At 44.6% G+C, this 248,194-nt stretch overlaps 1 protein-coding gene across 1 annotated transcript; it reads left to right on the forward strand.

Annotated features, from left to right (window-relative positions):
• The first annotated feature begins 8,532 nt into the window (after positions 1 to 8,532).
• Positions 8,533 to 240,462, forward strand: LOC144791363 (coagulation factor X-like). The gene is made up of 9 exons (XM_078666038.1): positions 8,533 to 8,646; positions 49,366 to 49,465; positions 141,001 to 141,161; positions 141,311 to 141,335; positions 159,943 to 160,052; positions 163,965 to 164,103; positions 201,274 to 201,953; positions 235,746 to 235,863; positions 238,940 to 240,462. The coding sequence occupies exons 2-9, from the start codon at positions 49,396 to 49,398 to the stop codon at positions 239,512 to 239,514; spliced, it is 1,878 nt and encodes a 625-aa protein (XP_078522164.1). The 5' UTR covers positions 8,533 to 8,646; positions 49,366 to 49,395; the 3' UTR covers positions 239,515 to 240,462.
• Positions 240,463 to 248,194: the final 7,732 nt, after the last annotated feature.

Here is a 248,194-nt window from a genome sequence, read left to right on the forward strand (position 1 = left end):
AACCTAGCCTTAAGCTCTGCCACTCGAACCCAGATCATTTTATGTTTTATTGTGCTACCCTTGGAATCATGAAAATCATTTTGAATCCAAAAGAACAAGTTTTCATTGTAAGACTGGACACAGTAGTAAGAATCACTTACAATTAGAGTAGTAACACTTGGATCTGCGTACTCCAAAGCTAGTAAGAGAGCACGAAGCTCCGCCAATTGTGCGGTGCAATCGCCCAGGGGCAACGTGTGCACTTCCCTGGAAACGAACTCATCATTCAACATAGCACCGACCACAATGGCGCATGCGGAAACGTAGGCATGTTTAGAGCCATGCGCAACCTGCGCCGACCCATCAGTGTAAATGATGCAATGGAAGTCCTCCAAAGGTCGCATAGCCAGAGGAGCAGGATGAACGAATTCATACTGCAAGTACTCTTGCGACCGTAAGGAGGCGTCAAAAATAAACATGACATCCGTGGATGACAATGACGCAGCCCACTGAATCCACCGAGGGTGCAAAGCTTTTGAATTCGGTACACTGGCTTTCGTGACTGCCTCCAAGTGAGGACAGGGTGTTACCACTAGCATGCGTTTCCCCTGAGACAGTGCTCGTTCTTTTAGAATTGCCATCTGTACAGCAGTTAAAACCTTTTCCACTGTGGGAAACCGCATCTCAGCCGAAGTGTACAAGTGTGACTTGTAAGCAATAGGTACTGTGTCACCTTCGTTAAAAGTGAGGTATGTGAAACCCACCGTCCCAGGAATTATTCTTATTACCAGGTTGGTGTGGTTATCACGAGTCAGTAAATATTTAGAAGCGAGCAGATCAGCCTGCAAGGATTGCAAAATGGCTGAATGCTCAGGCAGCCAGCATGATTTTGAGAAAGTTGGTTGTATCAAAGCATACAAAGGCTTGATACGCTGGGCATATTCCGGAATGTAAGTTCTGCCGAAATTCAAAAAGCCCAGTAAAGATTGTAATTTTTTCAGTGTTGTAGGAGCGCGCAATTGTGCGCACTTCTCTAAGAAGTGAGGAGCCAAACCTCTACCTTCATTGTTGAGCTCATAGCCCAAAAACAACACTGTGTGTTCAGCAATGTGCGATTTTGCAAAGTTAAATTTGTAACCCATGTCAGCGAAGTTGCAAATAACAGAATTTACACGACACAGATGCTCCCAAATATCGTCGTCTGTGAGATATATGTCATCCACATACGAAAAAGCATCAGGGTCGAGTGCCTCCAGAATAGAGACAATGCGAGCGGTAAATATACCAGGACTATTCTTATAGCCCATTGGAAGACGCCGGAATTGCTTTTGGACTCCAGCGCTCGTAAAACTGGTCCATTGGGAGCTAAAGCTGTCCAATCTGTGGGCATAAAAACCATTGGATATGTCAAGCGTTGTCTTGAAACGCTTACGCACGAGACTATCCACTAGGGCAGAGCCGTGGGTATTCTGTACAGCACAGTTACGGCAATGCGAGTTTAAATGCCGGTAATCCAAAACCAAACGATATGATCCGTCAGGTTTGTTCACAGTAAAAAGGGGATTATTCATCGGTGACACACACGTTTCAATAACTCCCTGATATTCCAATTGTTCAAGGATTTCCGCGACGGAAGATTTAGCTTCACGCCGAATGGGATATTGAGGTTGAGGCTGCGGCTGAGACCGCAACGGAATTTCGTGGCAAGGCGACAATCTATCCCAACCACATTGGTTACGGTACAGAGCCGGCGCGAGAGCCCGAGCCCACTCTTCTGCAAAATGCTGCGCATGCTCTTTCGAGACAGTGTTCGCGAAACTGGGTAGGATCACCTCCTCCCCTCGCGGCGCCGCGAGCACAAAAGGTGGGGGCCAGTCAGCCTCCGAAAGTAAAATATCATATGTAGAAGACAGATTCTCCCAAAATACACCTTTAACGGTACGCTGTATGTCACCTTCAATTAACAGGACAATTTCATATAGTCTTTCAGGGGGAGCAAGTCTCGTATCCGCTGTTTCTATCACAACGTAGACATCAGTCGCTGTCACCCTCAGTAGTGGACGCAGCGCCTCTCTGACTATGGTTATCTCCGCCGCGCTGTCCAGCAAGGTCAGAGCCCACGTCAGATTCCGAAGCCGCGTTCTCACTATCTGTGGCATATCGATGCGCTGTTAAGGCTGCGACTTTCTTTTTCGCAAACTGCGGACGCCTAGGCGTAGAATCCTCCTGCTTCACTGCGCCGTCCGTCTGGCGGGACTGACCACGTCCTTGTTGGCCACCACGTCCACGTCCACCCCCTCCTCCTCCACCGGTCTTCGGGGCCGATGTTTCCTGAAAGGAACGAGGAGAGCGTTGATCAGAACCCTGAAATCGATCAGGTGATTTAATCATCGCGCGATCGCGCAAATCATAAACTTTTTCAGTCGGCGCAGGTGCTTGTACTGCAGGAAAAGAATCCTGAGTTTGTGTATTCTTCCTCCCCTGTGTCTGTTTCTTAGGCCAATTTTGTTTTTTAGACTTGGGCTGGACATCTGTCACTGCAGATTGTCCTTGAGGTTGTTTTTTCTCCTTTACTGGAAAATATTTCAGACCTCTACTTGTGCGGCCAATTGTCTTATAAGCGGCCACCACAATCTTTGCTAACTGGCGGGGTTTGTCGGCATCGGGCAGAGCAGCCAAAGCATTCGACACCTGAAAGTTAACTGCATCTCCTTTAACATTGGAGAGAATGAGATCACTTACAATCTCAAAAGAACCACACAGGCGCATACCCAATTCAACCGCTGCCTCTGGACCGTGATCATTCTGAACACGTCTAATGATTTCAGGCAGGGCAGTCATAGACGGGGTGCCGAAGCACCTTGTATAAACTGCCGCAAATGTTTTTCCCCAGCTTTCACAGTCAACAAGTTCAGGAGTTATATCCTTCGGTAGAGTAATCGTTAACATTCTATGTTTATCAGCAGGAGTAGAATTCGGAAAAACCGCCTCCAGTTGATCAAACTTCTCTGCTAGCCAGAACGGGAAGTCATCGTTGTTAACTGGACGCGCACCAAAAACCGAATTAACCATCACTGGATTGAGACGCATTCCGCCTCGTTCCATGGGAGCGGCCGCACCCCCCTGGGGACCACCAGGAAGATGTCGACCGATGTATTGCACTAAAGCACGAATCACGGAAATGGAAACAACATGTAGCCTGCGTATTTCTGCTAGGGTACAAGCCCCGTGATTCGGGTGCGGGGTAAAGCCACCCAACGCAGGCCAACTTGTACCTGGAATTGAGAGTGGACCTAACCTCGCAGCGGACAAAGAGTGGGGGAGGGCGCCATCAAACCAAACTCGATGCTGCCAATGATCAATAGGTATTTCCAATGCCCTGTACGGCGTATATACAGCCGGGACATCCGAGGCGGTGTAGGAGTGGAACAAACCAGAATTAGCGTCCACAGCCGGAAACGTAACCCAAGAGTAAAACAACTCATAAGGAAACGCCGGATCTGCACATACCACGAAAATCACAGCCATCCCATCTACTGGGACCTGGTACGTCTGAGGATGGTTGCGTACCGCTACGCGACTATGCTGCGCAATAGCCACCGCCGCCATGACAACACTGGAAACAAGAACACACAAAGAATACTTTGTAGCACAACTGGGTAGTAATTCAAAGAAACCGTTTAAGAAAGAATCAAGCTTGAATAAAGACCTATTTCAAAAAATAGGTAAGTTTCACCGACACCCCGTTTTCCGGAAACGGATGTGAAGGGGTTAAGGCATGAACGATAAACTACTCGAGTGTCATGATATAAGACCACCGAAACCGTTGGGCGCCATGTTGCAGGGTTTCTGTACTCACACAGAACTGTGCACAGAGGAGTGGAACCTCGGCAAATTAGGGTGTCCCAAAACTTACCTTAGCAACCAACTCACCCCTTACCGAGCTAGCTACAGTGTCTCATTGGACATATCAAACTTCCAATGTTTAGACAAACCAGAACATGAACTTACAGTACCTCAGGGTACGTGGAACTCATGACCACTCTTTCGTTATATTATCATTACAAACCAGAACATGGAGTAAAGAAGACACATGTGCATTTGAAATGTTTATTTACTAATGCCGTCTTCTCAGGCGCAGTATCTTAGATAATACAAGTATACTTATTATCAGTAGCAAAATTATCAGCATAGTTACTAAGACATAAAAAGCGAATGGTGACAGCATGTTAACATGCTGTAATGAATAAGAGTTAACAACACTTATATTTCACCCTCCCTAACACATATATTATATTATTAGCTAAGAAGGTCTCTTTGGGTTGTTTTAGGGCGGGCCCATACCTTAGTGTCCTAGCATGAAGGAATCACATCAGCATACACCAGCTCTCTCTGCATGTGCACCGCATCAAGTGTGTTAACTATTCTCGTGCAAAGCAATATCAATCCCGCCTCAAGCCCAAGTTGGCAAAGGCTGCACTTGTGTTATGACTATGAAGGCGTGGAGATCAGACCTCATAACAATTCCATATCGTGTTGCTCCTGAAACTTCAGCACTCTCCGTGCAGACATGGTTTATTAAACAAAACTGATATCAGAGCAATAACATATTATTCTCACATACACCACGGCAAACCACTAGGTTGAAAGCTAAGTCAACAATTAAGGGTCGTGTGCAGAAGTTGCAAGAAAGGAAAAATGGCGTTTAAATCTCAAATGTACCTATGCTAACTTAACACGATATAAGGATATATAGGAGCTATACAACAACATACCTTCAGGTTTGTAACTTAAAGGCTGTCCCTAAGTTTGCTTTCTTTGCATAATATGCGCTAGCTACAGCCAAAGCTCAAATCAAGGCGGCTTAATGTGTTTTTTATGCATATTTAACTGGTATTAAGGAGGAAACCCTCCCCCCCTTGCACAGTTATTATTCAATTATAGCCTTAAGATGCGTTTCTAAACTTGAAAATCCATAATTGTGCATAATCTCGTATTCCAGTGGCCTTGTGTGTAGAGTAAATTTCTCCTTTTGTAGCACAGCTTGGGATTTTACGTAACTGCATAATATCTGCAATAAAGGTCCATCAGTTGTGACTACTCTAGTCATTGTAGTTGGTGCCTTCTCAAATGGTGGTGGACTTTAGGACTAGAAATACTGTTTGTTTCGAAGTGTGTACATCCGTAACTGAATTGAAAACGTATTTATATGGCTCTTACCCCAGACAAGGCTAAGGCTTTGAATTGACTTATGGCACGTAGCATGCCACTAAACTAGTGGCCACTCCATTGGTTATTTGGGGTTAGCCTTGCGTTGATTAGTTACTTGGGTGTGACCTTTCGCAGGGGCTTTGTGAGAAAGAAATGTCTGTTCGAATTAATAGCTACTGTTTGGGTTAGAGCTACAGATATGACATTTAGATTGATTTATACACAAGAATCATGCAGGACATAGAAGAAAAGCGGAGGTGCGTTCAGAAGAAGTGAAGTAAAGTTCAAATGGAGGTCAATAAATGCCAGATTCTAAAGAGTATAGTAGGTCTAAAGCCACTTAACGTTTTAGAGATGGTACAGATCACATGGCTTCGTTGCACAAAAGAAGCAGAGCTCTCAAGCAGTGTCCTTTAAGCTAATCACATTCCCAATTGCAGTTTTACACCACCACTTTTGCAGTTAGTGATTCGTAGAGCCATGGCCAGGGGTGTACGCACGTCAGCGGTATATCCAGTACCATACTGTTAATGCTGCTTATGCTAATCTTTTTTCACACACATTGGATATAATGTGGACCTGTTATGCCACACAACCACCCTGTTAAAAACCAGGCAGCTGACAAACGTGTAGCAGCCAACCTAATTAGTAAACGCGATGTTTTACTACACCGATCCCCTACAACAAACCTTTCAAACTCTTTCCTCTGAGTCCTCCCCTCCAAAACTCCTTTTTACTCATCCATAAGCCTCCTCCTCTTGCTAAGACCTAAAAAAAACCCAAATAATTCACTCTTTTATCCTTCCACTATCTTTTTCAATCGAAATTAAGACTAACATGTTCACTTCTCAAATTCCATATTAAACTATACTAATATACTACCCAAATAACTGAATAAAATATACATTACTCAAATTACTTCATATATTTTATTATTATTTTTTTTTACCCATCATTGGCAACAAGTGCTATATGAATGCAAATGTATGGAATCCGGACCTTAACAGGTAAGTAAACATGAAAATAAATAAAATGAATATCGTTGCGCGCACTGCATCACCAAATGCGATGCAGTGCACGCAACGAAATTCGTTTTATTTATTTTATGTTTACTTACCTGTTAAGGTCCGGATTCCATACATTACTAGCGCTCACCCTGCCTCCCCCCTCCCCACGTCACCGCCCGGCTGGTACTCCCACTACCGGCCGCGGCTAGCTTCGACGCCTCGTCAGGGGTAGTAAGCGCTATATAAATGCAATTACAATACAATACAATGTGTGGCGCTTTCACTTTCAGAATTTCATTGTAATTATGAGTTACATCATAGCTGCCAAGGTTTCAGATTGCTATGTGTGACATTTTTATAATGTCAATGTAATTATGAGTGACTTTCCAACTACTATGATTGACACTTACTCCCGAACAAAATCAAGCAATGAAAACGAGGGAAACATATTAATATTAGGAAATTACACCCATTAGAGCAACAAGAAACTCTAAGAAGATGTTAAAATAGCCGGAAAGCACCAGAAATGGAATGGCACACATAGCTAGGGATCACAATTCGGCCGCAAAGTGTAATTTTGATCAAAAAAGACACATTGTGCCATTTAATAAAAATCAATTTGCTGATTACAGCAAGGCGCCACCAGCTATTATTAACCTGTGGCTGAGAGTAAGTTGCATGGCTATTTTAAGCACATAACATTACAGTAAAATGAGGTATGATTGGGAGGGGGGTTAGGGCAAGCCTCGGGCTGACTGAGGTACACATAGCCTACCTATGTAGGCTGTATTATATAAAAAATACCTTTTCTGAGACACTGACTAGCATTAATAATTCTAAAGCTCAGTGTCCGACCACCCTGGCCAGGGCCCGGTAAGTTGCCCCAAGCTATGACCTACGAGTGTACCAATGTGTGTCATGCAGCTGGCTGTAAGTCTAATTTGAAAAACATATATGGCACAGAATTGTTTATTTTAAGATATTCCAGCTATTTGCCAGAAACATGCCGAACCGCCACTGGCCCGGGCCAGTAACCCGCGCTACCGGGCAGAATGGCATCATTAGAGCACTCCCAGGGAGATCCTATGCCCGAACCCGCAGTAGTGTAACCCGCAGTAGTGTCTGCTGCTTTGCTAGAGAACATGCTTGTGTCCTCGAACTGCTTACTTTTGCACACTGGGGGATCATAGCAGGCATATTTAATGTTGGTGCTTCCGTCCGTGAGAGATAAAGAGCAGGTGTAGCCTGGGGTTGGTGGAAGGTGGCAAGGCAAGTTCACAAAGAGCCACCACCCCCCCTCGCAAACTGTGTGAGTCCTAGGCATCTGCAGGCAGGACAGCTAGGAGGGTGTGGTATCCAGTGTGCTCACCGTCAGTTTTCCCCAGCACCCCCCCCCGCCCCCCCCCCCCCCCACCCAGGGGGTGGCAATCTGAGGGATAGCCCCGGGCACCACAAGCTCTAGCTACGCCCCCGTACATATCGCACATACTTGTAGACATTATATGTAAAGAGTGAATGTTCGGGAGAAACACAAAGTCAAGACATAAAACCCAATCCAGTGATTGTGGCTGTTTGTCCTAAAACACTTTTTATCTTCCCAAAGGAATCCTTGTTTCCAATCTTACAACAGCAATAGATTGAGAAAGAAACAATAAGAATCTAAACCCATGGCTTACAGTTTGCATGTAGTTCCTAGAAGCAGATGAACAGATCACTGTGCTATATTAAAAAGTTTGCAATTTATGAACTGTAAGTAACAAAATGATTTCAGTGTCAAAAACAGTAGCCCACTTAGCTATCTACATAAAATACTAATCTGTGATCTCGAGGTTGTAGGATGTGCTGTGCAGTAGGTGCTTTAACCCACTATACTACTTTATGAGTCTAAACTGTGACTTGGCAAGACACAGAAATCTCCTAAAACTGTGTTAACAACTAGAGTCATTTGACCGCTGTAGTAATCCCCTCAAATGTGATGGGAACACAAAGATCTCTGCAGCAGGTATCTGAACCATCTAGGATATTTTACAATCCGGCCACTTTGTGGCCAATTAAGTAAGCTAGAACAGATTTATTGTCACATTTGTCCTTGTTGAAACTTTTTTGCAACTGATTTTTTTTAAACAAATGTACAAGATTGACTCGCAAACCCACAGTACATTACTTCCAATTCCAGCACTAGTGTGATGTTATTCTTATTACAACATTCTGGTACCATTCCCTTGATACTGTTTTTGCCGTGAGCTCTGTTTGCAGACTAAAGGTTCGCTCACTTCCCACACATCCCATGTGGTCTTTGTAAATATTTAACATGAATAACTCATTAGCCCAGAACCCTGAGCCAACCGTACGGAACAGCTCTCCAAAACACCTCCAGACCGCGGAACCCGGGATCCCAAATTCCCGTTTGGTTACAGCCCGATAAATTGGATTTTGTGAGCAAAAACAGGTAAGAGAACCCACTCTAATTCGACATAAATCAGACTATGAGGGCAAGTGACTTCTTAAGGGGCCACAATGCCATTCTTTGGTATAAATTGTAAATGAACAGGAAAGGGCAGATTTGATCAGCAGAACGCAGCTGAGCACAAAAATCCCCATGAATTACAAAATGTACAATGCTCCATATTTACAGTACATTGCGCGCCAATGATGCCATTGCCTAGACGGAGGCAAAAATGCTGTGCTTGCATGATGCCATACACACTTTAAAATTCCGCCACAGCCCAAAAGCAGAGCGAGCGGTGTGAAGTGTGATCTTTGTACTCGAGGCACACATTTCAGTATCATTCTTCTCACACAGATGGACACCCAAGGTTAAAATCGTATAATTTGTGCAGTTTCCACACAAAAATACACGCGTCACACGTGGAAATGTCACCCAGTTTCTTTTTGCCCATTGGTTGCACCAGGTTTTTTATGGCCCCATTATTCCAAGCAAAGCAAGGTCGAGCTACGTCACCTGATTTAAGTTAATATGGCTATGGGCTGTTTGAACGGCCCCTCCCCAGTTGAAAAGAAAACAGTTTTGGACACACTCTTCAGGATAGGTATTGACACGGACGGGCAGGATCGGCCTGAAGGAGTGGGAGTTGAAAAGTTTGGGAGGATGGAGGAGTGATTGAGAGTGGGGTTATATTCGGCCATAAGGAGTGGAGATTGTCAGAAAATTGATTTAGGTTATTTCCTCAACAGGTGGGGTAGAGGCATGCAGAAATAAATAGCTCTTTATAAGCGGTCACTCCATTGTGAAATGGGCAAGTGTACAAGCTGAAGGATGAAGCTACGGACAACAGCTGGGTCTGGACTTCAATGAGGTGCTCGTGCATTGGTAGGGCCAAGGTGGCACGCAATGGGGATAGGTGATGCTGATGTTGTGGAAACTAAGCAGTAAATAGCCTTGGTAATGGGTTCCATGTTTAAATATCGAGGCAAAAAATATAGTTTACAAAAATATGGATGTAAAAATATCGAATACAAAAATATTGACTCCCTATCCTTAAACAGGTAAGTACAATAATACCGAATTTAAAATATTGAAGTAAAAAATATAGACGTAAAAAAATATCGACTTAAAATTACATATAACTTACACAAAATATATTAAATAATATTAATATTTTTTATAAAATAAATTACAGTTAATATTTATTTTAACTTACTTTAAAAAAAGATAAACACAAAAAAATATGTAAATATACATATATTTACTTAAAGACATTTTATTAACTATTATCTTATTTAATTTATAAACTTTTTTAATTATATAAAAATAAAATATATATGCATATATCAATAATTTAAAATAAAATAAACCATCCTATAATTAATTAACCCATTAAACAATTATTTAAAAAAATAAAAAATACATTTCACAACAGAATAATTACAATAGCAGGGAAAATATTGGATAGTGGAGGGGTAAAAATTACTATTCCCACTCCAGTGAGTGCAACAGCAGGAAAAGTGCTGGATATCGGGGGTGGGGGGTAAAAATTACAATTCCCACTCCAGTGAATGCAACAGTAGGGAAAGTGTTGGATAGCGGAGGGGTAAAATTACTATTCCCACTCCAGTGAGTGCAAATCAGGGAAAGTGTTGGATAGTGGAGGGGTAAAAATTACAATTCCCACTCCAGTGAGTGCAACAGTAAGGAAAGTGTTGGATAGCGGAGGCGTCAAAATTACTATTTCCACTCCAGTGAGTGCAAATCAGGGAAAGTGTTGGATAGCTGAGGGGTAAACATTACTATTCCCACTCCAGTGAGTGCAACAGTAGGGAAAGTGTTGGATAGCAGAGGGGTAAAAATTACTATTCCCACTCCAGTGAGTGCAACAGTAGGGAAAGTGTTGGATAGCGGAGGGGTAAAAATTACTATTCCCACTCCAGTGAGTGTAACTGTAGGGAAAGTGTTGGATAGCGGAGGGGTAAAAATTACTATTCCCACTCCAGTGAGTGAAAATCAGGGAAAGTGTTGGATAGCGGAGGGGTAAAAATTACTATTCACACTCCAGTGAGTGCAACAGTAGGGAAAGTGCTGGATACCACACCAATAAAAATAAAAACACATTTTTATTACATTTAATTTCCATTATTAACATAAATAATATTGGAATTTAAATATATTATTATTAAAAAAGATAATAAACATTCATTAATTACACATTTTGTTAACACTATAACATCCACAACACATACCTAAAATAATTACACAATTACAATTACTAATTACTAATTAATTAATATACATTAATTAACAAATAAATAATAATTATTCAAAATGACTTCCCACCCTTCTCACCTTTACACCTATAAACACAACAACACACACCTAAAATTAATTCAACAATTACCATAATTTATTAAGAATTAATTTAAATTAATTCACAACTAATTAGCATACAATTATTAATTAATCGATGTACACATTTAACTCAATAACATCACAATTATACAATTATGAATAAATATAAATTATTCAATAAATTTGATATAATTAAATTGCTTCCCTCCTTATTCCCCTATAAACCCACAACCCGCTACAGAACTATTTATTCACTACTATAAATGATAAATAGAATCTATATAATTAAATTACTTCCCACCCTATTTCCCTATAAACCCACAACCCGCTACGGAACTAAAAACGCAAAATTGCATTAAAAAAATATTTACTACTAATATTTGAACACATATAATAAAAATACAAACAATTCTCATACAAAATATTAAAATACATAAAATTATTAATAAATAGATATTTTTAACAACTATATTTTTGTAAACGATATTTAACACTTCGATATTTTAGTAATCGATGTTACTTACCTGACAATTGATATTCTTCTCCACGATATTTTTTCCATCGATATTTATGACCTCCGATATTTTTCCCTCAATATTTATGTATATCGATAGTTATACATCAATATCCTAGCTCTGTACCTTGGTAATGATGTGCTGATTCATCTGGATGAGAAACATTTGTTTCACTGTCTCTGCGCTGTCTGCTGTCCCTGCCCCTCCGCTTCCCCCATCAGGACCACCAATGGAGGTCACCGCTGGCCACACAGCAGAGGCGTGCAGCGAGTGCGCCACCAAAGCACTGCCGCTTGGACAATGCCCAGCACCAGGATCCCTGGCCCTCCCACCACCGACGGTACACTGCCAAGGAACTCCTGGACCCCGGATACCGAAACAACAGTTGCGTCTTCTCATCCACACTATCCACCAAAAGGACATTTCACCTGCCGAAACTGCCACTTCTCCTGCGAAACAACTTACGAAAGATTCAGCACCACTCCTGCCCACAAGACCAAGAACACCCTGCAACCACTCCAGTGTATCCTGCTTAACTGCTGCTCCCTCTGTAAAAATGCCACGGAAAACTGGGACACCATCACCACCCACACCACGGGTGATGCCTTCATCACCAAAACATGGCTCAACCCCTCCTCATACTCCAACATCACCACCGCTACTCCAAAAGGCTACAGATGATACACCGAGACTGTACCAACAAACAAGGCTTAAGCATTGCCATCATCTTCAAGGAAACCATCAGATACACCATCACCAATGACATCCCCACGCCGCTCATGGAACACCTCAACTTCCTACTACAAACTGACGTCGAAGACCACAATAAGAGGAACCCTCGCCTACAGACCCCCAGGACCCCGAGCAACATTCTGCGACACCATCCCCAACCTCATAACCCCCCTAGCAATCGCCCCGCACCACTACGTCCTACTCGACGACCTCAACTTTCACGTAGACGATCCCAACACTGCCAACTCCATCTCCCTCTTGAGAACCTGAACAACATTGGACTCACCCAACTGGTCACCGAAACTATGCACAAAGCCAGACACACACTCGACCCCATCTTCACCTCCAGCGACAGAATCAAATTCAGCCACACCACTGAACTCACCTGGATGGACCACACTATTGTACACTTCACCATCACCGATGCTCAGCATACCATCACCAGGCGTCTTCTCCACCCCCCACTGCAGCAGGAGCAAGGTCACTGAAACTCACTGGTCACAGGCCCTCACCAACTCCCACCTGAGGCCTCAACAGACCTTGACTAAACCTCGAGTAAAAATCTACTCGAGCGGCAGTAAAAGACAGCTCGCACTGTGCAAGATGCCGTTTTCAATGATTGCACAGTGCGGACAATCATCCGGTACTGTGGAATCATCGCGAATAGTGCACTACACAGTTCGCGTAGTGCTACTCGTAACTCGAGTAGTGCGAAGTGCACTTCGCCTAGCTACACGTAGCGCTACTTCGCGAACTACGCCCAGGCTTAATAAGGAGCATGTTTATGTTATTTTATGTACATTTGTATTGAGGGTTTATGCCTATCTAATTCTTATCTTAACAGGGAAAAGGCTGGCCATGCAGTGCTTTAATGTTTGCATTTAATCTGTTCGCCTTTAGCCCCACAAGGCCTATATGTACTACGGTTCCGGTTCATAATATGGTAGACGGCTGGCCACGTGTAGTTTTACTGTATTGTATCAGATCTGTTCAATTAATTTTAAGCACAGCAAGATACATATGTATTGCAATGGTTTTAACTAATCAAGCAATACAAATTAAAAATTTAAATTTGTCTCTGAGGTAAGAGGCAATCCACTTTAGAGCATTGTCATGCATTAAGAGATGATGGAATATTCATAGTAGTGTTGGGTGGTGGACAGAGGCAAACGCCACTGATAGATCCTGAAGAACGATGGCAAATAAAATACTGTATATATCAGCTGCTTTTTAATGTTTAATGTATTTCAATGTATACATCTTGCAAGGATGTAATGCTTCGTCAGCCTTGTCAGGGCTCGGCCATTGAGCTGCAGACCACTGTGTGTTTTATAGCTACAGGCATTCAAGTCACAAAACCATCCTGCTAGTGATAGGAGCAAACAAACCCCCTTACTGATGTACATAAATCTCTAGGGTTGAGGCTTCTAAAGAGCTCCCCGTTGCAGCCTGTTAGATTTGAAACGGCACAGAAACCAATTGCTCAACAAGCAGAATTAAGACCCATTCTGGTTTTGATGGGAATTTGGTCATCAAGGTAGCTCGGAACATGTAGACAGAGTTTATGTGATGTCATTTGAGAATCTCGAATGCTCAAGATCCCATGGTTGAGATGTATAAAAACACACTAGCTAACCTGGGTTTGGGAGAATATTGGCAAAAACACCTCGGGCATATTCCCAAAGATTTATCGTTGCGTTAACGGCACATTATCACAGCCAAGGTTGCAATAAATTTATCGCCCCATTCACAAGCTGGTGCTATAAGCTCATATCACCAGTTTACCTGTGATTGCAGCCGCAAAACCATCACCACAGATGACCCCTGCAACTATCAAAGATACCAAGTAGGCATTCCCGTGCAAAAAGCTGCGACAACACCACTCTGCAACATTCTCAACGACCAGCCAGATCGGTGATAAGATCCCAAAACAGGCGATAAGGTGCATTAGCAGCAGGAAATTAACACCTGCTCTGACCTGGTGTGAAGTCGGACGACAGCCTGCACCACAAAAGGGAGCCCAGCCCAGAGCCACACCTGAAGGGCAACAGATGCCATGGAGCCATTGATCATGCAGCTCAGACACCCAAGAGGGCCACAACACCCACCGCTACCACCCGAACCACCACCCCCCCAACCAATCCTGAGGCAGCGCAGACAAAGACAGCGACCGTCAGAAAACGCACCAACCTCACAGACCCAACACCAGAGAATCTCATTGCCCACTACAGGCTCAAAGGGACAACCATCCTCCGCCACTTGAACATCACGCCCACCGGCTGACGGTACCAACACAGCGGACAACCAACATCCCACCTCAGACAAAGCTGCTGGCCGTGCTGCACTTGTTGGTCTCTGGTACCCTCCAACCAACAATCGCCTGAGTCAGAAGAGTCTCACAGCCAGCCCAATCCAAGTCCCTCACAACAGTCATGGATGGCACCATCAGCTTGTTACCCCACTATCTATACTTCCCCACACTGCGCAGGAACAGCTGGAGGCCAAGCAAGGTGTCTATGCCATAGCTGTCTTCCCGCACGTGTAATCGGGCAATTGACTGCACACGTGTCCTATTTGTGCCCCCTGGCAACACTGCACACAGTAAGCGCAACAGAAAGTGCACGTATTTCATCAATATGCAGGCAATAGTGGACCGGGGAATCTCCACCAACGTCGACGCCAACCACCCAGGCAGTGTGCATGGTTCCTACCTCTACTGACTGTCCTTCATCAACCAGTGCTACCAGGATGGCACCCACGGAAATGCACTGCTCATTGGCAAATACCAAATGAACACACCACACACCTCAACTCCACAATCATGCAACTCACAGCACTGGGAATACACGCGCCACAACCTCACATACAACATGCCAAACAACAGGCCCACCCACCAGACACGACAGCACAACTTACTGTGGGAACCAGGACCAGCCATGTACATAAGCCATCAGCGGCATGGCACCTCAGCCACACAATAGCAGAATGAGGGAAGAGGTGGGGACCAGGCATGTGCGAAGGAGGCAAGTGTCCGATGAATGAGAATGTACACAATGCCAAGTGTAGCGTGGATGTGATGGCCAGACTGCAGTATGCAGACCACACACATATCCATGTCGACATACACCACTGCTGTTTGGAGTGTAGTGGACATTGGACGCAACCATGTCACCCCAGCCAGTGGGGAAAGTCACAGAAATGTAGCTTGCTACGTCCCCCCCATAAACGTGAGCTGAGTGGGCTGGCCCAGCGTATGCCAGGCCAGCGTAGAGGTGTGAATAAAAGGCACATAACTCTGGGTGTGGTCCCCTTCTAGAATGCTCAATGTATCTGCCAGAGTGGAACCTCTCACCCTGCCACAAGGGCGACACAGTGAGCGCTAGTGCCTGCGATCCTGTGCGCCTGCTGCACCCCGGCCCTCTGGTCCACGAACCAGTCTAGCCCGCCCCTGTGCCCCCCTGGCCTCAAAGCCCACCTGCCGACACCGGAGTGTGTCGAAGAGGGCCCACCACGTGCCGGTGCAAGGTCCAAGCCCGAGGCCGGTGACCCTGGCAGCCTCCTCAGACCATCACGGCCTCTGCGACACAGGCCCACAGTACTCCTTTCTCGTTGACGTATTCCACCGGCATACACAGCGGACTAGTACGTCACACATTTGGAACTGAGTCTTGATTACACCATGGCAGAGAACATTATTTATGGCAGAGTTTATATCGTTATACTCCCTTCGATGTTGTGCCACCAAGTCTGTGTATAGGACTCCAACCAAACGTGTCTGTGGCCCCACGCTGACAACTGCCCTCGGGCCACACTGCGGTCGAGTAGGTCACACATTTGGAGCTGAGTCTTGATTTTTCAAAGGCAGAGTACATAGCATTGCAAGCAAGGAGAGGTGTAAGAGGATGACGCGTGTCAGTCAGGGGGTGAAAAGGATCATTGTTACGGAGGTGATCAAGCACTACCGTCAACTGCCCTGGTGTCACTAACTCTGTGCATCGCGAGCCAACAACATGTGGATGTGGGCCACTGCTTACCGCTGCCTACGGCCTACACTGTGGTCGAGTAGGTCACACATTTGGGACTGAGACTTGATTTAGCTATGGCCGGGTTCACATCATTGTACCGGCATCATCGCAGACTGCATCCCCTCACAGTCCCGGTGCCACTAAGTCTGTTCCCCGACATTCATGCACACTCTCTGGTTGAACTTTGGTGGCGTCTGAGTCTATGGACTAGGGGGTTGTCATCATCCTCATGTAGCTGATACCAAATTGGTGGTGAAAACAAGGCTGTAGCATTCCACTCCTCAATTTGCTGCTTTCGGACGACTTCTGCCCTCTGCATCATGCCCTGGAGGATACCTTCCAATGTCCCCCGCTACCCTCCGCTGCATTCACCTCGCACATTGATGAGGACCCGCTCAGTCCGCGTGGCCCTACCTCAGTGCACCGCAAGTCACCGTCCCGTGGCGGTGGGCCTGTGCCGGCCGCAGTGCATCCTGGGCCACTAACTCTGTGCAGCTCAAGTCAGGGACCCTGTCTTCTGAGATATTGGATGGCCTCTGAGATGATGACCTTGGGGTCATCGACGCCATGTGTATGTGGCCCTGCACTGTCCGCTGCCTCTGGCCTCAAACCGCAGTCCACCAGGGCTGACACATCAAATCAAGTCCTGACCGGCCCTGATGTCGCATCACCGTAGAGGCTGAAATGCCAGAAACCGGTCCCCGGTAGCTTGTCTCCTTTCTGGTGAAGAATTGGCTTGGTAGTTTGGTCTGCCCTGTTCCCATGATGCACTGGGCCAGGGACAGACTAATTTGCATATAGCCAGGTTCTGAGCTGGGATGGGGCAGTGAGATAAATAACGGTGATGGATCAAGCCCTGATCTTTGGACTGGGTAAGAGTGGTCTGCTTAATTCAGACACTCAGTTCATCACCACCCCCTTTTCTGAATTGTTTTTGGCCACTATAGGTGTGGCAGGGTATACTCAGACATGAGTCCCTTTCTCACTGCTCCATCAGGATTCAAGCAAGCCGGGCCGAAGAGGCTGAAATGCCAGAAACCGGTCCCCGGTAGCTTGTCTCCTTTCTGGTGAAGAATTGGCTTGGTAGTTTGGTCTGCCCTGTTCCCATGATGCACTGGGCCAGGGACAGACTAATTTGCATATAGCCAGGTTCTGAGCTGGGATGGGGCAGTGAGATAAATAACGGTGATGGATCAAGCCCTGATCTTTGGACTGGGTAAGAGTGGTCTGCTTAATTCAGACACTCTGTTCATCACCACCCCCTTTTCTGAATTGTTTTTGGCCACTATAGGTGTGGCAGGGTATACTCAGACATGAGTCCCTTTCTCACTGCTCCATCAGGATTCAAGCAAGCCGGGCCGAAGAGGCTGAAATGCCAGAAACCGGTCCCCGGTAGCTTGTCTCCTTTCTGGTGAAGAATTGGCTTGGTAGTTTGGTCTGCCCTGTTCCCATGATGCACTGGGCCAGGGACAGACTAATTTGCATATAGCCAGGTTCTGAGCTGGGATGGGGCAGTGAGATAAATAACGGTGATGGATCAAGCCCTGATCTTTGGACTGGGTAAGAGTGGTCTGCTTAATTCAGACACTCTGTTCATCACCACCCCCTTTTCTGAATTGTTTTTGGCCACTATAGGTGTGGCAGGGTATACTCAGACATGAGTCCCTTTCTCACTGCTCCATCAGGATTCAAGCAAGCCGGGCCGAAGAGGCTGAAATGCCAGAAACCGGTCCCCGGTAGCTTGTCTCCTTTCTGGTGAAGAATTGGCTTGGTAGTTTGGTCTGCCCTGTTCCCATGATGCACTGGGCCAGGGACAGACTAATTTGCATATAGCCAGGTTCTGAGCTGGGATGGGGCAGTGAGATAAATAACGGTGATGGATCAAGCCCTGATCTTTGGACTGGGTAAGAGTGGTCTGCTTAATTCAGACACTCTGTTCATCACCACCCCCTTTTCTGAATTGTTTTTGGCCACTATAGGTGTGGCAGGGTATACTCAGACATGAGTCCCTTTCTCACTGCTCCATCAGGATTCAAGCAAGCCGGGCCGAAGAGGCTGAAATGCCAGAAACCGGTCCCCGGTAGCTTGTCTCCTTTCTGGTGAAGAATTGGCTTGGTAGTTTGGTCTGCCCTGTTCCCATGATGCACTGGGCCAGGGACAGACTAATTTGCATATAGCCAGGTTCTGAGCTGGGATGGGGCAGTGAGATAAATAACGGTGATGGATCAAGCCCTGATCTTTGGACTGGGTAAGAGTGGTCTGCTTAATTCAGACACTCTGTTCATCACCACCCCCTTTTCTGAATTGTTTTTGGCCACTATAGGTGTGGCAGGGTATACTCAGACATGAGTCCCTTTCTCACTGCTCCATCAGGATTCAAGCAAGCCGGGCCGAAGAGGCTGAAATGCCAGAAACCGGTCCCCGGTAGCTTGTCTCCTTTCTGGTGAAGAATTGGCTTGGTAGTTTGGTCTGCCCTGTTCCCATGATGCACTGGGCCAGGGACAGACTAATTTGCATATAGCCAGGTTCTGAGCTGGGATGGGGCAGTGAGATAAATAACGGTGATGGATCAAGCCCTGATCTTTGGACTGGGTAAGAGTGGTCTGCTTAATTCAGACACTCTGTTCATCACCACCCCCTTTTCTGAATTGTTTTTGGCCACTATAGGTGTGGCAGGGTATACTCAGACATGAGTCCCTTTCTCACTGCTCCATCAGGATTCAAGCAAGCCGGGCCGAAGAGGCTGAAATGCCAGAAACCGGTCCCCGGTAGCTTGTCTCCTTTCTGGTGAAGAATTGGCTTGGTAGTTTGGTCTGCCCTGTTCCCATGATGCACTGGGCCAGGGACAGACTAATTTGCATATAGCCAGGTTCTGAGCTGGGATGGGGCAGTGAGATAAATAACGGTGATGGATCAAGCCCTGATCTTTGGACTGGGTAAGAGTGGTCTGCTGAATTCAGACACTCTGTTCATCACCACCCCCTTTTCTGAATTGTTTTTGGCCACTATAGGTGTGGCAGGGTATACTCAGACATGAGTCCCTTTCTCACTGCTCCATCAGGATTCAAGCAAGCCGGGCCGAAGAGGCTGAAATGCCAGAAACCGGTCCCCGGTAGCTTGTCTCCTTTCTGGTGAAGAATTGGCTTGGTAGTTTGGTCTGCCCTGTTCCCATGATGCACTGGGCCAGGGACAGACTAATTTGCATATAGCCAGGTTCTGAGCTGGGATGGGGCAGTGAGATAAATAACGGTGATGGATCAAGCCCTGATCTTTGGACTGGGTAAGAGTGGTCTGCTTAATTCAGACACTCTGTTCATCACCACCCCCTTTTCTGAATTGTTTTTGGCCACTATAGGTGTGGCAGGGTATACTCAGACATGAGTCCCTTTCTCACTGCTCCATCAGGATTCAAGCAAGCCGGGCCGAAGAGGCTGAAATGCCAGAAACCGGTCCCCGGTAGCTTGTCTCCTTTCTGGTGAAGAATTGGCTTGGTAGTTTGGTCTGCCCTGTTCCCATGATGCACTGGGCCAGGGACAGACTAATTTGCATATAGCCAGGTTCTGAGCTGGGATGGGGCAGTGAGATAAATAACGGTGATGGATCAAGCCCTGATCTTTGGACTGGGTAAGAGTGGTCTGCTTAATTCAGACACTCTGTTCATCACCACCCCCTTTTCTGAATTGTTTTTGGCCACTATAGGTGTGGCAGGGTATACTCAGACATGAGTCCCTTTCTCACTGCTCCATCAGGATTCAAGCAAGCCGGGCCGAAGAGGCTGAAATGCCAGAAACCGGTCCCCGGTAGCTTGTCTCCTTTCTGGTGAAGAATTGGCTTGGTAGTTTGGTCTGCCCTGTTCCCATGATGCACTGGGCCAGGGACAGACTAATTTGCATATAGCCAGGTTCTGAGCTGGGATGGGGCAGTGAGATAAATAACGGTGATGGATCAAGCCCTGATCTTTGGACTGGGTAAGAGTGGTCTGCTTAATTCAGACACTCTGTTCATCACCACCCCCTTTTCTGAATTGTTTTTGGCCACTATAGGTGTGGCAGGGTATACTCAGACATGAGTCCCTTTCTCACTGCTCCATCAGGATTCAAGCAAGCCGGGCCGAAGAGGCTGAAATGCCAGAAACCGGTCCCCGGTAGCTTGTCTCCTTTCTGGTGAAGAATTGGCTTGGTAGTTTGGTCTGCCCTGTTCCCATGATGCACTGGGCCAGGGACAGACTAATTTGCATATAGCCAGGTTCTGAGCTGGGATGGGGCAGTGAGATAAATAACGGTGATGGATCAAGCCCTGATCTTTGGACTGGGTAAGAGTGGTCTGCTTAATTCAGACACTCTGTTCATCACCACCCCCTTTTCTGAATTGTTTTTGGCCACTATAGGTGTGGCAGGGTATACTCAGACATGAGTCCCTTTCTCACTGCTCCATCAGGATTCAAGCAAGCCGGGCCGAAGAGGCTGAAATGCCAGAAACCGGTCCCCGGTAGCTTGTCTCCTTTCTGGTGAAGAATTGGCTTGGTAGTTTGGTCTGCCCTGTTCCCATGATGCACTGGGCCAGGGACAGACTAATTTGCATATAGCCAGGTTCTGAGCTGGGATGGGGCAGTGAGATAAATAACGGTGATGGATCAAGCCCTGATCTTTGGACTGGGTAAGAGTGGTCTGCTTAATTCAGACACTCTGTTCATCACCACCCCCTTTTCTGAATTGTTTTTGGCCACTATAGGTGTGGCAGGGTATACTCAGACATGAGTCCCTTTCTCACTGCTCCATCAGGATTCAAGCAAGCCGGGCCGAAGAGGCTGAAATGCCAGAAACCGGTCCCCGGTAGCTTGTCTCCTTTCTGGTGAAGAATTGGCTTGGTAGTTTGGTCTGCCCTGTTCCCATGATGCACTGGGCCAGGGACAGACTAATTTGCATATAGCCAGGTTCTGAGCTGGGATGGGGCAGTGAGATAAATAACGGTGATGGATCAAGCCCTGATCTTTGGACTGGGTAAGAGTGGTCTGCTTAATTCAGACACTCTGTTCATCACCACCCCCTTTTCTGAATTGTTTTTGGCCACTATAGGTGTGGCAGGGTATACTCAGACATGAGTCCCTTTCTCACTGCTCCATCAGGATTCAAGCAAGCCGGGCCGAAGAGGCTGAAATGCCAGAAACCGGTCCCCGGTAGCTTGTCTCCTTTCTGGTGAAGAATTGGCTTGGTAGTTTGGTCTGCCCTGTTCCCATGATGCACTGGGCCAGGGACAGACTAATTTGCATATAGCCAGGTTCTGAGCTGGGATGGGGCAGTGAGATAAATAACGGTGATGGATCAAGCCCTGATCTTTGGACTGGGTAAGAGTGGTCTGCTTAATTCAGACACTCTGTTCATCACCACCCCCTTTTCTGAATTGTTTTTGGCCACTATAGGTGTGGCAGGGTATACTCAGACATGAGTCCCTTTCTCACTGCTCCATCAGGATTCAAGCAAGCCGGGCCGAAGAGGCTGAAATGCCAGAAACCGGTCCCCGGTAGCTTGTCTCCTTTCTGGTGAAGAATTGGCTTGGTAGTTTGGTCTGCCCTGTTCCCATGATGCACTGGGCCAGGGACAGACTAATTTGCATATAGCCAGGTTCTGAGCTGGGATGGGGCAGTGAGATAAATAACGGTGATGGATCAAGCCCTGATCTTTGGACTGGGTAAGAGTGGTCTGCTTAATTCAGACACTCTGTTCATCACCACCCCCTTTTCTGAATTGTTTTTGGCCACTATAGGTGTGGCAGGGTATACTCAGACATGAGTCCCTTTCTCACTGCTCCATCAGGATTCAAGCAAGCCGGGCCGAAGAGGCTGAAATGCCAGAAACCGGTCCCCGGTAGCTTGTCTCCTTTCTGGTGAAGAATTGGCTTGGTAGTTTGGTCTGCCCTGTTCCCATGATGCACTGGGCCAGGGACAGACTAATTTGCATATAGCCAGGTTCTGAGCTGGGATGGGGCAGTGAGATAAATAACGGTGATGGATCAAGCCCTGATCTTTGGACTGGGTAAGAGTGGTCTGCTTAATTCAGACACTCTGTTCATCACCACCCCCTTTTCTGAATTGTTTTTGGCCACTATAGGTGTGGCAGGGTATACTCAGACATGAGTCCCTTTCTCACTGCTCCATCAGGATTCAAGCAAGCCGGGCCGAAGAGGCTGAAATGCCAGAAACCGGTCCCCGGTAGCTTGTCTCCTTTCTGGTGAAGAATTGGCTTGGTAGTTTGGTCTGCCCTGTTCCCATGATGCACTGGGCCAGGGACAGACTAATTTGCATATAGCCAGGTTCTGAGCTGGGATGGGGCAGTGAGATAAATAACGGTGATGGATCAAGCCCTGATCTTTGGACTGGGTAAGAGTGGTCTGCTTAATTCAGACACTCTGTTCATCACCACCCCCTTTTCTGAATTGTTTTTGGCCACTATAGGTGTGGCAGGGTATACTCAGACATGAGTCCCTTTCTCACTGCTCCATCAGGATTCAAGCAAGCCGGGCCGAAGAGGCTGAAATGCCAGAAACCGGTCCCCGGTAGCTTGTCTCCTTTCTGGTGAAGAATTGGCTTGGTAGTTTGGTCTGCCCTGTTCCCATGATGCACTGGGCCAGGGACAGACTAATTTGCATATAGCCAGGTTCTGAGCTGGGATGGGGCAGTGAGATAAATAACGGTGATGGATCAAGCCCTGATCTTTGGACTGGGTAAGAGTGGTCTGCTTAATTCAGACACTCTGTTCATCACCACCCCCTTTTCTGAATTGTTTTTGGCCACTATAGGTGTGGCAGGGTATACTCAGACATGAGTCCCTTTCTCACTGCTCCATCAGGATTCAAGCAAGCCGGGCCGAAGAGGCTGAAATGCCAGAAACCGGTCCCCGGTAGCTTGTCTCCTTTCTGGTGAAGAATTGGCTTGGTAGTTTGGTCTGCCCTGTTCCCATGATGCACTGGGCCAGGGACAGACTAATTTGCATATAGCCAGGTTCTGAGCTGGGATGGGGCAGTGAGATAAATAACGGTGATGGATCAAGCCCTGATCTTTGGACTGGGTAAGAGTGGTCTGCTTAATTCAGACACTCTGTTCATCACCACCCCCTTTTCTGAATTGTTTTTGGCCACTATAGGTGTGGCAGGGTATACTCAGACATGAGTCCCTTTCTCACTGCTCCATCAGGATTCAAGCAAGCCGGGCCGAAGAGGCTGAAATGCCAGAAACCGGTCCCCGGTAGCTTGTCTCCTTTCTGGTGAAGAATTGGCTTGGTAGTTTGGTCTGCCCTGTTCCCATGATGCACTGGGCCAGGGACAGACTAATTTGCATATAGCCAGGTTCTGAGCTGGGATGGGGCAGTGAGATAAATAACGGTGATGGATCAAGCCCTGATCTTTGGACTGGGTAAGAGTGGTCTGCTTAATTCAGACACTCTGTTCATCACCACCCCCTTTTCTGAATTGTTTTTGGCCACTATAGGTGTGGCAGGGTATACTCAGACATGAGTCCCTTTCTCACTGCTCCATCAGGATTCAAGCAAGCCGGGCCGAAGAGGCTGAAATGCCAGAAACCGGTCCCCGGTAGCTTGTCTCCTTTCTGGTGAAGAATTGGCTTGGTAGTTTGGTCTGCCCTGTTCCCATGATGCACTGGGCCAGGGACAGGCTAATTTGCATATAGCCAGGTTCTGAGCTGGGATGGGGCAGTGAGATAAATAACGGTGATGGATCAAGCCCTGATCTTTGGACTGGGTAAGAGTGGTCTGCTTAATTCAGACACTCTGTTCATCACCACCCCCTTTTCTGAATTGCATCACCGTAGGAGGCACACGCCACCACCACCAGGACCACTTACAACCGCCAACTGCCAAAGTCAAAACAGTCGTACTGGCAGAATAATGGAGTTGCTCACACTTGTTGTGGATGCCATCATCTGCCTGATAACCTGCTCAGCACTCCAGGTGCCACTAACTCAGTGCACCACAACCCATAGACCGTTACTGATTGAGTTTTGTGCTGTGGAGAGGTTACGCAGCAATGTCACCTCAGGCATTGTGGGAGACCTGGGCCGATGGTGAAGAAGATGATGCAGGTGTAACACACCCCACTGCAGGGACACAATCCTATACAATGTATTCATGTGAGCACGCTCAGCTCTAGTGCCCCAACCTTAGCGCACAGCAAGTCACGGACTCTTCTGTTTGCATATTGGGTGTCCTCTGTGTTTTCTCCGGCTATCACCATTATGCTTCACAGTTATTTATGTAATGCTGGTGTTTTCTGCTTCCATTTTAATAGTGATCACTGTTCAAGTTGTTGCCAACACCAACCACTCCGTGAGGGCTGGTTTACACTCACCCCACACCCATCCAGCACGGATGTATGATGTATGACAAAGCGATCATTTAGCTCGCGGTACATTACACTGCTGTTTTTACAACGCAAGTCGTTACAACGACTTGCTCTGTTGGGCGCTGGACTTAGGAATAGTATGATTTACTATTCCAACTACAGCCTATGTACAGTAGAGAAGGTGTTGGAATAGTAAATCACACCATTCCTTAGTCTAGAGCACCCTCCAGTGCAAGTCGTGGTAACGACTTTGGTTGTAAAAGCAGCGATGTAAATGTGTTGCAGTGTTTTGACCGCGTTGTTAAGGTCATTTCCCATCTAGCACAGGCGTCACTGTACATGTGCCCCTGCCAATAAAGGGACCATGTGCATGTGTCCAATTCCACATACTATCTGCGTGTGTCTTTGTGGTCATAATGTATGCATGAGGGCCCCGGGCCCCACAAAATTTCTATGTGCTGTGTACAGCAGAAGCAACTATGTCACCTCAGGCAACGGGTTGGAGCTTGAACATGTAGCTTTGTTGTCACCCACACAATACGTAAGAGGAGTGGGCTGGGCCGCCGTACGCAGGTCCAGTGCGGGTGTGTGACTGATAATTGTGGGGTTCTAGGCGTCGTTCAGTACAGGATATGTGCAAATGCATGTGTCTCTGTTACAGTGTGGGTCTCCTTTGTGGTGTGTTGGAGGTCCATGAAGGGAGTTAGACACCCACGTATGTGATCTAGTTTGTCTTCCATGGTTGGGAGCCAGCCGTGCTGGGGGGTGCTTCCTGCTGTGTGGTCTGTTGCAGGGGCTGGGTTCCCCTCTATGTAGCTTGGCTGCCCTGGTCCTGGGTTGCGTGGGATGTCCATGGGCTATTGTAGGGTGTCGGAGTTGAAGGTGGGGTGATCCTCTTCAGCATCTCTGATGAGCAGTCTGCTTTGCTCTGCTGGAGGTGTTGTTGGTCCCTCTGCAATGTGAAGGGGCGATGCATGTTGACATTGTGTTGACCTGTGTGTTTGCGCATGGCTCTTGTTTACATGCAGACTGTATGACAATGTACATTGTGACTGTTTGGGAGGTGTTGGATTTTGGTGCGGGATAGTGGACATTTGGACTACATAAGGATGTGAGGTTGTAGGCGTACATTTCCATCTCACAGTTTCCAGCTCTGTCAGATGTGGTTGGCCAGTTTCTGCGCATGTGCGGAGATGTAGTTGGCCTGTTTCTGCGTATGTGCGGAGCCAGTTGTGTCCTCGTTTCTGCAGTGTCGGGCTTGCACATTCTACCACATTGTCGTCAATGTGGATGTGCTGTTACTGCTATGTGTGTGTGCTGCAGTGTGCCACGGGGATCAGGGACATGATCCAGGGTCATTGTGGATGTGCAGTGTGCTACACATCGTTGTGCATGTGTGCCATTGTGCCTATCTCCCCCCGTCCTCCCAGTCCCTGGTCGTTACTCTCCCTGTTGATATTGTGTCAGGTCCTCTCGAGCTCTGTCCGGACTCCCGTCTCCTTGCACAGTCTCCACACTGATGACTGTGGCCTCTGTTTCCTCCAGCTCCTCCTGTGGCGCTGGACTCCCTCCTCCTGTCGCCGTTGCTGCCTTCCTGTTGGCAGCGGCTTTGTGCTCGTTTTAGATTTTCACATCATGCCAGCGCCTCTTAGCCTTCTCCATTGACCTCCTCGACCCTCCGACTGCATTCATGGTAGTCTAATTGGAGTTTAGTTGATGGTAGTGTTCTGTCACCTATGTTACGCTGATTTGGTTTGCCTGCGGACTGCACCCCATCTTCCTCTCCCTCTTCTCCTTGGCCTTCCCCGACCCCGTTGTTCCTTGCTGGTGGTCTGTGGGGCTTGTGGGGTTCGCGTTGACCTCTACTCCCGGTCCGGGTGCATCCATGTAGCTACGCACTTTGGATTGTTTTTGGTGTGTTATTTTGTTAGGTTTCATAGTGCATTTTCCCACCAGACGCATGGGATTTGCAGGCCTGTCGCTGGTTTTCGCTGCTTTTTGTATCGTGATTGGCCTCATGGCAAGTTTTTTTGCGTTCTTGTTTCGCATATTTGTGGTGTCGTGTTGACTTTATCGCAGTCATTTGACGCGTTGTTGTGGGCCTGTCGGAAGGTGCCTCTATGTTCTGAATACTTAGTTAACACAGCATTATTTTCCCGCGATAGATTGCAATGTGAAGAGTTGCGTTGAGCTGATTTTGCGGTACTTATCACACGTTCTTGAGAATATCCCCCATGATCCATTACTGCATCCACCTATCATGTTGAGAGAGAGAGATGTTAGCACTATGCTTTAAAGAAACTGCTATTAGCAGCTAAAATGGGGTAGATGACACGTATGTTTCTGTCAATGAAGTTGGAATATAGATTTAAGGAATATATGGATTATATGCATCCTCCTTCCCCTAGAAGCCTATACATTAACAGCCAGATTCATCATTGAAAATTGCGCTCGCAAAGGGCCAGATTCTGAGAATCTGGCCCTTTGCGAGCGCAATTTTTGCATTTGGGATTCATCATCCCAAATGCAAAAATCGCTATTATAGACTTCGCAATTTTGCGAGAAATTGCATTTAAGGAATCTCTATTTGAGATTCCTTAAATGCAATTCATGAAACATTTAAAAATTGCAAATTCGCAATTATGGGCCGCTATTTACCGCGAAGTCAAACCTCGTGGTAAATAGCGGAAACTTAGAAAAATGCACTTTAGTGCATTTTTCTAAGTTGTATGTTACACACACACACATGTCCTTTGGACATGTGTGTGCGCAACATCAGTCTACATTTTCATTTCAGGGGTGCTACAGGGTGTCCTTTGGACACCCCTGGCACCCTTGAAATCGCATCCTTATTTGCGATTAGCAAATTGCTAATCGCAAATAAGGAATAACTCCCCATTCATTCCTATGGGCCTTTAGGCCCATAGGAATGAATGGGGAGTTATTCCTTATTTGCGATTAGCAATTTCCTAATCGCAAATAAGGAAGCTGTAGGAATTTTTTTTGCAATTTCTACATGAATCCCGTTTTGCAAGTCCTTAATAGCGATTCCTTAATATTCACTATTAAGGAATCGCAAAACGGGACAATGATGAATCTGGGGGTAAGTTTAGGATAGGGACTTCATTGCTAGCGACCTTTCTGAACACAATGTCAAACTCAGAATCGGACTGCAAGTTATGTGCATTGTGAAGAATACCTGAAGAAACTGAAGTGCATGTACTTTTCTTTAATCCTGTTTACAAGAGGTCGAGGTTAAAATGTATTGAACAATTCTGTTTATTATTGGAAATAAACCAATATTATTTTGCCTTGAAAATATGCAAGCCAGACACTAGTATTTCTGTTGTGTTTTCAATAGCTACATTTCTAAAACAATCACGGTACCTTAAAGTCAAAGGATTAAAATTAGGATTGTAAATAGCCTAGCTAGTAAATGCACGTCACAGATGACGTATCTAAGATTTTTTTGTCTGATTTTGATTTATAATGGAATGGAAGTTTGTTGTACACTGTGATTTTGTCGATTAAAAAGGGAGCTGCTTGGGAGATTTGGAAAAGTAGAGGCTTATATCGGCGCACCCTAAAACAAACTAAAGTAGCATGAGAAAATGAAATATGCCCTGATCTCCTAGAAAGCTCAGCCAAGAAAGGCCTGAAGAAATTCTGGCATTTAGTCAGTCTAGGTGGGGGTGGGGGTAATTTGGGGAAACCGGCAGAACCCTCAGTTTTGCCCTGTGAATGGGTTGCCCATTTTGGAATTTGTATTCTGTTAACCATGAACTAAATAGACCTGAGTCATCCTCAGAAGTCAGCTGTTTGTCCAACTCCCAATTGCCCTCACTAATTTTATCTTTGAAGGAGACTGCTCGTGCAGTAGTTTCTTTTTAACAATGGAAGGCACCAGGGTCTAATAAGATTCCTTACGATCCCTTTAAATCTGTTATTTCTCTAAGGGCTCCCTTTATCAAATGCATTTGTGGCTGGTGAGACGATTCCTGTATTATGGAAGGGCGCCAAGATTATACTGGTTTTTAAAAAAGGGAACACCAGCATCCCCTAAAATTACCACCCAATCAGCCTTATAGACAACCTTCAAAAGGTTTTTGGCAAACGTGCTGGAGCAACTTTTGGATTGGTGCGATGAAAACCGAGGGCCTTACTATCAAGCCTGGGCGATAAAATTATCGCCACTTTATCGGCAGGAAACTGCAGCTAAAGTGACGATAATGGGCTTGATAATAGGCTCTATGGAATTCCAATCGAAGCTCATGTTAGATGTCCTTCACATCTAACATGTGCTTTGATTGGAATTCCATAGAGCCAATCATCAAGCCCATTATCGCCACTTTAGCGGCAGTTTCTTGCCGATAAAGCGGCGATAATTTTATCGCCCAGGCTTGATAATATGGCCCTAAATTCTTTCGAACTTGCAAGCAGGGTTCATATCTAAAACTAGTGCTATCAATCAGGTTTTCCACTTTCTTTTGGTCAAGCGGAAAATCGTGGCTATAGGAGGGGGAGATATTTTGTGGCATTTATCAATCTTTGTGCGTCAATTGATTTGGTCCCCAGAAAGAAACTGTGGGATGGTCTCTAAGGGACGTGGACTCCACCAAACTTGCTGCACCTAGTTAGGCTTCTCCAGAGGGGAACTTTGCTAGGGTAAAGTGTGGTTCAAAGGGAGAATTGACTGAGGCTCTCCCTGTTGAGCAAGGTGTGCACCCAGGTTGTGTCTTGGCGCGCACGCTCTTCCTCCTATACATCAACAATTGTTTTCAATTTTTATCTGACTGTCAATGACTCCCCTATCCTGGCAGGCTTTTCTTTGCTGATCACACCCTTCTGTTGGCTATAACTATGATGGGACTCCAAAACCTGATCAACAGTTTTGGTCAGTTCTGCTTCGAGTATGGCCTTGAAATTAACATCACTAAAGCCAAACTGATTGCATACTGAAAGAGAAGAAGGTTGAGGGTTGTTATCAGTATAGGAAAGGAAGTGTTGGAAAGGGTTGGGGAGTTTGACGATCTAGGAATTCAGTATCAGATCTCAAAATGTTCTACCACAATTAAAAATAGAGTAGGGGCTGTATGTAGATTTGGTAAAAGTTGGTTCACAATTCTTCCTGCCGTTGAAATCTATAAGTCTCAAGCAAGGAGTGCAGGTTTATTTCGAGCTAAACTATGGGGTCATTGAAATATGGGCATGTTGAGTGTGGCTGAGAACAATTTTTTATATTCCTCACAGGGTTAAGGAGGTGTACGCAGGGCCGACTGGCCATAGCGGACACCGGGCAATCCCCCAGTGCGCAGCACGGGTGGGGGCCGGTTTTGGGCCTCTGGGGACCTATTTTGTTACAGGGCTGTTTTTGCAGCATAGCTGCAAAATCGGCCCTGTACCAAAATCGGCTAAAAACCGGCCCGGCAAGGAGCTCGGCGGCACCTCCAACCCCCTCAAGTGGGGAGGGGGGCGGGCGAGCACTTTGCCAGGGCCGGTTGTGGTTCCCAGTCCGGCCCTGGGGGTACGCCATTGGTGACATCATGATTAGATCTAGGTACTATTAAAATAGCAGAATTGGCTGCATTGAGACCATTATTAAAAGTGCTGATGAACTGCATCACTACACACAGGGGCTTGCTGAAATTTTAGGAATGCAATCGTCTGCAAAAATATATTGGTTGGGTTTTGTAAAAGAAATCTTGGAGTAACCTGGCCTTGATAATATTTTAGAAGAACCCTTCTCTATTCAAGCTCATGCCGCACAAATGGTAACAAAGCAATTCCAGAAGAAGGCTGCTGCTCATAGGGAGCAACAAAACCCTATTTGTAGCCTTACTAGATCTTTCTTACTGCATACATTTACTAGCAAACCTGAAGAATTTCGAGATTATATTCACCTGGCCCCTGCACATACATTGTTCTTACAGTTCAGATACGGGACCCTTCCTGTTGCAACTTTTACCTCATATTGGGAAGTTGCTAAACCTGGGAACCATCACAATTTTTTTTTGCCAATCTTTTGAAGAAATTGAGGAACATTTGATAAATGTTGTCCTCTGTATGCTAAAGGTAGAATCAAGTGAATGGTACCCTTTTGTCGGTTCTTGAGCTTGATGGAATGAGCCAAGCGCTTAGGATCTGTAAAAGTGGCACCTAAAAAATAGTTTATAGTCACAGGGACTTATTTACGAGGAAGTAATGCAGCGCAGTGCCGCAAGCCAATTGGCTGCGCCATGCTGAGTTACTTTCAGAGCACAGGGATGCATCATATTTACAACAATGTGATGAATCCCTGTGCTGTCCCTTGCACTGGTGCAGAATTGGCTGCCATGCGCCAACGCAGGCACACATGCACCATGGTGCATGTGTGCCTGCGTTTCGAGGATGTTTTATTTCTGTGCCGGAAGGGACACCTTCCTGCACCAAAACAATCACAAGAGGTGTTTTCCTCTTTCTGTGCATACTGCAGAATGCAGCATGCAAAGAAAGAGGAAACAAGGAGGAGAAATAAAAGTATTTCATCTTGTTGCGCCCCCTTACACCTGGGAAGGCGTAGGATTCTGACGCATTCCCATTTTTACAAAAGCTTTTAAATCTGGGAATGCAGCAGAATCCATGGGTGTTGCATGGGAACACCCACAGCAACACCCATTAAATGCCCCTTTCACGCAAAGTGCTGCGGAGAGCAGGGTACTGTGCCCGACTGAAAGCGGCGAAGCACGGGAGGTCTGTAAGGTATGCGGGCCCCAAGAAAACAGGGCAAAGAGGGCAACCGGGAGACCCCTAAATCGGGTAAGTCCTCTGCAACTTATTGTCTGAGACAAACGAGACGTAAGGGTGACTCTTTAACCATTAAACCAGCTCAGACTAATCATAATTCACAGGAGAATAAGTTGAGTGAAACGGATAAAACGTCTAAAACTCCCAAACCCCCTAAAACTAAGTCAATTCAAAAAGGCAGGAAACGTGGGGCAGCACGAGATCCGGAGGCACAGGAATCCAGGGTGGGGAAACCATGCAAAGTTACCAACAAGGTGCTCCTGGGAAATAAAGAAATATTCGGTGAAAAGCCGGAGAGCAGCATTGAAGAAAGCTCCTTTCCCTATGGGGTGTTTAAAGGAAAGGGCGCAAAAAGTATTAGAAAGAGGGGCTTCCCTGCAGAAGCCAAAGTAAGAGCTACCCCCTCATTGAGATCGTATTTCAAAGTCCTCCCACAGGGTTTAGATGTGGTAAAACAGGGAGAAGTTCTTAGGGAAGGCTCTGAGCAGGCAAGGTTAGAAAAGCAGTCTCCTTTCCACTTAGGCATGGACAGAGAAAGCCCCTTGCCCTGCTCAACCCCACCTTTGCCCCTGTGCCCACATTAGTTGCGTCCTCGAACTCTTCTAATTTACCTGAGCAACCAGCCAAGGAATTCAATCAGCCAAAAGAGTCTGGAATCTCAGAAGCCTCAGAGGACAGCATGGCTATGAGCTCTAGGGAGCCAATAAGGCGTACTGGAGGAGTCAATTCTGTGGGAGAAGATATGGGAGATGTTGGGAGCAACAATAAGGAAATAGGGGCAGCCTCGGATAATAAATCCCCTTCGGGGGGCTCGTTAGAGACGCTATTTCTTACAATGGCATCTGATATTAAAAAAGGGTTCACAATCTCTGAGTCGAACCAGGGAGAGATCAGACTTTTCTGTGAATCACTTGAGAAAAAACTTGACATTTTAAGAGCAAGGACGGTGGTTTTAGAGAGTTCGGTGGAAGAAATTAAAGAGGATTTGGGAGCAGTCAAAGCGGATATCTTCACACTTAAGAAGGAGGAAGCTGCGCTCCGCGTCAGAGTGGAATCGTTGGAAAACAACTCTAGACATAATAACCTGCCCGAAGGTAAAGAGGGTGAGGAACTCAAATCTTTCATTGTGGCCCTCATTAAAGAGAAGACGCAGTTCAGATTGATGAATCAGAAGAGGAACTTAAGAGGGACATACAAAGAATACATGGAGACCCTTTCAGGACACGCCCCAACCGCACAAAACCGAGGAAAATTTTAATCAATTTCCTTACTTTTGCCTTAAAAGAGAAAATACTAATAGCTGCACTTAAACAGAAGTCTTTGAAACCGAGGGACTTTGCATTTGAGATCAGGTCAGATCTCTCACACATAACCTTAGATCGACAATGGGAGTTGGGAAAAAAATTGAAGATTTTAAGAAGCTAGGGGCTGTGGTCCAACTTAAATTTCCAGCGCAACTAAAAATCATGTTTAACAACAAGATGTATAATGCAAGGACGGTGCAGGAAGCGGATGAGCTCCTGGAAAATCTAAAATAATTTACCCTCCTCTAAGATATAAGAGCATAGGATTCTTCATACCAGTGAGAGTCTGGGGTATAGGAACCTGGTTGTGATAAGAAACTCCATCAGTAAACTCACATAGCATATATTATGATACACTTAGCTACACCAGGAAAAAATAGGCTGACTAAAGCCTCAAACGGCACAAATATACACACTTAGCATTAGTAATAGCAAAGGGCAAGAGTGGGGCAGAGCAGCGTATACGGGCAGGCAGAATCTGGACCAGTCCAGGTAAATGGGGGTAGGGTTCTCCAGTGTGGAGGGGGAGGGGTTTAAGGGTGGGGTAGCGGTACCACGTGTGGGGGAGCAGAGGGGTTAAAAAGGGGGAAAAAGTAAATCTCATTTGTCTTTTAACTTAGTTGCGATCTATTCGCTATTATTTTTGGTTTGGTGTCAATATTCTGTAGGATGGGGTAGAGTCAAAGCTCGGCTTTTCAATCCTCCATGAGAAAGTTACAATGTTTATCTTGGAACATTAATGGCCTCCGAGTTAAGAGTAGGAGGGAATTTATTTTCCAGTATTTGAAAGACTCACCCGCACATATAATCATCTTGCAGGAAACACACTTCCTGAAAGAAGAAATTACTGAAATATGTGGGAAGCTTAGGTGGATTGAACATTGTGTTTGTTCCTGTCAATCTGCCAATGTTAGGGCTGTTGCTATTTTAATTAAAAGACAAGCGAATGCTGGCCTCCTGAATGTCATGACTGATACAATTGGTAGGTGGGTCATAGCCAAGATATCTGTTGAAAGTACACTCATTACAGTAGTTGGATATCATGGCACTAATCAGGACGATCCTTCAACTCTATAAAATATTTTGTTAAATCGTCTGGGGTTCCCCGATACAACAGTCTTAGCTGGGGACTTCAACATAGTATTGAACCCAAATCTGGACAAATCCCCAAGCAGTAGGGCTAATGTCCTTTCTAAATCTAGGGCTTACTTACAGACTATGATGAGTCAAAATGCGTTATCTGATATTTGGAGGGAAAGATCGGGCACTCAATTGGAGGTGTCTTTCTATAACAAAAAATATAGACACAAATCTAGGATCACTTATATCTTAATTAGCAATGACTTAAGAGGTAACTTCAAAGATATAGGATATTTGACCCCTCATCTATCGGACCATGCAGCCCTATGGATGGATTTGGATTTTGCAGGTAAAGAACAGCAGAGGGTATGGATATTCGATTGCACACTCCTTCTAGATGAAGTGGAAACTAGCTACTTATCCCAGGAGACAATATCCTTTCTAAATATCAATATAGGTTCAGCAGATCCTTTGGTAGTATGGGATACTCTGGAGTCATTTTTGAGAGGTTTAGTTACAAACAGGACCTCTTACAAAAACAGGCAGTATAGGGAGGAAATTGCATCTAGGGAATGCCAAAGGAAAGAGGTGGAAAAGAAGATTAATAATGAAACCGATCAAGACCTTAGTCAAACTCTAGCAGCTAAATTTGAATCCTTGAAAGCCCTATTGGATAATATAATTCAGACAAAAATTTCCAATAAGTGGGACGTGAGCAAGCTTGCTCACTTTAAGTATGGCGAGGGGGCCGGCAGATTATTGGCCTTAAAGGTCAAAACTGATAGAGTGCGGAATCTGATAAAACAAATTGATATCGCACATATTAACACATGAACTATCAAGGAAGAAGAGATAGGAGAAGCCTTCCATACCTTTTTCAAGGACTTATATGATGAGAACAAGGATATAGATAGCACATCTGCACGGGATTGGTTAAATCTTATCCATCTTCCAGTCCTGGAATCCACCAAACGAGAATACCTACAAGTGGAAATATCACAACAGGAGGTCAGGAAGGCACTTCTTACTTGTAAGGCAGGTAAGGCTGCAGGACCTGATGGCCTTCCGGCAGAAGTGTTTAAAATTCTGGGAGAAGCGATAATCCCATTTATGACCACTATATTTAACAAAATTCTGGTAGATGGGGCTAAACCTCCAACCTCGTGGGGTGAAGCTAACATTACACTGATTTTAAAACAAGGCAAACCCTCTAATTGTAGGTCATATAGACCTATCTCACTTTTAAATTCAGATTATAAGGTATATACCAGGATATTGACCGATAAGTTGGGCACAGTTGCAGGAGACTTGCTACATACCGACCAGAAGGGCTTTTTAAAAGGTAGAAATCTTTTTGACCTCACGCACGATCTCATAGGCGCGATTGATTTTGCCTCTAACTTTACACTCCCGTTGGCAGCAATGATGTTGGATGCAACAAAAGCTTTCGACAGAGTCACCTGGAACTATCTGGCTGCCGTGCTTGAGAAATTGAAGTTTGGGCCAAAATTCTGCCGAACCATTAATCTTATATATAGTGATCCTTCGGCAAGGCTGGTGGTTATTGGTAAACTGACTAAACCCTTCAGCATTAAGAGAGGAACTAGACAGGGCTACCCCTCTCCCCCTCCTTTTCGACCTGTATATAGAGCCATTTGCTCAGTGTCTTAGGGAAGAGACAGCTATCCTACAATGTAAGAGTGGTACATGGGGAGGAAGGTGGCCCTGAACGTTGATGATATTCTTATTCTTTCTTCAGATCTAGAGGCATCTTTCCCTCAGATTATCAGTTTAACGAGGGACTTTGGTCGAGTCTCTGGCTATGAAGTTAATGCAGAAAAGGCCGAGATCATGACGTGGAACCTGCCGGAGTGCCAACACCAAATCAAAGACGAGATGCGGTATTTGGGAGTAAAAATAGTTCCAAATATAGATATGATAGCCAATGTTAATTTTTTGAATATTCTAAAAGAGAGCCAAAAACGAATGAAATCCTGGGCCCACCTTCCCCTGACTAACTTGGGTAGAGTTAATTTGATAAAGATGACAATTCTACCAAAAGCAACATTTTTTTTAATACCATCTCATTACATTTTGAGAAACAAATAATTGACAGATTTCAGCAATCTATCAATTCATTTGTGTGGCCTACAAAGCAACTAGGATATCTTGGAAAAAGCTAAGACGGAAAAGGGGAAAAGGTGGTCTTGCACTCCCAGATGTTCAATATTATGCTTGGGCGTTTCAATTAACTCATTCAAGAATGTTGTTAAAGTCTCCAGATTCATCTGGCAGAGGGAAGATGTTTTCAGGCATGTTAGAACAGGCGGGGCTTCCACATGAAGGTTTTCTTTTCAAATATGGAGACAGCATTTTTTTAAGAAAGTGAGGCTAAAGATTTTATGGGGCGCAGCTCAAATATGGGCTAGAATAAAAAAACTAACTGGTCTAGAATATCATTCAAGGTTGGCTCCATTGTGGGATAGCCCAGGGGCACCAAGCTGCCTGAAAGATATGCTGGCTGTACCTTTAAAAACAGCAGGGTTATTATTATGGGGAGACTTAGCTGCTAAAGGCTCTCTCTTACTCTGGGCAACACTTAATGAGAAACTGGAGGAGGGCATGTCCAGATTTAAATATTTACAATTAAATAGTTGGTCCCAGAATCTTAAAAAAACAATTGGGCCAGGGAACACTCTAGAAGAACATCTGGTAAAAAAGCTAGCAGGGAAGAAAACGTATCATTCTTCTATTGGGCAGTTGAGGAGGCCATAGATGGCAATTTTAGACTAGCCGGTGAGTTGTGGGAAGAATCCTTCCTGGAGACAGATTGGGTAGAGCTTTGGCAAACTTCTTACAGCACTTTGCTCTCAGTCGCAAAGCCAGCCTGGCTGAGAAGAAAGCATTACTTCACCACACATAGGGCCTATCTATCCCCGGCGAGACTTTCTAAAATGACCAATGGTCCACCTTCTAGATGTCAAAAATGTGACATGGAAAATGCCCCTGAGACACATATGTTCTGGGCTTGCCCAGCCACTTGGGAATTTTGAGAAAAAGTCGGGAACACCCTAACGACTGTCTTGGGACACCCAGTACAAATTTCCCTTAGGCTTATCATTTTTGGCATACTATGTGAAATCACAGGCCCTAATAAAGGCTTTTTATTTTTTGCCATATTGCTGGCCAGACAGGAAATATGCAAGGGATGGGTTGAGATCTTACCCCCCACACATTCGGACTGGCTTTCCTCCTTGTATAAAACATCTAAGACCGATCTGGCCAGATTAAAAAATAGCAAGAAGAGAGCCATTTGGGATTGCCTGTTAAACTGGACTCCAGCCTAGACAGCCATTACTGTTTTGTTTTGTTTGATCATTCTTGTAAAAATCTTTTGTCCTATGATTAAGCCTCATGGGAAGCTTTCAGACTGTGCTGGGTCTCGCTATAACATTTGGGGCCCCAGGTTTTTCGATCTAAGGTGGGCTTTCAGCAACAGTCCTCGGTTTTAAGGAATCAGTAGAGAGCGCGACCACCCTCTCATTGACGAGAGGTCAGCAACAGGAAGGAAGTCGGTTTGCTACTGGTAAGCAGGTGACAGACAGGTGGGGCGTTACCCCAAAGGCCTACTTCTCTTAAGTGAGTAACAGTGGCGACCTTCGGATCTCCAAGTTAGCTGGGATTGGAGGCGAATGAAGAAAAAATAAGAAATTTGCTTTAGCTAGGTGGACAGAACTGGACAAGATCTTCTGATTTTAATGAAATTTCCCCATGGAAAAAGAAAGAAGGGTTGTTTTGTTTAATTTGTTAATTCTGTTTAAAATTGTTCTTGCAAAGGCAGGAACATATGTGCGCAAGGACAGCCGACACGTGATTCTCACATAATGGTGGGCAGGCCTGGGCCTTTTTCAAGGCTGTTGATAGGGGTGTGTTCATGACAGAGCAAGAGGGGTACCGTGAGAGGGATAGTCCTAGAGTGAAAAGGTACAGGGTTTGAAGTAAGGGAAAAGTTTCAGTGAGGGAAAGATTTCAAATATTAACATTCTTTGTAGAGATTGTAATGGGGACAGATTAGGTACTCAACCCACAGAGTGTTCAAATTGTGTGGAAGTAGTGTAAAAGAAAAGGCAAGGTGCAGAAAATAGAGATAGTGTGTAATGTAGAAAGCAACAGGGGACCCAATGCAGAGAAGTCATGATTTCAATTGTGAATCAAATACAATAAGATGAGTATAATTACAGTAAGAAGAGTCAATACAAGGTTGGAAGATTACATTTGAAAAGAACACATACAGTTTGTCCAAAATATGACTACAAAAACATATGGAATTAGATTCAGCAACAAGAAGTCAAAAGTGCGTATATGTTTAGTAACAATAGTGTCATGTTTGTAATGTATACATACAAGTTCCGGAAAGTGGGGTTTGCATATAGATTCTAAAAGTTCAAAAGAAACACAGACATCATCAATCATCAAAGGTATGTATTGGAGTAATCAGGATGATGGTTTGGAGAGAGAGCCATGGAGAGGGGGGGCAAAAGGAAGGTGTCATGGTCACTATTTGCGTAGAGGTGCGGTCACTGGGAAATAATCGTAAGCCTGTGAATCCAGAAATGTACCACTCATGCTAACCCATATAACGGATTGTACATAGTGCCCAGTGGTATCTCTACATCAAAAACTACAGTGATGTGCCTGGAAGTGAGGAAGGTATTTATGCTAGTGATAAACAAGAGTAACAGTTTGTGGGAGAAAATGATGGGGCGGCTGTGGAAGGTATGAATGAATTCTAGGCATCATCGAGTTCATTTTGCGGGACATTTAAGTCGGTGTGCTAGGCAGATATCCATCCATAGTAAGGGCTGACAAGGTAAAATTAACAATAAACGGCGCATTAATATCTGCACCAATATTGGTTGGACATTGCTAAAGATTTCCAACCACAGGAATCTTTACCTTTGCCTGACTGTTGAACCTGATACTTGTCACGTAGTGTTTACTTAAACATTTAGCTTTTTCCTCTTATGTTTAGCTGGTTCTCAAGTGGAGCCCTAAGGTTCCGGGCCCTTTTCCACTGCACTTCAGTGGGAAAGTGTGCACACCCTTCGGATACATGTTAGGAAGTGGTACATACAAGATGTTTGTAAACGTGAGTCAGGCCTGCCATTGCTGCCTGGATGCGCACTCACACCACAGGTGTGGTTTATCTACGTGTCCAACCTGCTTTTGCAGACCAGTGTACGCACTCACATGGACTGGGCATTTAAACATCTGTACGACTTGTCACAGCAGGTCTGTGGGAGCACCATTGCGAGCGTACTCCTTCTGTCCCGTAGCAAACACAGTCCATCCGGAGGAAGCCTTTCGCCTCTACTAGGATGGAAGGTGAAGGGCTGGGCAGCCACCCACAGGTGTCCGCTGCTTAGGTAGTAAAGAAGACCCATGAGGGTTTCCCTACCAAGAAGGCTTGCTGTTCCCATAAGTTAGCATGGGAAAGGGGTCGCCTGTATTTCAAGCTGCAATAACAGATTGCATTGGCACAGCCTCATGAGGTTTCCTATCAATGGATTCACTAGGCCAAACTAGTTCCAATGATAACGGCAGGCTCTGTATATCTTGTGTGGAAATGCCACTTATGGCAAGCGACTATTACAAAAACAGCCATGGGGTGCGGGGCCAATTTTATATCAACAAGGCTAGGCCACTTTAAATATTAAATACAAAACAAGAACCATTACTGACGTTGCTTCACACAAACATTATTTGATATTTGTGGACAAACCAGGGGATGGAAGCAACAAAGTGTCACCAAAGATGGACAATAGGGGCCATAAAATTGCAAATTGTTCCTAGATTTTGTGCCTTGTGTCATGCAAAATCTTTTGGCCACATTCCCCTTAGCGCGCTCTGCCGTCGACACCTTTCGAGGTTCTCCTCAGGACTGAGAACTGCTAACAAATGGGCTTAAATTACATGTGCTCAGACTTCTTCTTTGATGCATATCTATTCTACAGGGAATTGATGTGGTTGTTTTGATGTAAGCATGGAGCAGGCTGAGATCAATTACATTTTAAAGCTGTGTTTGATTTCATTATCAAGACTTTTTAGGTTTCCAACCATCTTTTCAGAAGCTTTCAGTGGATCATGTAGAAAACAAAATGGTTGCCTCATTACAGTATCTCTGTGAGTCTGACAAAGTTGGATTGTATCTTTGGTTTGGCCATTGAGTAGGGGCCCCCCGATATTTTGAAATTACGCATAGGCACAAATTGAGAACTATGATATATTTTTGTTCATTTTTATTCTAAGTGCATGTGCCATAATTTGTGTTCACTGTTTAATGTACTGTGTTGCGTTTCTATCACATAGACTACTACTTGTATTTTTAAGTTAGAAATTGTTGTTTGTTTGTTCCTACGTCTATGACAGATACAAAAAAATAATAATAATAATCTGGTGAAAAAAGAATGATGAGATAAATGGTGACCACGCTAATTGGGTTCCAGGGTCACAAGCATAAAATAATGTTTGTGTGAAGCAACGTCAGTACTTATGTAAAGTGGACATTTCTATGCATCAAATTCTTTTTGTGCCATGGTGTTTGGCACTGGTCAACACCGGAGGCCAGGGGAGCACAGCTGGGCATTCCCCAGTGTCAGCCATAAATCCTTGGGCATGCAAATGAGATAGCCGACCTCTGCCATTTGAGGGCCAGCAGAATAAATAGGGGGCAGAGATTGTGACACCTGGTCCCTGGGGCAAGATCACGGGTCCATAAAGAGATCCGCATTCCACGGTCTCCTGGCAGACATTATGGAAATTTAGGGCACACATCTGTGGTTCAAAGGAATATCCTCTGAACATCCTCCCAACTTCAAAGGCCCAATCAGATAATACTTGAAGAGGAGAGATCCACTTGTGGGGAAGCAAGACTGGAGAACCAGGACTCTGTCGTGCACATGGAAGATAACTGCCAGTAGAAAGGACCACATCCCTTCCTAAATAGTGGCTGACCTGGGCTGAAACCTGGGCCGAAACCTGCTGATGTGTGGTACCCTGAAGTGGGCTCCCAAGGACCACTTTGCTGCTCTCCTGTCCTCTCAGAGATATCAAAGATCTCCTACAAGGAGCCATCACCAGCGGTGCCCTCTATGTGCCCACATCGCTTGCTGAAAGCTGGACAGTGCAGTGTGAGCTTGGAACTACAGAATCGTGCCTGGAAACTGGAGTGCCTAGTGTAGAGCTCAAGAAGTTGCCGGCATCTGCAGCAAAGTGGTTCCTGTACCGTAGGGACCTCGGCATGCATAGCATCTTTATTGGTGGTGAGCAGATTCACTGGTTGCTGGATCCAAAGTGGCTCGCTTTGTCGACGGTGCCGCATTTCTCTTGTGTGCCATGCCGACTGCATGCTCACTGTGTGCGCTATCCGATTCACAGATTGCCATACTCGGAGGTGGGGGAGGCACCCATTTCAGAGTCTCACTCTACCTTGTGAGGCATTGCAGAACTTGCACCAGTGTGTGTGACCAGAATCATCTGGTGCAACCGGCATCAACATGTGCCGGGCATAATGCCTCATTTCCAGAGAGGTACGGAATTGCAACTCTACTTCATGTAGACTAAAGTGTCTGGTGCGACTCATCTTATCATGCACCAGTCCCTGTGCCCAGATTGCGGGGGCACATACCGGATCAACCTGTAACCAACAGGGTGCCTCCTTAAGCCAAGAGGCTTTTGTGTGTGTTGTTCCCCATTCACCATTTGCTCCCTCACTAGTCCCATCATGGTGGACCATCTGCCCTCCTCCCACCTGGTCCTTTTGAAGGCTTCGGGGTGCTAGATAGGAGTGAGAGGAATTTCCTGTGCTGGAGGGATGCTTCAAGAAGGTTCAGGAGCCGAATTAGAAACTGCATGACCCCCTATGCTTCGCAGTACTAGGCTGTGCCAAAAGGCCCCTGGTGCACCCCTGTTTGTAACAAATTGTTGCTCATTGCTCGTTTCTGCTTCGCAACTTGTTAGTGAACTTCCTGAGTGGCACCAAGAACTCCTTAGTCCACGACAACCTCTAAACTTACTGTCTATCCCTACCTGCTTTCCGGGGTACCGGATCATGACCTAAGCCATGAGGGACCATGTCAGGAGGGAGGGGCTGGTGAACTTCCATCAGGATTGTCTGGTGCAGTGGGGGTGAACTGGAGGGTGGCATTAGGCTTGGAGCCACGGGGTCTGTTGGGTGTTATCTAGTGACCTGTTCGGTATCAATGGCACCGCATTCGGGTGTCGATTGTGTCTGGGTGTGAAAGTGCCGAAATGGACCATGGTGGTAGCGCTTGCATTGCGTGACAGTACAAAGTGGAGAAGTGTGGCTCAATGGTTAGAGCGGCAGACCCTGATGCAGAGGTCTAGCCTGGGACCAGGGTTCAATTCCCCGCCTCGGCGGGTCTTGGGCTCAAAATTCCACGGACCTGATAATTCTCGCCTCGGTGCCTATTCCAATCATGGAGTCCCACTCTGCAACTCTGGGCAATAGCTTGCTTAATCTCCACAACGGCCTCCACAAAGCTAAGGATGCCTGGCCTCCACCTTGGGGGTGCCCAGGAGTGGACACCTCACAGGGAAAGCCAGGATGGGTTCCACAGCGGTATTCGTACAAGCGCCTTGAGACCCTTGCGGGTGAGTAGTGCGCTATACAAGTATCAATTTACATTTACATTTTACAAAGTGAGTGTGCGGGAATGACCATCTCTGGACTGCCTGGACTTCATGACACTTGACAGTGGTGTTAGTTTTCACATTGTTCTCCTGCCAAAAGCACTTACCTCTCAACAGTGAGTTTATCCATGTGGTCACATCTCGCGGTGCTGCTAAAATTGTTATAAAACTGTGTATGTACATAATACTGATATTGTTGTAGCCCAGGGTGCACCCTATAACCGTGTGGAATTGCATAATTCGGATTGTGAAGGTGGGCCTTGGGCTGACAATGTGTCGCACCACATACGAATGCTGTGTGGGAATTGGAATAGGACTTTTTCCATATGTGCATATTATTGAGATCTGATCAACACAAACTGGGCCAAGTACTGCTAGTAAGATTGCCAAGAGTGATTTATTTCCCCAATTCAATGATATCTATGTTGTATTGTTTAAGGTGTGTGTTGAATATAAACAGCATTTCTCGACATCAAGTGTGAAGTTTCTCTTTTGTGTCGTTCTGATCATTTATTGTATGCGGGTGCTGTGCTCTTGCTTTACACATTGCTTCTGAAGGACACCTGACTGCTCAGAGCCAAGCTACCCAAGGGTGAGCAAGGGTTGTGCAGTGTGTATAATTGCCTGCCCTTGATGAGAGCGATGCATTTTGCCTGGCAGGGGCATGCCTTTGGCCATCCAGACAGTGCTGGTCCCAACACCGAACAATATTGAAATAGAGGTATGCTCTATGGCTGAGTTGTGGCACCGCCTGTAACCAACACTCATTCCAGCCACGCATGCTAGCAACTAGGGGGCATATTTACAAGGACTTAACGCCAGCAGAATGTCACTTTTAGTGGCATTCTAACGGCGTTAACTCCGCCTTATTTACAAGGCGGCGTTAAGACACTAAACATGGCTTAACACCGCCTTGTAAATAATGACCCTATTCACACGGCAGTTAGCATAAAAGGGGCGGGCAATGGGTGTTTCAGTGGGCTTTCCACCACAACACCCATTGCTTTTGATACTGCCCCATATTTACAAGGTATGGGGCAGCGCCAAAACTAAGACCAGGAAACACCTGGTCTTAAATAGGCGATATGAGGAGAAATGTTTTATTTCTCTTTGTATATTGCTCTTTCCACGTGTGCTGCATTTTGCAGCACACGTGTATAGATTAAATCACTTGATAAGATTGTTATGTGCAGGAAGGTGTCCCTTCCTGCACATAAACAATTGCCCCTGCAAAACACTAGCAAAATGGTGCTAGTGAGCCTGCGCTGGCGCTAGGCAGCTTTTTTAGCACCAGTGCTAGAGGAAATGCAGGGATGCACCATATTTTTGTAAATACGATGCATCTCTGCATTTTAAAACTCCCAGAGCGCTGCTTTACCGATTTTAGAGTAACACCGCACTCTGACAGTTTTTTGTAAATATGCCCCTAATTTTTTAACCACCTCTTCTGCCCTCCTTTTCAGCCCGCTGTCTACACTACATTACGTGAAGGTTTATCACTCATTGATTTTCAAACAACTGTTTTCTCCCCCCCCCAATTGCATTAGACCAGTTTTTTGATTACATGTACTTCCGTCAAGTCTTTTTGCGTAGATATTAATGCGCTATTTATTTACAATTCTACCTTTTCAGCCCTTACTGTGGATGAATATCTACTGTACTTATATTTTCAGTACAATACTACAAGCTTGCCTTTGAGTACTTTACTAGTTCCTAAACAGTCCCTACGGTAATATTCGACATGTTATTCACTCCTTTTGCCATGCATGCTTACCTTAGCATGTTGGGTTGTTCCCCTCTATGCATCCTCCATATGTGCCTAGCACAATGACTTAAATATCCCCCAACATTATATTGATGATTCCCAGGATGCATTTATCCTTTCACCGCTCCCTGCCCCCTTTTTTCCTCCCACAACCTGGAAATCTTGCTTAACACTAGCACACACACGTTCCTCTCTTCCTGGCACGTCAGTGTAGTTTTTGATGTAAATAAACCACTAGGCACTATGTACGACCCCTCTCATGGGTTAGCATGAGTTGTACATTTTTGGATGCCTGGCTTACGATTATCGCCCAGTGATCACAACTCTATGCAAATACTGACCATGATCCCATCCTTTTTCCCCCCTCTCTGTGGTTCTCTTTACAAACCATCATCCTGATTACTCCAGTACCTACTTTTGTTGATATCTGTGATTCCTTTGAACTTTTGTAATCTGTATGCAAACCCAACTTTCCAGAACTCGTATGTATATGTCACTAATATGACACAATTGTTACCAACCATATACACACTTTTGACTTCTTGTTGCTGTATCTAATTCAATATGTTTTTGTATTCATATTTTGGACAAACTGTATGTGTTCTTTTCGAATGCAATCTTTCTAATTTGTATTGACACTTCTTACTATAATGTGACACACCTAATTGTATTTGATTCACAATTGAACCCATGACATCTCTGCATTGGGTCATCAATTGCTTTCTACGTAACATGCAGGCTCTTATTTTCCGTATCTTAGCTCTTCTCATGCACTATCTTGCACACAATTCAAACACTCTGCGGGTTGGGTACCCAATGTGCCCTTCTTACAATATCTCCATAAAATGTTAATATTGAAATATGTCCCTCAAGAAAACTTTTCCTTTACTTCAAACATTGCATCTCTTCACTCCCGGACTATCCCTCTCACTGTCCCTCTCTCTTTCTTGGTCATGAACACACCCCTATCAACAGCCTTGAAAAAGCCCCAGGCCTGCGCACCAGTGTGGACGAAACACATATACTTCCACACATATGTTCCTGCCTTCTCAAGAAAATATTAAACCGAATGAACAAATTCAATAAAAACGACCCACCTTTCTTTTTCCATTGGGAAATGTCATCAAAACTAGAAGATTTCGTCCGGCTCTGTCCACCTTCCTAAAGCAGCTCACAATAAAGTAAAGTAAACACTAGGGGCCTCATTTATGACCCTTGCGTCACTTTTACACCGCCGGCGCGTCACTTTTTGTGACGCACCAGTGGCGTAAACAATGCACCTTGTTGCGCCATATTTACAAAGTGACGCATCTAGGTAGATGCGTCACTTTGTGAACCCCTGCGCCACATTATACCTGCGCCAGGTATAATGTATGCAAAGGGGGCGTATTGACGCAAGAAAGGGTCGTAGAAGTGACGCAGTGAAATCTATGAGATTTAACTGCGTCACTTCTAGGACACCGTTGCGTCAAAATCTTGCACCTGCCTCACAGCAGGCGTAAGACTGACGCAAGCCCTTTCACATGGGGCTTGCCCCATGTGAAAGGAAGCATTGCTGGAGTTGCGTCACTTTTGTGACACACTCCAGCAATGCGTCACTTTTGCGCTTACAGATACGTCAGAAATACTGACGTATCTGTAACTCCTTGCGACATGATGCGTCATACATTAAATATGACGCATCAGGTATGTCGCAAGGAGTGCGCACTGAGAAGTGACGCATCGCTGCTTTCACGCAGCAATGCGTCATTTCTCATAAATGAGGCCCTATGATCAAAACACCAGGGGCCACATTATACATGCAGCGCTTTTTCCTTCATTGCGCTGGGCACACCTTTTAAAAGGTGTGCCCAGTGCATTGAAGGAAAATGCACCGTTTTATGATGAATGAGCTGCCCAGAGGCCAACCACGAAGTCGAGCTGCCCTGGGGGCAGTGCATTCTTGTGAAAAGTGGAGCAGCTGCTTTAAAGCCACTCTGTGTTTTCAAAGTGCAGGTGGCAACCCGTCTGTACTTTGAAGGGACATTTGAGATACCCTTGCAGGTGGATGCAGTCAGTGACTGCATCCACCTGCAAGGAGATGTCAGGGGGTCCCTAGGACCCTCTTTCCCTCCCTCCAGAGGGCTACTCTCAGGGAGAACACTGACAGTGCGCCACTGTGTGCCTTCTGAGAGCTTATTCGCCTCTGCGCCCTTTCTGTATTATGGTGCGGGCGCATAGGCAATGGAGGCGTGCCCCAAACAAATGACGGAATGCCCCCTGAAGATAATGCTGGAGCTCTAGAAGGGCAAGCACAAGCGTCTGAAGCCCCTTCTGTAATACCAAAGTGCCCCAGGGGGCACACAAAGCAGACGTAAACACCCATTGCACCCTCGGGACACTTTGTGTAATATGGCCCCATCAAGAATGAAATCTCACCGTAGCACGTCAATGTAATTTTAACAATTTTTGGGGTCATGGCCAAGTGATATTTTGGGCTCCCTGTTCAAAATAACTTTGAAAAACTCAAGCCTGCGTGAGGCCAAACAATATTACGCTTAAACTTTGACACAAAACCAGCTGACATACATAGGCACTGGAAGGAGGGGTGCAGGGTGTGCTGCAGCAGCCCCAAACAACTATGTTGAGGTTCAGAATAAACAATAAAGAGGCCTTTAAATTTTGTTTTGGTGTGTGTTCAAAGACTGAGGTCAAATAGGAGGCAATGTCTTCTGACAAATTGTTGATTATTCTTTTACTATGAAAATCGGTGTTTACTACTGACTACAAAGTGACAGTAATTTTTATTGTGGACTATATGATAATGATGCTGGGTTACAAGGAGTGTGAAAGGAAAGGATGTAGGATGTCACATATTTTTCCAACCCTACAAAATGTAATGGAACTGTGCAAATGTTTCACAATATATAAGCATCAAGGAAAGCACTAATGAGGCACGTTTTTGTTAATCATTTTAAAGGGTGGTGGCACAAAGATTTCAATAGGGTCAAACAAATGAAGAACCCTAACTTGTGAAATACACAAATCATATTAGCTGAAATTCAATTTCAACACAATGTTTGTGCGCCATAGATGTTTGCCACTAAAAGTGCGTGTCTGATTAAAATGTATTGGCCATTTCAATGCAAAATATGCTCTTTGTAATTAAATGACAGTGCACTACCACACCATTCTCTATAGTCATCTATTTTTAGGTCGAGCCTGGCAGCACATGCGCTGCACTGTGAGGCATGCTGTATTCTAGTATGGACTTGAAGCTTCGCCCACTCTCTGCCCATATTTTCGATTGGCTTGTGTCATTGTCCTTTGTATATGCTGGCTTCTGATTTGTTAATAGGCTTGTAAGCCTCTCCTTAGTACCGCATTTTCTTCAATTGTAACCTCCCATGGGGACTGGCCGTTTTACTTCTGTTGTTACACGGTATGTGTTATTTAGTTTGTAAGCACTATTTTCTTAAATGAGTTTCTCCTACTGCAAGCACGACATGCTTTCCTGCAACATTTAGCACGTTGTGCGTGCTTTCACTTTCCAATCAGCCCGGGACAATGGTGGCCGCTTCTTTGACATGAAATAGGTCTCAGATTTACAAGAGTTTGAGCTATTGGCATCGTAAATGACAATGCCTTTTATTTATGTGTTAATTATCAACACAGATAAATAAAAGGCATTATCATTCACAATGCTAATAGCTTAAACTCTCGCAAATGCGAGACCTATTGCATTGCAAATGCTTATTAAAAATATGCTCCAAGACGTACCACGGTCTGCATTCTACACCCTTACCATTGTCATGTTGAATGGCTTAGCTCAAATGCTACCCTTTCTCATTTGTGTGACACTTGGGTTTTTCACAATCTGACTTCAGTGATGTGACGTTGATGGCAACATCTCCACATTAATCGCATGCGTGCGGCCACTATTTTTGCGATGTGCGGCTTTTTGCGAAAAGCCGCGTTACATGACGAGCTGAGCTCGTCATGAGCATGCGAGCGGTGCAACTCATGACGAGCTCAGCTCGTCATGCGCATGGAAGGGGTTAAATATTGTTCTATTACTAATGCTTAAGAAAGAAGAAAGTGACAGATAGGCAGGGGTGCAAAGATCGAGCAGTCTCATCAGCCTATGTTCAGAGTTCATGTGAGCTGCTGGTATAGTATGAAAAAGCAGCAGTCAGATAAACATTGCCACGTCAAAAGACATATACAACAGCAGTGGCAGGAGGCAGGAACTGATACATCTGAACTGTGCCCTGTAATTGCGTATGGTAGAAAGTGTCCGGCAATCACATCAGGCTCTATAAACAAAGCCGACACTAAAGTAATAATAGAGTAAAAGCAAAAACACAGACACTGGGGGGAACTACCTTGTGTGTGCATATGCCTCTTGTGAAAGGGCTAAATGCACTTGCTCAAAGGGAAGTTAGACAGTGGCCGACGTAGGCTGGCTCATTGCCCCATGCTGTAGTGTGCAGAAACAAAATGGGAATGACATAGCAACAGACCAATGGACGAAGAGTGTTGGCTAAAAGCCCCTTTAAATAGCATATTATACATACAATACTAGAAAAATCAAAAGGTCTTGGCTAACGCCAGACCTCAAAATCAAAAGTTTTGGCTAATGCCAGACCTAAAAATGTTACATTATAATAAATAGAAGAAAAAGCAGTAATATTAATTCCTCTTTTTGTAAAATAAACCGTTTGTCACAAAAGAAGGCTTTCAGTTAGACGAGGAACAAACGTTTTCATTTATTTTGAATATCCGTTCAAAATGAATAATTTATTTCATACTTGATATACGGCACTCTTTTGTATGTAAAAAAGCAGGAGGATTGACCAGTTCTCCACTACAAGTAATGTGTGATAGATTTCAGGGCTGTGTCTCTTCAGAGGTATGTCATCTTAAACAGTGTCTTCCAGAAAACATTCAAAGCATCCATCGGAAACTGTGCACGGGTGACTTTCCCAGGATTCCGCCAAAGAAATTTCGTACCTTTTATCATTTCCATCGGCTATGCTCGAGCATGTCTAATTTGCTTGTCGAATTTGCTCGTCAATATTTTACATGTTGTGTATGTTGTCTCTATTCCTTCACAGGTTTGCAGTTCTAACTCAGCTCTTTGAAACATGAAAATATTCCGAAAGTTGATCTATTGTTTCTTCGCTTTCTGTCTCAGTCCATGCTCCCCAGAACCAGGTAAGTCATTGACTCACGTTAGCTGAAAGCATTTTCCTCACATCCTTATGAGTTTCATGGTCAAGCTAACAGCAGTGGTGAATGACTTGTGATGTCAAATCGAGGCTTGGATACGAACCTGATGGCCATTCAGGAAAGTGTTGGATGCTTCCAGCTCAAATGCTAGACAGGGCATTATACAAACAGGGCGGTTGAGTGTGGTTCTGGGGTGGATGCCAGTAGGAGGGATGTTGTAGGACGGGGGAGACAATTCACACTCTAGAGGGATACTCTCTACCATTCCTATGTGACTCTTAGAGTATATCCATTTGTATCCCTTCCCTATGTATATAGAGATAACTCTAATCACTAGTATATGCAGTAGACCTTTGTACTCTCTACCAGTCCTATGTGACTCTTAGAGTATATCCATTCGTATCCCTTCCCTATGTATATAGAGATAACTCTAATCACTAGTATATGCAGTAGACCTTTGTACTCTACCATTCCTGTGTGACTCTTAGAGTATATCCATTCGTATCCCTTCCCTATGTATATAGAGATAACTCTAATCACTAGTATATGCAGTCGACCTGTGTACTCTCTGCCGTTCCTATGTGACTCTTAGATTATATCCATTCGAATCCCTTCCCTATGTATATAGAGATAACTCTAATCACTAGTATATGCAGTAGACCTTTGTACTCTACCATTCCTATGTGACTCTTAGAGTATATCCATTCGTATCCCTTCCCTATGTACATAGAGATAACTCTAATCACTAGTATATGCAGTAGACCTTTGTACTCTCTACCATTCCTATGTGACTCTTAGAGTATATCCACTCGTATCCCTTCCCTATGTATATAGAGATAACTCTAATCACTAGTATATGCAGTAGACCTTTGTAGTCTCTACCATTCCTATGTGACTCTTAGAGCATATCCATTTGTATCTCTTCTTTCTGTTTGTATCTCTTCTTTGTGTGACTTTACATCTTGTACATTTGCAATTTTTTTATGTGTGTATCTTTTATGTAACACATGTAATCCTAAATCCTTATGTTTTGCAACTGATTCTTATGTAAAGCGCTCTGACACCTTCGGGTAAAGTTCGCGCTGTATAAAATCGCATTAAATAAATAAATAAATAAATAAAAAGATACAATTCACATACGCACATATACAGGGGACTCTCGTGCTCACAGATGTCTCTGAGACTTAATGCTGACTGCAGAGTGGAAAACGTTTTCGATGGGAATTGTAAGTAGCTCAGCGATATAGCTGCTGAGTTTTTCCTGAGTTCTTATTGCAAATCAATGCTGATGTTGAAAACCAGGCAAAGGTTTCACAGTTGATTCTGTGGGGCTTATTTATAAGCCCCTTGTGTCGCTGTTGTGTCACTTTTTGTGACGTTCCAAGACGCAGGAGCCTGCTCCATATTTACCAGGCAGCACTAAGCCACTTGCTTTGGCTTAATGCTGCCTTGTAAATATTGTTCCCTGTAATGCAGTTTTCTGCGTTAAAGGGCCGTACAATGGGTGTTGCTGGCTGCGGTCCTAGCAACATCCATGGCTTTTGGACACTGCCCCACATTTACGAGAAATCATAACTCTGAGGCAGCTCCAAAATCTTACACCTCCCCAGAGGAGGTGTAAGGGAGGCACAACGAGAAGAAAGATCTTTATTTCTCCTTCTTTTTCCATGTGTGCTGCATTCTGGAGCACACATAGAAAGAGGAAAAAACCTCTTGGGATTGTTTTTGTGCAGGAAGGTTTCCATTCCTGCACAACCATAATCCTCCCCTCAACGCAGGCACCCTTGCACCATGGTGCCTGTGTTGGCGCACAGCAGCTCATTGTGCGCCAGTGCAGCAGAAAATGACAGGAATGTACTGAATCTCATAAATATGGCACATTCCTGCCCTTTTCTTTTGCCATAGGGCAGCGCAGCAAGAAGACCTGTGGAGCTGCCCTATGGTAAAAAGTCATAAATGAGGCCCTGAATGTTTTTCAAAGTGACTCAAGACAGGTGAGGTTTTTGTGTGTGCCTGCTTAGTTACCTAAAGTGTTTCCTCCCTGTCATGCATCCTTTACTTTGCTTGATCAATGGTTCGGTTGAACAAGGCTGAAATCAGTGTTATGTGAGGTTTCATAAACATGTTGGATGACTGGCATGGGTGACCCAAGTCAACTATGACCTATCTGTCATTTGTGTGCCTTGTATTTTACCCCATTTTGGGGGTATCTTCATGAAAAGAAACAAGGGAGATATGGGTATAATGCCGATATTAGATTAGCCTTTTAAACCAATATTGGCCAAGCCAATAGGTGAGGGTTTAATATGCAATGCCCATATTATCACTAATATATATATATATATATATATATATATATATATATATATATGTATGTATGTATGTATGTATGTATGTATGTATGTATGTATGTATATATATATATATGTATGTATGTATGTATGTATGTATGTATATATATATATATATATATATATATATATATATATATATATATATATATATATATCAAATCTAGTCAATAGGTAGACGAGCACTGTACAGGGTCAATGTCAAGCTTAATACACAGAAACCTGCAATTTCTAATCTGGTTATTAGAGTCAAGTTCTGACATCTCTAGTCATCTGTAATAATGAATTCTCACAGCTGTTCATCTGTAATATGTTTTACAGTTGAGTTGTGACGCGCCATAATTCCTCCTGCCAGAGCCTAAAGCCAAGGTGAAAGGCAGTCTGCAGCACATCAGTGCAGCTGCAGTTTACACAATGAGAACTGTTTTTTTTCTTCTTCTCACATGTTTTTCTAAAAAGAAAAAGTGATGAGAAGAATGGAGATATTTATGGCATTTTCTTTATTCTTTGCATGTTATGAGTCACTGTAGGACTTTCAGAGCTGAAGCATTTTTAGATATCATTTGCACTAAAGTGATGCTGATATCTTTTTACAACAAATTACTCTCTGCTTTTTTGTGTGTTTCATTTCACACCGTTTTTAATCTTCATGTTTGCAAAGAGTCTATCTTTCAAATGTATTGAAGAGGGCTATGTCTCATCTAATAATGAGGACAGTGAAGATGAAATTAATCAAATGTCTAACTCCATGAATAAGGTTGTCCTCAACATTATACAAGAAAATGATTCAAGTAAACCTATGTGTTACATTTCTTTAGATGGTGTTAATATTCACATTGAAGTGGAATCTGGTTCCCCTTTCACCATTGTAAATGAGTCAAAATGGTCAGAATAATTCATTATGAAATTGGGAACTGATTTTTTTCAACCTGATATTGTGTCTTTAAGCTGCAATGGCGAACCTATTGATCTCCTAGGTTACAGGAACCTTTTTTTTAGATTTAGTAATAGAAGTGCTGTATGTAAACTTTATGTTTCAAAAAAGGGTCCTTCTGTTCTTGGATGGAAGGACCAGTGGAAACGTAATATGATTCTGGATCCAACTAGAATTGAACAAGTTCTTGTATTAGATGACGGAGAATGTTTAAGTAAAATGTTAAGTGAAAAGTTTACTGGAGCATTCTCTGGCAATCTAGGCAGGATAGAGGGTTTTGAACACCTTTTCCGACGCAAACCTGATGCTGCCACAAAAGTTCATAAATTGCGTAACATACCTTTCTCTGTCAGGAATGAGGTTGAAAAGAAGTTAAGTAGTTTGGTAAATAAAGGTGTTATTGAACCTATTGAAGCCTCTCAATGGGTTTCTCCATTGGTTGCAGCCAGAAAAGCCAATGGAAAACTCAGATTGTGCGTCGACTTGCGCCATCTTAACGATAATATTTTGATTGATAAATTTCCATTGCCCAAAATCAATGAAATGATTACTATGACTAGGGGAATGGAAGTTTTTTCTACTATTGATCTGTCTCAGGCATACCATTATATTCCCCTGGTTAATTCCTGTAAACATCTTACAGCTTTCTTTTCTCACATTGGTTGTTTTCAATACACAAGGATGCCTTCCGGCTTAGCTTCTGCGGCTGCAGTATTCCAACGTTTTATGCACAACATTTTTGGTCATTTAAAATACGTGCTCATATTTCAAGATGATATTCTGGTAATGGGCAAGAATAGTCAAGATCACAAAGAGAAGTTGCTTTATGTCATGCCCCTTTTGAACAAGTTTGGGTGAACTATTGAACCTACAAAGTGCAAATTTGCTTCTAACAAAGTAACTTATTTGGTTCACGAAATAAGTGCTGTGGGTATTCACCCCAAAACCAAATTAGTTTCTGCAATCACTGAAGCCCCGAGTCCTAAAAACAAAGATGAAATTAAATCCTTTTTAGGACTTGTGGAGTTTTTTCAAAATGTGTTGACATTTTTCAAACAGAACCTTTCACATAAGTGAACTACTTAAGTCAAAAAATAAATATGTATGGTACAACAATAATTCACTAATATCAAGGACGCTATTGTTTCTGCCCCTGCCCTTCAAGGCTTTGATCCTCAAGGAAAACATAATTACTGCTGATGCTAGTGGTACTGGTATGGGTGCAGTTTTTTCACAGATTGATAAAAAAGATGTAGAATCTATTGTGGCTTATGCTTCGAGATCTTTATCTCCTGCTGAATGTCGATATGAGGTAATTGAGCGTGAAGCACTTGCTTGTGCATGGGCTTTAGAACACTTTCGCACATTCATTTGGGGTAATGAAGTTACCATCAAATGCGATCATAAACCACATGTTAAGGTCTTGTCTAACATCTGTATGATAAATGTTTCAGCTAGTTTAGCACTCATTTCCATGAGACTTTGGGATTTTTTGTACAAATTTGAATATTTTCCAGGAAGACAAAATGCTGTTGCAGATTTTCTTTCACATTAGTCAGTCCAAATGGTGGAACATCAGGATGACCTAATGGATTGTGTTCAAATTGCATGGTTATGGGACCATGGGTTGGAATCCTTTAAAAAAGAAGAATGGAATGATGCTTTGACTAATGATGACAGCTTAAAAAAAGTTTTTGAATTCATTAGCCAAGGGTGGCCTCGTAAATTTGATGTCAGTGATGTAAAACCTTTTAGGGAAATTAGAGAAGAATTATCCTTGCTGGATGATAATCTTAAAAGAGGTGACAAGATTATTCCTCCTTCCGGTTTAAGGGAAAGAATACTTGCTTTCTGTCATGAGGGACATTTAGGAATTTTTAATACCAAATGCATTGTCAAAAACAGATTTTGGTGGCCTGGTTTGGATATTTCTGTAGAAAGAATGGTAAGAGATTGCGGTTTGGGTTCTTCGGTGGACAAGACTCTTAAAACTCCCGGACCTCCTATGGGTGATTTTTTGTGTCCGAATTCCCCATGGGAGTGTGTTGCAGTAGATATCATGGGTCCTGTTGGCAGTTCTAAGAAATATGGTATTTCTATAATGGATGCTTTTTCTAAATGGACGGTTTTTAAAGTCATCAAAAAGTTAGATACTGAGACTGTCATTAAATTTTTTTATGACGTTTTCATATCAGAAGGTACACCTGCAACCATAATTAGTGATAATGGTGTGCAATTTACTTCGGAAGCTATGGCTCAATATTTATCTAAATGTGGCATTACGCACACAACCACCTCCCTTTACAATCCCAGCAGGAATGGTTTGATGGAAAGGTACAATAAAGTATTGAAGGGTGCAATTCAGTTAGCTTTTCAAAATAATATTCCATGGGAAATTCAAATATTTAAAACTGTTTGAGCTTATAGAGTTGCAATTGTTGATTCAACCAAGTTTTCCTCATTTGAGCTCATGAGAGGGAGAAACCCAGAGCTAAGTGGAATCCTGGTTTGGTCAAGAATACTAGTGAAGTGTATTGGTCTTCTGCTAATGGTAAAAATAATCTTTCTATCAAACATGAAAAGTATAAGAAATTCTATGATGCAAAAAAAGCACAAAAAATGTCAAACTCTCTGTTGGTCAATGGGTTAGAATTAAAAAAAAGGTTTTGTGAAGAAAGGTGTCAGCAAATTCTTTGACCCTCAATGAATTGCAAGCTTAAAGAAAAATGTTGTTATTTTAGAAGATGGTAAGTGTTGGAACCTCAAGAGGGTCTCTGTGTGCAAGGTTCCCATATCCAGCAGTTTTGATGTCAAACAATTTAAGATTTTAAATGACTCTTCTAACGAATGTATGACATTGTTCTGCATTCTGTCCATCACCTGTTGTTTTTGCTTTTGTCACCCCGAGTGGGACGGGTATGCTCAGACGTGAGTCCCATGCTCTCCATGCCACTGGAATCAAGCTATCCAATGTATGACAATGTTCTGCATTCTGTCCATCACCTGTTGTTTTTGCTTTTGTCATGCTACTGGAATCAAACTGGAAAGGTATGGTGAGCAAAAAAACGATGGATTTGGGCCCAGATCACTGTACTGGGGTGAATGTATGAAATTGTTCTGCATTCTGTCCTTCACCTGTTGTTTTTGCTTTTGTCACCCCGAGTGGGACGGGTATGCTCAGACGTGAGTCCTGTGCTCTCCATGCCACTGGAATCAAGCTATCCAATGTATGACATTGTTCTGCATTCTGTCCATCACCTGTTGTTTTTGCTTTTGTCACCCCGAGTAGGACGGGTATGCTCAGACGTGAGTCCCGTGCTCTCCATGCCACTGGAATCAAGCTATCCAGGCTGATGAGGGCTGAAAGCCCGAAACCGGTCCTTGGATGCTTGTTTCCAGTCCAGGGAGGACCTGGCTTGGCAGTTCGGGCTGGACTGTTCCCATGGGGCACTGGGTCAAGACTGATTTGCATATAGCTGGGTTCAAACTGGAAAGGCATGGTGAGCAAAAAAACGATGGATTTGGGCCCAGATCACTGTACTGGGGTGAATGCATGACATTGTTCTGCATTCTGTCCATCACCTGTTGTTTTTGCCCTTGCACCATGGTGCCTGTGTTGGCGCACAGCAGCTCATTGTGCGCCAGAGCAGCAGCAGAAAACGACAGGAATGTACTGAATCTCATAAATATGGCACATTCCTGCCCTTTTCTTTTGCCATAGGGCAGCGCAGCAAGAAGACCTGTGGAGCTGCCCTATGGTAAAAAGTCATAAATGAGGCCCTGAATGTTTTTCAAAGTGACTCAAGACAGGTGAGGTTTTTGTGTGTGCCTGCTTAGTTACCTAAAGTGTTTCCTCCCTGTAATGCATCCTTTACTTTGCTTGATCAATAGTTCGGTTGAACAAGGCTGAAATCAGTGTTATGTGAGGTTTCATAAACATGTTGGATGACTGGCATGGGTGACCCAAGTCAACTATGACCTATCTGTCATTTGTGTGCCTTGTATTTTACCCCATTTTGGGGGTATCTTCATGAAAAGAAACAAGGGAGACATGGGTATAATGCCGATATTAGATTAGCCTTTTAAACCAATATTGGCCAAGCCAATAGGTGAGGGTTTAATATGCAATGCCCATATTATCACTAATATATATATATATATATATATATATATATATATATATATATATATATATATATATATATATATATATATATATATATATATATATATGTATGTATGTATGTATGTATGGATGTATATATATATATATTCACTGAAAAAACCATAGGTTATAGACCATATATAGTTAGGAATTAGCATTTAGAAAACCTTATTTTACTCACACAAAACCATTGAAATTCCATATATAGTTAGTTGCACTAACTATATATCGCGCACCCGCAATCCACTGCTGATGATGTCACATATTACATCATTCATGACATGGTCAGTGACATCACTGATGACATCACTGATGACATCTCAAATGACATCACTGATGACATCACTGATGACGTCTCATTTGGCATCATTCTTGTGCTAATACGATAAACTTCTTCAGACTCTAATATAACCTTAGATACACTCAGTGTATACAGACACTCACACACTGCCACTCATCCATGGAGTTACTCACACACCCAGTCAGTCATGCAAAGAAACAATCTCACCTCCATTTCTTCAACTATACAGTTATACACACCTTACTTATTGAAACATATACTAACACATATTTACTCTCTTATACAATCCCTGATACAAGTTCACAATGATCGATACAACCACTCACTCAGTGGCTCTCATGCACAGTTATTTATATATGCCAACTCTCACATGTACTGTGTTTGACATATGTACTTACTATGACATGTAGCATTGAGATATCCATTCACTCATCAATACACTCATGCACACAGTCAACTGCCCATGTAGCTGTTTCCACATGCACTCTTGAACTCATACACCTAGTGAATAAACTGCTCACACATCTATGCACAGAGTCACACACCTTCCAGCCACCCCCACACAAACTCAATCTCCCATAGAAATACTTGGGCAACCAATTAATAACACATATAGCCTCTCGTATAGCTAATGATCAACACATGCAGCAGTTTACATCACAACAGACATAATGATGCACAAATTAAGACAGTGTAGTCACTAACCCGTGCATTCAGTAAGACGCATTTAATCACTCACTCATACAGTCAATCACGCACCTACTAAAACCTTCATTCAGACACTTATACATCCACTCATTCTTCAATATGTAAAACATATTTAAACTTTACAGAAACACATAATCACTGGATGTTGTCATCAGTGATGTCATCAGTGATGTCACTGACCATGTCATGAATGATGTAATATGTGACATCATCAGCAGTGGATTGCGGGTGCGCGATATATAGTTAGTGCAACTAACTATATATGGAATTTCAATGGTTTTGTGTGAGTAAAATAAGGTTTTCTAAATGCTAATTCCTAACTATATATGGTCTATAACCTATGGTTTTTTCAGTGAATTTTCAAGGTTTTGTAAATGCTAATTCCTAACTATATATGGTCTATAACCTATGGTTTTTTCTGTGAATTTCATTGTTTTTTTAACAGCTAATATCTGTAGCTGTAAAATGTATTCTTCTTTAAATCCAAAAATATATTTTATATGTTTATGAATAATTTTTTTTTAAAATATTTTTTTTTCTTCGTTCCCGCTTCGCGAATCGGGAAGCTTCCCGTTAGCTGACCTTGATGCCGCGAAATAGACCGCGAGCCGGTAAACGTTTCTTTACCGCAAGTGCCGCGTTAGAAAACAACATCGTGACGCCTCCCGTCCGCATGACGTTCCACGTTGTCGCGTGATACGTCATATGACGTGCTACGTTAGCGAACTGGTACGCGAAGCGAGTGCCAAAGCGCAGGTTTCTGGAAGCAAACCGGGAGGCCCTGCAAAGCGCTTAACGTAAACACAGCAAGTCATGTGACTTGGTAATAACACTTTTCATTGGTTCATTTCACTTTTGGTTTCCTAATGATGTAAGACTAGGTCATATAATCTAAAATGAACACTTTTGATTGGTTGAGAACTCTTGTTTTTCCCAAATGATGAAAATCCCTCCTTCTTTCCTCACTCTGACTTTCATCATTGTGAGAGAAAGACCCTTTGTGATCACTGAGCAATGGCTTCTTTAGTAGCTTCAGCTGGTGCTTCCCCACCACCTCCACCACATCCAAGGAAGAGTGGACCACCTGCTCAAGTTGTAATTCAACAAGAAGAAGAAGAAGAGGAACAGGAGGACGAGCACGAAGAGAGGCAGTTTTTGCCTGAGCAGCCCAAGACGTCTCACCGGAAAGAAAACTTAATTTGGCAATTTTTTAAAATTCCCAAAGGTCAGAAAAAAGTAAATGCAAGATACGTAACTTGCCTTATATGTCAAGATAGACTGTCCAGAGGGACCGACAAAAAATACAGTTTCGGAAACTACACAATGCATCGCCATATGACTAGGTGGCATCCTAACAACTACAGTGCTGCACAGTTTCGGAACGACCTAGATAATCTCCCTATTATGGCCAGAAGATCTGTTGTACCGGAAGTAACGGGACCAGAGGGCAGGGAGATGGTGCCAAATATACAAATGAGATTTGGTGAAGTAAAACACACCTGCGTATTTTGCGATGGATTCATTTCCTACGGAGAAAGAAGCATCACTCTGATCAACAGAGCTATTGACTATCATATGCAAGTTTGTCCGAAACGCCCAAAATAATAAATACTTCTTTTTTTTGTTTTGTTGCTCCTGTTGAGCCCTTTACAATGAATCGTTTTCATTGCCCCCTCCAAGAAAAACCCAAAAAAATATAAAACTGTTCCGAAAAATTCAAAAACATTAAAAAAATGTTCAGAAAAATAAAAAAAAAAGTTCTTTTCAGAACTACCTCCCCGTTATTAAAAAATTGGTACAATATTTGGAACTGTGCCAACCTCTATTTCTCTTAGTTCGCTTCCTAGTTCGCTCGCTGGTACGCGAACTGGAAGCGAACCAAAAACAGTAAGTATAAGGGAAGGAAACACACACTTATGTTAAAAGAAAGACAGCTATAGGGGAGTAAACTAGAGATACTATTACCCATAATCCACTACTGATGATGTCACATATTACATCATTCATGACATGCTCAGTGACATCATCAGCAGAGGATTGCGGGTTTTTTGGCAACATGCCTTATCCACGGTTTAATAACGCTGCCTTTTGCTTTATATAAGTTTTCAAATTGTATGAAATATATACCAATAGGTCTTTATGAACCTTTAGGTAGTGCTTTTGTTCATGAGGTCTGGTCGCTTCCATACACATACAGATGTTTCAAAGATGATCAAGAAGTTTATCTGAATGGAGAGGAATGCACTGAGACGCCAGATCATTCACTAATGTGTAGGCACATACAGTTACACGATTCATGCAACAAACACCGACCAAATATGGCTTGCGTGTTGCAAGGCACGCCAGTTCCTGCTATCATCCCCACGTTCAAGTTGTTGGAAAATGGTAGTTATTTGATGCTCAATAATGAAGATTGTTCTGAGTTAATTAAAAGTATTCCTTTTATCGTAACAGTAAGTGAACGGGTTATTTGCTGCAGAAATGTTCTATTTCCTCCCACACATGAACATAGGGAGTTTTCAATCTGGCCACAAATACCAACCTTGGGACACGTTTCAACGGCATGACAAGAATAAGAGCTCTGTTGTCTCAGAGAGAGGTGGCCTTGAGTTCGGCCCGTGAAACTTTCGTACTTCACATAGCGAACACCCGTACACAGGTTTGCCTTTCAATTTCAGCAACATGTTTCCGACTATCTTTAACGCATCCTCCACAAAATCCCTGGCACACTTTTTTAAAGTTGTTACCAGTGGTCTCGTGACTTCATTTGAGAAAATCTTTGGAGTCATCCCTGCTCCCTTTCATTCCATTTTCTCCACTCTGGTTCGTGGATTGCATTTTTACTTGCATTACCAGCGGACGCTCTTGTGCTTTTTTACATTTTTAAATATGGATGTCCCTCCTATGCAACCTCCGACCCTGCAGCTGCTGACACTGTTCCGCAATCGCATGCTAGAATATTATGGCACAATGCCGTTGGCGATATTAAGCACGGCATATGGATTATCTTTTCGGTTCTCCTACTTCACCTGTGTCCAGCCTGTATTTCACTGCCTGACCTGTGATTTCGATTGGGCCATTGATTTGTGTCTCTGCGGACCGGTTTCTCCTGACGTCGACTTTAATCAGCTGATGACTCCTATCATTACTCACGAGTTGATTTGTCCTGGCGAAAGGATTATGGCTGTGGCATTGATGCATGGACTACTTGGTCCCTGGAATTTACTGGCGGCAGCACAGTCTTTCTTGGAACACAGCTTTCTTGAAAACCCACCGAGCTGTCCTCTGATGGTGATAGAGGATCCGGTGCTGGGAGAGCACGTATGTTCTTTTCCGCTTTTAAATTGGATGGCTGAACTGTTTTCGGATGAAGACGGTGACTTCCTGTTGGAGGCTGTTGCAGCTTATTTTGCATACACAGTTATGTCATAGACCTTTTTCATGTTTCATATGCTGAGTACTAGCATTTCATTGACAATTCATTGACTTAATTGTCAAGTTTTTATTATTTACCTTGCCTATTGGCTTAAGACTCGATAAAGTACTTGGCTGTTTTATTTTTCTTTAGCATTGAATTTTCCTAGTTTTTAATGCTTTACCTTGCGGACCGTCCACATATAAACTTGCAATCTGCTCTCATGAGATGGCACTTCTATTATCTTATTCAGTTCGTTTCCGGATCATGAGGAGGTGTCATCTAGGTCCTGGATATCTTTACACCGTGTTAAGTTAGCATGGGCTCATTACCGGTTTAAACGCCATTTTTCCTTTTTTGCAACTTCTGCACACGACATTTAGTTGTTGCTTTAGCTTTCCACCTAGTAGTTCATCGTGGTTTACATGAGAATAATATGTTATTGGTCTACTATCTGCTTTACTTGTTAAACTATATCTGTACAGCGAGTGCTAAAGTTTCAAGAACAACACGATACAGAATTGTTATGAGGTCTGATCTCCACGACTTCATACTCATAACATAAGTGCAACTTCTGCCAATTCTGGGCATGAGGCGGGTTTTATATTGCTTTGCCGAACACACATACACAACAGTTGATGCGGTTCACATGAAGAGAGAGCTGGTGTATGCTGATGTGATTCCTTCAAATCTAAGACACTAAAGTATGGGCACGCCCTAAACCAACACAAAGAGACCTTCTTAGCAAATAATATAATATGTGTATTAGGGAGGGTGAGATATAAGCAGCCGCGGGCCGTGGAGGGAGTTACGGTGAGGCAGGGAGGCGGGGAGGGGGAGAAGCAGGGTGGAGCCCTCTCTACCTTGCCCCTCCCCCTCCCCGCCTCCCTGCCCCACCGTAACTCCCTCCACGGCCCGCGGCTGCTTATAAGTGTTGCTAACTCTTATTCATTTACAGCATGTTAACATACTATCACCATTCACTTTTTATGTACTAGTAACTATGCTGGTAATTTTGCTACTGATAATATGTGTACTTGTATTCTCCACCCTGCTTCTCCCCCTCCCCGCCTCCCTGCCTCACCGTAACTCCCTCCACGGCCCGCGGCTGCTTATAAGTGTTGCTAACTCTTATTCATTTACAGCATGTTAACATACTGTCACCATTCGCTTTTTATGTACTAGTAACTATGCTGGTAATTTTGCTACTGATAATATGTGTACTTTTATTATCTAAGGTACTACGCCTGAGAAGACGGCATTAGTAAATAAACATTTCAAATACACATGTGTTCTTCTTAACTCCATGTTCTGGTTTCTAAGAAATATATAACGACCGACTGTTCATGAGTTCCACGTATCCTGAGGTACTATAAGTTCATATTCTGGATTGTCTAAACATTGAGAGTTTGTTATATCCAATGTGACACTGTACCTAGCTTGCTAAATAGTTTTTGATTACTAACGTGAGTTTTGGGACACCCTAATTCGCCGAGGTTCCAATCCTCTGTCCACAGTTCTGTGTGAGAACAGAAACCCTGCGACAGGGGCACCCCCGACCCTTGCTGGACCTTCATCACACTTGCGATACAACTCCAGCAATGCGCCACCTTTACGGCACAGATACATCACGCATCTGTGCTGTTTTTGCCCCGTGATGCGCCGCATTGTAAATGCAGCACACCATAGGTGACGGAACAGCGGCACAGAATGACTAACACATCCCTGGTGATGCGCCAGTCATCATAAATCTATCCCTATGCTTCTTATCTTGTTAGAGATGAACCGCCATATGTATCATCAAAGTTATTTGCATTTCCTAAATAGCGAACTTTAAGGAATAAATAGCGATTCTTTACCATTCCTAGTTTGCGATGAGCTATTTGCTAATTAGCCGAATGTAGCCCAATGAAGCCCAATGTAGCCCAATGTAGCCCAAAGATGGCCGCCAGACACACAAAAAAACAAATGTAGCCCAAATATCAGCCAGATGTAGCCCAACTATAGCCCAGTGACAGAATGACCAATCAGCTTCGCAAACCTCCGTTACGCGAAGCGGAGCGCTGTTACAGATATATATCTTTTTTTGAACGTTAATTTCTCAAAATCCACTGGAGCACATATATTGAGACCTAGCAAAGGCACATCGGGCTACCAGTCCCTAATATTTTGCCAAGTTTCGTGCAAATCCATTCAGCCGTTCAATTATTATTTTTATTATTTTTTTTTGCCCCGCGGGGCCCTTTTAAAACCTCCACATCAAACCTAGGGGGTCAGCGAGGATCTACTATGCCCCCTTATAGTTATTTCCCCCTTTGTTTTGACCTCCTCTTGTCTCTCGATCCTACCGAGAGACAAGATGGCGGCCGCTACGGACTGTTTGGAATGTTGACAGACGCCGGAGAACCAATCAGCTTCGCTTCACAAAGCTCCGTTGCGCGAAAAGTCCGCGAACCAGAGCGCTAACCGGTCCGCTGTTACAGATATATATCTTTTTTAAAACGTTAATTTCTCAAAATCCACTGGAGCACATATATTGAGACCTACAAAAGGCACATCGGGCTACCAGTCCCTACAATTTTGCCAAGTTTCGTGCAAATCCATTCAGCCGTTCGGGCTAAAAGTGAGGCCAACCGCCCTATGGAAAACTCAATGTTAAAAACACGTTTTGGGACCCCCCTTTTTTCTCGGCCCCCACTGGACGAACCCCCCCCAAATTTTCAAGGGCTGCTCAGAAACAAAATGTGCCATTTTCCTGAAAATTTCAGCCAATTCCGTCCACAAACGCCAAAGTTATTAGACATAGAATTTTCAAAAAACCCATAGAGAAAAAATCCTAACTATATATACCTACTGGCGACCGCCAGTAGGTAATATATATATGTGTATGTATGTATGGATGTATATATATATATATATATATATATATATATATATATATATATATATATATATATATATATATATATATATATATAGCAAATCTAGTCAATAGGTAGACGAGCACTGTACAGGGTCAATGTCAAGCTTAATACACAGAAACCTGCAATTTCTAATCTGGTTATTACAGTCAAGTTCTGACATCTCTAGTCATCTGTAATAATGAATTCTCACAGCTGTTCATCTGTAATATGTTTTACAGTTGAGCTGTGACGCCATAATTCCTCCTGCCAGAGCCTAAAGCCAAGGTGAAAGGCAGTCTGCAGCACATCAGTGCAGCTGCAGTTTACACAATGAGAACTGTATTTTTTCTTCTTCTCACTTGTTTTTCTAAAAAGAAAAAGTGATGAGAAGAATGGAGATATTTATGGCATTTTCTTTATTCTTTGCATGTTATGAGTCACCGTAGGACTTTCAGAGCTGAAGCATTTTTAGATATCATTTGCACTAAAGTGATGCTGATATCTTTTTACAACAAATTACTCTCACATTTTTGTGTGTTTCATTTCACACCATTTTTAATCTTCATGTTTGCAAAGATTCTATCTTTCAAATGTATTGAAGAGGGCTATGTCTCATCTAATAAGGAGGACAGTGAAGATGAAATTAATCAAATGTCTAACTCCATGAATAAGGTTGTCCTCAACATTATACAAGAAAATGATTCAAGTAAACCTATGTGTTACATTTCTTTAGGTGGTGTTAATATTCACATTGAAGTGAAATCTGGTTCCCCTTTCACCATTGTAAATGAGTCAAAATGGTCAGAATAATTCATTATGAAATTGAGAACTGATTTTTTTCAACCTGATATTGTGTCTTTAAGCTACAATGGCGAACCTATTGATCTCCTAGGTTACAGGAACCTTTTTTTTTAGATTTAGTAATAGAAGTGCTTTATGTAAACTTTATGTTTCAAAAAAGGGTCCTTCTGTTCTTGGATGGAAGGACCAGTGGAAACTTAATATGATTCTGGATCCAACTAGAATTGAACAAGTTCTTGTATTAGATGACGGAGAATGTTTAAGTAAAATGTTAAGTGAAAAGTTTCCTGGAGTATTCTCTGGCAATCTAGGCAGGATAGAGGGTTTTGAACACCTTTTACGACGCAAACCTGATGCTGCCACAAAAGTTCATAAATTGCGTAACATACCTTTCTCTGTCAGGGATGAGGTTGAAAAGAAGTTAAGTAGTTTGGTAAATAAAGGTGTTATTGAACCTATTGAAGCCTCTCAATGGGTTTCTCCATTGGTTGCAGCCAGAAAAGCCAATGGAAAACTCAGATTGTGCGTCGACTTGCGCCATCTTAACGATAATATTTTGATTGATCAATTTCCATTGCCCAAAATCAATGAAATGATTACTATGACTAGGGGAATGGAAGTTTTTTCTACTATTGATCTGTCTCAGGCATACCATTATATTCCCCTGGTTAATTCCTGTAAACATCTTACAGCTTTCTTTTCTCACATTGGTTGTTTTCAATACACAAGGATGCCTTCCGGCTTAGCTTCTGCGGCTGAAGTATTCCAACGTTTTATGCACAACATTTTTGGTCATTTAAAATACGTGCTCATATTTCAAGATGATATTCTGGTAATGGGCAAGAATAGTCAAGATCACAAAGAGAAGTTGCTTTATGTCATGCCCCTTTTGAACAAGTTTGGGAGAACTATTGAACCTACAAAGTGCAAATTTGCTTCTAACAAAGTAACTTATTTGGTTCACGAAATAAGTGCTGTGGGTATTCACCCCAAAACCAAATTAGTTTCTGCAATCACTGAAGCCCCGAGTCCTAAAAACAAAGATGAAATTAAATCCTTTTTAGGACTTGTGGAGTTTTTTCAAAATGTGTTGACATTTTTCAAACAGAACCTTTCACATAAGTGAACTACTTAAGTCAAAAAATAAATATGTATGGTACAACAAGAATTCACTAATATCAAGGACGCTATTGTTTCTGCCCCTGCCCTTCAAGGCTTTGATCCTCAAGGAAAACATAATTACTACTGATGCTAGTGATACTGGTATGGGTGCAGTTTTTTCACAGATTGATAAAAAAGGTGTAGAATCTATTGTGGCTTATGCTTCAAGATCTTTATCTCCTGCTGAATGTCGATATGCGGTAATTGAGCGTGAAGCACTTGCTTGTGCATGGGCTTTAGAACACTTTCGCACATTCATTTGGGGTAATGAAGTTACCATCAAAGCGATCATAAACCACTTGTTAAGGTCTTGTCTAACATCTGTATGATAAATGTTTCAGCTAGTTTAGCACTCATTTCCATGAGACTTTGGGATTTTTTGTACAAAGGTGAATATTTTCCAGGAAGACAAAATGCTGTTGCAATTTTTCTTTCACATTTGTCAGTCCAAATGGTGGAAAATCAGGATGAACTAATGGATTGTGTTCAAATTGCATGGTTATGGGACCATGGGTTGGAATCCTTTAAAAAAGAAGAATGGAATGATGCTTTGACTAATGATGACAGCTTAAAAAAAGTTTTTGAATTCATTAGCCAAGGGTGGCCTCGTAAATTTAATGTCAGTGATGTAAAACCTTTTAGGGAAATTAGAGAAGAATTATCCTTGCTGGATGATAATCTTAAGAGAGGTGACAAGATTATTCCTCCTTCCGGTTTAAGGGAAAGAATACTTGCTTTTTGTCATGAGGGACATTTAGGAATTTTTAAAACCAAATGCATTGTCAAAAGCAGATTTTGGTGGCCTGGTTTGGATATTTCTGTAGAAAGAATGGTAAGAGATTGCGGTTTGGGTTCTTCGGTGGACAAGACTCTTAAAACTCTCAGACCTCCTATGGGTGATTTTTTGTGTCCGAATTCCCCATGGGAGTGTGTTGCAGTAGATATCATGGGTCCTGTTGGCAGTTCTAAGAAATATGGTATTTCTATAATGGATGCTTTTTCTAAATGGACGGTTCTTAAAGTCATCAAAAATGTTAGATACTGAGACTGTCATTACATTTTTTTATGACGTTTTCATATCAGAAGGTACACCTGCAACCATAATTAGTGATAATGGTGTGCAATTTACTTCGGAAGCTATGGCTCAATATTTATCTAAATGTGGCATCACGCACACAACCACCTCCCTTTACAATCCCAGCAGGAATGGTTTGATGGAAAGGTACAATAAAGTATTGAAGGGTGCAATTCAGTTAGCTTTTCAAAATAATATTCCATGGGAAATTCAAATATTTAAAACTGTTTGGGCTTATAGAGTTGCAATTGTTGATTCATCCAAGTTTTCCTCATTTGAGCTCATGAGAGGGAGAAACCCAGAGCTAAGTGGAATCCTGGTTGGGTCAAGAATACTAGTGAAGTGTATTGGTCTTCTGCTAATGTTAAAAATAATCTTTCTATCAAACATGAAAAGTATAAGAAATTCTATGATGCAAAAAAAGCACAAAAAATGTCAAACTCTCTGTTGGTCAATGGGTAAGAATTAAAAAAAAGGTTTTGTGAAGAAAGGTGTCAGCAAATTCTTTGACCCTCAACGAATTGCAAGCTTAAAGAAAAATGTTGTTATTTTAGAAGATGGTAAGTGTTGGAACCTCAAGAGGGTCTCTGTGTGCACGGTTCCCATATCCAGCAGTTTTGATGTCAAACAATTTAAGATTTTAAATGACTCTTCTAACGAATTATATGCTCACCATGTTGAAGAAAATGAAGATGGCATCCAACATGGAATTTCTCAAGTTAAAGCTGTCAACGCTGGTAGAAAAAGAGCCCTCAGACGTCCTACCACTTTGAATGATTATTTTTGTGAATAAGCTTTTATATTTTGTGTAAAGGAGGAGATGTGTAGTGTTCTGCTTTACCTTGTGGGTCTCCCATGCCTGAGAGAGCCTGCGAAGATAAAGAAGAATCTGTTTATCTTTGTATGTCAAACTGTTTGCTGTACATTCAAAATCCTAACGGCACCAGAGGGCAGTTGTTTTCTCAGTTTAACACCAGGTGGCACGTATGTTTCTGTGTCCGGTTGAGTATTAAATAAATATACTTTCTACATCAAGAAGTTTAAGTGTATTCACTACAGTGTCTTGGCAATGAATAACCTTCAATGGGATAGATTACATAAGTTTAACAATGCGTGCCCCTTGCGCATCATGCAGCATTATCACTAACGCGAGAGGAAGGCCCACTGAGGGCATTGAGAGAGGTTGGTATAGTCTCCATGCAGGATATCTATCTCGACTGACACTTTATCACTGCAGAGGATCTTCAGTATATTACTAACCTTTCACTACTGTTTAACTTCACCGTACACAGGCTCAGGCAGGCTGTCAAAACCCATTATAACACATATCCAGCTGAACCCCCAGCACGGCGATCTTTACAAATGCTACTGGTTGCACCCTCACAGCGAAAGCTGGCAACCAAATTATATAGGGAAGTGCAGGATGAGAAAGTCACTGAACCGCTGGAATGAAAGATTAACACCACCACAGTCGGAAATGGAATGGGTGCATATATGCAAATTAATCAGCACCCTCACGCCCAACGACAATTTGCGCATTATACACTAAGGGGCAGATTTATGAAGGCCTTGCGCCGCCGGTGCGTAACTTTTTCCCATGTTAAAAATGACGTACCAGCGGCGCAAGTCCTTCAAAAATCTGCCCCTAAGTATATTCACCAGACTTATCATACCCCTATTAAACTATATAAATGTGGCCTCAGTGAAACAAGTAACTGCAAGCGGTGTGGCCAATCCGATGCTGACTTTTGGCATCTAGCGTGGGATTGTAGACGGGTACTACTATTCTGGGAAGGTGTGTTGAAATGCATACAGGAAATGGTTTGGCTTTTATTGAAATGTAGAAAAACCAAAGGTGATGATGGACGGAGCTTTGACAATGCAAACACTCACCCCCAGTCATCTGATCTGGGTTTAATCCATCACCGTTCCTTAGCTCAGTCCGCCACCCCAGTTCAGACATGGCCATATGCAAATCAGTCTGACCCTGTGCCTCATGGGAACAGTCCAGCCCGAACTGCCAAGCCATGTCTTCCCTGGACCGGAATCAAGCTTCCCAGGACCGGTTTCTGGCATTACAGCCGTCTTCAGCCAGGCTTGCTTGACTCCAGTGGCAAAGTGAGCAAGGGACTCACGTCTGAGCATACCCTGCCAACTTAGGGCGAACAAAGAAAAACCAAAGGTGATGATGGACGGAGCTTTGACAATGCAAACACTCCCCCCCAGTCATCTGATCTGGGTTTAATCCATCACTGTTCTTTAGCTCACTCCGCCACCCCAGTTCAGACATGGCCATATGCAAATCAGTCTGACCCTGTGCCTCATGGGAACAGTCCAGCCCGAACTGCCAAGCCATGTCTTCCCTGGACCGGAATCATGCTTCCCAGGACCGGTTTCTGGCATTACAGCCGTCTTCAGCCAGGCTTGCTTGACTCCAGTGGCAAAGTGAGCAAGGGACTCACGTCTGAGCATACCCTGCCAACTTAGGGCGAACAAAGAAAAAACAAAGGTGATGATGGACGGAGCTTTGACAATGCAAACACTCACCCCCAGTCATCTGATCTGGGTTTAATCCATCACTGTTCTTTAGCTCACTCCGCCACCCCAGTTCAGACATGGCCCTATGCAAATCAGTCTGACCCTGTGCCTCATGGGAACAGTCGAGCCCGAACTGCCAAGCCATGTCTTCCCTGGACCGGAATCAAGCTTCCCAGGACCGGTTTCTGGCATTACAGCCGTCTTCAGCCAGGCTTGCTTGACTCCAGTGGCAAAGTGAGCAAGGGACTCACGTCTGAGCATACCCTGCCAACTTAGGGCGAACAAAGAAAAAACAAAGGTGATGATGGACGGAGCTTTGACAATGCAAACACTCACCCCCAGTCATCTGATCTGGGTTTAATCTATCACCGTTCTTTAGCTCACTCCGCCACCCCAGTTCAGACATGGCCATATGCAAATCAGTCTGACCCTGTGCCTCATGGGAACAGTCCAGCCCGAACTGCCAAGCCATGTCTTCTCTGGACCGGAATCAAGCTTCCCAGGACCGGTTTCTGGCATTACAGCCGTCTTCAGCCAGGCTTGCTTGACTCCAGTGGCAAAGTGAGCAAGGGACTCACGTCTGAGCATACCCTGCCAACTTAGGGCAAACAAAGAAAAACCAAAGGTGATGATGGACGGAGCTTTGACAATGCAAACACTCACCCCCAGTCATCTGATCTGGATTTAATCCATCACCGTTCTTTAGCTCAATCCGCCACCCGAGTTCAGACATGGCCATATGCAAATCAGTCTGACCTTTTTTTTTTTTTTTTTATTGAAATGTACACCATAAAAATGTTTGCTTTGTTATGTAACTCAACTAAAAGGGACGGTGGGTAAGTTTGTGCGCATTGCATTGTTGATGGCCACGAGCCGAGTTGCATTACACTGGGAAAGTATTATAGCCCCGAACACTGAGAACTGGATTGGGGACATGGTGTATTGTTAAGAAAACCATGCATTATATGCAGAAGAATTGCCTACAACGTCTAGGCTCAAGGACATTTGGGAGCCATTACTCCAATATCTGCAACAACTGGCTACCAATAGTACACAGAATGAATAGAGATGATGCTATTGTGTATAGGTGCTGTTGCTGCCGCAAATGCAATTGCTGATGCTGATAGAACATTTGTTATTAATGTTACTTTGCAACGGTCGATCACAGGTTGTTTGTATGTTTATTTACTGTTTGAGCTGCCTTGCAAGGCCGTGATATTGCACTTAACACTTGAAATGTCAATAAACAGATAAATACAAATAAAAAAGTATAACAGTGCACTGAGGTCGACTTATAATGTGTTGCCCTTTTTACTGGTAAGGCAGGAGAATTGTGAATGTACCTTGTTATTGTGAAGTGAGAGTGTTCCATGGAGCAATGAGCTGCTGTGAGCTCATACACTGATATTTTGTCAGTGGGTCATTGGCTGCTCCCACTGAGGTATTTACTACCTTCATATTAAGTGGAATAAAAAGCAAAGTGCATTCTAACATGGTGCTGCCTGCTTTATGATTACCTCTACTGGGGTACATTGTGAGCCTTTCATATGGATGGACCACAGTTCTTTGATCTCGCCAGAACCTAACCCTATGAACTGTTGGCCTTGGCCTTGAGTGACTTTAAACATCTTCCAATGCAGGAGGAACCCAAACTCATAGGGCCTCATTTATGTGTTTTTTGCATGGGGCAGTGCAGAAAGTCACCTTGTTGCGCTGCCCTACGTCAAAGTGAAAGGGCAGAAATGCACCGTATTTATCTAATACAGTGAAGGCTGTATTTATGAGGCCCTTACGCCGCCATTGCGTCACTTTTTGTGATGCTGTGACGGCGTAAAAAAAGCGGCATACTGCGCCATATTTACAAATTGACTCATCTAGGCAGATGCGTCACTTTGTAAACCCCTGCGCTACATTATACTTGTGACAGGTATAATGTATGCAGGTTGGGCATTCTGGCGCAGAAAAGGCTCATAGAAGTGTGGCAATGAAATCTATGAGATTGCACTGCGCCACTTCTACGGCCTCACTGCATCAAATGCTTACTCCTGCAAGGAGCAGGCATAAGGAGTGGTGTAGGCCTTTTGTAAAAGGACACTTTGCTGGAGTTATTTGCCGGAGTTGTGTCTGTTTCCAGACACACTCCAGCACTGCTACATTTTTGCACCGACAGATACGTCAGGATTCCTGACGTATCTGTCAATCCTTATGACATGGAGTACCGTACAGTAAATACGCTCCATCCATGATGTCGCAAGAAGGAAGCACTGAAAAGAGTTGCATCACTATTTTACCACAGCAATGCAACACTTTCCATAAATGAGGCCCTGAATTCATATCCTTTCCCACCAGCGTTGTGCCATTTCGGACTCTAACCCCAATACAGACACCCTTTGCACCATGGTGCAAGGGTGCCTGTTTGGTCAGCAGGGTTGTTTTTGTGCAGGAAGGGGTACTTTCCTGCACAAAAAATAATTCTGGGAGGCTTTTTCCTCTTTCTATGTGTACTGCAGAATGCAGCAAACATGGAAAGAGGAAAAAAAACAGGAGAAATAACTATATTACCAGGGAGGCGTAAGGCTTTGACACATCCGCAAATTTACATGGTTTTGTAAATCTGAGGAAGCGTCAAAATCCATGGGTGTTGCGTGGGAAAACCGACCAAAAAACTCACGGAACACCTCCCTAACGGAGAGTAAGGCAACTCAGCGATTTCCACTGCCTTGCCTTACTCCATCTCTATGAGGCCATTCAAGACACGCAAGGTGACTTTGCATGACCACATAAATATGATATTGGGAATTGCGATGTCGTAATGTCACAAAAAGTGACAATGCAGCGGCGTAATGGACTCATGCATATACCCCATAATATCTTGCAGTCTTATCAGGTACCTTTGCCTGTCAATTAAAAAAAAGAGTCACATTTTAACCAGTTATCTAAACAAGGGAGCACATGTACCGTTATACCGGTCTTCACTGAGTAGAGAAAAAACTAGAGCCAGTACGTGGATGAATACACGGTGATGAAGTCATGCAGAATAATGGGAGGGCCCAAAATTAGACTTCCCTACCACAGCCACCAGCATTCAATCCTTGAATACTTCCATATGTAACAACAGTATTTGTAAGCAAGCTTACATTTTGGGGCTAGACCTGTAGGCCATACGGTGGAGAAGTGTGGCTCACTGGTTAGAGGAGGCAGACCTGGAAGCAGAGGTCAGCCCGGGACCAGGGTTCAATTCCCGGCTCGGCGGGGTCTTGAGTCCTAAAATGTCCATGGACTCGACAATTCTCGCTCCGGTGCCTACTCGATTCACGGATTCACACTCTGCGACTCTGGGCAATAGCTTCCTTAATCTCCACAACGGCCCCTCGCGGCGGGATGCCTGGCTTTCACCTTGCGGATACCCTGCCGGGGTTATCTCACAGGGGAATACCAGGACGGGTTCCCTAAGCAAGCGCTTAGAAACCGCTTGGTGATTTGCGCTATATAAATTCCTGTACATTTGTACATTTACATGCGCACTGTCAGTGAGAAGAGAATGAATTTTGTGCCGTATCACTTCTCATTTTGGCAGGCAGCTCCCCAGAAAATAAATGTCTCAGCCTGAGTTGTAGGGAATAGTAGAACTTGTAAGGCATTATCTTGCAGCTGACTAGCCTGACTGGCATCACACTTTTAAGCGAGAAATGCAAGCTAGTAAAGAATACAGCTTTATAAAGATTTTATCACCTAATATGTTACCACACTATTTCAAAATCTCGCTAAAAGCAGAATAGAGGATTTTATGCTTTTCCTTATGTGCAAACTCAGATTGCTAGTTCTGTTGGGTTAACAGTTTAGAATTAGTAATGGTATTTACTGGGTCCAGTTTATGCTAGAATGTTGTATGACACTATATCTAAACTTAGACAGTAAACTCTCAATATCAAACAAAAAAATATTGTGGAATAAATATAAAAGTTACAACATCGTAAAGAAAATAACAATTATCACCTGCACATTAAAACAAGGAAACATAACAATAATTATGAAAAACAAAATATCAAAATCTAGAAAATCAACACAATGCTACATTAAATTAATAATAAATATTATATCACGTATATGCACAAAATAAAAAATGAAAACACTACTATGGGCCTTATTAAGAATTTGAGGGTCCGTCTGCAGCACTGCCACTGTTGTGCTGGAAGGAGGACCACCAAGCCCATGTTGTGCCTGCCCACTGGATTCTGACGCATCTGATGTGTTAGGCTCAAAGGAGAGCCATAACAGCTGACCGTCGCTGTAACAGGGCCTGCAGAACATTCCTGCATGATGTGGCATGCACCATGTCATGCATGCTAGTCCGTGCAGGAATGGGGTTGCAATTCTAGGGGTGCACAATATGTGCTCCCCAGCATGCACCCCAAGGCCCAAAAGTGGAGGGGGCCTAGTTAGGGCAACCTTAGTTGTTTCTCTTCCAGCCTTTTCATGGTGGGCTCACTGCTATGAAATTGGCGGTGGAAATGCAACTCAGATTATACTCGCAGGTGCCGCAGCAGCACCATCAGTATATTCCTTCTGTTTACCGTTGTACCACCGATATGGGATCCTGGATCAAGGTGACAGCCCTTTAGCAGTCCGACCACCACACTCGAAATACAGCGGGCGGACCTGCTGTGGTTACAGTGGTCAGACCACCTCAACAAGTATGGCAGTCCTAGGACCGCTATACTCGTAATAAGGCCCTTAGGGGGTCATTCAATGGCGGAAGGCCCGCCACTGCAAGCCGTGCAGTGACAGGCCCTCAGCCATCTGACAGCAATTTTAACCCCGCCACATTTCGATGGCGGGAGGAGTCGTCCTAGCACCGTGGCAGTTGCAAAGACCGCCTGTCACGGTTTTGCCAAAGACAATCGTACTGATTGCATGGCGGAGGGGTCAGCACGAATAGAATGGTGGCGGTGCCTAACAGGTTGTGAATCTGCGATGAAAAGGCTGGCGGGGATTGGATTCTGGGCCCATTGCAGGCCCCCCTTGTGTTGGGGGGGTTGTGCACTGAGGGGGTACCCATGGTACCCCCCTACATTTCCCTGCTCCAGGTGGCAGGCACCGTGTCGGTGCCTGCCACGTAGTGCAGGGAATCACACAATATGGGTTTGTAACATTAAGGTGGGTGCTGCAGCCAGCAGCACCCACCGCAATGTCAAGGTTCCAGGATGTGACCACCGCGGTGGCAGTCACATCGTAATCGGGGGTGCAGGACTGCCGCCTTACAGGCGGCTGGTCCCAGTCCCTGCATTGATGGCGGGCATCGTAATGATCCCTTAGTGTTTACCATATATTGTCCAAACAAATCAAACTAGTACCCAAACAACCCATCAAATTAAACTTAAAAACAGTTAAGTATAAATGCATTTGTCCAATTAACAAACAGTCTAATAAGGCAACAAAAGAGCACAGCAAAATGCTTCCTAAAAAAGAATCACAGCAGGACAGCAACACTCTGCCAGATTGCAAAGCCTCAAAAGAAGACTGAAACACTTCAACAAACCACTAAACACTACAAACAAAGTAAGTCAGACTACAAATGAAACAAAATTAATAAATAATAGTCAAAGCTATGCTAAATGTTTATTCCTCAACAAGAAGGAAAAAAACAGGAAAAGAAAATATAGACACAGACGCCAACTTACTTGAAATACAAAAAGGTCACCTTGAAAATACGTTTTCTAATCAAAGCACAAAACCCTAATGAAACTAAAAATAACCCTTTCATGTATTTACAATTTTTTATTAAAACATGCAAAACCCTTATTAACTTTTATATTAAATTATAAATAGACACAACTAACAAATTATTCCTCTCAACAGACAGAAACAAAAGAAAACACTGTCAAAAACAACAAAGAACAAACCTGCAAAGCAAAACTCCACAACTAAAATGAAGCATAGACAGCATCCAGAACATTAGTTAAAATGTGCCCCTGCTTTGTAATAGTGTTAAAATAAAAATAACATCACATCTTTTTTTCTAAATAGTGTACATTTTCTATATGCTAGAATGCCTTTGTATTATATGACAACCTCGATAGCGATAAAATAATAATCATTTATGCTACTGCACTTTTAAGTTGTGTCCTCCACTATTTAGTCAAATATACATAATACAGGGCTAATATCAAAATACAAACCTACCATTCGCACCTGCACTCTTACCTGCAACTTATGATGAAATGCTAACACATTTAAAACAACACACTGACAACTATAACTCACAAAAAAGTAATGATAGATTTTGGGCAGGCAATGATTTCGACCATACTAAAAATCTATCCACATTTGGGGATGCTATTATCATGTTAACCAGAGCATATGTTGGCACCTAAAAAAATCCACCCTGAACATAGGACATGCAACTAACAAAGAATTTACACATGAAATCAAAAGCATAAGTCCCTGCAACAGAAGTAAACAAAAAAACAACTATGATATGTTATGTTAAAAAATGTATAGAGTGCACATCTACTTTAGGGTGTTTTGTCGCTAGCACAGCGTGTACACAATTGGAAGAGTCATAAATATAAAAAATCCATGTTTTTCAGAGGTTTTTGAACGTAAGCATGGAAGGGACAGCTCTGATGTTGGAGGGAATAAGGTTTCAGTATTTGGTGGCTCCAGTAACAAAAACTACTTCCTCCCCATTTCACTCTCTTAATTCTAGAGGACCTGATTTTCATTGCTCCCCTAGAGCGTAATTTGCAGGTAGGTTCAAACCTTTTGAATGCTTTTTTTTTAGAAGCACAGGACCACTGTCATGCAGAGCTTTGTAGGTTAAGCAAATCACCTTGAATTTAATGCTGTTTCTGACTGCCAGCCAGTGAAGCCCCCTGATTGCCTGCTTGACTGATTGACATTAGGGGATACCCAGAGGAACCCTGGCTGCTGCTTCTTGCAAAATCTGCCGTTTATTAAGTTGTTGTTCTTGTAGATTCAATTGCAACCCATTGCAGTAATCAATTTTGGATACATCTAAAGTTGTAATTACTGTTTCTTTTGGCATCTGGTGGAATGAATGAGAGGACTTTCTTAATTATCCTCAGAGTATTAAATGAGTAAGAGACTACAAAGTTGATTTGACTACCGAAATTCAACCTGTCGTCAATAACCAAACCTACGATTGTAGCCTTCATAACTGGAGTTAGGAGTGGTCACATTTTCAGGGGTTAGCTGGTAGGATTCCAGAGCTGAATATTGTTCCCAAAAAGAATAACCTCGGTCTTACCAGAGTTTACCTTTAGGCAATGATTGCCCATCCAGACACTGATAGACTGCATGCAATCATGGAACTGAGAACCTACAATGTTGGCATTGTTATGAGCCGAAAGCACAATTGGCATGTCATCTGCATAGGAAGTGAGGGAAAATCGAAAGTATTTATTCAGTGAAACCAGTTCACTTACAAATGGGTTGAACAATGTGGAGCTAAGTGAGGACCCTTGTGGTACCCCACATAGGAAGGAGAAGGGTTTAGAAGTGTATCTGTAGAACACTGCTGCATGTTCTCTTCCTTTCAAGAACAATTTCAGCTGTGCAAGAGCCTTCTTTTTTCTGCCTAATGCCTCAAGGTAGTACGGTTGACTGTATCAAAGGCTGAAGACAGTTCAAGGAGAATAAGGGCTGCAGTCCCTCCCTTGTCTAGTGCCGCCCTTATTTCCTGTGTGGCCTTGATCAGAGCATTCTTGGTGCTATGTCCAGGTCTAAACCCAAACTGCGTTGGTTCTAGTAGATGTATATAAAGGACCCGCACCCAGCACTCTCATAAAAAGCTGCCTGATCCACAAGAGTAGCAGATTCTTGAGCATACAATCACTTTCTTAATGTTGATCATATATTATATAACACAGTTAGTCTATAAAAGTCCAGGCAATAAGTCAATTCCCCCACAAAATACGATCCAGTTTCCATTCAAAGTTGGTTTACTCTGAGGAAACTACTCCTCCAGAGAAACATCAGCCAGCACGTGTTTCTTCATTCTTGACTTTTTCAAGCCAGATAAATGTAACAGTCTCTGGTGTCATACGGTCTATTCTAAAAAATCGCTGCACTGTATTCATCCGTGAAACATCAATCCAACGAAAGTATCCTATTCCAATATGTGGAGCTTTCCGGCCCTCCAACTTATTTAAGATAGACGATGCACTTCCAATTTTTTTGTACGAAAGAGTCAAAACGTATGGCTTTTGATAACTTCCAACCGCTTTCACAGAAACACGTTGATTTGAATATTCTTGTATGTAGTATCCGCCCGCCCTAGTGAGTGTACATCAAGGAGTACATGGAAAGCGTGCCTGCCAGTTTAAAGTACTGGTGCACGCCACCCCTGTCCTCGCGACGTGGTGACTTGGAAGTAGAATAGACTATATGACAACAGAGACTGAATCTGCCTTGAATAAGGCAAGAATGACGAAACAGGTGTTGGTTGTTGTACCACCTATAAAAATATGCTAACATCGTTAAAAAAAACATACACAAAGAAAATAAATAAATAAGTATTTGATCAAAATAATTACCAGTACCTACCCAATAAAAAATACATAAAGTAAGACCACACTTTCAATTTTGAAGCTGAAGTCCTAGTCAAGAAGTGATGATCCTAAAAATCGAATCCCAAAAAATAAATAAAGAATGTCCTAAAAAATGCAAAAATAAACCACAGAAAAATGCACCATTCAATGTGAATCCAACAACACAGGGAATCTATTAAAAAAACAAAATTTTGAAAAAGTAAATAAGCATGCTTGGAAAACCAAAAAATCATGGACAGAAAACAAAAAAAATATTTTGGTAAAAGTAGCCAACTCTTTTTCCTTAAAAACAATAAAATGCATCCCAGTTAAAAATAGCCTAACATCTGAAAGTAAAACCTGTAAAGGAAAAAACATATAAACCCACCCCAAAGAATACAAAATTTAGTATAAAAAATACAGTACAAAAGCATTGAAATCAAAGTTAAACAAATAGAACAGGCATGCAAAATACAAATAAACTTTACTTATTAAAACAAAGCCTATCACAATAACGTAAACTATCTAACACATACTGCACTAAAACAATACACCAAAACAACATCTTATTAGAAAGATTAGCCTTGCCAAGACTGTACACCTCCCTTCTACAACTAAACCATTGGAAAATACCTTAAAACCGTCTTACCTAAACCGAAGCTCAGCAAAGGGAAATAGCGACTGAAAACTCCACAAACCACCCAAAATGATGAGAAAAGTCAACAAAGTCAAAGAAACTGGAAAAAGAAATGGTGGACACATGAAAATAAAACAAGACTTCCATGCTATGGAAATCAATGTAATAGGTATATTGTTTTTATTTAAAAATATGAATAACATGTTAAAAATGTTAAAAAGACTATTTGTGCATTAAAAAAAAATTCTAAATGTTTTATGTATAAATATATTTTAATAGTAGAAATACTAATGTATATAACCTTTTAATATATATTCATGTTTTAACAATGTAAATAGGGTAAAAACTGCATATTTGTTGCAAATTACTGTACAACATGTATGTACACTACAACTAGATTGCATGTGTAATTCTAATGAATTGAACTAAAAATAAATCTGTGGGGGGAAATACATGAATTGAAAATAAAATAGAACATTTGATATATGTGAGGAAATGTATATAACAAAAATATGTAAAACAATATAATTATAAAAACTATAATAATAAACAAACTGTAGTGTAGTTCCTATATTCTCTATAGGCTCTGTGCAATGGAATAATATATCCTATAGATTTGACGTAAGACCTATGTCTACTAGGTCTCTATCGAATATATTAGACTTAATTGTGAGTGCCAGCTAGCTCAGAGGTCACTAGCAATGTTCTCGCGTTAACAAGAAGGGATTTAGTTTCTGACAACCGCATAAACATGACAACTTTGTTTCCCCAAGATAAAACTGATCTTCAGAGTTGTGGAAACAGTAGATAGATATTTTACTCAGTCAATCGTGCATGCTTCGTTTCACCAGAGTTTGCAGAGAAGTAGATAGACGGGCGTTTTCAATAAAAGCATTTATTGAACAGTCTTCTTTCTCAAGCAAAAGAAATGAACTGCTACAATCGTAATACTGGTTGCAAAATATAATGCATACAGTAAAAAGAGTAGAACAAAATAACACTGTAAGAGCATTGTATGGTTCCTAGACCATAGATAAATACATACATAAATAACAAAGGCTCAAAAGTACTCAACTAGTGCTTCTAAAATACAACTACCCCGATGTACCTAACCTAGGTCGAGTATGAGGGAAGAAGTAAGTGAGGTGTAGCATAAATTTAGTATTCTTTGCCAAGAATCTATCCAAGATTTCTCTTAGAGTCTAATCAGCTCCGTACCTTGGTTTGGAATGAAGAAGGTCAGGCACAAGCCCCGATTTCCCAACAACCCGCAAGGGTAGCTTGGAAACACTGGAGCTGGATTGCTCTGTAAGAGAAAAGACAGCGTCTCTCTCAGTGCGTCTGCTTGAGGGTCGGCTTCCTTCGGCACTTGCTGTAGCAGGAGGTGTCCGGCAAGTAGATAGTCGAACTGCCCCAAACCACCATGTGTTTGCTATGGCAAGTGTGGGCATATTTAAACCTTGAAGGTGCCGAGTTTGACGTAAAGTTGGACATAATAACGTCATCAAAGAGTCTCAGTTCTTTGAAAACTCCATCAGTTCTTGGACAAGTCAGTATTTGAGCAAGGGGAAGTCCCTAGCTGCTGAAGCCGAGTTTTCCAAGAAATCGTTGTGGATTTTCGGAACTATTGCAAGTAGCCATGCCATATTTGGACTGCATGAGCTATGTCTAAATAAGGTTATGATTTCTATGCCTATATAAGGATATGGTGATGTATACCTATATAAGGGCATGAATCGGGAAATTTACACTAGGGTCCTAAAATGCTATACAACACCCACTCCACGTTTATCATGTTCAACATTACTAAGTTCAAGCACTAAAACATATTCTAAAGCATGTGATTACAATCCCACCCAAAAATACATTAAAATGCATTGGAAAATGGTTGTACACGAAATAATGAGCATTTGTACTGTACGCATTTTAAAAGCAATCATTTCATCGTAAGCATATACTATAATATTGGAAATGCTATCCGAATCCATCATGAAATTACATTTATGAAATGGCTCTTAGTTACAGAAGAAAAGTAGAGACCCTCCCATTGCAGAATATACAAGCTATTTTGGTTTGCGAATTTAGGTCAATATTGTTTCTAGGAAGTATTCAAAAAATTCTTGTTCTCTAGGAATAGTTCTACTTTAAGCAGATTCCCTTGTGCCAAAGTTCATTGTGTCTGGAAAAAAGTCAAATCAAAAAATAGAGTTCCAAAGTTAGAAGCTATTGTTTTGAAAAAAAGTTAAGGTCGAATTTCAGAGTTGAAAGAACGCTGTGTGCTAACTTCAAAAGTTATTCTCGTTGTCAGGAGAAAACATGAATTCGTCTAGGCTGGCAAAGAAATCGTCTACCACAGTAGATGAAAGTTGAACCACTACTTTAAGTAGATCAATCGTACACAGATGAGAAGCATCGTCGTCAGCGTCAGTCGCAATAGCAATGTTCGCAGTTGATGGTACCTGTGCGCCTGTTGGTCCGCCTATCACACCTACAGCTGGAGTTGCCGGTGAGATCTCAATGAATGCCGTCATCAAGATTGGTACCCGTTGTGGGCTTCACAATACACGAGCTGTTACTGGACCCAGTAATGCGTCAACATCCGTTGGCATAGCTGATGGAAGTGTTAGACAGATATCTAACACGCATTCCTCTCCACAAAGCAGGCATCGTAGAACAGGTAAGATGCAATCTTGCCAGATTGGTCTGAATGACAGGAACCATGTGGTATTCAGATCTCTTAAACGAGTCAAGCCAAAGATCTGTGTTATGCATTCACGATACTGCATTGCCAGAAGAGCATTCTCCATGGTAATTTGGGTATCGCTGGTGACTGGACTTGCCATAACGAAGCAGAAGAAATAAAAATAGTATCCCTGCTACGAGTCCCAAGATGAGAGGCAGGCCGCCGAACACAGAGTGCACTAAGTTAGGAAAAATGCCCAGGACTGCTTCAAAGCGTGCTAACAGTCCCGAAAAAAATCATCTTAAATACACGTACAATACCACTGGTATCAGACATGTTTAAGATACGACCTAACACTTCTGCGAAATGTATGGGGCAGTTTGTTGATAATAATGCATGTATCTCTGCAGAGGACCTTGCAACTTGCAGATCATACGTCTCTCTGAACGAGGTCAGTGGCACAGTTTTTTGTAAAAGAATGGCATTCATTCTGCTTAAAGTATCAATTCGTAAAGAAGAGATGTTCAGTGAAGGCCATAGTGGCGACTCCCCATCTGTCTTAGTTTTTTTGGAAACAATACTTGCATACAACAAGTGAACCTGGCTGATACACTAACGAGATAAGCTGTCCCTGGAATCATTCCACAACAGCTGTGATCATTCAGCATTATGTAGCTTCCATTGGCAATCTGCCTAATAATTGGATCTATCACTGCTGCCGGGGAACCCTGCAGGTGGCATGATAAGTTGTTTGAAGAACCATCACAGGCTCCATGTAAATTAATGCCTTGACTAAGAAGTGTACTGCTCAATGTTGTTTTACAGTTTTTACCACTAAGAAATACCTCCTTTTTCCCACTCCAACATATGTGTGTGTATGGTAAATCCCAGGTCGACTTTATGTGCTCTGTACCCAGCCTTTCATACAGGCCTGCTGGTATGTGTTTTAAGCAATACTGAAACTGGAAAATTGTCACTGGTATCGTGATGGTGCCATGTATTATCCATTCAACGGCTGGTTTCTCAGAAACGGTTAATGGTAATCATTCCAGTTTTTCTATGCTCAGCACCGTATAGTCTTCTCTCCCCTCTGTGCCAAAGAGAATTGTTTATCTGTAAGGTTAAAGACAGTAAACAATGACGTGGTGTTCATTAGACGCCAAGGCACATAGCCAGAACAAAGGTTTTGTAACGTCCAGCCCAGCAGCATTGTAGAACGTAATTGAGACCTGGCCATGTTGTAACCTTAGCATGTCTTGTTCCATTATGTCTATGGCAGAGGATACAATGCTGTCCAAAGAATACATTCTGGACGACAGAGTTGTTAATCCATTGTCAACTACAGAGAGTGCTTTCTCTAAATTAATACGATCAATTTCTCGTATTCGTTCTGCAGTTTCCATTTGCGTGACTTTCCATGCTTCATTATAAGCAGCGTAAATACCGGCGTATATGAAACTTTTATGACGTGGTTTGCAAGGTCCAAGTAAGAATTCTCGTAAGTCAATGTCATTTTTAAGTAAAGTTAAGTGTTGTTTTATTTCTGGGAGTGTGGATTTTTGCAGCCATTCAAGGCACAGTTTTCCTACACTGTAAGTTGTTATTATCCCTGGATGTTGTCTCTGGAAAGATCTTGGATCTGGCCTAGTTACTGTAAACCCTTGGGTCTTGTTCATGAATCTATCTTGACAGTTATTCGTGTCTGTGGGCCAGATTAACCATTTTTTCCATTCAGGATTACTTCTATTGTGCTGTAAAATATAATTTATGTCTACCTCCTCATATGTAGTCCTATTACTATCAGGTGTATGCTTAGGTATGATGGTTTGTTTAAATCTTTTATCTTAGCCAGGCCAAAACAAGATGTCTGTTGAACAGTTTCATTTAAGAACAGTATTTGTTCTGGGATGATGCAGGCTCTGAATAATGCTTCTAAACCTTGTACCTGCCAGTCTTTTGTGCCCCAGACCGTTTTTGTCTCAATGTTGTCTTTCCAAAAGTCAAAACCAAATGTCGACATTTAAGCATAAAAGGCCGAGGAATAAATCTGTTTAGTATTTGTTAACATACTTTTCATGCCTTTCTTATTAACATTTTTAAAGTAAAAGGTTTCTGGATTTATGACATTAAAACCTGTATGGGAACTTTCTATAGAATGTTTTAGAGCTACCATTTCGTGGCGTTGGACAATGTTCCCATTGATTATAAGTTAAAACATTTCTAGGATTTGCATATTTGTGCAAATAATGATGACCAACATGATTAAAACAATACATTTCTTCATACTTTGATGACCCATCTAAGTATTCATCTTTTGCAAATGTTGCTGACATTTCTAAGTCTGCCATCATGTTATTAACAGTTTCAAAGTCCCAATCATCAGAAAATGTACTCGGTGAAACAAAGTCACTCAAGGAAACCTTAAATTGGTGTGGAATCTTCAACAGCTCAACCGGGCCATAAATGTCATAATCAGTTCTATCCCATGCTATTCTACCAGGTAGAGGAACGGCTGTGATGTTCACTGATGACAGGTCTCGTTGTTCACGATGAGATGATTTGTGTGGCTTTAAGAGCAAGTTGATGTTCTTACTTGCTGTGTCCATTTTACTATATTTGCCATCTATCAGCTTTCCCAAACTTAAAACAAGAATGAGCCATAGTAGGAGAAAAAGTACACCTAACACAATCCAAAATTCAACCCATGGTGAAGTCAGATATGTAGTTGAAAGCTGGTGACCAAGTTCTTTTCCACGTTCCTTGAACTTTTTGTTTGTTGCCGTTGTTTCAGGTTCACTGGGATCCTCAGAAAAGGTATCGAAGTTGACGAAATAGCCAGAGGCAGGTCTATCAATTGTTGTTATTGCATCTGGATTATTCGGAATCGCTGGAGCAGCTTGTTCCCTTGACATGTTAGTATAGTCAGATGCTACATCATTGTAGACGGTAGTTTCTTGACGAACTGTTATTTGGGTTTCAAGAGGCACAAGTTCCATGGCTTTGTAGCATAGTCCTTCTTTTCTCACTGTAGAGTCTTCAAAGGTGATGAGTCTTTCAGTTTGAACCTCTGGGATGGTAGCAAGATTTGGTCTTCTGATACATCTTTGGAGTCTACTGGGCCTGCTACTTATTATTGGCCACAAGGTGTGGTTTTACCAGGGTGATGGACACAAACCGGTTCACCTTTCTTCCAGCAAGGGGCGGCAGTAACACTGTTCTTGATCCGTGGACTGCTAGTACAGGTACTGGTTTTCTATAAGAAGGCCCAAATTCCTTCTTATCCGCTATTTTCTCTCTGACCAGATCCCCAATCTTTGGAATCCAGGCAGGTCTTGCTGGGACAGGTAGTTTTTCTTCAGTGGTCGTCGGCTCTTGTATGGTGTTGCTTAGACTTCTTCTTGTTTCGTTTAAGTCCTGTAAAACAGCCAAACGGTCTTTGATATGAAAGGGTTTTTGTTCTACCACTGAATTATGACGATCGAGGTCTTCGACCATCATTCTAGTACCAAAAAGGATTTCATATGGAGTGATTCCACCCAGAGAATTTCTTGGCAGATTATTAAGACTATGTTGGACACTTATTAGATGTTTGACCCACCCATCACCCGAACTTAATACCCTAGCTGTTTGCTTTATGTCATGTTTTTTTCTTTCCACAACTGAATTTCCCTCATGATGGAATGGACTTGAGTACTGCAATGCAACGCCCAAGCTGGACATGGCCTCCTTGTAAGCCCTAGAGCTAAAAGCAGGACCCTGGTCCGAATGTAGCGTGCCGATTGCATATGTGCCGATAAAGACTCGCAAATCTTTTATAACAGTTTGGGCATCAGCCGAGCGCTGAGGCCACATCCAAATGAAACTTATTCTAGTAGTTGTGGGACTGGTTTTGTCCATGGGGACGTCTGTGCTTGGATAGTCTAATGCTATCTAACAATGGTGTTTGTACTGGGCTGGGTACTCCGTAGTCAGGAAAATGGTGCCACTCCAAGCTGTGATCTCTGTAACAGACATCACAATTAATACCAAATTCGTAAATATGGGCGCTCATCCCTGGCCACCAGAACATCTCTTGCTATTCTAATGGAGATTTTGAGATCCCTTGATGTATCAGACCCTCTCCCATATGTGCTTCTTCAATCAAAGCACCTTTCTGATTCCTGTTTGGGAATACTCTATCCTCCACTCCAGGGATTCAAGCAAAAGGAACGGAGTTTGCATCAATTATGTATGTATATTCGAGTGGATATTTTGGATGTAACGCAGCTCCGCTGCCTTTGCTTGTGGCATTGACAGAGAGCATGGTTTCACCGTCTATTTTTGTTTTTGAACGAGTGATTGCAGCTACGGAAGCCGTTTGCACAGGTGCCTTCGCAGCTTCATCAGACAATGAATTCCCTTCAACGTGAATGCCATCATGCTGATGACTCAGTGTATGGATCACGTGAGTCTTTTGTAGTTCTTTCTGTAATAGAACTACTTGTTCCCAAAGCAATTTATGCTTGATTGTGCCACCTTTGGTGTCTTTGAAACCATTTTGAACCCAGTTCTGCAAGTATTTATTGTAAGACTGGACGCAGTAATACGAATCGCACACTATGAGTGTGGGAAATTCACGATCGGTATTTTCAAGCGCCATCTTGAAAGCCTATAGTTCAGCTCGCTGAGCTGTACAGTCTCCTAGGGATTGAGTTTTTGTGACCATAGGTCTGAATTTACCATCGCGCCAGCGACCTTTAACAATCGCGCATGCAGCACTATAAGCTTGTTTACCCCTAATTGCATGCTGTGCTGATCCGTCTGAATATATTATACAGCTTTAACGTTCTAGAGGCAGACTTTCAGTGGGCAGAGGACATTCTTGTTCGTATTGGAGAAATTCTTGTGTCTTCAAGTAAGGGTCAAAAACGTATTCAACGTCTGTCGCAGCAAGAGAATTAACCCATTGTATCCATCTTGTATATAGAGCTTTTGCATTTGGAATGCTTGCCTTTGTCACTGCCTCTAAGGCAGGTACAGGAGCAACAACTTTTATGCGCTTACCCTGTGCGAGGGCTCTCTCTTTTGCTACCGCAGTTTGAACCGCTGTCAGAATTTTTTCTGTTGAAGTGAATTTCATTTCAGCTTGTGTGTACAAGTGTGATTTGTAAGCTATTGGTACCTTTTCACCTTCATTAAAGGTTAGGTATGTGAATCCGCATCTCCCTGGGATGAGTCGTATTACAAGGTTGCGTTCGTTTACGCGTGTCTGTAAATGTGTTTTTGCTAACATGTCTGTTTGCACTGAACGCAAAATTTCTGTGTGTTGTTGAGTCCAATTAGTTGGTTTGAAATCAGGTTTGATTAGTTCGTAGAGAGGTTTAACCCTTTCTGCGTAATTTAGAATGGAAGTTCTTCCAAAGTTCAGGAATGCTAAAACTGACTGTAAGTTTTTCAGCGTTTTTGGAGGTTGGAGCAGCGCACATTTAAAAAAAAAGTTTGCTGTCAGGCTTTTGCCTTCACTAGAAAGTTCGTATCCCAAGAATAGGACGTTCAGGTGGGCAATCCTTGATTTTTTAAAGTTGAATTTATACCCTGCAGAGGCGAATCCAAGTATTATGGTGTTCACCCTGGTCAAGTGCCTGTCCAAATCATCATCTGTAAGATAGATGTCATTAACATACGATAATGGCTCATCATCGTACGTTTGTAGTCACTCTTGTTACTTTGGCTGAAAATAATCCAGGACTGTTCCTGAATCCCTGGGGGAGGCGACAAAAGTGTTTTAGTGTCCCCATTATTGAGAAAGCGGTCAAGTGCCTGCTTTCAGGTGAAATATTTTGACAGAAAAAGACGTTTGAAATATCTAATGTCGTTTTGTAATTTTGTGCTCACAATGTTATTCATCAGTCCTGCACTGTGTGCATTTTGTACTGCAAAGGTTTTGCAAAAGGAATTTAAATGTCTGTAGTCCAAAACTAGATGATATGTATTGTCTGGTTTGAAGACAGGAAACAAAGGATTGTTCATGGACAAGGTGCATGTTTCAATCACCCCTTGGTATTCAAGTTGATCTAAGATCTCCCTGACCTGTTTTTTAGATTATTGTTTAACCGGATACTGTTTCTGAGCAGTTGGTTGATTTCTTAACTGGATCTTGTGGTGAGGAGAATCCTCATCCCATCCCAGATGATTTTTATATAATGCTGGAGCCTGGGCTAAAGCCCATTTTCTGGCATAGGTGTATTTTTTATGAATAGGAATATGATTTGAGAAGGCTGGCATAATGAACTCTTCACCATGTGGGCACTCCCTGACAAATTCAGGTGGCTAGTCTTTTTCAGCCAGAAGAATGTCATAACCCTTAGATAGTTTTCCCAAAAGAGTGCTTTTATTTTCCTAGTTATGTCCCCCTCTATTCGGAGTGTTACTTCATATAACTTATGTGGTACACTAACCCTGGTATCTGCAGTTTCAACCTGAATGCATTCATTCAGGTCCACTGTCTCCAGATGATTCTTCAGGATCTTGTGAGCTATGGTTATTTCTGCTGCATTGTCTGGGCCCACTCCCCGTTCTTGAGTTGTGTCCTCAAGTTCCTCGGCATGTCTGATTTTTAGACTTGCAACCTTCTTCTTGGTGAATCGAGTTTTCTTATTTTTTGGAACGTGTTGATCGTCTTTGGACTTCATGCGTTCTTCCTTGTGTTCTGATCGTCCTCTTCTTTCAGATTTCTGTGAGGAAGTCTGAAAGGTACGAGAGGAATGTGTACCAGAATCCTAATATCTATCAGATTTTCTCAAATTATCCCTGTTTCTGAGGTTATACCTCTTTTCAGAGGGCTCCTTTTGGTGAGACCAACCTCTAGATTGAGAACGCTTTTCTTTAGGAAGTGTCTTTCTAGTATTTTCCCACTTTTTTTTAGGAGTAGTGAGTGTGTTTTTAATTAAAACTTTTTCAGAATTTTCTGTTAGTTCAGGCTTTACCGGTTTCCCTCCCAAACTATCTATTCCTAGTTCATCATAGGATTTTTCAATTATTCTGGCCAGTTCATATGGTTGCTCAATTATATCAAGTTATTTTAGTTTTTTGCAGATTGCCACGGATGCTGCTTCACCTTTAATATTAGCTAATATTATAGCTGAGACCTGTTTGAAATCTTTCAGTAACTTCATACCAAGATTTGAAGCAGGCTCTGACCCGTATTCATTTTGAATCGGTTTCAGGACGTCTGGTATTACTGCCATGTGTTTTTGTGTAGATTGCAGCAAAGACTGTACCCCAAGTGTCACAGTCCTCCAGGTGTGGTGCAATCCCCATTGGTAAACAGATTGTTAGAATCCTGTGTTTCTCAGGAGGTGTACTATCGGGAAATACTACCTCGATCTGAGTAATTTTTTGAGCTAACCAGAATGGAACTTGTTCCCTCTTTGTGGGTAATTTACCGATGACTGATTGTATAGTCTATGGTGTAATTTTGTTTGTGTTCCCCTGATGAGGGGTATGCTGTGGAATCCTTATAGCAGGCTGGACTGTTAGAGTCCGCATGACATATTGTACCAATTGTCTATGTATTTTAATTAATTGTTTTAGCTGAGCTAATAGTTCTGGACCTGTCATTTGTTCAATTTCAATCTTTATTATGTTTTGGAACTCCTTAGAGGTCCACATAAAAAGAAAAAACACAAATACAAAATACCATTCATAATGAAAATAGACAAATCATAGCAATTACTGCAACACAAAGTGACACATTAATAAGCATGCCATTCTTCAGAAAATATCTAAAAAACATTTAAAAAAATTAAAAATGTAGAAACAAAATCTCTCATTAGGGGGGTTATATAAGGCGAACATAAAAGAATTAGCATTTACAATACCCATTTGCAAACATATTTGTCTTAACCATTTGCTGCGATAAGAACGCAGCACTGGGCATATAAAAAGTACATGCGTTCGGTCTTGAATAGATTGATGACAAAAATTGCAATTTGCAGAAACTCCGTACCATTTACACAAAAGATTATTTAGGGGTAACAAATCTTGTCTCAATAAAAACCAAAATCTCCGAATACCATGAGGTAAATTCCAAGTAGCGTAAGGTTGCACGAATTTTCTTGCGAATGAATCAGTGAGGGGATTAACACCCTTCTTAGCAAGGATTGAAGTACTGTCTAGTCTATAGCTAAGATCCCAAGTAGCCTCTTTCAAGACAGACTTTAGCTGGGATGCGGGTAAAGAAAAGAGAATGCTCTCTTCCAACTGCAAGAGCGATACGGCCTTTCTAAAGTTATTAACAATTAGGGAGTGTTCTCTTAAACTTCCTAATAGTTCCGTCTTTAAGAGGAACCTCATAGTCCCCTCTTCTCCTCTGGCTATGCTTGCGACCCAACTTACCACAGCTGCCAGGCCCTGCACCCAGCTGCTGCGCAAACCAAACTCAAGTCTGCAAGCAGCCACTGAACAGGCAGAACTAATAGTGGTTACGCTTCTTAGCAGTTTTCCCTCCACCTTATTTAAAAAATCCCAATGTTTAATATCAGTTAATTCTAAACCATATAGAAGAGTGGAAGGGACTTTTGCCCTAAAGACCTCCAATAAATGTGAAAAATGCCTTCTTCCCATTGCCGAGTACAATGCACTTAAGCTTCTCCCTTGGGATAAAGCTTTCCGGGCATTGTTATCGGTATGGGGTTTAGCACTTAAATTATCACAAATTAGTTTTCCTAGGAAAACATAACTCTTTACTACCTCCAGTTTGTCATCTCCCACAGACCAAGTAAAGTTCGTAAATTTATGTTTTTTCCGGCCTGAGATGCACATAATTTTGCTCTTGGATGCATTAATTTTTAAAAAGTGAGAATCTGCATACTGATGTAGAGCAAGGAGGCATTTGGCGAGACCTTTGGGCATAAGATCCATTATTATGATATCATCCGCATATAACATACATGAAATGTGTTTTCCGCCCAAAATTGGAGCTATACCATCACAGGAAGAGAGTGAGGCAGGTAAATCTGCAATATATAATGAAAAAAGTAACGGGGCAAGGAGACAGCCTTGCTTAAGGCCATTACATGAAGGAATAATCTTGGAAAGGCCCCTATCTCCTCCTTGCAGGACCTGACACCAAGTGTCTGTATGTAGCACCTGGATCATATCTAAAACAAATTCCCAAAACAGAGAGCTTTCTCCACAGCAATGGGCGGTCAACCTTATCGAATGCTGTGGAGAAATCTATAAAGGTCACGTAAACTCTTCCGCCGCGTACCCTTATGTATTTATCTGTAATTGTCTGAAGAGCGGAGAGATTATCCAGGGTTCCATGACCTTTACGAAAGCCTACTTGTTCTAGTGGTAAGATTTGTTTTTGTACCACCCAATCGTTAATTAGGGATAATAAACATTTACAAAAAACCTTCCCAATTGCGTCTAAGAGGGCTATTTGACGATAGTTAATGGGTAAGTTTCTATCGCCCTTTTTAAACATAGGGACCAGAATACTCCCCTTCCAGGATGAAGGAATAGATTTTTTAATGTAACAAATCCTGAAAAGAGGAAATAAGATTTTACTCCAGGACACTGGATTTTGTTTCAAGACTGATATCGGGAGTTCGTCAGGTCCCATAGCACCTGATGGACGCATATCCCTAATAGCCGATTCTATAGATAATTCTGAGGGGCATTCAATTGTAGAGTTACTATCTTCCCCAATTCCCCTTAGTTTCACATGCAGGTCATTCTTAGCATACAGACTTAGGATGTAGTTGACCCAGGTTTGTTCAGGAATAGGGATTGGAAGGGGGGGCACTCTTGAGCCGCAACCCTCCCCAATGAGAGTCCAGAATTGTCTAGAGTTCCCTTGAGCAGCAGCTTCCCGCAAACCAATCCATAACAGGTCCTCTTTTTCTTTTTTCATTTTTTTCTTTATCCTACTTCTCCTTCTTTTAAGGAGAGATATTTTCTGAGATCTTTCTACTGCTCCACATATGTATTGTTCCCTCACCAGTTTGTTTATTTCCTTATTAAGGGAAACAACTACTTTAGGGAGGGTGGTTTTTTTCCTAATTAAATTCGATTTTTTTACAGCAGAGATGATCTCCTTCATGAGAGCCTCAAAAGAGGACTGTTCCACCCCCTGCCAATTGTTTAAATTGGATAGAGTTTTTTCAAGAATAGGTTCCAAACCCTTCATAGCTTTATGATCCCAGAAACATCTTCCTGTTTTTTGAAAGGTGACCACATCCCTGTCAAGCACCCAGGTGTCAGAATTGGGGGGGATCTACTAGAAGAGTTAGCATAATAACATTATGGTCACTAAGGGTAGTTTCTATAACGACCAGATCCCTTAAGAGAGAAAAAATAGAGTGGTCAACAATTATATAATCTAAAATTTATTTACTATTGGAGGAACTATGTGTATAATTTGCGGGAACATCGGATGGGAGCCTACCATTAACTATAAGCCCCTCCGTACTGTATAATTCCTCCAGCAGCAATTTACCCCGTTTATTTGTTTTTATGTTGTCTGGGAAGAGGGCTTGGGGAATCAACATAACCTCCTCTTTTACTTTATTCCTGAATAGTTCCAAACTGTAATTGGAAACTTTACAATTTAAGTCACCAACTAACAGGAAATTAGAGAGAGGAGCTATTTCTTTAATTTGTCCAATAAAAATAAAAACTTGTTTTAACAAAGTATTAAAAGGATCACCTGGCGGTATATAGGCATTTATTATCACAAGGGGGTGTCTCTCTCCCGTTTTATCTAAATTGGAGAGAGTCACTGCCTGGAAAAGGTTGCTGGGGTCTATATGGTGGGAAAAACTCCACTTTATTCTATTAGACAATAGGCAAGCAATTCCCCCTTTTGCATGACCTCTACAAGAGGGGGTTGCCGCCACCTCCAATACAAAGTAATCTTTCCCTATGTTCAATTTGTCAATACACCAGGTTTCCTGGATGCAAATTACGTTGGCATTCAAAGAAAAAAGATACAGTAATTTTTCAAGGTTGTTATTAATGCCAGCGGCATTCCAGGAAATAACAGAAAAGATACTGCTAAAGGTGGGAAAACAATCTTGGGTTGTCTGTCACCTTGGATGACAGGGCACCAGGTAACCAGTTCCATTGCTGTTCATTCTCAGTTATACCCCTATTTATTGTTATTGGGGGGGGGATAACATGTGTAACTATCCTTTTTGTTTTTGAGACACGAATTTTTAAATCATCAAAAGGTTGAGAAGAGCCGACTTGGCCCGGGCCCCTATGATAGCCATTCTCATTGGGGTTATCAGCACATGTGGCAGTAAAGGGCACCACATCAATCCCCTGACTCTGGAAAATTTCTGCTTTATTTAATATAAGATTCACTATCAGGTTTGAGTGGAACCTTACCCTGATAAATGACATAGACCCTGTTCCTAATATTGTTACTAGATCAATATCACTTGATTTGATTAATTTTAAACCCTCGATGTCTTTACAACATTTCAGCAAAAAAGATCTATTCAGTACTAAGTCAAGGTCAAATAGTGGGACAAAGTCCAAAATCAATGAGTCAGTACGGGTTTCCATCATCTTATAAACAGAGTTTTGACCAGAGACTACCCTTTCTGCCCGTATATGGAAAGAAGGGGCAGTAGGGTTAAGAAAGGTGGATACCACGGGGACAGAACTTCTTACTTCCACCGCTGGAGAATGGATCATGAGCCTTTCTTTTTCTGCGCCCTGTTCTCTCAAATTTAAGTTAGAACAATTAATATTAATTTCATCAGTAATAGCGGAAGGCCCCGAAAATTCGGGTGACAACCTAATTGAGTCATGCCTCAGAGATCCATTATCAATCTCAACCTTAACGGGGGAGGAATTATAGGAAATTTGGGAATTCTCAAAGAGAATTTGTCTCTGCCTCCTCTTTTTAAATCTACGGAAAGACTTCCTCTTTTTTTTTCCTTTATGCTTTCCTTGTTTTTCCACTTTTTCCTCCAATTCCGGCCCCTTGAAATCTGGATCAAAAATAGGATATAATGCCTTTTCGGCATTGGCATCTGGCAATACAACACTATTTTCCTCTAAAACAATATCTGGAACTAAATCACTTATACAATTATAAGCAGATGTTTTAAGGATAGGACATAAATCCTTCAACACAGGTGCAACAAGTATATTCTCAGTTGACAAACAAGGTGCATTAGCTAAAATTGTTTGGGGAAGTGTTGTAGTGGGAGGGTCTAAGCCGCAGCTCCTTTCAGAAGTTTTTGATAATAAAGCCTTTAAAATTTGGGTAACAGATTCCAATACACAATCCGAGCTACCCACAAATTTGTTCAATAGCGTTAGAATTGAGGATAACAGATGTTCCAAGGAAATCAGGAATTCAGATATAGGTTTCTCTGATAATTTCAAACTAGGATCATTAATAACCTCAATCCCCGTTATATTGAGCATTGGACTTTTCGACATATTTGTCTGGAAGGAAAGATCTTGGGAATTAGGAGAGGGGGTACTACTATAGAGATGGAGACCAGAAGGAGTAGCACCAATTGGGGTCTTCGCAACATCTAGCAATACCCTAGGTTCATCAACCAGATAACGTTCACATAACACTGGGTCAATGTCCAGCGGCTGTGAGTCTTCATTAGTATCCTCCCTCAACTTGGAGAGGAATAGTGTGCCATTATGCAAGACATTTACGGATGTTAAAGGAGTCTTGGTATTTTGGAAATTATCTGGACTAGAGACTAAACATTTGTCATTCTCCGAAAGTATAGGAGGAGTAGATAGAATACCCACAGTAGAATATGAACTTAAACTAAGATTTCCCAATTCCACCTCCTTCGGGAGTTGATTGAGCGATGGGTTATGTGATGGAATTAAGGTGACACCCTTATTAGAAGCAATATTTTCCAGGGGCACCTTATCCACCGATTTCTCCCAAAGCTGAAATATCTGATTTTTGCCCTTCAACTGGATTGTTGAGACATTCTTATTTCGGAGGGGGTTGGATCTGGTCTTAGCTGTTGATCTTCCCCCCAACAGTCTCCCAGATCTAAGCTTTTTTGCAGTCATATTACAGGCGATATCGAGTTGTAAAAAATAAAAAAAATGTATATAGTGCCAGTGATCAGGTTAAAAATATATGAGACAAATACTGTCAAGTCACAAAACCAATGGGGCGCGTATACAGAGTCACTGATAGTGCAGCAGTTGCCAACGTCTATACAAAATGAATGGGTTACAAGTTAAAATAAACTCTGGTAATCAAATGTTAAGAAGTGGGCCCAGCCCAGCCTACTTCGGCCACTGAGGGCCACAGAGGGCCCGCTCTTTGTCCGGTCTTCGTCCGCGCTTCTGTCCGCGCGCGTCCCACGTTTGCGTTAGATAGCAAAGCTAAGTAAGAGGAGGAGGAGGGGGCGGGAAGAGGCACCAGGTGCGCGCGATGAGCAAGCGCTAGCACCTCTGGGCCTCGCAGTCCCGCTCCTGCTGATTGAATGGAACGCCTCTCTCCCTGAGCAAACACAAGAAATCCGAAGTGGAGCACACGGGCTCCTAGGTCCCAAATAAGCGCCTCAGGGCGGAACAGCCCTCGCCGTCAGGACACGGAGCACAGTTTTTCAGTAGAGAGCACAAGGTGAAGGCAGGCAATGCGAGCGGCTCCCGCGGAGCGGGGGCCGCGAGATGTAAAGTAGCCTTCAGGGAGGGGGCGGGAAGAGGCACCAGGTGCGCGCGATGAGCAAGCGCTAGCACCTCTGGGCCTCGCAGTCCCGCTCCTGCTGATTGAGTGGAACGCCTCTCTCCCTGAGCAAACACAAGAAATCCGAAGTGGAGCACACAGGCTCCTAGGTCCCAAATAAGCGCCTCAGGGCGGAACAGCCCTCGCCGTCAGGACACGGAGCACAGTTTTTCAGTAGAGAGCACAAGGTGAAGGCAGGCAATGCGAGCATCATTTGTTCAATGGCAGGATGTGGTATATAGCTAGCTAGTACCGGCCATGTCGCTCCTGGTCTACCTAGTGGACCGAGCCTGGTAATGTGATTTTGATGTTGTAGGGCGCCTTTAAACCAGAGCTGATGCTCTTAGTAAGTTAGTGGAATTTCAATGTCCTCGAAAGGAACGGATTCCGCTGGATGTTCCTCTATCTTATAGAAGTGGAACAAGTGTTGTTGGAATTGCTTGTGGAAAGATAATCCATGAATAGAATACCTCTGTCTGCCAATATTCATGTGCCTCTATGACGAAAATTACCCTACTACCTCTTGCTGACAGGCCATTTTCTATGAGTTTTATAGCAATTGTTTTCCGCACATTTTCCGGGATGTTTATAGCATCCGCGTCGTCATGTCGGAAACCCGTAACTTCAAGACCTGGTTGGTTTGCATTTACTGCAATTCCATTTACCCTTGGATTATCCTCGTCGGTATCCAAAATGTTTGTTTGAAAGTCTTGCAGAGCAAGTTTCAAGGAAATAAAGATAAGGTGCACAATATTTTGGAACACTGTATCCTTCAACGTTGAACAAAACCAAAAACTCAAAAATAGGATTTTCGTCTTACTCAGTTATGGCAGATATTTTATCCTTTAACCCACTCCAGACGTCTATTGGAGTATTTTACAGGATAAAAGGGGTCTCTGTGAAAAGCACGACTGAGTTACTCTAGTATCTAGCGTTAAATTAGTGCCTTACCAAACATTGGGTGCCATGTGGTGTAGTTCCTATATCCATAATAGGCTCTGCGCATTGGAATCCTATAGATTTGACGTAGGACTTATGTCTACTAGGTCTCTATCGAACATATTAGACTTAATTGTGAGTTGCCAGCTAGCTCAGAGGTCACTAGAAACTTTCTCGAGTTCACAAGAGGGGATTTAGGGCCATATTACCAAGGTGAAGTATCGCCGCTTTTTCGGCGAATTGTGCCGAGAAAGCGGCGATACTTCTAGCGCCCTATTAACAAGGGCATGCTAACGCCTGCCTCAAGCCCACTTTGCATGTCAGCGAGAAACATCGCTAATGACATGCAAAGTGGGCGTTCCCACGTCCAACCACGTGTAAAATGTGGTTGGAGGTGGTAACACCCTATTACCAAGGCAGGCGTTTGGAGAAGGAGACCTGCGATAAACTTGTTTATCGCAGGTCTCCCAACGCCTGCTCTGATCAGGTGTTAGGCATTGATAACATGGGGGTGTGGATCATAAAGCTGAATCCACCCCTCCATATTATCAAGGCACACATTAGCGCGAGACAACAACGCTTGTTTTCACGCGCTAATGTTCCCTATCACCGTTTATCGCCGGATTTAATATTGCCTACGTGTTGCGCGTTGATAATGTTGCGCTAACACGGCGATAAAATCCGTCGATTGCATCCTTATTGACCCAATGAAGATGCATATTTAATCACTTGTATAGAAATATAATGTAGTTCAATATGAAGTAACCAATGGACTACATATGGTTAAAGTGAGAAATGCCATTTGTAATATATTCAGTTACTTGCATGCCGTTTAAAATAAATTGAATCTGATTAAAATGTAATCTTACAGGACAGGTTCAATATAGCAAAGTTATTTTTTCCACAATAAGTTTTATGGTTCAAACCAAAAAACTCTTTATTAAAGTATTGTAGAATTTGGATACAGTTCCAGGTATTTCAGAAGGAGCCTTCTGCTTTAAGACTTCATTTTCTATGTCCACCTTTCACAACAGTACACCAGAAGGAAATAAGGTCAAAAGCCATCACAAAGAGTAGCATATGAACTATATTACATGACGCCCAAACATTTAAAAAAGAAACCACTAATCAAATGCCAAACATTAAATACTGTTTAACAAAAGGACAATGCAACAGTGAGAAATCTATGATCTATATTTAATAGCCTAACCTAGCGAAGGAATGTTCCTTTTTTCCATAAAGAAAATAAAGAGTTAATGTCATGCATTAGCTGCTGAAATTCTGCAGCCTGAGGGAATCTAAGCAATTTACCTCTTTTTCTTTTATCTGCAGCCTTTTTGATTTTAGTAGTGCATTCTCTAAATTGAAAGGTTATCAAGATATATGTGCAGAGGCAGTGAGAACTGCATATATTGCTTTCAAGTGTGATGTACCAAGATCAGAGTATTTACCAAGTCAATTGAAAATAAGCCAACAGAGATCTCCAAACCAAATTTGCCTTCTGCTTTTCTGTTTTCTGTTTCCACAACTACACACAACTAATGCTGGCTCCCTTAGGGCCTTATTATGATAGCGGGTGGTCAGATCGCCGCCTGCTATCATGGCAGTCAGGAGGCCACCCAACAAGCAGGAGGTGGTCCGACTGCCAATTATGATACAAACGCCAGTCTGGCGGTCTCAAAATTGTGCTCATTTTCACAGCGGTTTGCGCTGCAGCCCAGGAAAAGGGCCACAGCACAAGCCACTCTGTAAACGAGCACTTTGTGCACATCCATGCACATCCATGCACATGCACCATGTGGTGCATGGCACACAGTGCATGGATGTGTTTGGAGGCACTAGATGTGCCCCCAGGGCCACTTTGCAGTGGCCCACGAGGGATGTGGGCCCTGTTTGGTGCCGCCAAGGCCCCTTTCTGACAGCCTGCTCATGGTGGTAAGACCGCCATGAGCAGGCTGTCGGAAAGGGACATCCTAATCCCGATGGTGGTGCCTGCCTCTGCACTGCCTCCAGTAAAGATCACGATTTCAACTGCCGCACCGTCAGGATCACTGATCCTGGCCGAGGCAGCGGTCCCTGCCGACAGACAAGAGTCCAACCACCAGCATTGTAATGCAGTGGTTGAACCGAAGGGCTGTCTGTCGGTCGGACCACCATTGACCACCTTTTGGTGGTGGTCCAACCGACATCATAATGACCCTAAGTGTCAAAAGTAGTTCAAACAGGAGTTTATGACTTGCTTATTACCAGGGGGAGAGTAGATGTAAAAATAGCGCAGGTAGTTTCTAGACTAAACTTCAGTTCAGCACCTTTCTGAGACTACTATCTCACCATCTGAAGAAGCTGCAAAGACTGAAAAGTGGAAAAGTCAGAACTGTGCATCTTAAAAAGGCATGATAACATCACTCTCCGCTGTGTGCATGTTAATGGGAGAATAAACACCAGGAGGGGTTGAGCTAGAGTTAAGAGGCGATTGAAAATTCTCAGCAATCCATATGATGGACTAAATCCAGCTGAGAATCCATTGAGGCATTTACTCCACAATACGGTAGTAGGATGATGGAAATTCCACTGAAATAGCTTCCTACAGGTTTAATATTTTTTCCCTACTCTAAATAAGGTGTCACATTGTTATACACTGTTGACCATACACTTCATAGTACTATACATCTGTTTCAGAATAATTGTTTCTGTTATCATAAATTCTCCAGGATCCTTCAGTCCTGTTCTTTACATCTTTTCAAAATCTCAAGTTCAAGAAACACCGAGGTCATAGGGGAAACTTTTTTAAAGCAATCTGACAAACTTTGGAACACCCCTTGCTCACTATCAAAGAAACTGAAGATCTCTTTGTTGGTTAGTGCAGCCAAGGCTGTCTTGTGTGCTCTCTAATGAGTGGCTTTCTTGACTCGCGGTCAATCTACCTCTAGCAACAAAACATGACTATGGCTGTCTATCTGGGCTTAATAAACGACATATCTACATAACAGACAACATATGACAGCATAACTGATTTTTAGGTGTACATTTGCATCGCAAAGTGTTCAGAGAAGTTGACTTTAAGATCATGTATTAGAAAACTCTTCTATGTCTTTAAGACAACACTTCTTTCCGTGGTCCTGCTTGGATTCTTGTACTCTTGTATTCCTTCCACTTTGTATGCATCCTACAAAATTTATGGATGGTCAGTTTAATTTGGGGAGTTTTCTCTTGGATGCTGGAATTAAGTGTCTGCATTTATTGGTTATTGTTGAGTCACACACACATTAGAACCTGGCAAAAGCTGCTGGTGACTTTTTGTTATTGCTGGGTTCCAATATTACCAGGCTTTATTTGCTTATATCTAGCATGCCTGAGGACTGGTTCTCTCTTCTTGTTTATTAATATATCTGTAGCCTGTGCACCTTTCTCTGACCTCCTATCCCCTCTTACTTTTCACTGTGAGCAATGTAATCAGCTAATTTGCCCCAGGCAATTCCCAGAACCCTCCACCCATTCTTTCAACAATTGCAAGGGCTCTCAGGGTTAACGGAACCGTCTCCTACTCTCTGTCTTCACCATGGACTCTGGGGGCCTTATTTATGAAGGCCTTGCGCCACCGGTGCGTCACTTTTAACATGGGAAAAAGTGACGCACCGGTGGCGCAAGGCTTTCATAAATGAGGCCCTGGGCATTTTGTGTCAGTGCCCACTGATCTCTCAGATCATAGCACCCATTCCAGTGAGTTTACTACAGCCACTACACAGCAATGCTTTTCTCTGACCCACGCGGTGATGAGGTTAATATTTATGCTACGCTGGCGGGTGGTAGTGCCATTTTAGAGACTTCAGCAGAGCTCCATTTCCATAGTCTAGACACATGAAATCAGCTGAACAGCGCAATGACCGCAATATTGACATTTATGGCTGTGAAAATGGTCTACGGCAGGTAGCAAAAAAAATGGTGACCTCTTATTGGCTGTGCGTGCCCACATCACTACGTGGCACCGTACAGCTGTGATAGCTGCCTGCTTTCTCCTGTGGCATTAGGATAACAGAAGCAATTCAAGTGAAAGTACAATCGTGTCAGTGGGCCCTGCCAATTGACACAATTGTACACGTTAAAAGGCGGCATTCTCAGATGCGCTCGCTTCTCTCGCTCCTTCTTTACTCCTCACTGTGACAGCATCCCTCCCCTCTGTGATACCCCAGCATGGGAGGAGGAGGACACTGGTAGCTTAGAGGGAGACCAAGGGCAGTCCCTGGTACGTGCGGTCGGGGCTGCAACCGTTTTCTAGGGGCAAGGCAGGCCTAACTACTGACGGCAGAGCTGCAATAAAGGACGTCTACTCAGGTGCTCTGTTCGTGCCGTCAGCCACGTGCGCTGACGTCACCCTTTATTATATACTCCCCAGTCTGTGCCCGGCCCAGAGAGTTGAGTGCGTTATAAAGTATTGGAGTGGCCAGGTGGCTCACTACATCCCATCCAACCCAACAACTTTGAATAACAAACAGAACAGAATGTCACTCAGGCAACTTTCGGAGACCGCCTCCTGTACCTGTCCCCCAGCATCAACCATGGTCAGCCTACCTCTGGGAGCCTGTAACACAAGAAGTTTCGCACCCTGGTACTCGGATCCGGATTGTGGCTTAGCCCGTAGAGAGGGTGCCTACTCTGGTCTTCTCCGTTCTCGGCACCGCAGTGGTTGCTGTCGGGACTGTGGTCAGGATCACTTCGCTCGACCACGCCCATCGGACTTTCCGGGGTAGCCCCAACTGCCTGGCTCCCCTTCCTTGGCACATCTTCTTCTCCTTCTTCTCACACCTCCATTTCGGGCTACACTGCCGCCTCACTCGGACCCGGAGCCTTTTTGAACCACAACACATTACAGTCAATACGCTGATTTACTTTCTCCGCAACAATTAGAGTACCTTTGATCCATACCACCTTCCATAGATCATGCTCGAATGCTGTGTGAAACTTGGAGCTTGGGTGTCGATCTTTTCCCACCATGTAGTCTCCTACCTGGATGTCAGCCAGCCAAGCCCCTCTTTTCTTACTGGCTCGGTCATTGTTACATTGGCGCTGGGCTTGGGACCGCTCTGCTTCTAGATCTACAGGGGTCCACCCTGCACTTCTAGGTATGCAATCACGCACTGCTCTTTTTAGCAGGAGATCGTGGGACGCACATTTGGTTGTGCAGTGAGGCGTTTGACGGAATGCCCTCAATAACTGCCGCAAGCATGTTTTCAGATTGATACCTTGGTCCACTCCAATCCGTAGGGCTTTGTTCAATGTCCCCATGAAGCGCTCTATATCTCCGTTGGCTTGAGGCCATTGAGGTGTTATTTTCCGATGTTGTATGCCATGCTGGTCAAGGAAATCACATAATTCCTGTCCCTGGAACCGCGGCCCATTGTCTGTTCGGAGCTCCTCCGGCAGTCCCAGCAGAGTAAAAGTCTTCTCCAGTGCAGACTGAAGGCATTCAAAGGTCGTCGAGGTGACTACTTCCACTACAGGAAACTTCGAATGGCTGTTCACGAGCACCGCCATTTGCCCCCCATCTGGAAAACTCCCAAAGTCCAAGCTCACTCGCACCCTGGGGCCTTCTGTTATGATTGGCGCTTCGGGCGGGTTAGCCCCCGTTATCAGGCACGCATGGCACCTCCCTACTTTGTCCTCCACAAGCCGATCTATACCAGGAAACCATACTTTAACTAGCAGGGGGGCCTTGGTCTGCTCGATCCTCAGGTGCCCCTGGTGCACCAGATCTACCGTTCGACCTCATAGTGCAGCTGGTATTACTATGCGTGGGCCCTGTAAGATTATGCCGTCCCCTTCCGCACTCAGCTCTTCTCTGCACTTCCACATGCTCTCCCAGTATTCCATGTAGTCGACCCATCTTCGGTCATTTCCACTTAGGAACCACTTCCACTGATGATCACGTAGCGTGCTGGCAACAGCCTGTAAACATTCATCTTGCAGCAACGCCTTCCTTATGTCTTCTAGCAGCAACGCCTGGGGAAGGGCTTCTTCTAGCAGTTGTCTCCCAAATATCTCGGCTCCTTCATCCACTTCCGGTCCCTGGACTCCACTCGGGGCTAGAGGGTGTTGTGACAGATAGTCAGCCGGGTTGCTCGCTCCCGGGAGGTACACCACCTCAAACCGGTATTGCTGAATCTGAACAGCCCATCTCTCAATTCGCGGAGGCCCATTCCTCACTGTTCCTGCAAAATGAGGTACCAGCGGCTTGTGGTTCGTCACCACTGTGAATGTGTGACCACACAAGTATATGTTGAAGTGTTGACACACCCACCGGATGGCCAAGGCTTCCCTCTCAATCTGCGCATATTGTGTTTCCACCGCTGGGAGCGCCCGGCTGGCGTATGCAATGGGCACCCACTCATCCTGATCTGTCCTCTGTAGGAGCATGGCTCGTAGTCCCACTGGGCTAGCATCCAGGATCAGCTCCGTGGCAGCTGCTGGCAGAAAGTATGCTACGGTGGCACCCTTCAACAGTGCCTTCTTTATATCGGCAAATGCTTGTGCTTCCTTATTAGTCCACTGCCACATTACGTCCTTTTTGGTGAGTTGCAGGAGAGGTTCCGATATAGTGGCCAACCGAGGAATGAACCAGCCAGAGTAGTTAGCCATCCCTAGGAAACTACGCACTTCTACGCACTTCGGATGGCGTTTGAGGAATTTCCGCCGTTCTGATTGGCTCCACCTTAGCCGGATCCACCTGGAAATCCCCGGGCCGAGAACCGATACCCAAAGAACTTGACCTCTGTAGCATAGAAGTCACACTTTGTTTGATGAAGGGTTAGACTTTGCTCCACCAGTCGCTGAAGAGTGGCTCTCAACCTCACATGGTGCTCCTCCAGCGATTTCGAGAAGATCAGGATGTCATCGCTGACATTGATGACTCCCACTAGGCCAGAAAGCGCTTCCCTAACTGCCTCCTGAAACACTTCCGCTGCCGAGGACACCCCAAAGCTCAATCTTTTGAACCAGCGTAACCCCACCTGTGTGGATAAAGTAGTGATATATCGGCTTTCCTCAGCAAGCATCAGTTGATGATAACCCGAGTTCAAATTCACTTTCGAGAACCACTGTGCCTCATTTAAGTCTGTTACAATCTTGTCTATGATCGGGGTGATATCTTCTTCAGCAGCCTCATCTCCACGCACAGCCTGATGGCCCCGGGCTGCTTAGGCTTGGGGGCTATTACCAGTGGTGACACCCACGGCATTGGACCGGACACCTTTTCAATTACTCCATCGAGCTCAAGACGGTCCAGCTCAGCTTCAACAAGTGGTCATATGTTATGTTATGTTATTGATTATTTGTAGAGCGCACGTACACCCATGGGTTTCATGGCGCTAGTGTCTAAGGTCCTGAGATAGTCCCTAATCGTAGGCTTGTTTGAATAACCACGTTTTTAGGGATTTTCCGAAGACCAAAAGGCTGTCGCATTTCCTGAGTGAGGTAGGGAGGTTATTCCACAGAACAGCTGCTAAGTGAGAGAAGCAACTTCCTCCTTGCTTCTTCCTTTTAAAGGACTGGATGGTCAGCAGGTTCAGGTGTGCTGAGCATAGATTGCGTTGTGGTTTATGTGCAGTTAGCAACTGCCTGATGAATTTTGGGCCTTTTCCGTGTAGAGCTTTAAAAACAGTGCACCCCGTTTTGAAGGTGATCCTTTGGGCTATTGGTAGCCAATGGAGTTTTTTCAGACTTGGTCGGGCTGACTGCCATTTGGGCTGTTTGCATAACAGCTTCGCCGCCTGATTTTGAACCATCTGCAACTGTTTCAGTGCGCCGACTGGGAGCCCAAGGTAAATGGCATTAGAAAAATCAAGGCGAGAGAGTACTAGGGCGATTATTACCTGCACTAGTGCTGAGTGGGTGAGTAAGTGCGCAATTTTTCTGATTTTCCGTAGTTGGAAGAAGCTAGACAAAACAATGGCTCCCACTTGGCCTTTCAATGAGAGGTCAGCGTTTAGTATAACCCCCAGACTTTTGACTTTCTGAGAGGCTATAGGCGGGGAGCCCAAATGTGGAGGTCAAAAGTGTGGACCCCAGCTGAGCTCGCTCTTCCCAGGCAGAATTAGTTCTGTTTTGCCTGGGTTGAGCTTGAGATGGTTTGAGTCCATCCATTTTTGTATGAGTGACAATGTTACCTGAAACTCGCTGACAGCGTCCGATGTGTTCAGGGGGAATATTAGCTGTAAATCGTCAGCATAGTTAAAAATGGTAACTTTCTGAGTTTTTAATAAACATAGTAACGGTCTCAGATATAGGTTGAATAGAAGTGGTGAGAGTGACGAGCCCTGTGGCACTCCACAAAGTGAGGGTAGTTTATGAGCTGTGAAGGTGCCAAGTCTCACAGACTGTGTCCGATCAGCGATAAAGGACGCTATCCAACCAAGCGCTGAGCCCCTGAGGCCGGCCTGCTCAACACGGTTTAACAAGATATTATAGTCGACCGTGTCGAACGCGGCCGACAAGTCAAGTAGTACCAGTGCCTGGTGGATATCTTTGTCTGAGTTGGCTCTGATTGTATCCTGAACTGCAAGGATTACTGTTTCAGTGGAATGAACTAGGCGGAACCCTGCTTGGTTAGGTTCCAAGAAGTGTGATTGCTCTATAAAGTTTGATAAACATCTGGACACATGGGCCTCGAGAAGTTTAGATAGGAACGGAAGGAGTGAGATAGGCCTGTAGTTTGCCAAATCCAGAGGATCGGCCCTCGGCTTCTTTAGGAGCGGGACGAGCGTGGTTGCTTTAAATTTACCAGGCACCTTACCCTGTAAAAGAGATTCGTTCAGGAGTGGAAGGATGCTGGTAGGGAAGGCTGAACATACCTCTTTCAGAATATGTGGGGGGCAGCTATCGTCAGGAGATCCGAATTTGACCCTAGCTAGGAGTTCTGATAGCGTATTTAGGTCAATAAGGGGTATGGCGTCCAGTGTGTGAGGGTTGATGCAGATGTCGTCCAACACTTCTCCGTTAAGTGAGTTGGAAATACTCCTTTTTATGGTAGTGATTTTATCTATAAAAAACGAGTTGAGTGAATTGCAGAACTTCTGAGTAGGTACCTGGGGAGGAGCAGTTCTGTCACTGTTGCAGAGGTCTTTCACTATTTTGAAGATGTCCTTGGCCTGATTTTGGGAGTTTAGTATCTTCCCAGAGAAATATTCAATTTTATTTTTTATGATATTTTTTAGATACTCTCTGCGGGCCGTCATATATACTCCCTTATGTTGCTGACAGTAATTCGCTCTCCACGCTCTCTCTTTCTGGCGTAATTCCAATTTAAGTTTTCTTAATTCAGGACTGAACCATTGATGGGCATCTATGGCGTGTGTGCGAGAGAACTTGACCACTGGGGCGTGGCTGTCCGCAGCCTCTGATAGCCACTCTGTGATCTTTTCTTCCATGTTATCTGGTTCATTGCCTAAGCAGGGTTGTGTGGATTTCAGAGTGTCTAAGAAATCCGTGTTATTTATAGAGTTCCATTTTCTAGTTATGCCTCCTGCCTTGAATGATGGTTTAATATGGCTTTCCATAATGATAGTAAACTGTATTAAATGGTGGTCAGACCAGATACAAGGGGTGATGGCAGGAGTTGGAAGTGATAGGTTGTGAGACCAAATTTGGTCTAGTGCATGACCCTTTACATGAGTGGGATCAGAAATATGTTTGGTAAAGTTGAGATTCACTAACAGTTCCTGTAGTTTGACTGCCTGAGGGCCGCCTGCCTCATTATCGAACCAGTAATTCAGATCCCCTACAATGAGGACTTTCGGGTAGTTGACTACCAGGGGGGCGATCTGTTCTCCTAAAGAGAGTGGGAAAGTATACATGGCCCGGGGGGGGGGGGGCGGTATATCAGTACTATTAGAAGAGCGCCTGCGTCTGATTCTAATTTAATTATAAGGTTCTCAGACTCTGTTAAGATTAGGGGGGTAAGAGCCGCGAATGTGTGGTTTTTATGAATAATGGCCGCGACCCCACCACCAGGCTTACCTAGAGGGCGGTTTGTTGCGAGGATATAATATTCCATGGGGAGTGCTGCTAAGATATCGGGCGGAGATTCCTCGGTCAGCCAAGTTTCCGTAAGTAACAGAATATCTGTTTTTTCCGTGACCAGTAGTAGAAAAATATCTAATTGGTGCTTTACCAGGGACCTGGTGTTAAGATAAATACACCGTAGTGCAAAATGAGGTTTAAAGGTGGAGATGGTACTTATTGGAGAAACCAACCCCTCATCTATATCCTGGCAGGTTGATGGATACCTGGCAATGCCGTTGATGGAAATGCGACGTATTGTATTCAGGGCCACAGGGGGGCCGGGGTGTGAGTGAGGGTCCAGTAATTTGAGTTCCTTAGCTGAGTAGGTCAACATTTGGCCAGGGTTCCATGCCACTGGCGCTGGCCCGGACGGGCGCAGACGGGCTTACCTTTGGCGCGCCTTTGGTGCGCCAGCGGCGCGTCCGCTGCGCGGTCGCGGCAAGGTGGTCATATTATAGTGATGGGGGTGGGAGGGGCCAGCAACTGGAGCTCGGATCAGGTGATTCCCTCCTAAGATGGCGGACTCTGTCTGAGCTATTCCCCGCTGTAGCGCTAATCGACTGCAGGGGGGGGCGGATTCAAGTTTCCAACAGGTAATCAGCCAAGTAATCTGGCCTTTACTGAGATAAAGTGCAAGTGAGCAAATTTTGCTTGGTTTTTAGGAATCGCCACTGCGAGTGCCAGCAATGTATAAAACACGTGCAAACAAGCAAATACAATTTTAAAAGAATAGCAGCTAAGACAATTTTAAAATAGCAGCTACTTCCCGGCTTTCCGCCTCAGGAAGGGGACAGTCACTGTAGGCAGCGCGCATCTACCTCAGCGCAGCTTTTGTAGTGACGGGGGTGGGAGGGGCCAGCAACTGGAGCTCGGATCAGGTGATTCCCTCCTAAGATGGCGGACTCTGTCTGAGCTATTCCCCGCTGTAGCGCTAATCGACTGCAGGGGGAGCGGATTCAAGTTTCCAACAGGTAATCAGCCAAGTAATCTGGCCTTTACTGAGATACAGTGCAAGTGAGCAAATTTTGCTTGGTTTTTAAGAATCGCCACTGCGAGTGCCAGCAATGTATAAAAACACGTGCAAACAAGCAAATACAATTTTAAAAGAATAGCAGCTAAGACAATTTTAAAATAGCAGCTACTTCCCGGCTTTCCGCCTCAGGAAGGGGACAGTCACTGTCATAGATGGAACGGCACTCTATGGTGGTGAAGCGCCACAGACTGCACTGACTCATCAATGTGCAAATGGACCTCTACTCCTTTCAGGCAGCCCAGCCCCCGGAACAGCTCAGGGAATTCTTCGAGAATCTGGTCCACCTGCGACTGGTGTATGTGTTTTGCAAACATCACCAGCCCAAGATCCTCGGATTTGTGGCAACTTAACAACGAGCCAGCCCGATCACAGGTGACATAGAACCTTGTGGTAGTGATTCTATTCTTGTACTTTACTTCTGCATCAATGACCCCCTGCAGCAGAATAGGGGTGCTCCCTCCATATGTGAGAATTTTGACTGCAGTCTGCATTAGCCGGGGTCTCGGGCTGAACCTCCTATATTGATCAGCATCCAGTATGTTCACAGATGCCCCAGTGTCAATCAGCGACCACACACAAGACTCCCCTATCTATACTTGGCCTGCAGGCGGTGGTCTCTTGGTAGTGTTCACCCCCGGATGTGTGAGATGACAAACACATTGTCCTCAGTGACTGACAACAGCTGACCGCGGCTGTCCAAATCTTCCTCTTCCTGCACCGTCTTAGCCGATTTTGGGAGTCTCTGTCTTGGAGGCCTACTTCCGCCCTGCTGTGTTCCACTCTGGCACACCTTTGCGAAATGTCCATATTTATTGCATTTGAGGCACTGCCTCCCTTATGCTGGGCACACTCTGTGGGCATGCGCCCCCATGTCACAGTTCCGACATTCTCGAGTTTGGCTCCTATCCTTCTGTTTGGCGTCCGCTCCAGCCCCACGGCCATATGCTTTTTTGAGCACCTCGACCCTCTCTTCCTTGATGGGCGCCGGGAACACCAGTTGACCGCCAGTCAATTTTTTAGCGAACGCCACCTCCATCGCGCCTGCTCGTGCATCTGCCAGCTTATGCGATCTCCCCAAGACCAGTATCTCCTCCAACGTGATCCCCGGCTGGGGTAGGATCAGTTTGCGCAGCTCTATGGACTTCAATCAGCTGGACCCTGGTCTCAAACGCTCGATCGACCCCCACACAGGTACTGGACAACTTCCGTAGTCTCGCAAAGAACATGCCAATCGACCCATTGTCGCCTTGTTTCGCCTGCCGCAGCTTACAATGATCAAAATAGCGATTCAGGGCCTGGACCGCCTTTTCGTAGTCATCACTATCACCAGTGTCAGGCAGATCCTGGAATAATTCATAGAACTCATCGCCACCCATCAACAGCATCAACAATCTCTTCACTGCGTTGTCAGTCTCTCGTGTGGCCACAAAGTAGTTTTCCAGCTGCCCCAGCCACTTCCTCCAGCGTGGAGCCACTGTCGCGGGGTCGGCAAGCTGACTGAACTCAGGGAGGGTCTTTGCGACCGTGCGACTCGGCCATCCTCCCGCCGCCCCCGGGGCATTCGCCCTCTGTGGTGAATCAGGCATCACCTCCGGGTGTTACGCACCCTGCCGCCGGGGCAGCCGCTGGGCAATGACTTGACGACACTCTGGCCTTGCCAGGCCACGCCTCCTCTTTTCCGAGCAGGCACAGTCGCCGTCCACCTCACAGTACTGTACCGTGTGGGTCGGCACTGCCGCCGACTTCCAGGCATCCACCACAACACCCGCCCCCCAGCAGGTTCCAACAGCCCAACCGAAGGCGAAGGCCAGACAACGGCCAGACACGTTGCTGCCCATGAGGTCCGCTCTCACCTCATTGCCAATGTGATACCCCGGCGTGGGGGGGACACTTGTAGCTTAGGGAAAGACCAAGGGCAGTCCCTGGGACATGCGGTCGGGCTGCAACCCTATTCTAGGGGCTAGGGGCTAGGGGCAAAGGAGGCGTAACTACTGATGGCAGAGCTGCAATAAGGGATGTCTACTCAGGTGCTCCGTTCATGCCGTCCGCCACGTGCGCTGACGTCACCCTTTATTTTATACTCCTCGGTCAGCGCCCGGCCCAGGGAGTTGAGTGCGTTATAAAGTATTGCAGTGGCTGGGTGGCTCACTACACCCTTCATAGACTCCTTCCCACATCTCCTCTACTGTTGTCCCTTCTCTCTCTCTCCCCTCCTTCCCTTTTTAGCTCCTATTTGTCAGTGGCAGGAAGGGGGTGGGGAGGGATGGAGGGTGCATACAATGCTGCATGGATGACATTTCTCTCTAATCTGCTTTAGCTGACACACTTACTTTGCTGTCTTCATACCTTATAAACACCATGGGCTCTGTTAAAGCAAAGGGCCGGTGTCTGTGCCTGAAAAAATTATATGCAACGAGTTGTAGCTGAAGGTTTCTTGAGCATCTCGAGGGGTAGCTCAGCCATCTTATGCCTGTTCTTGAGCGACCATAAACTAGTTTGTAAACGAGGTATATTAATTGGGCAATTTCTAACCACAGCAACTGCGATTTATGGCGTTACCAAGAGCTGTGTACCGTGAGCGTGCATGCCAGCAGACCTTAGGCCAAAAATTATTTTATCCTTGCTGTCTGTTGCCTAAGATTACCATTGCTTGAATGTACCTCAGGGAGGAAAATAAAGTCTCCCCCTTTGTTTTTCGCTCAAAATCTCCCTCTTTCTATTTCAAAATGTTAGCATGTATGAGTGATGCCTAGCTGTGAAGTGCAAAGCCTGCCATGAGGGCTTACGGGGATGCATGTCATTACAACGCATGCTTTCACAACGCATGCCTTTACCACACAGATTTTCCAAAGCAAGTCGTTACAACGACTTGCGTTGGGGGCGCTGGATAGTGAATAGTTTAATTTACTATTCCAACTCCAGTCCCCGTGGACACTAGGGAAGGTGTTGGACAGTAAATTAAACTATTCCCTATCCTAGAGCGCCCCCCAGCGCAAGTCGTTGTAATGACTTGCGTTGTAATAGTTGCGTGGTAATGGTATGTCGTTGTAATAGTTGCGTTGTAATGGTTGTTCACGGGCTTAAGGAGGGTGTCCCTGATCTCTCAGACTTAACTAGAAGATGGATTATTGGAGGGACAGCTCTGCTCTCCGAGTCCTTACTAGCTGGTATCAGACCCGAGGGACAGCTCTACTCTCCAGGTCCTTTTTTTTGCAGTTCTAAATAGCGCAAATTGGACCCAAAGGTATCAGAGCGCTTTACATGAGCACCAGTTGCATTACAGATGGACTCATTCATTTTTAGGCATGGGGATATTAAATGATTTCCCCCAAATCCATTTCTCAGAGGAACAAATTAAGAAAACCAGAGACAAAAGTGGGTAAGAGCCGTTTCTTGCGGTCACGGTTTTCAGTGGATGAGGAGGAGCGAGATAGAGACAGAATGAGGGGAGAGGGAGAGAGAGAGGCAGAAGGGAGAGAGAGAGCTGCCAGCGGCTTCAGTGCAATAGACAAAATATGAGTACAATTTTATCAATGTCCCTAAAGCACTGTTAGATAGGCTTTTGAGAACATAACATGGGGCGAGGGGCCTATTTCAGTCCATCTGAAGCAGCTGGAAGGATTCACAAACCTGGATTACAAGTAAAATAAAGTGCCACAATAATGTCGCACAATTTCCATTTCTGTGCCATAAAATTTAAATTTTTGTGCCACAAAATTTACAAATATATACCTCAATATCCTGGGAGGGTCTGCCCAATTATGCAGCAAAATCAGCCAGAAATCGGACAGCATCCCTATATAGGAAATCTCCCCATAGAATAACACGAAAACTGAAGAATCATTGTGGTTTGAGCAAAGAAATATATTTTCAACAAATCAGAATACAGACTTTAATATTATCTTGCAACCTTACCACCTAAGCATTAACCCACTACATGGATATCAATTCAGCCTCCTCTGGTCCAATGTCATACAGAGATGTAAGAACAAATAATTACATAAAATACAGTAAACCATTGGGAATTAATGCAATACTGCATGCACTTGGAAGATCCTTGGAGAAGTGTTACATTTCAAAGGCAATATTATCACTTCAGTGTACATGTTTAAATTTGAGTGTAAATTACTATTCTGCACATTGGTAATAATACACATCCTTCATTAATACACAAAAGCTTTGTCATTAGACTGGTGGGTGGTATTGTTCTTTCGTGGGACTGAGGCAGACCTCCATTTTCCATACTCTGCACCTTTTGGTGACTCTTTGCTCATAGTACTAATTGCATCTATTTATGAGTTTCTCTCTATCTCCGTTTTCAACTATCTTAAATTGGCATTTAGTTTATGATCCTAATATCAACTGCCTGGATCCGTTAGTTACATTTTTCACCCTGGTCTGTGTCTGGTATTCTGTTTTAGCAGGGATACTGACTGTTTGACTGTTATTTTCATTCTTGTGCTTTGACGGTGGCTGTACATACATATATTAATTACTCCCCGGCTCATGCAGTTTCAAAATATTTTTATTACTTTTTGGCCTTATTAATCCAGAATTTGTAATCCTGCCATATCTACTAACATGTAGCACTGTTCTTCTCTCTCCTGCGCTGGTGCAATTTTTGCTGCTATCTGCCAACACAGACCACCCTTGCGCCATAGAGCAAGGGTTTCTGCGTTGTGGTAAGCATAGTTTATGTACAAGAAGGGGTTTCTTCCAGTACAAAAACTATGCTTTAACAAGATTCCACTTTTTCTGTGTGCTGCAGAGTGTAGCACACATGCAAAGAGGTAAAAACGAGGAGAAATAAAAACAGTTCCCTTCGTTGCACCTGCCTCAAGGAAGCTCAGGACGGTGGCACAAATCCCTGTCTACAATTCTTTGTAGACGGTGATTTGCTCAAAACCCATGGGTGGTTGAACATGGAATGCCAATGCAGCACCCATGCAACGCCCCATTAATGCAAAGTAACCCAACACAGCGTTTCGTGCATGTTTGTGTTCCTTTTGGTCACAATCCAATGCAAATCGTGAATTGTGTTGCATTGTAAACATCACCACTACAATTGGAATCAGGTTTGTGTTAAAAGCATTCCCCTAGTGGGAAAGCCTGCAGTTGCGATGGCTTTCCAGCCAAATTTTACAAGGTATTTATGTCTCAACTGGCAGACATATTTGTTGAGCTATTTAATGCACTACTAGGAGGAAGTCATGTGCCCAAGTCTTTTTCTGAGGCAGCCATGATAAGCTTTGTTAAAAGACACAAACCTCCCGATAATCCGTGTTCATATCAGCTGATTAGCCTACTTAACTGTGATTACAAGCTGTTCACAAAGATTATGGCAGCTAGAATAACCATCTCTGTTCAAGAAATGGTTCATAGGGACCAGTCAGGATTTTTGCTGGGAGAACGATGGCAATTAATACCAACTTTCTCATCCAGGCGATCGATTACTATACAAATAAAATGATAGAAGCTATAATTATTATGATAGATGCTGAAAAAGCTTTTGATTTAGTTCCATGGAAAATTCTGTTCCCAATTCTTTTGAAATTTAATTTCCCCTTACAATTTGTTAATTTATTGAAGAATTTATATAGCAATGGTGAAGCAAAGATCATAATAAACTCCCAAACAGTAGGATCATTACAAATTAGGTGAGGCCCTCTACAAGGGTGCCCGATGTCTCCAGTGCTCTTTGCATTATTTATAGAGCCTCTACTATCTTTGTTAGGGAAACAACCATTACAACGCAACTTTCACAACGCACTACCATTACAACAAAACTTTTACAACGCAAGATCCATTACAACGCATGCTATTACAACGCCTGCTATTACAACGCAGATACTATTACAACGCATGCTATTACAAGGTAAGGATGGGTAAGTATTTTAATTAAATAATATTATATTATTATCATTTTTAATGTAAATGAATTTTATTTTTAATGTAATTTAAAAGTAATTTTAACCATACACTATCCATTACATCCCACTGGAGTTAGAATAGTATTTTTACCCCCCTACACTATCCAACACTTACCCTACTTTTATACCCCCCTGGAGTAAGAATAGTAATTAATACTCCTACAGTATCCAAAATGTACCCTACTTTTACACTCCCCTTGAGTAAGAATAGTAATTTTTAGCCCCTAGACTATCCAACACTTACCCTACTTTTATACCCCCCTGGAGTAAGAATAGTAATTAATACTCCTACAGTATCCAAAATGTACCCTACTTTTACACTCCCCTTGAGTAAGAATAGTAATTTTTAGCCCCTAGACTATCCAACACTTACCCTACTTTTATACCCCCCTGGAGTAAGAATACTAATTAATACTCCTACACTATCCAACACTTACCCTACTTTTACACCCCCCTGGAGTTTGAATAGTAATTTTAACCCCCTACACTATCCAACACTTACCCTACTTTTACACCCCCCTAGAGTTAGAATAGTAATTTTAAACCCTAGTATCCAACACTTACCCTACTTTTATACCCCCCCAGAATAAGAATACTAATTAATACTCCTACGCTATCGAACACTTACCCTACTTTTACACCCCGCTGGAGTTAGAATAGTAATTTTAACCCCCTACACTATCCAATACTTATCCTAGTTTTACACCACCCTGGAGTTAGAATAGTAATTTTCACCCCTACACTATCCAACACTTACCCTACTTTTACAACCCCTAGAGTTAGAATAGTAATTTTAACCCCTACACTATCCAACACTTACCCTTCTTTTACACCCTCCTGGAGTTAGAATAGTAATTTTTACCCCTTAGACTACCCAACACTTACCCTACTTTTATACCCCCCCTGGAGTAAGAATAGTTATTAATACTCCTACACTATCCAACACTTACCCTACTTTTACACCCCCCTGGAGTTAGAATAGTAATTTTAACCCCCTACACTATCCAACACTTACCCTACTTTTACACCCCCCTGGAGTTAGAATAGTAATTTTAACCCCTACACTATCCAACATTTACCATACTTTTACACCCCCCTGGAGTTAGAATAGTACATGTAACCCCTACACTATCCAACACTTACCCTACTTTTACACCACCCTGGAGTTAGAATAGTAAATTTTACCCCCTAGACTATCCAACACTTACCCTACTGGTATACCCCACTGGAGTAAGAATAGTAAATAATACACCTAGACTATCCATCACTTACCCTACTTTTACACCCCCCTGGAGTTAGAATAGTAATTTTAACCCCCTAGAGTATCCAATACTTACACTACTTTCATACCCCACTGGAGTAAAAATAGTAATTAATACTCCTACATTATCCAACACTTACCCTACTTTTACACCCCCCTGGAGTTAGAATAGTATTTTTAACCCCTACACTAACCATCACTTATCCTACTTTTACACCCCCCTCGAGTTAGAATAGTAATTGTAACCCCTACACTATCCAACACTTACCCTACTTTTACACCCCCCTGGAGATAGAATAGTAATTTGTATCCCCTAAACTATTCAACACTTACCCTACTTTAGACCACAGAACCTCCTGAGGCTCAGCCGGGAGTTGCACAGATCGCATTCTTTTTTAATATTACTGCTTTGTTTTGACAGAATTTTTAAACCACTCACTTGCCTCCTGGCACCAGATCTTCCTGGGCAGGCCACCCCACTTACAGCGGATTTAGCGCTGGTAAACCGAGTCTTGCTTACATTCTCGGCCGCCATCCCCCTCGCCAAGCCACGGGACACGCCCACTTGCGAGGCCACGCCCCCAACTCAGGTATAAAGCGCGCCGATTGAAGAGCGTCGCTGTTAGACCACAGAACCTCCTGATGCTCAGCCGGGAGTTGCACAGATCGCATTCTTTTTTAATATTACTGCTTTGTTTTGACAGAATTTTTAAACCACTCACTTGCCTCCTGGCACCAGATCTTCCTGGGCAGGCCACCCCACTTACAGCGGATTTAGCGCTGGTAAACCGAGTCTTGCTTACATTCTCGGCCGCCATCCCCCTCGCCAAGCCACGGGACACGCCCACTTGCGAGGCCACGCCCCCAACTCAGGTATAAAGCGCGCCGATTGAAGAGCGTCGCTGTTAGACCACAGAACCTCCTGAGGCTCAGCCGGGAGTTGCACAGATCGCATTCTTTTTTAATATTACTGCTTTGTTTTGACAGAATTTTTAAACCACTCACTTGCCTCCTGGCACCAGATCTTCCTGGGCAGGCCACCCCACTTACAGCGGATTTAGCGCTGGTAAACCGAGTCTTGCTTACATTCTCGGCCGCCATCCCCCTCGCCAAGCCACGGGACACGCCCACTTGCGAGGCCACGCCCCCAACTCAGGTATAAAGCGCGCCGATTGAAGAGCGTCGCTGTTAGACCACAGAACCTCCTGAGGCTCAGCCGGGAGTTGCACAGATCGCATTCTTTTTTAATATTACTGCTTTGTTTTGACAGAATTTTTAAACCACTCACTTGCCTCCTGGCACCAGATCTTCCTGGGCAGGCCACCCCACTTACAGCGGATTTAGCGCTGGTAAACCGAGTCTTGCTTACATTCTCGGCCGCCATCCCCCTCGCCAAGCCACGGGACACGCCCACTTGCGAGGCCACGCCCCCAACTCAGGTATAAAGCGCGCCGATTGAAGAGCGTCGCTGTTAGACCACAGAACCTCATGAGGCTCAGCCGGGAGTTGCACAGATCGCATTCTTTTTTAATATTACTGCTTTGTTTTGACAGAATTTTTAAACCACTCACTTGCCTCCTGGCACCAGATCTTCCTGGGCAGGCCACCCCACTTACAGCGGATTTAGCGCTGGTAAACCGAGTCTTGCTTACATTCTCGGCCGCCATCCCCCTCGCCAAGCCACGGGACACGCCCACTTGCGAGGCCACGCCCCCAACTCAGGTATAAAGCGCGCCGATTGAAGAGCGTCGCTGTTAGACCACAGAACCTCCTGAGGCTCAGCCGGGAGTTGCACAGATCGCATTCTTTTTTAATATTACTGCTTTGTTTTGACAGAATTTTTAAACCACTCACTTGCCTCCTGGCACCAGATCTTCCTGGGCAGGCCACCCCACTTACAGCGGATTTAGCGCTGGTAAACCGAGTCTTGCTTACATTCTCGGCCGCCATCCCCCTCGCCAAGCCACGGGACACGCCCACTTGCGAGGCCACGCCCCCAACTCAGGTATAAAGCGCGCCGATTGAAGAGCGTCGCTGTTAGACCACAGAACCTCCTGAGGCTCAGCCGGGAGTTGCACAGATCGCATTCTTTTTTAATATTACTGCTTTGTTTTGACAGAATTTTTAAACCACTCACTTGCCTCCTGGCACCAGATCTTCCTGGGCAGGCCACCCCACTTACAGCGGATTTAGCGCTGGTAAACCGAGTCTTGCTTACATTCTCGGCCGCCATCCCCCTCGCCAAGCCACGGGACACGCCCACTTGCGAGGCCACGCCCCCTCCTGCTCCCATCTCCATCTCTACCTATAAATATGTGCATCTATAGGAAGCGCAGCGGACGAGCGCAGCGGGAGCGCCGTCTGCGCGCCGAAGGCGCGCCTAAGGCAAGCCCGTCTGCGCTCGTCCGCGCCGAGTCCGGGCCTAGGGCCACCCCCCCTACACCCCGGATCACGAATCCCAAGCAGTATAGCTCCGAAAAACTCTTAGAGCTAAGACTCCTACAAAAGAACTGCAACCAGCACCCCTACCACGCCGAATGCCTCCCGTATACATGCAGCCTCTGCAAGTCCATCCTCAAGCCCCCTCCACCCTCGGACCAATGCCATGAGTACCGCATGTTTCTGCTTAACTGTAGGTCTCTGCCCAAGCATAAGAATGAGTTTGCTCTCCTGTTAGAGGAACACAAACCTGATATCATTTTCCTCACGGAAACCTGGCTCACCGAAGACTCAGACCCAGCCTTGGTTACAGCCATTCCCCCTGGCTTTCAAATCTCCCGCCAAGATCGCCCAAAAGGCAGAGGAGGAGGTTTAGCTATTGTTCACAAAGAGCAGTTTCTCTGCCGAATCATTGCTGAAAGCATTCCAGACTGTGAAAGCTTAGCGTTTAGTCTGGAGCTCTCGCCGAACAACTGCTTCTCAGGTACCCTCATATACAGACCCCCCGGCCCTCCAAAACAATTCCACATCCAACTAGCACGGATTGTGGCAGACCGCGTCAGCAGTACCGCCAACTTTACTTTGTTGGGCGACCTTAACTTTCATTTCGAGTCCAATGCAAACCACACAGCCGCTCTCCTCACGGACGACCTGGCCGCGTTACAATTACACCAACTGGTCAGCTCCCCTACCCACGATCAAGGGCATTTGCTTGACCCGGTCTTCAGTAACTGTACTAATTTGACAACTAGCCTACCTCTCCCGCTCCCCTGGACCGACCATCTAATGGTCCCGCTTCTATGGCACACCCCTAAACCCCTAGTCACCAAACCCACTATAAGAACGACCAGACCGTGGTCCCGCCTCCCTATGGAAACATGGACCAAAAAACTGTCCAGCAACCTACCACCGCTTCACGATGACCCATGCATCGCTAACCTCTCCTATGAGGACTGGATTACCAAGTCACTCGACTTCTCTCTACCTAAACGAAAATCCACCACCAAACGCTGTCACAAATCAGCTCCATGGTACTCCGAACCCCTTAGAATTACGAAACGCCAGTGTAGACAAGCGGAAAGAAAATGGCGATTGGACTCTCTGCCAGACAACAAAAGTCAATACCATAAACTACTCAGAACGTACAAAGAACAAATCAAGGCCAGCAAAACAGCCTACTTCGCCAATGAAATAATCTTGGCGAAATCTAAACCAAGGGAAATTTTCCGTATTGTGAAAAGCCTCACCAAATTACCACCCAGTTTAGATGAGACCAAGACTGCAGATCACTGCAACACCATGGCAGACTTCTTCCTGCAAAAAATCACCACCATCTTTGAATCATTCCCTGTCCTATCCAATACCCCCTCTACTTCAAGCAATTCCGACTTGAACTCCCCCCCCACTCTTGACCACTTTGCCCTTCTGAATATCTCGACTCTTGAGTCCTTGGCAAAAAAAGTCAAATCCGGGTCTCCGGGGGACCCAGCCCCGCCAGACATCATTATGTCAGCCTCGGCTATCACCCTACCTGTCATAATGGACCTCCTCAACGCTTCCATCTCTACCGGCATAGTCCCGCTACAATGGAAACAAGCCATGGTCCGTGCACTATTAAAAAAGCCCAAACTGGACCCTTCGAACCTCAGTAACTACCGGCCAATCTCTCTCCTTCCCTGGATTAGCAAAATCCTAGAGAGACATATTAATAGCCAGCTGATCAAATTCCTTGAAAACCACCAGCTCCTTGACCCCACCCAAACGGGCTTCAGACCACGACATGGCACCGAAACCGCGCTCCTCATGGTCACCGAGGAATCCAGAACCATCCTGGATCAGGGAGGATCAGTGGCAGTGATCCTCCTTGACCTAAGCGCGGCCTTCGACACGGTCAGCCATGACATACTGCTGGACCGCATGGCAAACATTGGTATAAAAGACAAAGCTTTGTCCTGGTTTGAATCCTTTTTACAGGACAGATCCTTTCGGGTATTCGACGGAACTTCCTCCTCTACCAGCAGACCTCTAAAATGCGGAGTCCCGCAGGGCTCTTCACTGAGCCCGGCGCTCTTCAACATATATATGAGGCCACTGGCTGAAGTTGTTCGTCAGTATGGAATTAAGATCATTTCATACGCTGACGACACACAGCTAGTGGTCTCTCTGGCACAGGAGGCCAGCCAGACCTCGGAAGGAGGGCTCAAGAAATGCCTCGAGGAAGTTAAGGACTGGATGTCCTCCTCCTCATTAAAAATGAACGGGGACAAGACAGAGCTTATGCTCCTTGGCCCTGCAAAACCCAACTCCCTTGGCACTTTATGGCCACCCTGTCTAGGTACCCCCCCTGCCCCAAAAGACAGTATTAAGAGCCTTGGGGTGTGGCTCGATGGATCTCTGTCCTTTGGCACTCAATCCACCAAACTAGCAGCCACATGCTTTGGCCTGCTCAGAGTACTAAGGAAGGTACTCCATCTTCTACCGATGGAGGCAAAACAAGTAGCCATCCAAGGCCTTATCCAGTCACGACTGGACTATAACAACGCCTTGTACCTCGCTGCCCCAGAGTACACAATACGGAGGCTACAAACAGTACAGAACTGCGCCGCGCGTACCTTGCTTCAGATCCCCCGACGTCAATCAGTCAAAAATGGACTGAAAAAACTGCATTGGCTACCCATTCCCCAAAGAATCCAATTCAAAGCCTTATGCATTGCGCACCAGGCGTTCTGGAAAACGGGTCCCCTCATCACCCGTAACCTCGTGTCACATTATCAACCCACCAGGAATCTGCGTTCCAACCAGACCTTCACGGCCACGATCCCCAAAATAAAAAAATCCAGAACTGGCGGCAGGACTTTCACCTACAATGCCTCCAAGCTATGGAACACCCTACCCCTCCACCTAAGGTAGAACCCCAATCTTACCTCATTTAGGAAACAGTTAAAAACCTTCCTTTTCACTGCCGTCTGATAACGCCTTGGCTACCCCCTCTTGTTCTGTTGGTTTTAGCGCTTGGACGCCCCCGGGCAGCAATCGCGCTCTATAAATCGACATACAAATACAAATACAAATACTTTTATACCCCACTGGAGTTAGAATAGTAATTATTACTCCTAGACTATGCATCACTTAACCTACTTTTGCACCCCCCTGGAGTTAGAATTGTAATTTTAACCCCCTAGAGTATCCAATGCTTACCCTACTTTTATATCCCCCTGGAGTTAGAATAGTAATTTTAAGCCCCTAGACTATCCAAAATGTAGCATACTTTTATACCCTACTAGAGTAAGAATATTAATTTTTAACTTCTTCACTATCCAACACTTACCCTACTTTTACACCCCCCTGTAGTAAGAATAGTTAATAATACTATTACTTTATCCAAAACTTACCCTACTTTTACACCCTACCAGGAGCAAGAATACTACTTTTTACTCATACTCATTTTAATATTACTATTACAACTTAACTGGACTTAGAATAGTAATTAACACCTTACAGACTATAGTTTTTAAATATTTTACGGAAAAAAATGAGTAATTATTTTTCTATTTTTTAAAAAAAAATTAAAAAAATGTAATATAGATATTTATTATTATTTTTTTATTTTTTATTTTAGACAAAGTAAAATTATTTTATATAATTATTTGAACATATGTTCACACGCTTTTACATTGACTTCAATGTAAAGTCATGGCCTTCATTTATTTCCATAGTTGTCTAGGTGATTGCCGCGTCTATCATTTTGGAAGTCATTTGAAGAGTAATGCGGGATGGAAAAGAAGCAAAAGGGAGCATCCTAAAGGTAAGAACATTATTTACAAATAAAATACATGTTTTAAATAATAGTACAACATTTAAAATAATATATTAAAAAAATAATTATTGGAATGCGAGAGTGAGGTTTTTTTTCCCGATACGTTTATTTTATTTATAAATTTTGGAAAAAAATTAATAACATTTTAATGTATTTTATTCTGAAAGAAATATAGTTTTTAAACTTATATAAATATTATAAATAAATAGTAAATAAATTGTCCGTTTTCTTTTTTCATAGCTCAAGATGACGTATACGCGTAGACGTGAATCATCGAAGGCATCCATATTGAGGAGCGTCGCTGGACAGAGCAGAAGCAAGGAGATCTGCACACAGGTAGGAAACTTTAAAAACTTTATTTATAATGTGTATGAAGGTGAGAGAGACATTTATTGCAAAGAGAGATGAGGGAGGTTTAGATAAGTTAAATATAACTTTAGTTGGTTGCTTTTTAGCATGTCGCCGATCTTGTTGTTAGAGTATGCCGTCACGTGTTATTTGTTTTATAAATAATAAGAATGTTTAATAGTATTTACTAAGTTTATTGAACTGTAAATACTTCATTTTGTCTGAAAAATTTGGAAAATAATTTGATTTGAAAAAAACGTTTGAAAGAAGAAGATCGATTTCAGAAGATTAGAATTATTCTTGGCAAACTGGATTGCCTTTTTAAAAAATTTGGAATCAAGGAAGACATCTTTGTTATTGGGATTGTTTTCTCAATGGAAAAATATGATACTAACCTAACCAAAGCCCTGTGGCAGAGGGCAGAGGTTTAACGCGCTGAGCGCTGTAAAGCGTTATTTTAATTCTGTTTTGCTTGCCTGTCTGCTGCTGAGTGCTAGCAGCTCCAAACTTCATTTCCCCCGCTGACTACAAGCGGTGAGTGGCACACTCTGTGTTTTAACTTTCCTCCCCCACCCCGCCCTCCTGACTCCTCCCACCTCGGCGTCATCGCCTATTTAGGCTCCGCCCACTTCTGCCTCGCGTCTAACCAAAGCCCTGTGGCAGAGGGCAGAGGTTTAACGCGCTGAGCGCTGTAAAGCGTTATTTTAATTCTGTTTTGCTTGCCTGTCTGCTGCTGAGTGCTAGCAGCTCTAAACTTCATTTCCCCCGCTGACTACAAGCGGTGAGTGGCACACTCTGTGTTTTAACTTTCCTCCCCCACCCCGCCCTCCTGACTCCTCCCACCTCGGCGTCATCGCCTATTTAGGCTCCGCCCACTTCTGCCTCGCGTCTAACCAAAGCCCTGTGGCAGAGGGCAGAGGTTTAACGCGCTGAGCGCTGTAAAGCGTTATTTTAATTCTGTTTTGCTTGCCTGTCTGCTGCTGAGTGCTAGCAGCTCCAAACTTCATTTCCCCCGCTGACTACAAGCGGTGAGTGGCACACTCTGTGTTTTAACTTTCCTCCCCCACCCCGCCCTCCTGACTCCTCCCACCTCGGCGTCATCGCCTATTTAGGCTCCGCCCACTTCTGCCTCGCGTCTAACGAAAGCCCTGTGGCAGAGGGCAGAGGTTTAACGCGCTGAGCGCTGTAAAGCGTTATTTTAATTCTGTTTTGCTTGCCTGTCTGCTGCTGAGTGCTAGCAGCTCCAAACTTCATTTCCCCCGCTGACTACAAGCGGTGAGTGGCACACTCTGTGTTTTAACTTTCCTCCCCCACCCCGCCCTCCTGACTCCTCCCACCTCGGCGCCATCGCCTATTTAGGCTCCGCCCACTTCTGCCTCGCGTCTAACCAAAGCCCTGTGGCAGAGGGCAGAGGTTTAACGCGCTGAGCGCTGTAAAGCGTTATTTTAATTCTGTTTTGCTTGCCTGTCTGCTGCTGAGTGCTAGCAGCTCTAAACTTCATTTCCCCCGCTGACTACAAGCGGTGAGTGGCACACTCTGTGTTTTAACTTTCCTCCCCCACCCCGCCCTCCTGACTCCTCCCACCTCAGCGTCATCGCCTATTTAGGCTCCGCCCACTTCTGCCTCGCGTCTAACCAAAGCCCTGTGGCAGAGGGCAGAGGTTTAACGCGCTGAGCGCTGTAAAGCGTTATTTTAATTCTGTTTTGCTGGCCTGTCTGCTGCTGAGTGCTAGCAGCTCCAAACTTCATTTCCCCCGCTGACTACAAGCGGTGAGTGGCACACTCTGTGTTTTAACTTTCCTCCCCCACCCCGCCCTCCTGACTCCTCTCACCTCGGCGTCATCACCAATTTAGACGGGCCTCATGTGTCAGCGCAGCGGACGAGCGCAGCGGGCGCGACGTAGGCGCGCCGGAGTCGCACCAGAGTCAAGCCCGTCTGCGCCCGTCCGCGCCAGGACGGGCCTAGGGCCTATGGATGTGGATACTACCATCTCCTACTCATCCCCTGCTCTCATGCACCTTCGAGCTGCTGACTGCCCCCTACCGTTTGACACCTGGACGCGGATTACTTCACTTGGAATCGCTGGCAACCTACTCCCTCACCTGGGTCCGTTCACTCCCCCCACCTCGCCTACTATTCCTGAGTCACAAATCCGCCTAATATATCTGAACACCCGTTCTCTAGTCAGGCATCAAACTGACATCTTCCATCTACTCATGACTGAAAGGCCCGATGTTCTTTTACTTTCTGAGACCTGGCTCACGGACGACTCCCTCCCGGACATATTGGCAGCGCTACCCCCCGACTACTGCCTGCTCAACACCAACCGCTATGGGGGTCGCCCTGGAGGGGGGGGTCGCAGCGGTAATACGGAAGGATATTCAGGTCATCACCCCCACCTCTATGACATTTCCCGATGTAGATAACCTAGTCTTCAGTCTTGGAACCAAGGTGGGCGCAGTTACCTTCATGGTACTCTACCGCCCCCCCCAACCCATGCCCTCTTTCCCCGCGCTGTTTATTGAACAGCTTGCTAGCATTGCTACTTCCTCTCCACGCATAGTTATTGCTGGGGATTTTAATTATTGGTTTCAGCACAGGGACGCTGGCCCCCATGCTTCTGAATTGTTTGAAGGTCTCTCGAGCCTGAACTTCAGCCAAATAGTCACCTCTCCCACCCACAGTGGTGGCCATATACTTGATCATATCTGGGCCTATGGGGTGAAGCCCTCCCACCCGCTTATCACACCTTGCGTGTGGTCGGACCACCACCTTATCGACACCACCATCTCTGTGGCCGGTCAGATTAGGATCCCTCCGCGGGAGGGTGGCATGGCTCGTAAGTGGAAGGCCGTCGATTCCTCCAAACTGCTAACTCACCTGTCTCACACACGTCCCCTTTCCCTCAATAACCCTGATATTAATGAGCTAGATGGGCAAGTCTCCAGCTGGCTTATATCAGCCTGCGACATCTTTGCCCCATTAACTAAGTTCCCTCGCTCTCGCTATAGCCATTCACACAAATGGTTTACCCCTCACCTTAAAACCTTACAGTTAGAACTTCGTCAATCTGAACGCAGATGGAGAAGAGATTACTGCCCGTCAAGCAGAGATATTTATGTGGCAGCCCGTAATAGGTATAAAATCGCTATCTCTGCAGCCAAGAAAGTTTATGTCTCCGAGCGTATCTTGTCAGCCCCCTGTAAGTCGAAGGAGATCTTCAGAGTTCTGGACGAATTTACGTCTGACTCTAGAACGCTTCTGTCCCAGACCCCTACTCAGGAATCTTGCAATGCACTGAGCACCTTCTTCCTACAGAAGATTGTTTTGATTAAGGGCACTATCCCGGTCACCTCTCTGGTTGCTGATCCCGCCACATCCCCCCATAATGCTTTTTCTATCACTCAGCTCCCCCCACTCGACTCTACATCTCTAGCCAACCTGGCTGCCCGGATTAAGTCTGGCTCTCCTGACGACCACTGTCCTCCTTCCATACTTAGCGACATCTACCATTCCCTACCTGACTGCATCCTTCCGCTGCTCAATTCTTCTCTTCTTTCCGGGACTGTACCCAGCTCCTTCAAGGAGGCCGTTCTAGTGCCCCTGTTGAAGAAGCCTGGAGTCGACCCTACCGTCCCGGCAAACTATCGTCCCATCTCTCTCTTACCCTTTTTCTCAAAAATCCTGGAAGCCCATGTCACTGCCTGCCTCTCGGGGTTCATCGAGAGTTCCATCTTTCTCGAGGCCAGCCAGGCCGGTTTCCGTCCTTGTCACTCTACGGAGGCTGTGATCCTGGCTGTCCTAGATACCTTGAGAGACGGAGCTGACAAGGGTACCTCCCAGGCCCTGGTATTATTAGATCTGTCGGCCGCCTTCGACACGGTGGACCACAACATCCTTCTCCACCGTGTCGAACAGGCCGGCATCCAGGGCCTGGCGCTGGCCTGGGTGAAATCTTTCCTTATGGGGAGGTCCCAGTCCCTTAGCCTAGGTACATTCAGGGCCCCTAGGGAACATCTGCCTTGCGGGGTCCCCCAGGGCTCCTCTCTATCCCCTCTTCTTTTCAATCTCTATCTTCACCCTCTTCTTTCTTCTTTGAGGCAGTGGGACGTCCGCGTCTTCAATTACGCGGACGACCTACAACTCATCTTCTCTCTAAACTCTCCCTCTGCTATTCCAACTTTTCAGGCAGTTATGTCCCATATCTTCCAGTGGATGTGTCAGAACCAGTTAAAATTGAACCCTGGTAAGACAGAGCTCCTCCTGCCGGGTAAGAGCACCGCCCACTGGGATCCACACTTCTGGCCGATTGAGCTTGGCTCTCCTCCCACCCCGGTAGCCTCGGTGAAAAGCCTTGGGGTCACTATTGACGCTGGGCTCTCTCTGGGGCCGCAGGTGGGGACAGTGGTTTCCTCCTGCATGTTCCAACTACGCAGGATTAGGAAGGTGGCCTACCTCCTCTCTCCCGATGCCTTGTTACAAGTCATCATGGCCCTTGTTCTCTCCCGCCTGGATTTCTCAAATTCCATCTATTATGGCTTGCCCAAATGTTCCATCAACAGGCTGCAAGTCATCCAAAACCAGGCGGCGAGACTGGCCCTCGGGATTCCGAGGTGGCAGTCCGCCAAACCCCTTCTTATCAAGCTACACTGGCTCCCAGTCAACTTAAGGGCTGCCTTTAAGGTTGGCTGCCTCACCTTTAAATCTCTTTTTTGTCCTTGCCCCGCTTTTCTGAAATCCCTTATTCGACCCTACTGCCCTTCACGTAACCTCAGATCGCTTCACTTACATCTTCTGGTGGTCCCCCCTTTCAAAGTCTGTAGATCTGGGGGCCGAAGATTTGCCTTTCTCGGCCCCAAACTTTGGAATTCATTCCCCCTCCCAGTTAGGACTTCTGGTACCCTCATTCAGTTTCGCAAATCACTAAAAACCTGGCTTTTCCCACAATCCTGCTAATTCCCCTCTGTTTCCTCAGCACCCTCTCAGCGCCATGATACCTCCGGTGACAGTGCGCTATATAAAATCCCCTTAACATAACATAACATAACATACTAATGTGGATTTCGAAGGATTGCATTTTTTGCCAAAGAAAGAAGATGGATCGTTATATCGATTTAATTTGGATTTAAAGATATTTTAGATTTGGAGAAACTTTCTTTTTTTTGGAATGCTTTTGGAAAATTGATCTTTTTCTAAGGGTTTTTTTTGGGTGTTTTTACTTCAAAAAGAAGAATTAGCGAATGAGTTTTTATTTGCTGGTTTTTCATTTGGAAAAAAAGCATGGATTTGCATTGGATTATTAAAGAAAAGAAAAGAGAAGACATCTAAGATAAGGTGCCCGACTTTACTTGTCAATTTAAATTTTTGCTTATATCATTTAGGGCAAAACAGGAAAGTAATGGTGTACGTAGAGTTAGTAATGTAGTAAGTGAGCAGCATTATCCAGGTAGTCTGAAGTCACACTCAACGAAAATTGTAGTAATGCACCCAATAGTCTTTCAGACATTTCTTTTGATCTTTTAGAAATGCGTGGGTTTAGACTACCTGTTAATGCTTGTAACATTCTCATTTCTTGATACTTTGCTCCTTCCTCAAAGTTTCCAAAAAATTATAACATTTGGGGTGAGGTTTTCCAATTGTATGGTTGAGGGAGTTGTGCCATCCCTCCATGGCATTGTTTGTCTTTGCTCCTCTTTCTAAGCAGCTCGTGTAGCAGTTCCACCACTCCACATGGAAACGTGGCTTCCTCCTGCAACCCGACCTGCTTAGATGCCCAATCCATGTGTCTTCAAAATAATTTAGAGAGGGTGCCATTTTTTCGTCTTTTGAAGTGTAAAAGTCTGATTCTGTAATTGCAGTGTAGTACTCGTCTACACTATCAGGAGGAACAAAGCAAAGTACAGTTAGTTCTTTTAATTCGAATTGCAGTTTGCTATCTGATACGTAATCCACAACTAGGGATGTTTTTTGTATCTTACGCCAAAATGTATTGTATTGTTAATTTTTGCAACAATACAATACATATAATAGTGTATATTTGGGTGAAAGGATGGGGCATGCTTTTAAATGTCCCATCCATCATCCAAATATCACTATTCTCTAACTTGGCTAGATTACGGGATGTGTTAAAGATAATTATCCGTTTTTGAGGGTTTTGGTTGTCATGCAGGATGAAAGGTTCGTTAGATAAAGAAACAGAGAGTGCAGGAGGAATTAGAATATCAGAGAATGTTTGAGGTGTAATTCGTTGTGGGTTACTTACCTGTTTTTTACGTTGAATTATTCGCCTCAGATTAGGTATGATATGCCTACTGCTAGCAACATGACTAGGGACATGCTGTGCAACCTCCCTCAAAATAGAACCAGAGGAGTCATTGGAGGTGCTTGCAATATCCTTCATTTCATTTATGGTTTCTCTTACCTCAATCTCCATTGCAGAGGCAGAGTGGTTATGTTCAGATGCTTTAACGACTGTGTCACCCAGAGTAACTGCTCTGCCTTTGCAAAGGGTTGAGTAATATAGCACGCACCTCCAATGTCTCCTTGGTTCTGTTATTCTCTCCTTGCAATAAATGTACCCTGCATGTTTCAATAGTCGGTTTCCTTTTGCTTGTTATATATTCGGCTGTCTTATCCGTGGACATTATCTGAAATGATAAGAAAAGTATGAAAAAAATATTAGAATTATTATGGTTTGATTTTTGAAATGTATTTGTTTTACACCCTCCTGGACTATCCAACACTTACCCTAGTTTTACACCCCGCTGGAGTTAGAATAGTAATTGTAACCCCTACACTATTCAACACTTACCCTGCTTTTACACCCCCCTGGAGTTAGAATAGTAATTAATACTCCTGCACTATCCAACACTTACCCTGATTTTACACCCCCCTGGAGTTAGAATAGTAATTAATACGCCTTCACTATCCAACACTTACTCTAATTTTACAACCCCTGGAGTTAGAATAGTAATTTTAACCCCCTAGATTATCCAACACTTTCCCTAATTTTACACCCCCCTGGAGTAAGAATAGTAATGAATACTCCTACACTATCCATCACTTACCCTACTTTTACACCCCCCTGGAATTAGTTTAGTAATTTTTAGCACCTAGACTATCCAAAACTTACTCTACTTTTACATGCCCTGGAGTTAGAATAGTAATTTTAACCCCCTAGACTATCCAACACTTAACCTACTTGTATACCCCCCTGGAGTAAGAATAGTAATTGAAACCCCCTAGACTATCCAATACTTACCCTACTTTTATACCCCACTGGAGTAAGAATAGTAATTTTTAACCCCTACACTATCCAACTCTTACCCTACTTTAGCATATTATTTTATATAAATATTTCTTGACAAAAAATGTAATAGTATTGTTTACCTTTTTTTGGATGCTTGCTGGTTCCTTGTGATGTATTTGGATGATCCTCTTGTTGCTTTGTTGAGCTTTCAATTGGTTTGGCTGTAACAACATGTAAAAGATATTGCTATAATTTATTGGGTTTTGTGCGATGTTACTCTGTGAGGAGAAAAAAGTGGTTAATTTATTTATTTCTTATTTTTTTATATCTATTTACCTTTAGTATTTCTTTTTGGAAGTATAGTAGATGGTGTCTTTTTCTTTAGTAGATGTTCTTCAGCTGGTTGTTTTTTTTTCTTGTGCTGATATTTATTCGTAGTTCTCTGTAGTTGGATAAACGTAAAATAGAGTTTATTTTCAAATTATTGATTCTCTATTTATAGGTTTTAAAAAAATTAATTAGTTCATGGATAGAATGCATTAAAAAAAAATGTTATGCAATTTTGACAGCAAAATGTTTTTCAACTATTGTTTTCACAACTGATAGATTATAGTTCAGAATAAGTTGCAAAATTGATCAACATAATTTTTCAATTTTATAAAAAATTGCTACATTATTCCTATTAATTATTGAGTTTTAAATCACTTTAATTACCTTTTAAAGAGATGTCGTTTTTATTAGTTTGTGTTCTTTCTTCAATCGATCTTAGATTGATTAGGTCCAAATTAATTTTAGTTTGCTGTAATTCCGAAAACGTGATATGGTTTAGCTTTGTTAACAATTTAACATTTTTCACAAAAATGTTTTTATTTTTGCATTGTTCATTTCATTTTGATAACACACTTTTATAGAAAGATATTATAAAAATATTCAAATGTGCTCCATAACATTGCATACATTGGCTTCTAGTAACATACACTTTTTGTGATATACAACTCAATTTTGTTTCATTAATTTACTTACTTCTAATTGCATTAGTTGATTGTCAATATTCTGGTCGTTGGTTAATCGAATGTCAAGTTTGAAATAAACTGAAAAATAAAATGTATCTAATATAAATATTTTATAAAGCTTTTATTTTTAGTGTTAATATTCTTTGTTTATTGTATTATACTTACTTGTTTTTTGAGAATGTTGTAAGGCAATTGAAGAGTCTTCGTTTTGGTGTGAACGTAAGAGGTAGCGGAAAATCCGTCTGCTCTCGCTCATAGTCTGTTGACCACTGACTTCAAAATGGTGGCTCAAGTTTATTTATACTTTTTTGTGTGTGTCACCATTATTTTCGGGAAAATATTCATTTTTATTCTTTATTTTTTTGGTTTTGTTTAATAAAGTTACTGTTTCATGTGTTCGTCAGTGTTTACTCCTCCATTTTGTTTTCTGAGGGTTACATTTCTTGTCATGAAAACTGTTGTAGGACTTGTGCTTGAGGAGGTCATAAAATGGTGGCTCGTTTTCAGGATGATTGTTTCTTTTCTGGTTGACTTAGTTTTTCTTCCATTTTTAAATGTTTAACTTTTAATATTAACATCATTGCTGTTTCTGAAAATGTTTAAAAAAAATATTGAATGTTACTACATTAATACTCGCGTATTTATTTTAATACCTGAGCATTAATTTTTCAAAAATGCCCGTAAAAAAAAATTATGTGCTAAGTTGAGTTCTACATTTTAATACACTTACCCATCCAAAACCCCTATTTTCCCTGTATCTCGTGCCAGGCGTTATTTTACAATAAAAAAAAAAAATGTTTGCGTTGTAATGGTACTTTTAATGGTTTCTAATTATATTGCGTAGTAATGGTATGCATAGTAAATACATTCGTTGTACTACCAGACGATTACCGGATGGTGAGACTGGACAGACCGGAAGGCAGAGGGGGGGGAATAGCGATTGTTTTTAAACGGCAACTTGCCTGTCAACTGGAACCAGTCCATCTGATGGGAAGTGAGGCTGGTGTCTTTACCATAAAAATTGATGGGAGCATGACGGTGAAGGGCTATTTAATCTACCACTCACCGGGTCCCCTGGCAAGGTTTAAAGGCAACCTTTTAGAGGGCATCACGGAGATAGCGATGCGGAGAGACAAGTTTCTGTTACTCGGAGACTTGAACACGCATTTTGAAGATTTGTCCGACAATGGAGCAATGGAGCTCCGCCAAGAACTTCAATCCCTACAGTTGGATTTAAAGGGGCAGCTTCCAACACACCAGCATGGACACCTGCTAGATCCAATATTCGCCAACTGGGAGGAAGTCACGGTGGCTTCTCCTGTGCCCCTGCCTTGGACTGATCACTTCTTTGTACCATTCTCTATCTATCTTCCTAAACATAAAGCCACTGACCCCACCCCCTCAACTACCCCAGGCGTAAATGGGCTAGGTTCTCCCTGCCAGAGTTCAATAAGGCTCTTACCGCAGGGGGGCCCCCTGGAGGTGACGATGCAGACATGGCAAATAAATTGCTTAATGACCGTATCACGGCCGCCTTGGATTGCACGGCCCCATTAGGCCGATCGAAGGAGGGCGCCCGTAAACAAAGAACTGCACCATGGTTCAACGAGGCACTGCGATGTGCCAAGAGGGACTGTAAGCGTGCAGAAAGACAGTGGAGAGTGGCCTATGACAGCCAGATGAAAGAGAGATACCTTGTCAATAGACGGGCCTATCACAATCAGATTAGGATAGTGAAAGCCGCCTATTATGCTGACAGGATACTGGGTGCAGAGAACTCAGTTAAGGAACTGTTCAGTGTATATAAATCCCTGGCTGTCCCTAAAGCCTCCACAGGAGGGGAAGACCACTCAGCAGCTACCTGCAATCGTATTGCTAATTATTTTGGGGATAAAGTGTCCAAGATCTACTCCGCCTTTCCTGCCCAACCCTCAGTAGGGCACGAATTGGAGGTATCAGTAGGAGAGGCAGCTGGACAAAACATGCTGCTCAACTTTACCACCCCTCCAGCAGAAGATCTAATTAAAATATGCAGTTCAGTGAAATCGGGCTCTCCTCGGGACCCAGCCTCTCCTAAACGGCTGGGGGATAGCCTGACGACACTCGAACCCTACATTAGGCATCTGCTGGATGTTTCCTTCCGGTCCAGTTCTATGCCTGAGGTATGGAAACAAGCTGTGGTGCTTCCCCTCCGCAAGAAGCCTAATATCAGCTTTGAGAAGCTGGATAATTTGCGCCCCATCTCCCTGCTACCCTATTTTTCTAAAGTGGCGGAGAAGGTGGCCAACGTGCAGCTAATGCAATTTGTGGAGAAGACTAACCTTCTTCATCCCACCCAATTCGGGTTTCGGCCTCGTCATTCGACGGAGTCAGCTCTCCTCATGGCATCCGAAACCATCAGGCAGGGCGCTGACGAGGGACAGACTATGGCCTTGATCCTTCTGGATCTCAGCGCTGCGTTCGACACTGTAGCACATTCCATCTTGCTACAGTGTCTGAACAAAGGAGGGGTGAGAGGTGCAGCGCTGAAATGGATCCAATCATTCCTATCGGGCCGAGGTTTCCAAGTCAGGCAGGGCGACTGCTACTCGGAGCGAGTAGCCTTGGACCAGGGGGTGCCGCAGGGCTCGTCCCTGAGTCCAACTCTTTTTAATCTCTACGTTGCCCCGGTTGCCACCATAGTGGAGAGTCAAGGCCTGCGCATGGTGTCGTATGCCGACGACACGCAGCTGGTCATCTCCCTGTCGCGTGCGCCCAGTCTTGCGGCGGACATCTTCAGAGCATGCATGCAAGATCTTGCTGCCTGGATGTCTGCCAATTGCCTCAAGCTCAACGGAGGCAAGACTGAGGTGCTGGTCGTGGGGGGAGGCCAGGCGGCGTGGACGTCGGCATGGTGGCCACCATGCCTGGGACCAGCACCAATCCCCTGCCAGGAGGCGAGGAATCTGGGTATCTGGTTCGATCCCAACCTCACCTTCGGACCCCAGATCAATCGGGTGGTTGGATCATGCTTCGGGACTCTCAAGAGCCTCAGGAAGGTTCTGAAGTTTCTGCCTATCAAAGCACGCCAAACATTAGAGCATGCATTAGTTACATCAAAGATGGACTATGGCAATCTTCTCTATCTAGGGACTTTAGAGAAGAATCTGAGCCGCCTGCAGGTTTTGCAGAATGCTGCTGCCCGACTGGTGCTCAGATTACCCAGAAGGGCAGCCTCCAAAGCGGCGCTCCAAGCCCTGCACTGGCTCCCGGTGAGAAGCAGGGTGGAATTCAAAGCACTCTGCACCTGCCACCGGATTGTCAATGGTAAGGCCCCCCTTCCATTGCAGGGACTGCTGACACAATACGAGCCTTCCCGTTCCCTAAAATCTTCCGGCACGTGGCTCCTGTCTATTCCCAAGGTGTCTAAAGCTTTGCTGTTATCTTTGGAGTGTGCCGGGCTGAGCGTGCAGGGATCCACATTGCTTACAGCCAACTTCTCGCGGAACCCGCTCCGCGGGTCCCGCATCGCTGGGATCGTCTGGTTGTTGCCTCAGGAGTTGCCTGTTTCCTGAGAGGTGGGTCGTAGGAGCTGCAGGGCTGCGAGCAGAGAGCGGGGGCTGGGACTACCTATCCCAGAAGCGCCTGCCGCCCAGATTAACAGCACCTGGGCTGCTCTCCCTGCGGACCCCTCCCCTTTATCACAGACCTACAAATTGACTAGACCAGCGACGCAGCGCGGGAGCGCGCGGGAGCGACCGGGAGAAGCCCGGGACAAGGGCGGGACCATTTGTGGCCGTTCGTGACCCGGAGTGACCGGACCGGGCCACCCCTCTAACTTGTGTGCGTCCCCATCCCTAAGGACTATGGCCGGCAGAGACAATAGGATTAAATCCTCCTTGACTGGCAGCTTGTCAACCGCCGGAGGTATGGAAAAATTCCTCATTAGGGCCAATAACATAATAGACAAGGAGATAGTCATATTGGAAAAGCGTTTATCTACTGAACTTATTTCCCTTAAACGATCATCCATAGGACCCCTTGCTAACGCCAAAACGCCCACTAGAGATAGTAATCAGTCTGCTATTGCGGATAAAATATCCCCGCCCATAGAAGACCCTAGCCACTTAGCTACCCCGGTTATATCAACGGATATTGTTGCTGACCCTACCTGTGTATTCATAAGTGAAAATGCCTCCATTTTATCTTATCCTGATGTGAGTACTACTGAGTCTAAGAGCCGTGGGGAAAGAGAGGGTGCCGTGAGGAAACGGAAAAGAGTGTACAATAAAAAAGAAGTTAAAACGGGAAGGGCTACAAAAACTGCTAAAGTACGGGAGGAACCACCACCCCAGACCACATTTACCCTCCGTGATGCTCAATTCCCGAATAGAGAAATATCCATGGAATGGGCCGTGGCACTACTTAAATCAATCATATCCCCATTAGAGGCTAAACTGGATAGGCTTTGCTCCAGAATATCAAATGTAGAGAAAACATCTGCCGCCATCCTAGCCACCCTTGGTAACCTTCAGAACCAACACACCCCAACGACTACCATAACCCCTGCTATTCCCGCTCCTCCCAATCCGGTTTTGAATCAACCTAATATCCCCCCACCTAATATCTGTATACCACCCCTTATCCAATCCCAGCCCAATAATTTAACAACTGACAATGGGGCGAGTCAACAACCAAGCCAAATTAACCCACCAGACCATATGGCCGGGGGGACCCAGGGAGTACCAAGCGAGGCATTTAATACCCCTAGACCCAGGTGGCCTGATTTACCACCGGAGGCTAACCGGTTAACTGTCATCTTAGCCGGAGTACCACCACTAGAAACAGGGGAATCAGAAACCTTTAGCTCCTTGAAGAATAAAGTTATAAAATGGCTCAATTGGAATAGACCGCTCCCGGGCCACCTGCACAATGAGATAATTATGGTAAGGAGGGTCCCCTGGATAGGCAAGACCCCTAAAAACATCAATGGGGACTGCCTAACCGTTAGTTTTAGAGACCCTCGCACAGTATCCCATATATGTGCAGGTTTTAACAGGTCCTTCGATTCAACGATCCAGACCCTTCCCGTTTCCTATTTTTTCCCACCAACCAATATCCGCCACCAACAAAGAAGAGGGGATTGGTCCGTTGTGGAACGGAGGGGCAGACAACGAGCATATGATGCTAGACCACCAAGACTACCCCAATACGCACCCCAATTTCACTCCTTCATGGATCCTAACCGCTATGGTTGCTTAGATGGCCTAGAGGGGGTAGACTGACTACACCCTGTCTCTCGCTCTCTGAAGCCGACTAACACTCAGGCTAAACCCGATGTTCCGCCCATGGTCCATTTAACCACCCCTAACGAAGCTATTCCCACTAATTTGGCCCAGATTACACCCGTTACAACCCCCATCATACAATGTTCTGAAATCACCCCCATCACCCCTACCCCAGCTACCCCCACTGTACCGGAATTGATTCCGCTAGATATGACTTGTATTACACCCTCTGTCTCAACTATCCATATTAATACAGGTATGGACCAAAGGGCCAAGGGTTATTCATTGATGAGCTGGAACATTGCCGGGTGGCGGCAGAAGGTTTCAGCACTGGGTTGGAGGGAACTCATTGTGGTTCATGATATCCTATGTCTGCAGGAAACGTGGTCAGTGGAAGATATTGCCTTTGATGGTTTTGTTGCTTATAACTGTAATGCGGTGGAATCTGCAATGGGGAGGGCCAAAGGGGGATTGTTGATTTTACTCTCTGTACACCTACCTTTACGAGTAAGAAAAAGCCATATTGTGGGGTCCCATTCGCAAATTTTGGAAATTCTGGTAGGCAGGGACCAAAACCTATTGTTGATTAACCATTATAATAATACCTTTGACCCCTCCAGCACCACTGTAGTAGACGAACTTGAATCGGCTCTGGATTCTATTCTTTGTAAAACAACTGTATCTTATGATATTGTTTGGGGTGGAGATTTTAATATTAGAACTTGCCCTCTCTCATATTCTACTACCTGTGGTTATGATGGGGAAAATGGGGAAAATTTACTCCACTTTTTACACTCTCCATGTGGCACTTCCCTTAACAATTTGATGTTAAAAATTGATATATCAATCCACCAACATGCACCTGATAAGGAGGGTAATCTGGCACCTACCTTCACGGGGAGAAAGACCACCTCCATTATTGATTTCCTGATCATTTCCAACCGGGTAGCTCCCCATTGTTCGGTTACCCAGATCTTAGATCACGACCTGAGTGACCACAATGCACTTACCATGGTCTTATATTATGAGCTCCATAGGGATGTATTTTCTGGTAGGGTAGTCGATGACATTACGCCATGTAGACCTAACGGGACCCGCATAAAGTGGAGTGGGGAAAAAGCAGAGAATTTAAATCGCAGGGTGGTGAAAGCTGGCCTAAATATGATATTCAGTTGCCTGGAAACGGAAGCCCCCGCAGCACAATCAATAAATAACTTTGAGAATTTGGGTATCATAATCAAGCAAACACTCACCTCAAAGAAGGCCAAATCCGGACAGGCCACACAGGGCTGGTTCAACCAAGCTTGTACAAGGGCACTAAAATCCCTTAAACTTGCCCTTTCAAGCACCCCGAGAGACAGGGATGCGGTTAAATCCCTGAGGGCTGATTATAAAAATGCGCTCGAAACCAGGAAACAAGAACTTAGAGAAATAGCCTGGGAAGATTTGAGTAAAGCCGCAGCCCTCCGGGACAGTAAACTGTTCTGGGATACCATCAATAGCCCATTCCTGCAAAAAGAGGAATTCCCTGTCCTCACTGCCCAAGTTAATGAAGAGGGATGGATGGCCCACTTTTCAGGGATCTTCGATCCAACTGGAGAGTCTTTAGCCAGTGATAACACCATTTGCACTACCCTAGTTGAACCCCCGAGAATAACGACCGATGAGGTGGATTTGGCTATAAGGAATAGTAAAGGGGGAAAAGCCCCCGGCCCAGACGGGGTGCCGATCGACCTATACAAATATGATCCAGCCCTCTGGAGTCCATTATTGACCATAGCCTTTAATGCTGCTATGGATAACAGGACCCCTTCCACGTGGGGTGAATCCATTATCATTCCAATCTATAAAAAGGGGGATAGAGGAGAGGCCAAGAACTACCGCCCTATCTCCCTTTTGGATTCCTCACTAAAAATCTTGAGTAGGGTCCTGTTAGCACGCTTGGAAGATTGGGCCTTAGATAATAACATTCTTGCCCCATCCCAATACGGCTTTAGAAAGGGCCTTGGTACGATCGACCAGTGTATTAACTTGAACCTTTTAATAGGGAAGTATACCAAGGCCAAGCCGGGATCACTATTTCTGTGCTTTGCAGATCTTTCAAGCGCATTCGATCTGGTCGACCATGCCTTGTTATGGACAACTCTGCTGGGTATGGGAGCCCCCCCCGATATTATCTATTTCTTGGCCACACTTTATTCTAACCTATCCGCCCAAATTCGTTACGGTCCTGAGGGTGAGTGCACACGGAAGATCAGAGTAAGATCTGGCATTCGACAGGGCTGCGTATTAGCCCCGTTGCTTTTTTCCCTCTTCATTAACTCGATGGAACAAGAACTAAAGCAAATTCATGCTGATGCCCCCCAAGTAGGAGGCACCCCTATACCGGTATTACTGTATGCCGATGATACAGTTCTTCTCTCTAGGACCCCTATAGGCCTACAAAAATTGATGGATGGGTTTTATGATTTTATATTGAAAAGGAAACTCAAAATTAATAATTCTAAAACGTTTGTCATGGTGTGTGGGAAAAAGTTGAAACTTTTTAAACCTTTTTCTTTTAAGGAAAACCATATTGCAACTGTCACAAATTTTTGCTATTTGGGAGTCACATTTAACGACAGAGGATCATGGGCCCCTGAGGAAACAAATGTCAAAGCGAGAATGGGGAAAGCATCCTTAGGCGTCTTCCGCTTTGCTTCCAAAGTAGGAAGCCGCCGTATTGCTGATATGTTGACTATATACAAGCACAGATGTACTTCGATAGCATTGTATGGCTCGGGGGTATGGGGACATTGCAATGCCAAGGCCCTGCAGACTGAAGAAAACAAGTTCATTAAACGGCTGCTTTGCCTCCCCACCTCGGCATCTACTGTTCTAACCCATTCGGAACTAGATCTGGATTACCTGTCCGACCTCACTGGGTTAAGGCCACTGTTGGTATGGAAATCCATTTTTACCAAGTCGGAAACAACATTCACCAAAGATATTATCAAAGACTGTTTGCTCTTGGATAAAGTTTCAAGTATTCCATGGTTAAAATATGTAGTTATGACTGTTAAAGACCTGTTTGACATGGACCTAGGAAATGACCCTACCAGTCTGAACACTCTAGACAAACAGGAACTAAAAAATGTCTATCTTAGGGCGAAATCGGATGTGCGAAGTTATGCTACTAGAGAATATTCCACACATATTTTCCACCTGTCCCTGAATGATGATAGCCGGGGTATCCCAATGTACCTTAAAGTTATCCACAGACAGTCCCACCAGTTTGTTCTTTCAAGGCTAAGATTAGGTTTAGTGCATAACTTGGTTGCTTTCCCGATTATGAAATCTCATCCAGTCACCCCATGTCCATGTGACGGCTCTTCAAAACAAAGTACAATGCATTTTTTATTACTCTGTCCTCTGTATAAAGCACAACGCATCTGTTTCCTCAAGCCTATGTTCCTTAAATATAACATGTGTACTACTGATAGCGCTCTGAGGCTTCTTTTTTCACTTTCAAGCCCAGATATCTGTTTTTATACTGCCACTTTTATTCTGAAATCTATTAGAGCTAGACTTAGCATGGTTTTCCTGTAATTTTATGTGTAGCAATTCCCACAACATGTGACAATGTTATTTCTGTCTCTGTATTCTGAGTACCATGTGTATGTAATGTTTTAAATTGTATACTTTTATGATGTTTTTTAAACATTCGAATAAAGTTATAAACTGAACTGAGGTGTCTAAAGCTCGGATGGGCGGAAGATCCTTTAGGTATCTGGCTGCGTCAAGCTGGAATAAACTTCCTGTGGCGCTGCGTCTAGCACCATTAGAACTCATCTTCAGAGCCAAGTTAAAAACATTATTATTTACCCGGTAACAGGTTTCCGCCTAGTACTTCTCCCACAGCACTCGCTCCTTAGCGCGGGGACACGCCGTTGTGCGTCACCAAGCGCTTTATAACACCCCCTATTATTATTATTATTTTTTGTAATGGTTTTTGCGCTGTGAAAAATGCGTTGCAATGGCATGCGTTGTAATACCATGCGTTGTAACGTCATTCATTCTCTTTGTTATGACATAATTCACAAATCAAAGCACCCTTGCTGGGAGCCCTCAAGATCAAGCTCTTTGCAGACAATATAATCTTATACTTGGCTGCAGAGAAGCAAAATATCTTGAATGTCTTTAAAAAAATTAAATATTTTTCGGATTTGGGGGGATACAGGAATAATCATTCCAAATCTGAGATTTTACTTTTTAATTGCTCTGACTACGTTCTTCCATTTGATATGCTTAATCAGGATTGTACAACGGGTTCAATTAGATATTTAGGGATATATGTGTCACATGATTGCTCGCAGCTATATCAGCTCAATTATGAATCTACTCTCTTTAAGGCTAGAAATCTCCTAAAACAGTTTTAGGCCTTACCAATCTCTTTGATAGGGAGAATTGCTGTTATAAAAATGATGATTTTACCTCTATTTCTTGTTATCTTTTCAAATGTATTAATCAAAGTTTCTTCCGAGCTTTTTTATGAGTTAAACCAAATGTTACGCTATTTTGTCTGGTCTGATAAGAAACCTCGTACAAAACTTGATACTTTACAATTATCTATTCAAGAAGGTGGCATTACACTTGCCCACCTTAAAAAGTATTATCAGGCAGAATTTTTTGATGGGGGTACAAGATCAGTCACCAGACGCGACCTGGGAGGCAACTTCTAGTTGAAACAAATGCATCTAGAATCTGGCACCCAGCTTGTACCATTTATTAAAATTCCTAAGCTCCCTAGGCTTAGCAGATATAAGACATCCCACAGTATTTCTGATAGATTCTTCCAAATGAAGGAGGAATATCAGTTTATAGCCTTCCATCCTGAAATTTCGATTGTACATAGTAGCGGGAAAGGCCTCCATATAAGCCAGATAAGTATAACAACTTAGGAAAAGGTGGGGATACATTGCTTTAAGGATGTTCTTATAGAAGGTGCAATGGAATCTTGGAATCAAATTAAATTGACTAACCTCTTCATAATTGTTTTTCCTTTTTTCAATTCCGGAATTTCTTGAGTAACTTTCAATTCCCCCCAGATGCTCTGGCAAATCTGATTAGCCTAACCTATTATGTGAAAGAGACCGGAGGGATAGGAAACGGGTACCAGATTTTGCTGGATTAATAACATGCAAAAGTCGTACCACAAGCACTACAAAAGATTCAAAGTTCTGTAGGCTGCAAGGTAGATATGCAAACATGTATCGTGGCACTTAAAGTGATGAGGGGGGCCAATTTCAAAAGCATGGTTTTTCTTAGCAAGTGGCAACTTTATTATACCCCATGTCGTCTCCATAAAATGTACCTTTCTGTTTCGGGAGCATGATTTAGATGTAATTGCTCCAATGGGGTCTGGTTTCATATTTGCTTTTTTTCATGTCCAGCTTTAATTGAATTTTGGAAGCAAACTTTCCAATGGCTTAGCAACAAGATCCAAATAAACTTATCCCCTGAATCGAATACTGTCCTCTTAGGAATTAGCAATACACTGAATGTATCCACTCAACAGAAACAGTATGGGGCAGATTTATGAAGGCCTTGTGCCGCCGGTGCGTCACTTTTAACATGGGAAAAAGTGACGCACCGGCGGCGCAGGGCCTTCATAAATCTGCCCCTATATTTTTATTGCATCACTTGTTGCTAAGTCTCTGATCCTGCAAAAATGGAAAGTGGCTGAGCCCCCATCATTTTCCCAATGGCTACATCAAGATATCTCGAATTGAGGCAAAGGAAACACTATATTTGCAAAGAGTGGGAGCTTTAGGCAAATTCTTTAAAATCTGGGGTGGGATGTAGGTTTATGCTCATTTATATCTTTGGAAAGGCAGCATTAACTGCTAGCAACGTTGTGCTTATATAGGCTTTTTATTCATGGAAAGTTGACAACTATTTATCATCCATCATGTATATCAATGATACAACTATATTAGTATTTTGATAAATTGTTTATTTATCTTTGCCTTTACTAGCTACAATAATGAAAATAAAATCATATAAAAAAAGGTTTGTGTTAAATAGCTAAAGCAAGCCTCGTTTATAGTGTTTTCAAATCTGGGCCTTTATGGTCTTGTATGATGCCTTTGGCCCACTGAATTTACGTAATTCTGTTTGGCTCCTGGGCCTAGAATGTGTAATTGTCACTGGACTCTAGTAAGCTTTATATATGTATCTGCTGGTTTTCTTAGTGTTCATAAGAAGAAATGAAGCCAATAGAATTCTTCGGGTTCAAAAACGCTCAAACCAGTTTCTAGAAGAGATTAAGGCAGGAAACCTGGAAAGAGAATGTTATGAAGAGACCTGCTCTTTTGAGGAGGCCAGAGAAATCTTCAAGGCACAAGAAAAAACTGTAAGTTTTGTCTGAAATGGATTGTTACCAAAAGCATTGTACATCTCCAGCGGTAGAAATTTTAGATTTAATTGTGACGTCCGATTTGGTACCTTTTGATCTTATTACAAGCTTTTGTGATGACTAATGCTTTTCATCTTCTCTTGCAGACCGAGTTCTGGTTTCATTACAAAGGTGAGTAAAGGTGCTCCCGGTGCAAGAGAGTACTGGTTTTGCAGTGCTTCATTCGTAAAAGAATAAGGGCCTTATTTATGAAGGCCTTGCGCCGCCGGTGCGCCATTTTTAAAATGGGAAAAAGTGACGCACCGGCGGAGCAGGGCCTTCATAAATAAGGCCCTAAGTGCCTAGCCCAATGTTTTGCTCAGAAGCATCAGTCAGGGTGCCGAATTCCTAGGCCGCACAGTCATATTTTTACTTCATACCTCTTTAATCCACCACCAGACGCTCCCTGCTTTTTTATTTCACTCGTGCAGGTTCTTTTTCGTTTCTGCTTATTGTCTTTTTCACTTTGTTGTAATTTTTCTCTTTCTCCTTCCATCCCCCTTTGTGTTTTTCTCTTTCTTGCTCGGGATCAAAGTCTGTTGAGGAAAAATAAATGCCTGTTCCCCAAAACCAGTGTTGGTGAGCCCCACCTGCTACCACTAATTAAACACTGTGGTGGGGTATACAAATAAGAGAAAGGTATATCTGTTCCTGATGGAAACTGGGAGCAAAGAGGAAACACATAAGAAAGGAACAAAGAAGCAATTACAAGTCAAAGATATTGTGTCAGATGAGAGGAATGTAGGTGGGGCTGATAAAGGAGTGAGAGAATGTGAGGATCCTTAAGCTAGTAGGAAAGTAAATAGTATGCGTTACTCTCTGTAGAGGCTCTTTTATTAATCAGTAACACCCAAAAAAGCCACATGAGCTATCCAGGACTAACAAAAGGGAGGCCCAAAGAACATTCAAGTCCACCTAAAAATTGCTACATTTGAATTTCTGCATAAGTGCAGTCCCACTTAGGAGTAGGATTTGGTTTCTTACATGTCAGTGGCTTCCTCCGCCTATCCCTTCCATCTCTTACCAGGTATTTTCCCATTCTGAGAGCAGGGTTGACGGGAAGGTAGTTTGGAGAGAACTGTCTTAGGACTACCTGCACAAGATTCATTAACGTGCGCAATTGATACCTATTGCTGTGATCAGATCTTTCTACTTTAGATTATTGAGAACATTTGGAAAGCACTCAAAATATTTTTGGGGGGAGAGCATCATTGGTCAAACTTACCATGAAACCTAAGGCTGCATTCTTGGCATAACGTTTTCAGAAGGCATATAGGGTAGCCCAAGTGCCCTCTTTATAAATGTTATTCAAAGGAACATGGCATGTAGGGCTATTGAGGGACCCTGTTCACTTTTGCATTAAAATGCCCTTACATTGCCTTTGTTACATTCCAAAAATCATGAAACTATCCAATGATAGTTTTGCTTGGCAGTTGTTATGTAATGGGCCTGGTTGCCTTTCTCAAATTCCTTATAATGACCAGTTTAAAGCTGAGGGTTAGCCTGAGATTCAGGAACTGGAGATCTCTCTCGGGATATAAAGATAAAAAAGGTAAGAAGATCATGTGTTTAAAGTAAAATACAGATAGAACTTTAAGTGAAAACAAACAACAGATGTCATGTGCAACTTGACCTCAGTAAAATACCACATAAGGTATATGCAGCATCTCCACCTATCTGGCTAGGTGAAGCCATCTTCCAAGAGACCAGACCATCTGAATTGTTGGTGGTTGCCATTGTTTTAAAGGCCTTATAAGTCAGAACTGAAATAAACAAAATCCCAAATAGCAAAATTGTGGGCTCTCCTAAGTGAAGAGTGCAAGTGATGAACCCCTCAAATGGCAACTGGACCTCCACATTCTAAAGCAGGTACAATCGATTGTCAGTTTCTATGAGATTTTAAAGTGAATAAGTAAGATTTATATCAATCAACTTTAATTCCTGAAATATTCAAGTATGAGACAAATAACAAGTTACTACCCCCAGGACAAAGACAGGAAATAACTTGCTTGAAGAAAAATTAAGAATAACGATCCCTAGTGTTGCCCTCTCCTAGAAAAACTCATGACTGCTTGAGCAATCTGTAGAGTATTCTTGTCGGGGCACTGGGGACCATGAACTATTCAGGCACTAGTCTGCCACCATGGAAAAGAAAGGGGGAGGTGAAGAATCCAGCCTATTAACTGGAACATTGCATCCCCCTAAAAAGGACAGTGAACCATAAATATGGATTAGACCAACTTTGTCAGAGAAACAAAACATAAAGAACCATTGATGGGCTACCATGATCACTTGGACCCTCTGTCATTTTCCCACTGGTGCAGTACCTTGGAAATCCATTAATGGGAAATGCTTAAAAAAATTTGCCACTCCAGTAAATCTCCATTGAGGTATGGTACCAGAGCATCATAATCAAAATATTGTCCAATAGAAATATTGTGCACTAAATACATTTTGCAAAACGATTGCTGCTTCGGAGTTTATAACAAGCTCTATACCCAGTGGCATGATGTTATTGTACACGATAGTTAGGATGTAATATATATGTCAGAAGGTATAGTTGCTAACAATAATCTGAGAACCTCCTTAAAGGAGCCCTTTCCCTTGACCATCCAGGAGGTCTTTAAAGAAGGGTTCCTATTGGATTTTGACACACCGTGGCGTTTACCAGGCAGGAGAGCCCTTCCTGACAGAGCTACTCTTCATGGGGACTGTAAATAAGGTGCCTGGGTCTCTCTGATGACCGTTCAGTGGCCTTCTTACATGAATGTTGCCTGGAAGCAGTTATTCCACCAATTTGACTGGCAGCAGATGACTTTGAGTGAAGAGCTTGCTATATTTGTGAATTTAATAAATGGCCATACTCATGTCTTTGAATGTAATTACTCTTTTGCACTACTCTAAGGAGACAAAGAATTGACTGCCAACAATATAGATTTTTTCTAAAGAAATGTATATGACATAACCACTATATACTGACCAGAGGTTGAGAATCTTCAACAAGTCAGTAGTCACAACCCATCAGAGCTATTGAGCCAGCTGGAGATAGATAGAGGACTGGCACATTTCCACAGAGACAAAGACATTCTTATCTTTGATGCCGCCAATCTCGGTCCAACCTTACTGTTGTATATTGATTCTTCTTGTAATATGGCTGACAGTAGTCATTAGCCCTTCCTTAGTGTTTTCACCTTCTCAGTCTCCCAGAATACCTGTGAGTGTTCTAACTGGTATCTGAGTGTTATATCAGTGTCAGTTGATGGTCTGGTCAGCTGGCGAGGTTTGTACTCAGCTGTGTCTTGGAATAAATCTACATGTAATCAACTAGAAGTATCCTGTCATCTATCACCATCCTATTTACAACACTTACCACAGAGGAGACAGGGCCCATAGTAGAGTGGAAATCTAGTACCTGTCTGATGGCTGTACTAAATGCAACTTAGCACAGCATATTTTCAGATTTCCAACCGGAAAACACCCTCTTAGAAAAGGATCAGACCCAGATTCCTTTGGCATCACTAAGCCGATGTAAAAGGAGGATAACTACTGAAATACCCAGAAGACTCCTGCCTTTACAACTAGGATCTTGTCAACTGTGCAGTATTAATGTACTAAAAGCATTTTGAGGCTCAGCTGCACTTGATTTCAGTAAATATGGAAAATGGAGCTGCACCATAGGAGCTTCAAAAAAAGTGACGCTCTGTAGGCGGTGAGGGCTTGTAAATAAGCCCCATGATTTTCAGTGGTTCAAGATGCATGAGCAATGGCGGTAGCCTGAGTCTATGTCAACAAGAAGAGTTCATATTTTTACTGGGGGAGACAAGCAGCTACCCACTGTTATAGGCTAAACATAGCCTTGAAGGACCTCAAAAACCTTTTGGTCTATTTCTAATCGACAGCATAGATATACAAGTTTCTGCTAAGGTATGTTATGTAATGTGTATTTGTATAGCATTGTGTCACCCCACAAAGGTTATCCTGGTGCTTGGAGAGGTAATATTATTGCAGGAAAGACTGAGCTGGAAGGGAGCTGGAATGGAGCAACAGAATCGAGGCATCAGAATAGGCAGGTTTTGAGCACTTTTTTAAAAGACAAAAGTCTGCTGTAAGGCAGAGATGCAGAGGAAGGGTATTCCAATGGTGTGCTGCCAGAAGAGAAAAGAAATGTCTGTCAAATCTAGTAAGATAGGCACAGGAGCTAAGGGAGAAGCAGTGCTAGAATAACCGTAGAATCCTGGCTGCGGTAAATAAAGGGGGCCTCATTTATGAGGCTGTACGTCACTTTTACGCCGCCGGTGCGTCACTTTTTGTGACGCACAAGTGGCGGAAAAAATGGGCCTTGTTGCGCCATATTTACAAAGTGATGCATCTAGGTAGATGCGTCCCTTTGTAAACCCCTGCGCCACATTATACCTGCGCCAGGTATAATGTATGCAAGGAGGGGCGTATTGATGCAAGAAGGGTCATGGAAGTGACGCAGTGAAATCTTTGAGATTTCACTGTGCCACTTCTAGGACTCAAATGCGTCGAAATCTTACGCCTGCCTCACAGCAGGCGTAAGACTGACGCAAGCCCTTTCACATGGGGCTTGCCCCATGTGAAAGGACACATTGCGGGAGTTGCGTCACTTTTGTGACACACTCCAGCAATGCATCACTTTTGCACCTACAGATACGTCAGAAATACTGACGTATCTGTAACTCCTTGCGACATGATGCGTCATACTGTAAATATGACGCATCATTGGTGTCGTAAGGAGGGCGCAATGAAAAGTGACACATCGCTGTTTTCACGCCGCGATGCGTCACTTTTCATAAATGAGGCCCAGAGATTGTATTCTGCAGATACAATAGTTCAGTGAAGTGGATTGCTCCAAGTGTTTGAGTGACACAGAAGTTTAAAATGGTCTGCTTAGGCACCAGGAGCCAATGGAGTAGGGTTCACGGAGGAGCGGGCTGACGTTTAGGAACTAACCATGCTGCTGCATTCTGGAGGGTCTATAATTAAAAGGTAATCCAGAATGCTAATATATAAAGCGTTGCCATAGTCAAGCCGGCTGGTTATCAGAGCCTGAGTGACTGTTTTATGCACCCCTAAGGGAAACCAGTGGAAGATTGAATGGCACATGTGGAGAACACCATGGTAGGATGCAGAGACTGTGGTCACTTGGGGGTATATTTTATAGGAAATGGCGCAGCGCTTCTAGCAAATGTGCAGCACCATGCTGCGTCATTTACAAAACCCAGGGATGCGCCATAATCACAAGAATTTGTTTTCCCTTGTGCCGGCGCTAAAAATATTTGCCTATCGCGGGCGCAGACACTCTTGTGCCATTTTGCAAGAGTGTCTGCATTGCAGGGATGACTGTTTATGTGCAGGAAGGTGTCCCTTTACTGCACATAAACAACCAATGATGGCGATTTGCTACTTTTATGTGTGCTGCAGAATGCAAATCAGCATTAATTATTTAATTAATTAATTCTATTATATTAATGTAGTAAACGCATTATAAGGGCTCAGCTCCACTTGATTTCAGGTAATATGGAAAATGGCGCTGCACGACCGAAGCTTAAAAAAAAAGTGACTCTCCGTAGGCGATGAGGGCTTGTAAATATGCCCCTTGATTTTAAGTGGCTCAAGATGCATGAGCAATGGTGGTAGCCTGAGTCTATGTCAGCAATAAGAGTTAATATTTTTACTTGAGGAGACAAGTGGCTATCCACTTGTATTGCCTAAATATACCCTTAAAGGACGTCAATAACCTTTTGGCCTATTTCTAATCATCAGCACAGAGCCTGAGTGACTGTTTTATGCGTCCCTAAGGGAATCCAGTGGAAGATTTTATGGCGCACGTGGAGAACACAATGGTAGGATGCAGAGACTGTGGTCACTTGAGGGTATATTTTGTAGGAAATGGCGCAGCTGCAGAATGCAGTACGGATAGAAGTAGCAAATCATCATTAATTAATGATTGCTTTTGTGCAGGAAGGGAGACCTTCCTGCACAAAAGCAAACATTAATGGTGTTTTGCTCCTTCTAAGGCAATAAGGGTGCGCATGGACACAGATGGCAGAGCAGCTATGATTTTATTAGACCTCTCTGCCGCCTTTGATACGGCGCCCCATCAACAACTACTTGCCGGTCTTTCAAACACTGGAGTGTCTGGACGCGCTGGGATTGGCTTAAATCCTTCTTAGAGGATCGCACCCAGCAGGTTTGGCTGCCACCATTCTCGTCGCCCCCCAGAAGGGTGTCCACGGGAGTTCAGCAGGGCTCTACTCTGAGTCCTCTGCTTTTTAATATCTATATCACGCCCCTGATTTATCTTGCAGAGGAGCTGGGTGCCAAGATCATAGCCCATGCAGACGATACCCAGCTCCTCTTTACTTGGAGGGAAAACTACTTGTCCCCGGAAACAGCTCATAACTGTCTTTCTACCGTTTTTAAATGGCTTGCACTAGCGCAGCTGAAGTGCAACGAGGACAAGTCAGAGGTCCTGTTAAATGGATCCTTCCCCCTATCTTTCAGGGAGACTTTGTGACCCTCAGAGTACCCTCTGCCCAATTCAGTGGGTAACCCTGCCAAGAACTTGGGGGTATGGTTTGGGGAGGACCCCTTGCAGGGGTATGCTTCGGCACACTCAAATCAATCAGAAAGTTTCTCCCTCTGCTACCCAGGCCAGCCAAGGAAATGGTGGCTTGTGCTCTGATCTTGTCACGCATTGATTATGCCGTAGCTTTATACATTGGCATACCTGGCTACCTGCTAAAAAAACTGCAGACAATACAGAATGCGGCAGCCAGGCTTCTGCTGGACATTCCAGGAAGATCAAGTGTGAAACAGCATCTGCGGGATCTCCACTGGCTCCATGTAGCCCACAGAGTTCAGTTCAAAGCCCTTACTCGGGCTCATAGACCCTTGCATGGACTAGGGCCGGCCTATCTTAGGAGGCGCTTTGCCTTCTATGTCCCTCGCAGAACTTTGCCTTCTGCTGGTCAGCGATTGGCAGTAGTCCCTCGCTTCCGCAGGACTCGTCTGGGGGGTTACTTCCTTTCTGTCAAAGCAGCGGAAGCCTGGAACTCGCTACCCGTGAAGCTTCAGAATACTCAGGATACTAGGCTGTTCAAGAAGCAACTAAAGACCCTACTTTTTAATAACACCATTTAATCCCAGAACCTCCACTGTCACGCTCGCCCGCGCCGGGACACTCTTGAGTATCTGTGCGCGTCATAACATAACATATAACATAACATATGTGTGCTGCAGATTGCAACATACATAGAAAGAGCAAACAGCAATGAGAAATAAAAGTATTTCTTCTTGTTGTGCCACTCTAACGATTGCTTTTCACTGGTGTTAGTTTTTGGCGCTGCTTCAAATTTACACATTTTTGTAAATCTGGGGAACCGTCACAATGCAGTGGGTGTTGCACTGAAACACCCAAAGCAATACCCATTGCATGCCTCTTTCACGTAAAGTGATGTGTTAAAACTACTCTAAGTGGACTAGTGCCGCTTTGTAAATATGGAACAGGGTATCGTGGCACCAGTAGCGTAACAATAGCCCCCACAGCCCCCACAGTGCGGAGGTGCCCCCAAGCTCTACGGGGCCCCCTGTGCATAGGTGGTGGGCCCTGGCCTCAGAGTTCCTGACTGGATTCGGAGTATGTTGGGCAACCATGTACTTTGCAGGGGGCCCCCCTCAAGTTTCATAACGCCACTGAGCACCAACGGAGTGTCAGTAAAAGTGATGCTTTGTGGCACTATGCCCGCATGTCTTTTCTTGGACATTTTCTGCCCACTATGAGGCAGAGATTCTTAGCAGAGTCTAGGGGCGGGGAGGGGGGGTCCTAATTCTATGAGTCACTTAAGCCATCACTGTTGGCAGCATCGTTTAACGAAATAGTCATGGTGGGTGGGGAACATTGAGTCCTGCCTACTGCTATCCTGCTTTCTGCTTAGAGTAGAAGCATAGAAGTCAGCTTTCTATTACTACGTGGGGTTTTGGCCACATAACCCAATGGCACCTTCAATGGGCCCAATTTATTTCATCTATCAGTAATATTGGTTATATCATCTGTATCCTTCCAAAATGTATGGTCCACAGGGTAATTCCACGCTAAATGTAAGACGTCTGCAGTCGGGTGTGAGCGGAGAATGCAATCAGAGTGTCTATTAGGGGCAGCTTTGTGTAATTTCAGGGCGGTAAAATAAAATCCGGTTGAGAATTTATAATGTATGATTTTGTGTCTGTAGTTCACAAAGATTACTTTTGTCTGTTTCCGCCAATACAACTAGAACTCATCATCTAAATTTTGACCCATGTGTAGCTGCCGCTGTTTACAGGCATGAAGCTCTGTGTTGTCACATACATCTGTGTACAGTTGATGGAGTTTGAAGACGCAAACCCCTGAAGTCGGGAGAGGTTATTACATTATAAGCTCCTTTTAAACTTCCAAACACCATGATCTCCACTGACTCCTTGTAAATTATTTCACTCCTCTCTGGACCTGGGCTCTCTTCAAACTTCGAAATACCTTCCAGTGGCCACAGCCTTTTGTAAACTCCAAAGAGCTCCATTTGGCCAACCACCCTTTATAACAAGCATTTACAATGCAACGGTCTCGCCTTTGCCAAAGTTAGAGCTATTGGCATTGTAAATGACAACATTTTTATTTATGTGTCTATCTATCGCATCACCACAGCATCACTCAGCACCACCACAGCATCACTCAGGGGCACCACAACATCACTATGCGCTGCCACATCATCACTCGTTGCTACCACAGTATCACTCGTCACCACAGTATCACTCGTCACCACAGTATCACTCGTCACCACAGCATCACTCGTCGCCACCACAGCATCAATCTGTGCAACAATTCAACAACAATTGGTTCAAATCTGTTCTCTCAATGTTTCAAGCTTTATTACAAATGTCACAAAAAAATGTGAATATTTCACTAATGGACAGGAAACAGAGGCACAAGCAGGGAACAGAGGCACGAAAACCGGATCACAAGCAGGGAACAGAGGCACGAAAACCGGGTCACAAGCAGGGAACAGAGGCACGAAAACCGGGTCACAAGCAGGGAACAGAGGCACGAAAACCGGGTCACAAGCAGGGAACAGAGGCACGAACAGAGGCACAAGCAGGGAACAGAGGCACAAGCAGGGAACAGAGGCACAAACACCGGATCACAAGCAGGGAACAGAGGCACGAAAACCGGGTCACAAGCAGGGAACAGAGGCACAAGCAGGGAACAGAGGCACAAGCAGGGAACAGAGGCACGAAAACCGGATCACAAGCAGGGAACAGAGGCACAAGCAGGGAATAGACGCACGAAAACCGGGTCACAAGCAGTTAAAAGCTCCTAGTGTTTAGAACTAAGACGGCGAAGAGATATGCAAACAGCCGGAACAATCTATATAATTAAAATCAAAGAGTCAGAATTGAGGGGGCGGTGGAAAACCGGCGGACAAGATGGGAACACCTTAGGGAGGCTCTGTGCAGCAGCAGCCTGCACTTACTGCTGTCAGAGGTGTGACACGGGCGAGTGTAGGCTGCACTTACTCCTGTTTGAGAAGATGAGACGGGCATGGCGAGGCTGCATTTACACCTGTCTGAGGAGTGAGACGGGCGCGCAGCAGCAGGGTGCACTTACTCCTGTGTGGGGAGTGAGACGGGCATGCACTTGCTCCTCTTTGAGGGGGTGAGACAGACGTGCACTTACTCCTATCTGAGGGGATGAGACGTAGCAGGCGCGCACTTACTCCTCTCTGAGGGGGTGAGGCGGGCGTAAAGTTACTCCTCCTCAGATTTATTTATTTATTTATGCATTTTTATATAGCGGGGACTTTACCCGAAGGTGTCAGAGCGCTTCACAGTAGGAACAGAACTGATACATGAGAACATTACAAGTGAACAAAACACAAAAGCAAACGTTACATTAAATGACGCAAAAATGACAGTCGTGAGCCAACAAAATACGAGAGGTAGCAAACGGTGCATTACAAAAATGACAATCGTGAGCCAACAAAATACAAGAGGTAGCAAACAGTGCATTGCAGGAGGAAAAAGTGACGTGTGCAGGTTACAAAAGCGTAAAAAAATAAACATAGAGGTATAATACTGCAATATATGGAGGACACTCAAGCACAAGAACAAACATTACGTAGGCACTTGTGGCACTTGTGCAGGTATCGAACAAACAAATGTAAGAGGTAGAAAACAGTGTGTTGCAAGAGAAATTGAAGGGTGCATGTTACACACGAGTCCCAGACACAGGTAGAAGGATAATACTGCAATAAAAGGCAGACTCTCAAACCACAAGAACACACTGGGAAGACACTTCCATAGTCATGTAAAGTAGATTTTTCAGTAATTGAAGGGCTTCCTTCAGATAATAGAGAGGGCATGGATTACATTTGGAAATGTCTTTGAAGAAGGAGAACTTTGAGGTCAGTTTTGAAGGCCTGGGAGGAGGTGGTGGTCCGGAGCTGAGGCGGAAGTGAGTTCCAGATTCTCACTGCGCTGCCTGAAAAGGATTGGGCCATCGATCTCTCCTTCTTGAAAGTGGGAGGTTCAAGCAGTAGATTTTCCGCATTTCGAGATGGTCTAGAGCCTCCAGAGAGTTTCAGTTTATTCACCAGGTAGCGCGGGGAGGAGGAGTGCAAGGCTTTGTTGGTGATGCAGGCAGTCTTGTAGATAGCTCTAGCCTCGATGGGAAGCCAGCGAAGGGAGGATAACATGGGAGTGATGTGGTCGCTTCTTTTGGCCCCATAAATGAAACGAGCTGCTGAATGTAGAACAGACTTAAGGGGGGATAGGTGGGATTTGGGGAGGCCAGTCAGAAGAGAATTGCAGTAGTCCAGTCTGGAGAGGACCAGCGATTGGACCAGGGTTTTAAGGTCATGCACCGGGAAGAAGCGACGAATCCCCCAAAGAAGGCGCAGTTGGTATCGGGCAGACTTTGCAATTGAATTAATGTGGGAGAGTAGATTGAGTTTTGTGTCGAGTATGACACCAAGGGATTTTGCGCTGTCGACAATGATGGGTTTATTGTTCAGCAGATGACACGGGCGTGCACTTTATTTACTCCTGCCTCCGAGGATGAGCAGGGCACGCGCAGGCTAGGGGCGTCTCCTGAGTAACTTCGCCCCATTTGAATGAATGATTAACAAGACGACATACGAAGGGGGAGGCGCAAAGCCAGACAGCCAGGGGCACGCTAACTCTGGGGTAATAAGCATGCCGTAATTTCAGTTATTTTACTATGCGCACGTGACTGACGCAAAACAATGACGCAATCACAGAACACTTCCGAAGAGAACATGGAAGGCACTTCACGCTGCACTTGTTGCACCCAGTCCATAGACGGTGCCACCGAGAGGCCAACAACAACAAAGACGCGGGACTGGAATCCCACTCAAAGGCTCAAGCATTCAAGTATGACTTGCCAACAAGTCACAACATGAATTCATCATACAGCGGCCACGACAGGGCACCCACCTGCAAGAGTATCGCGACAGAGACACTGCCTGGTTCATGCGCTTTAGACACACGTGGTGCCAATGCTAGGGACCCAGTTAATGGGCTGCGACACACAACATTCAAAAATGCAAATTTAGTTACTAAACGGAATGTGTCCATATCTAATTTTAGCCTAATGTTAAGACGCGTTCGAAACATTGTTGGCGTCGCAGACCCATTAAACAGCCGCAGGGCCGAGGGAGCAATGCTCTTTGAAGCTCTTTTTTTCAGACCCTGATCGGAGGCCAGGTGTGCTGGTCATTACCTGGTGCGCCTCAAGGAATTCACAAAAGGATTTATCAAAAACTCAGGGGTAATCTGGGTGTGCCGCCTCGACATCACGCTGGGCGCTGGAAAATAACAAGACGGTAACGTCAATTCACCGGAAAAATGCACAACCTCTGGCGCATTACCCCCGAACTCCTCACACCGTCAACTCTCAGCTGCAACCTTTCTAAAATGACAGCAGGCACCCTAATACCACAGCGCCTTGGAGTACAGGTTACAGAGCTAGGCTCCTTGCATTTCAAAACCACGATGCACATTTTGTACAGTGCTCATTGAAGCAGTTATAAACAAGCATTGGCCGTGAAAGAGACACGGCCGTGAGACGCGCTCTGTGGTGGGGGTGGGGGAGGGGGAGGGGCAGGGGCCGTTGTGAGAGGCACGACACGTTTTTCCATGCACATTTAACGAAGCGCTTCTTTGCAGAAAGTGCAGAGAAAACAAGCAGCACTTTAAGCATTAATCCTAAACCTTTTATAATCACGGAAAGAATGTTACTCCCTGAAAAGGAAAGCCCTCCCTTTTTCGTCCGTGCTCACTTAATTTTCACATGCAAAGTGCATTTTAAATCTATATTAAGCGAGGATAGAATGCGAGAGGATAAGCCAACCAAGCCGGCGGGCACATGCGGATTTCTTCTGCGGTGCAAGCTGTTCTCTCAGCAAAACCACGTCAATATTACCAATAAGGAAAACAAGCATTTACAAGTGGGGCCGGAGACACGGACAGCGGGAAGGGGGTGGGAACGGGCACACGGACAGCTGGAGGGGGGCGGGAACGGGCACACGGACAGCGGGAGGGGGGCGGGAATGGGCACACGGGCAGCGGGAGGGGAGGGGAGCACTAACCTGGACTTCTTCCGGTGGCGGTCGGCCTGGAGGAATGAAAAAACAAACCTTAAAAAAAAAAAAAATTAAACCACCGCCCACTGCCGCAATGACGTTCACAAAGGGGCGGGATGAGTAAAAATCTACGGAACGCCCACGAATCTGCCGCCACAATTACGGACAGATCTCTCTTCCAATGGCTAGCCTCCATTTATGGAGCTAGCCAATGGAAGAGAGAGGCGGGACAAAGCCCCGTACTGTATAACATAAGATTTCGCCTGCACGAACACTGCTGCGCAGTGGACGCCAGGCGAAACCTAAAAAGGCACCATCCATGTGCCAATCCTAAGAAATAAGAAGAGTGACCACGTGCCCGTGTCCAGAGCTCGTGCAGGTGGGGTGGAAGTGCAAAGCCAGAAAAACAACAGGAGCCACACAGCCCCCTTCTAACTTGACAGGGATATTTTAGGTCACCAGCAGGCATGTGAGATTGGTGTCCTTTATTGTCTATGTCACCGTGTTGAACTTGTAACGTGGCATACTGGCTGAGTAACAAGACCTTTGGGACACAAAACTGCATCCACAAAGTACCCGTACTTCCCTTTTCCAAAACAAATATGGCAGTCTAAAAGGAACGCTGCTCTCCTCCCATCAAACATCACAGAAAGCAGTGGCAGTGCCATCACATTATATTGCTGCAGAATCTTAGCACGTCCCTAAACGCTGGGCGCAGTAAACAGTTTTGTTTGGAAGGCCTGGGTGCCCATGAAAAGAGTTGGAAGGTCAAGGACCAACATCCAATTCTGAAAGACCATTAAATATAATGTGTGTTTGTGTTGTAAAACTATTTAGGGCTTCATTGCCTCTTTGGTGTATGCTGAATATGTTGTGTTCACCACAACTGCTTTAGTTCACCAAAACCAGGCGCTTCCTTAAAAGCAGGTAGAACACTTGAAAGGTTGGCTTCTAGGCGCAGTAATTATTATGTCAAAGGACGGGATGTAGGGGCTTGGAACACCAGGCACGAGGACCTTGGCTGTCTTCCGTGGCCATTAACCAGTGTGTATGTCTCTGTCATGTCCGGCCCCGCTTGTCCTTGCTGAACATACATATTGTTGGACTCTAAGGATTATCCTCCCCTCCGAACACCCCCAAATAGGGCGCGTTATAGGGGGGATTTCTATTGTGGAGGAAAGAAGAAAAGAGGCAATGCTGCTTTATCTCTGCAGGGTTTGAAAGTCAATGCTAATGCAGCGAGGATTAAAGGTGCCGGAAGGGTCTCAGATGCATGCTCTTAGCTGCATTTGAAACAAAAAAGAGGGGAAGGGAAATCTGAAATCCATGCTGCCTGTGCTTTCCAGTGGAAGAGCTTTTATAAATGGCTGTGGGATCCCCGACATATGTACTCATGTACACTCGTCTCGTTTTATCTTTAGTTAGCAGTTTTTGCAGTAAAATCCCACGAGGGTGAGAGCGCGCTGTTCAACAGAGGGTCACTTGATGTTATAGAATGAAGCAGTGACGAATGGAAAACGGATGCACACAAAAATAGACATCAGTCATGTACCAATAAGCACATCCATGGATAACAAAATGCTTAAAGTGATGCATAGATGCAGGAGATTTACAGCTTAGTAACTTTATATAGGAGTCTGGCAAAGACTCAGGGGCGAGGGAATGAACAAGAAACAAGACAGGTGCAATAGTAGTGCGAGTTTTTCACGACGTACGAGGCAGCTGTATACAGTGGGCCCGAAACTCAGAGGAAGCCAGGACATGAGTGTTCAATGTAGTGAGAGCAGTGAGTAGGCATAGTTTCATACATGATCTCTTTGTCTGACTTAAACGATTTAAAGCGAGGGGCAGACCTTGCATAAGTGGGGTGGATTCTCTATGTACTGGGGAACGTCCTGAGAAAATGTACTGGAGGAGGAGGTGATTTTGAGATGCAGGTTGTTGGGGAGCAGTCCACCGCTCCTTCTTGTGATCCTCCTCTGGCCGACCGTCCATCGTTTTCGAGTGAGAATTGGGAGGGGTGAGACGTTAGCTACACCACCCTATAGGAGAGGCAAAGGGTATTTAAAGTAGGAACATATCTACTTGGGCAGTTTACACGTTAATGAACATATCGACAAACCCTGCGAACATTGTACTTACAGCATAAACAACATACATCAGGTATGCTCCATATTTGATACTTGTTTTAGGGGTGGAGCAGACCGATGTTGTCCTTGTTGTAGTTCCAAATTATACAGCTGAAGAGTAAAGAAAAATACATTTGTTTCATGTGTTATGTGACACACAATTAAAATGGCGTGTAATGATTTCGCCCTGTTTCTGCCTTGGATGGAAACGGTGAAAAGCGTTATCCAATATGGCCTTTTGGGGTTGTTTGTGCCTATCCTATCACTGATGGCAATAATGAAAGGCTTAGATCTTAAGTGCAGATTTCTTACTGCTGTAATTGCGTTGTTTTTGCGGCAAGCATGAGTTTTCTTTTCCAATCTCTGGGAGTTTCGCACAATTCCTCTCTGTAAAGGGGTTTCTTTTCCCACTGTACCACCTGTCACTCAGCATTTAGACAAAGGTGTCTGCGCAGTCCCCTCATCAGGTCCTGTGTATACTCAATACATGCCCCAATAGCCTATTCCTGAAGTTATTGCCCCCAATGGCTACTTGGAAAAACTGGGAACAAGGCCATTTTCATACATTGTAGTCAGTTATTGCTTGCTACCACTTGCAGCCAACAGATCTCAAATGTGTTATAGCCTGAACGGCGACTTCGAAAAGATACAGTCATGCAATTTCAACATAGGAAACCGGTTATTAATTTTGACCAAATAAACAACCATTCAATTCTATGCTCAGTTAAGCCCCACATACATAAGAAAATATTACACCACCCCCAGCATCTCCCAGTCTCTATTTTGTCAGAATCCCACCTCCTGGAGGCCGCCTAGCCATCTAATTGTAAAGGTAGACATTATCCAGTCCTGCAAAGTGCTACTATTGGCCGAAAATATATCAACAAGCACACAGACCACTGTCAACAACACCCGAACACAGGTTCACACATTGTTTGTAAACAAACCGACATGTGTGGTTCAAAAAACAGCCACACCAGCACACTATCGCAGATACATCAGCACACAGGTGCTGACACACATATGTTCGAACAATTGTTCGTGGTCGCGTCGGTCAACAATAATCATATTGGCAAACACAAATACGCTTTACCACCTCTTCGCCCACACTTCGAATACCGGAGGCACCATTATCGTTCGAAAGGACGACCACATACACCTCACCTATTTGCCAAATACATAAATACCGACTTTTAATATGTATAGTCCTATGGTTTTGATAACGTGAGTGGTATTCAAATGTGATCAACCACATAAGATTGTCAACAATTCACTGTGCTCAGCTTAGTGCAAGTGCGTGCCTCACCACATAGATCGCATCACACCCACTGTTTCCCAAGCATCTCTACTGCCCTCAATGCGAGGCATTGTGCCCGGGAAACCATCATTGGACCTTTGGGATAAGTGTACCACCTTTCCTAAAACACTGGTGGGAAACACTTCCGGGTCTATAATTAACTGTATAGCAGGCAGGGAATGAGCCTGTCTTAAAGCACGTACCACGAATATCAGATCTAACCCTACAGGATACGTCTGTCTCCTATATCATAGTAATAAAAGCTGACAAAGTTTAGAGCAATGGATAGCGAACAAAAGCACAGGTTATGGGCAGAAAGGGCAGTCCTCAGCCCTCCAAGGCCACTGTCCTTCAAATCAACCTAAAAGTAACTTTTTGTGGGAGTGCGCCTTCATGGGACTGCTTCATAATGTGTTCGTTGTCACCCTCTTTTTCTTTTTATTTCATAAACGTGGTCGAACTCTGTCCTGGAAAGGTTTGCTATGAGACAAGGAGACTTTTTAATCATCGTATTTACATTTCAGTTGCCCGCAGGAAGCGGAGCTCTTTGAAGAAGTGCCTGTCGTGCGTTGGGCAGTGGTGAAATGAAGTTCAATAGGCGTGCAGTTTCCCCCACCGCGGGTGGAACAGTTACTGACTCCGCACCATCTGGCTCATCGCGCCCTGGAAATCACCGACAGGCTTTGATGTGGAAGCCGAAGATGTGTGAGGGTTGCAAATCCTTGGATTGGCCTCATGCGCCCACGGAGACCCGTGCACACAACCGCGTCTTGCAAAAGGCACAGTGGCCAGGAGAGAGTCCGAAAACTATCCGCTTGCAAAGCCACTGACTGAACCGACGATACTAAAACTGCCAAAATACCTTCGTCCTGTCCCGACGCGGAGCTTTCGCTCACTTACCCGGCCAGGTCTTTACTTATTTCCTTCAGTATTTATAAAATGGTGTCAATCAAAAACACCGACACACTTGGTAAGAGGGAAATGTGCAAAGCAAATCTGCCGTGCCCTAAAAAAACAACAGGTTAATATGAAAGAATGCCATGCGAAAGAGAATGGGCAATAAATACAAACAAAACAATTTATGGCTTAAAATAGAACTGATAATGCACGGCACACGAGCCCTTTCATCATTGTCTGACGAGCCCAGAGACAGGTGTGACCTAGGGTGCAATAGCTGACAAACTCCAGCCATACCCGACCACATTTATACAGCAGCCTTGTGCAGCTGCATACAAAGCCGTGCATAGTTGCCATGAACAACAAATATGTATAACGCCATGTCTATGGCTACTTCTAACATGCAAGCCCAACTACACACCGAGACACGGTGTCTAAAAAGATGATGAGGCCTAAACAAAGGATGCACACGCACCGACGCCCACACACCCAAGCACACATATGCGAACACTTGTTCGCTGGCGACCCAAACACAGCAACTCAGTTACCATTCATAAAGACGCCCCTCGGCGCGCACACATACCCACACTTGTGCACAGGTCTATCCATGGCGGCCAACTACAACCATTCAAGAACACAGGAACTACCAACACACCCTACTGACAGCCAACAATGACAGTTACCAGCAACACATGAAAGCCACGACGCCATCCTCTGCCAGCAGCATCACACCCTGGGACCCCCTCCCCCTCTGAACCCCTCACCCACCCCTGACAGACCAAAGGGGACAGAGGGAGGCGAGGTGCAGTACCTAGGCGGCACCTTCGCTTCTTCCTCCCCAGTCTTCCTCCGCCACCGCTAGGGTGTCGAATCCAGAGAGCGCAGGCTGCTCGTCCGGCATTGTGCACCCGGCAATGGCCGGCGCAGCGGCGGGGAGAGCTGCCGGGACATGAATCACACTGAATGTTTCTCTCCCTTCCTTCTAGGGAAGCATTTTCTTCAATTCACAGGGGTCTAATCCCCGAAATCAGCCATTGCGCGCAGAAAGGAGCAGGCTTAATTAATTAGAAGGCGCGCCAGTTGTAGTCAAAGTGTCATTCCATTAATATGCAAAGCTGCCAGCCAGCTAATCTCGACAAATCATTTGTTTCCTTAATTTCCCTCTCAGGGCAAAAGTGAAGAAAAAAACGGGAGAATAACAATTTTACTGAACAGGGGAGGCAACTTTTAAAACAACCAGGAACCTTCGGCTCTTAAACGGACAGCGGGAGGGGGGGCGGGAACGGGCACACGGACAGCTGAAGGGGGGCGGGAACTGGCACACGGACAGCGGGAGGAGGGGCGGGAACGGGCACACGGACTGCGGGAGGGGAGGGGAGCACTCACATGGACTTCTTCCGGCGGCGGTCGGCCTGGAGGAATGACAAAACAAACCTTAAAAAAAAAAATAATAAACCACCGCCCACCGCCGCAATGACGTTCACAAAGGGGTGGGATGAGTAAAAATCTACGGAACGCCCACGAATCTGCTGCCACAATTACGGACAGATCTCTCTTCCAATGGCTAGCCTCCATTTATGGAGCTAGCCAATAGAAGAGAGAGGCGGGACAAAGCCCCGTACTGTATAACATAAGATTTCGCATGCGCGAACACTGCTGCGCAGTGGACGCCAGGCGAAACCTAAAAAGGTGTCAGTAAATTACTTTTGCTTGGTGCTCCGTCCATGTGACTTACAAGTTTTTTCTATTTCCCCTAGATCTAAATCCATGTAAAGTGAATCCCTGTCACAATGGAGGACTCTGCCAGCAGTATCACTACAACTATGTCTGCCTTTGTCCGCCACGGTTTACAGGAAAACTGTGCGAAACAGGGGAGTATGGAGTGTTGGAAATTATGGAAGAATAAAAACTGACATACCAGAAGTCCACTAAAATTCAGAATGTATAATAACACAAACCAAAACCTAGAGCACAGACAATTCCTGCCACCTACCTCTACACGTAGAAGTACACACATAGCAACAAGTTAACACCAACGGGCTGCATGCATACATTATAATACAACAGTTAAAGTTGCACTATATATATATTTATATATATAGCCCTCTCTCTCTATATATATATATATATATATATATGGAGCCCTATATATATATATGTGTGTATATATATATATATATATATATAGGGCTACACTGATGCAACCATTTATCACTGACACATATTTATACACAAACAGCTCAACACAGAAATCGGATTGTGGAATAGAATTTCTAAGACACATACAACTCTACACATACACGCGTAGTTACACACAAACAGCTACATCCCCACATAAACACACAACAGACATATATTGCCTGACAGAAGCATAACAAATCCATGCAGCCACCAACTACACCTGAGAGGTAGCAGTGCTTAATTTGAGCCGGTGGTTTCCAGTGGCAACACCGGCACTTATGACAGCTGCCATATGGTGGCGCTGCTTGTGTTATTTAGAATGGAACAATACAACAGTTATTTATTAATTGTATATACAATAAAAACAACTAATACCTGCTGCACAAGCCACTCTTTATAGTTTTGGCGGCCTCAAATAGTCTGAAATGTCACACTTAAATGCAGGTGCTTTAATTGGCAGCGCTGGCACGAGCAGCGGGTGGTGCAAGTTGCAGTGGCCTTCTGAGGAGAACCCTTGTACTCTACTAAAGGGGTGGTGGCCAGGCCGTGGTCATTGACTTCTCAGGTTCCACAATGGCCACTACTCCAAAGATATTCTATATTTTGCACCTCATCAAGGGCCTGAAGAAATTACCTCCACCCTCATGAAACTCGCAAACAGACATAGAACTCCCGTTGCAGCCCAGGCCATCTTTAAAACCAGGCGCAATCACAATTGGCACTGCTGTCCATCCAGCTGGCAAGCTCACTATTTCCAATTGCTCTCTGCCCATCTGCTTTCAGCCATCACCATCAGATTGGAGATGAAGAAGTGAAATATACAAGGTAACAGGCCTTCTCCATCTATGCACTATGGATCTAGAACAACGTCCTCTGTATCCATCAATGCTGCCCTAACCTTCCTCATATTTAGGAAAGACATGAGGACACACCGCTTTAAAGAATACCACATCATGATACTGTAACAGTCCTCTTTCACTCTTAGAAACTAGCTACTCCTCCAATCACACTTGACTATGTCTTTGCCTTTGACCTTATGCAGTGCTCTGCTGCTTTTTGCCTTGGGTTTGCAAAATATAAATACCACATATATACCTATATATATATCGACAAATTGTATCAAAAGCCAACAAGAGATCAAATAGGAGAATCGCCGCTATTCCATCTGAGTTAACAGTGGTTTTGATATCCTCCCATATTGGTTTCATTGCTGCTTCAGTGTCATGTCATGTACTCTATTGAGTTTGATAGTCTGAGAGAAGGTTTTTCTCTTTAATTAAATCTTTATTACAAGCGGCGGAGCTCCTCGAGGGAATCTGGGCACCACTGCTGGCAGATCTTTCAATAAGTTTGCTTATGAACTAGACACCAGAGGTCAGTCAGTTTTAGAAATGTCAGTGGGATCAGAGCCACACTTTTAAAAGAAGCTTTATGTGAGTAGTTTTCAGTTCATTTGGGAAAAGTCAGTTGCTAAGGGGTTGTTGAGAATGGCTCTAAAATATATGGTAGTAAAGCTTTTATAAGTGATGTTGATGCCGTATTTACAGATGATTTGTTTTTGTATTGAGAGATAAATATTTCTCAAAGGCAAGAAAGAAAAATACTCAAGTATTGCCAATGTCCAATAACCAGCACTGTGCCTTTAATAAAGGGAGTATTAGGGGTTTACAATGTCCCTGGCTCGGTCAAACACAAGTGCTAAAGTGTTTAAATGTTAAGCCTCTCTCCCCTCTCTTACTGCAGTCTTGGCTCACTCAGCACTTCATGTAATGGCCAGAGTCCCAGAGCTCTTGGTAAACCCAGTAATCCCAGGGTCCTGATAGAGCCCCCACTCACTTAGCTCTTGGTGTATTCCAGATTTGTTCACTCACTTAGCGCTCAGTGAAGCATAGACTCACTCAGCTCTTGATAGAAGCCAGACGTACACTCCTGGTCAAGAGCCCATCGGCCATTTGCAGGTGGGCGTCATTAGTCGCTCCACCGTGGAGGGGTGGGGGACAAGGAAGTGGAGGAAGTGTGTCATGACCAGAAGTGGTCATGAGTTGTGCGACAGAGGGGAGGGGGAGAGTAGAACCCTTTAAAAGTGAGCTACCCCCAGTGACCCTTCTTTGTCCCCTGATGTGCTGCGGGCGCTGTACTGAATGTTTTCCACCCGCCCACTCCAACATGTCCACATTGGCGCCTATCATAGCCGTGTGCTGTGTAATAATACTAATGCTAGAGGGCACTAAGTTGCCCAGTTGGCCACCTCCTTCAGGAGAAGCCATTCCGGGGTGAAGCTGGTTTGAAGGAGGGCTGATCTGCAGGTGGCCCTACACTTCTAGCCCTACCTCGGGTACCCCCGAGATTATGTGGAGCATTACCAAAAGTCATGGGATGCCCCAGCAGGGACAAATGTGCTATGTGGTCTCTGGATCTGTCAGAAATGTTTGATGTGTCAGTTTCTCACCTGGTCTTTCTGTACTGATGTAAATAGGATATGGGCGATGCTGTGTTAGGGTTTGATGTGTATTTTGCGATATTTACTATTGTGTAATGTTATTTGTTTACAGTGGTTATTAGACCATCTTGTTTCATATGAAGTAAATTTGCTACGTCCTAACCCAAGAAATTGAGGCTGTTGCTTTGTGGGGGAGGAGTGGACAACGCAGTCCGTAAGGATGGTTGACCGCATGAGTGAGCGCACTATGACAAAGCCGAGACTTAAGCTGTTGTTGGTAAAACACATACTTACTCATCTCTTTGTAACAGTTAAAAGACACAGTTGACTCGTAAGAAAACCCAGATTAATTTACATATGTCTAAGGTAATCCAGCCAATCTGCACTTTTGATAAAATTAAAATGCAGGACTAACTCGAGTCTTGGCCAAACCTAGACTCCGTCAGATCGCGCTAGAATTCAGACTCTCTCAGTTTTTGATAAGGACGAGATTCATTCAGGTCTCTGTAAATCCACAGCGACTCACTAAGCTCTTGAAAAAACACAATAGACGGGTTTGCCACTTAGTAAAGCCCAGAAATACTCAAACTTCAGAAAGGCAAGGATCCCTCGGGTTTTATTTATGTCTAGATTTACTTAGCCCTTGGTCACGTCCAGATTGTGTCGCACACAGTTCACGATAAGGCCAAGAATATGCCAGAAGGTGTGGTCTGTATAAAACACACAATGCAGTATATTAATTTCACCATACCTCTCCACATATTTACACAAGTACAATTCCACACAAAAAAGTCAACTTTCCTCAGATGCCCAACCATAAGAAAACATGACTTCACAGAAAATAACCACAGGAATGAAATAATTTACAGATCACCCTACAAAGAGTTTATCAACTGTATATGCCAGTGTAAAACAACTTGTGTAGAAAATGGCCTAATAAGAAACTGTACACCCTTGATCCCAAAAACAGAAAGATACAAAAGCACACAAAACTAATGTAAATTGACCAAAGAAACAAGGCATTAATGCTAACTAAAGGAATGCATGCAACCTTATTCCCAGAATCCTCCATCTCTATAAGTGTCCACAGTTATAAGTTCAGGGAAAGCAGCCCATTTCTCTTGTCTCAGCGTAATGCTTATTTTATGTTTTTTCACTACAGAGAAGTTTGAATGCTGGTATAAGAATGGAGGATGTTGGCAATACTGTGTAGATGATGATGTGTCCCAGGATGTGACCTGCTCATGCACTGAGGGCTACATGCTAGAGGAGAACGGCAAGACCTGCTCTCCATCAGGTATGGACCTACATGCTCTAGTCCCTGCATGTTACATGTACAATGCCTTAAACATCTCAACATATTTCCATAATTGCTAACTTTCTCTTTTCAGGAGTGATGGTCTCAACAGAAAATTGCCAAGTTTTGTGTATATTCTTGGGTTTACCCTCTAAAATATAAATTATTCCAGCAATATTTCGATGGGGGGGCTGAAGACTGTTGTTTTAAAACCAAGAAAGGGTTTCTTTTGAAGATTATAATTTTGGATGGTGTAGGACTTAGTCCGACCTAAGGTCTGTTCTGCACTGATACACACCCTGGTACTTCAAGATCTAAATGATATCCTACAGTGGATGCAGTCAACATTTCAAACCTTCCAAGCACATTTCAAAGCCTCTTTGGGTACAAACTAGGCAGCAAAGAAAACACTCCAAGATGCCCTGTCCCACATCAGGGACAAACCAGGAACACAGCAATCCCTGCATGTGATATCGGTTACCTCAAGAACAAACTCCCTGCCTGGGATTTATTCTATATTGGGTTATATTATTTCATGCTATGTCAGTACAGTTTTTTGGAGTGCTCTTACGCTTAAACATACTATCATGGCCCTACGAATCAGGGCAAGAACAACAGGGGAAGATTTAAATTGTTTCTTGAAAGAGGAGAGTTTTGAGCTTTTCCCTGAAGGTGAGATGGGCTGCAATCTGATGGAGACGAACCGGGTTGAGCATTTGACATGGAGGAATGTGTGCCAAAAGGAGCTGCTGTCAGCTAAAGGTTTCCAGGTTTGGCTAGACATCGAGGAGTTCAGCTGGAGAAAAAAAGGGGTTATTTACTAAGATTTTGCGTAGGCAAACCATTGCACCGATTTACTAACTATTCTAAAAGATGCACAAGCGAAGCCAAACTGTGCAGCACCATGCATGTGTCCACCCAATCTTAAATAAATAACCCTGAAGATTGGGTAGTTTAAAGTAAGACTTCAGAGATTAAGAGTGGACCAGAACAAGTAAATGCATAGTGTACAAAGTAATGAACTTTAAGGAAAAATACGGGTTTTGATAGATACCCAGTGTAGATAGTGAAGGAGGGGGGAGGTAGAAGCACACCAAGTGCATCAAGAACAAGGTCATCTGCCTTCTTTTCGACTAATTGAAAACAGATAGGAGTGATGACTTAATACCACTTGCACACTGGTGCAATAATCAAGGTGCGAGCCAATGAGAACAGCAGTTGAGTGATAGTTAAAAGAGAGAAAATGATTGATGTGCCTGAGGTGGTGGAGATGGTAAGTACAGTAGGAGATGATTGTGGAGAATTGAGAATCAAGCTGAAGAGTGAAATCAAGTTTGATTCCAAGATATTTGACTGTAGACAGAGGTGGAGTGATACGGGTCTGGGTGTATCCGTATTTGGTTTCAACCAATGTTGCCTCATCCATTCTCTAATATCTGACAGGCAAAGTTGGGTTAAGTCATCAGTGCAGTAGCCATACAATCAAAAAAGCAGATGTAAGGTCTCAGCATATGAATAAAATTGGAGGGTGATATAGATTAGGAAGGCCAGTGGTCGAACACTTACATTAAAAAGGTGAGGTGCTAGAGTGAAGCCCTGGGGAACAGTTTGGGAGCAATGGAATAGAAAAGATCAGAACCGACAGAGCACAGTAGAACTAACACCAGCTTTCTTGAGCCCAAGAAAGACGAGCTTATGATCAACAGTGTCAAATAACACTGAGAGATCTAAAGAATCAGGCCATTAACAACGTTGCGTTAGTAGTGAGACAGAGATCATCAAGAAATGCAGTCATTGAGCGTTCAGTGCTCCTCATCGACCGACCCTCCTAGAGAGACTGACTCACTACATTCCTTTATGGAGCATGGGCCACATGTTAGCACTTTTCTTTGTGTAAATATTGGGCCCATAAAGGGTGATCCGATGAATCGAAGATCGCATCAGATGATCATCAACAAATCATTCCATTTATATAACATGAAACACATTAGGCTCCAAAAGGAAGACGGAGATTGGTTAAGTTTTCCAACCCCAAAAGACTATTAAAGGTTAAAAGTTTACCCAAGTAAAAATCTTCAATTTAGTGTCAATCAATAGATGAACGCACTAGTTAATGTGAAATTTAGATTAATCAAAGTCATACGAGTTAAAGGACAAAGCATCATAATTTCACCTCAAAGGAACAGCTGAGTAAAAGTAAAGTCTTACATAAAGAGAGTAGCCTAAATGTCTTTGTTGCTTTGTTCTATTCAAAGTCTGGAAACGATGTGTTCAGTAAGCATCCTGAGCTGTACATTACTCTGCAGTAGCTTAAATCATACAATTCAGATACAGCTTTGAGCTCATTGGTTTCACTGGGTCCTTCACAATACAGCTCCTCTCATCATCCTTCAAACTTACATTTATCTGCAATAAGCAAGATATGTTGGACCAGCCTGTACTTTGCAGGTGAATTCTTGGATTCTATACCAATCATCACATTCCACAATGATTACAACTAAAAGAAAAATGTCTTCTCATGAGAAAGTAAGAAACAGAACACAGTGTTCAACCACTTTGAAACTGAGCTTGCCTAACAATATAATATCATGTGTCATGAAGCAAGATGGCAACCAACGTTAGTCATTTTAAAATGCAGGCCTACATCAACTATGGTCAATCAAACATGATTAGTAAAGCACAGTTAATAGCATTTGCATGTTTACATGTTAATGTCTATGTGATGCAAAAACATTTCTTTTGAAAAAAAAACTTTCACATATCAGATGAAAAAACCTACATACCACAAATCCTCCATAGGACTTGTTCCTCGTCAGGTGCCAACTCCATGGCGCTCATCCATGCACTAGACATGTTGCATCTAAGGTACAGTACTGACAAAGCTAAATTCTGCCTGAGGCACAGTGGTTACCCTGCTATATCCTTGCACAGATTTGAGGCTGTCTACACACCTTAACGCCTTAACTGCTTCGAACGTTCCGTGCCAGTGTGGAACGTTCTGAAAAACGGACGAGGTCGCGTCGGCCAACGGACGTGCACAGCACTACCGAGGCAGTGCTCGCGATGGCCGTTGCCCGACACCCGCAGCGAACGGCTTAAACTCCACAATTCTTTGCAATGCACTATTGCACATTCATAAAAAATTTAAGCCATAAACGAGCCTTGTTTCTCAGTAGATACATTTCAAAAATATTAAACACACTGCAATGCCAGTCCATTTCAGCCACATGCTTACCGCAGTTTAATGTATGCATGAAGTTGTTTTCTCATCCAGTTCACATCCAATACAAATAAAGCCTTGAAACATAATTAAAGATACAGATGCTAAATGCTTTAAAGTCTGGAAGAGACGGTCAATGCCGTGTAGAAACCCAGCGTGCCTTTACCCTAGCATTAAACCAGGTGGAGCAGAAAAAACTCAGCAACCTCTATCCTCAATGTCACTAAACATCAATATGCAAATTTATCTAGCATCTTGCGGTAATCTTAAAAACAAACTCTTTAAGAGAAAACAACCTTCATCGCAGGACTACTGAGACCATCCTCCTCCTAACTGTTCTAAAGTTTATCAGGATGTATACTAAGGCATGCCCTTACATAAGCATTAAGTTAGCCAATGTTGAATGAGTATACTAATATGGGGTACCCGTTCTTGCTTTTGTTCTCATTTACTGCAGTTCTGAGTCTTCCTGTGATAAAAATGAAACCCTTATTTTTATGTGAATCACTAAAACAGCAATCATGTTTTGTTCTTTGGGCTTCCTCGAGACTATTATAACAATACATTGAATTTTAAATATATGTAGTATTCTAAATCACATATATGCCACAAACTGCCGTTTTCACAGATACTCAGGAGAATGTTTTTTCTATATTCTTGTGCTCATCCAACACAAGTGAACTCAGTTTTTCTTGAAGGGACTATGCTGGTGTGCACCTAAACAGTATTTTGAATTGTGTTGTTTTTTCCAACTATTTCCAAATGTTGGATAAAAGGTTTTGATTCGGCAACAGGGTGTAAATGTGTTATTGCACCCACACATCACACTGTCACTCTTTGAATCAATACTGTGGTGCACATCTGCTTTTTGGTGAGAGTGCTCCTTTGACCCTCTTGCCCAGTTTTGTCTTTTTTTATTTTCCTATTTGTTATTGATTTTTTTAATATGGAAGATCTGCCCATTTCTCCACAAAAATATATTGAATATTGTGTTTATCTTACTACTGATCAAATACTTAGACGGCTGCAGGTCAGTCGATGTAGGTCTTCCTGAGAAGTAACTTCGGCAAACCAGAATGCTATGGCATGAATGGATGAGTATTGTGGATAGCATGTTGCGCATAGCCTTTCAGTGTTGTACTTCTCTCTGGATTATATTTAAACTGTTGAGATTATTCAGTGGAAGAGGGTAAATATCTATGGTTCAGTTAATAATAATGAACAACACTTAAATAAGACTAGTTGTTTATCTCTTGTAGTTCTGACAAATAATGTATTTTGAAGTACAATATAAAGTGATATTAACAGAGAGTAAAATAGGTCTATATATTGGTCCTTGTGTAAGCAAGAGAACAGACTGTCAGATACACAATATTTATTAGGGACCCAATAGGATAGTAGTTCTTTTAAGGACAAAGGCTGGGCTCCATATGAGGTTTTAAACTGGGAATGAAGTTTGACTATCAGCATTTTCAATACAATGTGGAACAGTTTTTACTGACATGCCTCTTTTTTTATAAGATCTTACTTTTTAAGCAAGCAGCATTGTCTAGAAAGTCTGCTTTTGACTTGTTGTAGAAAATGGGATTCATGAAGATTCACCTTTTTTTGAGTCAGAATAAGCCCTGTAATTTATACTGATACAGCATGTTTTATTTGTATCTACATTAACACTTTTTTACTGTCATTGGACTCTAACTAAATCAAACTGAACACTGTCTCTTAATGGAAGAGTTATATTGTTGTTATAAGTAAAACAGTAGGCATTCCTTTTCTTTTCCTTTATGTTTACCGTTGTATTTGAATTGCCAAGTGATATTGCAATGGTGCAATGTATGTTGCTATTTTGTATATTTTTGTTGTCTAAATAAACTAATGTTTCAAGTAGAAAATAGTATAGCTCTTGTATTGGAGGCTGTAAGGTGAATATCTTGCAATATTGTTTAGTTTTATATCATTTTCATTTTGGGGCACATTGCTTTTTACTGTCCCTAACTACCCTGTCTGTTGAGTAGTTATGGGAAGGTCATGAAATAGTCTTCCAGAGCAAACATTCTTTGCAATACCTATCAGATCAGTACACCTTCTCTTAAAGTCTGCTGAACATACTTGCTGGACTAGAACACCAGCCCACAACACCGCACCGCATCTAGCAACCCGCGGTGCATCCCAAACATGATTGCCGACCAGAAACAAAGCAAAATGAAGGCGCTGGGAGCGGGACCTCACTAGGCCCGGAACGAGGTGGTGCACCATGATGTAGCGGCCTCAATAGGGGAGCGCCGCGGAGGCCCACGGACAGCCAGAAGACGTAGAAACTCGAGAATTTTGGGGCATGCAGTAGCCCTGTTGCTCCTGTGAGCTCCCCCCCAGTGTTGTGGAAAGAGTTGGCTGGCCCAGGGATGGGTCCTGGCAGATGGAGAGGCCCTGCTAGCCCAGACTGGCTGAGACAGAGAGGGAGCCACAGCCAGGGAGCTGTGAAAGCGGGCGTGGCCCAGCCGTACCGAGAGACGACTCAGACGGCTGTGAGAGGGGTGGCAAGAGACCCGCAGCCGCATGGTGGGGTGGGTCTGGTGTGGTGAATCGGGGCCCGCTGGCAATCAGTGCACTGGAGTCCGGCATTGAGCCGGCTCTGGTGGGCAAGAGATGGCGAGGCGATCCCCAGAGGCCATCTTAGAGAGTTGGATTCTGGAGGGCCAGACAGAGGGTCCCTGTTGATGGCGGGGCGGCCCCTGCCGCGCTGGCTGAAGTAAGTGAAGATAACCGGTTTAAAGTTACTCTATCCACACCCATCTGAAACGGGGCCCAGCACTGACGGAGTGACACCGGCTCCCCCCCTCCTCCTGTGTACTACTTGCAGGGCGAACTAGACAGTGGGGGACGCTGCGCGACCCGAGCTGCGGTGGTGGGGCCTCTTCCTCTGGCCCTGTATGTCAGACTGTGGTTGGGGCCCCCTGAAGGGGTAAGACCTGCCGGGCATGCATGGGCCTCATACCCGGAACTTCAGTAGGAGCATCTGAGTCTGGGCCCAGCAGGCTAGCTGGGCCCGGCCTGAGTCTATGCCTGGTGGGGAGAGCCCGGTTGGTAGTGCTCCCTCGCTGCCCTGGTGAAGCGCAGGCAGAGGTGGACTGGAGCCTGGCCCTGCATCTCCCCGTGGTCCTGCTCGAATAAGCTCGGGGTGGCCCCCTCCCCCGCTGACAGGCCAGAAGTATAGCAGGGGCTTGGCGCAGCAAGCAAGGGGGAGCCGGATAGACTCCTTCAAAACACAAGCATGAGAGAGATGTTGGGGTGCCTCCGCCCTGGAATACACGAAAGGAACTCTACCTGCTCACACAGAACTGTAAGTTAATGCTTGGTTGAGTGCTGAATGAGTCCTGGTGCACTCGTGGAGGGTGGCACTTGCACACGTCAGTTGATCCCAGGCTAATTGTGGTTGTGCTGTGCACTGGGGGCTCATTATCACTGACTAGCTCCTGTAAAAGAACAGGCTATGGAACGTGTGTGGTATATCACACTAAATTAAACCTCTGGCTGGGACTATTCATCGTGGCATGGACCAGAAAGCATCCGGGCCTCACTGGGCCAGAGGCGGCTTGCATTGAGAAAGTGTGATTTGGGAGTCGACAACAGGAGCGGGAACTGGTGGACTTGGACATACTGAAGCAAGGGGAGTAACAGACGGCCTCATTTAGGGTGCACCTCCCCCACTGAACATTGACGTAGGCAAGGACAAAGATACTCAAGCAGGGGCATCCAACACCATCATACAATATACCACGCTGTGCCATCCCCCGCAGTGCATCAAGCGCCAAACAACTGGAACAGATAATGAGGATGGGGAGGAGATGCAGATCCGATACGGGCAGAGCTACTTCGCCACCATACAGGGTTCCCGAAAGGCGCTGGAGGCCCGGATACACACTATCTCTATTAACGTTAATCTCTTGCAGGCTGACCTGCAGGCCTTCTAAATAGTTATATAGAAATTACCCTATATAAAATAAATCAGGTTAAGACATTGCTTTGTGCCAGTTAAATCAGCAAAATCAGGTAGGCAGGTTGTCCAATTATGAGAATAAACCTAAGCCTTATTTAACTTGGAATCTCCCTCAGGGGACCTGAAGATTGATCCTATTGCAGAGAATGGATCTGCTCCCCCTACAAGTTATTACTGGCATTTGGGATAAAGTCCCAAAAAAGGAGAGATTGTGTAAATTATGCCAGCTGCATAATCAGATCTTAATCATGTAATATTTGCGTGTCGTGTTGCACAATGCATGTCGTCACTTTCTAAGGCCACTGTTTTTTAAATATTATATTCAATCTGTATCAAGACCGGCAAGTGCTTAATATTTCTATCTAATAAAATGTCTTGACAAGATTGTTAATTTTTTTGGGATGTTTTTTAAATTTGTCTTTATAAATCAGGTTGTTCGCATATTTAAAACGTCAATCGTTTAACAATCGCAAGTGGTGTGTTTTTTTATGTACAATATTATTTTTTAAGGTTTTAATTCTATTAATGAGTTGAATCTAACTATGTTTTATAATAAAATGTGGTTTGTATTTTTTTATTTTCTACGTTGAACTAAGTGGACCTCCGTTGGAGTTCCATATAATAATACATTGAATTTAATTAATTTGGAAGGGCAAAACCTCACTTTTAAATATCAATAATTACCCCTATGCAGGTTTACTCATCCTCAAGGTACGGTGCATGGTATTTTAAAGTAGGGCATGTAGAAATGTTATTATAATATGTCCTTAAAGTGAACAGCCCCCAAAAGCTATTTTTAACTGTGGCAGGCTTATCTGTCCTATGAAGGAAACCAGAGTACATCTTTATTGTATCTCAGAACGGAACTAGAAATAATTAAATACTTTCTTATAGTTATTAAAAATCCAATCCAATGGGGAAGTCATAATTTTAATTAATATTAAGGAAAAGTAACTTTTAGAAAGTTCCATGAAGTTCCTGGAGGGTAAATCTGCATTTGCTCCCCTACTTCTGCCAGGCAGTAGTTAGCATTTAAATAGGTGTGAAGTGCCTCCCAGGAGGTATCAATAGGCTGACCTGAATGCGCAGAGATAACTCCTCTGAACATGGTAGAATATGATATGCAGGGTAGGACTGTGAGCATCCTTGTTGACATTACAGTGCCAAACCTTGCTTGAATATAAAATCTTGTTTGATAGGCGTGTTGTGGTTTCCAGACAATTAGGGGTGGGCGGATTTTTTAATTCCGCAGGTGGAATTGGAGGAGATTGGTAATTTCGCGTTACTCTTGTATCGAGGAATTACTAGTAAATTCTGCCACTCAGCCAGCGGAATTAATCTCCAGTGTTTGGTTTTTAAGCAGGATCAGAAGAGAGATATGCCCCTCTATGTTTAAAAATTGTGATTTTTTAACATAGAGAGACAGCTCCCTCTTCTGGCCCTGTTTGAAAACCGCTGATTGCACCGGTGCATACCCCTCTGCGCCCTTACATACTCTGAATATACAAGGCTTATATACTTGGGGGCAGATTTATGTTGGGAATGCGCCACGTTTGCGTCACGCAACTGCGGCGTAAACGTGGCGCATCCCTACGACCCATTTACAACGTGACGCATCTAGGCAGATGCGTCACATTGTAAAGCCCTGCGCCACTTGTGGGCGTTCCGGCGCAGGGTGGGCGTTCCGGGGCAGGTGCGCCTCGCAAAAGTGGCTGAGTGAAATCTATAAGATTTCACTCAGTCACTTTCAGGCCAATGCTGCGTCAAAACCCTGCGCCTGCTTGAAGCAGGCGTAGGTCTTGACGCAGCATTGTAAAGATGGGGCACCCCCGAGCCTTGCTGGAGCTGCGTCGCGCTTGCGACGCAACTCCAGCAATGCGCCACCTTTACGGCACAGATGTGTCACGCATCTGGGCCGTTTTTTGCCCCATGGTGCGCCGCATTGTAAATGCGGCGCACCATGGGTGGCGGAGCAGCGGCGCAAAATAACTGGCGCCTCCCTGGGGATGCGCCAGTTATCATAAATCTGCCCCATAGAGTATGTAAGGGTGCAGAGGAGTACATACAGTCCTGCATAATCCTAGGCATCCTTACATATTCTCCAGTAATCACTGCAGAGTATGTAGGGGCACCAAAGGGTATGCACTACAGTGCATAACCCTCAGCGCCCATACACACTCTGCAGTGATTACTGCAAAGTATGTAAGGGCACCGAGGGGTATGCCCAGCAGTGCCAAATACCAAATGCACTGACAGAGTATGTAAGGGCGCCGAGGGGTATGTACAGCAGTGCCAAATACCAAAAGCACTTACAGTGCATTCACCTCGGTGTTCTTACATACTCTGTAGTAATCACTGCAGAGTATGTAAGAGCACTGAGGGGTATGAACTGCGGTGCATTTGGTTTTTGGCAGCACTATTTCCTAGTGCAAAATACATCCTTCCATCCATTTTTGTACAAAAGGGTGCAATATGCTCTAAGAAAATAGCCACTCTGCCCCGTCGCGGAATTCCGCAGATTCTCTCAGTATTTTAATGGAACTCCGATTAACCAAATTCAACCCACCCCTACATATCATACTGGGGATACACTTGAAAGGAAGAGAAGAAGGGTGCCAAAACAATTCCTAAGTATCCATTGTCTATTTTGTTCTACCTCACTTCTGTCTCTGGGTATATTGTGGGTACATTAACTTCCTCAAATTAGATTTTAATGTTAGATGTGGGAAAACACTAGGATTTCTATAGTCAATTCTCCACACACACCATTAGCCCTCAGAGCCCAATGTTAGAGTGGCTGAAGACTTTTTCCATCTTGAAAATACCCAAAGTGGGTAGGGTTGACCCCTGGAACTTTTACCCCATTGGTTAGGGCATGCCCAGCAGTTATTCCCACACACTGGAGAAGTGTGGCTCAATGGTTAGAGTGGCAGACCCTGATGCAGAGGTCTAGCCCGGGACCAGGGTTCAATTCCCCGCCTCGGCGGGTCTTGGGCTCAAAAAAATTCCACGGACCTGATAATTCTCGCCTCGGTGCCTATTCTAATCATGGAGTCCCACTCTGCAACTCTGGGCAATAGCTTGCTTAATCTCCACAACAGCCCCCACAATGCTAAGGATGCCTGGCCTCCACCTTGGGGGTGCCCAGGAGTGGACACCTCACAGGGAAAGCCAGGATGGGTTCCACAGCGGTATTCGTACAAGCGCCTTGAGACCCTTGCGGGTGAGTAGTGCGCTATACAAGTATCAATTTACATTTACACTAACTCATACCAGACATAAATGTTGCACCTCCACGTGAGGTCCTAAAGTAGAAGTGTACTGCTCTAGTTGATTGAGACCTAAAAGACTAGCATTAGAAGGTTAAATCTTAGAGCAGGATGAACCTGGTTGGCGTATCTGACCCGCGCTCCATTGCAACCAGCGTCAAATTGCCAATAGTTCCAGATCTATGTGACCATTGACTAATATTGGCACTTTAAGCTTCTTGGAGCTATTCTTACCTAAAACTTTTAAAAATTCATATCTCCGGTTCCCCTTATTAGATTTTTGTCATGGTTGAGTGATTTTGTTTATTGAGTTCTACTCAATTTCCGATACATGATTTTGGATTTTTATTGCTTTGCATTTCAACTTTATTACCGTTTTAGTATTGAACAAATACTTCACGCATTGCCCTAAGTTAAGCCTGTCTGCTCAGTGTCACCTCTACCAGGGGGTTGAGTTTAGATTTATTTTGTGACTTTGAGGGTTCACACTGACAAGGGTTATGAGTATTCCTTGAGATGGGCATTCACCCACCCCAAATAATAATCTAGTTTTGACAAAACCCATTGAGTTGTTGGAGCAAGTGGGAAGGAGAGCAAGCCAGGTGTATAGTATGGATGTTAAAAAGCTAACAAATTTAGGAACTTCTGAAAGCAATAAATATGTGCTTCCAAAAAATGTTTGACATTGAGGAGGAATCTATTGTGGCAGCATTAAGGAGATTGGGTAAGTGCAGAGTATAAATACTTTGGATGTTACAGCGCACCTAAGTTTCTTTGTTTGTAGGTGTCCACTGATTAATTTAAAGTGGCACTTTGCAGTGAGTGGGTAACACATCTCATTCCATGTAAGAAGTAAATTAGATTTCCTGTAGTCTGAAATGGAGAAGTTATAAAGCAATCAATATGTGTTAGACCCGGCATCCTTGGCGTAGTTTCTCCCCTAACATTTTGCCTTCACTGTCATTTCCACCTGGAAAAGTACACCTATTACCAGGCCTAAACCATTCTTTTTAATATATAGGAGTCACCCCTAGGGTAACACTGGACAGCCAGAGCAAGGGTGTAATATATTTCAAAAGTAGGACATGTACTTTAAAGTTCTGCATATCCTGCTAGTGAAAACTCCTGAAATTCGTTTTTCACTACTGCAAGGCTCACCTCTTCCATAGGATAACTTTGGAGTTACCTTATTACATTTTCCATTTTATATGTGCAATTTTCAAATGGTAACAGGTAACCAGTTCATGTTTGGTGTCCCTGAATCTGTCATTTAAAATCCTAACTAAGGGTAAAGTCGGATTTTAAAATACAATTTCGAAAATGCCACGTTTAGAATGTTAAAGGAACACATGATGGATGGAATGCTGAACAATGATAACATTCACCCCCAGTCACAAAGATCTGAGTTGAATCCATCATTCTTTTGCTCACCACATCACCCCAGTTTGAACCCAGGCATAGGTAAATCAGTCTTGACCCTGTTCCTAATGGTAGCAGTAAAGCTCGAAAAGCCAAGCCAGTCCTCTATAGACCAGAAACAAGCATCCTGGGACTGGTTTCGGGGCATCACCCCATATCAGCCAGGCTAGCTTGAATCCAGTGGTGCAGTGAGCACAGAACCATAGTCTGGGCATACCCTTCCCACTAAGGGTGACAAAACCAAAAGGAACAAAGATGGATGGAATGCTGAACAATGCAACCATTTACCCCCAGTTACAAAGATCTGGGTTTAATCCATCTTTTTTTGCTCACCACGCCACCCCAGTTTGGACCCAGTCATATGCAAATCATTCTTGACCCTGCTCCTTATGGGAACAGTCCAGCCCAAGCAGCCAAAACAGGTCCTCCCTGGACAGGAAACAAGCCTCCGGGAACTGCTTTCGGGGCATCACCCCTCATCGGCCAGGCTTGTTTGAATTCAGTGGCACAGTGAGCACGGGACCCACGTCACCATAAGTGGAAAGGGTATGCCCAGATTTGGATCCTGAGCCCACTGAACCATTGGATTCAAGCTAATCTGGCTGACTAAGGAAAGACCACCATAAGGATGACAGGCCTAACATGTGCCCCCTCACCTGAAAGTGGGCACATCTACCCAACCTTCAAGAAGTTCTCATCCCTAAGGCATAAAAACCTAGATAGAACATCAGCACTGGTATGGTCTACCTCAGGTCTGTGTTCCACCTTGAAGTTCGTACCCTGGAGGGAAATGGACCACCTCAACAGTTTTGGATTCTCACCCCTCATTTACATGCACCACTGTATTGCTTCAGACTTGAAACAATAGAACACACTTAAAAATGTAGCTAATTAATTTATCAATACAGCACTTTAAAAATAATACAAAATGTACTTATTAATGCACTTTCCCAGATGTCAAAAGAAAGAAATGAAATATAGAGAACATGTATACAAATCAAGTATACTTGATAGATGGGGGGCGTGGCTACGCGGGCGAGCGGAATGGCCGCCTGAACGTAGAGCTCCGCCGAGCGGGCCGCAACCGGGGCCGTTTCCAGGAGATCCGACACTGCACAGGGGTCGGAAACTGCGAGATGCCAACCCCTGACACCGCCTGATGGAACTGGCCGGGATTGGAGGCCGGGGGACGGCGAGAACGGGTGCAGCTGCGGAGGGGTGGTAAGGCCTCTCGGGCCTCGCCGGACGTTACCCTGCTGCGCCGGAGCGCCTGGTGAGTTCTCTGGGTGGCCCCTTGGTTCCCCCCCATGGCATTGGGGTTGCTGTCGGGCTCTCCCGGGCCCGCTGCTTGCCCCCGGTGGTCTCCAGTAGTGGAGGAGCGGACCCTCGGTTCGGGACCGGCCCTTGCGGCCTAGTCCGGCCTTCGGAGCCGGGGCCTCGATTTTGGTGGCTGCCTGGGCTGCGTGGCGGCGGGCGGGGGAGGCGGGCGGCGGGCCCTGCATGTGATTGGGGGGTGACGTGGGGTGCAACCGGGGGGGCTCTAGGGCGACTTCCAGACGGCCCCGCATCCCTGCATTTGGTGGGGGTTCCACATCTTCGCCCCCACCACCAACACGCTTCCCCGACTCGCGCCTGTCCCCCAACACGCCCACGTACAGCACACTCTCCAGCCCTCGAATGCAGCAGCCGGCCACCCACGCTACACGCCTGTGAGCATGCTGGAATACCATGAGAAGTCTGTATGGCCTTGGTGACTCATTTGACTGTGCCTCGTTGAACTAAATGCTTGGTCTTCCTGCTACGCTGCCATTTGCTGCCTTGTGACAGTGAGGGTATAGACTTGCCTGCTGGTTCACTGTTGCCACCACGACCCTCCACTGGCCCTACCTACTGCAAGAGGTCGACCTCCAGATTGGCTCCAGGCTGCCGTGTCACCCCGGCATAGGAGCCCCCTGGACTGCGCTGTTCTGCCTTGGCGTCCCTGCGACCTCCACGGTGCGGATAGCGCCTAACGCGGAGTGGTGTTTACGACCCCTGATCCATTTGTCTCGGTCTGTACACCTCGCTTGCAAGGTGCCCTGTAACTGTGCTCAACGTTCTTGCTGGTCGCTGTATCTTGACGCACTGGTGCTTGTCCACCGCCATTTCCATCATGGGTAAACGAGATCTTAACCAGCGGAAACCTACCTTCGAAGCGGCTGCCCTCCGTACAGTTGAAGACCCACCCACACATGCTGCGGACGCTGAAGGCCCAGTGACAACGGGAGACACCGCTGGTATGGTCGCCGAAATGTTGGGCGAAATGCGTGCTGGATTTAAAGCCTTGGACTCCCGCTTCGACACTCTCGAAAAAAAAATGGCGGACATGGGCGCGAAGATTCAATCGCAGGATCGGCGCCTGGATGTAACTGAATCCAGAGTTTCCGACTTAGAAGATGGAGCTGCGTCGACGCTGAAAAGATTGGAACGCGTGGAGAAGATCCTTAAGGATGTTGCTATTAAGAACGAGGATTTAGAAGCACGCAGTAGGCGCAATAACATTCGCATAATTGGTGTTGCGGAGACGACGGCGACTGGACGCTTTGACACGTTTGTGGAACATCTCTTGATCGAACTGTTTGGCAGGGACACATTCACGGCTGGCTTCATAGTGGAGCGCGCACACAGATCGCTGGGGCCTCGCCCTAATCCGGGGTTACCACCCCGGCCCATCATAGCCAGAATCATGAACTTCAGAGACCGAGACGCGGCACTAAAAGCTGCCAGGGAGGCTGGCGAGGTGAAATGGCAAGGCGGAGTGCTATCCTTTTACCCAGACTTCACAATTATGGTCCAGGACGCGCGCCGAAGATACACTGGTGTCAAAGCCGCTTTGCGCAAGTTGGGGTTGCGCTACGGAATGCTGTACCCTGCCAGGCTCAGAGTAGACGTGGATGGCAGGTTTCGTATTTTTGACTCCCCCGCTGAGGCACAGGAATTTTGTCAAGCTTACAAAAACAGAGGGTCGCCTAGGTCCTCAGGTGAAGCACAAAAATCTCCGCCACACACTGACTCGCAGGCTAGTACTGACCTTTTTGCGGAGAGCGGTCAAGGCTGAATTGTACCCCTTCTCTTTGGAATGGCCGTTCCTTTCAGTATTCTGCGCCTAACGATGATGTAATTTTTGCAGTGTTTTCTATACTTGTTGAGAATTGAATGTCGCCCCGGCCGGGGTACCCGCGTGGCGGAGTGTTGCCACCCCCCACATGGCACGAGCCTTATTGTGCTTTTCTCTTAGTTGGCTTTTACTTTTCGGTTGTATTACTGGACCATTGCATTTGTCGGATGATATTGGTGTTCTTATTCGGGATGGGAGATGCCTCCTGGGGCTTAAGGAGAGGCTGGGTGGTGGGAGGGTGGGAGGGATTGTTTCATTCTTCGGTTATAATGTTAATGACATTGCACTGTTTTTATTCATGAATGATGCCTATTGTGCGGGAGGGAGGCGGCTGCTGTGCACACACTTGTTTCATTGTGATTCCTTCGGTTTTGAATGGCTAAGGTAGGACAGCAACCTGGGCCTTCCAGACTTACCCTGATGTCATGGAACGTCCGAGGTTTAAATAACACGAGAAAACGACGTCAGGTCCTAAACTACGCAGCGCGACATGGGGTTGATGTATTGTTTCTACAAGAGACACACTTAGTGCGGAATGACTCCTCCTCATTTGCCAGGGGTTGGGGCGCCTACAGGTTCTTCTCCGGCGACAGCAGATATGCGAGGGGTGTGGCGATAATGATACATAGGCGGGTCCCCTTTGTGCACTCAGACAGTGTAATTGACGATGGAGGCAGATATGTCATTGTTACAGGGGTACTTCTTGGCTTCAAGATTACCTTTGCTGGAGTGTATGGTCCCAACTCAGACTCCCCTGCCTTATTCCAAAGTCTCCATGATGCCTTGCTACGCCTGGACACCGATATGTTGGTGATAGGTGGAGACTTTAACTTATTGATGGACCCTGCCAGGGATAGCACGTCTTCTTCCCCAGACTGCAAACCCCGCTCACGCGCGGTACTGACAGACATGTGCACACACTACCCGCTCATTGATATTGAGGCTCGTTTGCACTCTAACACGCCCACTTATACACATCACTCTGGATATCACAACACTAGCACCAGGATCGACTACTGGCTCCTTTCTCCAGGAGTGGCGGGTTGGGTGAAGGATCATTCGACACTCCCACGCACGTTGTCGGATCACTCTCCTATTGTACTGACCCTACTGGTTCCCAGATTGGGGGGATACGAGAGACAATGGCCGTTCCCCGGCAAGGCGTTATCTGACCCGGTCTTCCAGGAAGACATTCGTACAGCGATAGAGGAGTATTTTGAGCACAACACGGGCACTGTAGACACTTGGGCCACACTGTGGGAGGGATTCAAAGCCACTATTAGAGGGGTTTGCATCACTAAACACGTAGGGGCCTTGCGCGAGATTCGGGCCGCCATGACAAGTATCGAGACAGACATATCCAAACTGGACAGAGACACACTCACGGACACCGACGGTAAGGTAGAGGCGAAGAGGTTAGAGCTACTGCAGGAGTTCAGGAATACTGCAGATAGGGAATTGAAATATCTAGGCGCACAACACTCAGCTAGACAATACGGAGAAGGAGACAGACCTGGCAGGCTCTTGGCTCAATTGCTCCGCCCTCCCCGACAGGCCTCATACATCTCTGAAGTGGTGGATGACTTGGGCGTTCGACATCAGACCACCCCTGCCATCTGCGAAACCTTTTTATCCTACTACAAAACATTGTACACCTCCACTCTGACAGGGGATCATCGCGACCCAGGCCCCTATATCAACGAGATCTCCATGGTATTCCTGGAGAAGTATATGCAGGATTTCCTGGCTATGCCTATCGATCCGGACTGCGTCATTGAGGCTATAGATGCATTGAGGGGCTCCTCGGCACCGGGGCTTGATGGCTTTTCGGCCGACTTTTATAAAGAATACAAAGAGGAGGTGGTACCCCGCTTGATAGAGATGTATGCGGAGGCACTCGAAACAGGGGTTTTGTCACCCACGCTCCGAGAAGCTGTCATCATTCTACTCCCTAAGCCGGGCCGGGACCCCGCGAGGTGTGGCTCTTACAGACCCCTTTCCCTACTTAACCTAGACTACAAGATTTTAGCCAAAGTCCTCGCAACCCGACTGTCTTTACTGATGGAGTCTATTATCTCGCCAGCTCAGTCTGGATTTGTCCCCCACAGATCCACCTCCTTTAATCTCAGGACGTTGTTTTCGGTGCTCCACAGAATAGACCCAGATACACCAGCGGCTGCGGTGTTTTTGGATGCCGAAAAGGCGTTTGACTCTTTAGAATGGCCCTTTTTTCTGTCTGTCATGAGACGGATGGGCATGCCGCCGCTGTTCGTCTCTACGGTCGAACTGCTTTATACCGCCCCTAGGGCGCGGCTGCGCCTTAATGGCACTGTTTCTGATAGCTTCCCTCTCTCTCGGGGAACCCGGCAAGGATGCCCCCTGTCCCCTCTGCTATACATCCTGGCCATTGACCCTTTGGTGTGGCACTTTCAGGAACACCACATGCACCGTGGGCTCCAGTTTCGAACGGGTCCGCTTCTTATTTCCCTATACGCGGACGATACCATTTTATATGTCAGATCCCCGGAGACGAATCTGGCGCCCCTGCTTCTGGAGATCACCCGCTTTGGGGAATACTCCGGCCTTCCTGTTAATTGGCACAAATCCGACATCTTTCCACTCACCCCCTCCACTGAACGCTGGGACTGCCCGTTCCCGCTTGAATGGAATGCTGATTCGGTAAAATATTTGGGTATCCACATTCATTTAGACACAGTATCAATGATTCGACTGAACTATGGCCGGGCGTTGGACTTCCTGGAAGATAATCTGGCACATTGGCTTCGCCTTCCTTTATCGATGGCTGGCCGTATTGCCATAATTAAAATGATCGTGCTCCCCCGTTTTTTATATCTCTTTAACAACATTCCGATCCCACTCACTAAAATCTTCTTCACCCAACTACGCACGCTGTTGCTACGGTTGGTGTGGGGAGACAAGAACCCGCGAGTTTCCTGGCGAATCCTGACACTGCCTTATGAAAGAGGAGGCTTTGGAGTGCCCGATTTTTATCTTTACTACCTGGTCGCGCAATGCGCTTATGCACGTCCCTGGTTCCACCCAGACGCTCGGATTCCATATCTGCGGCCAGAGGCGGACTTGGTATTGCCGCTTGCCCTCAACACGGTACTGCCAAAAGGCTTACCCCGAGACCCGCAAGACATACAGACTGTTTCCACTACATCATGGGCTTGGATGCAACTGCGGAGACTACTCCAGTTAGACGTGTTGTATTCTCCGGCTCTTCCACTACCGAACCCACACTGGTTCCCAATCACAGCTGAAAAAGTGGTTTGCAACACACTATCCAAATATCAGCTCACCACAATAGGGGACCTGTTCCCAGACGGACATGTCTTTTCAGTGTCAGAGGATCAGCGGTTCACTGACCGGACGTTTATGGATTCGTTTGTATTGACCAGAGTGCGATCCATGCTACGAGCACAGTTCCCCTCGTTCCCACTACCCCCAGATGACATGGCTGCCCTAACCTTCTTACTCCAGTCCCACACAGGCGCACATATGGTTTCTAGGCTGTACGGACTCTGTGTGGCGCCCCTTCCTGCTTCGGACGCGAGGGTCCGTGCGGCATGGGAAACCGATTTAGGTAGACCTATCTCGGATGACCAATGGGCCGCTTGTTGCCGAGCTACTAAAGATGTCTCCATTAATAGTAGGCACAAATTGATACATTTCAAGTTTTTGAGGCGGTTGTACTTCACACCGGACCTGGCCCACAAAATCGACCCAACCAGGCCTCATAGCTGCCCCAAATGCAAGGCCCCGCATGCCGACTTTGCACACCTTACATGGACTTGTCCCAAACTGCATGACTACTGGCTACAAGTACACCACATCTTAGGCGACATTCTGGAATGCGAGCTGCAGCCCATACCAGAGATTGCACTGCTTGGTTTTGTGGTTGAGTTCCCCCGCGCCACGCGGAAGCTGGCTGCCATAGGCTTCTTGCTGGCGAAAAGAGAAATTGCTTTATTATGGGGGTCCAGACGAATCCCCAACTCCAAGGCATGGTTACGCAGTCTTGCCCAATGCAACATCAATAGTGTGGAATATTCCACGCAGGTCCCAACAGCTTCACGCCCAGCTGATATCTGGGGCCCATACCGACAGTACGTCAGCAAATTAACGCAAGCTACACAATCCCAAGCTGCCAGTTCTATTGTCCCGGAAGGGGTGGGATAGGTATCACTAGCATGACAGTTGAGCTTTGCCTGTTGCGTTATGAGGGTCTTGTCATTAAAACACTACTGGGACGGGGTGGGCGGGAACTGCCGATTCCATGGTTAGTGATGCTTGAGAAAGGGGGGTTTTCTTCTCTATGTCATTGCCTACTTGGCCCCTATTTGATGATGTTGCACAACTGACATCTCCTCATATGTAATTTCCTCGGTCATCGTCTGCCTATACTAATGCTGTTACCACCTTAATAATGATTGTTGTGTTGCTGGTCGCTCTCTCTCTCACGATGGCATATTCATTTTCGTTATGTTTGAAAGCATGTATATCTCTTTACGTCATTCTTCCACATGTGCGATTCTACTGTAGAACTGGAAAAAGGAAAATGAGTCTTCTAGAATGTGTTGCACCGCCTGTAATACTATTGGTCACGTCCTCCAGCTGCTTATTTTGTATAATAACTGCTACAGTTCTCATTGCACTTTGTTTACTATGTGCTTGTATGCTTGTACGGACCAATCTGATGCGAATAAAGAGATTTTAAAAAAAAAGTATACTTGATAGATGTACACGGAGAAAGGAAACTTGTAGATATAGAATATCATGTTACGGGCCAGGAGTTTGGGGACATGCAAACGTGGATGCTCTTCAGGAAATTGAGAACAGTTTTCTGAAGTACCTGCTTGCTCTCCCACAAAGCTCTTCGAACTTTTGTTGCCATTTAGAATTGGGTATGGCGTATATCTCAGACATCATCAAACTCCAACCAATTCTTCTCTGGCACCGCGTTTGGACGTCCCCAAAAAGCGAACTATCTCGAATCCTTCTTTGTGACTGCCTTTTGCTTGAAAATAAGTTTAAGATTAAATGGCTCGCTTACGTCAAAAACTTTTTTTATGACCTGGGCTTGAAGAAATATTATCTGCTCCCTTTAACTCTGCTGGAAGCGCCCAGAAGTTCACTTAAAAAGATCTGTAGGTCACACTTGGAAGAGGTAAGACTAAACCTGGAGATAGGAAAAAGTTCAGTGCAACACATTTTAACTATCCAAACTTCCTTTTCCATGCAGCCTTATCTAACGTATAAGCTGAGCAATTATGAGAAATTATTATTGACACGTTTCAGGCTTAATATCTTTCACCGATTAGTGACATTCCCACATCATAGCGACTGGTCCAAGACTCTTTCGCCTTGCCCCTGTGACGAAGTTTCCCCTCAGTCTTCGATACACACTGTTTTATTTTGTAAATTTTATACTGAGCCCAGGAAAATCTGGTTATTGCCAATTTTAAAAACACTGGGTCTACGCAGGTGTCGTTCTGCTTTTCTTATTTTACAATTCCTGGAAGAAAAGCTATCTGCAAAAAACATGGCACGCTACCTCAAGCTCTGTGTTAGACATCAAGCAAATCTTGGTTAAAACCATTTTGGATTCTTCCACTTTGACTATATACTTTTGCAATTGGATTTATTGGATTCTTCATTGTATCTTTTAACGCATTTTTCTTATCCTGTATATTGTTCTGATTTGTATATTCATTTAATCTTGTGAACTTTTATGGTTTTCTATGGAAACTTGCAAACCGAATAAAGGAATTTTGAATTGAATTGAATATATACACAAAGCAAGTAATCAATACTTGAAATACATCACCGATAGAACATCTTTCAACATTCTGGCCAGCACGATTAGGAGCCCTCACTATCAGGCAGAAGTGTCGATCGGGATCATAAAAGGCCTCAGGGCAACGTGTCTGTTCCACAGGCGAGCTCCTGCCTGAGAGCCAAAAGTCCCTTTCTTTGATACCTTTACTCAACTCAAAGAGAGATTTCTAGAAACCTCCCCTCCTTCCTTTTGTTTTGCAGACAAGACTGGCAGGCCGTACCAGTCTGCATCCAGTTCACTCACAGGAGCTGGCCAGGCTCCAATGTTTGCTCCGAGGCAGAGCATTACATTCCGGGACGGGCCGGAGTTTGCAGCCAGTTCTTTTAAGCCCTACCTGTTGTTGTCTGGGTCGTGGAGCCCCTCGGAGGGGGTTTGCTGCTTGTCTTTTCGCTTTCGCGGCTGTTGCCGCCTCCCGCACCACACCACCAACAAAACCGTGCCAGAGGGGAAGGGACCACATCTCCCTACGGCCCCCAGCGGCGCAGGAGGTCACCGTCATCAGCCAGCGCCAGGAGGCGCTTAAAGCCCCAGGAGGACCCACGCAGCGTGGGGCGTGCAGGGGCGGGCGCCGGGCAAAGCCCGGGCCAAGGGCGGGTCCGTTTAAGCCCATTCGAGAACGGCTCGAGGACGGGACAGGACCCCTCTCTAACATCTGTATTGGAAGGTTAGTGTGACCTTAATCTATATTGGCAACCTCTATTGCATATTAGTAGCTTAATTTGGTATCCTGAAGGCATTGACTGTATTGCATCATGGCAGCTACTATGGGTAGGAAAGGAAGAAAATCTATCGTAGATGGCTCTACAGTAGGAACTCTCGATCAATTTTTAATTAGAGCCTCGGCTGTCCTAGCTAAAGAAATTGTACAGACTGAAAAAAGACTCTCAATGGGTATTGCCTTTGAAAAACTCTCATCGTTGGGTACCCTGGCTTGTGCTCAATCTCCGCTACAATTGCATCCTATAGATCTTACTGAGCCGGGTTGTAACAACGAAGGGCAGGAGGAAAGAGTATCACATCTAGGAGAAAGCCAGTCTCCTCTTACTCCTCCTGCATCTGATGAAGTAGATGCTAGACCTAGAGATATTCTGTTCCCCCCTCCAACTACGCTACAGGTACCATTGGCACCACGCGCTATGACACGCTCCGCATGTAATTCTGAACAGGGGCGGACCCAATCAACGATAAGCCAGACACTTAAAAGGAAACGTGGGGCATAAATGCCAATGGGAAGAATGCCAAAAATCGGAAAATGAATATAGTCGAAAAGGACGCTGGACTACCTGTGCCCCATAGCCCGGACCCTGGTTCACATTCTAGCGAAGCGATAATATTGCCCTCGACTCCTGGTGATAAGCTACCGTCTGAGATGGGGTCGGATTTTTGGATTAAACTTTAATCCATTTTTTTTTAAAAACGTGCCTTCCCATATACGACAGGCTGGACATTATTGAAAATAGATTAGTATGCCTGGTATTGTCATTTGCATCGGCACAGACAAGGTCTTTACCCCGGGCAAAAGGACCCATTGAACCAAATTTGCCAAATGATGAGAATGGAACAGGATATTCTAAGGGTCAACTGACTGTGAACAGTAACTCTGAAGTTGTTCGTGAACCAGTTGCTACATTACATAACCCCCCTCTGCCACCTCAGGGAAATTGGGGAAATCAGGATGTATCTAGCCAACCTGTAACAAGTGGAGGGGCTGGGACAGGGGGAGCCAAAAGGGCGCCACAATATAACATCCAATCAAACATGGGTAAACCCAGCGTGCATTCAACAAAAAGCTGACTGATCTCCCCCCCAGAATCCATCCCCTATGTGGTGGTGCTTGCAGGTGTGCCAGCCTTAGGAGATGTATTCTTAAGGATATGGTGGTGATTGCTCGGATAGAAAGTGACCACAATCCACTTACATCCTTCTTTAATTTGTCACTAGTGAATGGTGTCCCAGTACAACAGGAGGCTATAGTACCAGAACTCGTATTAGCAAATGATATGCGCCACTTAAAGTGGAGTAAAATAGCTGATACCCTCGAAATCCTAGCTGAAATTAAAAGGGATGTAACTAACGCAATAGTTGAACTGGAATCCAATGATGCTGGAGTAGTTTCTGAGGTCCATACAATTCTTTTTGATCGACTAAAAGCCCAATTTTGTAAGCCTAGTGCGGGCAAGAGCAAAAAGGGCAAAAGAAGGCAAGACTGTTGGTATAACGAGAATTGTAGAAATGCACGGACTAGTCTAGGTAAAGCCTTAGGAACAGGAAATACGTCCAAAGTAAGGGAAGCACAGGGAAGGTACAGGAAGACCAAGGCTGAGGCAAAAAAATCCTGGGAGGAGTCTAAGTGGCAGGAACTCAAGGAAGCCTGTGCGGCTAAGAACCCCAAGCAGTTCTGGGACATACTTAAATGGGGCAGTGGTGGCTGCCCGGACTGCCCCCAGAACAATGTGCCCCAGCATGCCTGGGTTGACTACTTTTAACCGCAGTATGCCATGAGTAGTGATGAACAGTCCTATGGCTTATATGAGTATACTCACTACAATGAAGCGGTTTTCACCCCGGCTGATGTAGATAAAGCACTAGATGCAGTATAGAGGGGTAGAGCACCAGGTATGGATTGCATCCCAGCCGACCTCTTTGTAAACGACAGAGAATCATGGCGATTATATATTACCCATATTGCAAACGCTGTTGCCCAGGGAGCTGGAGTCCCCCCATCGTGGAAGGGGGCAGAAATTATCCCAGTGTTTAAAAAGGGAGATAAGTCGGAAGCAGGGAACTACAGGCCAATCAGCCTAATAGACTCAGTACAGAAGATTATGGGCAGAATGGTTTTATCTAAGGTTCAGGCCTGGATCGATGATAACGACATTATGAGTCCAATGCAGGCTGGCTTTCCTCGCCTAACCAGTACGGTTGACCAAGTCTTCCGTTTTATCAATCTGTACTGGAGGACAGTGGGACTGGGAAAACGGGCTTTATACGCTGTCTTTGTTGATTTGAGGGCAGCTTTTGGCCTAGTTCTGCGTAGGAAATTATGGCAGGTTTAGGGCGAGTTGGGGTTGGCCCCGGAGTTGTTGTCACTTATCGTCCGGCTTCATGAGGATAATTTTGCCCGGGTACGGTGGGGGGTACGGGGAGAGGTCACGGATGCCTTCCCCGTTGGGAGGGGCGTGCGGCAGGGATGCGTTATAGCGCCAACCCTGTTCTCGCTCTTTGTCAATGGGGCGGCTGACTACCTCTCCTTGACCCCCACGGATGCTCTGGTGCTGGCAGGCACTATAATCCCAATCCTCATGTTTGCGGATGATACTTTGATTATATCAAAGACTCCGAGTGGTCTCCAAAAGGCCCTTAACCGTTTTGAAGAATTTTACCGCCTGCGCGGCCTGGAGATAAATACTGCCAAGACCAAGTTTATGTCTTTTAATGATCATAAATCATATAGAGGCAGCGAGTATATGAATAATTCGCCCCTAGAACAGGTTGAATCGTTTACATATCTGGGCGTTACCTTACAGAAGGATATGCGTTGGAAAAGCCAACTCGATCGGGCTGTTATGACGCACAGACAGAAAGCTGGTATCCTTCTAGGGAAATTTAAAACCTCCATAACTAAACCAATCAGCCCAGTATTAGATATCTATGAGATGATGGTGTTGAGTTCAACCCTATATGGAGCAGAGTTGTGGGGACTTGAAAACTTACATTGTTTAACTGTATTGGAAAATGCCTTTCTACGTAAAGTGACTCGCCTCCCCCAAAGTACCCCCCTAGGGCCTTTATTCTTGGACCTTGGAAAAAAAACCTTGGTATACCTAGCAAATCTCCGCCCATTATTATATTGGCGCAGGCTATGGTGTACTGAGGAATTATCACACTATGCCGAGGGTCTTATGGATGTCATAAAAGCCGATCCTTTTCATAAAATAAAATGGCTGAAGGACATCCGATCTCTGTTAGTGAAGTTGGGGATGTCAGAACTTTGAGAAGACCCCATAAACGCAAAGTTTCCATCTAAGAAAATATTGAAAGAAAGATATTGGGAATTTGTTTATATGGTAACGATCCAACAAGGTCTTTCCACCCACCTTGCGGGTCGCTTTCTTGACTATAAGTCCTGCCCACAATTTGAGAAATATTGGGATCTGATCAAGAAACCACACGATCGCAAATTGTATTTCCAACTCAGGGCGGGTGCTCTCCCAACACGTGAATTTACTTCAAAATGGGGGGAGAATACCAACGATAAATGTAGCAAGTGTTTGAACCATTGTGAAACAGTGGCTCACATTATGTTTCCATGCCATCTTTATGCTGCTCCAAGGAGCATGTGGATAAAGCCTATCTGCAAGCTGATTGGCATCAAAAGTCATGCCACAGCCTTGCGGATTTTGAGTTCTGACCCATCCCCTCCCTTAGCAATTGCTGTGGCTAAGTTTCTGTCTTGGGCATGGTCAATCCGCTCAAATAATTTCAACACATAGGAAAGGATTGACTGTTTATGTATTTTCCTAGTAATATGATGTTACTATGCTATTTTAGTCTTGCCAATCGGAATAATGCTATGTTTCCTTTGTTAATTTTGATATTGACTCTAGAACAGGAGTCATATTTTATTGTACAACGAAATGATGACTGCTTTTATATATTTTACTGTGGCAGATTGACCACTTTTAAAAAATCTATTCGAGAGTGATAAATAGGATTTAATTGCATCTTAAATATTTATTATCTGGTTTTATATGTAAAAGTGTGTTTTTATGCTGTACTTTTATGACTTAACTGTCGAATAAAGTTTATGAATCGAATCAAATCGACATTCCTTTCTCACACTTGTGAATGGTATCAAATACACATCCCCCACTACACAACACAGAGCAAAACAGCTTCTGAAACATGAAGCGCTATGAAGAATGAGATCATACCCACCCTGTAGCTGTAAGAAAGCATAAAATGTAGTTGTGCACGCAAAATGGAGTCAATGGTCACCTTTGTACTAATTGTATTACAGCCACCTGAGGGGCCCGTGGTCGGTCTGAATCAGGATGCGAGTGCCAAACAAGTATGGCCTCAACTTCTTCAGTGCCCATACCAGAGCAAAAGCTTCTCTCTCAATAGCATGCCATCTCTGTTCCCTAGGGAGTAACGTCCTGGAGATGAAGGCTACAGGTTAGACTAGGCATTCCTCACTAAGTTGGGATAATACTGCCCCTCTGAAATGCTCTGAGGCATATGTCACACACTTCATACATTCCTGGGAGAAATTGGGGGCCTTGAGTAAAGGAGCTGTGCACATGGCTTGCTTCAGGGAGTCAAATGCAGTTTGGCATGTCTCTGTCCAGATCAGATTTCTGGGCTGCTTCTTCGAAGTAAGCTCAGTCAAGGGGCAACAATGGCGCCATATCCCTTGACAAACCTCCTATAGTACCCAGTGAAGCCTAAGAAGGCTCTAACCCCAGTCTGGATTGTGGGGGGCAGCCAGACCATGATGGTTTTCATCTTGGCCTGAAGGGGTTGCACCTTCCCAGTGCCCAGCAGGTGTCCCAAGTACACCTCAGACCCCTGCCCTATCTGGCACTCACTTCCCTTGATAGTGAAGTTGTAGGGCCTCAAGAACTTCCTGGAGGTGAAAAAATGTGATTCTTCTGCTGCTACTAGATTCATATATGTCATCCAGATAAGCAGCAGAGAAGACCTCCATACAAGCAAGGTCTACTTCACCAGTCTCTGGAGGGTGGCAGGGACATTCTTTAATCCAAAGGACATCACTCTGAACTGATAGTGACCCTCTGGAGTGGAGAAGACTGACCTCTACTTTGTTCCATCTATTAGGACGGTCTGCCAGTACCCTGATATAAAATCAAAGGTGCTGAGATATCAGGCAGTCCCTAACCAATCAATCAGCTCATCAGCATGGGGATTGAGTGAGCATCAGTCTTAGTTACAGAATGTAGTCCTCTATAGTCCACACAGAACGAAAGTTCAGGCGTGGTGTGGGAGCTTTTGGTACCAGAAACACGGGACTGAACCGTGGGCTACTGGGGGATTCTATCACCCCTTCTGCAGTATTTTGGGCACTCAAGCTTCAATGCTGGACCTCACCTTATCTGACAAACTGTAAGATGTATTCTTAACAGGGAGGTTGTGTCCGGTGTCCACACCATGAGAACACAGGTGGGTAGTCCCAGGGATAAGGGGGAAACAGAGAAGAGTACTGCCCCATCACTTAGTGGCAGTCTCTCTGTTGTTCAGGAGTTAGAGTGGGGGATATGATTACTCCTTCCACAGACTCATCCTTCTCCTTGGAGTCCAAGAGGTCAGGGAGAGGTTCACTCTCCACTTCCTCTTCTCCATAAGCCACCAACAGCATGGTGAGCTCTGACCTCTCAAAGTACGGTTCGAGGCGATTTACATGCAGCACCCTGTAGGCTTGCCTAAGGGTCTTGAGGTCCATCAGGTATTTGGCCTCACCCTTTCTTTCAATCTCCTCATATTGCCCATTCCAGCTGTCCTGGAGGGCCTTGGGCTCTACTAGCTCCATCACCCATACTTTCGGACCATATTGCCATTTCACAGTGGTAGAATTCTTGCTATACTACTCCTTCATGACTTCCTGGCTGGCTTCAAGGTTACTGGAAGCTTGCTTACATAACTTGGCCATCTACTTCTGAAGGCCAGCATGTAGCTCATTACATCCTGGGGTACTGTCCCTAGAGCTCCTACTCTTTATTCACCAGACTCAGAGATCCTCTAACTGGGTACACATACAACAGTTCAAGGGGCTGAAACCTACTCCTCTCTGTGGCACCTTACTGTAAGCTTACAACAGGCATGGTAAGAGGATATCCCACTTTTTCCTCAGAGCCTCAGGCAGGCCTCTGATCATGCCTTTTAGGGACTTGTTGAACCTCTCAACAAGCCCATTGGTTTGTGGATGGTAAGGGGTGGAGAACCTATATATTACCCCACAGTCCTTCCACATTGACCTAATAAAAGCAGACATTAAGTTTGTGCCCCTGTCAGACACAACTTCCTTGGGGAAACCCACTTGGGTAAAAATCAACATCAGGGCCTATGCCACTCCTGTGCAGTAGTAGTCCTCAGAGGAATTGCCTCTAGGTACTTAGTGGCACGATCGACCAGAAAACAGGTTAAACCTGCTGCATGATGCAGTCTTGGGATCCATAGGCCCTACAATGTCGATGCCCAACCTCTCAAAGGAGGTGCTAACAATAGTCAAGGAATTAAGGAGGGTGTTATGCCTCTGCCATGTCTTTCCGCTGACCTGGTAGGTCAGACAACTCCTACAGAATGCGTCTGAAGAATCTTTGATCCTCAGCCGCCAATAGAAGTGGGGGACAAGTCTTGCAAAGGTCTTGTCTTGGCCTTGGTACCCTGCTAGGGGGGTTTTGTGAGACAGCTTCAGATGGAAGGCCTTGTAGCACTGGGGAACCACCAGACCCCTTGGTGTTCAATGCCCAGGAGCCTTACACTCACTGTACAGGAGGTTGTCCTCCCAGTGATTGTGGTGACTACCAGAGGCATCACTTGCTGCTTGGGTGGGCTTCAGCCTGTTGTCTCATGCCCACAAGGGGATGGTACTCCCTTTGTGCAATACTGAACTCCTCCTTGGTGGGTCCTCTTTCTACATGCCTTCCAGCAAGCTCAGGCAGGACACCAAGGGAAGCAATGTCCTCCTAAGTGGACTCCGGCGCAGCTACCGTAGCTGTCCCATCCATCTCACTAGAGGTATACTTTCAGAGGCTGGATTACCATGCCCTCTGCTTTTTCCCTTCTTAGCAGCTGGCTGGGTCATTGTTCAAGGTACCAGTCCTTCTTGACTCCCTTCCCGGCCAGCCATGGACCTTGTTGTTGCACAGATCCACTCAAGTAACTCTAACATCTCCACATGAACCTAGATCTCCACTTCCTTCCAGGTAGTGTGCTCCAGGAGATTGCCTAACAAACAGTCCACAGGCATGGCAGGGCTCACTACAACTTTCAGATACCTGACCCCCCCCTCAAATGGAACCAGATCCACAGGAAAGTGACCATCTCTGTTATCAGCTACCACAACCTGGTGGAATGTATTAGGAATTACCAGCTGTGGGGAAACCAGCTGCCTCCTTACCATAGTCATATTGGCGCCAGTATGCCTCAGAGCCTCCACTCCTTGTCCATTGATGCTGACACTTTTCAGTATTTGGGGGCACATGGATCTTAGGAACCATCTCACTGTCACCCAGGTACACTTGGGTAACCCCTGTAAACTCCCCCCTCCTCATTAATTGGGACGAACTCCTCCTCCAGCAATTTACTAGCCACCCCTGGAATCTTTCCTCCCGTGGGAGGTGGTGGTCTTTTTGGACACTTGAGATCCCCTTTGTATTGTCCAAGCTCGTAGCACTCAAAGTACTTGATGGGCTTGGGCTGCTGAACTTTGTCAGGGTAACTTTTCTTATGGTGGCCAGATCGGGAATGTGAACCAGCTCCTTTACCCTAACCACCCTATTAGGAGTCCCCCGATACCTTTTTGGAAATGGTGGGGCTGTCCCAGAGATCCACCTCCTCAGCAAGCTTCCTGGAATCAGCAAACTTGCCATCAACCAGGTGTTGGCGCAGCTCTGGAAAACAACAAAAATGTGCTCCTTCAAAAACAAATTGTACAACCCTTCATAATCATTAACTTTGCTGCCCTTCACCCATCCCTTCAGTACCTTCCCAGCAAAGTCCAAGAAATCCACCCATGTTTGTGTAGAGAGTTTGTGACTAGCCCTGAACCGTTGCCTGTACTTCTCAGGACTTAACCCAAACATCCTGACTAAAATGGTCTTCATGGCAGTATAGCTGGTCTGGTCTCCCGCCTCTAGTGTAAGGAGTGTGTCCCTTGCCGCCATGGCCATGTACCACCAAAGACTATCCCCCCCCCCCCCCTTAACTCCTTTAGGACAATGTGCACTTCCTATGTCACCCCCAAGATTATAATTGGGTACCATATCTTATGGGATATGGAATCTGGACTCATGGCAGACTCTGCAGGTATGCTGCCACCATTTTGTTGTTGCTGCCCCTCCATGTAGAGGGCTCTGATATCCAGCTCTCGGAGGGTCAGCTTATGGGCCATCTTCCTTTCTTCCATGACTAGCCGCTTTTCCTCTAAAGCCTGCTCTTTGACCAGTCTGAGTTTCTGCTCCTCTTTCCTGTCTATCAGCTCCTCTGAGGACAGGTTCTTTGAAGACACTCTGATGCCTGCTCTAGAGTGGACTACCAGTCCTGAGAGGATTGCTCCCCCGCTCTGTAGGCTGCATATCAAGACCCTCTGTCAGGTCTCGCTCTGGTCCATCCTCGGGCACAGACCTCTCCTCATCCACTTCTCCTTCTAGGCGGGCCTCTGCCCATGTTCTCAAGTCTTTCTGAAGCTCTGCCTTCTTGGCACTTCCCTTGTGGAACACCACTTTCTCCTGGCATAACCCCTTAAGCTGAGCCACTGTGTATGCTTCCAGGTTGGCCCGCTCGAATTCCATATTGCCATGTAGGACCACAGATGTCGCAGGGAAAAATGGGACTTGAAAAGGGACTTTGAAAAAATCAAAAGATGTCAGAAAAGGGAGAATTGAAAACGTCTCAAACTCATTGCAGTATAGAGTTGTAGTGAACAATTAATTACTATTTGGCATTGCACAAACACAAGCTATCCTCACTGCTGATCACCAATGTTAGAAATGGGATTCCTGGTTGGCTGAGGTATGCACCCAGGCCAGGCAGGAGCCACCACTCTACACCGAGTAAGCGAGATACACACTAAAAGATAACCTGTGCTCACCCTGTGGTAGCATGGCACAGAGCAGTCAGGCTTATCTAAAGAGGCAATGAGTAATGTATTTGTGCAACACACACACAGTAACGCAATGAATACACCACAAAAAGACTCCAACCAAGTTTAGAAAAATAGAGAACATTTATCTAAGCAATATAAGACCAAAACAACAAAAATCCAATACGAAGTAGACAAGATATACATTTTTTAAGAATAAACCAAAAATAATGCGTAGAAATCACTAATGGCCAAAAGGTTACTTGATGTCACACGGGACAGGTGCAAATCAAAAGTTTAAGGCGACTGGGATAGAGGCAAGCCAGCTACAGTACCAAGACAGGTCCTGCTTACGAAATACCTTGGCTGCAGCAAGTGCCGACATTGAGCGCTGACTGCATCAGCATCAAGCCATGCAAAGTGGGGGGGCTGTGTCATTGTCAAGCTCAGTTGAAGTGATTGCAATACTTTGTTGTTGTACTGTGCAGAGCATCATTGTTGAGCTACGTAGGCTGTGCACCGTTGTAGTCGAGCAGCCTCTGCATAATCCCTGAAGGGCAATGCAGCGGAATTTCTCACACAGTCGATGTAATGCAACAGTTTTTGCAAAAAGCAGATGCAGAGCCACTTCTGAGGGCCAGAACTTGGAGGAAGCAACTCAGGCAAGGATAGGACTCATAGAAGGCAGGGTCCAGCAGCACCAGCAGGATTTCTGGAAGTCTTTTGGGTCCCTGTGACTTCAGAAAACAGGAGCCAACAATCTCTTGGAACTCACTAGGAGGGAAGGTATAGACCAGCTCTCCTTCCAGCAGAGTCAGGGAGCAGCAGGGAGCAGGGCAACAAGCCGAAAAGCAATCCTACGGAAAAGCAGTCCAGGTAACCAGCACAGCAGTCCTTCTGACAGAGGTTCAGTTCAAGATCCAGAAGTGTCTGAATTTAGGGGGTCAGAGACCCACTACTTACACCCAAAAGTGCCTTTGATGAAGGGGTGACAGCAAATTAACTCTTCAAAGTGTACAAGGATGCCTTTCAACACAGTCCTGTCTGCCAGGGGTAAGGGGTAAATCAGTACTTAGTGTGTGGAGTGGACACTACCTATTGAAGTGTAAGTGACAGCCCCTCCCATACCTCCTTACGCAGGAAGACCCGTCAGAATGCACATGAATGCAGATGAGTGCTCTGAATGCCGATGGGCCTCATCTTTCTGTGTTTGTGGCTGCCTAGAGGAAATGCACAAAGTGTAGCTGTCACCTAACCCAGACATGTATGGAGACAGGCTGTCAGGTACAAAGAAGAGTAAGTACAGGGAAATGCCCTCTTTCTAAAAGTAGCATTTCTAAAACAGTTATGTTAAATCCAACTTCACCAGTAAGGAGGATTTCATTACCATTCCAAACATATGAAACATGAAAAAGCTACTCCTCTCTGATCAGGAATGACAACTTAAAGGTGAATAAAGGAATTTCCAATGCTGGCCTATGAGAGGGGTAGGCCTCACAGTAGTGGGAAATGAAATAGGCTGTTTGTCACTACCAGGACATGCAAAACATACATGTGTATGTCCTACTTTTTACTTACATGGCACCCCGCCCTTAGGGTAAACGGGGGCCTACCTTAGGGGTAACATACATGTAATAGGAGGAGAGTTGAAGGCCTGGCAAGTAGTTTTTAATGCCAAGTTGAAGTGGCAGTAAACCACACACACGGGTACCATGCTTGAAAGGCTACTTCTGTGTGTAGCACAATCAGTGCTGCAGCCCACTAGTAGTACTTGTATTTGAAGTACAGACCCTGGGTATATGGTATACCACTTTACAAGGGACCTACTAATATGACAAATATACCACTCAGGAATACACCAATGTCATCATGTTTAGGGGAGAAGCACATGCACATTAGCACTGGTTACCGAGGTAAAGTGCTCAGGGTCCTAAGGCCAACAAAAAGAATCAACAAAAATTAGAGGCAAAATGCAAAACGTATGGGGAAAAACCACCCTAAGGATGACAGGCCTAACAGCCCCCAATCTAGTCCCACAGATGAAAACTCCCATCCCCCAACTGAGAAGGAGAAGAAGTGGTTTCCTGACAATAAGTCCTCAGGGAAGGGACCCCTCCAAGTGCTATGTGTGCCAACAGGAAAGGCACTTCAAGGGGGAAGTGGGATGCTAAATGTCCCAAGCGGGCACATACCCCCACTGCTGAACAGGCAGTAGCGTTGGCTAGTGTAACACTTGGGGAGGAGATTATCCCAGTTAGTGAGGGACAATGTAGAAGTTACCCTAGTGTCCCTGAGTGACAGAGAGATGGCGATGAGAACTCTCATGCCTAGTAATACTAGAAAAGAAAGGCAGTAGATCACAACCTCAATGGGCAGAGGTTGGAGGCTCTGAGGGACACTGGTGCCAGTATGACATCTGTCAGATGTCATCTAATGACCTCAGAGCAGGTAGCCCCTAATGTATTATGCCAAGTTGTTGCAGTTGGCAATCATGAGAGTCACTACCCAGTGGCTGTTTTTCTCTTTGAGTGAAGAGGGTCTCAGGTTCCTTGAGGGTAGCTGTCCATACCTGTGGATTGTCTGCTTTGCAATGACCTAGGGCACATCTTCTGGAAGGAGAAGCTCAGGTCACCCTTGGAGATGTTAGGGCTGCTTGAGTAGGTGTGCCTGACCACATGATCCATGACTGCCCATGAGGGTAGTCAGGAGGAGCTGGAGCCTGCAAGACCTGCCCAGGTGCCTGTCAAAAAGAGGAAGGGCAAGGAGCGCAGGAAACCCGCTCATGAGACTCCAACGGTCCAGTAGAAGGATAACTTTGAGGGCGATGTCCTGGAGCAAGCAGGTGAGGATGTTCCCACCCTGGGGAACATACGTGGGCTGGCCAACTGGCAGCAGGAAGGGTGTCCCGTAAGGGAGGAGTACTGCAAGGTGCAGATGGTGTACCCTACTCTTGAAGGCCTATGGCAGCAGGCCGAGGCACAGGCAGCTGGGGACACCTCTGGTGAACACTTGATATACTGTGAGAATAGTCTCCTGTATAGCAAGCCTGAAATTCCTGAGCCTGTGGCAACACATGTGTTGGGGGTCTCCCAGCGCCAAGGCAGGGTCTTCCTATCGGAGTGGGCCCATGATGTAACCATGGCAGGGAATTTGGGGCAGGACAAGACCTTCTACAGGCTTGTCACCCACTTTCATTGGCCTCAAATTAGGAGGGCAGTAGAGGCTTTCTGCAGGTCCTGTCCTACCTGCCAGGTCAGTGGCAAGTCAGGGGGAGCACGCCAGGCTCCCCTATAACCCTTTCCTGTCATTTGCATCCACTTTGGGAGAATGGGCATCAATATTGTTGGGCCTCTGGACCCCAAAACAGCTATAGGCAATAGGTTCATCCTGGTCTTGATGGATCATGCCACCCATTACCTGGAGGCTATCCCCATGAGAACAGTGACTCCGCGCACAGTGGCCAGAGCACTGATTAGGATATTTTCCCTTGTGGGATTGCCCAATGAGCTGGTGTCAGATGGGGTACCAACTCCATGTTGGCATACATGAAAAGCATGTGAAAAGAATGTGGGGTAACCTACAAGTTTGCCACTCCCACCCACCCTCATACCAATGGGTTCACTGAGAGGTTCAACAAGACTCTCAAAGACATGGTTGTGGACCTGTCAGAGCCTTTGTGGTGGAAGTGCGATGTCCTCTTGCCATGCCTGTTGTTTGCATGCTAGGGGGTGCCTCAGAAGGGGTTTGGCTTGAGCTCTTTGAGCTTTTGTATGGGCACCTGGTTCAAGGGCCTTTCATACTTGTCAAGGAGGGATGGGAGCAAGCTCCCACAAAGGCCCCCCAGGATGTGGTTGGCTACATGGTGGCACTCCATACCTAGATGAAGCGCTTCTGGAAACAAGTTAAGGTGAAGGAAGTCATGAAACAGTGGTTTGACCAGAAGGCCACTCTAGTCACGTTTCAGCCTGGCCAAAAAGTGAGGGGCATGGAGCCTGTGGGGCCCAGTGATATGCAATACCGTTGGTCTGGGCCCTATGAGATGAAGCAGCCAAAGAGTGAGTTGACCTACCAGAAAGACTTCAAGACTCCTATGAACCCGTTAAAGGTCTCACACATCAATCTTCTCAAACCCCACGTTCGAGATGTCCGAGGTAGCCATGCTCTTGGTAATGGACGATGGGGTGGAAGAGGAGAGTAACACTCTCCCTGATCTCCTTTCTTCTGAGGATCTGGAAGGGTCAGTGGAGGATGTCAGCCTCTCCCCTACACTGACCCAAAAACAACAGAGAGACTGCCACCATTTATTGGGGCAGTTTTGTATCCCTTAATTTAGGACTCAGTACATGGTGTACCCATGATATTGACACGGAGGTCAGCACACAGATGTAGAGTAAAATCTACCGGTTGTCTGATAAGGTGAGAGCCAGCACTGAGGAGGAGTTCTCCAAATGCTGGCGTTAGGGATTGTTGAGCCCTCAAACAACCCTTGGTCCAGCCCAGTGGTGCTGGTCCCCAAGGCTGCCGCTCCGGATGCCGCCACTGACCTTCAATTCTGTGTGGATTACCGGTGGCTTAATGCCGTCATCAAGACTGACTCACACCCCATCCCTCGAGCTATTGAGTTCTTGGATTGCTTTTGAGCTGCCAAGTTCCTCAGCGCATTTGATTTAACATCTGAGTAGTGGCAGGTTGCCTTAACTGAAGGGGCCAAAGAAAGGGCAGCTTTCTCTTCCCCAGAAGGACACTTCCAGTTCTAGGTAGTGCCCTTCAGTCAAAAGAACGTTTGTACCTCCTTCCAGAGGTGTGTCAACCAGGTCCTGGCTGAGTTGGAGAACGTCAGTGCCGCATAACTAGACAACATTGCGGTCTCCAGTTCTAGGTGGGAGGAAAATGATGATTTGCAACTTCTATGTGTGCTGCACAATGTAGCACACTAGGAAGGTACCCATCGCCATTCTGGATTGTCAAGAAGGTTTCCCTTCTTGCACATCAACAATAATTCCCTCAACGCAGGCACACTTGCACTATGGTGCGAAGGTGCCTGTGTTGGCACTAGGCAGCTGAATTTAGCGCCAGTGTTGGGAGAAATGCAGGGGTGCATCTTATTACTGTAAATATGTTGTATTCCTGCGTTTCTAGAGTGGCGGAGCATGGCGTTAGCAATTGTGGAGCAAACCCGCACTCTGCTACTTTTTTATACATATGGCCCTTTGGATGCTACACAATGAAGGACACATACAAACAGCAAAATCGATGGGTTTTGCAGCAGAACGCCCACCACAACACCCATTGCATACCCCTTTCACGCTAAGTGTAGCATGAAAGGGGGCTAAATTGAGTGGCTTAGTACCGCCTTGTAAATAAGGCAAAGGGTTTATCGCCACAGGAACGTCACTAAAAGTGACATTCCTGTGGCGATATGAGCTTATAAATATGCCCCTAAATATCTCACTTTTAGCAGATAGAATGAAAGCCTTGCACCCAATAAAGTGGGTGAGCGCCTCTATCAAATATTTGGGGGTGCACATTAACAATTCAGTGGCAACAAGGACAAAAGGAAATTGAGCCGACTTCAATTACAGAATTTAACATACCTTCATAAATGGAAAGGACTTTACATTTCATGGAGTGGGCGCATCAATGAAATGAAAATGAATATTCTTCCTTGGTTGCTCTACATATTCCAGATTCTGCTGACTCAGATCCAAACGAAGGCTAACAGTGGTTACAAGAACATCTAATGCTTACCAAAAAGGAATCTTGAAAACAAAAATATATTGAACAATGTGTAATCTAGACTAGACGCCAATTAGGATACTGGAGTGGGTGTGATGTGGTGCTAAAGGAGGAGAGGAGGGGGGGGGGGGGGTAAGAAGAAGTTTAGAGTTTTTCTCTTATGTTAGGTAGCATAGGGATGGGGTAACCATGCTGACAATAAGGTTTACACCCAATGAGCTTCCCCTGATGTAATCAGCTATGTAAAGAGTCTAATGTGAATCTGGTGGGACCAATTTTATATTGTTGAGATGGGAGATGCTCAATCATTATGTATGCTGTACGCTCTGAACAAAATGTGTTATACAAAACACTTAACAGTTTATGAAGCAGCATGGAGATACACTAGAGGGTGGTGTCAAGTTTACTTGCATTGGGAATAAGGAAAAGCAGATCACAGGAGGATCTTCATCCCATACCGTCCTCATTAAGAGCAGACACATACTTCATAGCTGCCACAGATGAGAACCCAAACAATCCCTCGGGTCATACCTGAGACTTACTTATAGGAAGACACCCTGCATACATCAGTCACTGCTAAGAGATGCCCCACTCTAAGTACTTAACAAAACTTGCACAATTTGTGTGTGTCTGCTAAACAAAGTATCTACTTCTATAGATGTAAACAATAACTCTTATTTTTGCAGTTCTATTCCCATGTGGTTTAACCAAGAGTTCCACACGCTCTTTCCAGGAAGATGCCGTACAACCTCTACAGGGTGATTCCTTGTGGATTCTGCTGGACGATTCCACACATACCCAGAAGACCACCTCTACACGCTCTCCACGGGAATATACCACCCAATATCTGCTGGGAGATTCCGCACACTCTGTGCATGATGACTCGAGTACCCCTCTACTGAACAAGTCAATGCAATCCCTTCTAACTGAATCAAAGAACTCCCTACAGGGTAATTTTACAAATTCTTTCTGGGATAATTCAACACATTCTTTCGAAGATGTCTCAATGGATTCTCTCCAAGATAATTCCACAACCACTCCCCAGGATAATTCCACCAGTTCTCACCTAGGAGGTACATCATTGCCACTTAATAACAGTGCCACAAACCCTCTGCTTGATAATGCCACACACTCAGATCTTGGTAATTCCACATATCTCAATCCAAATTGCACTGGAAAAACATCATCTTTAGACTGTTCTTTAAGTAATAACAAGGCACAAGATGATACCACACTCAAGCTTATGGATGGAGAGACACATGAAGTCGACTGGGATGAATCAATAAACACAAGAGAGTACCTGCAATTGAATGATACCAGAATCGTGGGAGGAGCTCGATGTTACCTTGGCGGTTGCCCATGGCAGGTACGTAATTACATGTATGCCCGGTGGGTTTTGAGCAGGAGGCCAACCTTTCTAGTAGATGTGTGAGAAAATGTGCCTGATTTCATGGTATGCTATACAAGTCTATGTTAGGTTATGTATTGTTTTCTATTGCACTAAAACCCGGGTTAGGGCATCTGATTATGTAGCATTGATTACAAGCCGTACTTAGGCTGTTAAAAGGAAAATCATCAGGTGTTTTGTGAAATTGACTAGATTGAATTTGGTGTAATGCTTAACTTCCTCTGACACCCATTGAAGTGATCTGTAATGTGTTGTGACCCCTTTATTTCTAACAGAGTTGGGCTTTACCGCAAATGTGGGGGCAGTACCACGTCATGCTGCAGGCCCCACCATAGACATCATTTAGGGGTCACCAAGGGTCGTAGTTGAGACCCCTGGGCTCTCCCTTGCAACACCTGACTGGCATTGTTTCTGCGACCCCTGGCCTCTTTAGTGACTAAACACCACTAGGAAAAGAGAAATCAACTTCTCGCATGCACTTCTCCTTTAAAACGAGCAGAAACTGTTCCAGTTGGTCTTGTTACATTGTAACCCACCTTTCAGGCCCAGGATCAACAAGCACTTCTCTTCAGTGTAGGAGTTGATACAAAGCTGGACACTTTGTGCTAACTTCACTTAAATCAACCAGGAACGAAACAGCTTCATTGAACTGGCTGAAAGAGGGGGGTCTCTGTATGGAAACACTTTATAAATGTTGTTCTATTTGTTGGCCTGTGCTTTTGAGAGTACACTCATGGTGTATTGGGTGTACCCACTATGATAAAGGGGCAACCACTTCACAATTTGGAAAAAATATAAGTCAGCTCCTAGGGAGCGTCAGGCTACATTGGTTTGGCACAACAATGGATTTTTAGCCAATTTGACCCCACTTTTTGTATCATCTTCTCAGGGGAGAACCACCACAAGCACTCATAGCAGAAGTCTTTGAATATAAGTGAAGGCTGCACTGTTCCTGATCTTTGTTACTTTCAGCCATAGTTGGTCTTTTTCATGTGACATAGCTGCTGGCATTGAGGGCAGTAATTGGACATTGGGGGCTGTAATTGGGCAGCACAGGATGGCCGTCTGGCAAATGATGGGTGCCCCTGGGTATGTGATGGCTTCATCCCCGTTATGATTGCAGCTGCAGCTGTGCTGGAATATGTGTAATGACTTAAGCAGACTCGTACCTCCTTTGTCGTTTTTTGTTATTATTGTTGCTGCTATTGTACTTTGTTTTAAACTTTGGTGATGTCGCTACATGTGATATTATCAGGATCATAGCTCATGTGACATCACTTCCTGTAATGCTACCGGGGATGATGTTATGTGATGTCACTTCCTATGATGTCATCACAGGTCATAGGGCAAGTGATGTCACTTCCGCTACCCATGGCAATTTAGTGAATCTACGCTCCTGGGCCCCACCCACAACGGGGGAAGGGGCGGGCTTGCTAGTGATCCTAAGGCTGCCAGTGGGTGTCATACTGATGCCAGTCATTGCTGGGGACTGGAGCCAGCTCGTGCCTGGTACCTAGTCACACAGGTTGCCTAATCAAGCACAGACAGTATTGCGCACAGGCAGATGGGATTGGGGTGAATAGTGTCTCTCTTCCCTAGGCCTTACCACAAAAGTCCAACCCACCATTTACCTTCAGACCACAGGGCTTGACAGGGAAGCCTTGATTTTTGACTTTCCTTGCTTAGTCCGGGGCACACCTGGGAGGCTGAAGGTCACGGCTCATGTTTGACTAGTGTGGGTAAGAGCAAGAGCAAACATGCAGACTTGTGTGATACAGGCCGTCACTCTCCCTTAGCCACGTTACACCTCAACGTCGACAGTACATGCTACACCTGGGAGGTCAAGTTATGAATTGAGAGTGCTCCAGTGACAGGCAGGGCAGAAAGACCAGGTCAGTTCGCCTCAGCAGGCACTGTCAGTAATGTTTTACATGTCTCAAGGATAGCTTGAGTCAGGGTAGGACCAGTTTCATAACAGGGAAGCCGTAATGGTAAGTAAAATTGGCTTGGGTGCTGGCCTTGTTGGATCACTTAGTCAGCTTGTTTTAGTGACATGATACTGACACTCTAAGAAGTATGGGATCTCCCTTAGGCATCCACATCATCCATTGACGTGAGCCTACAGCCTTCCTCATAGATTAGCCATGAACTGCCTGGAGTGACAACAGGGCCTGCACTTCGGGCAAACCCTGTTCCCTAAGCTCCACAACGAGTCAACCACCACAGCACATGGCCTACGGTTGTGCACAACAGGGGAGAGTTGGATGTAAGACATATCATGGGGCAAGGCCCTGTGTCCAACTGCAGCATGTGCCTAACCCATGCATGCACCAAAACCCTACTGGATGGTGCACGAGCCATGAATCTGGTCCAAAATCAAAATTACCACTAGAAACATTTTATTTAAAAAAATATATTTTAATGCCAGGTGGGTCCCCCACATAGGCTTGGGTGTTATGGTAAGCTCACCCTACTCACTTAGTCAATATTTTTCTTTATTTTTCAACCCACTGGCATTTACACATGTAAATACAGACAGTACACACCTACATATCAAACAAGCACTGGCAAAGCCAATAGGTTTGTAAATTCCTATTTTGTTTTGTCATATTTTTTGCACAGCTTTATTGTTTGGAAAGCAGCTAGGCCTCCATCAATCTAAGAAAAGAAAATTGGCTAAGGGCAACAACGTTTTTGGGTCTCAAAAAAGCTACACATTTCCATTGTACTCCCTGGCAATGAAGGGAAATAAATTGAGCTACTTGTGAAGGGGCAGCATGACGTAACTCGTAGTGAAGTCAGCCAATGGCTGAAGTGGGCTGACACTTTCCCCCGCTTGATGTATGCTGGAGTGGGTGGCTAACAGACACCCAAAAAAGGCAATTGTTCTGGCATTGGTTGTCAGTCTCTGGCCTCCTAGATAGAAGGCAAAACAGAAAGAAGGCACAAACAAATGAAATAAAAGAAAGTAGGAGAGAGAGAGAGAGAGAGAGAGAGAGAGAGAGAGAGAGAGAGAGAGAGAGAGAGAGAGAGAGAGAGAGAGAGAGAGAAAAGCATGAAGGAAAGAATGATACAGGAAAGAAAGACAAAGTGATAAGGAAAGAAAGAAATAAGGTAAGAAGGAAAGAAGGAAAGAACAATTAAAGAAGGAAAAAAAAAAGAAAGGAAGCAGGAAAGAGAAAGAATGATAGAGAAAACAGTAAGTAGGCAAAAAGGAAACAAGCATTGGAAATGCAATAGGTCTCGCATTAGAAAAGTTGGAGCTATTGGTTTTGTAAATGACAATTTTGTTTAATGTGTTGATCTTGAAAATAGCCAAATTAATAGCTTTGTCATTTACAATGCCAATACTTTAAACTTTTTCAAATGTGACACCTATAGCATTTGTCCGGGTAAGGCAAATTAGTCAAAACGGAGGCAACTGAAATACATTATTCAAGCTGCAGGCTACGAGTGGAGACGAGGAAAACACGTTCTCTTAAGATACAATGAGTAAGATGTAACCATACAAAACAGCCACGTAATGAAAGACAAGCTCTTGGCATTGCTGTGGGGAAGGGGGAGGAGAAACGAGAGACACGGCCTGGCGGCCGTGAAAGTGAAAGTACGGCCGGCTGGCCGTGAATAATTAGGGGAGGAGAAATGCCTGAGGCAGACCTCACAGCTTCAGATGCCTGTGGGAGGAGGACCAACAGGCTGCTTCTCACTCCTGAGGCGGAAGCCGGGAGCGCTATTGCACCTTCGCACTGTGTTTTTAATTATTGCTGTGTATTTTAAACTTGCTCCTGTACCTCCGCGGACTTACCCACCTTCCCCTCCTCAATTACCATCACTTCCTCGTGCAGCCGACTGGACGCTGCTACGGGGACTGTGAGGGCAGCCGCCATCTTGGGAGTAGCCCAGGGTTGCCGCTGTAGTTGTTCTGCTACTATTTCGCCTGACTGCATATAAGTCGCGTTTGTCATCGCGCGCTGCACCAACAGGCTGCTTCTCACTCCTGAGGCGGAAGCCGGGAGCGCCATTGCACCTTCGCACTGTGTTTTTAATTATTGCTGTGTATTTTAAACTTGCTCCTGTACCTCCGCGGACTTACCCGCCTTCCCCTCCTCAATTACCATCACTTCCTCGTGCAGCCGACTGGACGCTGCTACGGGGACTGGGAGGGCAGCCACTGAAGAACTGGGATTTCAAGTACCCAGTGGCGCCAGGGACATGCCCAAAGTCCTCTGGGTTCCCTTGCCTTGGTATACAGAGACAAGGAATACTTCTAGGTGGCGTCAGAGATCAAATTTATTAGCTGCAGCTAGTAGCAGAAATCCCAGCAATACAACACGGTGTACAACTCAAGAAACTTCTCAATTTTACTAAGGCGAGACATCCCTATTTATACACAAAAAGGTACATTTAAAATGCACGCCCCTGCACCAAAATTCAACCAATAGAAAATACATGACATCACACAGCATCATATAGTAAAGCTCATTTTACAGTGTCCCAACCCACAAGTTAATATTTAGGCATATCTAAATAATAATCTGGAAGGCCCGGACAAACCCTTAATTGAAAGCGTAACCCATGAAATGAAGAAACAGTAAAGAAAAGTAGTTTCAGATAATGTGCAAGATAACAGAAACGTAAAGAAACTTAAAAGTTAACAAATGTCTTGAATGGTGATTGGGAAAGTGGATAACGATCTTGCAGGGAAATTGGCTTGGCAGGGTCAATTCCAGGTGAAAGGCCAGCTTCTGAAATTTACTCCAGCGCACGAAGGAAACCTTAGTTAATGTACACATGACCCACAAAAGGTCAGACTGCTTTGCTCGCAGACTAACTTCTGAGGCCTACGTAAAGGCAACACCAGATGGCAGTCACGACGCATGGCAAAAACCCATGTTTAGAAAAGAAAGTCGTGCACTTTAAAAGCACGCAAAATCACAGAACCTCAGACCCTCCTTTTGCCATTACATAGGCAATAGCCTAAACTCATGTCAATCTGAATCTAGGTCTATATCTATTCTCATCAGGTCATCAAGGTGTTGCTGTAACATCATCTTATTATCCTTCACTTCTCTCGGGACTGGTCTTCTCACACAGATCGTAGCACAAAGACTACAAATGGCGGGACCACACTGGATGCATAAACAACACGAGAAAAGGATAGCTAACGCCATACCAAGGAACATCAGAATCTTCCATCCCCATTTGGACAAAAATTCCCATAACCATCCCATCAACGACCAGTCTCCTTCGTCCACATGAAAAGACTCAGAGATCTTATGTAGTCTAGAGATGGCTTGGTACACTGTTGGGGCATTATCTGGTATGAAAATGCAGCAACTAGATCTAATCAATTTGCATACCCCACCTCTATCTGCAAGTATAATATCTAAAACAAAACGGTTCTGTAATGTCATAAGGTGATCCGCTTGAAGCTCAGCTGTAATATTGCTAAGGGCACCTGCAGTCTCATTTATAGTGGCCTCAACCACTCTTGTAAGCTGACGAATATTCCTACTATTAGCCATAGGACCCCAAAAGGGTAGGAAACCCTTAAAGAAGTCTCAAGCTTCTTGTGCGACAGTATCTTTCGCATCGATTACACCTCTACCATATCTTGTCTTATGGTAATCGGAAACAGCAGTGTATGTAGGGGGGAGCAAAAATGCCACGTAACATGTGCCGGAAAAATCAGATGGCAACCATGTGTATGCTCTATCTTGACAAACAAAATACGTGCCTTTAGCTGCTAAAAACGGTGGGGACGTTTGAGATGCAAAAACATACGTCTGGGTACAAACACTCTTCCCCAACTGAGCTCTCGGATTCTTGCCCTTCCCTTGCAGACAAAAATTACCACGATGGGGTACGATCCAAATCGGAGGTGACCTTTTTCGTTTCTGCTTTTCACTCAGACTAACACTATATCCGGTAAAATTCCATCCGACATAAGCTAACACCTCATCTTTGGGAATAGTCTCATATGTATCGATATCTCTAATCATATCGGTTATTCCCTTGACTAAGGCACTATTGTTCGCATTGTCTCTCATAGAACGCAGGGGATAGACTTCGTTGGCATATATAAATATCATCTGATATGCCCATACAGACCCATTATAACTGAACGGCAGAACCAGATAAGGAATACCTCTATCCATAGTATGTGGCATAAGACCACACACCCAACAATTAGTGGTGTTCACTACTAACTGGTGTTGATGGAGGAGTTGCACAAACAAGTTATTAGCGAACTCTGACCTTCTAATCAATTCATGTTCAGGTAAAGGGTGAAACTCATGTGGAGATGCAGTAGAAAAAGAAAGAGTAGGTTGGGAGGTAGATGTAAGCGGCAATTGTGTGACATAGAAAATCCAACCCACACAAGCTAATGTAATATTCCCAAGCATAAGGAAACACATTATTAAAAACACATTTGCTACGAACCAATGTACATATTCGAACTCGAGAGTCTATTCTTCTAACATTCTGGGCAGCATCAAAAAACTCCATCCTCTATCGTGCTGCTCACGGACATTTTCCCTCTTCACTTAAGTGTGCGCCAAGATCGTACTAACGACCCTGAACCACAGACCTTGTGTCACTACGCGGTTCACCCCTTAAGAACTTCCTACCGTGACCCTGCAGCGGAGTCCGGATGGTGACTCGAAAAAGGAAAAAAAGCAAAAAAGTTTCTTGATCTGCCAAAATGTAAATTCGCTATATAAAAAAAGAAGATTTTTATTTGTCCATATGTACAGTCTTTCTCGGTCTCAAATCATAACGTTCTCTGCCAGGTACAGTCTGGTCCTTGAATAACAAATCCGGATTGGTGGTGTCAATCTTCAGATGAGGCGGTACAGCAGCTTGCAGAATGTCATCGTCCTCGCGTTCAGACCTTGTCCATGTTAAATGAGCATCACTAAATGGAGTAAATCTAGGGGCTTTCTCACAATCAGAATCTGCAATACCATCCCTTACCCACTGATCATATGGCAAAGGCAAAGGAACTTTTTTATAATGGGTGGCATGCACCCAGTTCTTTTTGCCTGCTACTCTAACAGCGGTTCTGGTGACTAGCAAAATCAGATAGGGGCCTGTCCATCTAGGCTGCAAGTTCTTTGTGCGCTGAAAGTTTTTCACCAAGACATAGTTTCCAGGTTCAAGAATGTGGCCTGGATCTGTCGTAGATGTTGGCAGAGTGTCATAGACCTGTTGGTGGAGAACACGTAATTTAGCAGTCAAGTCATGTAAGTAATCCACCAACATAGGGTACTCAATACTGCTGTATTCTTTAGGACGAGGCACACCCCAAACATTCGCAGGATGACCAAACACAATTTCATACGGACTAAGTCCCACTCGAGAATGCACAGTCGTCCTTGTTGACAAAAGAGCCAACGGCAAGGCATCCGGCCATGTAAGACCAGTGCTCGCTTGTACCTTAGCTAATTTCAGCTTCAAGGTACCATTGTAACATTCAACAAGTCCAGCAGACTGGGGGTGATTCGCTGCATGGAACCTATGATTTATTCCCAATCCAGCACACACTTTCTTCATGATTTGACCCACAAATTCACTCCCATTGTCTGACCATATAATTCTCGGCAAACCATACCTAGGGAAGTACTCTCTCAGCAAAACCTTGGCTGTAGACAAGGCAGTATTATCCTTTAGTGGGTAGGCCTCTATCCACCTGGAAAAGGCGCAAACAACCACAAGGACATACTTCAAATTATTGCATCTCTCCATGTGAATGTAGTCTAACTGTATCACTTCAAACGGATACGTTGGAGGAGCAAAATGACCAGCTGGAGTTGGAGTTCCCTTACCAGGATTATACTTCAGACAAATCATACAATGTTTCACCACGTCTCTGCACATTTCGGAATTCCAGCATTCTGCCAAACTGGAGCCAACAACTTGCATATTCGCTTCGAACTTATGTGAGCCATTCCTTGAGCCATTGTAACCACTGGGAGCACATACACATCAGGCAACAACCATCGCTGGTGTTCTGACAACTCAACCCAACAACCTATCGAATCCAACATACCCGTACTCTCTCTCCAAACATTCATTTCCTTTTCAGTAGCTTCAGCCTGAATCGTCTTCACACTTTCTATCGTATCTTCACACATTCCACCAGCCATAGCCCATCTCGCTGGTCCTGCAACATACATACGGCTCATCATATCCTTCGCTGTTTCCTTTGCTACTTCATCCGCAAATGCATTCCCTTGTCCAACATCGTCCACAACTCTCTTATGCGCACTACACTTCATAATTGCAATCTGCTTTGGGAGAGTGAGAGATTCCAAAAGTTCATTCACCAACTGCCCATGCTGTATTTTTGTCCCATGCAAAGTAAGGAACCCACGCTCTCTCCACAAACGCCCAAAACTATGGGCAACACCAAACGCTTACTGACTATCGGTGTAAACATTCACTCGCTTTCCTTCTGACAACACACACGCTCTCGTCAATGCAATCAACTCTGCTGCTTGCGCAGAATTCTGTGGTATGCGTGCTGTCTTAACAACTGTATGTAAATTTGTAATAGCATACGCTGCAGTCGTTTCACCATTCGGAAGCTTAAAACACGAACCATCTACCCATAGGGTACCATCAACATCCTTAAGGGGAGTATCCCTCAGGTCAACTCTAGCTTTCGTTTCTTCCTCTGTACGAAGAAAACAATCATGCTGTTCCTGAGGATCCGTCTCTGTAGAGATCGGTAACAACGTAGCTGGATTCAGCACATTACATCGTTTAATGTGAACATGACTAGCCAACAATGTCAACTCGTAACCTGACAGACGTGCACTAGTAAGGTGCTGTGTCTTAGTCCTGTTTAATAAGGTATCTACTGCATGTGGAACCATCACAATCAACGTATTGTCCAATACCAAACCAGCAGACTGTCGAATAGAAACAGCCGCTGCAGCTGTAGCTCTCAGACAACTCGGCAACGCCTTAGCAACTGGGTCTAACGTTGCTGAAAAATACGCGCCTGGACGCTGCTTGTCCCCAAATGGTTGTGTCAACACTGACAACGCACAACCTTCTCTCTCATGCACGTACAACGTGAAAGGCTTACTATAATCTGGAGTACTCAACACAGGAGCCGAACACAATGCATCGCGTAGTTCAGAAAAACTTTTCTGACATTCGTCAGACCAAGGAAGAGGATGCGGAGTATCTTTCAGAGTCAATGCCAACTGTGGTTTTGCTAGCAAGGAAAAATTGGGGATCCACTGTCTACAATATGATGTAATACCTAAAAAGGCACGCACTTCTCTCTGTGTGGATGGTACATTAATTTGCGCAATCGCTTGAATTCGTTCTGGGGTCAATCTCCTTCCCTCCTTCGACAAGAGATACCTAAGTAGGTCCCTTCTTGCCGACAATATTGCAACTTTGAAGGTGACACTTTATGATGAAGGTTAGACAAATACCGCAACAAAGAAAGAGTAGCCTCTTTACAAATCTTTTCATCATCGGCAGTAATCAACAAATCATCGACGTACTGAATAAGAGTAGAACCAACAGGTAACACAAAACCGTCAAGCTTAGTTTTCAACGCCTGACTATAGATGGAGGGACTTTCACAATAACCTTGGGGAGCTCTCTTAAACCGGAAGCTTCGGCCTCCTAATGAGAAGCCAAAAATATCCCAACTCTCCTCAGCAATAGGAATACTAAAGAAAGCATTCTTCAAATCGATGACAGAAAACCAAGCTGCCGAAGCAGGAATCAAAGTCAACAAAGCAGTGATATCAGGTACCACAGGAAACTGTGGCACTACTATCTTATTGACCTCTCGAAGGTCGATCACAAACCTGTGCACAGGTGGCTGAGAAGCATCAGTACGTTTAAGAACAGGCAAAACAGGACTGTTACACACATTACCTCTCGTTTCCTCAACTACACCCTTCTCAACCAGATCATAGACAATCGCTAAAAGAGCTCTCTCACCATCACTCGAGATCTTGTATTGGGGAATACGAGGTAGCCTAGCATTTGACTTAGGGTGACAACGTACGGAGGAATCTGCAAAAGACCAACATTATTTGGACCTGTAGCCCAAAGTGTATCAGGAAGCGAACGCAATTCCAGTGGCAAACAATCCTTAGACAAATACATTGGAGAAATCACTTTCTTACCAAGGGTAAGTTGTACTCCTGAAGGAGAACAATGCAATGTCGCATACAATCTTTTCAGCAAGTCCAAACCCAACAGATTCTCACCACAACCAGTCGTTAAAATAAGTGGAGCTTCCAAATCACAAGGGCCAATGGTAAGGGACAAAGGGCTAGAAACCGGATTACGAACTGGGGCGCCTGAAAATCCTACTGAAACATTGGTCAAGCCAGACAAAGGTGCGCCAGGAAGTTTAGAGTGCATAATAGAACTCTTCATCGCACCAGTATCCAAAAGAAAAGGTTCTACCACACCTGATGTAATCACTTCAACATAAGGTCCACTCTGGTCTACTGGAACTGACACTACTCCCTCTCTTTGTCCCTGGCTGTCCTAGTTATCATTATAACCAGAACTCTCACCATCGACATAGTAATCCTCAACATAATACTGGGCGGACTGACCACTCGGAACATTCTGTCTGTCAAAATAATTCGCAAAATTCTGTAGGGAAGAAGAACGCTCACTTTGGGGGATCACACCACGCCCCCTACCCCTAGGAGCTTGCTGAAAACTACCACGACCTTTCTGACCAGATACACCATTCGCACGCTATAACAAAGCCGGGCAACTATTCTTGTAATGACCTTCCTCTCTGCAATAAGCACACTGATTAGGGCCAGGAAAGAATCGCGGAGCATAAGGCTCAGGCTTCTGTAACAATCTCTGAAATTGTGGAGGTTGCTGAAACTGAGGCTGATTCTGACGAGGCGGATAAGCTTGCTGCAAAAGAACTTTCGTCTTTAACACTTTAGTTTTCTTCTCCACTTTATCCTTCTCATCTTTATCCCTATTCTCGTAATATTGTGCAGTAGCCAATATCTGGGCCGACGAAGAGACAGCCCATGAACTCTCAGAGTCCTTTAACTTATTAGAAAGTTCGGGAAGCAAATTAAAGACAAATGTATCCACAAACAACCTTTGACCACCCTCCGTACTCGTATCCTGACCACTATGATCAATAAACGTCTCTTCAAACCTAGTGAAGAAATCAGATATACTCTCGTCTTTCTTCTGCTTACATGCTGCTAACTTATCCCAATTTACTCGTAAAGCGGGCATCATCGTTTTCATCAGATTAATAATTCTACCTGGTAATTCTGAAACTAGAGGTTCAGGTTTAGCACCTCCCTCCTGTCTACCATCTGCGGCAACAATATTCGCCCAGGTATCACCTAATTCAGCAGCATGATTCTCATGACGAATCTTCGCCCACAAAAGTTGGGGGACTACATTACCATCAACATATCGATGTCAGCTAAATTCATAATACACGCTTCAACTGTCTGGGGCAACTCCTTGTAATAACCAGCAGGATTCTTACGAGGGTCAGGTAAGGTCTGCTTAAGAGCCAAGACCTCTGCTCTCTTCCAAGGGACATGTACCCATACTCGCTGAAAATGAGCCGGAGCGACCTGAATACCCAAATTTACATTAGCCTGAACTGCTTCTTTCCATACAGGAGGAACTTCTCTCATAGGATACTGTTTCACTTTCCTCCTAACAGAAGAATCAGGTTCATACAATGTCTGAGGCGGGAGTCTAGATCTGAAAGCCAGTATCGTCTCTACGGCATCTGTAACATCAGATTCCACTATCACCCCTTTAGCAAAATCTGACTGAACATCGAGCACATCCTGCGGAATCGGACCCAACTCATTATCTTCTCATTCCTGACGCAGAAAAGTACACATTACATCAAAAACATACCTTTGCTTAGGCGGTTCCCACTGAAAGAAAACATCCATAACTGCTGGCAAATCATACCTCGGAGCATTTAAAATCCACCTACGAGCCAACAAATCCAACACTGTCCGTTCTTCAGAACTAGGAAGCTGACTACGACTCTGCTTACGTTCCGAAACAGGGGTCATATTCAGTGACCCAAACAATGGTAACAACAGATTAACAACAGTCTCGGTCATTCGTTTTCGAGCAGAAGGGGAAGAAGTAGACATAAGAACAGGAGAATAAGTATTCTGAGGCAAAGAAGGTGTAGGGACAAGAACAGTAGAAGTCGAAGATGCAGAAGCAGAAGGCAAAGGAGTTTGTGGCAAAGCTGGTAGCAAGGCTGGCGACCCTAGAATGGGTTGCGCAGGAGGAGGCAAAACCATCTGTGGAGCACCGGGTGGCTGAACAACAGCAGGAGGTTGAACAACAAAGGGTGGAACAACCGGGGGTAATAGAGGCGCAGTAGCACCCTGCACATAGGGAGGTGGCAATCTCAGTAAATAAGAGATCAAAGGATCTTTTTCAAGGTCTTCAATCACTTTTGGAGGAGAAGATGGCAAGGCCGGATAACATTTATCTATTGCCATACAACGCTGCCTATCTAAAACTTCACTCGCACACTCTTCTCCATCTTCCTTAAACTGTCTAGCAGCTTGTAGTACTGACATATTCTTATCTTTCCTATCTCTCTTTGCTTGTTTAATTTCTCTCTGTTTGGCTTCCTTACGCCAAAGGCGGAAAGAGTCAAACATTGCCGGCCGGGCTTTCTTCTTAAATAGCTTAACTTCTAGATTGTCTAAAATCTCTGTTTCAAAACTACCATGTGGGGGCCATTGCAAAACACCATCCTTTTTAGTGTAGTGGACCCATACTTCATTATAAGTAATGGGACCCACTCCGTGTTTAGAATAGAGCTCATAAGTCGGAGTTCCAACCGGAGGTATCGGACATGAATCCTCCAATCGGGAATCCCTGTTACTACCACAAACAAACCAATTACCAAATTTACCAAACAAACCAATTACCAAATTTACCAAGATCAGGCATCTTGCTCACTAGTCTGGTTTCAAACTTCAAAGGGAATCAAAAAATGATACACTCGTAAATATACAAGCCCTTCGGCTTTGGGTACTGCAGCAACCAAATCAAAACCAAGGAACTAAACAAAGTCGTGGGAGCGACCCACTTATATTTAACCAAATATCTGTCACGCCACCAGAAGACCGTCTATCGTCTCGCTTTACAAACATCAATCGGAGGGTCCAAGACAGGCGACAGTCAGGGCAGCAGTCCTTCGTAGCCGTTGGAAAGCGGGAAGCCTCGCAGAAAAGCCCTTCGGTCCACGTCGACATGCAGGGGTCGATGAAGTGGGGGCCCTCCTCCAGAGTTTCCTCACGTGGCTCCTCGCAATCTTCGGGCTTGGACCGGTACCACTGAAGTCGTCCCACGTTGGCCGCGCCAACTGAAGAACTGGGATTTCAAGTACCCAGCGGCGCCAGGGACACGCCCAAAGTCCTCTGGGTTCCCTTGCCTTGGTATACAGAGACAAGGAATACTTCTAGGTGGCGTCAGAGATCAAATTTATTAGCTGCAGCTAGTAGCAGAAATCCCAGCAATACAACACGGTGTACAACTCAAGAAACTGCTCAATTTTACTAAGGTGAGACATCCCTATTTATACACAAAAAGGTACATTTAAAATGCACGCCCCTGCACCAAAATTCACCCAATAGAAAATACATGACATCACACAGCATCATATAGTAAAGCTCATTTTACAGTGTCCCAACCCACAAGTTAATATTTAGGCATATCTATATAATAATCTGGAAGGCCCGGACAAACCCTTAATTGAAAGCGTAACCCATGAAATGAAGAAACAGTAAAGAAAAGTAGTTTCAGATAATGTGCAAGATAACAGAAACGTAAAGAAACTTAAAAGTTAACAAATGTCTTGAATGGTGATTGGGAAAGTGGATAACGATCTTGCAGGGAAATTGGCTTGGCAGGGTCAATTCCAGGTGAAAGGCCAGCTTCTGAAATTAACTCCAGCGCACGAAGGAAACCTTAGTTAATGTACACATGACCCACAAAAGGTCAGACTGCTTTGCTCGCAGACTAACTTCTGAGGCCTACGTAAAGGCAACACCAGATGGCAGTCACGACGCATGGCAAAAACACATGTTTAGAAAAGAAAGTTGTGCACTTTAAAAGCACGCAAAATCACAGAACCTCACCGCCATCTTGGGAGTAGCCCAGGGTTGCCGCTGTAGTTGTTCTGCTACTATTTCGTCTGACTGCATATAAGTCGCGTTTGTCATCACGCGCTGCACCAACAGGCTGCTTCTCACTCCTGAGGCGGAAGCCGGGAGCGCTATTGCACCTTCGCACTGTATTTTTAATTATTGCTGTGTATTTTAAACTTGCTCCTGTACCTCCGCGGACTTACCCGCCTTCCCCTCCTCAATTACCATCACTTTCTCGTGCAGCCAACTGGACGCTGCTACGGGGACTGGGAGGGCAGCCGCCATCTTGGGAGTAGCCCAGGGTTGCCGCTGTAGTTGTTCTGCTACTATTTCGCCTGACTGAATATTATGTGTCCCCCACCCCGGGCGCGCCGAAGGCGCGCCAAAGGCAAGCCCGTCTGCGCCGGGTCGGGCCCAGGGGCCAGGCCCTCTGTCCTTTATTACTCCACCGACAGTTTGCTGAAGCTCTGTGGGTCAGCTAGCTGTCTGTCCCCGGCTATCATAGGGCACTTGAGCCTATTAGGCATCTTATCTCCCTCTGCTGTCATTTCGCCACCTTCACCCCAGCATTGCCAGCAACTTCCATCACTTAAGCCTATTTCCACCAACACTCAGCACCTGAATATTTTTTATCTTAATACGAGGTCATTAGTTAAACACCAAATGGACATTTTCCTCTTTCTTACCCGCCATAAACCGGATATCTTTTCCCTTACGGAAACTTGGCTCAACATTAATTCTTCCCCTGACATTTTAGCTGCCCTACCGGACAATTACTACATCCTCCAGGCAGATCGAGCTACAGGGAAAGTTGGGGGTGGAGTCGCCGCCATCATTAATAAAGACTTTGTCTTTTCAAGGATGACATCTCTCGATCTCGCCGCAGTCGATAATTTGGTTATTAAGCTTGACTACAGTTCTGGACCTCTCATGTTTATTAGTATACAGACCCCCTCAAAACATGCCATCTTTCCCTTTCTCCTTGTGTGATCAACTTGCTTCGATGGTCACAGACTACACCAACATTCTGCTTATTGGAGACTTTAATTATTGGCTTAACAGTGAGTGCGGCGGACCTGTAGCAGTTGAACTTACAGAGCTTCTCGCTGGCCTCAACTTTCGGTCCCATATTAACACTGCCACCCATGTCAAAGGGCACACTTTGGACCAGATTTGGAGCACTAATGTTGATACATCCCTTCTGACTGTCTCACCGTGTATCTGGTCAGATCACTTTCTGATCCAGTTCAGTATTTTTATTTCTGAACCCAAAACTAATGCGGTTACTGAACAGGGACTCATTAGGAAATGGGGTACTTTGGACACCCCAGCTTTTCTGGAAAGCCTAAATAACTCTCAATCGGCCCCCAACACTGACCTTGACTTAGCTTAGTCTGATGTCTTTGTCTGGCTCAAAGATGCCAGCGACATTTATGCCCCTCTGAAAAAATGTAAAACTATTTGTCATTCTAATGCCCATAAATGGTTTTCATCTGACTTGAAAGAAAAAAAGCTCCTTGTCCGGCAAAAGGAGCGAGCTTGGAGGAGAACTTATAACACTTTTGACAGGACCAATTATTTGTCCGCACGTGCCGATTATATGAAAACTATTCTGTCAGCCAAATCTAAGTTCTTTTGTAATTTAATTGAGCAGTCAAATAATAATCCCAAGGAGATTTTTTCTATTGTTAAAAAACTTTCGAATCCTAGCAGAACTGAGTCCAAGCCTGCTGCCAATCAAGAGTTTTGTGACACCTTGAATCAATACTTTCTGGATAAAATTGCTACAATTAAATCCAGTATTCCTGTCACTACCCCTGCTCTATCCATCCCTGCTCATATCTCCAACACCTTGTCTCTGGACTGTTTCCCCCCCCCTGGATGTCCCAACTTTGACATCTCTATTGAATAGAGTAAAATCAGGCTCTCCGCGTGACTGTTGTCCCCCCCACATACTAAAGACGGTATTTGCCACATTTCCTATTCCGGCGTTAAGACTCCTTAACACCTCTCTGCTCCAGGGGATAGTACCCAAACCCTTTAAGGATGCAATTGTGTTGCCCCTTTTAAAAAAATTGGGAGCTGATACCACTACCCTTTCGAACTACAGGCCTATATCCCTGCTCCCGTACCTGGCCAAAATATTGGAAGCACATGTCACCTCTCACCTTTCTAATTTTATTGAACAGTCTGATGTTTTACACCCTTCCCAGGCCGGTTTCCATCCAGCCCACTCAACCGAGTCAGTTATCGTAGCGGTCCTTGACTCTCTGCGTCTTAATGCAGATTTGGGTATCCCTCAGGCGCTGGTCCTGCTTGACTTGTCGGCCGCGTTTGACATGGTCGACCACAACATTCTTCTCGACCGTGTCAGATCTGCCGGCTTTCTGTGGTCTGGCCCATGATTGGATCAGATCCTTCCTCTGTGACCGCACGCAGGCGGTCGGTTTACCCCCTTTTTCCTCTCACAAACTTCAGACCACTTGTGGAGTCCCGCAGGGCTCCTCACTGTCACCTTTGTTGTTCAACATTTACATGCTCCCGTTGCTTCAATCCCTCCGTTCTTTTAAAGTCACCACTTTCAACTATGCAGATGACCTGCAACTCACCTTTACAATCGATAATTCCCCTGACTCGATCCATCAATTTCAGAATACCATGCTTCACATCTGCCAGTGGATGGACGAGAACCAACGCAAGCTAAATCCAGGTAAGACGGAACTGGTTTTGTTTGGTAACAGTCAACTATTCTGGGGCCCTCATTACTGGCCATCTAAACTGGGTCCCCCACCTGTACCTTCGAAATCAGTCAAAAGCTTAGGGGTACTCATTGATGGTGAGCTTTCCTTAAAACCACAGGTCAACTCAGTGGTGTCCACCTGCTTTTTCCAACTGCGGAAAATAAAAAAGATCAGTCAGATGCTTACGCACTCAGCACTGACCCAGGTTGTGAGTGCATTGGTGTTGTCTCATTTAGACTACGCCAATGCCATCTATCTAGGCCTTCCCGTCACTCTCAGTAGACGTTTGCAGTTGGCACAAAATCAGGCGGCTCGACTTATATATCGCCTCTCACGATGGCAGTCAGCCAGACCTCTTTTGAGGCGTCTCCACTGGCTTCCGACTCAACACCGTGTCACCTTTAAATCGGCCTGTATAATTTTTAGATCCCTACACACTCGAAGTCCCCAGTTTATCCAGAAACTCTTGCTCAGATACACCCCCTCTCGTAGCCTTCGGTCTGCTTCCCAATTTCTCCTGACTGTCCCTCACTATAAGCTTTCACGTAAGGGAGGCCGCAGGTTCGCTACCCTTGCTCCCAAGTTGTGGAACTCTCTCCCCTTGGAAATTCGCTCCTGCACGGCTCTCCTTCCTTTCAGGAAGCTTTTAAAGACATGGCTGTTCACCCAGGCTACGGCCTAATGTATGATGGTCTCCTGAGTAGAGTTAGTGTTCTGTTGGGTAGCGCCATGAAACCCTTGGGTGTGCGAGCGCTCTATAAAACTTTGATAAGATAAGATAAGCTCTTGGCATTGCTGTGGGGAGGGGGGAAGGGGGAGGAGAAACGAGAGACACGGCCTGGCGGCCGTGAAAGTGAAAGTACGGCCGGCCGGCCGGCCGGGAATAATTAGGGACTGAATTGTTTAATTAAAGCGACAGAAAGAGCAGTGGTTAGAAAATATTGAGCAGACTGTTTAAGCAAACGTGCACAAAGGCAGAAGTTAAACACTCAAAAATCATCGTGTGTAAAGTTAAAGGCATAAATATTGGCTTGGTTGTCATATCAAAAGAACTGTCTTCCAATGTGTGAATTCAATATTTGTTGAAGTATTTTAATCGAGATAATGTCTGAGGAGTGGCGAGTTAATTGTGTCCAAACTGCATTTTTTTCAAAGCCAAACATAGCGCGAGCAGGGAAATGCAAAGGGCAGCTCGAATCTTCTAATTAAGAGTAAACACTCAGTGCGCAGTGAAGCGGGAAGGGGAGCCAGTGCCTGATAATCAAATGTAAACACATTGTGTGCAGTGGAGCGCGAAGGCCAGCTCGAGCCTTCTAATCCAAAGCAAACATGCTGCGTGTAGTGAAGCATGAAGGAGAGCACGAGCCTTTAATTTTAAAAGTAAACATAGCGCAAGGATTAAAGCGCGTGGGACATTTCATACTGGCAACAGATTGAAATAGTGGCAGCTTTTACCAGAAAGGATAAATAGATGTACAGCGAGCTGTAAGGTAAAAACAAAGCTCGTAGCTGGCATTTAAATGCGCACTTTCATGCCGGTTGTCTGAGCTTTAGTACAACGCTAAAACAAAAAGGAAAGAAAAGTTCGAGTTGGAGCAGTTGCTTTGTTAAAAAAAGTTCGAGTTGGAGCAGTTGCTTTATTAAAAAAAGAAAACAATTACACAGCGTGTGGAGTGCCTATTTCAAACACTGTAATTGGAAATGCAGCACAAGTTGTGAGGAGCCTGGAAATAATAAAAACAATTCTGTTGCACGACCTGGCGGCCGTGAAAGTGAAAGTGAAAGTACGGCCGGCCGGCCGTGGGCAATGAATAATTAGGGGAATAGAAATGCCTGAGGCAGAGCGCACGCTGGGGGATGCCTGTGGGAGGGGGGCAGATGGCTTTGATGTACACGTGCTTTTCACGGGGACTGCATGGAATCGCCCCGATGGTTAAGCTCTGGTTAAGCCCCTATATTCTCGCAAGCTCAATGCGCAAGCGCATTGACAGGCGAGACCTAAAAAGGAAGGCAAGAAAGAAAGAAGAAAGATAAAGAGGGAAGGATAAATACAGAAGGCAAAGATGAAGGAAGCAAAACGAACTAAAAAGAAGGATAGAACATAAAGAAAAGGAAGGAAAACAAAAGAGTAAAGAAAAAAGACATAAGAAGGAAAAAAGAAAAGAAGGAAGGAAGGGAAAGGACAGGAATAAGACCGAAGAAAGGAAGAAAGAAGAGAAGAAAAGAAAAGGGCAATAAACAAATAGGAAGATTGCAATGGAAGAGAAGGAAGAAATGAGGACAGCAAGAAGGAAGGGAAAATGAGAAAGAGATGGAAATAAGAAAGAAAGAAGTCAGGAAAGAGGCAATAAATGGCAAGGAAATGAAGCAAGCAAGAAGGTAAGGAAATAAAGAAACATGGAAAAAGAAGAAGTGAAGGATGGAAAAAAGAAAGAAGGTAAGAAAGAAAGTAAAAGGAAAGAAAGCAGAAAGGATGGAAAGAATGAAAGGAAAAGGAAGGAAAGTAATATGGAAATAAAGACAAAACAACGAGTAAAGAAGAAAAAATAACAATGAGGAAAGAAAGACAGACAGGGTTGCAAAGATGGAGCACACTCATGAGCCTATATCCAGAGTTTGTGAGACCTGTTATCATAACTGTCGTCTTTCATAAGGCCCTGTTCTCCACAACTTTTTCTGACTAGCGAAACAGTAGCAGTCAGATAAACATATGTCATTTAAAAAATAACTTATAACAGCATTAGCAGGAGACAGTAACTGATAAAACTGGTATGTGCCGTGCACATCAAAAGTGTCCTGCTATCATAGTAGGCTCTAAACACAAAGCCAACGCTGAAGTAATTATATAGTAAAGACAACAACCATTAGCTTAGCCAATAGGTCTCACCTTTGGGACCTTATAAGTGTTTAGCCATGCAGCAGTTGATGTTGTTGCACCAAGGATATTGTGCTGCATAACTAAATACTTATAAGGTCCCAAAAGCGAGACCTATTGGCTATGCCAAACATTTGCAATGCAATATGTCTCGCATTTACTCATGTTTAAGCTATTGGCATTGTAAAAGACAATGCCTTTTATTTATGTTTAAAAAACCAAAACATAAATAAAAGGCAGTGTCATTTACAATGCCAATAGCTCAAACTCGCGTAAATGTTGCAGCCCTCCCCCAGTAGGAGTTCAGCTAAAAGGTGCTCCCTGACCACAACAGGTATTAAATCACTTCAGAAAACAAAACAAAACAAAAGCACGAAACATGGCAGATTTTGCTTGCTCTGCCTACTTCAACCAAAACGCACACACAAAGTGTGTCGGTTCGCCCCTTCCAAGGGCTCTGGCAGTAAGAAACTTAGAGGAAAATACAGCGAGTCCCCAGAGACCAATTCCAAGCTTTCGTAGCACAACTCTACTAAGAAGTGAAACTATAAGAGAACACCCACCAGTGCTGACACAGAGTTATCCTGCAGTTTCTGTAGTAACTGCAACAAGCATGGCACCCAACATCCCTAACTACTCTCTGGGCAGCCCGGAAAGTTCTCCCCGCCAGAGCTGAGGGTGAGCTCTGATGGCACTTTACCTCCCCCACCTTCTTCTACAGAGTTAACCGGGCTAGTAGAGGGCTCTGAAACGGCTTAGTATGGGGCACGCAGCGTCTCTTACCTCTGACTGCGCTGACCCTCTCAGCAGTGCCACCAGCAGCAGGCATAGTCGGTTGGGGCACGAATGACTCAGCCAGCAACTTCGCCAGCGTACCAGGTCTGGCGAACCAATCCCGCAACAGCAGCCGGCCCGCACTTTATATGCCTCCCGAAAGTGGCAAAGCCATCGCATCGAAGAAAAGAAAGGCTCAAGTTTTTGAAGAACGAGCATTAAAGAAATAGGATATTAAAAAAAAAAGTTTGGCTAGCTGCAGAAAGTAAAAGAAAGGCGCGTGACTCCCATTTGCAAAGTATGGAGGGAAAAGGTCAGATAGGGCAGAGAATGCTGTGAGGAGTTTAAACTAAACTCCAGCAGTTTACCGAAAGATGACATATGGGTGCCCTTTTACATTAACAACACTGGTGCACAGTGAACAATGGAAGCCACAGCCCCCTTTCACTGCACTTTAATTGAATTTTAAAAATGGACTGTGCCCCTGTGTTGTTAATCTAAAAGGGCGATTTTGCGAAGGTGTGCTGTAGGTAATTAAAATAAGCACCACAGAAAACCAGCTGAAGCAGCGCAAGTCGTGCCTGCGTGAGGAGAAACTCATTAAAGAAAAGAGTACTCACAAACTTAAGAACCCTCGCATGAGTATATTTGGCATGCATTCTTATTTTAGGCATTCCACCGAGCAGCCAAAGGACAAAAGTGACGCCTTCTGGAAAAAAAAATCATTTATTTGATAATTGATGGACAGCTGAACATCACTCTGATGTATCTCCCAGTGGCTCCGTCGACCTCCTGCATAGAGACTCCATGCAAATGAACCGTCAGCTAATTTTAAGGCGCGCTCTTGACGATATTGTGGTACAAAAGGGGGTGGTGATGGACGGAGCATCTGAACCAATCAAACACTCACACCCAGTCAACAGATCTGGGTTTGATCCATCACCGTTCTTTAGCCCACTCTGTCACCCCAGTTCAGACATGGCCATATGCAAATCAGTCTGACCCTGTGCCTCATGGGAACAGTCCAGCCCGAACTGCCAAGCCATGCCTTCCCTGGACTGGATTCAAGCTTCCTAGGACCGGTTTCTGGCATTACAGCCGTCTTCAGCCCGGCTTGCTTGAATCCAGTGGCAAAGTGAGCAAGGGACTCACGTCTGAGCATACCCTGCCAACTTAGGGCGAACAAAGCGATACAAAAGGGGATGATGGACGGAGCGTTTGAGCAAATCAAACACTCACCCCCAGTCAACTGATCTGGGTTTAATCCATCACCAGGCCCGGACTGGCCGTTGCAGGCACCGGGCAATCCCCCGGTCGGCTGCATGGGTGGGGGCCGGTTTTGGGCCCCAGGGGGCAGTTTTTGTTACAGCGCCGTTTTTTGCAGCAAAAAAGGCGCTGTAACAAAAATGGCCGAAAACCGGCCCTAGCAAAGAGCGCGGTCGCACCCTCAACCCCCCCCCCTGGGAGAGGGGGGGCCGGCCGAGCACTTTGCCAGGGCCGGTTTTGGTTCCCAGTCCGGCCCTGTCCATCACCATTCTTTAGCTCACTCAGCCACCCCAGTTCAGACATGACCATATGCAAATCAGTCTGACCCTGTGCCTCATGGGAACAGTCCAGCCCGAACTGCCAAGCCATGTCTTCCCTGGACCGGAAACAAGCATCCTGGAGATGCTCCGTCCATCATCCCCTTTTGTATCGCCTTGACGATATTGTGGCAGAGCTGAAGAGGCAATGTGGGAGTTTTCTCATTACAAGCAGCATGGACTAATGGGTCCCGTGGCACACGCTGGAAAGGTCAGCTCGTTCCTGCGAGCTTTGGTGAACGTCCAGCCGTGTGTCACGGCGCCGGAAACCCTCGCAGTGCTTGAAATAATTACAAGAGAAACAAGCAAGTTCCTGCATGCTTTAGTGAACGTCCAGTCGCGTGTCATGGTGCCGGAAATAATCACAGTGCTTGAGAAAAGTACACGAGAAACAAGCAAAAGCGTTGACGGTAACCTGAGACACCAGGAATGCAGCTGCCAGCCTGCACGCCGCTGCTCGCTCCCGGGACCCAAATGCTGTGGCAGTGAATGTTTAGAGAAAAGGCGGACATGCACCCGTCTTTGCTAATTGCGTGCTTTCATTATTGAAAGCCACACGAAAAGGCCAATGGAATGTGTGGGAGTTGCCAGACCCAGACAGAGAAGTCTCAGGGAAGTTTTGAGCCCTTACAAGAAGCCTCCCATAGGGCAGGGCATGCGCGCTGCACTAGGCTCAACCTAAAAACACTGAAGGGAACTACCTCGTGTGCAGATGTGCTCATTGTGAGAGAGAAAAATGCAATCACACAAAGTATATTATACGTATAATTTTGGTAAACTCAAAAAGTCTTGCCTAACACCAGACATAAACAAGTGCGAGTTTCTGTAGTTGAAAAATTACACTTTCTGTGGTGTGCATCAGAATGATCTGGCTTTGTGAATTTCGAATAATTGCCCAGTGTGCAACCAAACATATGCATTTTAAAATGTTGGGGTTTGACCTTATTTACCATTGTGATTTCCATGTACTATTACAGAGTATAAGGTCCTTTGATTTAATCTGTTGTTCAGTAGCTGTGTCAAGGATAGAAATTGATGAGAATGGAATTCAGGCACAGATGTTAGGAATAATACACATTTTTCTAGTTCCACACACTGTTTTTTAATTTTTTTGTGGATGCAGCTATTATGTCCCCCCTCCTTTGCAAATAAGCTTTGTTGTGTAGTTCCTAGGACCCCCCAGGGCCTGCACGTTTTGCATGACCTAAACTGAGGTCTTGGTGTGCAGACAGACTCTGGATATCCTCACAGGATGAGTCAGCCTTTAGAACAGCTAGCTCTATGGTGCCACTACCGCTCCCCTGTATTTTACAGCGGTGTAGGAAGTTTCTGGCAACCACTGAGCATGTCAAACCTGATTCCTCAGGTATCGTGGAAAACAATAAGGTATCTATCGTTCAGTCACTCTTGCTTGCTTTTCTCAGAATACATAGAATGAAGATTGGAACAGTTTCAATAATTATTTATTGGTCAAGCGTCGGTCAAGTGTGAAACATATTAGCTGCGACAATCAGAAGACAGGAGCAGACAAATGTGATCGCTAGCAGCAATATCGTAAAAAGTAGATACATTTCTACCATAGTGCTAACAAAATGAATACAAACACATTATATAAAACAATAGCATTGGCGTAGCCTACCTAAATGTATTGTGCCTAGATATGTAGGTGAATCATGTGTAGGTAAATGTCAGTATAGATCCTAATGGAGCCAGGAATCCCCGGGGAAGAACTAACCCCTCACCTGATGGTTCTGAATGAACGACCCATCTCTGCGTCAATGATGGCACCCCGCAAGGGATGTCAGGTCTCTGCCTGTTAAAGGATCAGCCTGCAGTCTCGGTCCAGCCTGGAAGGAATTCTCCTCTGTTTCTGTAAGGGGGAGTGAGGGTCTTTTATACTAAAGTGGTCAATTCCAGGTTTTTCTAGAAACTATATGTTTCGAAAACATTCGCTAATCCCTTGCTAATCCTTTTCTAAACAAACATGATCATGCACAGCTGGCTGTTGGCCATGGATGAAAAAAGTGGTGACCCTTATACAGAATAAATCTACTGTGCCGGAGGACATGTTTATGTAAGTCAGGTACAGGGATTAAGATATGGTATCAAGAGCCTGATGCCGGAGAGACAGACGTAAGCTACAAGGTAAAAGGTCACCTGTGTAAGTTAGTTATATTGTGTGGATGGGACAAAATGTATATATTCGGTATGTACATGATGGGACTAACCTAAAGGACATGACAGCTTCTTAGGACACATGTGAGAACAGAAGAGAAGGTAACCATTTGAATGTTTAGGCATACTGCATCACTCATGCTTACCTCATAAACACAAGGAGGCTTGCTGTTGATGATTAGTATGTAAGTGGAATGTATTGTATTTGGCCACAGGAGAGAATAGACAATTATTGTTTGATCAACACTTTACTTATTTGCTTTTATAGATAACATGTAGACTCAAAGAATTAATTGAGACTGAACCGAAAGATTATTCTGATGTATGGTTAATTTAATTAGCTTACTTACAAGGACCTCTGTTGATAGAGTCATGGCATTGAAATTTTCAGCCCAAACCTTCAGATGCACCAGAGGTCCTGTCACTATCTATTGGAGACAGAGTCCTAAAGGCAGAGTTTGCCACCCTAGCGTATGAAAGACAAGCATGGAAGGATTTTTTTTCCAAACATTTTTATTGTCATTTAGGTCAATCAATTTCACATATGACACCTTATAAAATTACATTTGGTACAAGTTATAACAATATTACACTATGTATCACACAAATTTGCACAGTATATGTTTCATCATAGTATACCCCTTTCAAGTATTACCTTTGTATGTGAGAGGTCAGTTGTAGGGGTAAACCCACTTAGGTTTATTCAGTGAGGTTTGGTGTACAAGGGTGTACAGCGATGTAATGTCCAATTAGATATCAATTAATGTATGCAGTCCATCTTGAGGAAGAGAGCTGCTGGATGTCTGTGTCCTAAAATATCTAATACAGTGAAGTATTATGAATTTAAACATAAACCATTAACTATGCAGTGTGGTGCCCTATAATAATTGTCCGTCCAGGACAGGGAATAAGAAAAAAGTGTGGGGGTGGGGGAAGGGGGGAGAGGGGCCGAAGGAAGTCCGGGAGGCCAACAGCTCCTCTGCTCTCTGGCCACATATAGTGGCCTATTGCCTAGCGTAGAAGCCAGGTACTCACAGGTGTGATCAGTGCGGGGGTGATGTGGTATAGTGAGTGGGGGGCCTAGGCCTTAGGGGGGTTTTGCTGTCTCACTACTCAGGTTAATTGTTCATGATCACTTTCTGATCCTGAGCCTGGTACAGCTTCGTCCCTTTGGTATTGGTGCCCCTCAGGATGTTCCCAAATGTCCAGTAACTGTTTCCAGATGTCTGCCAGGGGATGCCTTTGAATACCCTGTGCGTCTTCTGTGGCCAGTGGCCAGTGCTCTCTTCTCCGCTCCCGCCCAGTGTGTAATGTCACGTTTCCAGTCCTCTACTGTGGGGCTCTTTGCCAGTTTCCAGGTTAATGCTAGTCTCCTCTTGGTCAGAAGTAAGGCTAGGTCCACAAACTTTGTGCCCTTTCCGTTTGGGCGGCCTAAGGAAAAGACCCAATATGCAGGTTTCCATTGTGACAGGCCTTAAAGCATTAAATAAAAAATGTGGGCCACCAGATACCAGAGAAATCACAACAGAGGACCACACCTTCTGTGCCAAAACAAATCCTGCTCACCCCTATAATCTAAGGGTATATGTAACTATATGAGAAAAAAAAACATGGAGGAAAGGTTTTCCTGCCCTCCCCCACTGCACCTCTTCTCTTTTTTCCTAGTAACCCAGGTCCATGGAAGCAGAAATACAAGTATATAGTACATTATTTTCAAAAAGCATATGATAAAGGGGGCATTGGACAATTACAAAGCAAGCAACACTCGCCGGGCCACTTGTCCAAAAAGGATGCCAAGCACAGGACACAATCAGTGTTTGTTGGTATGACACAGGGGTTTAATGCCTGAAACTCCTCTGCTGGTCTTAAAGTGTTCTATGCCACCGATTAAAGATAGAAGCACTTGGTCACTGATAAATGGCTGGATGAACATTGTGATTCCCCAATTGCACACCAAAAGAATCCTCTGAATCTCTCTGAAAAAAAATGTTGTTCATGGGCTACACGCTTGTCTGGACTCAGTACTTAAAGTTTGTAAGTAGTATAGATATGGATGCTTCTGGTTCGAAATCTGATTGTATTGTAATAGGACGTGTGGTCTGTAATCTCCTGCAACAAGGACGTGTGGTCTGTAATCTCCTGCAACAAGCCAAGGTCTTTTTTTACTGCTACTTCAATCATGAAGGTGTTGGTGTGATAATAGATGCACATGGTTTCCATGTCCCCCTATTTCATTTTCCCCCCATTTCTTCTTTCCCTTCAATACTTTTATGTTTTTCGTTCCACTCAGGCAGTGTGAATTTTCAGAAACTGAAAAGCTAATGTGTGAGATCAAATTGTTTACATCACCAAATATGTGCTTAAAGAGAACATTGAGGGATAATCACTTCTGCTCTCTCATACACTATTCTATGACACTGGCTGAATCTGTAAGGTTGCACATAAACCGAGAGATAAGACTGCAATATGGGTCTGTTAAATAAATCTAGTTCTGTTGTCTAGGAGATGTATTAATTTTTTTTAAGAGAGTCTCCGTCATGGCAGATCGCTGAAAGTATATTTGCATTGCCAGGATGGGAAAATTGCACAAAGTAATATGTAGAAATGAACAAAAATATTATAGGCCATGAGAGATTGTATTTTCTCAGCTAACTTTACAAGCTATGACTTTTTCTTTACATTATTTAAAGAATGTGTAAAATGCACCATTTACCTTGGAGTAGGTGAAAACCTACCATCCCTGGGGAGGGTGAGTTATACTTGACACACCAAGGATGTTTTGCAACATACAAAATTAACATATTTGATATATCTAACCATATATTCTCGGTTTTCCCGTCTCTATAATTTTGAGGGAGTTTTTATGCACCGGACGTTGTTTGTGGTATATGAAAAAACAACAATGCCCCTGCACTATACAAGTGGGTATATGATTATACGGTTTTTACTATTGTCAGGCAAACAAACATTAGAGCACCGTCCATGGAAAACGGCGCCGGGAAACTCAAGAGGGAGTTTCACAAAGAGGAGGTGCACCCGCCTTGCCTCTTATCATAACAGCGTTGCGACTACTGTGCAGCCTGTTCTTTCTCTCCTCCCGTTTGAAACTACACTTAATTAATTACGAGACTCATCAGGTCTCACGAAGTCTCTTCAGAATAATATTTAGTGCTGTGATAGTCAGGAAACATGACTACACATTACGGCTAAACCAATGTGTTTATGCCCCTCACCCATGAGGCCCTGAAGATTCGCAGACTGTTTCCCTGCGATGAAACACGTGTTGGCCCATATGTAGGAACAATAAACCGAATATTCACACCAACAACGGAACGCATTGACACCTCATTTTTGTCAAACATGTTCACTGAATGTTGAAAGTATCTACTGTTTCTAGTGGTGCTCTAATGTTTGTTTGCCTGACAATAGTAAAAACCGTATAATCATATACCCACTTGTATAGTGCAGGGGCATTGTTGTTTTTTCATGTTCCGTATGGATCAATCTTGGTCCATCCCCGAACGGTTGTGAGGTTTTACCGTTCGCCTCATTGCCTATACCCACTACTTAGAAAGTTCTCACACTTACTCTACGGATACTCTGGTTGTGCGCCTGGAAATTCTGGATAAATCTAAACAGCCTCATAGTTGCATGTTGTTTGTGGTATATATGGAATAACAGGTCTCTACTTTGCACCTGAGGCATACAGGTACTACTACAAGCAAAAATGGTATCTGAATGGATCACCTGGACATTAGAGTCAACATGTTCCCTCTTTATTTCACAATGTGACTTTTGTAAGTGCAAAAGTACTTAAAACTTGTATTGTCACCATAATGAATGCAACATGGTTACCTTTATCCACCTATTTTAAGCAGATACAAATGTCAATATCAAACAATACTCTCTCGGACTTTACTTTTTGTAATAGAACGAAACTATACAAGTAACACCGAAACAATAGTAACAAATATTTCAAGCTAAAAATTGCAGTCAGAGCTGTCCAAAAGGGTGGTTCTGAATCGTATGATTGTCGTGGACCCTGGCCTGACTAATTTATATGATCTGAACCTAAAAAAATATACAAAAGTACAAAAACAAATATACATGAAAGAAATTCACAAGTTATTAAATATCGTCTTCAATTTACAAGCAAATAAATATACAAACCTCAACATTTTAATTCTAATGGTAGGGGTTGAGTTTGAGAAAAAGGATTGTGCTCAATTCTAACCTATCACTGTTTTTTTGCTCCAATTATACCCTCTTTTTTGTCTCCATACTGGAGTTTCAATTGAGATCCCTAATCATACATATTGTTTGCTGTACTCGTGCAGCTCCCACAAATCAAGCTCAGGATATCAAGTTAATTGTTAGCCTCCGATTTCAAATTCTTCAAATTTACAGAGAATTTTACAGTTTTCAGTTTTACATTTTGCTTTTTTATGTATAAATGCTATATGGATCTACTAATAATATTTAGTGTTCTAAATAATCAAAGACCCCTTGTTAGACCTGTCTGGCTTTTTGCGTAGTCCCTCCAATTTATTATTTATTTTGTCCCCTTTTTGCCCCTCATACTTTCATTAATTTTTGTGTCCACTAGCTTTTTCAAGGTGTTGGTAAAGGGGATGGGTGTTCTTTCACCCTCATAGCTTTTCACCTCAGGCCTAGAGGCCTTTCCTGACAGGAAAATAGTTGGAGTCACAAAATGGTGGCTACCAACTGTCCCAACTGACAAACCTAGAATCTGTCCCATAGGATAGAGTAGGGCATTCCAGAACCATCTGGTCCCTTCTGGACCTCTGAGGGTCAGCCTATAAAAGGCGGAATGCTGGTCAGCCATTTGGTCTTACCAGAAAGAGAGTCAGCTGGAGGACAGGCTGTAGCAGAAGGTGGGGGTAGGATAGTCAAAGGGTTGTCTTATTGATTCACCACCCTTCCTCCCTTGGGTTATTTGTCCTGACCCTGCTGCTTTGGATGGCTGGAGACCCTGGGCGCCTGACCAACCCCTAGTCTAGAAATACAGGGGGGTGAGAAGGAGACTGCAGCGCTGCGCAGCACAGTCCTCTGCCCAGTTGGAGAGACTTTGAAAGAGTGCCCCTTTATCACCAGCCTCTACCCAGCACCGGGGGTTAAAAAGTCCCTGAAAAGGGGTAGAGAATAGGAGCCTACATGTGAGGAGAACTAGTTTTATCCCCCATCTCCTTGAGTGGTAAAGCAGGCTAGTGCCTTGTGACCCTGTGGGTCCTTACCAGACACGCAGTCGGCAGATCGCCAATTCCCCTCTCGAGTCAGAGGAAGGAGAGGGGGCTGGATATCCAGTGAGCAGTGCCGGTTTCTAAGAGGCAGCGCTGATTTCGCCGTGTGCAGGACCCCGGACCGGCCGCGTTGTTGTGGTGGTGCCACTGATCTAGAGAGAGAGGGCTGGCTGAAGGAAGTCGGGTGCTATCGCGCATGCCCCAGGCGGATCCACTTCCCTTTTCCAGGAGGGGTCTTGGAGTAAGCAGGCCCGTGGGGAAGCCACTGTCAGCGGTAGCGTGGCCGAGGCAGACTCCGGTCTGGTGCCGCTAGTCACCAGATGCGCGGAAACACCACTGCTGCCAGAGAGACGACGTGATCAAGCTGAGGAGAGATCGGTGAGAAAGTAGGCGGGAAGCGAGCACCGCCGCTTCCCCTTTCGTGAAACCCCCCTTTTCCTCTGCTAACGCTCTAACAAGGAGGAGCGGTGCCGAGCAGGGGAGGAGGGACGAGGGACAGCAACGAGCGCCAGAGGAGGTTGGTTACCTCCCTCACTGTGGGACAGAGATACTGGCCTCAGGGGCCCCACGCATTGAGACCAAGTAAGGAGGTTATGCGAAGGGGGGGGGAAGTTGGAGGCCAGTGAGTCAACTAAAAGGGAATCAGACTGCCGTGTGGCAAAACAAGGGATGAGCTAAGACTGGGGAATGATACCAAGCCTCTTTTAGGGAACTTTGAAGAATCCACTTTCCCCACAGGAGGTTTTCCCTCAGTGAACAAACTATCTTAAACCAACCTCTTTCCCTTACTGTGGCCAGAACTGGTGAGGAGCCTATATAGGGCCATTTAAGTGAAGTATAGAAGCTGCTTCTTTTGGGAGCTACTGTACTGTGATGTGATCTTTTAAAGCCAAATTGAGTGACTAATCTGACAATTTTGAGGAAGTTACAAATCCTATGACTGAATGTAAAAGCGTAGTGAATTGGAAAACTGATTAATGTAGAGATTTGGCAACTGTTAAAGTGTCTCTATTTTCATGACAAACTGTAATGTGTTAAACTGAAATTTTAAAAGACAAAAGAGCAAAAACTATTTTTATAAACAAGCTCATATTTTTCCAACATTGGTGTAGTGTCATTTTTGGGTGTTAATGCGTTAATTTACTGCTGGGTGGTTTGCAACCTTCACACATGTGCCTCTAGTATTTGTGACTTACCCTAGGCCAGGCTACCCTAGGTGACCTGACATCCCAGGTTCCAACACCCCTCAAGTAAGTGTAGTGGACCCCCAGATCTAAAACACAAAGACAAGAAAATTGCTGGCTTCTTTAAAGCACCCCTAGGAAGGAAAATTCTCTTTAACACTTTTAAAAGCTGTTTATCATGTGCTAAAACCCACTGTAGATAATTATTTCCAAGTCTCCTTATTGCAAGTTTTATTGGTTTCAACAAAACAACCACTTTTGCGTCTCCTAGGTAAATAAGAGTCTTCCTCAACTCGTTCCCTAGATGGGAACATAAATATTTTAACTGTAATACAAAATAAAACAAATGCTACAGTGCTATTAATTTAATTTTAAATTAAATGTTTATTTACTTTAGATGGAAGTTTTTAAAACCTATCTAGCAATATTGTTTTTCATCTAATTTAAGATATTTAAAGTAAAATGTTTGTATTTAATTGTGTATTAAAATGACACTTATGTATAGAATTAACTGAAATGACGTTATATTTATAAAATGAAGGTTACATTTATGAAAACATTAAAATAACGTTATCAATAAATAATATTACTTTTTTTAAAGTATGTTTTTTAACATCTAATATAATTTATTCAAATATTAAAAAAGTAAAAAATATATAATTTTAATTTACCATTATCTTATGTGGGAATCTATTTTAAGTCCCTGACTCCATTATTTTCTATGGGATGGTGTATCAGTAATGGGCCATGTATGGTGCTGTAGTTACTAATGCTCCTTCTTGGCAGTAATATCTTTATACCTGCAAATTTGGCTCCAGACCCTATTTCATGATGTGGAGACATGCAAGTACACTTTAGTGTAACGTTATACGTGTGAATGGTGGATAAGCAAAAGTAGTAAAGTTACTCAAAAACCCATGTGTATATTTACCTATGTGGAAGTTTACCTTAATGAATAGGCCCCAATGTTTGAGGAGTTTTCCACTTGTTCTGTCTGAATGACTGCTAATAAAGTACTTAAGGACATGCAACATTTCAATATATATATTCCAATCAGAGGAGTAAACAGTCAATAACAAGGAGGCAAGATCAATATATATAACGTGGGTATTGGTGCACCCACTTTGTGGCCATAGGGAAGCGACTTAATGCAAAATGTGATCCATTTGGAAGCTGCAATAGCCTTGGTACTCTTTTCTATATCTCTATTACAAAACACTTTGCCCTGGTAATTCAAATGTGCCTCAATGTCAACGTAAAAAGATAAACCATTCGAGGACCCACCAACCAATACTCATTTGTGGTTGTAAAGGTTCAATAGCACACCAAGCAGTTGAGAGACTTAATAGTATCAATGAACAGATCATCCAGTATATATTAGAAATCAGGAAGTATCTGCAGCTTTCCCATCTCAAAATACGGCCAAGAAGGAAATCTGATTAAAACTGGCTAACAATATTATGGTCATCAGAGGTCTATTTAGTCAAGCAACCACCAATTTTTAATGGTTTTGCTAAAAAATATAAAAGTGGATTTAGAATAATGGTTATCCAAATAATCTACATCAAATAAAGGTTTTTGTAATATTTTTGAGAACAGAATCACCTTAAGTGAATCTAAAAGAACAACTATTAATAAGATGTTAATCATTTTGGCTAAGAAATGTCTAAACTGTCCTGGTCAATGCGAAGGGAAGATCATAACCCACATGGCTGGGCAGCTTAGGGCCATATTTCATGAAAGGGTTGTGTTGCTTTTGCACCACGCAATGGGGTGCATGTGGGACGCTATCCTGAAAATGTGGTTTATCAAGCCACGCAAGGCCACTTTGCATGGGCCTGAGTGGCTTGATAAATCCAGAGTAGTGCAGCGCAAATCGCTGTTTTGCATTACTCTGCCCTGGGAAGGGGGAGTTCCCACACAAAACCCATGGCTTTTGACATATTCCCAGGTTTACCATGAGTGGTAGACCTGAGAATGCTCCCAAACTGCTACGCCTCCCCAAGTGAGGCACAACAAGGAGAAATATTCCTATTTCTCCTCGTTACTTCCACTTTCTATGGTGGCTACATTCTGAAGCACGAAAGAGAAAAATGCCTCAGAGGATTGTTTTTGTGCAGGAAGGTGCCCCTTCCTATACAAAAACTATTCTGCTTACCACGCAGGCACCTCTGTGTCTTGGAACAAGAGTGCCTGCGTTGGTGCCAGGCAGCACATTGTGCGCTAGCGCTGGGAAAAGTCAGGAATGTGTTGTATTATGTCAAATACAGTGCATTCATGACCTTCCACTACTGCACACAAGGCCGGACTGGCCGTAGCGGGCATCAGGCGTTTCCCCGGGAGGTTGGAAGGGTGAGGCCGGTTTTGCAGCTGCGGGGGAAGTTTTTGTTGGTGGGGGCTGGTTTTGTAGCAGTGCTGCAATGTCTCCCCCAGTACAAAAGCAGCAGTGCTTCACATTTGCAAACCCCTCCCCCTCCCGGGGGCTGGTCGGCCAAAATTGCGAGGACTGCTTTGGGTTACTAGTACTACCCGGGTCACATAGCACAGCAAGGTTTTTTGCTGCGCTGCATGACAAATTGGTAAATAGGCCCCTTAATATGCCCCTTAACGCATTTTAAGACAATGAAAACAAGAACACGAACTCATACTTTACCGTGTTTATGATAATGTTTAAAGATATGAGCTAGGAAGAATATGTGTGATTTTATCTTGATAATCTAGAAAACAGAGCAATTCTCTTTTGAGATTATATATGGCTTTGGCTAAACAGCATTTTGTATCATGCAACTGAGCACTTAGAAGTGCACGTTTGATCTATTTCATCTCGGGACATATATTAATTTGCTTTGGCATTTCTAGTAGAGTGCCTGGGGATCCATTTCCATTTGGAGCATTCCTTAGTCTAGAAGCTATACTCATGCTACCACAATCCTGCTTTGCATTTTCCACTTTCTATTAATTTGCCTTATTTTCTTAACAGGTCCTGATCCGCAATTTTAAAGGGCAGGATTTCTGTGGCGGGACCCTGATCAGTAGTCGCTGGGTAATCTCTGCCTCTCATTGCTTTGAGGATGTTAATCCACATCATGTCACCATAGGTAAGGGAAATAGTGGCTGTAATCTAACATAGGTTACAATGGATTGAAATAATTGCATTTATGCTATCCTTTTGCATGTACAGTGCCCCCCTAATACCTGCATTTCATCAGAAAATCATATCCCTTATATCCCCGAAGGCAGATGCCCCAAGAGAAGCTGCTCTTGAAAATTTTGCATTTGCGTCCTTGAGTCCCACCCAAGTGTTTTAAAACCCAAAGATTAGGTTGTTGTTCGCTTTCCGAATGTCGAGCAATTGGGAATAAGGAAGCTGAACCAGCATGCGTGAAGTGGAAAGTCTACTTTACCTTGTCTGAACAGTGGGTGACAATGTGTAGACTCCTAAATGCATCATCTGCTCTCTCACAACCTTACATTTCCAGGGCCCTCATCGGTACTTTGGGAGTTCAGGTTTCACTGTGTGTCTTTCTCTCCAAATGACCACAGACAACCATACTGCATGCCCCTTGCTCTCAATGGAGGAAGCTCCAGAAATATAGGAGTTGCACTTCCACAGGGGAGAAGAATGTGATTCCACATAACAAACATAAGAGTCATATGGTAAACATATGCATTCAAAGCCTGCGTAGCCTCTTGTCCACTGTGTGTGAAAGTCAACTTGCTAAGTCTGTCAGGTCTTGTTGCGTCCCAATGCCCAAGATACCTTCTCCCAGGTCTCTGTAGCTTTCTTTAGTGGACTTCCCCCAACCTTTAGGGGAAAAAGATCCGCACCATTGAGTTCTCCATTGTGCAGAGTGTGTGGCTTTATGACCCTTCCACATGTTCAGAAACAACCAGAAGAGGGATGCCAAGCTTCTAGGGCTAGAAACTTGTTTAGGTTTACTGCAGACCTGGAGACAATACCCACAAAAGACAGTAGACGTTAATGTCCAGTTCTCAGACTCACTAACAGAGTTGATGGCCGTATACGAACAACGTGTTGACTTGCTTCCCACCAGCAGGACTCCGGTGTGCTATATTGCCCATGGATCATTGTCACTCTATGCTTCAGATTGGAGGGGAACAACATTCTTGCAGTGGAGGTGCAGAGGTGCCATAGAAGCAAAGATAATGAGCCCGCGTTACCGAATATGGCAAAAAAAAAAAAAGGAAATATGTGGGGTGATGTAGGCCCAAAGGGCCTAAGTGCCACTGTACCTGCTGCACTATTGATAGCTACACCCCTGGACTGTTGAAGCGGAACACCATCCATTTGCACAGGGTAAACCTACTATTGGCCATTCAGTTCTTAGCCTTCTCACTAGGTCTTTCCCAGCCTATATGGGTAATTTCTCACAGGGCCAACAAGTCTTTCCAAAATCTTTGTTGTTCAGTCACTCGCTAATAAAAAACACCACAGAACACCCTCCCCGGACAGAATTCGGGTACGCCTATCTATTCACCTGGTGAATCACACTCTTATCCTGTGCGCAATGACAGCCAGGTCCTGCCTACACCGTCAGTCAAGCCACCTCCTTCCTGTTTAAATAAGCAGTTAACCATTGATTACTAGGCCATGCACAACACTGCCACCTAAGGCAGTTATCAGGAATATGCACAGAGATCATGCCCCTCCATGAATACTCCATCCTTTCCTCTCCCTTTATGTAGGAGTTCTATATCACACATACAATATATGGATTTAGCAGCAAAACACTATACTTGGGGTGCAAAGTGGCAAATAGTTGCAACTAACACAAGTAGTGTACAAAGTACAAAAAATTGTACCGATCAGACAAAAAGGGTAGGAAGAGGAAGAAATTATACAAAATTACATTGCCAGTGGAAGTCCATGCAAGAGAGCCATCACAACACTAATAAACCAGGAGAAGAAGGAGACAAAATGGGAACATCTACATTGAAAGAACTTCTTGGGTTATGGAAATCATTAAAGGTGTCTGTACCACTAAATAAGAGGGACTTCAGCCCATTGTTATGGTCTGGCTTGACAGCCACCTGTTCCCAGACAATTATGTAATAAACTCCCGGAGAGGGGCTCTGCCCACATGGTGGGAGTCAGGAGTACATGTTTTGATTGGGCAGAAGCTGTGTGCTCCCCAAAAAATGTGCTTGTCTTTCACACAACTATGATCTTTTTTTTTTATTTATCCAGCCGCCTGAGCTTTAACTTTCAGGGGGACACACATGACATTGCAATGCTGTTAAAGTGTTCTAGATAATGTGTGGATTTTTTCTATGGCATAAGCACAGATGGGACAACGGCTACATGAATTATTAGGTCTGGCTTGAAAATGCAACTTTTACCTGACCTTTTAACGTACACCAATATTATTCTACAGTTCTTTGCTTCCACACACATGCATATCTATTCTCATGCTTTCAACTTGTAAAGCTTCACAGTCCATAGAAAAATTCCTTTAAATCCAGATCTACTGGCATTACTAATGCTTGTTTTTAAATACTTTGTGGCTGGACTGATTCAGATGGCTGGGGCAGAATGGAACTGCAAACATTAGGGGTGTGAGAAACCTTATTTGAGAGTTATTTTTTCTGGAAAGTTGGGGTTTTGGAAGTAGGCTGGTCGAATATCACAGAGGTCTTGATACACGTGCGAGGATAACTGAGATTCTGTAATGTCAATTTTTGGTAAGCAGAACATAGAGCTTTATGTACTAGGCAGTTCAGTTCCTGACTTCAAAGAGTGATCTTTTTCCTCAATGTGTATCTATCTTTGTGTTTCTCCCCCTCTACACTCCCTGCTCCCAACAAAACTGTCCTATACTCTCTATGTATACCTACTTATGCATGGGTCTTTTTTTTCTGCTCCTATCCTTCCCTCCACTGGCAATTCATCTACATTTTACTACCTGCTCTCCCACCTTTCCAACAGTATATATTCTAGTCCTAACATCCTCTACATGTGTTAGTCTCTCTAGCATGTTCATTACATTCCAGAGCCACTTTAGTAGTTTCAAAGTAATGGTGCATTAAACAGGATACTTGCGCTCCAATTGGCGTTCTTAGCAGCACAACCTATAAACTCGTGGTTTACTAGATCCAAACAAATTCAGCATTACCTAGAACATAACTCCTTGTTCTTTCTCTTCATTCTTATAGGCGACTTTGACAAGTTCCGTCGCGACCAGGATGAGCAGAAGATCGCTGTTTTGAAGTTCTACCTCCACCCTTACTATAACGGCCTCTACTTTGACAATGACATTGCCCTGCTACACTTGAGGAGTGAGGTACAGTTCAATGACTTTGCCATTCCCATCTGCTTACCCAACCCTGGCCTGGCACGCATGCTGCTCCAGGAAGGAGAAACAGGCATGGTTAGCGGCTGGGGGTCTACCCGGTACATGGGGCCCTCCAGCCGCTTCCTCCTCAAGGTCAGTCTGCCTGTGGTGAGCCAGACGACCTGCATGAAGTCCACTCAGCAGGTCATCACAGGTAGCATGTTCTGTGCTGGTTACAGCGTTGAGGCCCGGGACTCCTGCAAAGGGGACAGTGGAGGACCGTTTGTGATGTCCTTCCGCAATACTTGGTACCTCATGGGAGTCATCAGCTGGGGCGAAGGCTGTGCTGAGGAAGGCAAATATGGAGTCTACACACGCGTATCAGACTACATTCAATGGATAAAAGAAGTCATCGAAGGGATAAATGAGACAGAAGGTTTAGCAACCGGATTATGAGAACCCGAATGCTATTCACAACCCTCAGCATGTCTTTTATGTCATCTCTCCAACTAGTACCAGGATGTTGTAACCTGAGACAGCCCAATGACCATTCAAGCTCTGGCAGGAAGAAAGGGGTCAAAACTGTGATTGCATCCGTTCAGTGGCTGAAAAAGTGCCGCGTGCCCTTCTCGCTAATCACCGCCAACAAACTCTGCATTAGGCTTCTCATCAACTACTCGTGTTTGAGCAAACTTTAACTGTTCACTTGTCCTCCTTCGCACTAGCCTGCTCTTCAGGTCCCAGGCAAAGGAATAACCTCCTAGATAGCCTCAACCAGAAAAATCTGTACACAGCTTTCCATTTTAAGCTGGGAACAGAAATGTATTTCCTGTCCCCAACCTCCCCAGCCACAACTAAAGAGCCTGGTAGCAAATGTTCTGGAAATTGGAAGGTTTATGGTCTCATATTTTTGGCAAGTTTGAGAATTTAACAGAAGGCACCTAAGCAGTTGCTTTTTCTAGTCCATTTAGATTTCCAGTCATAACCTAGTGTTATTCACTGATCAAACACTTAAAGACTGGGGATTCGCAAAAATAACATAAATGTGTACAGTCTATTTATTTGAATTTACTAAACTTTTTTATTTTGCAGGAACTAAGCCGGTGTCTGTGGGCTATACAAAATGATATAGCACGTAATGCTCTTTATTTCCAGTTACTTAAAAGCATTGCAATATACATCTGAATATTTTTTGCAAAAAATTGGTAACGTCCACAAGAGATCAAATTAAAACAGACAATCACATTAAAACAAGGCAGCACTGAGTACACATCTGGTGGCACAGACTTTCACAATTCGAGCAAGAGGAACGTTTTAAATTGGGCCTTCCAAAAACCACCGCTTAAAGTGCCTGTGAATGTAAAGTGACCAATGCTTGTTAGTGATTAAAGTGCATGTAATAAATGAAAACTGTGACCTGTGATTATTATCGAATGAGATTCATCTGATTGGCGAGATTCCATTGCCCTGTTGCTGGGGGGTCTAGGCGTGAGATTAATTGAAATAGTTTAAACTGACAGTCTCTCAAGTGCTGAAAAGCGGGGCTTCGCTCAGTTTGTTGCAGCTTTTTGATGTTAGACCCGGGCTGCTTCCAACGTTGGCCCTTTTGTCGATACTAGATTGTGGTTAAGGCCGTGCAGTGCTTGCTGTGGAAGCTGCTTTGCTGCCTCAAGCAGATACCTGGCTGTCTTGTATGCTAGCTGGATGGATTTGTCGCTCAAGAGTGTCATTACTGCAGGAGGACAGAACCAGATTTAAAGGGCTCTCAGTGCTGGGTGTGGCAATGTCCTCCTTGGATGATAGGAGAATAGGGCACACACAGATTAGATGGAGTAGGCTTTCTTGACTGTGACCACACAAACGGCAGTGATTGTTGGGCTAGGTCTGGTGGGTACAGGGTCCTTTGAAGGAAATTCGCCAAGTTGGAAGAGCAGTAAGAAGTGCTTTGTGCCAGCTGAAAGATGGGTGATCAAATATGGCTGTGGGCCCCAGGAAGTGCATGATTGCACGACTGCCCACACATGCCATTTAGGTGGAAGTTTGCCTTGTCCATGATCCAAGATTGCAGTTTTGCGCTCTTATTGCTTGCTTAAAGGCGGCGAATTCGATGGTTGACTTCCTGGCTGGTTCTAGTTTTAGGGCGTAAATGGCCTGCTGGAGGACGATTGGCCATGAGCTTTTATAATGATTCTGCCTTCCCATTTCTAACCAGCACGTGCCGACTAGTGAGTCTTATAAAGCTGTTTTAAGTTTCCAGCAGAATTTGATAACTCCTCACTGGACCTGGGTGGAACAGGCCAAACTCCAGTCTAACCAGATATTGCGAAGTATGCTGTGGGAGAGCGAATCATTTCTTAAAGAACATCGATTGGAGCAAGTTTATTGTGGTGACGTCATTCACCTTCAAAAGGTCGGAGTAATAGGTGAGTTGTGATGGTAAAAACCTTGCACCGATTACCTGAAGCAGATACTGATGCGATGTGTTGCATGATTTTTTTTTTGTAGCAGGTTGAAGGCGAACTGAATTTTGTTTGCAGCAGGTTGAAGGCGAACTGAATTTTGTTTGCAGCAGCTCTTCTAGAGGAGAGCCGCTCTCTGAAGGTTAGTTGGGCGTCCATGTGCACACCTAAATATTTGTAAGATTTAACTAATTCTAAAAGCTGACCTGAGGCTTTCCAAATGAAAGGGTGGGGGGGGGGAGGTGGTTCTCAGAGATGAGGTTGAGAAACATGCTGCTTGTTTTGTTACGGTTTAATTCCAAGCCCAACAATTGGGTGTATTTTACCAGTTGACTAATAAGGCGCTGAAGGCCAATTGGGGTTTGGCTAAGTAAGATGATGTCATCAGCTAATTTAAAGCATTCTAGTGGTTTGTGAGCTATTTGGGGGGGAGGGGGTGCACACTACTTGGGCCAGTTGGTTGTCAAGGTCAGCTAGCCGTACAGATGTTAATTATTCAGGGGGCTAGAACGCACCTCTGCTTTAGACCTATATATGTGCTGATCTTGCGAGTGGTATATGGCCAACGCCGACCGTGATTTGTACCAAAGTGTCTGAGTATAAGTTAATAGCTTCCAACAGTTTTGATTTCACTCCCCAATGGGCCATTTTTGCCCAAAGACGATACCTTGGAACCCTATCAAAAACTGCTTCCAGATCCGAAAAAGCATGCATAAAGCTTGGTTCTTTTGTATTTTCTACGAGGAGGATGAATGCCAGAAGATTGTTGTGTGTTCATGCTTGCTCTGAGTTCTGTCTGAGTTTTTGGGATGAGGATTGTGGTGGCAACCCAAGCTTCCAGGTCAATCAAAAGATTTGAGGTGTAGATCATTGCTTCCACGCCGATAAGAGCAATCAATCTGTAGTTTGGGGGATTGGACTGCAAGAATGATTTGTAGATAGAAGGGAGTAAGTTGCCTCGTCAGGATGCCAGTATGGATTTGGTGAGGAGAGCGTAATTGAACAGCGGGGTTAAGTTAGTGTTCCAAAATGGTTGATCTTTCTAAAATACATTGTTTGGGGGTCCATTCGGTCCTGGGGCCCAATCAGGGAGAAGAATAAAGTGCCAATCTCTACGGACCTGACCATGCAGGCGGTAGTGTTTTGCAAACGTGTACAATGAAGCCCACATTGACGCCTGACAGCTGTCTTGAACTGGGACACCCAGAGAAAAGGCTGTAGTTGCAGCCTTTCCCTTGGTTAAAGGGACCCTTAATCCCTCAGGGAGTTGCTTCTTTGCCAGGGCATAACAGATCTTGATGCAGGAAACGGCCCAGCGAGAGATGGTCTTTTTCTCCACTACCCTTCCTTTCTTCATCCCCACGTACCTCACAAAGATTTGGCCATCCACCCGGAACTCTTTTGTGCGGTCAAGATTGAAGGACAATGCTCTTTTTGGGTCCAACAGGTGGAGATGCTCCTCTTCCTTAGAAGGATACATGGGAGGAAAGAAGGTGGGCAACTTGATAGACTGACCCAGATGGAAAGGGGTCACAACCTTTGGTAAAAAGAATGCTCGGTGCGAAGCACCATCTTGTCCAGAAAAGACATAAGATAAGGAGGCGAGCAAGATAACGCCTGCAGATCACTCACTCTCCGGGCCGATGTAATGACCACCAAGAAGGTTGTTTTGATGGGCAGCAACTCGAGGGGACAATTGTGAAAAGGCTCAAAGGGAGAGCACATCAGATAGGCGAGGACCACATTAAGGTTCCACTGTGGCATAATAAAGGGCGTAGGTGGGAACAGGTGAGCCAGCCCTTTCAAAAAATCTATGTACAATGGGAGATTTGAAGCGAGAGGGCTGGTCTGGCAGCAGCAAAAAAGTAGACAGGGCTGAAAGGTAACCCTTGAGAGTTCCCTCCCAAAGCAGAGTCCTGCTGGGCAAGGGTCAGAATGAACAAAACAACAGTAGAAAGAGAAGCAGAAAGAGGGTCAATAGACCTTTCTGTACCGTATAATACGGATTTCTGCCAACGGCAGGCGTATACCATCTTAGTGGAGGGCTGCCTGGCCAGCAAAATATCTTTACAGACTTTGGGTGGAAGGTCAAAAGCTATCAACTGTTGCCACTCAATCTCCATGCATGTTGGCACAGAGTTGACAGGTTCGGGTGGAGAATCCTACCCTGCTGCTGCGATAGAAGGGGCTGCCTGAACAGAGGATCGATGATCATTCTCAGAAGCTATGGATACCAGACTCTCCTCGTCCAGTCTGAAGCCACGAGGATGACTTGGGCCTAATTGCTCCTGATCTACTTCAGAACCCTGGGCAGGAAAGGTATGAGCAGAAAGGCATACAGCAGGCCTGAGCTTCTCTCATGACAAAAGTTGTTGCCGAGTGATAGCGCCTTGGAAACTCCAGCATGCAGTACTGCGGACACTGCGCGTTCTCTTCGGAGGCGAACAAATCTAACCAAGGTTCTCCACACTGCTGAGAGGGCCCTTGCGCCACCTCCAACTGGATATGCCATTCGTGATCCGCTAGGCATCGATGGCTGAGTGAGTCCACCCTGACATTCAGCGAACCTGGCAGGTGTTGAACCGGCTGGATTATGCCCTGCTGTTCCAGCTAAGCAAGGCCTCTCAAGAAAGGGTCCATGACCCCACCCTGCTTGTTGCAGTGCTACATGGCGGTGGTGTTGTCAGTGAACACTTGCACCAGCTTCCCCTTGAGAGGAAAGAAATGCCTTCAATGCCAAGCGAATCGCCTGGAGCTCCAACAAATTTATGTGGAGCCCGTCTTCGCCGGAGGCCAGTATCCCCTGATCTCCATCTCTCCCAGATGGCCGCCCCATCCCAGGTTTGACGCCTGTGAGAACAGGGTGGGGAAGGGAGAGGGGTTTGCCTGTGACCCATTTGTGGTTCGGTTTGTCAGCCACCACTGCAGATCTTGTGCAGTTCTCTCTGAGATCTGGATCAGGACTCCGGTTTCCCGGATGCTTTGTACATTGGAACTTCAGGTTCCACAGCAGAGCAAGCATTTGTCATCTGGCATGATTCACTAGTAGGATGCAGGAGGCCATGAAGCCCAGCAGCTTCAGGGTCAATCTCACTGAAATCCAGGATAGAGGCTGAAACATCGGTCTCATAGCCTGATCATCCTGGACTCACAGTTCGGGAGGATAGGCCCGAAACTCCACAGGGCCCAGAACAGCTCTGATGAAAGGAAGCGTCTGGGAAGGAATCAGATGTGACTTCGGCACATTGATAGTGAACCCCAGCTAACACGGGAGATTCACAGTAGTCTGGCGGTGGGAGACGACTGCCCAGGGCGAGTCTGCCTTCAACAGCCAATTGTCGAGAAAGGGCTAGACTGGAACCCCTGAGCTCCGCAGACGAGCTGCGACAACCAAGATCAACTTGGTGAACACAGAAAGGGCACTGGTGAAGCCAAAGGTGAGAACCGTAAGCTGAAAGCGCTTGTGGCCCAACGTAAACCGCAGGTAGCGGCAATGGGCAGGCAGGAGAGGAATATGGAAATCGGCATCCTGCAAGTACGGGAGATTCACAGTAGTCTGGCGGTGGGAGACGACTGCCCAGGGCGAGTCTGCCTTCAACAGCCAATCGTCGAGAAAGGGCTAGACTGGAACCCCTGAGCTCCGCAGACGAGCTGCGACAACCAAGATCAACTTGGTGAACACAGAAAGGGCACTGGTGAAGCCAAAGGGGAGAACCGTAAGCTGAAAGCGCTTGTGGCCCAACGTAAACCGCAGGTAGCGGCAATGGGCAGGCAGGAGAGGAATATGGAAATCGGCATCCTGCAAGTACAACGCTACTATCCAGTCTCCCAAGTCCAGGGCAGGCAGAACCTGAGCAAGAGTGAGCATTTTGAACTTCTCTCCTCTGAGGAAGTAGTTGAGTGCTCTGAGGTAGAGGACGGAACAAAGGCCTCTGTCCTTTCTGGGGACCAGAAAGTAGCAGGAATAGCAACCACAGCCTATTTCTGGCACCGGAACCTTCTATGGCTCCCTTCGTCAAGAGAGTTGTGACTTCCTCTTGAAGTAATGCAAGGGGATCCTCTGACAGTCGATCGTATCTAGGAGACCTGGGAGGAGGGGAATTCTTGAAGGGGAGGGAGTAGCCCCTTCAGACTATCTGTAGAACCCACTGGTCCTGAGGTGATGTCCTGCCAGTGGTGGAGGTGATGGCGTTCCCTGCTACCGGTGGAGGTGATAACGTACCCTGCCACCAACTGGGCTCCCAGAATTTGAGAGGATTTGACTAGGAGGATTTGGAGGCGGAGAAGGAAGGGTGGGGTTGTGGCCTGACTTCTGGCTGCCTGACCGTCAAGATGAGCAGCCCCCATGGCCGCGCGGAGGTTGCCAAACTTCTGCAGTTCTCTGGCTAGGATAGGGTTGGCACGGCTGGAAGCCCCTTTCATAGCCACGAAAGGCAGACACAGGACAAGAAAACAGAGAGGCCCAAGGACTTGGTCGTGGCCAGTGAGTCCTTGAAGCACTTTAATGCAGCATCCACCCTCTCTACAAAGGGACAAGAGCTATCAAAGAGCATGTCAATAAGATTGGCTTGGACATCCTTAGAGAAGCTAAAAGTTCTCAGCCAGGCATGGCGCCTTACAGCAACCGTCAAGCAAATCGCTTTGCTCAGCGAGTTGGTGGTGTCAAGGCCACAGCGTATGGTAAACTTCACTGCATCTCTTCCGTCTGCAACAGCTTGGGAGAGAACAGCCCGGGCCTCCTCCAGGACTTGTGGCAGCGCATGCGCAACAGTATCCCATAACAAATGGTAGTAACGGCCAAAGAAACATGCAGTGTTTACCGAACGCTATCCTAGGCTCGTGGAAGACAATATTTTCTAGCCAAAGTTATCCAGCCTTTTGGATTCTCATTACCTGGGAGTACGGATGGGAATGCGCCACGAGAAGTAGAGGCCTGAAGCACAAGTTACTTACTTGTGTAACAATATATCTCTAAGAGACATTAGTTAGTGATAGATTCCTTACCTTAGAATACCTTAGAATATCCCCAGGTGTCAGACTGGATCCAGAAAGTTTTTTCGTCAGCAGTACCCCTTCGCGTCGGTAGGTGTCGTCGCACGGCTCCACGTATGTTGCTGGCGTCGTAGTCGCCGAGATGACATCGTTGGAGCTACTTCGATGCGCCCACGCGCGCTGATGTCAGTTATGTACACTACTTTCCGCGGCAGGAACGCAGAGCCATGCAAGATACTGACCACTGGTGCATTGAAACTAGGACCCTGCAAGCGATAATCTTAACCCTAGAAATCAGTTTGCAGAACGGGTGGGGCGGTAAGGAATCTATCACTAACTAATGGCTCTTACAGTTATATTTAACACAAGTAAGTAACTTGTGCACCTGAAAGAAACATGTTAGTGATAGATTCCTTACCTTATAATAGATACCCCAGCAATACCAACCCCGGTGGTGGGTCTGCGAACAAAGATCACACCAGAAAGTCAAGGAGAACAGAACGGCCCAAAAAGCTGTCTCTGGACTAGACTGTCAAGGCAATAATGCTTAGTAAAAGTGTGCAGCGAGGCCCATGTGGCTGCCTGGCAGATGTCTTGCAGGGGGACACCACGTCCAAATGCAGTAGTAGCTGCTATCTCCCTGATAGAATGGGCATGCAACCCCGCCGGAGGTTCCTTTTTAGCCAGAGAATAACAGGCTTTGATACACAAGACAGCCCAGCGGGAGATAGTCCTCTTGTGTACAGCTCAGCCTTTCTTGGCGCCCACGTAGCCAACAAAGAACTGGTCATCCACCCGGAACTGTTGTGTGAGGTTCAGATAAAAGGAGAGCGTGCAGTTTGGATCCAGACGGTGGAGCCTCTCTTCCTCTCTGGAAGGGTGCAGAGGCGGAAAGAAAGTATACAAGGTGATAGTGTGCCCAATGTGAAAAGCAGCAACAACTTTTGGCAAGACCAGATGGCCTGACAGAAAAGGAGGATTACAAGAAAGAGCCTGGAGCTCACACACGCGCCTAGCAACCAGGAAAGCAGTCTTTAAAGTCAACAAACGAAGAGGACAGTTGTGGAGCGGCTCAAAAGGAGTGCACATCAAAAAAGTAAGTACAAGATTTAAGTCCCACTGTGGCATTACAAACGGAATAGGAAGGAAAAGGTGAGTAATGTCTTTCTATTAATCTATTACCAACAGGGAACTTGAAAAGAGAGGGCTGATCAGGAAGCCCGAGACAGGCAGAGATTGCAGAAAGGTAGCCCTTGATAGTGCCCAGAGCAGAGTCCTGCCGGGCCAAGGAAAGAAGGAACAAAAGGAACTCTGAAAGAGGGACAGAAAGGGGATCCACAGCCTTTGCTGTGCACCATGCCACAAATTTGTTCCACCTGCAGGCATATACCGATTTAGTGGAGGGACGCCTGGCTGCCAGAATGACATCACAGACTTAAGGAGGTAAGTCAAATGGAATCAACTGTCGCCGCTCAATCTCCACACATGTAGGTGGAGGCTGGACAGGTCTGGGTGGAGGACCGTCCCTTGCTGCTGCGACAGAAGATCCTCCCAAAGAGTCAGTTGGATCGGGGGATCTACGCTCATACTGAGTAGCTCGGGATACCAAACTCTTCGAGCCCAGTCAGGTGCAGCAAGAATGACTTGGGCCCGGTTGCGCCTGATCTTCTTCAGCACTCTGGGCA

This window comes from Lissotriton helveticus, chromosome 11 (assembly GCF_964261635.1).
Source record: "Lissotriton helveticus chromosome 11, aLisHel1.1, whole genome shotgun sequence".
NCBI lineage: Eukaryota > Metazoa > Chordata > Amphibia > Caudata > Salamandridae > Lissotriton > Lissotriton helveticus.

What these genes read in the sequence shown, in the direction of transcription:
- LOC144791363 (XM_078666038.1), top strand. Translation starts at nt 49,396, where the DNA reads ATGAAAATATTCCGAAAGTTGATCTATTGTTTCTTCGCTTTCTGTCTC. An exon ending in TCCATGCTCCCCAGAACCAG is followed by an intron (nt 49,466 to 141,000) that starts GTAAGTCATTGA and finishes TGGTTTTCTTAG; the next exon opens with TGTTCATAAGAAGAAATGAA. An exon ending in GTTCTGGTTTCATTACAAAG is followed by an intron (nt 141,336 to 159,942) that starts GTGAGTAAAGGT and finishes TATTTCCCCTAG; the next exon opens with ATCTAAATCCATGTAAAGTG.